The following is a 246162-nucleotide window of genomic DNA, read 5'->3' as shown; positions in this document are numbered from 1 at the left end:
AGGAACAAACAAAAGCTGATGAAAACAATCCCAGCACACTCTGTCTCTCTAACAAAGATCAATGGTTAGAAAGAGTGAAAAAACTCTATTCTGCACTACCATAAGGCAGATCCTACACTGATGACCAACCAACCATCTGTGTAGTCCCTGCTTCTCTGGCATACTCTATTGTAGTATGCAGGAGGCCTAGACCTGAACCTGAACACCTTGTTTTTCAGGCTGTAGCACATTGTAAAGCTCTGCAAGGAACACTGCTTCAGTAATTACAGGAATGTACACTGATACTGCAGCAAAGAATAGTCTTTGCAGACTAAATGAGTCTTTGTTCCCTGGTCTTTGGGTTGGATAGTTTCTAGCTATCTCACTGTGCTTACAAAAAGCAGTAGCACATCCCTGTTACCACTATGTGAACTGGGACATACTGCTTTGTGTTTCACCTTTCCATAACCAATAGTCATCAATACACACAGCAAACAAGAGGACCATGTCCAAAAGTAATAAAAGATACAAAAGACAAACATACCTGTCCACTCCTCTGGCAACATCATAGCTCTGTTCTGCTCTGTCCTGCGATGTCTCTCATCTCTCTTTGTTGTAGCTACCACATCTCCATTCTCTCAGTTCACAGATCCTTTTCTTATCTTTCTATGCTGCTCTGAAGCTTTCCTTACTTACGACTGGAGTGTCCTCATCAGAGCAGAAATACAGGAGGTCTCCAGGCTCAGACTACTTTGTAAATTAAACCACTACAGCCATCCCATGACAGAAGAGGATCCGCTGCAATGTTTTATGAGGCAGATGTCTTCAATATGGTCTGGGGTCCAATGCAGGGCAGGTTCAGTACCACAGGGTGAGCAGGATGCAGCTCTAGGGCCCATTCTATTGTGCAGAACAAGTGTTTCTGGTGGCATGCAAAACATCAACTCTATAGTACTGAGTTGTCTTCTCTTAATAAGTGATTGAAAGGCAATGAAATCAATCAAGAAAATACAGTTTTCAATACATATGGAGCCAACAGTGTGATATCTACACACCTGCAAAACTATACTGATTTGTGATAGTGCAAAATAATAGATGGTTGTATGGGCTGCCTATAACCTACATTAATTGTGGTTTAGAGTAACAGCCGCAATTTTGTACAGTGCAGGGAGGAAAATATGTCTTCTAATTCTTTAAAAATAACATCTACTAAAATTTTTTTTATGTTCAAAATCACTAGAATATATTGGTCAAAAGCTGCATAAAATTAATAACTAACATGCATACTATGATGTCTAGTAAAAGAACACCTGGACTTTCAGGTGTCTGCTTTACCAATATTTTCTTTTATATACAGGGAAGCCATTTAAGCCCTGGTTCATTTCTGATGCAGCTCCAGAAGTCACAGAGGGAAGCAACTAAGCACAGTGTCTTTTGTCCTCTCTTGAAGAGAGGCTTCAGATACCCTGTGCAAATGCAAGATCCTTTATCATTGAACAAGTCAACGTGGAAGAGATGAGACAGTTTTACTCATTGGGAAACAGATTGTCTTAGAAATGAATTCAGATACATCAACAAGATATACAGCAAATGAAAATTGCTGATTAATGGTTGCCATTCTCTTACTTCTCTAAATGACAGTAATGCATTTGAGATGCCACTTACGCCCATAATTTCAGAAAGAACATATACTTTGGATGTCACAGTATGTTTCCAGGAAAGACTAATTTCAAAGATTACAGACCTCAGTTACTCGGCTTCTTTTAGAACATCCTTATCTAGGGCTAGGTTGCATAGGGAAGATGGCAGAGACAGTCTGAAGGCATTCAACCAAGCAGCTGGGCCTTTTCCAGAACTGGGCTATGATTTCATGGAAAATACACTTAGGGATAAGGATCTTTATATCTAGTACAGAACAGAGGTTTCTTTACAGCTGTTGTTTGTGGCAAAAAAATCCCCACACATTATTGGTTTCCCACATCCTGCAGATTTAGTGAACAGTTTTCAAGCAGAAACTCTCTCCCCTGTGGTATATGCTGGCACTGTTGAATTATACCAAGGAATACCAATCTTTCAAGCGGTATCTTCTGAAGACAAAGATTTATTTTTCTCCCTTTCAGGGAGATAGTGGGGGTAGTGGTCTTTGTGCAGGGTGATATTCATCTCTCATTCCAACTTAGCTGGCTAAGCAAGATGATACCTCATTGCTGTCCACAGAGACCGATGCAAGAAATAATTACATGTAGGGGTTATGCATGTTGCAGAAAGCAAAGGTGACTTCCTTTTCTGGTCTGCCAACACTCAGACGTTTCTCACTAGCTGTTTACAGATATTCATTCTTCACATACAGAAATCAGCATGAGGCATTATAATAATATATCATGGCCAGTGCATGTACATCACTTGACAAAAAAAGGCAGCTGGGTCATATCAAACCAGAGATTTCCTGACATTCTTCAGGAAGGATTTTTTTTTCTCCTGAAGTTATTATCCTCGTCAGGAAGCAGATAAAACAAAGATTTGCTGTGCAGCCAGGGGCAAATCTTACAGGATTTGTGCAATGCACATAGTGTAATGACTGGGGGACGTCTTGGTAACCATGCTCTGGTCCTTTCTTAAAACAAAAATTTATGGTCTTTTGAAGTGCTGAAACCCTCTTGCAGGTAGACTAGATGCTTGGGAGATCTCCACTGTTTCCAAGGATTTGTAAGAAACTCTACTTGTGAGAGAAAGCTGTAGCAGACAGTCTGACTCACAACAAGAGTTGCTGGAAGACATCCATCTTGCAACAAGCTGCCTTGCATTAAACAATTTGACATCTGCCCCCTCAAAGGACACTTGCTACGGAAATCTCTAACTATACCTTAGGATCTGAAGATCTCATTTGGATACTACAATGCTAAGTGCTCTGTTGTGCTAATCTGAAGAACTGGAAACAAACAAACAGAAAACAAAGAGAAACAAAATAAAGGAGATGGCAATAAAGTCTCAGGGAAGTACGGTGTGGCAGCAGCTACAATGTGCCAACTACACATTTTAAATTGTTATTCATTTTTATCAATTTCACCTGCTCTCAGCCAAGCCATCATTCAAAACACCGAAGAAACTTGCAGAGTGACAATTTGGCAGGAAGAGACACCAATCTTTATTCTTAGATATTTTTCATGAGAAATTTTCAGTAGACATATGGAGACATGAGTTTTGTAAGTCTGTGGATAAGAAAAAAAATTCCTAGTTGATATCATAGACAAAATGTATTCCACGTTAAATTTCTGGAATTAGAAATGGTGGAGAAAACACACTTTCAGGAGGGAAGACAACCCCAATTTGAATGGGGGAAGCATGATGCAACTGGAAGCATAAGTACTGTAACTAGCGGCACTAATGGGATGCCTACAACTTCATTTGCCCTCCCAGTAGATTCACAGCTGTCCGTCTTGAAGAATGGCACAGAAATCCTAGATGAATATACCTGACACAGTATGACCTTTTCAGAAGGTCATATAAATAAGGCAAAACCACTTGAAAAACATGAGGTCAATCCTATATAGTAATGACTGGAAAGAGTGGGGAAAAATCCCTTGTCATTTTTCTTCCCCAGTCTCAGAAAAAACAAAGTTTATAGTAGAAGGAGGGAGTGATGACAGTCAAGCATTTTGACTTGGCAGTAGATGAACTTTTCAAAGATCCCTTACTGACTTTTGACATGGTAGTACTCAAGAATAGGGATTAGATCAATTACCCTGAAACACTTTTTTTAAGAAGATTTTATTACTTTTGAACATAACTACACTGAGTATAGTAACTTGTCTCCTCTTAGTCTAGAGGAAGGAGACTACACTTTACCTTTGCTATAACTATGGTGAAATGAGATTTTCTAAAATACTCTTACAGGGACACCAAATTAAACTAATGTTTTGGGGTTGTCTTCTGTTGCACATCCCAGAACACTGGTAGGCAAAAGGCCAAATACAATGCTGAAATTGCTTTTAGAGGTAACAGCACCTCTGCCACCTGTCCCAAACAAATTATAAAAATTCTGGTAATAAAAGATACATTTTTAACAATCCCCAAATTCTTAACAATTGCATCAAATTTGGCTTTTTAAGGCCAATTCATTTTTTTTTTGTCTGATAGGTCAGATAAAGAAGCCTCTCCTTTTTAAAGAATATAAGATTTCTCAAGCTCATTGTGTGCACTGTAGGCATGGACTTGTAGAGAAGATGCCCTGTTAAGTATACTCTTTTCCCTAGGGAACCACTATGATTCACTGAATACCACTGGCAAAAGCTTCACACCAGGGTCTCCACAGTGATCAGTGATTCTTCCTTTAAATTGGAAACATCAGTGAAAACTTTTTCAATGAGGTCCAGTAAAATCCTTTTTTGGTCAGATAACAGACAAAGCAGACTTCTCAGGGAAGACCTGGTGTCTTGTTTGTCACCTTTAGTTCAATGGAATTTGTCCTCTGTGTTAAAACTGCATGGAGAGGCTGTTTCAAAAACCCAGAATCCAGCAATTTTGGAGATCAGCTTGCATTTCCTAACTACTAATTTCTAAGGCAGCAGGAAAACTTAATCTCATTCTTTGGAAAAGGACAGTAGGATTCTAAAGTGGGAAGAAAGCAGTTACCAGGTACTGTAGTTCTTTAAAATGTACTGTGGTTGTGCATATTCACCCTGAAGGTGCTCTGCACTCAAGCACTTTGGAAAACAAAGATGGCGAGAAGTGAAATGTGTATGAATAAGATAACTTAAAAGCTTCAGGTAGTGATAAGTATTTTCTTTTCCATATTTAAGCAATTAACCAATTAACCATTTACAAACATCATATTACGGAAGACTTCCACACAGCAACCTACTTTCCCCAAAATCACAGCTGTCTAGAGATGGATCTTGGTGCCCTTAATGCTCTTGTAAGAGCTTTTGAAAGCCTCTGCAATATATAGTGCCCACCCAAGTGAAGATGTAGACAAGCTGCATGTGACAACTTGGCAGATGTCAGCAATGGAGACTTTTCTTACAGAACCCAACACTACAGAGTGAATTCTGGTGGAACATGCCTTGACTGTTCTAATAGGCTGTACTGCCACTGTCAAAATAAAACATGCATACAAAGTCAGACTACAAGACCATCTAGCCCACCTCTCGTCTCTGATGGTGGTCAACAGCACACGCCTGACAGACAAGCTAAAAATTGGAGAAGCCCATTGTGTTACTTCCCCAAAATAGTCACTTGAAAAGTCTTAGAAGCTTCCTGCTTGTTTTTTAGTTTTAATATTTAATATGCCTTAACAGATTACTTTTTCACGGATTTGTCTTTTCAAATCACATACACTTTTTTGTACCCACAACATCTTGTGACAAGGAGTTCTCTAGGTCAATTACAGCTCTACAAACATGAGGTTCTAGAAAGAAGAAAAAGAGGTCAAGTCCCAAATTCAAGTAAAGCTCAGAAGCTGCTTTTGGAAGAAACTCATGACAGATCCACAGGAATAATGTGTCCAGAAAGGAAATAGTATGAAGAGAATCAATCAGTCAATTACGTACTGCAACCAAAAAAATCCAGCTATTTAAACACCAGCAAATAACCCATCCAGATTCAAACAGTGAGCCCAGGATTATCATGAGCAGCAAATGTAGGACTGACTGAGGAAAAAAGTCCTTGGCAGTTTGATCAAGTAAACCTTAACAAAAATAAGTCAGGAGCCAGACTACTTTTGTGTCCATCAAATAATCCAAAATGACTGGAACTGTTGTATTAGTACAAGAACGCAAGCTGCGAATCCAGTGTGTTCTGTAAACTCATCAGTAAATCAAGGATCTCCTTCACAGGTAAAGATGAGGAATGGTCTAGCACTGCCAGCCATTCAACTCTGTGCACACAGAGACTGCCCATATTCCAGTATGAGGAAGAGGCACAGCACTGATTCCTACTAGTATCAAAGATCTTGATACCAAAATCTCCTGCCACAGTGTGGAACCAGTATCAGAGAGATATATGTCGACCTTCCTGGCACCATAATGAGGAGTATTTTCAACAAATCATGATTGTCCAAAAGCATATCTAGTCTTGAGAATGGAAATTTCAGTATGTTTCATTACCATCCAAGACTAAGTCTATCTAGTGTCACAACATGATGTCCCACTGATAGCACTCACATGGCTTGTGAGACTGTTTTAAAGGCCAAGATGAACCATGTAAAAGTGAACTTACTACTTCATGTACTGAGTACAAGTCAGCTGCTTCTGGAGAGGAGAGGACCCCTCCCTTAATTTTTATGTTGTGGTATGCTCATCACATAAACACAGGCCTAAACACTTATATGAACTTTGCATTACCTCAGCCTCCAGGACTCTGATGTGCACCTTACTCCTTTCAAGACTTACAAGCCTGATTCTCTGTCATTGGAACAGGCTCCTTAACTTAGAAGTGATGCAAACATCATGGAGCAGGAGAGCAGAAGAGGACCCCTTGGTTCTATTATCGAGTCTCACCACTGAAGTGGATGCTGAATGATTGTTGGGGCTTTCTATTGGTAATTTTACTTTCTCACAGTAAACAAAGGCACTTTTGATGAAACTCATTGATGAATACAGGGAAATAAATGTCAAAAAATCAGAGACAAATTAATTCTCACTTGAGGAGCATGGATATAATTGTACTCCCCTCATATGCAACTACTATAAATCCAAAATGGTTTGCTATTCTCCTTTCCTTCCTTGTACTAGAAAACACTTCCTGTAAAATGCCCTCTCTCTCCATCATGTGTGGGAAACAGTTCTATGCCTTCCACTGAATCGTTTAACTGAGGCACTCCGAGAGGTTTTTGAAAAGGGACAGATATGGAGGTAATAGAGCTGCAAAGAGAGAAAATACATATGTTATCCTTCAGTACACAGTATCCACCATGCACAAAGACAGACATGGACTTCAGGCTGAGGAGTACAGGGAGACAGGAAAAAGTATGAGGCTGGAATCACAGCATTTGTTCCCAACTCTCTATTGCACATACTCCCAAGGTAACAGCATTTGTGCTCAGAGCTGGGATCAGCAGATGCCCAAGGCAAAGGAATACTGTTATTTCCTTTGATGCTCTGGCTGCCCTAACATATCCTGAGGCTGAACAGGAGTTCAAGGTCTAGGTGTTTGGCTTGAGGTAAAGGACCAGTCTTGACATCCCTGGATTTTTTTTTCTTTCATTTGTTAGAAGCAGAGGAAAATTTTCCAGGAACAAAGGATGCAAGACTTCACTGCTCCTGAAGCTCACAAAATTCATCCCTTTGAAATGAGAGTCTTAGACTGCAACATGCATTTCTCTAATATTTCAAAAATTTTAGAGACAAGATGTCTGATATACTGCTGCTAAATCATCACAGTTACAGCTGTGGTGTTGGCTACATCTAACATGCAATGCAAAGAAGTTCAGAAAACATACTGGCTCTAACTGGGTACAAATCATTATCCCAAAATGAGTGAGTAGAAGACTGGCAAAGCTGACAAAACAATTAACCTATGCTCATAATAAGCCAGCACTAATTGGCAATTTGCCAGAGATATAATAATGCTGTTTCTGCCAATGATCCTCTGAAGACAATCACCCTTCCTGGGCTAACTGTGCATTTAAATCTCTATCCTCCAAAGTTTTCTATAGTTTTCAGTGGTGGCTGTGACAGCCTGAACGAAGAAAGTAGAGAACAAAAATGGAGATGAGAGTTCCACAAGGATACATATCTTATAGCTACTCAATCCTGCATGTGAAACCCAGTGGAATAAGGATAACTCAGATCCCCTGAGAGATGAAAGGAATGGAATCTGTTATTTACTGAAGCTAAATCCTATAGGGAAATGGCCCCTCTGACAGCTCTGAAACAGAGCTGGAGGCTATAGCCAACACCACATGTAGCAGAGTAGGCTATGAAAAGAGTAACCCAAGGTCTTGAAGACCACAACTGCTGAGAACGTACAGAAGTTTGAAGTAACAAATTCTGAAACTGAATTTTCACTAATCATGAGCTGACAACTTGATGCACCAGTAGAAACATCTGTCTTGGAGATCCGTGGGTGGAATTCAGTGATTACAGACAGAAGGGACATGATCTGAATGTAACTTCACAAGACTTTACAAATCTCTTGGTCACTGATGATATGTGATGGTGGCACAGGCAGCAGACAAATGCTGGGCAGATACTTGAAGAACACAGCTGAAAAACACAGAGGAAGTGAACAGGATCACGACCGCCTAGGAAATGAAAGATAAACCAAGGAAGCAAGAAAGGGAACAGCTACATCAGAGAACTGTATTTTGGACAAATAAAGTATTCAGTGTCTGTCACATGCGTGAATAGAACAGAAATAGAAAAAAGCATGTTCTGTCCTATGAATTCATGCCTGGAGCAAGCGATAGTGAAACTAATGGGGTATGAACATAATTATTTTATCTTCTCACAATTTATCTGGTCTTGAATGACAGAAAATATGGCACAATCCAAGAGTGAACATGAACACAATCATTTCAAGAGAAAACACTTCCCCCTCTGATACTGTTTCTTCTGTCAGCTCTGTTTGAGCTGATCGTTATCTACTTGCCAACAAATGAGAATGATCTCTTAACACTGACTATACAGGCTAGAAATGACAGGGGAGCTGTGGAATAAGAAAAAAGATCAAACAGGCTGTTAGAATCCAATCTGTGAGGGCTCTGATACAAACAGGAGATTTTGTACTCTTTGAGAATTACAATCATACCATTTGCTGTTTGACAAAGCAGAAGTTGCAAAATACTGAGTTTTCCTTTAACCTGGCACCAACAAAGAGCCAGAGCTGAAGCTGCTTCCTGTTCATTTTAAGGATGGGTGGATCTTCTCTCCAATACATTTTCCAGCTGCTAATGTTGTTTTCTAACACAAGCAAATTAATTTTCATAGCATTAAGCAAATTTTAACTGGAGTGCTTCACCAAGCCACTACTGCAACTGATAGGAGCCACCTGGGCCTTAGGGTTCAAGCTTGGGTCCGAAAACATCAGCCAACTTTAAAAGTTTATAAAGCCTAAACAAGCAGAAAACAAAATACAAAAATAAGCCGTACAGAACATAAGCATCCAATAGTGAAACATAAAGACAGATTTAAAATCCTGTCCAACATGACAGCAAGTATTTTGGGGGTGTGAATTAATAACTGAAATTATAACCAAAACAAACAAATGAAATTACTTTATTCAAACCAATAATTTCTATGGCTCTGTGCCAAAATTAAAGATGGCAACCAACACGGATGTCTCCAGTCATATGTTCTACTTTTCTCTGCTGATGGTTGCCATGTGATGACGGCAGAGAATCTTGGCTGTTACCAGACCGGGACAGACTGAAATGCTGAGCAAATGAGACTTTATGTTCAAACTTGAACCTTAGAAAGAATGATACAGATGGCTGGAGGACCTCTGTCTTATAGAAAGATCTCACAGTTAGTGATCAGGAAGAGGTGGGAGGAAGGGACCCCAAGACTCATCATCAGCAGAAAGTCTCAGAGGCAATCATTCACCTCAGCTTCCAGGTGTATGATCAGCTTCCACAGATGTTCAGGTACTCTCCTCAGTGGGTTGTCCTCTCACCAGGGCCTCCTCTTCACTCTTTCCTGGGTGTTATGGGAGGGTGGTGGTATGAAGTCACTGCTGCTTTTTCCTTTGCCCCACACTTGAAGCAACACCCTGGATTCCTCACCTGGTATTCAGCATTAGTCCTTCTCTGTGAGCAGAGGCTGGAAAAAACACAAAGCAAAGATTCTGAGTAATCACAGGGGACTGTTTTGTGGGAAAAACTGCTGCACTGCTCTGCAAATCTCAGCCATCTCCAGAAGTCTGGATCTCCCCATCACACAACCTCTCTCTACAGTAACAGATGAGATCACAGATCAGTATGACAAAACCTAACTTAATATGCTACAGTGTGAAAAAATACTCTTGGTATTCCTCTCAAGCCCCAGAATACCTTCTTCACTCTTCGCCTCCGACTCATCTCTTCACATGCTCCTCCAGTAGCTCTAAATCTTCCCATATCACTATGCTTTGTCTTTTTCTTTGTGTCTTTTACTCATTCGCTTGCATGGGAGTCTACTTCCCCACTACAAAAGATGCTGAGGTCGCTGGTGCAGGAGAGATAGGGGTGTGAAAAGGTTGATCTTTGAAAGAAACAAAATGGGGATAAGGAAAAAATTTTGTCTTCCCATTATTAGAGAGATAGATTTTAATTCTACATACTGCATTTTCCTACTTAGGCATGTTACAGATGAAAGTCAATGTCATCTTCACTTCTTTTACTTAAAAATCTTTAGACAGTCCTTTAAAAAGAAAAAATCCAAAACACTTAGAAACGTACCAAGTTTATTTTGGACAGTTTGTGTTTTACAGCTAATTTAGTAGGTAAAGCTTGCCCTGTGTATTTAGCACATCAGCTTGCTCCTAAATGTGAGTGACATTTGTTGAGAGCTGTTTATTAAAAATATTGCTATACTTAAAAAAAATATGCTCTCCTTGAAAGCCCAGCACAGAGCCAAACATCACACAGCACAGAGGATCTGGAAAGATGTTTAGAAAGCAGGATTGCCAGCTATGTCACTGCACAGAAAGTTTGGAACCTGAAGTAGGAACCAAACTGTCAACCATGTGTATTAAGATAGGATACCAGTCCAGAAACCTATTCCTTGGCAATATAAATAAATTGAAATAAAGGAAACAAAGGCACATGAGAGGCAGCCAACTTCAACCTCACCTTCCTGTTTTGAAGAGACTTTTGAGCCTTCCTTTTCCTACAGAAATGCATGGTACAGTTTGTCTTTTCTCACAAACTGAATTAAAACCAGTTTGTGTGAGTTCCTCTTGTATGGCTACCTTGAGGACTCAACACAGAGAGGGGCGTTCCTATATCTACAAGTAAATATGTAGGCTCCTACCATGAGTGCAGCTCATGGCCAATTCAATAATTTCATAAATATTAATGTATATAATTCTATGAAGTTTTATCGTTTCAGAGTTACTGGTGAGCATTCCACCTCCTTCTGACTGAGTAGGCTGAGGTTCTGGTTGAGTAGAGGGGACAGAAAAAAACCTCATTCTTGACAGCAGCCAACATTAAGGGTTGATTCTCCCTAGTGATAAGAGTCATTGCAGTGAATCACCACATACAACAGAACGAATCTCCTTTATTCTCTGCCTGACAGGAGGTGTTAAAGTTTCTGCCTGTATGTCTGTCCACATATTTACATACTATTATGTCATCCATGACTGCACCTCAAAAACTTCAAGACTTTTGTACTTAGAACAGTCACGTAAGGGGAAGAAAAGGATTACCTCCATTTTATGGATATGATTCTGAGTCACAAGGAAATCACAGGAGTTGTGTAAAGTCATTTACGGGATACCTGCACACTAAAATGCAGTGCCATATAGACTTTCCCCAGCACAGAAGTACACAGCCTTGGTCAGACACCAGTACCTAATCTACAGCTGCAGGAATAAGACACAGCAGAGCATCAGGCTAGATGACAGTACTGGGTCAGGGACCCATGCTAACATTTTTTATTTGTTTCATCATACCCACAGAAAGTCTATGGCAGAACTGAGAAGCGTGTCAAAGCCTCCTGAATCTAGTGTTGAAAACAGGAACTTCCTTTCTCCCTGAAAAGCTCTGAAAAACCTAGAAATTCAGATTTTTTTATCCCAAAGCAGAGGGAATTTCTAATTCTAGAGCGATGCCCAGCATTCTCTTGATAATATATACTGCAACTAAGAAAGGCAATAAATAGATGGGGTTTATTTATATCCATGGATGACTGACACTAGCAACCCAGGACAGCTGACAACAGAAGGCCAGCCTTCCCTCCCCCATCCTTTGGACACAATTTCAAGTTGGCTTGCTGGACTGGGCAGGCAAGGAAAAGCAGCAGTTCCAAGTCATGAAAATTTATTTGGGGTGAAGGGGGTGTGACACAAACAGTACACACAACTGTATTCGAGTGAAGTCTCCTTGCATGAAAAGAGCAGTGAGCAGCCTCATTAGAGAAATAGCAGTGGAAGCCAGCATGAGCCTTCCTGCTCACCATGTTACAGAGAAGACACTGGGTGGGCTCCTCACCCTGACTGCTGATGCCCTTCTGTACTTCACAGCCTTCATCCTGATTTCTCTTATTCAGCTCCCTACTCCCTGGTTTTGTTGCGGCTCTTTCTTCTCTGGCTCTTCCTCACATTTCATTTCATAACTTCAGACACTCCTTTTACCCTATTCACAACACATTTTGGCTTCTATTTTTAGTCTCAATAAAATAATGCCAGATTAAAACAAAATCCAATTTGGATGGGCAAAGTCATCCTCTCTATAGGTAGCTTAATGCCAGAGGGCCAGATGTGAGACACAAGTAGCCAACATATTATATAACCTCTCCCCAGTCTTTGCACACCTGATCTTGAATGACATTTCCAACACAGCAAGGAAATACAGGCAGTTTGCCATCACCTAACTACTGCGAACAAGCAATGCTCAGCCTCCAGCCAGGCAAAAATGCCAACTGCCTGAAGTCATTACTTATCCTGCTTCAGAGTTTTCTTTGAGTCTGTCAGAAGCGAAGGCTCCTAAAATTCAAGCTGCGTTCTAGTTCTCAAACAGGAAAGCCAATTTCTAGAGACTGTCCTTTCCTTTTCCTCCTGCTTTCCAGTGGTCCTGAGACTTGGAACGTCCTTTCAGTGGCATGAGACCAGTAGCAACAGGAAAAAGCTCCTTCCTTTCATAAAAAGAAAGGGAAAAGGTTGACTAAAGGTGTGAGAGGCAGGCTGCTCTCACAAGTTAAGGAATAAATGTAGTTTCTGATCATTAGAAGTGAACACTGACCCTCACCTCTAGCTAAGAGGCAATGGCTGAGTTGGACACTATCTTAACATCATTTGAGAAGGGCCTGGAATGCTGCTTTTGGCAGAGCCTTACACTCTGCTAGGATTTAATGAAATTTACACACAGTTCTGATAACTGGATGAACTCAAACACAGTCATGTTGATACTTTGTATCTATTTTAAAGGTATTGGTTAGACACATCAATATTTGCTCATTGCTAGTCATAAGGTGATGATGGTTCCCTGCTCCTTCAAAGAGTACCAAGAAATGGTGTAAGGAGAAGGTCTTTCTTTACCCTTTTCCTTTCCCTTCTGGTCCAGCTGGTACTACAGGCTTGTCTGTCATTATCTGACCTGGGACAGATGCAACAACTATAGCAGGGAGAGAAATTATCTTTTCCCCTTCCTGTTTGCCCTCTATGAAACTGTGGAAGTCAGCAAGGGAGAGAAGATCCAGAATGTTTTTGTGATGTGTGAAAGAACAATGGCTTTAGGAAAATAATTCTAAGAACAAAAGTGAAACCAAATATCCTCCATTGTAACTGATTCTTTGCCCTCCCAAAAAGGGAGGGACAATAGTAGGATTCACCTCAAGCTCCACTGCTTTCCAAAATATGAAAAAACAGACTGATTCCATTTCTAACTAACCCTTTCTCCACATGGAGATGGCACTAGAGAGAGATGCTGACAGAAGGTTATTACTGCTGTGACAAAGGCTATATGCAGGGTAGGAGGCTGCACTGGAAAAGTTTGATTCAAGGTGCTGGATATCACACTGCTGTGGCTGTCACAGCCAGACAGGTGGTTCTGGGAGGATTTATGTGGAAGAGCTTATCATTACTCCATTCCTGGACTAGGGTAAGTAATGAGGTAACATCAAAGGTTGCTCTTTTGTGTCATAAGGTATCTGAGGTGCATGAGTAGCCAAAGTAGTCTGAGGTAGAGGTTACTCGAGGTGCCCATTTGAAGGTCACCTTTCAAAGTCAAGACCACTTGTGCAGTCAGTCACAGCAATAAGAGAGAAACAGGAGGGTGGCAAATGAAGACTGGAATTAACAGGATTAGTGGGAGGGAGGAGGCGTACCAGCAATGTGCTGCACAGAAACCTGAGTGATTTCTTTTCCCAGCTGCTCCTGATGAAGGATTTGGACAGTGTGGTGAGACCAGCTGAAATCATAGCCAACGTTCCTCTTGGGAATGTGGTAACAACTTAAATATAAATACATTGGTGTTCAACAATCTACTGCCTTCGGAGGCTGCAGGGGAGCCTGGCAGAAGCTGAGGAAGCTTGGATAAGGCTGGGCAGCTGGGAATTCCACCCTACTGTAGCTAAATGGCTGGGAGTCTGACACAGGCCAGGCACAGTGGCAACAGTACATATCCCATCCCATCCCCACCCTTTACACTCCAAGAGAGTTGAGAGTCACTGGCTGATGAAAGAATCTCCAAATCCCAGGCATTTTCTTTGTTTAGATCTGGCAAACAATACAAAATGATTGTGTGCATCTTGTTTACACGCCTGTTGTGTTTACTTGTTTTTTTCTTTTGCTGATGCAGGACAATTTTGAAGCTTGTTCTTTTGGATGTATGCTAAAAGAATCTCTTCCTTCCTTAAGCTTATACAAAAGAGGCTGCATTTCAGGAATAATGTTAGTGCAAGCAGCGGGTAGACAACAGCCTGTCACAGCTTAGCACCTCCAACGTTAACTCCAATGGTAAGAACGTTAATTTCAGGTCTCCAATACCAAGACATACATAACCTTCTTATGAAGGACCACACAATAATCTTGGATATAAAAAACTTTAGAAATACACAGTCTACTTGTAGATTTCCTGTAAAATGAAAAAAATCTGGGGCATCCTAGATGCAGAGAAGAGTAAGTGCAAAAGTGCTCCTTACTATCACTAGGTTTGCAAGCAAGCTTCATTCATTGCTCTATATCGGACCACACTGCTTGCACATTCATCTTATTTGGATGGCGTTCACACACTGCCCTCCACCTTAACCTAAAGAAGGAAATCACTAGAAAACTAAGAACAGAAGCCTGCCTTCTACATGGATTAGATCCAAACCAGTTTATTAATCCCCATATTCTTCAACTAGTCTCTTGGCAGTTCAGGATCCAGTTTTAAGCCCTTCCAGGTGATACTACACTTTATTTCAAAGAGTTGCATACCTTCAGGACTTGGCATTCATGCAGATATGAGGGGCAGGTAAATGTCCAAAGTAAACAGACAACTGTGCATCATCCTGCAACTAAGCTCAGATACAGAACTGGGAATCACAGGGAATTAAATCAAATGTATACCACCTAGCTCAAGAAGTTTCCTTCCTAGTTTCAGATTGAGTTTTGACATTCACCTTCTGTATGAAGTATTCTCAAGAGAACTAGAATACAAACAAATTAGTTTTGGACTCATGCTTTAAACCAGGCTAGATAGAGATCTGAGACTTTGCATGAATTAGCAGTTTTCACTGCTGTTAAACTCACATAGCACACTACTAACTTTTGTCTCCTCTAATCAGTAACACTAAAGCTTTTTTCTTCTCCCAGCACATGTAGTGGAAAAGCCACATGGACACTAGTAATATAAACATTAGCACAATAAATCTGCATCACTGTAAATCAGTCTGAGTATGAAAAGGTGAAAGTCCTGTCAAGTCTGGAGCCAGGCATCAATCTTGCCCAGTTTTAATCATGATTCATATTTGTTTGCAATTATATAGGTTATTAGCACATTATATTTTTGGCATAGCAAAACAGAACCCCAGAGGCATTCTGTCTTCTGAAGCTTTTGAAATAAAAATTTCACAAACTCTCAAGAAGTTGGCAGCGAACAAAAAGAAAGAAGCACAAAGACAGAAAACAGATTTCACTCATAGTTGCTGTTACCTTTACAAATCAAACCAAACCAAATAAAATCAGCTGGGGTCATCACCTTGTGTATCCACTCCACAACTGCACTGAGGAGTTAACTATACTTTCAGATTGCTCCTGTCTCCAGGCTCTTGCAGACAAGAGTCCAGCTCAGGAACAGAGAAGCTGCTTGGGACTATGCTGTTATATTTTCATAAAGTGCCCTTCATCCTCTATCGTCCCTAAAACCTGTTTTGTGTTAGTGTTTTCAAAAAGGAAGAATAATAAATGTAATAAATTTCTAATTCCTTGATGTTTCTTGCCAGTTGTTCAAAAGCTAAATAACACCTTTTTTACCTAGAACTTCACTTTACTGAGAAAAAAAATTCATACACTATTCACCTAATGCCACTAGAGAGGAACAGAAGATAAAACAGCAAAATACTGCAAAATGTCTCCATATACCTTACATTGTTAATATATACAGTAAAAAAATGACCAGCCAGTAGGTTCCTTCCTTCATCATCTGAACTTGCCGTATCAAACAGTCTCATAAAGACAACCTGGAACTGAACAACCCACCATACTACTTAGCCTAGTGGTTACTCAGCAAGCTATATTCTGAAGAAGACTTGGAAAAGAGAATTGATTTCTTAGTTCACAATCGCCCTATTTCACTAATACTAATTGCATTGCTAAATTCCATGAAGTGGGAAACAGTGTAATACTGAGGACATTCAAGGTGAGACAGAATAAAAAAAGCAATGTGACAATGGCTGTATTTTCAGAATGACTGACAACCCACTAGTGGCTGGGTGTTCAATTTCAGTGAAAAATCAGGTCAGAAGTATTTTGAATGTTCCCTAGAGGTAGTAATTCTTAGTATTTCTTTAATAGAATAAATCCTGTTAAACTTTCAGGAACTTTGATAGGAAACTGTCTGTTCAGATACGACAAGTAACCTCCAAATGATAGCTTGCAGATTTAGCCTCTTGTCTGTAGATACTTGTGAGACTCTCTGCCTTCTCTCTCATTACGCCAGTGGCACACAGCTCGCTCACAACTTCTGCCTCTCCATGAAAAGAGGATGAGGCCACAGGGATGAGAGGCTGCCGTATTTTCATTGCAGTGGTTGCTTGTTCAGAATCCTGAACTGCTTTGCAGAAATGCTGACTTTTATTCTCCCTGTTATTTCATCTCAAGGGATCTGTCCTCAAGAGCTTGAGCCCACTGCACAACAGTTATCCACAACTGATACTCTCCTACAGTTGCAGTACTAATCACCAGTGAACTGTTTTCTGGACAATCTGGTTAAAAGCTTCCATACTGCCTGACTCTCCTCCTTTGAGCATCATCCTTACTTTTGGTTAGATCATCTGTGACAACCTTTATGCTTCCTCTCTGCAGAGCCCCATAGCTACCCTCAGATAGGCTGTTAGAGGAGAAGACCTATTCAAGCTTCTCAGACATTTTTTAACATTTTTGTGTGTGTTTATACAGAGGTTCTGCCTGGTTCCTCTTTTATTTCTGTAACTTTTCACAGCCTTCTATTTTTAAATGCTTGCAGTTTATTCTGTAATCTGCTTTATGACTTGTGTCTCGAACCCCTCTAGTTGGTATCTAGGATACTAAATACATGTGAAACAGTAACCCCAAATAAGCTGCTGATGAAGGAAATCAGGGCCCTAGTGTAAGCAATCAATGGAGAGTGAAGAAGAAAAACAGCTGTTCCTGCAGGAAGGACCAGAGTAGTTTCTGAGACACACAGACTGGGCACAGAAGCCTCTGACGCATACCAGTGGCTTGGTGCAAAGCTGAAGAAAATATCATTCCCCAGTTTCCAAGAACAAATATTTTGCTCTAGTTAGTTCAGTCACGCCAATATTTAGTGCTGTCCTTGGAGCTATATACCTCTTCTAGTGACAAGGAAGGTTTAAGTGACCCACCACCATGGTTCTGCTAGCCTACCCCTAGCCAAACTAGGGTTCTACCTAAGCCCTCACACTCTTAGCTAAATAGCAGGCTAAACCCTTTGTTTCAGCTTCAGAGAGGATAAGTTTAGTACAGTGCAGCTAACAGAGAGGATGACTACCCTGACCTTTGTAGTTGTTATCTAGCCGATATTCTTCCTGCAGCTCTGGCTCTTGCCTTCCATCATTAATATTAAGCAATCCTCATGCATGTTCTGCATAAATATTCACAGAAACAGGGAAGGATAGAAAAATGATACCTACAGTTATCACAGACATACGGAACAACAACAATACTCAGATGAGATGGAGAGAATCTCTTGCAGAGGTTAAAATTACAGGGTGGCAACTGTGAGTGTGCTCTTAAAACTGTGAAAAAGAAGGCAGAATTCAGCACACAAATACCTTCATGTAAGTCCACTCAGCAAACCAGTTTGGTCAATATATTGAGAACTCTGTTTTTACATTTACTTGTAAATTTATGTGTAAACTTGCTTTATAGACTGTACTAAAAACTCAACTTGAACTATACAGTAGACCAGAACTTTTGCCTCAACTATACAGATACTGCACTGTTCACATAATTTTATTTATTTTGATAATCCTGTTATATTCTATTCCTACACTGCCACGTTCCAATATGCTGTACGGTCTTTTTTATTGACTATGGCTATTCACCTTATAAAATTTCTGGTAGGATAATTGGAGTTTTTGGCAGGTGGTAAAGCGTGGGAGGCAGTTTGGAACTGTACAATAAGTGCATTAGCCGAATGTTTGTGCTAGAAGATCAGCAATGAAACCACTGACGTTAATATTGGAAATGCCATCTTTAAGTTTCAGAGCTAAATATCCAAGAGATGAATTGGGTAGTTCACTCCTACGCAAACTTTTCTTTCAGCCTGTGAAAACACAGCGATCACTGCATTACTGATTCTCAAGTCATGTTTTCAGGGTTTTCACAGCAAAGCAAAAGGTCAGAAACATATTTTTTTAAGCATTCTAGACCATAATTTGTCCACATATTCCATTTCAGCATCATCACAAATTACTGTGGGCTACAGGTAATATGGGTTCATCAAGCCTACACTCTACCTGCTAATAGGTCTGCATCAATGAAAAATGGTTTGAGTCCTCGTTTACTAAGACCTTAAGAGCAGATAAACCCGTTTGAATTAATTAGCCATTCTATAAGTCTCTGATTTTCCTTTGGGAACTTTCACCTCTACTGACTGACTTCAGTATGCAGCTGATTCACAAGTCTCAGCTATGTCTTTCTGAACTAAGGGGCTTTTCTGCAAGACCGAAGAAAAATGTAGAGAATGTCCTGGCCCTTTATTACAGGCCAAGCTTAAACAACAGAGCATCTTTGAGCCAAAGCCTAAAGCAAAGAGGAGCCATTTTAGCCAAGTTTTTTTTCCCAGCCACATTTTTAGGGATCTTCCTCTTCCAACTCTATGAAACTCAGCCTTTGCTCCCTTCTGTTTAGTCTTTTTAATCCCAGGAGGAATAAATTCCTTGCACCCAGACTGTTACCTAGGAACCACTGCATGCAGGGTAGGCAGCTGTGTTTCTTCTTCTTGCTGAGAAAGTTTTTCCTCTGCCAGTTCTTGAGAAAGATGAAAGCATCCCAGCATGCCCACCCCCCCTTTCCTGGTCTTCAGTACTGGCACTCACCTGTGGAATTTGTCCCTGGCTCACAGGATGCAGCACTACGAAGGCTGTTCTGGAATCTGTTCAGTTGCCTTTCAGTGGAGGTCACCCTAACAGGTAAAAGCATCAAATTAGACAGGAATAAGAATGGATATACCAAGGAAGAATAAAAGTCTCAAAAAATTGAGAATTCTCTTAGTTTACATAATCTCACTGGGATTGTAGCTACGAAGCTGTGCCTGAACACAGTATGAAAAAAGCAGTGACAGCAACTGACTCCAAAAAGGCAGAGCAAGACAGAGAAACATTCAACCCACCAGCAAGACTCTAATGTGCCTAAAACTTAATTGTCCCACGTGACTTGGAAGCTGATTCTGGAGGATAAAGAAGATAGTAAATGGGATCGGACCACCAAAGCACAACTCCACTAGTAATGCCGTGGTCACCTTACTCCAGTAATTTGAAGTAAAATGATTAAGCAACCTTAGAACAGAAATGCACATGCGGGCAAAAACATGCTACATTCAAAAGTTAAGTCTTTGCATCTTGTCTCAGCAGAGACAGCTCATTTAGGCAAGATTTCTCACGTGTCTTGGAAACTGAGACCCACAGGATGCATTTAATCTCCAGCAGTCCAGTGCCAGTCCACAAGCAGATACTTTATGCTAATCTTCCTGCATTTATCTTAGCATTTGAGTTACAGCAAAACTATATTCTGTGGAGTACAACTGCACTTCCTTTAACTGTTATAAAGACTCATTACCAAACTGAGACCATACCCTCCTACATAAAAAATAAGTCTACTCACAAGGCAAGGTCAAGCTATACAGCTGTAATGATCTATTCTGTCCTTTAAATCTATACAACTGATCCATCTATTCCTGGTTTGTTCTCTCCTCCCTTATCCCTCCTTGCCTTTCTTCCTTCCTGCCCAACTGTATTCTGATCACTCTAGACTTCTGCATGTACACTCCTGTCTCTCTGCCAGAGTTCTCCTCTTTCACTCATTCAGCTCTGCAGTATTACACAGTTATTGTGAGCTCTTCTCCAGAAGAGCACTGTAATCTCCAATCCCCATGTGATGCCCTGATGACTAACAGACCCAGGCACACGTGTGCAGTTTCTACAGTTTTGTCTGAAAACTTTTGCTTTTGGATTTCAAAGTCAGCAAGCAAGTTGCCAGTAATCCAGGTGCTCCTGGCAACTAAAAGGCCAGTGAGGGACTCCTGTATTTTATCTCAGTTAGATTTTAGTGAAATAAATTGGAGTCCATACAGGAAGGGAGAGGGATGCAGGTATGACATTTGCAAAACACAACCCCTTACTTCAGCCAGTCATAATTTGAAATGCTATTGTCCAATGAGGTGCCTGTTTCTAGTTTATTGTCTCTTGGAGAGAATTTTGGATCTGTACTTATGGTTTTGTTTGCTGCTGATACTGCACGGTCCTTTTGGGAACTGAGAATCCAGATGGAGCTTTATGCTTCTTACACAGAGATTCCATGCTCATAATTAGCTTGTCCACTTTGTTAATGCAGCACAACTGATAGCCAAATTCAGCTCACCCTTCTGTAGGTAGAATGCAAGACTAGTGGTTGAAAATGTCATCAAGAATGCCGGCAAGTACAACAACAAAAAAAAACAGGACAGGGAACAGTTACACTTCTACCTTAAAGTGTGGTTTATGTTTAAAGAATCTTTCTCTCTACAGACTTGCCCATCTTCTGCCTACCCACAGCGTAACTCGATTCTTGCAGTTTCAACTGTTACCTCCACACACCTCATTCTCAGATCTATTTCTGGGTCATTGATCTCCCACCATGCTAAGCTCACCCCTCAAGTTCTCTCTGCTGTCCTGATGGAAGCTCCAGTGCCAGAACATATTCACTACTTAAACCAAGTTAATCCCTTTCTACTCTCTTCCTCCTTGAGTTGGCTGAAACCCTACTGCCTTTCTCAGTGTCCTACTTCTAATGTCTGTGTTGTTTTTGCTTCTACTTCTCCAATGCAATCCATTGTTATGTTGTCCATTTCTTCTTTTTCAATACCAACATAAACACTGTCCCTGCTGTCCCCTCCAGTTAAACATCTGTCATTGCCCTTTTCTATCTCTTATACAGCTAAACTCTCCTTGCAACTGATACTGACTTCCTCCATTTAGGCATTAAACCAGCCCTAAGCTGCCCAGACTTGGACTGTAAATTTGGAGGATGCTCTTGTTCCACAGGTGACAAAGAAATACTTTCTTGACTAAATTTTGACACCTTTGTTTTTACAACCTATTCCTGGGATGCTATGAATGCATCTAATGGTCCAGGGGGAACAGGACTGACACAAACCAATTCACATCACAAAAAGTCCAGGTTTGACAAGAGGACAGCAACAGATGTGAAGACCCAGAGCCAGGGAGGCTTGTTCCTCTTTGTTGCTCTTGGACAGGGTATCTCCGCATGTGTATTTGTGTGTATGATCTGAGGCTAGCCAAGGGCTAAAAGCTACAGGCCTAGTGAGCCCAGCTGTGTCAGGGTGTTAAATCAAGGCACGTCTCTCAGATGCACTACTTTTGCTGCCAAAAACGTCTAAGGGTCAGGCAGCCTGATTAACCCAGATGCTCAGGAGCTAAAAAAAACAAGCGTGCTGCAGTACAGCAGTAGCAAAAAAATGAAAGGGGTTCCAGTAACAGTTACATGCTTGCTCTCCTGCTGCCTGTCCTCTTTTCAGTGGGCACTCAGTTTGTATGTGTGATGTACCCATCTCACTTAAGACACTTCACGTGTGCCTATTAATAAGCACACATGGGCAAGACAGGATACAAACCAGAACCACAGCGTTTTTTACAGGGCTCACTCTGTGGCCATCATTCTACTTGTGGCATATTTGCCAGGCTTGGCCAGCCTGCCCTAGAACAGACGGCTACTGCTCTAATTGCAGTCAGGACTTCATCCCACCATGGGATGGATTTCCTGAACCCTGAAGAAATGCATCCCCTTTACCCTATTTCTGTACTAGTTACAATAGAGCAGAACTTTGGCTTTTCTGCTGCTGGCACCATGCAAAGCAAATACACAGAAGAACAACAAGGTAGAAAGATTTTGTGCTGTGGTGTTGGAACGTGAAGGAAATGCTTGCTTCGAAAGGCTTCCTAAACATAGTTGTTGGAAATGACATTTACAGAGAATTTACATTTACAGGAAATTATGCCATGTTGATCAACATCCCCAATAGTTTGTGATGTTCCCGTCTACTGCTGGTAAACTCTGTGATCTTCTTGGGGTCTCCCTCTCCCTGATAACATCTTAAATTATATGCTCCCTTTCTCTACCTGGCATTTCCTCTCTTTATATACAGTGGTCTAACACTGACAGCTGAATTTTTCTGAGATTTTTTTTTGACTGATAGTTCTGTTCACAGGCTATTCAAGGCCTTGTTCTACTAATACTGTCATAGTTAGAGAGCAGGTTTCTGAAAAGTTACTGTAGGAATGATAGCGCAGAAATTTGTATTTATTGTGACTTAGTCATTTCTAAAAGCAGAAAAATTTTCTGTCTACCACCTGTACAAGTTCACTCTGGGTTCTGACAGTTGAGCTAATATATTTTTCTACTTTGCATGCTGTCATCTGTAACATGAAGATTCAATACACCAAATGCTGCTTCCAGGGACATCTGCTTCATTCCACAGCTTACAAATACTGTATCTGTGATCTCTGTCTCAAAATGTTGCTCTCAGCTATCAGCAGGTCTCTTTATGGTTCACAGACCAGCCAATAGTAGTGGCAACATGAGCAGTGGAAAGGACACAGTCTGACTCTTGGAAAGAAAGAACTGTTTGTGTTAGCTGTTCAAAAACTATCTTTCTACTTGTGATATGAGCACATTTAATCAAACCTATGAAGCCCCATGAGACCATTTTATGGGGCTACATTTCAGCATAGAGCTACATATTAAACCATTTCTCCCAGTTAGAAATTTTCCACACCTTAATATGGGCCCCACTTTTCCACTCTGTTAGCTTAAGCAAGGAGTCTGCTTTGGACACAATCCATTATAAAGTCAACCTACCACCTTTTACAAGTTGAGAGACTGAGAAAACAAGAGAAGCCAGGAATCAAAAAGACAAGACTGAATTGTCTGGTTGTTCCACTACTTTTTTCCTTTATGTTTTAACCAGGGAAATGTCCAAGTTACTAGATAGTTTCTGAATTAGTCAGTAATGTTCATCTTCAGCATCTCATTCTGTTTGTAGTTGAGTTTTCTACTTCTTTTCTTCCTCTTCTGGAAGACACGTGTGCTGGCTGGGAAAGAATTGATAATGAATGCAAGGAAGAGACAGGTCAAAGAGACAAAGTTGATTTTGGTTTGTCTTCACAGTCCAGTCTCTGGAGAAATTCTACAAACAACTTTAAAAAGATGATCTTTATTAAGATGTTAAACAAAAGCCAGGCAGTGCAAGAGCAGACAGAGAAATAAGGTCTGGCTTACTGAAATATATGGGGAAAAAAAGACACAAGAGCTTTAACAACAGAGTGGGATTAGTTTCAGTGAGTCTTGTGGAAATAATATATAGCACTGAGATCTTCTTTGAGGAAAGAGATCAGGAAAGCAGCCAACAAGTATTAGGGGGTGAGAGTGGGCAGCAAATCAAAAATGGCCTGACAGAGAAATGAAGCAGCCAAAAAGCCGAAATTAGACTAGATGTTATGGAGAGGGATATTTGCCATGTCATAACCTAAAGATATGGTAGTCCCACACTGCAAAAGTACAACAAAGGTGCCACAATGCAAGCATCCTGACAAACTGAAGAAAATACAGTAAATTCAAGAAATTAAGGACTTGTCAGGTGGAACTACTATCTGAGGTTAATAAAACCTCAACAAGTCTAAGCAACATTAGGAAACTCCAAGAAGTAGAAGGATATTCAAAAGATGGAAGATATTTGCAAGGGAAAGTGTTTAGGGTGGTTCAGGAAGGAGGAACAAGGTACAACAGGATGAAACAAAGGAAAAATTCAGATTGCACATCATAAGAAACTTTCTGATAATAAGGGTGTCTAGATTCTTAAATAATCTTCTGTAGCACATGGAGTTTCTGCCACTGGAGTTTTTTGAAAACAGACTACACACACTGTCCAAGAATACTTTGTACAGAATAGCCAGGGACTGTAAAGAACAGGCTGGAGCACACAAGACATCATCTTCTCTAACCTATATTCCTTTGACACAGAGGCTTCTCTCCATTCACTCTCCTCTGTCAATGCATCTCTCGTCTTTTCTGACAACAATGAATGGAATAAATTAGACTGAGGCATAGCAGTTTTTTTAAATGATCAGCTCTCAGTATGCTGGAAATATAGCCGGGCACTGCTGTTTTCTATGTAAGTGAAAAAATGTTACTGCAAGATCCCATGAATGGCAAGAATGGGTTTGGAGCCTCGTGCTGGAGACTGAAAGGCAACTTGGAAAGTATTTCCGGAGTGGCTCCTTGCAGCCTTCAATACTTGGATTTGTTTTCTGAAATTCTGAAGGAATCTTTTGCTTTTTTTCCCCCTTCTGTGCATTTTTGGTGCTGAACTTTTTCCGGTTTTCCCACACTCCTGCCTGTCACAGAGCAGAAACCACAAAAATGCAGCAAACTCAAGTCTGTCCAAGGAGCTGCAATTCCATCTCACAAGGATAAACATTTCCTCTGCCAAGAAGTGAGCACAGCACACCGGCATCTTCAAATACTGCTGCCCGGCAGAGAAGCCCACTGACATAGTCTGTCACCTGTACTAACATGAGCTACCCAACATAAAAGAAATCAGATAGCAAACCCACCAGCATATACCTGCCAGACCTGATGCTCTCATCTGCATTTGCTGAGTTGACAAAGTCTACTAACATTTTGTTTTCTTTTTAAATAGTTTTGGGGGATTAATTCAGTGTGCTATCTCCTAAGATAGCAAGAAAATAGGCAGGAAATACACAAGCTTCCCCAAAGCAGTTCTGTCCAAGCTCCTTAAATACTTGTAGTTCCAGATTTGATCCACACATGCTGACAGTGCCCTAGCATCTTCATAAGGCATCTTTCATCAGGAATCTTTTAGTAAAACTTCTCTCTTTAAACAGGAAGAGAATCCAGAATCAGGAAACCTCACAGGAACCTGCTCTGAAAGCTTTACAACTCTTCTGGCTGTAGAGTAAGTATAAGGGAGGAAGTTATGAATGCAATTTTTGCCCTTCAGTATTCAGGGGAGAAACGAGTCTGAGGATATATGAAGAAAAACCTGATGAAGGGTTTAGTCTAAAGCAGTTCTGTCATTTAAGAGGGGATAAACAGATAGCTGAGGAAGCTACCAAGACAGGTAAAGGATAAGAAGAAAACCCAGAAGTCTTTCCCACATTCTCCTATAATGCACAAAAGACGCACCAAGAAATGGAAAGGAAGGAAACTTACATTTCAGTAAGCAACATTTTATGGTGAATTTTTTTTTTTGTTTTTAAAGATAACAGACACCAAATCCATCTACCTTAGAGTGGCAAGCACTATATAACAAAAAGCTTAGTAAAAGTTAAAAGTAGAATTTCTACAGATAATGAGGAAAGCTATCATTACATTAGGCACAATATAAACACTTTAAATTAAATAAACACTTGTGCTTGAAGGCATAAGTCAATCATTGTATGTTAAATTTATGGGGAAACTTGGCTCAAGGACAGATTATTTGTTAAGGATATCGTATTTGGAGTTTCTTTTTTGACAGCCTCTTCTGACCCACCAGATTCTAGCCTCCATCAAAAATTAAACATGGAAGTGACTCAAGTCCCTAAACATAGATGTACAGTACCATACTTGGTACTCTCAATTTATTTGACACATCTGCATGGGACTGGCAGATACAGCACAAGACCTACAGAAGACTTGTGCTCATCTGGAACAGCAACTGGAGGTCAGGTGGAATAGCCCTGGGCATCCAAAAATGTCACTAGCAACCTATACTTGGGTAACTGAATCCCACCCTGGATCAGATACTTCTCTGATTCAATCTGGCAGTTCCCCTGTCCTTAGGTTTGTATAGTGTTGCAGTCTTAGCTGCCTTACCATTATGAAACATGAAACTGCAACACAGTGCACACCTATTTCAGTACACACAGCTCAGGGTATTCTGAGATTTATCTTGGACGGCACAACCAAGAAGATCCACATCAGTCACATGTAGACAGGTTCTTCTCTGATATTCCTTCTTGGGGGAACCAGTGCCAACTCCCTGTTGTGGATAGGAAGAGATGAAACTTACTTGGAAATCCTCTGGGCTGCCACCTTTCTGACCACTGCCTGCCTGTGATTTGCTGGAGGCTTTGGAACCAGCTGAGAAGACGTACTCTGGGATGGCATCACTTTGTGCAAACTGGTTGCCTTCAGGATACTAGAAGTAGCACCTGATGTCTTGCAGGCATCAGAGCCAGATGGCATAGATATATGGCTGGTGCTGGATTGTGAGGAGTTGGCAGAGAGAGCCTGGTAAAAAACAAAACAAAAAAACCCAACTATAGTAATTGATGATTACCTCTCTGAATACTGCTGAGAGATGATGGAGGTGGGTGACATTTTTGTGAGGGATAATATCTGCTTGGTGAAGACAACCCCAGGGCTCCAGGGACAGTCCCATGCATAAAAAGAAGAGTTAATGTTCAAGTCAGTGAAATAGTTTTTAGAGCTGAACTTTATACCCTTGGAAGCTGGGACTAGCTTCTAGGAAGGCAGACAAGATCATTACTGCCACAGAATGATACTATTCTGGATTTAAAAACAAAAAAGAGGTTCTATCCTCTATCTAACCTTGCAGTGGGCTCTCATCCACAAAGAAGTAAAGCTTTTATTGCTTTGACTGAGTTTCTGCATTTATCTTGTTAAATTATTCTTTGTGTGGGAGGTGGGATTGAGACACAGTCCTAGGGAAGAAAAAGGTTACGAGGAAGATGTTACAATGCCAGTTCTTCAGTCTAACCCTGTAAGTGCTTAGAATAACAGAACGGCTCTAGGGTACCTTCTCTGAAAAAGGGACTTTGGGTCAGCAGCTGACAAAAAGGAAATCCCCAGTAATACCAGGAAACAGAAAATGTTTCTATTCCTATAGCAGGTGGGAAAGTAAGTACGTAGGAGATCTATCATAGGAAACAAAAGAATCTGCATGCTATGAGACACTGGAGAACTGAGCAGTGGACTGGCAGAGCAGGGAGTGGGGAACAGTTCCCTATGGGAGCTCTGCAAACCGCTCAACTCTTTTCAGAAAGGAGCAACCTGCTGGGAGTTCTGCCTTGTCTTTCCTCGAAGTCAGTCAGATTCCCAGGGCAAAGAGGCAATACCATAACCGTTTAGTTTGGCAGCTAGAGGTCAGTGATAGGAGATGAGGGGAATAGCTGGGCATTCGCCAGTCACCTCAGCATGACCCTGGGAGCAGTGCCCTTCACTGCATTTGTCCTCAGTTTCTTCTCTGGTGAAAAACACACAAAGCCACAGCAAGTGGGCTCCAGAGAAAACCACAGTCTGAGGGCTGGCTGAGTCTCAGCACACAGACAGGAAAAGCCCCTCTCCCCCGCAATTCTCTGGCAAATGGCAAGGCAGTGGTGTGTGGGAAGGCATTTCTGACAGGCAGAGCTCTAGGGAGAAAAGGAAGTGCAGGAGCCAAAACAGGCCTGTTTCCTAACTAGAGCTCACTGACATGATGCCCTTGAGTTCCCAATCCTTCTTAACCTCTCCCTTCCCTGAGGCTCTACCTTTCAGACTGAATTTTTTGCAGCTTTCAGATTTTGAGTAAGTAGTTGGTACAAGTGCAGAAGTCTGGAAAATAGCCCACCTCCTCCCAGCAAAACAAACTAAAATGGAACTTGGTTTAGTCTCTTGCACCTTAGAGTCTGACACATTATGGGGTTGGGATGGAGACCCTCAAGTCACTGCACCCCCTTCTTATTCAGAGATGACATTTCATTGTGCTCTGTTTGATATTACACATATTTCCTGTAAGTTGTTCTTCTTGTTATTAGAATCACTAAGATCCTGGAGTCCACAAAGCATAGTCTTAACCCCTTCCCTGTGTTAACATGCATTGGCAAGGAGGTCCATCACTCTGAAGAAACAACAAGCATGGATGCTCTAACAAAGTCTGATCAGCAAAAGCTGGGCTGAGACCTGCCTAAAGAAAGATCATGGATGTTTTTCTTGGGGGTAACGGGCTTCCAAAAAGGCCTTTGTCTCCACGCTGTGCTGAGATTTTGGCTGCCTTCCAGACAAGGATGGGGAGACTGGAAGCTGACACGGACCAAGGCTTCTGGATTCAGCTACAAAGCATACTGCCCTGCTGTGAACTCCATGGGGACAGGACAGGAAACCAGGAGAAGCTACTGTGCAAATAAAGAGGGCAGCTGGGGAGAGCAGAGCCTGACCACACAAAGGAGGGGTTGGGAAGAGATTTCAGCACATCCAAAAAGTAGGAGACAGACCTCATCACTCAGGATTCTGAAGGCTCAGGGTCTAGGGAGAGCAGAAGCCTAGACAAACCCTGACAGAGGCAGTCCTGAAGCAGGTAGCACCCTACAACTACTGCTGCTGCAAGTAAAAAACTTTGAACCACACCTCTCAGGCTGGCAGATTTAACTTGATGTTGAGGACACATTTGCTTACCTGACAAATTCTTAGGGTTATAAATCTGAAAAATACTTAGAACACTGTGAGACCTCTTAGCTAAAAATCATATAAAGCACTAGTGAGTTAATTCTCTTGCATAATTCTCTGGGGAGGTAGGACAGCATTAACCCTGTCTTGCACATGAAGAATGTTAGCACTGACAGAGAAAATGATTTTCACTAAGCCACAGACTGAAGCAATATGAAAAGCTAGGTTGAGAGCTCAGAGAAGATCTGAACTCCCAATTCCATATTTGCCTCATTAGATTACACCTCTCCTTGCTTCCACATCTACACATGAACACCATACACAAAATGTTATCTGTACAAAAATAGTAGGTTTTAATTAGAAAAATCTCAACATGTACAGCTTGTCAGTAAGGACAATGCACATTTAAGAGTATTAGCCAGTAGCAGCTGAGCTCGGGCTGCTCATGATTAAAAGCAGGGAGGTAGTGTAGTACTTTGAAGAAAAGCAGATACATTAATGATCTTCAAAAACAGAAGGAATGTTCCTGGCACTTACCATCCCTGTATCTAACACCCATCCCTAGCACAGTAACGGAACAAATGTTGCAAGCGAAAACATGTTCATTCTGTGACCAGAGGAGGTAATGAAGCTCATTTCCTGTGAATCTGTCTTGGGGCTGAATCTTACAGTATCTAATATAAAGCATGCCCCAGATTATGCCTCCATTCATGGGTTTGGGGCATTCTTATGTTGATTTTCTGCTGTTTAATTAGGAGTGGCCTCACACTACAACCTTTGCCTTAATGGGAACAGTAGTTGAATCCCCTTTCCAGCTATGTAGCTCTTTATTTTCATGAAATTTATATGAAACATAGTTCTGAGATTTCTATCCCATAGTCACTCAGTTTAAATGGGATCAGTAAGTCTCAAAATGATGAGAGACTCAGCAGTGTATGAGAACTAACAGACAGATGCACATACACACACGTACTGCATAAAGATCTGTGCAGCTAGTTCCAAATCACTAGTGCTGGAAACTGAGATGTTTATAAGCAATAAACAATGACAAGGATTTAAGTTTAAAAAAAAGAAAGCAAACCCATCAAAATATAAACCACCACTTTTAGAAAAGCAACTGCATTGCAGATGACATTGCAAAAATACAGAGAATTAAAAGGCTTGGAAGATGTTTCGAGTCATATAAATTGTTTAGTGGAGATTCTTTTGAACGTATATTAATGCACTCAGTTAAATCAGTTTGGATACCCCAATCAGTTGAGTTGAAAATCCACAAAGTGGTAATAAAGAACAGGCTCAAAATGTACTATTAACTGCCATAGTGTTAAACTGCAGTAAGAGGAGCATCTTGGGGTCATCAACAAATTTAAAGAAGAGCAAATTCATTATATGCACAGACTGTCCTGAAACATATCTTCCTTGGTAAATTCTTCCAAATGAGACTAAAATATACTACAATAAATTGACTTGGTGCCATCTCCTTTGTTTCTCTTTTGGTACTGCAAGCTCTCTGGGGCAAGGATTGGTCCATATCGTTGTATTGGAAAGATATTTAATACATCTGGGTATTACCATAATTCTAGTAATAGTGACAGGGTCAGAAACATGGGGACAAAATTTCAGCTGGTATAAATCAGCACAGACTACTGCTTTCAGAACAGTTGTTCTGCTTTACTTAGACTGAGACTTTGACTCATCAGTATCACAAGACTCAAATAGGAAAAATAGCAGTTAGCACATTCAGTGGGAAAATAATCTGAGGGAGAAAGCTGCAAAACAAGAATGAACAAGAGACTGGAGGGGAAGAGAGACTGCAAATCTGACAGTAGTCCAATATCTAATAGTTTAGAAAACACTTTAATGATGTTTAAGGCTGCATTCAAAGAGACTGTCCTCAGGCAGGAATAATGTAGTTCTAGGAATACTAGAGATATTATTCTGGATACTCAACATTCCCAGTCAGATCTAAAGAAACTGTAGGGAATTCAGAAGATGGTCACATACATTAAAAGAAAAAAAATTTTGCTGAACTTCATAAAATGAAAAATATTTCACAGAACATACAATTTTTAAATGATTGAGAGAAGAATTATTTAAGATTAACATAGTCCAATGTTTTATAGCATAAAATCTACTTAAACTTCTGATTGAAAATGTGATCATAACTGACGACACAACTCATTAACGTGATTTATGTCATCTTTAACATGAGCTTTTTTGATATAAGCAGGACTGATGGGGACCATTCCACTATACAACTGTACTTTTCTTGTTTTAATTTACCTTTTTTCCCCATGTGAAATGTTTGGCATAAAATTCTAAACCCCGTAGATACTAGGCTAAGCAGACAGATCGTAGCCACACAGAGAAGAAGGAACCTCCCTAACAGCTAATGGCATCTTTCCAGTACAGGAAACAATTAGAGAATAAACAATGATGGTATATTAACTGCCTTGCCAGCTGCAGCAGTGATACCAACATCTAGGTCATAATGTGTCACATGAAGTCTCCTTTAAACATTAAAAAAATACTGCTATAAGCCCATTTTTCTTGTCTTTTGGTTTGATTTTGCAGTTCTTGTTCCTTGATTTTGTTGTTACCAGATTTAAGCTTTTTGTGTCCACTTTCAAACTCTGCCCCTTTCTGGTTTTTTCCTCTTTTCTCAGGCTCTGTATTGTCTCTGTTCCTGGGCCCTGTTACTGCATCAATTTGTTTGTCAGATTCTCATCCAGTCAGTTTGGTGTTTTTATTTTTGCCCAGGGAATGAAGTACCTACTCTGGCATCAAAGACCTACTTCCACCATACTATACTGCATGAACTAACTTCCACATACAATGAGTGAAAACTGGTTATTATTCCTCTTTCTCCACCTACATAGTATTTATTTGCTATTCTGCAAGTTGTTAAATGCCTGGAGGAAAAAATCATGATTCTTAAGTGTCTGGAAAGTGCTGAAGCACGAGTGGGTGCTGCCACAAAGGGGTATGCAATAAGCCTTATTAAGATACCTCCACTGCATGGCAGATGAGAGTATTCCTATTACACAAATACTTGACTAGGAATTTCCATGCTTTCCAACACATCCATCTCATCTCCAACATATCGAACTGCTTAACGTACAGGCAGAAGCATTTGCCTGTGTTAATCATGGTGCTTCTGTTACTTGTTCACATGCTATCCATGTACGTATGACTAGTCCATTTGTCACAGAGAGAAGGGAAGACTGGCATCTAGTCATGTTGTATGGTCATGCCATACTCAGGATGTGCCTTGAGATATATTAATAAATGCACTTCAGCTACTGACAAATGGCTAGCCTGCCTTCCAACTGTAACAAGAACTTGAACAATCAGATGAAACAGGCTTGAAGATATCCTGCATGCATTTCCCAAAGTAGAGAGATCATGACACTCTTTCAAGTGATAGGCTTTCATTTTTGGGGATATATTTCTTCTGTTGAGAGAAGGCTGAGAAACTTGAATGTAGCAGGCAAGACAACAAAGGATGGAGCAGATCTCAGTATGTGGGAAGGAACAGAAGGGAAAGAGCAGGCAATGGGAGATAGGTGGCTTAGGTGACAGTGACTAGGAAATGTGGTAAAGCCATGCAGGCTAGGATAAGTTACATCAACTGTGAGGAAAAAGAGAGGGCGAATGATGGCAGCAGGAAAAGGTGGGGTGGACGTCAAAGCAGTGTGAGTGGGAAGGAGATGTAGGGCAGGGAGTGTGTAAGCAGCAGAAAAGAGCAGGCAGTTCGTGGAAAGACAAGTCAAAGGACTGAAGTCTGAGAAGCTAACTAGCAGAAGGAAGAGGTCAGTGACAGGGAATTAGAGAGAGAGCAGAGGATAGACAGATGAAGATGAGGGTAGTGCAGTGACTGGGAGGGGCATCAGAGGATTGGTGCAACTGTGACTGGAAGGGGTGGTCTGGCTGGCTCCATACAATGTCTAGTGGGAGAGGAAGTGTCCAAGAGACAATCATTTTATTAAGATCTGGTTTTCACTGCAGAAAGTCTGAAAGCCCCCATGTTCAGCAAATACCTTTCTTCATTAATGGCAACTTCAGTGCAGCCTGAGCCCTGCGGCATGGCAATGGCCTCAATACTGCAACTCCAAACTGCTTGGCTTAGAAGGAGAAGGGAGGGAGAGAAAGGAGGGGGACTTTGTGGGGGTGAGAGGAGGTTTAACAAAGAATCACTTTAACAGAAACTCCTGAGTAATGGCTCTGCCCCAGGCCAAGAATAACATCAGCTCAATGTCAGCAATTAGAAGAGGGCTCAGCCAGGCCCCATGGCCAGCTCCAGCCTCCTCACAGTCACAAGCCAGCTTCCAGTCCTTTCCTGAGCTCACGAACAGCCAGAGCTGCCCACCCAGAGCCCCTTGGATGGAGATGAAAGGAAGACCTCCTGCTCAGAGGGAGAGCAAGAAGACTGTAGGTGAGGGAATTTGGGAATGGAAACTGCATGGCTAAGTGAGGGCCTTGAAAGAAGGAGTGCAAGGAGCAAAGGCAGAAGGGCTCCCAGAAAAGAATGAGGGCAGTTTGCCTATAACCTATTCTCAAGGACCCTAAGTGACTCCTCTGCTTCACAGGAGGGAAAGTGGGTGTTCAGAACTCCACATTAGCTCTGTTCACGGTTTTGTTCAAGTCCAGTCCTGCCAGACTGCCCAGCAAATAGCTCCTTCCTAATGGAGACCAATCTCTTCTAAGTGAAGGCTTGTTCACCCAAACACTTCCTTCTTAAGGGAAGCCTTTTGGACATCACCCAGAAGAAAGAACAAGCCTCTCCATGATAATAAAGAAAGGTAATGAGTATCAGTGAACTCATCGTAACCTTAGAAAATTCCCCAGGCAGGATGAAAATGCTATTCCAGACACAGTGGTCCACCCTTGGCATCTAGGTGTCATCCAGAACATCAATAATACAAACCCTTTTTCATATTTCCTCTAGCCCTTGGACATTTAGCCCATCTTTTCTCCTTGCAATTGTAACAAAGGAGTCATGTATCCATCAGACAGGTCCATGCAAAGCAGTGAAATATCTTAAATATGGCAACAATAAAACATGTTCGAGGCCTCAAAAAGATTTCAGGGTTGCTGAGAAAATTAGCACCTGGCATCAGGGTCAGTGGCCATGCCTCCTGCACACTGAAGGCTCTTAAAAGAAATTAATACATCTCTTCAAAAGAATGAAGATTCTCCTAAACAATTTTTGAGTCCTCTTAGCGTACTGCTCTTTCAATAACTGCATCATATGAGGAGACATCCAGGAGGAGAATTTAGCCAAGATGAAGCCTTGATGGGGTCTGTTTGCCACAGAGGACACAGTTGCTAACACAATTTCAAGACCCTGTGTTTAGAAACACTGAAATACAACAGTGACCCAGCTTGAAGCACTACCCAAGAAGAACTCAAGTCAAAGCAAGAACATATCATCAGTGATGAGATTAAGTGACAAAAAACTGTGGAGACTGTAGACAGTTCTAAGGCTGTCTGAGGTGCTATAAGGGTCTAAGGTGCTTTTCTGCACCCTGAACTAGTGCAGAAAAGAAAGCAGTGGCATGCCAGTAGCCAAATGGAAGAGGATGCCAATGCAGTGGAAGAAGCCATTGGGAACTACAGCATCAAAATGCTATCAAAATCACTACAGGTAGCATCAGTTTTGTTGCAACTCACTTGAAGAGATACTTCCTTCACAAAAGTTGTGCCATATGTACTGGCTCTGGGTTGGTTCTGCACATCTAAGACTCAGTCAGCACTGCTACATCCCAGGCAGGAATTTTCTTAGTTACCTGGTGCCGGACTTGGCTTTGCTCCAACAGCTGTCGTGACTGAAGTTTCTGCTGCTGAAGTTGCTGCACAGCAAAATGGAGCTGATAATTGGGATGTGTCAGAGGACTCTGTGTCACCTTGTTGCAGACACTGTTCTCCATCTCTCCTTCCCAGACAAAACGATGATTCTCTGGAGCCCTAAGAAAAGAAAAGCCATGATGTTTTCACCACTCTGCATATAAGGACTTCTGCTTACACGGCACTGCTGCTTCCTAAAAATCCCCTTAATACTTAGCCAGCTATGAATTTGTATTAAGTGGCTCAAGCAAGCACAACACCTGCTAGAGGTGCCATGTGCCAACTGCCATCTTGCTAAGGAGTTTCTTGAATTCCAGGATGGGACTATATTACTAGCTATAACACCATGCTTTAGGAGAACAAAAGAAAAGAGAAAAAAAACTCTAAACTGCAGCATGTCTGTGGCTGATTAGCATTGAAGAGAGGCAAAGTTGCAGAAGGAAGAGAGCTAAGGATTCCTATCACTAATGAGATAATTATTTATTTGGATTTGTAGAGACTTTGTTAATGCACTAACGCAAGGCTTACACCAAGTACACACGTGCTGCAGTGAGGGTGGAATAGAAGACAGACATGCAGTACAATATCCACAGAGAGGCTAAAGGACTGGTAGGGTGAAGTTGCAACTGGGGCACATATTGACTCCATCAGTAACAATCCAAAAGGCCTGAGGGGACTGAAGACAGGCTCATTTCTTTCATCATCAGAGTAATGCAAGCCTTTCCCAGAGGAGAAAAGGCTTCCTGCAAAGAGGCAGGAACTCTTACAACCCAGGCTTATACAGTGGGAGTTCAGCTGTGGCCTGCAACATGATAAGTACCAACAGGAGCTCCCTGGCTTGCTTTGAAGTTTGTAAGCCTCAGCTAGAAGGCAGCACCAACACACTTCTAACACAAAGCCGAGGGGCTTTGCAAAGAGCAGGTGTCAGACTGACAGGACCACAAGGTGTCCTGAGGAGGCTACAATGGCCCAGCAACTCACGCATCCTGTGCTCACAAGACAGGATGCCATATGACCCACTGAATCCTCACACTCTGGCTAACAAAACCTTCAGGCCTCAATGCCTGAGCTTTCCAAGTTTCTGCTGATCTCTGTCATGTTTCTCTCAGTCACTCCTTCCAAATATTTCCTTTGGATCCCCAGGGCAGACTTCCCTTGTATTTCCTATGCATGTCATAAGTAACTGGGACATAAAAGACGCTTGGTGTCTTTTACACTTCATACCACGGTTCAGAGTGTAGGTCATGGTTTTGGCAAAGGAGTTAACTGCAATCTCCTTGCTTCAGGATCCTATCAAAACTTACAACCTAGATTCTTTACACATGTCACAGCTTCCCTTAAATATGTTGCACCTTCCTGCACAAGCTCCATCATCACAGCAAACCCTTAAAATATTCAGAAGGATGTCTCAAACAAGACCAGAAGCACCTGCCAGCCCTATGTACTCTCCCTCAAAAATAACCTAATGCATCACTTTCAAAGCAAATTGAGGACAAGCACTCTAAACACTAAAGGATCACTCTCCATACTCAGCTCCTCAGCAACAGAGGAGTAAGACAATCCAGCGGAAAAGGAGTCCAGCTGTCAACATCTCCACCCTGCATCCTCTGGGCCTCCTCCTGCTTGGAGCACCACTACCACTTTTACTGTTATGGGCCACTGGCTGTAGGTAGCCTTCTCTAGACTTCTCTGTTCAAGGATCCCACCCATGCTTCCTCAGTCCTTTGCTTCCACTGTACCCCAGTGCAACACTGGATAAATGACTCTCACTCCCTGCTACCTTTTGCTACAAGATTCTCAGATTTTCGGTTCTTCTCCTTTTACCAGTGCTTGGAAAAGTGACAACTGTAATGTTGCTGGGTTTCAAGGCCTGCGTACAGTCAAGTTGTATAGCTCCAAATCTGGCTTTGTGGTTAACCTCAGGAGAGCTGCTTCCCTCTTCTGAACCTGCCTTCTCCCTTCTGCCCCATTACTGGGATCATGATCCTCTACTACTGTGGTTTTACCTGCAGTTGCTCAGCTCTGGATTCATGGATGCATGTGTGCTGCTGGCCTCCCAGCACCATCCCCAGGTGCCTCCTTTAAAGTTTAAATTAAAAGGAGGACATGACAAGGCACAAGGAATCTTTGAAACCATCCCCACCTGCCTCCTCTCCAATCCCACCAGTTCACCACATGGGTTATCAGCAGGTTGCTGTCACCTGACTCAACTGCCATCCCAAGAGTAATATCTGCTCCTTCCACTGCATAGATACAGACTCCATCATCCATTCTGATGTTAAAACTCATTGGACTTTTCCCTGTGTGAAGCAGCTGGAGTCTCTGTTACCCCTGCAGTAAAGTCAGGTCATGCCAACAGCTGAAAAGCACAAAGGACTGTGCTGGGTCTGGGATGCACCCTTTGAGAGATAGCTGGGGGTTACTGCAGACCAGCCCTTGAAACAAACATCAGCTGCACCAGATACAAAGTTGAAGAGCATTCAGAAGCTTCATCAAAGTCATGTTAGTGGTCAGTAACAGCCTGATTAATTCCTCATCAGTACTACTGAAAGATTATGATCTTCAGTACCTCTGTTTCAAACTAAACAACTGTATTTGTCTATCTGCCTAGAGTAATTTTTTTCACACCAGCAATTACTCAGTTGAGAAAATTTGGTAAGTTCATTCAAAATGCTCCTAAATAAAGTAAGCCAACATAGGATAAGAGGGTTACCTCTCATGGATTTCATAACTAGTTAAAACACATGAAACCAGAGCTAGAGTAAATGGACAGTTTCCACAATGGAAGGAGATTACCACTGAGGTCTCGCAAGAATTTGTGCTACAGTCTCTGCTGTTCAGAACATTTATAAGTGATCCGGGTGAAAAAGAGTGAAATGAAAAAAAGTTTGCTGCTGAGAAAAGTCACTGAGAAGTGTGAAAAAAACACCACATTACTGAATGATCGGACATTTAACTGGTAGATGACATTCAATTTAATAACTACAAAGTCATGTACCTAGGGAAACACAATCCTAGTTTTACACAATGATGGACTTTAAACTAGTTATTTCTATCCAGGAAGGAGACCTTATAACTATATCTATATAGTTTTTCTATGAAAATATCACTGAAATACTCTCAAAAAGCAAACTCAGTATTAGGAATTATTAGGAAAGGCATAGGGAACAAAACCAAGAACACTACTATCCTACCATATAAACCAAAATTGCATCCATCTCCTGCATAGTGAGGATAGTTCTAACCCCTGTCCCTCCTCCCTTCTCAAAAGCATACAGTAGAACTGGAAAAAGTACAAAGAAATGCTGTACAGATGATCAAAGGTATGGAACAGCTTATATATTGAGGAATGACTAAATAAATAAGGACTCTTCAGCCTGGAAAAAGGACAACCGAAAGGAAATATGAAAAATACCTATAAAATAATGAGCTTCAGGGAGAAGGAGAATAGGGAACAATTACTCACCTCTCATGATACAAGACATAAGAAAAACCAAATGAAGTCATCAGGTGGGCAGGTTAAAACAAACAAAAGGAGGTAGTTTTTCTCATAACACATAATTAAACTGTGGATGCCTTCTTACTAGGGGAAGCTAAGGATGCCAAAAATTTACAGGGGTTCAAAAATTATTAAACAAACTCATAGAAGGAAGAGCCACTAACACTATTTATATACAAAGATACTACCTCCTGGCCAGAAAATCACTGATTACTGAGTCCCAGAGAGTATTGGGGAAGTATCGCCGTTCCATAATATCACTTCTTCCCACAGAATCTTACATGGGCTACTGTCTGAGCAGGACACTGAACCAGATAGTCCATGAAAATGCAACCAGTATGGTTTATGCATCAGGCGTCTGAAACTAAGCCTATCTCAAGTCTCAGTCAGAAGTTAGAGAATTCAGTCAAGCACTCTTTAAGGTATCCATGAAAGTTACATGATTAATTCTAGAAACTAATGTCTGTTCCAACTTCTCTCATATCTACCTCCAGCTCAGAACCTGCAGTGCATAAAATTTATCCTTTGATCCAAAAGAATGCTTGGGGAGCTAAAGATTGAGTGATTTGTTCTAAAACATAAAAGTCAAGATGAAATGGAGGAGATAAAACTGATGCAAATGAAAACTCCACTAAAGTTGGACCTGCTGATAGCCAAACTGGCTTTGTGCCACAGAGATGATGTACAGTGACTACAGTCTGTAGTACTGTGGGAGCCACTAACTGAATGACAAAACTTTAGTATCGTTTCCTTGATCCTCATTTCTTTTGTTTTGAGATATCTGGCAAAGCATTAACTATTATGGAAATACAAATACTGAAGACTGATGGCCCAATTTTTAAAAATACACTGGGATTGCTGCTTTGTTCCAACCTTTGTCCACTTCAATGAACTCTCAAATGCTTTCATTTGGTTTCTAACCTGTTTTAATCCACTTTTTCTGTTTTAATGAATATATGATCTATAGCCCAAAATAAATTATTTAGGATATAATATTGCCCAGATAAGTTTGGTTTAAATTACCCAGGAAAACACTGTTGAAACTACACTATTAAATCTTTAGGAAGAATTAAATTAAAAAAAAACAAACTACAAAAACTTTGGCTAATGTTTTGCAGCATGGACAGTCTTGTACACAACTCCCTGCAGTTTCAATACCTTCTCTCCACACAATGCACAACAGCACTTACTTTTTTCTAGATGATAGATTGAAAACACTGTTGCTTGTGAGTAGATTTTACTCTCATGGCCTGCAGAACCCTTCTGGTTTGAATGTTTCTGTTAGCTTCCATGGGTTTTGCTTTTTTATAGATGAACATCAATATAAATTCATCATACATAACTTCAACCTTTTATAATATAAGCATTAACTATTTGATAACAGAAAGCCTGCATGCTTGCAAGTCTTCAGATCACTTTCATAGAGAGATGTTTCACCTGCAGTTTTGGAAAGTTCCCATATAACATGTTATCAAGTTGCTGGTATTACATCTAAGGCAAAGCTTGCCCTAGTACAGGAGAACAGAGCTTAGGGTCTGACACTCAATATGCTGCTGCGAGAGACATGCTCTAGCTAGCAGTCTGTTTGCCATGCTCGCAGGAATATATCATGGTGCAGCTCTTACTCTCAGTCCGCCTGTCAGATGATTTATCAAAGCATGACAGCACCTTTGCACCCTTCCTGAAGTTATCTCTTCTTGCTTAAGGAATTCTACAACAGGCTCAGCACAGTAATGAAGGGTGGAAAAAAAACCAAAACTGTAGAGGATCTCCCACCTTAATAGATACTATAGCGTTCAATGGTAGAGAGACTATATAAATACCCCAAACTGAAGGAAAAGCTTTTTCACAACTTACACCGTTTTATGCAAAGACAAAAATAACCAGGAAAAACCCCACACCCCCAATGGAAATGAGGATTGCAGAGACAGTACTCACAGACCTGCTTGTTTTCAATTCAGGATTATTGCTTGAACACTAATGACTGACTGAATATTCATTTGCTCACAGGTACAGACAACAGATATAGGCATAGATGCACACACACACAAATGGGAAATAGAAATTCCTGCCTGTGCCACCAGAAGAGATTGGGTTTCATTCTGTCAGCTAGGCTGGTTGTGAGCAATCTTCTCACAGCTTGCTCAGGATTATTTATGAGTTGCTTAGTTTAGAGACCTGGCCAGGATTCAGACCTTCACTATGTACAGGAAATCTCAGCCTTGGCATTATGGCCCATCCTTTGTAACGAAGATTCTGTCCTTCCAGCAGCTTTTAGGGCTACTCAGTATTTTTGGCAAGAAACCCACTGTGTTCCTTTCTTTCAACTGTAGTTTTCATAAAGCCTGGGCCAGAATTCCCTCTTCCTCTTCACTGACAGCATAAGACCTCTCTGCTGCAGCTTTTTGCATCACAAGGAGGTTTGCTTTTGACACCAATTTCAACAGATCTCAGCATAATCTTGCTATTATGATCACAACCCAGCCTAAAAGTGCTAGAACACCGCGCACTCATCTCCAAGTTTTCTGGTTCCAAATTCCCTTTCCACTCCAGTTCTCTTTTCCAATTCAATAGCTCTTTTCTGATGTAAGCAACCCTTATGCAATCAACTATCTACATCTGTGCTAGGAACTAATGCTAGTGTACTAAGATACTAAATACTAATAAAATACTAATACATTTGTTGACTACAGAAAAAAATAGTCTCAATGAAATTCAGCCTCTTTACAGAAGGGATGTGGTTATCAGCTCTTACAAGAAAGGAGAGAGCTGGCTTCAGTTTCTACTTCAAACAGATTTGAAGGGAATACCAAGGACTGAAGCTGTAGACAAGAGCAGAGCAAAGAACACCACTCAGTAAGAATCTCATAGTAACAAAGAAGTATCTACAGACTACAGCAAGTCTGTACTAAAAGAGTGACATGGGTAACTACTAGTGACAGCCCACACTTCTCCTAGAATCCACCATTCCTTAATAACTCATTCAAACATCTGACAAAGCACAGTCTACTACAACACAACTACTGCTGGGATGACTAGTACTGGACAATAAAAGACAACAGCAGAGGACAGGGCAAAGAAAAATCTTTACTAAAGTGAAACTACAAGGAAATAATCAGGGAAGAGGAGGGCAATGCAGGAGTAGAAGGGATTCAGAATATAATTTCTTAATGTATAATTTGAATATAAACTGGGTTTAAAGCTTCCAACGTTCCCCCCCAAAATTTAAGAATATTTAAGTATTGTAAATATTACACATAGGGTTTTCATTTATATTTCAACCTAAGCCTTCTTCCAATGGCACAGCTGGGCACTTGCTTGATACCAGCTCCTGTGCGGCAGGCAACAATACTAGTTCATGAAGGATACTGGTGTTCCCCATATATCACTTACTAAGCCGGCACTTCTGAGACATTTGAAAAGTGCCTACATCCCATTGAAAGGCAACGCAAACTAAGCTCAAATTACTTGTGAAAATGAAACTTCAGCATTCCTGAAGAATATTCCTCTATGTTTAACCCTGGTTAGTTTGTGAGAACTGATAGAATCACAGCAGGAGTCAGTATAGCTAGAGGTCTAGCAAACTGAGAAAAGAATTATCCTCCTTTTAAGCAAGGAAACAAGCTGACAATTAAAGTATTTTGCATCCTTTCCTGTAAAGGCTGAAGCTAAGGATCAGCAAGGGCCACTGCTGGCAATAAGGGAACGCAGTACATTTATAAATCAGTACTCCCACCTTGCCATGGAATGCAAGACAATCTTGGGCAGTAGTTTGTTTCCCACAGGGGATTCAGGTGGTATGACAAGTCCAGGAAGCTTTCAGTACAAAGCCTTGGTGGGCACCAGCTGCTAAAAAGTAGCTGGCATAGTAACCAATGATTCTGTCTAGTGTGGCAGCTCCCAGCATCCTGCTGACTTATGTGCAGGCACTCAGAAAAACACAGAACATTTTCTTTGGCACACTACATGCTTCTTCCATCCCTAACAATAGGCCCTAGATTGGGGCTGGCTATGGAGCAATGATAAACATAATGGGACAAAGCCCAGGACGCTGGGGGCCTGGCTGGGATGCAGGACTGTTGGGCCTCTCACAGCGCCGCTTGCCTCGAGGCCTGTCTTTGTCTTTTCTCCCTCTTTCCCTCCCCTCAGCTTCAAAAGCAATAAATTAAAAATTGAAAAACAGAGCAACAGGTCTTTGAGAATGGTTTGCTCCTGGCCTCTGCTGTTATCAGGAGTGTCTACGAAAGACTGACTTTGGTCCAGTTTAGTCAGCAAGAGTCTGCATTTTAGCACGGTCTGTAGCTCTGATTGCTGGAACATGCAAGTCCCTAAAACATGCAGCAGCAACAGCTGTGTTACAAAGGTAAAGAAAGGTATCTTTCCAAAAAAAAACCAGGGGCAAACTAAGCATTTTTAATATTCCTAAAAGAGCTCTGCCTGTGACTCTGGAGATCTTCTGAGGCACAGGGAGCTGTCCAGAACTTGCCACTGTGCAGGTACTTGGAGACAGGGAAGGGGCAGGAAGCAGCTGGCCTGTATAAAACGAGGATGCCATCACCTGGCCTGCAATCTGCTTTTGAGTTCTGCAAAAGCAGCCAAGGAAAAGCTTTTAAAGTTAATGAGCAGCCTGTCAAGGCTGCATTGGCACAATAAACATGTGGAGCTGCATTTGGGTTCAAATCCAGTTCAAAGCAACAAATACAATCTCGCATGGTGACGGTGTTGCAGAGACATAGGAGAGTTTGTCCCAGGCCATCAATCAAAACTTTCCCTTCTTAGTGATGAGGCACAGATGCAGGCATCTTTTAATAGTTTCAGCCTTAGTTCTTCAGCTCCCCACTTTCCCAGCCGCTCAAGCTACTTCTACCTACACAAGAGGCTCTTACCTTCAGTATCTTTGTGCCATGAGACAACAGAAGATGTGCAAGGTCCATGTGAAAAGCCTTGGTACTGAGTGGGTTTAGCCAAAGAACATGAAAAGTTCTATGGATTTAACTAGATCCATTCACAGGTTAACTGTAATAGCTACCAGAGGCACAATTTGAGCATCCCAGGACATTTTAATGTGCATAATTACTAGCAAATGTCAGGAGTCCCCCTCTGCTATTCTCACAATTCCCCCTTTCAACTGAGAGAGTTGATGTTGTTACAAGAATTTTATTCAAAAACAAAGATGTGAGCAAAAGCATCCAACTCATCTCTTGTGGTGCAAGATTAGCGCATGTTTCAGTGGCTGAAGGAGTCCATGTGCTGCACTCTCAGCTGCACAACTCCACAAGCAAGTACACATTCAGTGTCAAGAATTTTCCCTGAGATTCCCAATTAAACTTATATTTTCTCTGTTTTATTGCACAACCTTCCTCTTATTTCAGGTCTAAACCTTCACTACTAGAGCTATGCCTCCTTCAAGCTTAGCCAGTCTTGGCATGCTTAACTCCCTTCATCTTTTTCCTCAACTCAGTCCCTTCTGGCCTGTGATTGTATATTGCTGTTCTCTGAACTTTTTCCACTTTATCAGTATTTAGAGCTAGGCAAGCGCTCAAAACTGAGCACATTTTTCCAGATGTGCATGCACAATAACTATACAGGGAAAGCCCACTGCCTTCTTGCTCCTTCACTTTATTCTGCACGTACTATATTATTTCCTGCTCCCTGGTTCCTGAAAATTATTCCTGCTATTTCCCTGCCATTGAGAAACCTGTGTTTTGGAGAAAAAATATTTTCTTATAACAAAGACAGTGTAGTGCCTACTCAGTTCTACTGCAGATCAGGAATTAAGTGCATTTTAGTTCCTGGGTCTCTGTTTACAGGCAAGGTCATGAGCGTAGCAGGTTAGAAACGAGGTGCATCAAAACAGCCTTGTGACAGTCTAGCTGGGGAAGGGCAGGGTGAGATTATGGAGCACTGGAAAACCTCTGCAGGCAAGGCCTAATCTACCTCAACTATTCCTGGATTTAGCTGGCATTATCAACCTCTTACTTTCAGGAACACTAAACTTGCCAGTCTTAGCAAATGAAATGAAATATTTACCCTTCAGTGGAGCAAATTTTTGTTGGGCCATCAGTAGCATCCTTGGCTCCATGCCAGTTACAAAAGACTGTCAGTCTCTCTGATCTGGGGAATATTTGGCAGGTAAACAACACTGTGTTTTTTTTTTTTCCTCTTTACACATGGCAGCTTTGAAATTCACTAGTAGAAAGGCTAAACCAAGAAGAAAACTAACAGCCAGCTGGCTCCAAAGTTCAATGCCTTCATCCTGTTGTGGCTCATCAGGTCACTGGAGAAGCCATGAAGGCAACGGAGCATATCTCCTCCATGTGATCTAGATTAACAAAATCCCATACCCTTTCTACCCTCAATTAGTGCAAACACAGGGGTGAGCTTTATTGAGTGGAAGGTGGTTCTGGCTTCATGTTTCCTGCACATACTTCCACACCTGCAAACACAGTCAGAGCCTGCAAAAATATTTTAACAGCAAGACATACATACAGTAAGACTAACACAGAAACCTGGTATCATTTTGCTCTCATAAGGAAGTCTTGGAGAAGATTACCTGCTTAAATCTGACATGTAATTGCCTGAACTGTGTCATCACATGTGTCCCCCCCCAATTTTAAAGTATTAATTAATTAATGAAGTTCAGACAGAGCAGGTGGACTCTGAGTGAAGTTACCTCACTCTACTGTCTAGCTCCACTTTGATTAAGATATGTCATTCAGATTTAGACAATGTGTTAAGTGCCACCTTAAATTTGATCACTTGTCCTAGTCCGGGCAGTTTCTGGGGTGAATATACACACTCCACAGAATTTAAAGTACCAGAAACTTAGATGCATTTTCGCACCACTTAGAGATGGGAAAGGTATTCCTTGCTGCAGAGGCTCCACTGTAAAATCCTAGCATGAATCAAGTGGATCAACACAAAACGTGACTTGTACTGACATCCTCCTACTTTTCCTCTATCAGTGTAAGCAAGTCCATTGAAAAACAAACTGCAAAAGACTGATGGGCTCTATATATTCCTAGCCATATTTTTTTAATGCTTTATCCAAGCAGATTTTTGCATTTTATGGGTCGACAGCAGCAGTAGCATATGAGGATGAAATCAGTAAATGGGCACCGCTATCTGTCTAGAATATGCTTCCAACTGGGTTTGTAATTAAAGTCACTAACGTCTCCTGGAAACCCACATTCCCTACCCCTCTCCAGGGAGGCAAGGGTTAAGTCAGGACCAGTAAGTTAGCCCTGCACCCTGTAATGCCTCCTTTGAAAAGCCGCTCACACAGTTTACAGGGAAAGAGTGAGAGTGCAGCTGCTGTCCCAGCCAACATTTGGTTCCTATTACAGTGAATAAATCTCCCCCTCCCCCTTTTCTTTTCTTTTTTTTCCCCCCTTTTTATATTAAAAGTCCATCAAACACATTTTTTTCTCCTTAATATTTTCCATTAAGTTTCCTCCTGTGTAGGCTTTCCCAGAGTGTGGTGCTCTCTGCTATATGTGCTCAAGCAGTAGCTAGCTGCAAGATCCCACTGAGTAAGAGAATGGGGAATGAAGAAAGCAGCTCAGGCTCTTCGTTCAAGTCTCAAGAGGCAAGTGAAAAGTTACAGTTGGGCTAAACTGGTGAAATCTAGAGCACTTGAGAAGAACAAACAAACAAACAAAAAACAGGCTGTTGAGTTTTGTATGGTTAGGATTCATGAGATGGGAGAGAGTACTCAAAGCACTCTGCCCCTGCCCAGAGCTAAACGCCCCTGCCATCATCAGCCTCCCAAAAGACATAGCACAGGATAGCATTACACTACAGGGCCTTAAGGGTCCCCTCCACGGTTCTGCTGTCCAGGTCTTACACCATTTGAGGCCAAAATGACTTTTTTAGTTGTGCTGTATGACCATGGAGTAGAGATGTCATATGCTCCCAACTTCAGGTGTTTTGGTGTCTAAATATTAAGTATCAAGTACACTAAGAAACCTCTAAAGAACATGACAAGCCTCTAGATTCCACAAAATTTGCACTGAAGTTCATGAAAGCAATCAACTTTGCTTGACATCCAGGTTGTGCGGTAGATGAAGATCCTCTGATGAGTGTCTCTTACAGAAGACTTGATAAATCTGACACCTTAGATGGTCTGTCTATGGGGACAAAGCATGCTGAAGTATACAGTTCCCTGACATCATGCCTATAAATTTTAAGGCCTATAATTATAGCCAGATAACAGAACTTCACAAAAGAAGCAACATTTCTACATTTATAATCTATATACATAAAGGGAAGGCCAGAATCTGTTCTGCGCTTCCAGAACAAAGACGTACAAATTCACCTAATCAGGGAATGTGCAAAGTGTCACCTGAAAGCTAGCTGGGCTACAGTCATATTAGGAGAAATGCTCCAGATAAAAGAGGTAGAGTAGCAGCATGGCACCAGCAAAATGCATCTGCTGCTACTATTCAGTAACACAACTAAAGCTGTATAACATCTAGCTGCTGAAATATAGTAAAATAAGAAAAAAATACAAAACAAGGACTAAAGGTCACTTCCCTGGGTCCTTGCTGTGAGGCTGTGTGCTTGTGGTTAACAGCCTCCTGGTTTTGGATAATTCCCCAAGCACTGATGCAAGGGCAGAGTAAAGGTCCTCAGGAGACCTCTTCCCTTAAACAACTGAAATTTATCAACCTAGCTCCAATGTAATGAAGTTAAAGGAGTTTCTCATTTTTTATCTCTGAAGATAGACTTACAGAGTCCCCTAAGCCCAGTGGAACTTACAAGCTGGCCAAAGAGGCATCTCTAGAATTCTTATCTTTGCCATGTTATAAACTTGATTTCGTATGTAGTTTCTGCTCTCCTTGACCCTGAAGTGGATTTAGATAAGGCAACAAGGTATGACAAGAAATAGACTGGATTTGAGAATGATCTCTCACCCATTAAACAGAACATTTTTCCTCTTTGGGTTCCTTTTGCAGTTCTGTTTATGCTGGAGTTAAGGGAGAAAATCTTTTACCTCCACCTCCTATACAAAGATTAATTCACCTGCTGTGGCTCCCTAAACATTTAACAATGGGTTAGAGAAAGAATAGGAAGGGGTGACTGTGTCTGTGCTAGCACACACTTTCTAAAGTCTATAACAAAGTGATTACATAAAATATAACTGGAGGACGGTGGTGGAATATGCTCAGATCGACAAAGAGTTAGCATGAGTTATTACATATTGCAGAAGCTGACCCAGTAACTGTATATGTTGCAGAGACGAGACCATCCTATCGCACACATTGCAGGAAAAAAAGAAGAAGGGCTACCAATACAGACACCACAGATAGGTACTACACACAAACAGTGACATACAGACTTTCAGCCATTCTATGAGTAATCCCAGGGTTGTAGTGCTAGCTGTTTTACAATACCTGCAAGACTCATGATGGCCACACAATGCTGTATTTGTACTGTAAAAGGTAAGTTCTATTCTTCCCTCACTCCACTGGTCACCCAACTTCCTTAGATGTAATGGGAGATACTTTCTGGAAGCGCGTATTTCAACCAAGGCGGCACAAATTCCTAGCAATGCTCTTCTCAAGCTAAAACAGACAGAAGCTTTCCAGGTCTGTAGTGTTCCTTCTAAGAATCTTCCAGGAGATACCCTACTTGCAGAAAACTACTTTTCAGAAAATAATTCTTCCCTAAAAAAACCCACAAGGTATTTTTCAAACAAATTGGCTGTATTTCGTTGATAGCTAAAACGCAGCCTGAAAAATAACGTCAGAACAGAATGGCAGGTTCAATTTTGAATTACAAGTTCTCATTTTTAATACCGAAAGAGAAAATATTTTAGAAAAATCTATAGCCAGCACTGGAATAGAAAAAACAGTGCGCCTCCTTCCCAAAACTCCCTATGCATCTGTCTCCCTCCATTGCCTCCAGAAACTGGTAATGACATACCAGGACTGAATTATAAAGAACTGCAAGAAAAGGGTGTAAAGACTTCTATTTTTATAGAGCCTCACCTGGAAAAGCAAGCTCTTCAAGTACTGCAGAGCAAGAATCTCCCCATTTTTTGGCACTTTGTCCTCCAAGGATTAATACCACAGAAGCATGTTGCCTTGCCAGAAGATACTATTCCAGTTTACAACAATTTTGGCCTCTTTGCTGGTCTTTTGTTTTTAGCTATACAGAATACAGTCCCCATTCCACTCCTAACGTAGCTCCATAAATTCCCACCTCCTATTGGGTGAGATCTATCTACCTCTTCGCCTGACTCAGCCTGCAGCATTTCCAGTAATCCAATGTTTCAACAAGAAAAATCACAGAGGAGTTCACATTATTGTAAAGAAGTTCAATATTCAGTGGAATAAACTGAGTTACAGCATCTTGTTTCTGGTAGAGAAGAGTTAAGTGAGTAAAGGGGAAGGTCCCAGCTAACTTCCTCCAGCAGATACAGCAGTGAGTGGTGCCCATTCCTGCTTTAACAGAGGCTTTATATGAAGCCTTAGTTTAGCCACCGCATTTCTCTGTCTCTCTCTTTCCTTATTGGAAAGACAATCTGGTCCCTCTGGTCTCAGCAAGGAGTTATGCGGCATCATGGATGTAAATCTCTGCCTATTTTATGCAGCCATTACAGAACAAAAGATTAAAATTACTATGATTATTTTGAGAGGGGACATGAAACAGAGGAGAGGTGAGGAAGCAGTAATTAGAAAGACAAAGAAAATGGAAGTGAAATACATTATTTACTCTAATAGGCCCAAGCAAGCGCAAGGTGCTTCACTGACATGGGGCACAAGGCACTATAACTCAAAGAGTAAAATATAATAAAGCAACACTACTGTTAATGACCACACTCTTGGTTTAATTAATTTTCTTTTCCTTCCCTCTCTCCATCCTGGCACTGTAAAGAAGAATGCAATGCATGAAGGCTGGGGGCAAAAGTGCTGCAGAGGGCTGAGGCAGCATACCTGGCAGCTGCTAAAACAGAACTTCAAAGTCTCAGCTCCCTTTGAAAACCCATCAGGCAAAAACCACTCCTCCCCTTCAGCTTCTTTAGGAGCTGGTACACTTAACCACTTCAGCATGTTTGGCAGTTCTACAGCCACTTCCAAAGCAGGTGGTGGAGTGGAAAATTGTGGGAGAGCCCCAACTCAGTTGTCTCCCTCTTTCCCCAGCAGGCAGCGACACATGTGCTGACCAAGCAGGCCAGCTGACAGACCACAATTAAGCACAGAGAACAGGGAATTTGTGATTATACCTCTGAAACTACAGAAAAGGCCCAGGCTTACCTCAATAAACTGTGCTGACAATATCTTTCTCCAAGAAACTGCTAAAACTGATGACAGACAAAGTCTGTCATTAGAGGAAGATGAGTAAAAGGATGTTCAGATAATAATACTGTGCAGTACAAAGAGCTGGCACACTCTAAAAGGCAATTCCCAGACTTGTCTAGGATTTGTTGAAAGATCCCTCTCTGTCAGACCCTGTCTGCTAAAGATGCTCAAGTTGCACAAAACTTACTTGAATCACCTAGAGCTTTAAGACTTTTACATGAGATTTCTGCTTAAAACTGCAGGCTAGGAGGTAGAGACTGTAAGCACTGGTTTTATTTGCAGCACCTAGAAAAAAGTTTTTAGATTCTGTCCATTTGAACAGGCACCCATATTTGTGATGTCTTCTCCTTCAATGTGGACAGAAAAGTCTGTGAAGCAGTTGTGCCAGCTCTGCTGGTCATCCCAACTGCATACTATATCCATCTTTTCCCCTTGGGGTTTGAGAAGAATAGGAATCTAGGGATGGTGATGTTTCCTTATGGATGCAACTTTGCTTGATTCCTTAATGACTGATTTTGGCTAGGCCTTTCAATTGCTAGGTCTTCTGGACTGTATATGGGTGTTAAATATTTCTAATGACTCTGGAAACCAAAAGCCAAGAGCAGGTATCTGCAGAGGAAGTGCAATAGCTTTCACAGGAATTTGTGGTTAAAGATGAAAAAAAGTTATGTAATCCTATATTCCAGTCCAACCCAAACCCTTTTTCTAGAGCCAAAATGGAATTGTTTCCTACAGCGTAGAGAGAAAATTGTATAATTAGTCAGAAGCTCCCAGACTCAGGAACACAGATGGGAACCATGGAATCACTACCTCAGGAATTTCACCAAGAGATTGCATGTAATGCTAAGCATGAGCACATCAAAGATGCAGCTGCAGATGCTAAGCCCTTATAAGGGCAGACTAAAATATCCCAGCCACTTAGTGGAATAATGTCCTTTCAAGAGTTTCCTCCCAGCATAGATAAGGCACATCAAGAGAAGACAATAACAATAGCATCCAGTATCCAATCAAGAAATGTCCATTATATGCCACTGCTTTATACTTGATGCCTTTCGTGATGTTTCAGCAAATGTTCTGAGTAGAATTTTCTCACAAAGGCCACAACTGGTACATTTCACAAAAAAAATAAGACAAATAAGAGTCACAGACAAATAAGAGTCCAAACATGGCCTCCAGATGGCTTGAGCTGAACATAGTAATTTGCAACGAGGTTAACTTTCATGTTGGGTACTGTGTTTATGGCACTCTAGAGACTAGTTGGGAGTATGAGACAGTAAGCAAGCTCTTGCATAAAGGCAAATAACAGACACTATAAAAAAAACCTGAAAATAAATTACAAGAGTAGTTGTTACCTGGTTTTGCTACCTAACAATATGCACCATAAACACCAGAGTTTTTGATAAACAAGATGCAAACATCCATGCATTCTGCAGCAACAAGCAGAACAATTCACCATCTATGAAGTTAACATGATATCAGGAATTTAGTTTCAGAGCGAGACATGCAAACAGCAAAATATCCAGCACCACAGTTCTCTTCCCTTTCACAGAAATGCTTCTCAGTAACACAGGCCTAAGTCTACACTAAGATATTCAGGTTCTGCACTGCTTTAGAGGTCATAATTTAAAAAATTTATTCTGTTTAGAAAATACCAACAAAGAAAAGCACTGAACTACATGAATCGTATTCTGACTCCTATGCCTAAAAACAACCTAGAAATTTGTGCATACCTTTCAATCTCTTTATACAGATAGTAGAGGATACGTTCATATTTAAGTCATTTGGGGTAGCAGCAGCAAAGTGGAATTTCAGAAACAAATGAAAACATGACTCTGACCTTTGAAAAAACCAAAATCAGTTATGCAAACAATGTCCTGAACAGAACAACAAAATATTTAAATGACTAAAAATGGACTGGATCCAAGTTTCTTGAAATATACCAGAATAATCCTGTTATAAAAACTGGGCTTCCAAAACTATTTTAACAGTACCTATTAAGGTATTTTATTTAATAAATAATTTTTAAATTTATTATATGCATTTACTTATATAAATTAAAATATTCGTGAACTTTAATAGATAACAGAAAGTTATTGCTCCTGTGGATTTTTAATGCAATTAATTCCACATTAAAACACAGCTCCTTCTTGAGGGTTTTCAAATTTGAAGAAAGATTAGCAAGTTCTCAATATTCAAAACCAAACTCTATGAAAGACATCTCTTCCAAAAGATCTTAATAGGCAGCCTTTGTTGAAATTGTTCATAAGGGATAAGCTCTAAACTTTCTTGATTTTTTTTTTTTTTTTGGTACGGAATTTTGAAAACAGAAGGCATGGGGGATTGCTGTCAGTAGGAACAAAAATCTCACTCTCTTGGAGAATATTTTGAGTATATGCAGGTCTTTATTAGAAAGAGATGTGCTTATCGATGCACCTCATCTTAAGAACAGCAAAGTCTCTGAAGAATCGCTTTCGGGGCTCTCAGAGTTTTAAGAGCCTGTGCTTACATCTTCCAATGTTTTCCTTGTTAATTTCTTCACAACACATGAGATTGTGTTCTCTTTGCGATGTTGGAAAGCCTTTAACTGCTGTTCAAATTATCATCCACCAAAATATATTTACAGAGAAGCCAAAATCTTTAGCATCATGAGACTGTTGAAGAATCCTACACCCAAGGGTCTCCTAGTGGAGCTGAGATCAGAAATATATTGAACAGAACAGTCTTTCTAACAAGTTATTTCAAGTTTTTTCTAATATCACAGTTTGAGATCTTTTACGAAACAGCCAAGGGAAGTAGAAGTCACTGCACTGTAAACAGTATGTTGTCTTTAATGAGTACTCATTTGAAATTCAGAATTATTGTTTGCAAGTGACAGAAGCCATAAATCCTAGACACTTATTCGTGAGCACCATAAAAGATGAATATAGGTGTCAAACCTGAGCTTCTGACTAATATAAAGAATATTATTTCATTTATGCTGTTCTGTGGTTAAAATTTCAGAAAAGAAAAATCCCTGAAATTGCTGTATTAGTTGTAAAAATAGATGTGGATCTGAAAGTTCAAACAGTTTCTAGGAATGCCAAGCCTTCATGGGTATGACTGTTACCTCCTTGTGGATCTAAACTCAGTCATGGGCAGCAAGAAACAAAATTCTTAAAACTTACTCAATTTCAAGTCTCAGCATCTACAGCTTTTCAAAGTGTTAAGTGAAGAGAAGCTGACACCTCTTTACTCATCAGCATCTTTATCCCAATATCAAAAAAGAAACAGATGGTCCAGACTTGAGGTTTCTTCCTCCTCTTCACACAGTCTACCAAACTGAAAGTTTTCTGAGCTACATTTTGAAGAAAATTCAATTTTCAACACTGAAGACATTCACAGCCCAACTTGGCTACATTCTTCACAGAGATTACAATTTTTTTTTCAGCAACAAGCAAATAAAGAATTCTTTACGCATACAAAAGGTTAAGACCACATAAGCCACAGCCCTTTTGCTCCAAAGGGTGACTCTTGCCCAGCCTAAGCATCCCTGACAGAGCTGCCAAGTAGCATGTGCAGCACTGCCAGATAACAATCTTCTTACACTAACTTTTCAGTCAAGCTCCATGTGCCAGACAACAGAAGGATAGAAAGGGCAGTGGAAGACATTTACTGAGCCAGGTGCAATCTGAAATACAAGCAAAGAAGCCATGCAACATCATGGATACCAGCAGCTGGAACATAAACAGTGTCTTTGATAAGGCTCTCTCACTTTGAAATTCCTTTTACTAAAGGTTGTTGTCTCAGGGCCAGTTTTCAGTAGACTTGGATCAGCCAAGCTGCCTTGGCCTCTCCCCACGTGGTTTGCTGTGGACAGTAATTGGATGAGAAATGTTAATAAAAGTTCAGTGAGTGCAACAGGAGAGTGTCTGGAAACTGTGGTATCTTAAAGCACTACTTAGTTTTTTTGCCCTTCTTTAAAATTTTTTTTTTTTTTAGAGTATACCCATCTTTCAACTATTGTTACAGAATGAAACCCTTGAAATAACTGTTCATGATGAAGGACTCTGGATACATCAGTATTTCTATTCTGACATTGCAGAGCCTACCTTAGTGCACTTAATCTTTGTAATTGGCACTGGTTTTGGACAATCCAATAACCAGCTTTCCTGAGCCACCAAAATGCTTTCTTTCTCATTACCAACCAAGTCCTCTCACCTAGAGCATTTTGGTCAAACCACTCACTGGCTGATAGTATACAGTGTTGGATAAAGACTAAGAAAGTATTACTAACCATGAATGTTACTCATTATTGTAATTCACACTATGCTCTAAACAAAAAGCTTGCATTCCACAGTGGATTTCTGGCTGCCCCATCTTCTTCAGATTACACAATATATGTACACTTCAAAAAGCTATGAGCTAGTGAGCAGGATCACCAAGAAAAGCTGTCACCACATGCACAAGGAAGCTGAAATACTTCCTGACTTTTTGCACCTTCTTTTTCCCCCTCCCCCTTTTTCAAAAGAGGTTTTTGTTAAATGCTGAAGCCCTGCATGGCTCACAAACAGCTGCTGCTTGATACCTGCAGCCCTGAGAAGCCCTGGAGAATAACAGGCTGTCATGGAGCCAACAGCATGCAATCCACAAACTTGTGTCAGCTACAAAACTCCCCCAGTCTGAAAGGTGGGGAAAATCAGGTGACAAAGGAGGATCTTCATAGGAAAGGCTGACTAACACTTTCAGGGATAGGAAAGGGGTTTCTTCGTGCTTTTGGTAGGGAATTCCCATTTATATCACAAGATAAAACACCAAAAAGCACCACGCTCATCCTGAGCAAGCCAAGCTAAAGCATGACCTCGGGCTGGATGGAAAATGTGCATTAGTGGTAGAAACCTCACAATGGAAGGTAGCCCCAAAACAAAGGCTAGCAGGAAGGAAAATCCTTTGGCCTCTTTTGTTATCTCCTGCTCTGGCATTTGTACTTGGTCAGTGAAAGCCTGAGTTTGACTCCAGACCCTTTGGCTACTGACTTCAGAGAATAGTCAGCCACATGAGGGCTGCCTTCTGGAAAGGCTTTCCACACAGATCTCAGATCACACCCTGCTCCCAACATTTGACAGGCTTACTGTGATAGCAAGATAATCCTAATTCAATTTCTCTTTCTCAGCTGTACAACACCAACTGTTCAAGACCTTTGCTCTCAACGGTAACCAAACTTCATTTCTAACACTACCCTGTAGACATCTTCATTTTCTTGAAGTGAAAAGGTATAGTGCAGACCTGGAAATCTCCAAAATATTCACAATGAGTTCAACTTCAGGATAGCCCTGGAGAGCAAGGCAAATGAAGGAAAAGATGCTAACCTGTCTTGTCCTTAATAAGCCTGGTTTACAAGGGGATTTCCATTTTTACAAAGCAGCATTCTGTTATGTGTCTGGTAGGGAGGATACAGAACATGCAGCTCTGAGATTTCAAAGTGCCTCACTGTGACCCACAGGAATAGCACAGTTCAAAGATGGGCCCATTCAATCCCTCTGTTCTTAGGCCAGATGGACCTGCCCTAAGATCAATGCCAGAAAGAATGCTCTTCTGGGAAACCTCCCAATGCCCTTCGCAGCTGCACAGTTGTGAACTAATTCCAACAGCTATGGCATGGTATCACAGCTTTCATTTCTACCTCACTACCTGCAAGACCAATCAATGGACAAAACTTGAGGTCCTTGTGTGGGGAAAAGCTGGGGACGGATAAAAATATTGCTAAAAAAATTAGGAAAGGGGAGAAACCAGACATTCGTGGGATTCCCTGACAGCTCTGTGCAGAAGGAAGGGTTGGGCTGGAAAAAACAGGGCCCCAGGTTCCTGCCAAGCTGTCTGAGGCCCGTCCTTTCCAAATAGCTCAAAGAAACAGCCAAGGCTCCCTTGTAACCCTTTCAGAACTCCTCTAGAGAGAAAGGCTGCTGTGGCCAGAGCAACTCCCACAGAGCACCAGACTATGGGGGTCCCCTCATTCCTAGAAGGCTGTAAGCAGCAGAGTCTATCTCCCCCATGAGAGCTACTTAAGTAAGAGCTACAGGCACATTAACCCTCTGAATACCACTCTGGAAAGCAAGTATTTTAATGGTGGATTGCAAGGTTTAAATAAATGCAGAGGAAAGGGAGATCTGCTGGTCGCTCTGCAACATGAAATACCTAGAACCTACACAGGATATCTCAAAGAGATCTAAGATCACAGATGGCTGGGGGGAGGTTATGAGTCAAGTAGTGCAAGACACTAAAAGATTTCAACTTGTTCTATATTGAATTAGACGCTTATTAGAACAGAAACCAGCATGTGACTTCCATTACAACCAACAAAATCCACTGGTGGCAGCTGAAAGCAGGAAGAGGAGAGTTCACTGGCAAGGAAAGAAAAAAAAAATTGTATCAGCATGAACTGCCTATACCTGTTGCTTAGTTTTACATTTACTGCAATAATCAAAGAAAACCAACTGCATATTAATAAAAAAAATTCAGTGTTTAGCATGGTCAGAAGCCAGCAAGATATTAATATATGTAAGTTATGTGTTAGAAAATAAAGATACAATAGTGTTACTTACATAAAACCAATGTTTTACTCCTACTTGATGTACTGTTTTCATTTCTTGTCATCTCTATAAAGACAGCCAGACCATTATTAGAGGGCTGGGAAGATTTCCATTTAGAACTTGAAAAGAATGGGACTGTTTAGTTTACGAGAGACAAATAAGAAGGGAGATGATAGAAACATAGAGAATAAATAGTGTAGAAAATAAATCAAGCATTTCTGTTTGCCTTCATGTAATAAGGGTGCTGAGACTTTTGGCAAATTTGGGAAAATAAAAAAAAGGGAAACTTCCGCATAATATGTAATTCACCTGTGGAACTCACTGATACAGCTCAATGAGACTACAGTTTTTCCAGAAAGTAAAAATATATGATAAACAACAACATCCATACTAGACTATGTGGAACAAAGTATTGTGAGAACTACAAGCCAGCTGTTAACAGTTGGAGGGTGAAAGCAAGCTTCCTCCCCAGACAGGGAATTTCACTGCTGCCCATCAGAACTTTCTCTGAAAATGGTGGTAGTTGCTCTGAAGCACAGGATGGGAGAACTAGACAGATTAGCAGCCCAGTCCAGCATGGCAAATCCTATGTTTACATTAGGGTAAGGTCAGTTTGTGGAGGCAGCTGAAAAGAGAAAACCCAAAACCATTGCACAGTATTGGCTTGGGGAAAGGTATGAAACCCCTGTCACTCCCCTCCACCTACGAAGACGGGCTGTTTGCTGGGAATAATAGCAAAGATCCTCATATCTTCTTTGAAAGGAAGTCATGCAGTTGAAGAGAAACCTGCACCCTCAATTGAGAGCTATGTGCAAGAGCTTTAATTGCCCAAGGCCGACAGACACAGGTAATGCAGACGTTGTGCCCCCTTTGTTCAGCTAGAGCCAGTCCAAGGCAGGCTTCGGGCTGCAGCTCCAGCAAAGCCTCCCAGAAGTAGCTGAGTGGAGAGGCCACACTCACACAAGTCCGCTGGTGCCCCACTCTGCCCTGCTGCGAGGCCCCGAGGCCCCAGCTCTCGCCTCCAGCTCACAGCCCCAGCACTGGCTCCTACAGTCTCCCTGCACGTGGCCCAAACCCCCTTCGCCTCTGGAAAGGGTCCTGCGATTAATCTCACTTATTACCTCGGAAAAGTAACAGCGCGGCGGCTGCCAGCCAAGTCCGACTCAACAGCGTCTGGGGAGCCGAGGCTGCAGGGCCAGGCCTCAGACTGTCTGGGCAAGTCACGAGCTTTCCGCCTTTCCTCTCCCGGAGGCTCCAGACAGACAGAGCCAAGGCCTAGCTGTGGGAAGCAGGGATCCATCAGGACTGTGCCAACCCATGGTGCTGAGGCTCAGGGCAATTTCTGAGCAGGATGAGGAGTAATTGGACCTGCCACCACAAGTTTCTCTAGTGTGACCAAAATATATAGAGAAAAAAAAAAACAAGGCAAGCCATGTATTTCTGAAGTTTACGTCAGCCAGTTCACTTCCACAGTTAACAAGTTGTCACCAGTGACCCTGGGAGATGTATTAAAAAACCAGAAGAGATTGCCGAGGCAGGGGAAGGCTGTTACTGGCACAAACGTGCATGGGTAGAGGTAGAACATGCACAAGCTAGAGACAGGATGAGTTGAAAGAACGTACCGCTACCCAGGCAGTACTTCTATTTTTTTCCCTGCCCTCCTCAAACCTCCTCTGAACAGAAGGTAATAATAGACCAAACCCCAAACTTGGGGCTCTCAGAAACGCTGCTTCTCAAGGACTACAGGCAGAATCAATTTGACAGCGCTACCGAGGATACGCAGACAGGGGATCAGTCATGGAAAAAAATCACTGTACCCACTCTGAATTACTCCTCCACCTCAAATAAAGAAATTGAATTAATTTAGTCATTAAGGTAAAGAGGTAAAGAGAAAAGAGAGGAGGACAAGCAGTATGAGGAACAAGGAACAGATGTGGTTATGTTAGCACAGGGCCAGACTCAGTGCTGTTGGTCTGCTGCTGCTCTGGCACCTCTGCGCTGCTTACCTAGGGAGGTGTTAAGGTCAATGCAGTTTGCTCAAACTGAACTGAAGGCCTATTGTGTAGCCCTCAAGTGTCTGCTGCTTTCTCCCTTCAGTTCCTCCAGAGGCATCAGTGCAGCACACAAGTTAGCTTGCACCTAGATGCTGTGCAAACAAATAGGCTCCGACCACTTGACAAGTGCTGCATAGGACAGCAGTCAAGCAGCCTCTACCTTGCAAGAGACTGCAAGGAGCTTGAAACAAATGATTTGGAAGAGAATAAAGTCGCTATCAACCCTTAAGATGCAGAGCTACAAAGCAACACATGTAACAAAGAGAAATAGAGTTAGTCTTATAAAAACTTGGCATTAGCTACCAAGATCCATGGGAATTCTCTTCTCCTTACTTCTAGCTGCAAGCCCATAGGGCGTTAGCTCTTTCCCACAGCCCCTACTGCAATATCCATGCTGCTCCTGCCATGCTAAGCCCACCTTAGCCTAGCTCACAAGTTTTACAAAAAAGCAAGACTGTTCCATCAACTGCTCACTCTTCTATCACTGTGAGAATCACCTTGCACGTTAGCACATCTCTTGGCTATTCTAGTATCACTCTTCTCATAGCTCTTCAGGGCCTGTCTAGTCAAGGTCCAAGCCTAATTTCTTCTTTTACATTCAACACCTCCAAAATTTAATTTAAAAACTGAGGAAACAATGAAGCCACTTTTAGCTTCCCTTTCTATCAAACACAGCAAACTGCCCCTTTGACACAAAGGATCAACACCAGTGAATCACAATTAGCCTGTGATAGTTGTCTGGGGTCTTTCTGGCATACCTCAAAAGTTTCAGTGGAAATAGAGAAGCCACTTACACCAGCACAGAACAAACGCTCAAAAGAGATTGGAGATTCCTCCACATCCTCACAAGTCCACAGGATATATACTTAGTATGATCAGAGCAGAACATCTGAAATCTAGAACATGTAGTACACCTACTCTTAGCAGTAAATAAAACCTACATGAAGCAGTAGTAGGCACTAAGTGGCAAAGAAGGATATAAAGCATCTACTACCCAGCAGAGGCTAAGAAAGGCCAGTGATTAAAAAGAACCTCCTGGTTTGGGAGACTGCAAAAGCAGTGCAAGATTGTCAGAGGATGTGGCACAGGGGTCTTAGTTTGTGAGCTGGGGTGTGCAAGAGAGTGGAGTGTACAATCATTTTTCTGTGTACAGTTTTTGGGATAAAAATTAATATATATCTGCTATTATAACAGGCACAGGAAGCTAATGTTTTAAGTGGTACTGGATTTCCTGCACCCATATTGTTCAGCTGATTTGTACAGGAGCAGTAAATATATGCAATGTGACCCAGAAGCACCTACTGTGTGAATGCTCTAACTATGTTGTGAATGGGCATGAAGTCTGATTCCCTCAAAAAGCTGCAGGCTTACTGCACATTAGATATATCCAGAATTTCCAGACACGAGGCATACTGTTTGGGGTTCCCGAAAGCCTGAGATGCCAAATGTCTGGGCAGCATCTTCTACTTTCCCACCCCATTCAATACTTCCAGGCAAGAAAAAATAAAAACGAAAATACACAAAGCAGAGCCTGTTTGGGAACCTGGACATATCATAGGTATGTGCACACAGCCCGTGAAGCCCTGAGCAGCTCCTGCTGTTACTACCACTGAGAATGACACCAAAGCAAATTAAACTTAGAAAACCTTAGATCAGAAAATTGAAAAAGTCTGGTTTGACGCAATTTAACCCAGATAAGACAGCCTGCCAACAAAACGTCATTCCTCAATGAACCCGAGCACCTTGGCTGAAATTATGAGCTAAGAAGTATTTCGGGCATGTCAAGCAACGAGAAGAGGAAAATCCCTTGTTCCTGACTGCAGTAGCCTCCCAGGCTGTCTGGTATAATTTGGACTGCCATTCTAGTTCTCTGACTGATGACAAGGAATCTTGCTTGCCTGCCTGCCCTAACCAAATTAGATAAATCTGTCAGAAGATCCAAGGGAAAAATATGTTGAGTACTTTAGAAGTGCTAGGTTGGTCTTGCCTTTAGGTTTGAGAAAGATGTTATGAAAGAACAAGAAGCTAATGAAACAGAGGTCTGAGAAAACACTGACCATTTCACTGACGAATTTTTGCCAACTGACTGCCCATATGAGTTCTAAAAGATGAACCTGATCAAGAATGGCTGCTGTTGAATCCAAGATACCAACTGAAAACACAGAAAGCTGTACCAGTCAAAAGCAATCTTTCTCACCAGCTTTGGTCCAGCTCTTGGAGATTAAGTGACCTGCAGAGCCCAAGTTATTCTTTGAGGAGAAATCCACTGTCTTTTTCAAGAAAAAAGTGACACAGCAGCTGCAGACTCCAGTGCCAGAAGCTTCTAGGAACGTCTACCATCCCCAGCACTAGGGATTATGCAACTATGTGCCAACAGGTACTCAAAAGTTAGTTTAGGTTCTGAATCAACAAGCTTCATTCTCTTAAACACCAGATTTTTTACCTTTATTATGCAACTGAGAATGCTTTCAAGAGAATACTATTTCAACAGCAGTTCTAGTAGGGTCTTGGCTTCAACGACTGGAAATTAGTTTCATTGGATAATGAGGAATTGCTTTCATATTTGTTGTCCTTAGATTACATTACTAAAATTGTGATAAAAATTATATATGGGAATCTTAAATACTTCTACTACAAAACATGTAACTATGTTTAGTGCCTTTACAGCAGAATGTGAAAGGCTGACTATCCTGCCTGATGGACAGAGTGAGAAGCTGAGGCAGAACTGAAATGGGACACTGCGACAGGACTACGGTTAAAGGAGAGAACAGATTTGGCATAGCCTCAACGAGTTACAGAGGGCAAGAAAAGCAGGGCTGCAGCAAATGTGGCAGAGGCTGACAGCCATGTTACAGTAATCAGAAGTAAGCCCATGTACAACTTGGAACATTTCACCTCTTGTGTAGCCCAGCAGGCTTCTTTGTCTGGGGCACAGTGAAAGCCTAAACCATCATTTGAGTGGGAATAGCACCAAGGCTTATAAAAAGTGACCAGAAAAACACAATCTCAAAAGGCACAGCGGTGCAGATTTATAAAAAACCATTTTAACATATCTAGAGCTGTTCTCTGTCTCTATATTACAAATTCAAGATCTCCTTTGTCTTTTGGCAAGTAGACTACCGATTTGGCACCTCATCGCATACAGCCAGAAGAATTCACAAAATAAGAAAGAACTTCTTTTGAGAAACATTTAGATAAGTTGTACTGGGAGAGTGGAAATTAAAGAGGAGGATTTGTTAGTAAGAATAGCCTTAATCCTATAGATTGCAAGCACCAAATCAAAATTTTCCAACAAACCTTAGGAGCACTAAAATGGCTTAGGTTTACCATAGAACTATACAAAAACTGTAAGGACTGAGTTTCAGAGGCAGATGTTTGACCTGGAGCCAAGTGCAAGCCAGTTAAGAAATCCATTTATAAAACACTGCCATCCTTGCTGAATTCTACAACTAATAGATCAGAACCTCAATAGAACAAAACAGGCAGCTTTTCTTCAGTCATCCGGCACTGAGCACAGGCTGACACCCATTAGATGACCTTCTATGAACTGCTTGCTCCAATGTAACAGATCAAGTAGCAAAAAAGGTATTTACAATACAAGATAGCCATCTCCATATATCATGACCTTGATATTTCTTTTGGAATTCTCTCATTAAATAAAAGTTCAGAGCCCAAGTAATCCAGCACTGCCTCAAGAATCCCCTTTTTTCATTTCTAGATTTACGTAAAACTTAACTCCTGGTATTTTGGCCATTTTATACAGGCAGCCATGAAGATAAAGTATTTCAATGAAGAGCCTTAAGACATCTTTCTGTCTCTTGCTCTGAGGATAAAAACAGAACAACTGAAGTACTGGAAGACCAAACGGTTCATAAAAGGTTTGAAGATGGAATCTTATACCAGCTGTGACCAGACAATTCTGAAATACTAGGATTGCTGTACAAAATAAAACAAAATTTCTAAAGGTGTTGAACTATGCACACAATGCTGGGTGAGGCACAGCCCTGGAAGTCGTTCAGATTGGAGTTCTGGGCATTAAATGGTAGGTTCTCAGATCTACAGGTAAAATATCACTGAAATGGTTTCAGAGTAATGTGGTAATTATGGTGACTTCTGCAGAGTTCTGCAACAGAAGATTCTGATAACAAGTAATCCTTTTCCAGCTATGTCTGTGAGTCCATGCAGAGGTGCAAGAAGAGTTGAGAAAGGAACAGAAGCTCTAGGACAGCCTGCACGCTGCTGCTCTCTGAAGGTACATAGGAGGGGAAGACAGTTTACACCTGTTGGATAGGTTCTTTATTTGGATTAGGTAATAGCTCACCTGGCTGGGCTCCAAGAGCAGAATCACCACCACCTCTCTCAATAACTCTAAACCCCAGAGGCAAACATTGTGCTGGAACAGAAACAGGCCAGGAATTCATTTCTCACATTCCTCTTCTTTAGGCAGGATGAAAAGCAGTGACTGATGAAATATGAACAATTTTATTTGAGCTTTCCAAATCCCATTCCAATCCTCCTATTGAAGGACCCATCTGGGAACAGATGACCACTCAGGTCACATGCCTTCTGCACTGTGTGTCTGCCTCTCTCTCCTCTTTCCATTTTCCAGTGGCATTCAGGCACCAATGTCAAGAATCGGTATTTTAATGTATACAGTGCTTTGGAGTCCTAAATTCATGTGCTGGAGAAGTTCTGCCTCATTATTCTATTTGAAAAGACAAAAATGAAGGCTTAGGCAAAGGAATAAATAATATTTACTAAAGTGGCAAAGGAAAAACTCAAATATCCAGCAAGTGTGGGCCTGTATTCAGCCTAGTCTACTGCAGCACAGAATCCTTGGGGTAAATCTTGCTGCTCTTTCAACACCAGGAAGAATGGTTTTACTGCAGAATCACAGTCCTCTGTCTTGAGTTCCATGAGTATATCAGCCATAAATATAAATTCCAATGTCCAAAATTAATTAAGAGCATAAAGAAGCCATCTGAAAAACAAACTTTTATAAACACTGCAAGATGCTGCTTTATCTTTGAACAATCTAAACTTGATATTCAAGGAAAAAGCGTGAAGAGGAGGCTTTAGTGGAGATTTCTGCAGTATCAGGTATAAGCTTGCATTCTGCATGTATGTCTCAACATCAGCAAACCTAAACTTACAGATGCAGGGATGAGAAATGATCAAAGAGAAACAGACATTTGCCTTTCATTCTACATGTTCATTCATGCCCTTATTTCACCATGAACCTGCCAGCTCTGGGAACATAGCTCTATTTTCATAGGCCTAATATCTAGGATAGTCCCAAGAACCACCAGTAGTAAGCCCATAGATGTTATCTTCTGAGCAAGAAGCCAAACACCAATTATGAATGAGCTCCTGAGTGCACTGCATTCTTCTTCAAAAGGCTGGAGCAACAATTTTAACTTACCTGACTGCTGAAGAGACAGATCTTTTGTCAGCTATATGAGTGTCTGACTGAACAGCCCAAAATGACCGTCTTTTGCTGAGTGGTGACCGGTAGCTTTGTGGGGTGGCTGCATTCCCCTTGCTTATAGCTCCACTTGCCAAGTTCAGGTTTGTTAACTAAAGAGGCAAAAAAAAAAAAAGACATCAGAAACAATTAAAAGCCAAGAAAAGAACAAAAGGTGTCACTAACTGGGTAGAGTATGTACTAAGAGAACTAAGACTGCTGGAGAAGTGAAATCTTCAGATGCAGAAAAACTATGCTAGTTGCATAAAGCAGTGGAAGAGATGACACCAACAGTCACCATGCTTGAGATGAATTCAAGTACCAGCATAAAAACTACAACCCTTCCATTCACAGAAGAACAAAGGAGGAAAAGAACAAAAATGGGGCAAAAATCCCAAAGTAAGAAAGCAACATCATTCCTGCCATGTGAAAAATTAACTCTGCATGCACTAATCGAAAGCTAGAAGCTCATATGACACTGAGCAGAGACCAAAGTGTCTGCCCAGTCATCATGAGCTATGTAACTCAGCCAGCTATATGCATCTGTTCTCTATCTACCCCTCTCTATGCATATGTACAGGCACAACCCAACAACATGTGTACCTTGGATATAAAATCCAAAACCAAACTCTACCACACATGAAAGAAACTTCTCACGCAACCACTTCCAAACTGTTCACACAAGTAAATACACTAGTTAATGATAGCCTAAAAATCACGTTAGGTCTATGTTTGTTATATCAAGCTCTAAAGAAATTATCTATGCGGTTTTAAGCATATAAAATGTATTCCATTGTTTCTTTCTCTGAGCATTCTTCCTGCGTTGCTTCTTGAAAGATCAAACTCTGCAAGCAGGCACTATCTGTTGGTTTACTGAAGAGAGCCTGAATACCTAACATAACGGCATCTACTACAGCAGTGCAGTATTAGTTTACCCTTGAAAGAAAAATTTTATGAAGGTTACAAAGCACTACAAAGGTTGCAAAGCTAAGATTCCCAGTCAGGCATTGCCAGAATTTAGTTTATTACTGCCTTTAATTATATGATCACACGCTGCTTTTTAGGAGCACAGAACAGACCCGGTTCTGCACCAAGATTAAGGTCATATGGTAAGCAAGACTTACCTGTATTGCCCCCGCTTGCTTCTGTGGCAACTGGAAGGCATATAGCCACTGAGACATAGTACAGAGACAGAAAGAAGAGTCTAACAACTAGCCCTGCATCTACTCCAGATCTTAAAGGTGATGCTTATAAAGTCACTTAAGCGTGACAACTTAAGCATAGCTTGTGAATTCCCAGCTTTGAGATCTTAACAATGTTCTTGTAGCAGAATTTGTGTGCAATTAATCAAACAGGTACATACCAGCTTCATTGCAATACACTACACTCATACCTACAACAGACTTGTACAGGACTGCAGACTTTGACTGAACCCTGGAACACAAACCACCATTGCAACTGGCAACACAGCAGGTTGCCACTTCTTCTGTGGTTAAGTAGTACAAGGCATCTAAGCATTTTGTAAATTCAGAAATCTTAACTCCTACTTCGAGTTCTGGACAGGATTAAATTATAGTGGTTACACACTAGGCTTCTGCCCACTTCCCCAAAAGCAAACACTTTCGTCCTATCCCTTCTCAGATCTATCCTTTCCTGTTCTTGCTCCTTGTCTGTGTGTCATTATTGTCACCTAGTCTGTCCCAGCTGCAATGTTTCAGCTGTCATTCTCCTTATTTTGACCAGTTCAGTTTCATTCTTACAGACTTTCAACACTGGCCTCCCCACTACTTCTGGCCCCTGAGCCACAAAATTTCAGGCCTAGAACTTTCCAGGGGAGTAGTTATCTAACCTGCCTTCCCACACTTTCATTCTTAGCTCCTCTTCCAGTTGCTCACATGCCCCATATCCAAGTAGTTCTAGTTTTATTCCCCTCCCCAGCCTGCTCCTTTTGCCAGCCTCTTCGTTCACTCATCCCAGAACGCGGGCTCCTCATTGGACCACATTTACCACACTGCCATTCCTTCCACTTCTGTCCTTTCACCTGAATGGTTCTCAGTGTCCTCTCCCAAATTATGTCCAGGTCCAAATTTCCAACCTCCTTGTCCTAGCTGTTCTCCACACCTTGGCAGAATTCCTACTCATTCTGCATTCGAGTCAGACAGGTTCCCAACCCAACATGGACCAGGTCACTAAGAACACAGGAGAATGGGGCCTCAAGCCTCAGTACTCTAGAAGCACAAAATCAGAGAAATTCAGTTTAGCATCCTCAGTGTGGAGGGAACCTCCAGGAACCTGAGAAGCCTTAGCAGGTGCTGCTGAGTATATGTCACCTGAAGCTTTTCAGATAGTTACTGTGCAATCAAGCTTGGATAAAATTTTAAATTCCAAATTGATATTCCAAAGCATGGGAGATCCAGAGATTTAAAAGAAAAGTTCTGTAGACATTAAAATGCACAGAATTATTTTTTTTATCCAGACTTGGTTTTAGCCAGAACACTTCACCTTGCCTTAAAGTGCTCCGAAAACTGAACATTAAGCACAGAAGACATGAGTCCAAATGGATAAAGTTTCAGAACATTACAAGCAGTTTAAAACAAGATCTTACAGTGGGACATATGAGGCAAGCTTAGTAATGGGCAGTGCTACCCAACTTACATGGAAAACAGCATTAGGTGTCATTTTGATGCCTCTACCTCACTCTTAAATGTTGTTGTCTTCTGTAGAATTTAATTAAAATCTAAAGCATTGTCATTGCAATAACAGAAAGCTTCAAATTAGGTTTAGTTCTGATAGTGCCAGGCACTATACAAATACCTAACAATGACAGTTTCTGGTCACAAAGAGTTTATTGTTTGAAAAGAATCAAGAATGGCAAATGAGGCAAACACAGAGGCCAACATGGTAAATGAAATAGGATATATACACAATTCTTAGCTTGTCAGCAACAGTGATCACAACTTTGCTAACACGTCCAATGTGTTAAATGAAGATGACTTTATCCAATTTTCTCTCCTCATCATCTTAATTCCAATAACCATTTAGTCTGATGAATTACTGTCTCACCCCTGCTCTATTAATATGATATGCTTTCCTCTCTAATACTGTATCATTGTTTATTTGAAAGGTGTCTTTCTAAGCAAAGCAGGTGAGCAAACAGCTTAGCAGGGGTAGTAGGGACATTTCACACATTCCAGAAAGACAGGTGTTTAAACTACAGCAGGATTAAATACAGTCAAGGGATTCAGAACGAGGGAGAGAACACCAGCAAGAGTATAAGGTTTAGCTGCAGCCAGCCCACCCAGATGGGTGTTACTGCTTGTTACTGTGCCATGCACTAAGACATTTCAGCTGCTGTAATTAGCTGGCCAGGATGTTGCCTTGGTGGATTGCTGGGGCACCCCCAACACATCTGTGCTCAGCAGAGTGGCTTCATTTTCTAGTCGCTAGTCCTCCTGTGCACCTGATGAAACTGTATTCTTCCCTTTATAGAGGCAAATACTTGGACCAAAGCAGGTACCAAAATCTCCATGAAGAATAGCTTGCAGTTTCAGAAATTGTGGTAGTGGAAAACAAAACAAGCAATACCACCCCCCCACCCCTGAAAAAAAGCCCAAAACCCAAGAAAGGCAGGCTCCAAGAAGTGGGGCTCAACAGGGAAGGTGGTTATTTGTGTGGATCTGCAGGAATAAAGTTAGTTTTCACGCTGAGTTGTATCAAGATGGGTTCAAACTTTCCTGCTTGGTAAGATTTTTCTTTTTCACTATTAGTGAGGGACTTCAGAATATTTTTTCTGACACTGTATGACAGGAGACCTGTGTGTGCTGCACTGCGTGCTTCAAGCATTCCTATTTTCAAACATCTCTCCCTCACATCAATGTTCTCTGTGGAGTCTGTAAAAGGCAGGATAATACACAGCTAATATCTCTCATGATAGAATGATTCATAAAGTTTTGCTACAATTTTTAAATTGTTGTAGAACAGTAAAAAGGTCACAAGCTGAAAGAAACATGTGAAGAACACAATGGGATAGCAAATCCCCAAAAGCTCTTACGGAAGCGGGAGAGTCCACTTGATGTACTTCTGTTGATTATCTAATGTCAAGAAATAGGGAAGAACATGTGGGTTGTCACAGCCATATCGATAAATAGAGCCTTGTGTTAGAAAACCTAACAGCGCATATATGTGCTGTTATATTTAGTTCGATACAATGTTAATAAGCCAAAATTTCATAGTGCCAAAATCTTTTTTTTTTATTTTTTAAGCATTACAAGTTTATGACTACAGTACACTTGCTTTCTTGACAGCAGACACACCTAACCTTAAAAAAATTGGTCTCTATGGTCTTGTTTTATTCAGAGAAACTTACTTCTGAATAAATTTAAGATTGAAAGCAAGGCCACAACACAGAATGATACCCAAAAGTGTTGGATATAAGAGTTGAGGGGTTTGTTTCTGTTGATCTGCTTTATAGTTTAAATAGGAAATATGAAATCTCCAAATACAGATAGGAATAAAGAAAATTCCAGGATAGAATTTGTTTCTAATGAACAGCATCCTACAGACAAAGTCCCATTGTATAGTACATTTAAGAAATCACAAGCAAGAGTCAGAAGAGGAGCTTAATATCTTTCACATTTCTGACCTACATTATACTATTCTTTCAATAGTTTCCCATTATCATGTTCAAGAACCTTTTTCTATAATAACGTATTTTCATTTTGATCTTCTCTATTCAAATAAGATAAAGCAGCAAATGTTAACAATGTCCAAAAATTTTAAAAAAAAAAAATTTAAAAAAAAAAATCAGTGCTGCAGATCAGCCTCCACAGACTCAAGAAAAGCCTCCTAAAGCCTGAGTGTTTCTCTTTGCTAGTTTGCAGGAGTCAACCAGGGTGATCAGGGACACATCATCACTAGAAGTTGTTACTCTGTCCCCCTTGGCAGAGAGTGGAAAAGTGACTTAAATTTTCATTACCAACATCCTGAACAGCAGATCCTGAGTTTCACTAGTTTCACTGATAGAACACTGAGCAAGCAATGCAATACAAAAAATGCCTACTTCACATTCCCAAGTTGGCAGTCTTAGTATTTTTCTTCCAGAGGCCTGTCACAACCTGTGGCCTATAAAGTGCTGAGGACTGGAGGTGCAACAAAGTTTAAAGACCCTTTCTCTTACTTGGAGCCACACTTGCATCCTCTCCAGTTCACACATCTCACATTTCCATTTGGATCTTTCTGATTGGTGAGGAGGAAAATGGATCCAGAGTTTAAGCCATATTACAAAGATCAAGACTAAGAGATACGCCAAAAGAACACAGTCATCATAGGCCTACTTTACTGTCTCTTCCAAAAAACCCCTTCAAATATGATAAAAAGTTCAGAGTCTGAAAAAGGAGGAGACTTAATGCCATAAAGGTTTTGGCACAATGTACCCTATCAACCCTTCGAAGGTATATATGAACATCAGCAGTTCACTAAAAAAACCTTTTCCTTTAAAGAAAGATTGGACAGGAATCATGGTAAGACACACATAAGATCACTGCTCCTCTACCTTATGACCAGAATCTTTGGGTTTTGATGCCTCAGACAGGATGAGATAACACTATATCATAAGCTCAAAGACGGAAGCATTCCACTAGAAAACTGAAAATGTGCAAAATGTCTCATCATTTGTAATACCTTCTCCTTTGCCTTTTGATCTATTTTTTTCCCCTGTGTGCTGTTTGACTCCTTCAAGACCCTTCAATCAATCCCTAGTTTTCCATTTTATTACTTACCATTCATCAGCAGTGCCATCTTTATCCAACAGCTTGTAAAAAAATTCTTTTCTTCCATTACCTGGCTTCTGTAGTCACTGTATTTTCACCTGCCAAGCCTTCCTCAGACACATAACACACATACCCCTGAGGCTTTCGAGATCAGTGAAATATTTATATTCCCAGGAACAGAGAGGAAGAGCTAACAAATTGCCATTAAAAAAAAAAAATCATGCATTCTTTTAGTTATAATTTTGTTCTTTCAGCCTTCAGAGATGGCTATGACTAGATGCTACAAAATAAATATTCACTGTTATCTGTTCTCTCCCCAGTCTGCATGTTGCATTTTCTTGGCCTCACCACAGAGCTGCCATGTACATCTGTGATCTAGCATAGGCTAGCATGACTTGGTCTAATAGAGCACTCAAGTCTTCCAGTGCTGTTGGAGACAATTCACCTGCCTCGCCTGCCTTAATGCATTGAGATACTGGAATCCAATAGGCCATCCCAGAATGGGAAACATCACAGGATCTTAACCTGCCTCTTTCCTTAAGAGGCAAAGGAAACCCCAAACCACAAATCTCTAACACACACTTTCACTGAGTAGTGACACGAAATACACCTACTACAAATTCCTTAAGGAAACCACGTAATACAAACAGATTTTTCTAGGGCCACCTTTTTGTTACCCAGGCCAGCTTGCTGACCACACCCCATACTAAAATACCTACATTTTATGTACGATTTGAATTTGCAGGAGCAACCAGCCAGAAGGCGGCTAACAGGCTGGGAAGTGTGAAATCTGTGTGTGTACCAAGGCTGATCTGGCCAAAAGCCTGTGACATTCCTTTTCTGCTCGTGGAGCTTACCAGCTTACAGGATATACATATGCATACAGAGCACAACTGTTCCAGTCTCCAGAAAATGTTCCAGACAAAGACCTGCCAGAGACATTCCTGGGAAACCTGACAAACTTGCAAATTCCTTTGTAGTGTCTCCAGTGTATGCATCCATTTAACAATGAAAAAAAAAAAACCCAAACCCACAACTTAGTGCTGCCGCTGTGGATGGTTAACTCCCCTCTTCCTTCTCCTGAAAAAGTCAGGTTTTCATTTAGACACTCTCTGCCTGAAACCTCCTAGTGGGAGTGATTTTGATAAGGCACAGTACTACCAAATGTTTGATGATCAGAGTGTAATCTTACCCATAATGGGAGTTCTAGTTGCTCAACCTGGCCCATTCAGTAACTCTCTGCAGGTCTGCAGATGTTGCTGCATCATAACAAAAGTTTCTGCTCCTATTCCCTTTGGAGCCTCAGAGTAGAAGGGGTTCAATTCGAGCACTGCAGAAACTACATTGACATTTTCGCTTCCTACAACTTCTGCTGAGACCAGTTATATCACTGCTGATGCTACAAACCAGTAGTATTAAAAGTAATTCCAGCTCCTGTGTGAACAGCCTGGGGATGAGGAGATGGGGCCCTGAAGCAGTGCAGAGCTGTGTGAAAGAGGAAAGAAAAATATCCCTCAGACTTCATCTCCTGGCTTCTTGCTTCTCTTCCTAGTTACAATGAGATGCTTTTTTCCTTTACATCTTCATCAGCCAACCAAATGGTTACATAAGGAAAATAAATCTGATTAAGACTCAGATAAAGTGGGTTGAGTCAAAGCAAGGGACTAACGCTGAAAAATACCCTTTGGTGGGGAAAATATCCCCACCAAATTTCTGCAGATATTTGCTGCACCCTAAGTTTCATGGTCTTTTTGCAGTCACCATGTTGCACTGCTCAAGTCTAGAGCTGAAAGAACTGATGCCCACTGGGACCTGTACAGTGTGTTCTGGCACACTGGCAGTTTGCTTTGTGGCACTTTTCCTCTTCTGAGGACAAGGCAGGCCAGGGTACCACACCGTGTAACTGAGGAGTGGTGTGAGTTCAAATATTGTTGTAGCTGATGTTAAGCTTAAGCTTGCTATTTTGGGATTCCTGTGGCATATTATTCCCACAAGGTCACTCTCAGGCACTGTAAAGTGCCCATTCCAATTTTTCCTCACTCCCTTTCCCCTGTCCTAAGGTTTAGTAAACTCATCTGCTTCTTGCTAATTTCCACCTTCTGTCCAAATTAAAAATGTAGAATGAGGAAAGTGCCCATCCTCCTATTGATCTGTCAGCATGTTTGCAGGAATCCTGGCTGCTGGATCCTGGGCACTGACTGGCTACGGAGCAGAGATGGAGGCAGCTCAGTATAGCCCTTGCCTGGGTGGTCTGATGTTATCCCTATGATTAAACTCCCTGGCTGCCTAGAAGAATTGGAGCTATTCCTAATGATAGCTGGGTCCTGAAATCTCACACTCTCCCTCACAGAGAGGGGCAGAGCTCCCACCAGGCTTCCCCTCCTCCTCTTCCTCCTCCTCTTGAAGCTGGCCAACTCAACACATTCTTCAGTTCACTAGCATTAATAACTACAGCCTGGTAGATATCAACTGCAGCCCCCCACACCAGCCAGTGATAGGGACCCCACACAGATCCAGCACTGCAGAAGAAAACCTTCTTTTTACCTTACAGCATATTTCAGAGAGAAGTAGCCTGCTATTCACAAAGGAAAAAAACATACATATCCAGGATCCAGCCACCTGGCTCTGGATCTACACACATGCTGTGCATTTCAATGTCCTCCCCATTGAAAGTCCCACAATACGAGCACAAAGAAATATTTCATGCTAAACACACGTGAAATAAAGCCTTTAGGATTAATGCCTGGTAAGGAACACAGCAGAGGGAAAAGAAGTCTGGATCATTTTGGTCACAGCCTTCATCCACCTATCCATCAGGGAAGGCCAAAGGCTAACAGTAGGTACAGACAAAAAAACCCTCTCAGTTCAGCTGTAACACGGTAGCCAGTAAGGTCCCTATATCACAAATGAAGGCAAGAAAGGCAATTAAGTTCCTATACAATGAAAGGGACTTACTGAACTGCATCTTCAGGCTTCATTCCCCAGCTCACCACCAAGGTATCTGCCTTGATTCTCTAATAGTACTGTTACTATCTTAGGCTCATGCTAAGCGATGGGCAAACTGAACAAGAAAATTTCAGGACAATTGAAAAATTGAATCGAGTATCATTAACACAGTGACAACACTGCAGGTGAACCACTACACATACTGACAAAGACATCATCACTCTGTAAAAATAATTAGCAATCATTTGCATGCCGTAACTAGGGAAATTGCTAATTTCAAATACTGATTTCCTCACAAGTGTCAGTACTCTCATCATAAAGGAAATATTTAGCTTGACTACAGTAAAACAATGTAGCAAAGAAAAAGTCAAATATGGAAGCAGCAGCATAGCACATGTTCCTCAGTATTAAAGACAAAAAGTCAGTTCAGAGGAATGGCCCAGCAAATTTGTTATCCTGCCTGAAACACTTCAGAAGATGGAAAAAATTTTAGTTTCTGTGCATCTAACTGAACCATCTTATTGATAAGGAAAATTAACTTGTTATTTATGTATGTTAAAACCTAGGCATCTATCATTTGCAAAATGTTCATTATTCCATCTGAGGTAACCATGGTCTGTTAGGCTTTCTGCCTTATTGGTATCTTGTTGCAGGATGTTTCAAAAGGTAACTATATTCTGTGACAATAACTATTCACTTTTATTATCAGTTTTCACTCTGATGTCTTTCTACTAAACTGAATATCCCCTTCTTATTATGAGAAACATGAATCACAAAATCAACTTTATTTACCTTGTCATCTGCTGTTCTGTTTAATTCCTTCATACCTATCTCCTCCCTAAACAAACAAACAATATTTTCACTTCCTCATTAAAAATGCATTTTGCAGTTAATTGTTGAAGTCACTCCTCTGTGAATCCCAGTTGTTTTTCCTGAATTCACTTTAGGAATAGCAACTAAAACTGAAGACAGTATTTCAAGGGAGGGCATGTAATTGATGCTTACATAATTACATGCTATTTCCTATCGTGTTCCTTAAACATGCTAATCATTTTTGTTTGTTGGTTTTACCACTTGACTTTGAACAGGCATCTCCACTGAGCTTTCCAGAGCAAAACTCATTTTTTCTTCCCTAAATTATTAATTCAAAGCTTATTACTTTAAGTGATTAAAATTATTGCTTGCCATGTAATCAGTTATTTGTAAACACTGAACTACTTCTGTCATAATCTTGCCCAGTTAATGCAGTTGTTAAATTTCTCTTAGCTTTTCTCATAATAATCAACAAAAGAATACAAAGGTACTGACAAATTACCAGGAGGTAGGGTTTAGAGCACACACGTAACTTCACAGTAATTGAAAACCTGGACACTTGTAGCCCACATTATACTGAAGGTAAAAAGAAGTTACCTCATGTAGTAAACATGAGCTGCACAAGCATGTGTTCACATGGATGAACACTATAGAGTAGTTAATCTACTGTAAATTCACACCCCATATTACCTTGCAATAACTTGCTTTTATATTCATTCTTCAGTTAATAATATGCCAGTCATTATGAACCTCCTCCCTTCAAATCTTTAAATTTTACACTCCATCATGTGTATTCTGTATTCCGCGTATTCAGTTACCACTTGCTGTATAGCAAACTGGCTAGTTATTTTTTTGTTTGCTTTCTGTCTGGTTTTGATCTATAACAAAACTCTACCCTCCACCCTACAGATACCTGGCTTGCTTAACAGTCCTTGCTGAAAGCTTGTCAAAAACTTTTTTGAAAGTTTGAACAACAAGAACCAGTTCCACTAGATGCTATTTTTCTCGGTTCAAAGAATTCTAATAGATCAAGACATGGGTTGGGTGTTTGGGGGTCTTTTTTGGTCTGAATTATGTTTATCTGGGTGAATTAAAATTCCATTTTATTTCAGTTTTATATATACTTGCTAGTGGAGCAAGACTGACTGCTTTAATTTACAGGAAACTTTAGGGTCCTTATTACAGATAAGCACTTCTGTTGCCTTTCTGTCCTCCATAACAGCTGTACCACTGACCACACCTTTCGGTAGAAATTTTGTCACTTCACTGTTGTGTTTCTGAACTCCTAAACGTAAGCCATCCAGCCATACAAGTCACACAAAACATTTTTTTGCCTATCTTTTCTCCTAGGAGCTTAACTTCATTACCTGGAAGGAAAATACATCTCTTCTGTATCTACCACAGTGAAAAATAATGCAAAAGAAATTATTTAATATCTCTAATGCCCATATCCTTCAAAATTTGTTGCTACAGACTTAGACTATATCCCCACTGAATAAACAAATTAATCTATCAATAGCATTTTTAAGAAAATCTGATTTCCTATGGCATCCCTGTCTGTCTCCCTGGCCAATAACGACATCATTCACAAGTCTGCTACCTATGATATCTTCAAGATCTTTCCTCCCTATGTCCCCCTACCTTACAAGCAAGAAGCAGCACATGTTGCAGCTAGTTCCAAATTAGAAGCCTGTTCACTGCTAATTAATATATGCATTCTGACTGGCTAGGCAGCAGGCTGGACAGAACAGATATGTTGAACTCCACCTGCTTTTAGCCCTCAACCAAAACACTCTCATGGGCCTTGCACTTCCATGTACCTAACATTTTTCACAAAACAGGTAAGAATGTACTATCTTCAAGACTAATTTAGTTGAAACTCGGGGAATCTGAACAGGGGCTTTCTCTTTCTTACTTGTTTTCTTATGACCTTTTGAGCTCGGATACCTCCTTATTATCCTACTCAGCAATGAAATTATCACTTTAATGCTGGATCCTCAAAGGCACACATCATCTGGTTGTCCTGCATGTGTTATATGATGGTACCCAGGATGAGCAGCTCCATCAGCTTCCCGGGCACCGACGTCAAGCTGACAGGCCTGTAATTTCCTGGATCATCCTTCTGACCCTTCTTATAGATGGGCGTCACATTGGCCAATTTCCAATCTGTCGGGACCTCCCCGGTCAGCCAGGACTGCTGGTAAATGATGGAAAGCGGCTTGGCGAGCACCCCAGCCAGCTCCTTCAGCGCCCTCGGGTGTATCCCATCCGGTCCCATAGACTTGTATGTGTCTATGTGATGCAGTAGGTCACTGACTATCTTCTCCTGGATTGTGGGGGGCATCGTTCTCCCAGTCTCTGTCTTCTGGCTGAGGAGGCTGGATTCCCTCAGTACAGCTAGTCTTGTTATTAAAGACTGAGGCAAAGAAGGCATTAAGCACCTCAGCCTTTTCCTCGTCGCTTGTTACCATGTTTCCTCCTGTGTCTAGCAGGGGATGGAGGCTCTCCCTGATCTTCCTTTTGCTGCTCACATACTTATAGAAACATTTCTTGTTGTCCTTGATTGCTGATGCCAGATTAATTTCTAGCTGGGCTTTAGACCTCCTGATTTCTGCCCTGCATAGCCTCACAGCATCTTTGTAATCATTGTGAGTGGCTATCCCCTTCTTCCAAAAGCTGTAAACTCTCCTTTTCTCCCTGAGTTGCAGCCAAAGCTCCCTGTTTAGCCAGGGTGGTCTTCTCTGCTGCCAGCTTCTCTTACAGCACCTGGGGACCGTCTGCTCCTGTGCTATTAAGACTTCCTTCTTAAAAAGTGTCCAGCCTTCCTAGACCCCTACACCCTTCAGGACCATCTCCTAAGGGATCCTGTCAAGCAGTTGCCTAAACAGGTCAAAGTCAGCTTAGTCAGCAATTTCTAAACTGAGACTATTATGCTATGTGCCATAAATTCAGTACTGAAGAATCAGATTGCCTTAAAAGAAAAACTGTCCTCAACTAAACCACCCAAATTTTTATACTAAGGAAGCTTCAGATTTCATCTCTCTAAAGGGATTATTGCAGAAACATGGCCTGGAGAATCTCAGTAGAGAGCAGATATCTAGAACTGAATGGACGCAGGCTCAGGAAGGAAATTCAGTGTCAGATAGAGCTCCAGCTCTAAACTTTTCATTGATTTGTGAATCCCTTCCTATGTGGATCTTTTTCATGATGACAGAAGACTACTAAAACACAACCCAAACCATGTTTCTATATTTCACTACAGAAGCAAAGCCTATACAAACACTGTGTAGCCAAATACAAAATATATCAAGGTCACTCTGAAAATCTACATTGTCTGCTAAGAGCTGAGGTCTTCATTGTTGGCTTGTCACAAAGGCGGCAATTAGCACCTTCATTCTCCTTCTATACATTTCCCACCTCTTCAGTGGAAAAGTATCTTGGGAGAACACAGAAGCAAAAAGCAATGCAGACACATTTATCACTACCAACACATTTCCAGAGCTACTGCTGCACTTCACAGCCACTTTCAGACTTCAGTAGATCTATGCATGGCTGACTAACTCGTGGGTAAACAGGTTTCAGCCTCCACCATCTACGATTACCAGAGTATGCTCCCCTGTCACCCAACACAGCTACGCTCAGGAAGCTACACTGCCATTCCCATGTAGATCTTTGTGAATTCCTCTCTGGATTCCCCCTTTCATACTTCCTAATTTAACTAGCAGTAACTAGCCATGGTAGGAATTCAGAAGTTTAAAAATCATCTAATGGAGGCAAGAGAACAACCTGGGTTCTCTAGACAGACCTAAGAAACCACAACAGTTGGAGCCGAGTGGGAAATGAGTGGTTTTAGGGAGAAAGTCTACAAATTTATTTTTTAAAGTTCTTTTCGGAAAAGACTGAAATGAAATAGATGCATTTCAATTTTTTCCTAAATATTTGTGTAGATACTAAGTTTTATCCAAGGAGGCAGTTTCCATCACATATTTAGCTTCCAACAAATCAGGATTTCCTGAATGAAAACGTTTCACTACCAAATTTTTTGAACAGTTTACTGACAAAGTTCAGCTTAAAAAAACTGAATTCTGATTTCATTAAGAGAACCAGACTGACAGCTCTGAATATTATTAGATAAGCAAACAAGCTTCTCCTGATGGTCTCCATATCACTTCAGGCTTTGAAAGATCAAATTCTCTAAGTAAGGTCTGGCCTGATGCAAGATCAAGCCTCAGCATCACTGGTATATTCAGTGCTTACATTCTCTGCTGAGTCCATCAACAAGAAGGTGCTTTGTTTTTGTGACTTATCCTTTAAAGTTCAAGACCTATCTGCAAAGACCAGAGTGCCTGCGTTAGTTCTGGAATTGTCCAGACTGAATCAAAACCTTGAACTAGATGTAGAAGAGTCCAAAAATCTATTCAGCTTCCTAGAGTTACAAATGCACCCCACCTTTTGAAAAAGACATACTGCCAGTCATCTAACCAGATATTCAAAATCCAAACATATAACAATAAAATTGAAAGAAGCAAATAGCAGCAGCTATTGCAACTATTAAACATGCCTCAGAAAACATAGCAAAACATCACTGTTAAAAAAATACTTCCAAAATCAAAGTATCGGAGCAAAGATATTTAAACTGTTTGTCCCTAACAAGTAAAGTAGTAAAGAAGCAAGTCAAAGCGCCTATCATGGAGAACCTCCAGCTGCTAGCTTAATTAACTGAGAAGTGTCCAACTTGAACACCTCTGATGAACACAACTATAGCATATTATAAAGAAAAAAATGACTACGAGTGTAGCCATTTAGGACATAACAACTCAAAAAGAAATATGAAACTAAGTGGAATTCTACCAGAAGCCAATGTAAATTTCACATATACCATGTTTAGCAAAAGGATTATCATATCCTATGCTAGTAAATACTTCATTATGTCTTTACAATGTTACTGGAATACCAAATTTACATCAGAACCCATTCTGCAGACTTCTATTCCCAGCACTGTGATGACACAATGAGGAAGCAAATCACATGGAAGCAGAAATCTGAGAAGACTTGGTTTTACTGTTTAATAAGACTAAGCATGGATGTAGTTTTTTACAACATATTTTCCAATCCTCTGCCCAGTCTTGCTTTCTTCTATAAAAGGACCTTAGCAACATTCTTGTCATCTCACAGAAAATCAAAATTCTGGTCGCTGTAAACACTTCAAAACAACAATATGACAGAAATCGATTTTCATGAGATTTACTCCTTCCAGCATGTCTCATTCCAGCCCAGTGCTGACACAGAAGCCTGTGACACTCTTCTGTCATCACACAACTCTAGCTTTACTGCTCACATACCTGCTGTGTAAGGAGACTGATGTGGCTTGGTGGGGAATATTGATAGGCTGCTTGCTTTTCTGCCAGCTGCTGCAGTTCTGCTGCTACCATATTGGGGCTATAATGTTTGCCTGGGTAAGAAGTATCTTCTGCATCTTTGTGCATTCTGGCTGAGCCCACATGCTGCCCACTTGGACTATGATGGCACAAACCTACCAAACAAACATTTGGATATGCTTAGTGAGTAGTATGTCAGACTCTCTCAGCCTGCTGATCACAGAGATACGAAAGCAGGTATGATACTTTCTACAGATTCTAGGGAGAATACAGCCTTCTGTTCTGCATGGGTATTACCTATATAAGCTTTTGCCAATTCCAAACCTGGAGTCCCTTTATCATAAAGTATCCCATGGCACACAATTCCAGAGAATATTGGCTGTTACTTAAGTTAAATCTGTAATGTTTTTTCTTAAAAACAAATGGATCCCTTTAAATAAGCTACTCAGTTGGGAAGTCAGATATATTTTAATGCTAGAAAGATTGTCAATATATATAAGCAACCCTAGTGAACATGTGCTGACCCTGACATACAACCTAAAGCAAATGTATACCATCATTAAAAAAAAAAATAATATTATCAAGACCACAGCTTTGGCCTGTGTGTGGTTCCCAAAACTTTCCTAATAGATTACAATCTGTATCCATAAATTCCTAGTTTCTTCTACCCCCAGCATGGTAAATGAGACATCTCTAGATGTTGTTCTTAACATACTCTGGGATGTGGCAGTGCTGAAAGGTCCCAGTGAATGAGATACAGTAATTATTCACTCAGATCTTTCTTTTTTGGAGGTCTTGACACACCTTTAAGTATTCAACAATTATGAGGTTTCATTAAAGGATTTCTCTGCATGACAGAGAAACACAGAACTAAGAACAGCACATAGACTGAGACGGGACTTCTGCTAGCCAAAACTACATTAAAATCACTAAAGATAAACAAGATCAGTAATACAATCAAGTGAAAATATACAATACTTCATTTTCCAGTTCTTTACAAACAAGTTCAAAGGCTGAGTTCAAAGTTCAAGGCTGAGGGGAGACCTTATCACTCTCTACAACTACATGAAAGATTATAGCAAGGTGGGTGTCAGTCTCCCAGGTAACAAGTGATAGGACAACAGGAAATGGCATCAAGTTGCACCAGGGGAGGTTTAGATTGGATATTAGGAAAATGTCTTCACAAAAAGGGTTGTCAAACATTGGAACAGGCTGCCCAGGGAGGTGGTTGAGTCACCATCCCTGGAGGTATTTAAAAGATGTGTAGATGTAGTGCCTAGAGACATGGTTTAGTGGTGGACTTGGCAATGTTAGGTTAACAGTTGGACTCAATGATCTTAAGGGTCTTTTCCAACATAAATGATTCTATGATTCCCTGTTCATCCGCTCAATAAAAGGCCACCTTTAGCAAACAAGGGCTGCTTCCCGCACTCCACTTTTCTGTGAGAAATTTAGCACCGTTTAACAAGACTCATAATTCTGGAAAGGTAAGATTTCTACCTACTCCAGAACAGAGATTACACTATCTCTCTACCCAACTAGCAGGTTATTAAGCATCCCAAAACACTCACCTACTTTTGCAGAGGATGGTCGGGACAACCTTTGGCTGTAGATCTGAGCAGCTCTCTGAAAAGATGAGAATGGGCCAATGGTGTAGCTACCAGAACGACAACGATGAAGCCCTGCAAGGCTAGAAGCCTCACCGAGCACTGGGTTTGTGAAGACAGAAGAGCCATCAGGAGCTGTGTTCTGCGAGGAAGGTAGTGGGGATGGGGACTGAACCAGGCTGGGACCAACTGGAGGAGCCAGCAATGAATGGTGACCAGGCACCTGTGAATTTTCAGAGGCTGCAGGCTGAGATGGTATCCAGGAACTGGTACTTCTCTGGAATGTGGCACCAGAAACAGAGGAAGAAGCACTAGGAAGGCCGCACTGAGGTAATTTCACTTCGGCATTTAAGGAGAAGGTAGATCCTTCTGGAACTACACAAAGATAATGAGCACACTTCATGAGAAAAAGCTGCTTTTCAGGTCCTTCGGATAATATCAATACACCAAAGACGCCTCTACTCAAGACACCCTGAAGCCAGAATGACCTCATCTACCAGCAAAGACAAGAGGCTCTACATGATGAATAACCTCTTTCAAATCTTGCCATCTCTAGATCTTCCCCCACAGAAGAACAGCTAACTCTTTCATAGTGCTCAATCTACAGTATCTTCTCTTGGGTTTAAAAAGAAAAACCTGAAGAATCTTCCCCAAAATTGGGCATTTGAATTCCTCAGTATATGCATTCATTATTTTTTTCTTGATAACGATTTAAGCGAGTTCACTTACAGGTTGATTTAACTTCTTTGGGTTTATAGCCTTTTAATGCTCCTTCTGCAGGCAGATCTGCAACTGAACTTTTGGGCTGATCACCTTTTATTTTTTTCACCACCTCAGGATGTTCTATAACAAAATCAAGGAGTTAGGAAGTAGAACAATGCAAACTGTAATATCATTAAAACAGAACTGCAGAATTTAAACCTTGTTACAATGGACTTTCTTGCTAAGATTTACTGTAGAGCATGCAACTCTATTGATCACAATTGTGCTGTCATGTACAGTAGCATGGACTACTGGATATGTATGGCTGGCACTGCACTTCCTTCCACTGAATGCCTAATTAGGCTCAAATATCCAGACTCTGCCCTCCAATAGGTATGCTAACTGTAGGCAGCACAATTTAACAGGCCTTGATTTCTCTCATCCCTTACATTCATTTCAGGATTCTCTATTCATTACAAATCTCAGTGCCTTCAGTTTGCACATTCTCATTTCAGTCATCTAATTCCTTATAAATGCTACTGCAGATTCATCCCGTTTCACTTCAGGCAAAGAAGATAAGGAGTGCAGTTACTCTAGTCTTAGTCTTCACATATAGAGTCAGTTTAAAAAAAAAAAAGATACACAACCTCCAGAAACCTCAATAACGTTCTGGAGGGGTTGTTCTCTTTCCACACACTGAAGTTAAACTGGATTTGTCTGGACAACATCATCTCAGAACTGTCTGCAAAACTTACCTCCTTGAGGCTGTTTCTCTGACTGGTTACTGGTGTTGCTGGGTTTTGTGCTTGTGGAGTTTGTTCCTAGGAAGACGCTTGCTGACTTGTTTTTGTGCATGTAAAATGTCAGCACTTCCTCCAGGTCACTTTCACTACAATAAAAAGAGAAGAATGGACATAAGTGAGGATTCTAAGCTTTTCTGCATTCATGTAACAATCAAAGACAAGAAATGATAAGGAGACTGAAGAGGGAAGTGGGAAAAAAGGTGAGGCCAAACAAGCTAATGATTTTCTCAGTTCTGCAGGGTAAAAGCAGAAAGAAAGGAACATGCCTTGCTTAAACCTGAGATTCCCACTGAAATGACATTTTCCTATAAGGTAGAAAATCCAAGGCATTCAGGAGCTTTCCCAGGGTAAATAAAGAGCAAGTGGAAACTCCAGACACATTTCTGGGGAGATCAGCTTAACAACAGAGATTCAGTTCACAGCTAAATTTGTGAATCTTCCCCAGGTGCTCTCTAGAACAAGCAGCTACCTTGTTCATGAGAACTCAGCTCAGCCTCTGTTTCATAGTCATCATCAGTAGTTTCAGTTCAGCAGTGGGGGGAGAAGAGGGAAGAGGAGGGAAGAGCTTGTTAATTAGCCAAAACTGCAGGACAAACAGAACATTCAATATTTTTGTGAACCTCACAAAACTTGCATACATTTCTTGTTTTCTTTACAAGAAGAGAGTTAACTGTCCCAATGTCCCAAGTGTCTATTGGTCCCAAACCAGTATCAGTTACTTGGCCATTCATATTAGAGCTTGCACAAGCTGTAATTCTAATTGTTTTGATATCTAACATGCTTTCCTTTTGCTTTATAGTGTTGCTTCGGCATTAGAAAGTGGGTATAGGGCAGATCAAACACCAAAAGCAAGAAGTATAGTGCCAGTAACACTACAAGAAAACATAACACAGGAATATAAATTTATATAGCAGAAATTATAATCCTTCAATATGTCCTCCGCATATCACACTTGTACTGGTCTTAGCTAGCCTGAGCTTTGGTAAAAGCAATGTCTAAAGCTGGAATTTGGACCTCCAGGGCATGCTGTAAAGTTCACGTTTTCTCCCAAGTCAGCGAGAACAGAGGTGAAGAGGAAATGTAAGAATGAAAAGTTGTTGGTGGTGGAAAGTTATTTTACGCTTTTAAGTGAATTTACCAGCGTAAGTATATACTTTTACATTGCACTGAGAATGTTTAGAAGCAATGCTTGTAGCACATGTATAACTAAACACAATGCCATCCATGTGACACCAAAGTTAGAGAGTCAATGAGACAATCCCAATTATTAAGTGACAACACTTATTACCTATTTTCTCCTGTGTTGCATTCACTGTACTTCAGAACAAACACTCAAAGTGGAAATCTATCCCCTTTGCTTGGCCCCAAATGACTAGCTCACTGATTTAAGCTTCAAGCACAGTGCAAAGTAGTGTCAGATATCAGAGTTTTCAAACACACCTGATACTTCATGAGAAGCAGAAATATCATTGCTAGAAATTGTCTGATCATTGGCAAACTGGCTTTTGCTGTTCTTTATCATTCAGGCAGATGGTCCAGCAAAAATTTCCAGCCCCAGCCTAGACTGTGCATCAAGCCATGATGGCATGGTAGCCAATAACACGGTATGATGGTTTTGGCCAGGGTAGAGTTAATTTTCTTCATAGTAGCTCATACCAGGCTATGTTTTGGATTTGTGCTGGAAACAGTGTTGATGATACAGGGATGTTTTAGCTATTGCTGAGCAGTGCTTACACAGAGCCAAGGCCTTTTCTGCTTCTCACACCACCCCACCAGCGAGGAGGCTGGGGGTGCACAAGAAGCTGGGAGGGGACACAGCCAGGACAGCTGACCCCAACTGCCCAAAGGGATATCCCAGACCATGTGATGTCATGCTCAGCATATAAAGCTGGGGGAAGGAGAAGGAAGTGGGGGATGTTCTGAGTGATGGCGTTTTTCTTCGCAAGTAACCGTTACGCATGATGGAGCCCTGCTTTCCTGGAGATGGCTGAATGCCTGCCTGCCGATGGGAAGCGATGAACGAATTCCTTGTTTTGCTTTGCTTGTGGGCACGGCTTTTGCTTTACCTGTTAAACTGCCTTTATCTTAACCCACGAGTTTTCTCATTTTTACTCTTCCAATTCTCTTCCCCATCCCACTGGGGGGGGGAGTGAGCGAGCACTGGTGTGGTGCTTAGGTTACCAGCTGGGATTAAACCACAACACATGGAAACAGACAAGTATGCAGTTCTGCCCCAAACAGCTCTCTCCTAGCATTTCTGGCAAAAAGCAAAATGACCTGCCCTAGGAGGGAACAGTCATTTTAGTAGCCAGAGATGTCAGAGAACCAAGAGCATGCCATGGGCTCATGTAATCTGCATTTTTGTTGACAGGAGTAGATGCTATGGTATATGGTAGTCACACATATCATTCTTTTACAGAACTCTATCCGAAAAGCAGCGAGATTTTCCTTGGAGCCTGTAAATCTGTTGCAGTAATGACTCCATCAATCATATTAGCAAAATGTAAAATCCATTGTTTTCATGAGAATGTAGCATCAGAGACTGTGAAACCTCCTGAACTTAGTTAAGGAGCCTCAGCTATCACCCACTTCTAAATCAGTCACTAAGAGAGCTATCCAAACAGAGAAAAAAGAAAAACAGTTCCATAATTGATAATGAAAAAGAAGCAGTGACAGTCAAGCTTCCCAGAGAAGATAGAAGGGCATTAAGAAGGCAGGTGAACTCTACCTGTCCAGATGTTGACAGGGGTCCTTGCCTATATAGGCATGTCATATATGAGTCAAATAAAGGAGTCAAAAGGAATTGGGTTTTGTGCTCAAGAATAAGAGACTTTGAGGGCATAATTCCAGTTCACTGAATAATTTCAGACCTCTCCATAGTCAGATAGCTATAATACCATTGTTTTGCATACAATGCTACAGGCCTTAAAGAGTATTTACCTATTTTCAAAATACGTTTCCTACCAGACTCTTGTAAGTTTAAGACAGATAAAGTTCAGAGCATGCACAGTTAGCAGATGTTGCTTTTTCACTGTGAAAGTAACTGCTTGCACTGAACTGCCTTAGCAAGCCAAATAAGAGGCTAGGATGAAGACAGGGAGTCTAACTCCCTTCCTTCCTCATCTCAGAAAGAACCTGGAGAGTTCCTGAAGAGAGGCAGCAAGCATGAGATTTGTTTCTGAGACCAGAAACTTGAGAGCCAGAGCCACAACTACTGTTCAACCACAGCAGCTTAAGGCCATCTGAGAAGCAGCTCTAGTTTCATTCTTCTTACAAAGTACTGCCACATTTGCTCCAGCATCACAGAAAATGAGACCATTAACTCACCAGCATCAGTTTGAAATTTACACAGACCAGGGCAACCACTGCTGCCTTTGGGAATCTACTTAATAGTCAAAACATCTATTGTATGCCTTCACTATGCACCAGATGCTGATGCTACAAGTGTTTGGTTGCTGGAAGAGAGAAAAGAGAAAAGACAAGTTCTCTGTCCCCCAGCAAGAGCAGGAGCTACAGTCAATAAACGTATCTAGAGGCCTTTAGATCAATTAGATCATCTTTAGAACAATTCCATCACCTTCTGGGTTGGGAAATCCTTTATCAAAGGGAATAAAATCCATTCCTACCTTGCTGTAGTAATAAAGTTCTGAAAACCTTCAGGATTCACTCCCTCTTCATCCTCTTCCTGTTTCTTTTTTGATCTCTTCTGAACCATCTGCTCCGTTTCCTGTTAATAAGCAGTTATGAGTAAGTGTCTCTATGTAGTTACTTTATGTTCCATGGCATAACTACAGCTCAGAGTAGACAAAAAACAATTCCATGGGATCTAATAAAAAAGAACATCAACTCCAAAGTGCCAAATTATAAGTATTTCACTATGTGCAACACAGTGGATAAACAGAGAGAGCCCCAGAGACAGCATGCCAAGCGTACACTAAACTCCTCATTCCTCCACCTGACATAACTTATTAGAATTGATTTGCTGAGAAGACATCAAGTATTCACAAATATGTGCTGCTCCTTCAAATATACTCTTTGCTGGGACATAAGGAAGAATGGAGGGGAAAAAAAACAAACATTCATAACAGATATTAGGTCCCCTTTGTACTTCTGCTGTTTCTGTCACAACTGCAGAGTTCGTCAAAATAGCTTTTATTTGAGCATCTGTCCCAAACAGAGATATTTAGGAAGAAAGGAGAACAAAAATAGAAAATTATGTTAAAGAAACTCAACCAAGGAGGTCTGCTGAAGGCATCCACATTTCCTACTGTAAACTAGGAGTTCTCCTCTTGAGTTAATTTCTCTTGTCATGCAGCAAATTGCCGAGGGCTTATCTACATACCAAAAATACACTGCTCCAGCAAAAGCAAAGAAAGTAAAACAGTACAGTCTGTGGCAAATATGGATTTATGCACTGAAATATACTGGAATAAAAGATGGTAAGCCTTTTTTGTGTGAGAATGGGAACAAGCTCTCAGATATAAATGATGTTTCTATTTTACACCAGTAGAACTTGTTGACACAAGAGGTTGTATTGATAGAAACGATTTTGTTAATAAAAAAACCTCTACAGGCCTGTCTAAAATACCAATACCGGCATACAAGCTTTATCTGACCAGACTTGACCTCCACTTCAACTGCTTCCTACTGGTACTCTGAGCATTCCCAGGCAAAAGGGTCGCATATATCTTCTGAAAGATAATTCAAGAGTGGGAAGAAAAAGCCACTCTGGGGCAAGTCTCTACCATTCATTATTGAAGTAAAAGTCTGGACAATATGTGATCTGTTTTACTTAGTTTGCTGGAAGCATTATTTTTTCTTCTGTATCATTACAGAAGATACATAATGGCTAGTAGGAGTCCTCTACTAAATGTGAAGTTACAAGTCAATGAAAGAAATCTATATGTTGGAATCAGACATCAAAAAGCCTCATAGCCTAAGAGCCTCTCAATGGCTTGAACGTGTACATCCTAAAACCTTAAGTGATCTGTTCTCACTTTTTTTAACTGAGAAAATATGTTTATGCACTGCTTTACTACCAGTTACATGGCTTTATTTTGTGAATTTACTCAAGAGTTAGAAGAAAATCCTGATGTTTGAATACAATTTGAGTGGAAATTATATCCAAAGCAGCTGCGTTCTTCGCTCACCACAGAGCCACCCGAGTGTTTTGTGGTTACTCCTAACACAGGAATTCAGTGAGCATTAGACATACAAGGCACTCTCTGGAACAGATTTGGTTCAATACCAACCTTGCTTTGACAGATCAAGTTACCAGATGTCAGTTTTGAGAAGGTAATGTAAGTGAACATCCTCTGCTAACAAGTAGGAGCTTGGAGGCCTGTGTGCACAGCAGCCTCTGAAAGAAAAATTTAAACTACCCTTGTCTAACACTAAAGAAATGCTAGGGGGCAAAGGAAAGGGGAAGCTGTTCTTGCAAAACAAGGATTAGCGAGAAACCACTATGCTAGGAACAGCATATTCTACAACCAAACAGGTGAAAATTATTTAAATTGGGACCTACTTCTCCTTGTCACTGAGCATGCAGAGTCCCATACTACAGATAGGTAGCAGTCCCTCAGTATGTTAGTATACTAAACAAATGGTAAAATATGTATTTCATACTGTTCTGCATTAAAAAATTACCTCTAAAAAAGCATCATAAAAATAGGGAGAAATGGAAAGAACCATTACAAAGAACTAGAATTGAAGACAAGCCAAAGAAAAAGCAAACTGTCAGTTAAATTCCACTTCATTTCAACACTTCTTTTACTTCTATGCACATGATTACCAGACTGTGTAAATAATGTAGTAATACTGTTGTCTATCTTACAATTTGCATAGATAAACTACCATTACTGGATGCGCAACTGCAAACAAACCACGTAAATTACAGAACAGAGCCTTTAAACCAGCCTGCTGTCTTGACTATGACAGCAGCCAACAGAAGATACTTTATAAGAAGAGAAAAGAAACCAAAAGAGCTACCAAAAGAAGAATCAAGAAAAAAATTATTCACCTTGTTATAACAGATTATGAACTCGCCCAGCTGGTGAGCCAGGATCCGACGACGATCATTTAGTCCTAAACGACGGCTAGGGAGCAGCATCCTCAAGGACTGCTGAAGATTGCTGGCAGCTCGCTTCAGAAAGCGTACCACAAGCTCCTGCAAGCAAGAGAGATGGAGTTAATGATAGACCAGCTGCAAGATGTGGGGAGAAGAGAACAGGGGTACTACAGCAGCTAATGACCGGCAAAAATTAAACACGCCGTCCTGAGAAAATGAGCTGACAACTGGCAGGCAAAAGCATTCTGCAATGTACATTTTTAATATAACCCTACAAATCTGAGGTGGGGGGAGAAGAACAATGGTGTGCCTTGTCTGAGGTGGGTCAGAAATGGGGACACTTGAGGACTGTTTGTCTGAAAAGCTTGGCAGGTAAACAAAAAACACAAGCAGCAAAAAGCAGCAACAACACAGAAAAACCTGTAAAGTCCAACACCTTAGGAGAACATTTCCAAAAAACAACTTGGGGTGTGTTAAAGAAGGCTGTGATAACATGTACTGACATAAAACCCACTCAGTGCTATCACAGGGAAGGGAATCTTGGTCAGATATCTCCACCACAGTGATGTAGTCCCATCATCACTTTTCATGGATGTATACTACTGCCACAGCCTCTCCAGAGCAACACAGGACTACATCTACAGCCAAGTAACTCCAATTCCCCACCATGTCTGTCTGACCTCTGGTGGGGGAAACATATGGCAAGGCAGATCCTAAGGCGAGATGCATCCTGTGGGTGTTTTGAACCCTTTCTGTCTCCCCTCTGGATTTGCTTTTGGTTAGGAGCTCTGCTAATGCATAAATGAGCAGCCTCACAGCCAAACTATTGGATTTCACAGCTCGCCTCTCACTGCCATTACTCCAGGCTGGTTTGATCTGTTTTTTTAAACATTACTTTTCACAGTACAGCAGACAAAGTGACTCTCAAAAAGCCAGTTTTAATTTCCACTTGGAAAGAGCAGGGGTAACATTTTCCACTGAGTCGACTGATTATTCTTGACACACAATTTTATCTCTGAACTGCACTGACTGTTTCTCTGTAACATTCATTCAGCAAGAATAGATTTGGATTTGCAAAAAGCTCAAAAGCCTACTGTACAAAACTCTCTTAGGAAGGTTTGTGAAGGGATCTGGGCTTGCTGCACTCTTTAAAATGTATATACATCAAATATAGGGCCTTCAAATACTGCCTAAAAAATTCCTCATGTTTTTTTTAAAAAAAAAAAAACCACAACACTTATGCTAGAAAGTGACTTTCTCTCCTCAGTGGCTTTACTTTTTTTTTCCCCCCCTCTATCTAGAACGCAAAGAAGATTCCCAAGCACAGATGTCTACAAAGGGCAAAAACAGAGAAAAAGCTTAATTGGGTACCTGTTCTATTTGAGTAGATGTATGCTTTGTTTAACACAGCAGAAACCAGATACTGCCAAGTAATCTTAAAGAATCTTAGAAGAATTCAAAAGCACATAAGCTCAGAGATCAGTGAAGGAGAATCAGTGAAAGATCTGAGCATCTTGAATGTCAACCACACTCTAGTCATTAAGAGCTGTCTACTCTGTTGCTGCTCAGATGTCAGTCAGCAGTCCTACCTTTTCTGCACTGGCAGCTGTACAAAGATAGACAACTATAACCTCACTTGGACTTCAGTTATTCCAAGGACGGGAACTGACCTCAAAACTCTCAAGGTAGATTTCAGCTTGGCTTCTTAGTCTGGCCAGTACAAAGCTTCTTACCATTTGCTCATCCTCTTTGGCAGCCCAGGCAGGATTCTGGATCTGGTCACCAGCCTCCTTCATCAGTCGCAACTGAACGTGCTGTAGATAGGCAGAGAAAGCCATGCGAGCTTGCACTTTGCTGTGGACCAAAAGAATCAGTCAGCTCTCTTCAGAGTAGTAATGGGAAGAATTACAGCAGTCAGGCAGAACTTATGGACTAAAGTACAGTCAGCAGGGACCTCCTAGGTGCACAAATGCTGAAGCTCAAGGGAAGGAGGACCCCTTCACCCCACCAGTATTTTCAAGGAGACCTTCAGTTCACCAAGACGGGGTAAATATTGCAGGAGATACAAAAGACAGCAGACACTCTCTAAGTTCATCTCTAAAAATGGAACGCTCTCCTTGCCTTTTCACAGCCTTAGCTACTCTCCTCCAAAAGCCAATAACATGAACATTAGCAAAACTGTGTATTTTAAAACCAAATTCAAGGCTCTCTTGGGCCTCTGTCTTCACAAGCATTTTGAACACCACAACAACAGACCATAAAATAAATAAAGGGCTTGGTACTGGTGCCAGAGTTATAACAAAGGCCCTGCAATTCCCACTGGAAATGAAAGAATTAAATCTGTGAAAGTGAGCTCTTCCCCTGCTGGCCCAAGGACACAAGCCAAATTTCATTGAGCAAGGCACCACTGAAGAACGAAAGAACATCAGCAAAATCTGCTGTGCAGCTGGCTGAACATGTTGTGAAGCTGTGAGTATGAGCTGAGGAGAAGACTGGGGTAGGACTGGGAGGGACACATCACTTCTCATTCCCTCACAATGGTAGTCAGTTTAGCATATGCATCTGTGTTGAAAGAAATTGCTGAAAGTTTTGCCTAATTCTCTTCATTGTCATCTTGGCCTAAACCCTCTCCTCTGACATTCTGCTCTCCCAGTCTCCATTCTTCCTCATAGTTTTCCCCATAGTCACTACAAGCTGCCCCTTGAATTGCCAAGCATTATTTCTCCTTTGTTTTTCATAAGGATGTCGAAGCAGATGGACTTTAGTGTCAGTGACAGATTCCCCTTCTATCACAAGCAATGTCCTAATCTTTTCTATAAAATTATCAAGTTTCATCTTAAAATAAACTAGAGTTTTCAACCCATTACTTTCATGGAATATTATTCCAGAACTTATTGTTCTAATAATTAGGAACCTTCTTTTACTAGCCAGCCTAACTTCATTCATGAGCAGTTTATATTTGCTTTTTTTTTCTCCAACATTGTCCTGTATCTTAAATAATTTCATCCCTGATGGGTCTCCTACCTTGAATGTATTTATTAACAGCAATTAAATCCTTTCATAGTTTTCATTTTATTAGTGTGAACTACCCACATCTTTCAGGGTATTCTAATAAAGCACCCGCACTGGTGACATGACTAGCAGCTCATCTCCACCTGTTCCAGTCACGATTTACCTTTCATGAACATGGGTGTCAGCAACTGTATACACTATTCCACATGAAGTCTCAGAAGTATCTCAGGTGATAAACCCTAGACCACATTTGGTGTTTTCATGCATGCATGAGCTAGAGCTTCGCAAACCTTCTGTGATCAACAAGCATGCAAGATATTTTTCCTTATAATTAATTTCCAGTTGATGAACACCCAGCTGATAGAATTCCTGCTGTAAATTACTAGTTCTTAAAGGTACGCCCCTGCACTTTGTGCTACTGAATTTCATCCTAGTTATACTATTCCTATCCTCAAGGTCATCCAGTTCTTCTCATATTTATTCCACTAGTTTGCTTTCATGGCAATAACTCCCAAATCTTTTCCATCACCAAATTTCATTAACACGTTTCTACATTTTGTATCATTCTTGAATTGATTATTAAAATCAGCCTCAGACTAGTTCTTGAGGAACCTCAGCATTTTTTCTCTTCTTGTTCTCTGCTTCCTAGAAATATTCTCAGATACTTATATGGTCCTCATAACCCCATGTACATGAGTCCCTGAAATTTCATTAAAAACTCAGTCCAGAAATTTAGTCTTCCTGTCTTATATGTCTGTAAGTTTCATGAACACTTTGTTACAGTGTTACATAGAAATCATACAACATAGTAGCACTTATAGAGATCAACCCATCAATTTAGGTAAGAATTGAAGTTAAAATAAACCACATTAGAAGTATCCATGCATCTGCTTAATCTTTAACTTTTGATGCTTCTGGAAGACCAGGCCAGGCCCAAAGAGGGGCTAAGCAAATGGTGAGTTCAAAAGACTCTCAAACTAACATCCTCTGTGGATAGCTGGACCAGTACTGCAGTAACTAAAATGTGGTAAAAATACCTGGTTACAGTTCCTGTCTTCCAATGAACTCCAGAATGTACAGCAGGCCTTGTAACACCTCTGAGCTCTGTATGCTGCTAGTCACCACACCTATCTTCTCTTCCCACATGTGTGGAACATCTGGAAAACACTCTGAACCCTCACTAAGAACTAATACTCTATACATCAGGCCACCATATATCAGAAAATTCCCTCCCCCGAGAGCTCTCTAGGGCTGCCAGGTTTGTTTTAGGTGTAACTCAAACATCTTGTGGCCAGGAATTCAAGATTTGTGCTGGTAGGAAGTAAGGACCCCCCCCGTTACGAACATCAGCAAAGTAATACAGTTCTTTGCCTGCATCTGATACTTCTGTGATTACAAAATGGGAAACTGAAGAAGGCCCTTGTATAACACTGCCTCTGCCCCAGTGCGTGGAATATTGAAATCTGAGGATTTAAATGCAGGAACAAGTAACTTCCTTTTCTTTTTACTTCCCTAGGAATGGCACAGTTGGGGGAACATGTTTCATTTGACTGTCACCTCTTCATCAGTAACACCCAATGCGTGGAAGGCCAATGAGGCAATTTCTCTAGCCAACTAAAGGAGAGAGAGAAGTCCTACCACTTACAAAAACTTACTGGAACAGGCCTGATTTCTTTTGGATGAAAATTTCATTACTTCAGCTCCTCTGCCTGTTGACCCCACAAGCAAAGTCTTCATCAATGACAGATCAGATGGGGCCAAGCCCAGCACAATCCTGGAACATGAAGTCACCACAAGCCTTACACACTTCTGTGGGGAATCCCAACAGTACTGGGTGCTAAGCAAGATTCTGCCAGGAACACCAGACAGAGCTTACGTTCTTGGCAGGACTCAGTTCTATATATAGGTAGATGACAGCATTGCTATGGTCGTCCTCAAAACAGGTTTCAAAATCTTCCCTGTCACAACAGCAAATGTCCTTGCCACAAGAAGACAACAGAACAATCCCCAAATTCTCTCAGAAACTAAACTAAAAAAACAACTACAAGCAACAATTACTTTCTCTACCTTTGGACATTTTTCACAGAAAACATAATGCTGCTTATCTAGAAGATATAAAAATCCTCTTACACAAACATAAATGATCAGTCTTTCTTTTTGCCCTTCCTGTCCATCTGCAGACAGACAGTTTTACTACTCACATTTAAGGGGAGGATCATGCTTCTGAACATTTAGTAGGACCCTGGTTGTTGTTATTCTATAGAATCTCCTCCAGCACCTCTCATTTTTTTTCAAGCAATAGAGCCATGCATCAGAACATACTCTGCTCTACAGTGTCATACTCAACAGCAGGCAATGAGATGTTTCAGTAACTTGTCACTCTCAAAGATCTCCTATCCTGCTCTCAGGAGGTGATGAGTCTAAGCAGACATTATTATTAGAAGTAAAAATTCTATCACCAAAAATAAAAGCACAGAAATAAGAAAACTAATTTTACGGAGAGGCAGCACCAAGGCATTCCTATCCAACCTTTCTTGAATAGTTTAACATATGTTTATACCCACTTTGTTGGAAATGCAAAGAAGGAAAAAACAGATTTTAGAATTTAATAGCAGGCATCCCGCATTAAGACAGAGAGGCATTTTAGAAGCCCAATTTGACCAAAGAACAGCTTACATCACCAGATTAAGGAATAGCAAAGGAAGCTATGGCTTATGCTTTATACTGATCCAACAGGTCAGGCATTTAGGCAAACTACCTCCCTTCTGTGCCAACTAGTTGTTAAGGCAACCCACAGTTAGACAAAAATCCAGGTCTCTTTCTCTAGGGTCCTCTTATCTCCTCACACTCCTTCATAATGTGGCACTAAGTGTACATCCTCCATATTTTAACCAATATTAGTTGCTAGTCAAAACTCAAGGCAATATGCAGAAATCTCTCACCTCAAGTTTCCATGCTTTTGAAGAATCTGCAGCAAGTTAAACTGAGGTTCTGAGTCTGTTTTTCGAAGAAACAGCTCTCCTCCATCTCCAGTTTTCTTGTCAAGTTTTTTTGGCAACCTCTCCTTACAAGTAGTTTTCACCAAGTCAGAGAGCTTTGGCTTGTTTTTCACCTGGGTGTCCGAAAGACAGCCAACAGTTCCATCTAGCTCTTCATCTTCATCCACCTCTGCTTCTTCCTCACCTTCTGTGTCTGACTTGAGAGACAGCTTTGTTGGTTCTGATGTCCCTGTAGTAGAGGAGAAATCACTGATGCTGGTTAAGAAAAAAAGAAGTAGGGAAGCCTGTCCTGCTATTTATACACTTTGGTTTACTTTTAAACTCTTTTCTGCTAGAAGGACAGAACACCACCATATTAGAATAGCATTTTAAGTATGGCAGCCCTTTATTATTCCTTCTGTCTTTCTGCTTGTGTATCAAACAGTTGAGAAGCCCCTTTTCCCAATATCAGAGAAGACTGACCAAGATTCTTGTCTTAACTTTACAAACAAAAAAATATCGAAGAGACAAAGGCATTTTCCTGTATTTTATCCTGATTCTTACATATATACTGACATATATATGCACTCATACTTGACATATATACTCATTTTTTATATTTTTGTGTGTCAGAAAAGCCAAAGCTACGAAATCTAAACTTCAACATGTGCCAATAAAGATCACATACCTAGCACCAAATCACATACATAGCACCAAAAATTGTAACATACAATCTCTCCCACTGCAGTCAGTACTACATAGCTACTAGAAAGAGCTTAGATAATGGCTTCAGGAACAGACACTTGTGAGGATCATTCACCTCTGTACCCTTTTAAGTTTTTCCCACATCAGCTTGGATAAGAAGGCTTTCTCTCTTTCCAACAGCTTAGAGTTACTGCTGTGTAGGAGAGCCAGCCTGGAAGGTCACAGGTTTTCATCTTTCTCTGAAAAGCTGGAGGACTATAGAGGCACATAAACTGTTGAATTCTTGTACCCAAAATGTAACTGCAAGCTCATCTTCAAGAAAACACTGATTACCTTTAGTCATGTACATGGGGATGTGGAATGGTGGCAATGAAATTCTAGGCACTAAGAAGGCAGGAATCTCAGAAGAGGAATGAAGTGAAAACTATTAACACTTGAAAACTATTAACTTCAACCTGTGAACCCCTCTAGGGACTACAATGGCCACAACAACTCCATTCACCCACATTTCAAATGAAAAGGTCCTTGCTTGCTTGTTTTTCACTAGCTGCTCACCTAGGACTCTAGCCATGCATACCTGATGATCTTGTCCGTGCTGCTCTAGACTTGCCATGACATCGCCGGCGCTTCCGTAACTCCAGTGAAACAAGCTTTCTCTCATAAAAGAGAGCATGAGAGTCTACAGCTTCCAGCCTCATATCCAGTCTTCCATTAAGATCTGTTCTGGGAAGCATAATACAGAGACATCCTCAATCTTCCTTTATACTCCTCTCCTTGATGACACAAGAGACTTAGTAGATTAAATTTCTTCAAGAAACACTTTTCCTGACACAGGGAAGAAATACTTATGATCAGTCTAACTTGGCTCTATTTAAAGCCTACAAATGTTCGAAGGGAGTCTTGCAAGTACTTTACAGAATATCATCTCTCAAAGCCCCAAAACACATTTATCTAGTGTCATGCTTTCATGACTGAGCAGCACCTGTACATCATGCAGCAGCTCAAGGCACAATTAATATGGAAAATTGAATTGCAAGAGTACAAAACAGTGGAGAGGAGTGGGAAGGGAGCACACAGATTGGAGTCCGCTCTTCTGAACATTTTATGTAGACAGCTTGTTCTTCACTGTTTGGTCAGAGATAAGAAATTTAACATGGAAAATGACAACCTTTCTACAAGTTTTGACTAAACCAATGGAGAAGGAGCCCTGCCAGATTCCTTAAGGGAGACAAACATAACTTTCTGCCAGTGCACAAAGATCTTTATGATCTAAGTGGGAACATCCACAGAAATCTCCTGTTGCTCCATTTATTTTTTAGATCTAGCAAAGTGAATATATGGGTATATGAAGTCCAGAACCCTATGCATTATGGGATCTTTTGAGAGCGCTCAATGATGAGATTTATGAATATGGTAGGCATGCCAAAGTAGGAAGCCTAACAGGAGCAATTTTAAGGTCCAATCCAACAAAACTTAAGCTCTCCACATGCTGGGATATTCTTTGGTCACTGTATTTACTTTTCTAAAATTAGTTCGACAGATTTCAGGTAGAAAAGGTGTTGACCTCGCACTTGGAAGATGGAAGCTGTGGAAATCTAAATCTAGATTAAATCCTACTAAGTACAAATTATTTAATTAAGAAGCCATTTACCGGGATCTCCCAGTGATAAAGTCTCTTTTCATCTTGCCCCTACAAAGGGAAAAAAGGCAAAAATTACCTTCCTTTCTGGATCATCGACTGGATTAAAAAGCTTCTGAAGTCTTTTGTATGTACAATAAAAAGGCCAAATTTACAGAATCCCTTGTGAGTTCTATCTTAAAGGAGAAAAAAAAGGCTCCAAAAGAGGAAATCTGAGCAGCTGTTCTACAACTGATGCTTGCAGCTATATGGCTTAAATTGGAGAATGTGTCATTTGGAGCTACCCTCTAGACATATCCCTGAAAGTATACAGAAAAAAGAAATATTGTACAGTGCTGATGCAGGAAGAGCTTCTGTAAATATTGCTTCCTCAGTCAGCAACCTTATCCTTACTCTGCAGTTACTTTATTGTGGATCTCAAATCTGGATAAGAAAAACTGTTGAGAAAGAAGGGTGTTAAAACACAGTAAAAGATACTGCATACAGCTCTCAGCGGAAGTTCAGCTAGCAGCATGAACTGTCACTTCTACCCAAGCACAATCCAGACAAAGAGGCATCAGATCATGCTTCCACAGGTCAAGAAATAGGGTTACTAAATCTCTGGAGTAAATTTCAGTGCTTACTTTATATGAGGACAAGCTCTAAGGTGACTTTAAATTTGAAACATAAGGTAAATAAGGACCACCTATAATCCCTTCACAGAGAAACCTAGGTGCTTGAAGGTTTTTCATGTCTATAGTCATCTTTTTACTCCAATGACTCCCATGCCTTTTGTGTATTGTCTTTTTTGCACCTGGATTCATAAGCGCAACATGTGAAAACATGAGAAACCTTCATGGTCACTGGCACAGCAATGAAGAGATGTACAACTATTACCAGCCTTGCAAATCACAGACCAGTGTTTATAACATTGGATAAGTGAGAAATCAATCCTTTTCATGCTGTTTGTGCCCTTTGCCTCCCTCCCGAATAGAAAAGCTTTCTACCTGTCCTGAAACAGACGTGTAGCCAACATGTAGTTCATTGATGTCTTGTGCTCTAAAAAGGATCTAGAAAAACAAAATACAAGATGTATCAAGATGAGCTCAACACAGTGAAAGGCAACATAATACAGAAATAAATGATCTATAAAAAAGATCCCAGAAGTGGATTGAGCCAATATGCTGTACCATAACAGAAAAGAAGAAAGGAGGAGAGCTATCACTTCTCAGCTGAAGCTCCTGGTGAGGCAAGAGACACAGAGAAACATTACAGACTAGAAAAAAAAATTAGAAAAGCATAATATAGTATCATTCACGGGATATTGTGTTTACGGCCTAATGACAGAGTACACATTATGTGCAGGTCTAGGATGTAAAAGCAGAAAGCAGGAATGGATTATCTGAAGTGAAGACATTTTTATTCTGACAGAAAAACAACATCAGAAACAATACTTGATAGCCTTCCATGAGATACAGTTAGGCAAAGCAGTAGCATCCTCAATACTAAAATAAACTCTACCAGAACCCTCAATATGTGTCCTTCTGATTGCTAAGCTGGTTGATCTACATATACCTAACACAGAATATCCCTCAACACAGAGCATCAGTGCAACACTGAGCCATCCTATTGGATTCTTATTCTTACCCATAAAGGTCCCACGTTAATGGGGTAGGGAATATCCGGATGAAGCCTCCTCTCCGTTCATTCTCCTCTCTCACTCGACGAAGTACTTTTATCTTGGAATAAAAAAAAGAAAAAAAAATAACCAGGAAAATACATACAATGAAAAATGAACCTAGAAAAATCTCTAAGTTTCAGAGGACAAGACTATTACTGCAGTCCTGGGAGTGGGCTGGGTACACATGATATTTGTAAGCAATTTCATCTTCCATTTAAATTCTGAAGAAGTTTATCAGTGCTTGGAGCACATACGTATGCCTGGCACAACTGAAGGCAAGGGCAGTACCAGCAGTAAAACTCAGCAGTTCTATTTCAAAAATTATACTTCTTCTGTCATGTTTTTTATATACATGTACTTACTCTTTGCTGAGCAAATAACCCCACATATTGCATGAAAGCCAAGGTAAATAAAAGATATTTAATAGCCTACTTACCTCCTCCATAGAGAGACCTAGTACAGAGCTGCTTTGCCTTCCTGTTGCTTTTTCCCTGCCTGAGGTCACTGGGTTTTTAATTTCAGCATCACTGGCAGAGAGAGGACGAGTACGCTGCAGAGACAGTATGAATTCAGATTTTTCCCTTTTCCTCTCTCAACTTACTTTAAAAAAAGTTACATTCAAATTCCAGGATCCTGTTCCCAGCAGAATCTACGCTCCAGAGTACTACAGCCAGAATTCACAATTCCACACTCCAGCTGTTGAAGACTCTACACCCCAGCGGGCACTAAATGTAAGTATTCACACTCCTAGTTTTTAGCACAGCAGGACTCACAATTCAGGCATCAGTGCCAGTATTTACACCCTGGTCCCTTCCAGAAAAACATGAGACACACCCAAAAGCACCAAAGTCAGGATTTAATACAGAAAAATCTTCACCCAATTGGCACTAGAGCCAGTATTCACACTCACAGGCCCTAAATACACTTGGATTCACACCTCAATGGTACCAGAACCATGATTCTCTGTTCCATTTGTGTTGCTACACTAGAACAGAACTGTAATCTACTGATGAGATAAAGCTGCAGGGAAAAAGTGAAAAATTCAGTTCACCACCTGTTATTCTTTTGTTACTATACTGCTGGATCTCAACTTGCTACTTCTCACACCTGACAGATCTTGTATATGTACACAGATACATCATGCAAATTTGCATACATATGCAAATTTTAAAAATAAGACATAATTTGCAGACAGTCTCTCCAAGTTCATTCTTAACCTGATAGGCAATCCTGATCAATTCTAACAAAGGACAGGAATTCAAAGTGTCTTCAAATAAGCAGGATTATAAAATCTTGAAATCCCAGCCAGACTGAAATCTTTGAACATGTTCTCAAGTACATTTTAGCTGGTCTTAGGCCCAGTTCAGATAAACCACCCCTGTAAAAGCAGCATTAAGAGTCTAGCTGAGGTCTCATGCCCTTATACAAAATTCAAATTTAGCACTATACTGAGCAAAGAATGCACAGAGAGCCTCCTTAATCAAGAAAAAAAAGAGAAAAATATGACAGAAACATTGAGCTGGATAAACCCAGGGGAATATCCCATACTGCTCAGATACAAATAAACTCACGGCAAGATCAGGTTGTATCTTTATTCGTAAGGACTATTGGAATTGAATTCCATTCTTGGTTTCATTAGAAATCGCAAGCAGCTATTCAGAATCTGCAGATGAAGCAACTGCAAAATAGGCATTACACTAGAATGGGTTACGCTGCAGTGAATGGCACAGAAAGATCCAAAGAGAAAACAGACATAGCAGGTGCCAGCTGCAACATTTGTTAAGCCTAATGAAAACTGATTAAATAAAACAAGAGAAAATGAGACAATCTGGATGGAAAGGTAGAAGACACAAGCATTTGCAGAAGAAATAAAAATGTCAGTAGTCAAACAGGTTTGCTTGATGCTGTAGATGGTATTAAGTTGAAGGGCTTTTAGTCTTTCTTCCTAAGCTTTCCTCCATTTCAAAAGCACAGCTCAACAACTTTGCACAACAACTTCCTCTAAAATCTCCTGCTATGTAACCTCCTCTTAAAAAAACATTTCCTGACACTACCATAACTATCATCATGTGAGAATTGCTGCTCAAAGAGAGTATTACTGAAAATTTTTCATCCTATCAGATGACCTCCTTTACTAAGGAAATACTTCAGTGAAATCATCTCCATTGTCTCGTTACAATGGAGATTATTTCATTGATTACAAACAGAAAATGTATGCCTATGTATTGGCAGCTCTGGCTCCTACCTGAGAACAAACCACAATACTGTCTAAATGCTAGAGAAAAACTTTAACTTTACTGAGCTTCCTGCACAAACATTTTTTTCAGTGTTTCACTTCAGAATTCTCTCTGGCTGTAGCACAGAAATGTCTCTAACTTCACAAAGATCTTGTTTCCTCTTTGACCCAGCTTATCTTTAAAGCATAGATAAATCCAACCACTTCGTTTTATCTCCAAATTCTGCAAGCATCTCTGGTTCCCACATCATGATTCTAATTATACTAAGCACTGACAGCTGTTGGCACAAAGACCCTTCCTATTCTCTATGAAACCTCATTATTCAATAAGACTCTTTTCTCTTAGCCTCAGCTAAACTTACACAGAATGACATAAACTGCAGTGCATAGAATTTATACGTTCCCAAGATGATTCCATCTGTCCCTACCTTTCTTCCTGCTGGGAAACCCCCAAAAAAATGAGAATCATCACTATTATGTTCATGCAGGAAGCCCTGCAGCAAAATAATGCTTACCGTGTCCCCACACAGCCAGGTGCTTAGAACTGTAAACTAACATTGACTTGTCCATATGGCTTGCAAGGAGGGTGCCAAAAATGACGTGTAGAAAGGTGGATCAGTCTGACTTATGCTAAGGATAGTTCTACGTTTTTCCATTACCTTTAAGAAATCCTTATCTATATCTTCAGAATACCCTATTTTGACCCAGTTCACTCTCAAATTTTTGCAGTTTCCTTCAGATGACTATCTCACAGAAAATAATTACTTCTCTTACAGGGCCACCTGAATTTTGTCAATACAGATTCACCTGTGCTATCCTTTTCATTCAGACTTATTCCATCCCCTGTAGTACACAAGACAAAAATTCCTCCTCCTCCTCTCTATTGGTGGGACACTCCTATTCGCTGCTGCTTTCACCAGCTCTTTGTTTTTGCACTTTCCTTTTCAATGACCTACTAAATCCAGAACACTGTGCTGCCACTGTCTTCATTATTTGAGGACCAGAGTGACAACTTTATCTTTAAACAACTATATCCTATTTAAAATGCACTTCGGAAATACCTGTAGACTTAAAAAACTTGGAGGGATTTGACCCATCTGACCTTCATTCTCAGCATACCTCACCTACTGTTTTTTTTAAGCTGCTAGAACTGATGTAAATGTTATTCCAACCTTTGCTCTTGCCCACATGGAAACCATACACCAGTGCCTATCCATCTCCTCTTTCCTTGTTGACTTCCCCCCACACCAGACTACCAAGTTGTAAAATATATTTTGGGACCAATTGCACCAAAAGTATTGTACAAGGTAACATTTGAAATTGCATCCCTTATATCAGTGAAGGGAGCTGAGGGGTACTTACCAATCTGGTGTTTGCAGTTTGCAACTGTGCAGACACAGGACGCTGCAAAAGACAAACAAAGAGAATAAAAACCTTGTATTCTCCAAGACACTATCATCCCTGTCCAAGTTGCAGAGGAGTGGTGAGTACCCTAAAGCAAAAGGGTATTCTGAAGTCCAGATGTACAGCTAACAGCTTCTATCATCTCGGTTCAGATCTTCCTCATATCCTCCACAAACGTATCCTGTCCCCATTCCAAACGCAGCACTAATCCTAACCTCAGATGTGCTCAACTGTGCAGAATGTGTCTGGACATACACATAATTTTCAAAAGCACACAGAAAAGAGCTCTGCAGAATGGATGAATGAACTCAACACTCATGACCAAAATTCATATTTTTGTAAGATAAGAGTCACCCAGAGGAAAATATTCAATAGCTACATATTAAGGAGAAACAGGTGTTGTCAAATAGAATTGTCCATAGAACACAGGGGGTAAAAAACTAGTAAAAATCCTGAAATTCTAGATGAAAAATCCTGAAAAATCTCAACACAATATTCCAGTTCTTGTGGAGAGTGCTCTTTAACATTCCACAACAGGTGTAGAAACATCAGCATGATATCAAAAAGTACCCTGTATTACTCATCTGGCATCAGGCCTACAAGCAAAACCATTTTAATGACAGGGGTGGATTCAAAATAAAACTATTATCATAACTGCTTAGATTTTTCTTGCCTTCAGTGGTATTCAGGCTGCCTTCCTCCTCTCCAATGACCAAGAGGAGCAAATGGTGTCAGAAAGGATTCTCAAGAGACCTATCTATCACTTCTAGCTGTACTACTGCCAAGTTCTTCTCTAGAGTTGGTCTATACAAAACAGGTCAAGGTCCCTTTATTGATTATGATTAATTGAAAGAGCTCCAACCCAAATCAACAATAAGTTACAAAGGAAGCAGCTAAATTGTCGATTTCCCTAGAGGAAGAAACGCTCAGAGAGTCAAACCAAAGAAATTGAGCAAGGAACTTGCAGTCCAGTCTGGTGAAACTCAGAAAAAAGAGTAACTATCTCCTGATCAAGAATGCTGGTATCAGCATTTCTTTCCCAAGAAGCAGCTTTTACAATGATTAAAGATGGCCTACGTGAACTATCAAAACTTAAGACATCACGAAGGAGTTAAGAAAAAAGAGGTTCAAAGTACCCTTTGCAACTGAGACTGGGAACACAGTATCAAAGATCCAGCAATCTAAGATAAAATGCATTCAGCAAAGAGCAGGCCAAACCATTCCCCAACCATGGAGAGATCTGTACACCTATTTAGCCATGGGATTTCCATTTAGGTACTTAAGAAAAACATGCTATAAAACTTTATCACTGGATTAGAAGCCTGTTCATGGTAAACACAGGTAAGGGAGACACCTGTCCCAAAAGAAAAATTAATCCCATCTCATAACCACTTCTCTGTCATATGAATCTTTGCACGTTTCAACTGGCCAGGCCTTACACCTATTTGTGTTTTTTTAAGCAAAATAAATCTGTAAGTTTAAAGCCTCCTTAAAATTCAATGCTTCCCAACAGCTCAATGTTCTGAGACTGTCTTGTGTAATTTTTTTCAGATAAGAGAGATCAGATCATCAGGATCTGATCACATTACTCTAAGAGAGAACGTTACTTTTTCTAGAATGGTTCCTAATTTATCTGACATACCTTTTTGTCTGCCACAAAGAGCGACTTTATGGTCAGAGGGATCTGTATGAAACCATATCTATTAAATCAGACTTAAAAGCTTTGGACTTAGCCATGCATCCTATAAATACTCAAATCTCACCTTACCAGCTATTCACCTCTCTCCTAGTGACTCAAAACTCCAAGTTATACAAGAATCAAAATGTTGTAATTTCTGTGAGTTTTCCCTGTACCAAAATGGACAGTGTATTGGTACTCTGTCACCGAACAAAAATGACTTTTCACTTCCTAACTGAACTTGACCTACACAGCCATGCTACAGGTCTCTCACAGGAGCATATGCATCAGCTGCAGAGTGTCAGGATACACCACTTGTCTATTTGCCTGAGGAGAAATGCATTTGAAAGTCCAAATGACATAGGGGATCTCCCTGCCTTTAGTGAGTGCTCCACTTCCACAGATATTTATGGAATCCATCTCATAGCCAAAAAGGATAGAGAACAACTGCCCTTCAGCACTGCAGTGCTAAGAAAGCACTATCTCAGCAGAAAAGGTAACTGGAGAGTCACAGCAAGCCACATGACACCTCAGTCCAAGGATCCACAGGAAAGGAAGTGAGAGATTCCAGGAGTGAACGGGAAAGAAGCCTTAAATGTCAAATGCAAAAAGCTCTTTATGACTAGAAGGAGGTCTTGGAGACATTCACAAAGCTCTAGGGTTCTGCAAGCTCGTTGCTCACAGCAAAACAAAAGTGGCTGAAGAGCCCATAGCTCTGGTGCATTCCTTGAGTCTCTTCTGTAGTTATGCCAGAAATCCAGATAACCTCACTCACTTGTTGGCGCTCTCACCTTGTGAGACAAATTCAGTGAGAATGACTTTCATGCTATCCCCTCAGCTCTGGCTTGTTGAAGTCACTTACCTGCAGCTTCTGGTATGTATTTCTCCTGACAGATTCAGATGAATGATAAATGGTCCGGCTTGACCGCTGGCCTGGATCCTGGCACACGAAGCCTGTGGGCATCAGAAGCCACATGAGAACTTTGAGACTGAAATACAAGCCTATCATTCCTGCTAATGATCTCTGTCTATACATGACCTTCCTGTCCCTGCCCAAGGACCAAAAAGGATGCTTTTCTTTTTCATACCATACTTTGTTTAATCCCAAACTTTACATTGCATTACATTTTTTGAATAAAACTGGAACTTGCTTCAAAACCAAGTACTTAAATCAATAAGATAGGTTACTGAATAGCAGCATAGAGTTAGGCTCCATTTCTTAAATAGCTGAGCAGGATACCTGATGACAATTCTGACTGTTCTAGTATTAGGGGTAAGTTACATCAAGTAAGTGAACCAAGATGTACCAGGGATGCCTAAAAGGTGCTGCACACTAGACAGTCATGCAGCTTTCACAATCATGACTTCACTTCTAACATAGCCTAACCAGAACCCACACATTCAACCTAAAAAAATGTGTGAATAATGATTCTAAGGGCTAAACAGAAGTCACCAGCTAAAAAGAAAGAGTAGCGTCTTCAAATATCAAACTAGGGACTCTTAATACCACCTAAGCATCACAGACAGCCAGATTATTCTGAAGCTGAAGTGTCCACATATAACTTCCCAGTGCTAAATACAGTTGCTCTCCTTAAACAGAGTTCTCCTCTATCATACTCATCTAATAACATGCAGCTCATAAACCTACCTCTTACAGGTTTTAAATGAGGGAAAGACTGAAGGAGCTTTTTGTTACACTCACCTACAAGACTGAACATATCCGAGAGCATGCTAGCTTTGATCTTCAGGTCCAAAGGAGCATCACTATCCCCACATGCAACAGAAGACAAGAGAAATTATTTGTCTGGCATTTAATGAGGGGAATGCATCAATATCCAAGACGTCTTCCAATATAGTTTCTTTGTATTGGTCCTTAACACAGACATGATCAGCATGGGAGGAAAACTAGGTGATTTTCACACACATAGATAAAAACAGAACAGCAACAGGTTAATCCGTTTCTGTTTATCCTTTTTCACAGCTTCAGTCTTCTAATGCAGCAACCTATGGCCTTATTTTAGCTCTGCTTGGCTAGAAACATTTTCTTTGAATGTATCTATGCTACATTTCATGGAACAGATAGAGGTTGCTGTCACAGAATTCTTAAAAACCGTAATTACCTATGACTCTTCCACATAAAATCTTAAAATCAGATGGGTTAGTTTAACGGATGGGAACAAATGATTAGGGAAAGTGATAGATATGAAGATATCAGACAGTGGGGACAGATGGGAAGCATCCATAATTTTATCCAGTGGAAAAATCAATGAATACTGTTCAGATCAGACAAAGTTTGATTCCTTGGGAGCAGAGAAATCAGCCATGTTCTACAATACAGTGATAGATGCCAACAGTTTGGACAAAGAAAATGGCAATCATAACAAAGTGGAGCAAAGGATGCAGATGCGAGTTAGAGTTTTAAGTAGTAAAAGATGCAAATAATTCAGGGTCTATGTATATGAGCACAAACCACCAAACCAGGAAATTAAATGTTGTGGAAACATTTGAGTTGCACCTGGAAACAAAATGGGTACTGTGGGAGCTAGGGTTATGAACAGTGTGTGAAAAAACATCTATGCAGGATAAAGGGGGGGGGGGGGGGGGGGAAGTCAGATACGGCTATTCCAGGAACATTTAACTTAAAGCTTATTTATACCGTCATAACCAAAATATTATTTACAGTACTGAGTGTATTGTGCATCTGTGCTCCTGTAAAATTAAACGGTAGTCCAGAAAACACATATAGTTGGAGATCTACAAAAATAAATCCTCAAGTTTCATTAGAGTATGAGGATCAGCATAATGGCCAAGACAACACTCACTCTTTAGATTTTAGCTAAAGAGAGTACTAGACCAAAAATTTGAGCCCAAGCATACATCTACATACTCAAGTCAAGCATTATGCCTGAACTCTGCTTGGACTCCAAAATCTTAAAAGTTTCTACTCAGCCAAGAAGATTGAAACCCCACACAATAGTCTGGAGTGTTTCAAAATTCATCTATGATGGGAGATTATGAAGTGTTAACAATGATGACGGACTGTGGAGGAGAAATAATTAAAAAGAAAATGGAATCCCAACCGGGTTCTTTCAAAAACTATTGCTGCAATAAGTTTGTTTATGCAAAGGGAAAAGCAAAGGACTATCCTCTCTGTCAATTAGCAGTAGAACAAATACTCTGCAGGAATCATGAAATCATGCCCTCCTAGGACCACAAGTTTCAAGGACAACCATCTCTAGCAACAATCCCAGACTCATATTAAACTAAGAATCACTTACCAGGCCAGTGATGGGGATAGGTTCACTTCCAACAGCCAGGGCTTGAGAGTGTCATCAATAAGGACATCAAAACCATACAGCTCTGAAAACACAGTGGACACTGTAAATTTACCTTACTGCACCTTTAAACATTCAGGTAAGGTCCAACATTAGTCTCTATCAGGTCATTTCTATTTATATAATTTATGTTAAATCCAGTGAACTCTCTAGGGCTGAACAAATAATATCATTCCAGAAGTGGGAAATTTCACTTCCTCAGAATCAAGATTAAATATAAGTTTGTGGGGGAACGAGGGAAGCAGAAATTGAGTCTTAGGAAAGTATTATATAGAAAAATAAACTCTTTTGCTGACCACAAACTGCAGTTCATGCAGAACTCTACTACTTGCTTCTACTTAGAATTGACACAAGTGCAGCAGGTCCAATCTACTTCTTCCATTGGATCCTGGAAACAATAGAACTTTGTTCTCCTTTTCACTTTTCAATCCCTATATTCATTGTTACAGTCAGCTATATAAAATCTTGTTTCTTTCAAGCATCAGCTTCTTTTCAATTATTACTGTATGTTTTTCTGCAGTATCCCCATGGGAATACAAGAGTCTTCTCCTCAGCAGCTCCATCTACATGGACAACCTCCCATAACTCTTTATCTTATTGACAGCTTGCCACTTTGTAGCAAACCTCCATAGAAATACTTTTTCTTAGTTTCTAAAACATCCATAACATATTACATCTGCTAGATGTGTTCTGCTCTACACAGGTCAGATTGAAGCCAGCTTCCCGTTCCAATACTGATTTTACTATTTCACTCTATACACACGTTCTCTCTAGTTTGGAAAGAGTTCAAAGGATGCTACACAAAGACAACTGTAAATCAGAAGTTGGCATTAATGCAATTCCCTCCTCCAGCATTAAGAAATACAGATAATGATCATCAGGGCAATTTATGCACGTTTTTTCAAAGCACCGCAGAACAGGGTATTGGCAGAGAAGAAGGATTTCCATGGAATCAACCAGTTCCCTAGTGCCTGGAGTGAAAGCAGGAGAATTTCTTTGCCATGCTGCTTTCCTTGAATTCTGGCCTTGGCCTTTTGTCGCCTGCCTGACGTTGATGCTGGCTCCAGGGAGCTGGACTGCTTGACAAGATCTTCCTATGCAGACAGCTGTGCGAAAGCTCATGTAGGTTATAATGGCAAGTTAATAAGCTGTGGGGCGGACTTGGAAGGGGAGGAAATGGCAGCAGAGTGAGTATTGCCTGCTCACTTTCCTAGACTGTATAGCCAGACATTGAGTGGGAAGCAAAACAGCAGAGAGTTAAGGAGTTGGTTCACTCCAAAGAAATGAGGCTGAATCTACATTTGTCTCTCTTGCTCCCCAGATGGGAAAGGCTGTAGCAGAGGGAAAAGGAGGAGATGGGGATTATAAGCGTAAACATTAGCAAAGCATTTTGACCAGGAGAAACTTCTGGTGATTTTAATACATTATTTCAAAATACAAACTCAGGTTTGGTGAAGACCTGTGACTCTTCATGGCATAGCAAACTCCAGTGGACAGGCAACTCATGCCTGAGGCAGAGGAGCAATGAGTGGGTCTGTGGCAGCTGCTGGTCTGCAACCTCCCAACCCCAGTCAGGAAGCAGAGCATTTTGTTTTGACTAGCTGCTGCTTCTTTTGCTGCTGGCCATTCCTTTCCTCTGCCCCTCAAAGGACCTTTGCTAGTATTTTGGCTCCTCTGACTTTGTCCTCCTCTCCCACGCCTTTCTCCCTTCTAGACCTAGGGCTCTTTAAACGTCCCTCTATCCCACCCAGTTACTCACTCCACCCACTTTTAGAAAAACATATGGTAAATCTCTTGACCTGAGCTATCCCTGACCATGCTGCTGGTGCTTTACACTCCTTTCCCTTGTGTCTGCCTTGTTTATTAGGACACTAAGCTCTTCAGGGTATCCCTGTTGACCCAGTTCCATTGTTAAACACAGACATCTGATGCCATCTGCAATGCCTTAGGGTCCTCCTAGGAACACCACTGCTGCTCCATAATGCCCCAAGTGTCATGCATTCTAGGTCATATATACAAGCCCTTGACAGATGTCTCTGCTACCTCAGGGCATCAGGAGCTATGCAATACCCATGTTCTGGCAACAGAATCAAGCCTCACAAGTTCCCACATAAGGCTTAGCACAAAGGGGTTCTCAAGTCTGCCTGGGATACTAGGGCACAGACAGAAGATAAATTACCTGTGATTTCAACTATCCTAGAAATATCTCCTTGGCCCTCTTCCACATTTGGAAAATGCACTACCTAGATTAAACACAGAAGAAGTATCCGTTCTACTGTGAAACTCCTCCGTCATTTGTAAAAATAAATACACAGACAGCACTGGGATTTAGAGTCACATGAGCATAGCAAGATCGGTATATCCTCTGCAATTACCAACTTAAGCAAGACTAGTCTCTCTGCAGAGGGAAATGGCAAAGAAAACAGAATGACTGAAAGAGAAACACATGCCTCAGACTGTGGCAATGGTAGGTTTACGACAACCCACCTCGCACCACTATTAAGGGAAGAACAGAACTAAGATATCAGATTTCCACAGCGCCTTCCCTTGCTCCCCTCCTCTTGCTACTACAATCCACAAACATTTCACCCTTGCAGTTTGCTAAAGAGATTGGAGTTATATCAGGAGGTCCTGTCACCAAGACTCAGCAGAAACAGCCTGCCTCTCCCATCTAACCCCCACAGAGAAGTCACTGCTGACGGAGCTTCCCATCCTCCCAAGAGAAGGGCTAGCTTCAGACTGAAGTCTAACAGCAACAGTTCAGGCAGAGATTTTTTTTTTTGCCAATGTCATTATTTAAGACTAAGAGGAAGGCTAGAGACATGGTCTCAAGCTTTTTGGTTCTGGTAAACTATCATGTATTCCAAGTTTGGCTTATAATGCTGTCAAAGACTGCACTGGCACTCCCTTTTAGAAAATATCCCCAAAGAATTTGCTATTCTCTGTAAGTCTAGAAACTAAGTCACAAGTGATAGCCTGGTAGCACAAACAATGTTTTCATGATTTTGCATAGAATGAACTCAACTCCTAGAGGGTCGCTGTAATTCTGGTCTTTGTTTTCAGCTTGTTCACTGGGGAAAATGAAGATGCTTTACTGCAAAGTACATGTTCTGGAATTGAACGGAGGCAACCTGAGGTTATGAAGGGACACATATACACTGAAAAAAAGCTGCACAGTATGCAACTCTTCTGCTTTTGCAATAAAAAACAATCATCTCATTTTCATAGAATCACAGCATGGTTTGGGTTGGAAGGGACCTTAAAGATCATCTAGTTCCAACGTGGGCAGGGACACCTTCCACTAAACCAGGTTGCTCAAAGCCCCATCCAACCCAGCCTTGAACACTTTCAGGGAGGGGACGTCCACAGCTTCTCTGGGACACCTGTTCCAGTGCCTCCACACACTCACAGTGAAGAATTTCCTCCTGGTGTCTAATCTAAATCTACCCTCTTTCAGTTTAAAACCATTACCCCTTGTCCTGTCACTACACTCCCTGATAAGGGGTCCCTCCCCATCTTTCCTGTAGGTCCCCTTTAGGTACTGAAAGGCCGCTATAAGGTCTCCCCAGAGCCTCCTCTTCTCCAGGCTGAACAACCCCAACTCTCTCAGACTGTCCTCATAAGGGAGGTGCGCCAGCCCCCTGATCGTGGCCTCCTCTGGACCCCCTCGAGCAGGTCCATGTCCTCCTTATGTTGGGGGCCCCAGAGCTGGACACAGCACTGCAGGTGGGGTCTCACCTGGAAAGCGGAGTAGAGGGGGAGAATCACCTCCCTTGACCTGCTGGTCACACTTCTCTTGATGCAGTTCAGGACACGGTTGGCTTTCTGGGCTGCAAGCGCACATTGATGGGTCATAGTCAGTTTTCCATCCACTAACACAAGTCCTTCTCCGCACGGCTGCTCTCAATCCACTCGTTGCCTGTATTTGTGCTTGGGATTGCCTCAACCAGAAGCATATTTACAGACATTCCGAATGCAGGGAACTACACCTGTGCCACTGAAATTCAAGTCTTCCATTCTTCCTTCCTACTTTTTCTGTGTTTTATATAAAGGTATCCTGCAGACCATGCTTGTAGACAACATGTATCAAGGAGCTTCAGTTGGAAAAGGTAACTGTGCTACAAGCAGCTGCTTCAACTCTGGTAGAGCACATCTTAACAGCTATGGGGACATGAACAAATCTACACCTTGGGGACTATGACAGTCAGGTGCCGAATCATTCCTGTTACTCTACAGAAGGCCAGCATAACAGTTTAGGCTTTGATAAGCAAAAGGCCACACTGTGTCGTATCGAGTAGAATAGAAGCCTCTACTCTGGACATCAATGGCTTTGTGGAAAGTACTGATGCTGTAGTCTTGTGCGAGAATTTGCCTTCCATTCCAAGTAATACAGCTTAACTCCCTTTTTTAGAGAACTCTATTTTAACAGAGAAAGGCTTTATCTCTCAGTGTTATTACAGCAAAGAATCCAACAAGAGGGGACAGAATTATTCCACATGTTGGTGTTTTTGTCTACTTCATAAGATGCAGCCTGCACCTGCCAGAGTTTGTCATACTAGCTTGGCCAAATGTGTAATTACCTTACTTAGAAGCACTTTCTCCACAATAGGTAACCAGAGAAAGTCCACCACTTGTAAGATGACTTCTCAACACTTTTTCCTTCTACTGAAGTCTGAAGGACACTTAGTCACATTCCCTATAAGTCTTCAGAACTGGATTAGTTTCAGGGTGCCTACACAGAACACCTCGAGTTGCAAGGGACCCATAAGGATCATCGAGTCCAACTCTCTTCTCCTCACAGGACTACCTAAAACTAAATCACATGACTAAGAGCATCATCCAGATGCTCTTTGAACTCTGTCAGGGTTGGTGTCATGACCACTTACTTGAGGATCCTGTTCCAGTGACTGACCACCCTCTCATTAAAGAACCTTTTCCTAATGTCCTATCTGAACTTCCCTGACACAGCTTCATTCCATTTCCTCGTGTCCTATCACTGGTCACCAGAGAGAGATCAGCACCACCCTCTCCGCTGCCTCCCTTGAGGAAGTTATAGACTGCGATGAGGTCACCTCTCAGCCTTCTCTTCTCCAAGCTGAACAAGCCAAGTGACCTCAACCACTCCTTGTAAGTCTTGCCCTCAAGACCTTCCACCATCTCGGTTGCCCTCCTTCTACATAAACCACTACTTTCTTTGGTGAAGAGAAGATTACAGTTGGGTTTATCATCTATACCAAAATCAAACTCAGAACCATCCTTCTACTCTGAAGTCAGAAAAGCTAATACAGCCACCTTCAAGGCTAACATCAAAGAACAGGAGTTGTGGTGCAAACTGGGCTGCCTTTATAATCCTAATCTTACAGGGTAAATAAACTGTCACCCATGAAGAAGGAAGTTCAACTCAGTGTGTGAGATCATAGTAAACTAAGAGATTAACATCCCAATAACCACCTTTGGACATCACTTCCCTTATGTCACTGAGGAACAGAAGAGTAGATATACTGCTACCCGTTCTTCAACAAACTTGGGTGGCCAAATTAAGAAAATGTAGTAGCAGGTAGATCAAAATAAAAGCCAGCTGACTCCATAGATACATGGGTACGTGAGGTGAAGGAGAGAAAGAGCATATTTCCTGACTTCATTAGCCCAAGTTCTTCTGATTTAAAGCTCTTAAACGCCAATAACCTTAACCCCAAGCAAACTAGAAGACAAAAATAACCTGATGTTCCTCACTTCCATGTTCTCATCTATCTGCTTTACCTTAGGTCTTTACCTTAATGTCACTACAAAAACCAATGGCAGTAGACGATGGAAGGAAAAGCCAGGATTAACACAAATCCACCGATGATAAATTAACAATGCTCGTCATTTCTTTACGGCTGTTTTTGAAAGAGTTAATTCTTCCTAGGTCTGCCCCACCACCCTACGAAAAAACTGGTGCTATCAAGCTGAGAACAACTTCCTAAAGAAACCAGAAAGCAAGTTCTGCAGCAGCAGGGATTCTGACTCTTTCAGCTGAGCTCTGGATGCTAAATCATCAACAATCTGTTAGGTACCATTTAGAGCTATGAAGTGACAAATAAGGAAAATAGTGCAGGGATAGATCCTTACTCCTACAGGAGCTATCACTAGAAGACCTATCCCTTGAACTCATTTTACCCTTCAGGTTCAGCTCACAGTTTTGTTAAATTATGAAGATACAGTTATATTACAAAACCTACCTTGGCACACTGAATCATCAAAAGACCTGCCATGAAAGGTACAGGGCTCCTGAATCTGATGGTAGCCAAAGGACTCTAAGGACAACCTTTGTCAGATTCAAAATGGCATCTTTACATACTGGCTTTAAAGCAGTATCTGTGATTTAATGTCTAGCCAGAAGGTGGTAATTGTGCTGGAGTAATTCTCTAGAACAACACTACAAAGACTAGAGTAGAATACACATTAATTTAGACATATTTTTCTAGAAGCTTTCCAGACAAGGCCTACCTCTGTATCTGAATCTCAGATACAGGTTTCTGAAGTCTGAGATACTTTTCAAATGATCAGTCTTTCTCGGGACACACATGCAGCTTCATCGTTCACAGCTCAGAATGAAAAAAAAGGCTCTTTGGGAGCCTCTGCATGCTGCCTTGGAATCTTCATTCCCAGTTTTCTCCCTCACGTTAGCAGCTATGAACTCAGTCATTCTGAACACTTCCAGCTAGAAAAACTGTCTTTTGTACAACAGGGTTAAAAGTGGCACAACCAAAGAGCATCAGAAATAAGACACAAGGATGAAGAATGAGCCATACAGCATAAAAAGGGCAGTTCAAATCCTTGGGACAATGACCACCACTTAATTGTGGGGGAAGGTGGCAGAAAGTACTGAGTTCTGGAAATGCCTCAGGCTCCCTAGGGAAGCAGTATGGCTCCTACTTAAGCCCTCTTTCCTGGGAAGCTCTTAATTTATGTTTACGCTGAAATAAATGGAACAAAACAGTTTATTTGTGGGGGAGCATCTAAGAGGGTGGTTAGTGCAGCCCTGGGGAGGCAGCAGGAAGTGGGATAACCTCAGAGCCAGGCCCAGCAGAAAGTACATGAGGAACATTAGTTTCCACATACACAGCTCAGAGGAATCTAGAGACACAACTGAGGGAGGAAAAGGGAGAAGCAAAAAAAAGAGGCAGTTAAAGATTTTTGGTGTTCTTTTTTTTTTAATCCAGTTGTTGATATTTCTGGAGTAGCTGATAAACTGTCACTTCACTACAACTATTATCTAACTCAAATTCCCATGTATGCCAAGGTTCTCCAACTTTGAACAAAGGCATCAGTGAGTCAGGAGAAGCTAGGTGCAGAGAGGTAGCTAGTTCGGCAGGTAACTAAACAACATATCAGCCATGGCTCCCCCTTGATTCCTGACTGTCTCATCACCCCCACATATCCAAAAGATGACAGCATTTATGTTAAGAGTGTTGAAAGCTACAGAATTGTCAATATCCAAGTGCAATGCAAGGACCGCACAAATGGATTTACCTGTCACAGCTAGTTTAAATATAAGTCCCAATACCTAAACACAGGATAGCTTAAATCAAGCTTGGTCTTTGGTTTAAGCACTGACTGAGACTAATTCTAGACCCATTTCCCCTGCCCCAAGGCTCCATCTTCATGCATGTATCCACATGAGAAAAGGGCAGCTAAGAGCAGGAGGAGGCCTCTTTAGGGAAGGTTGGGAAGCAGCCACTGGAAAGCGGGAGAAGGCACACTGTGGTACCAGCCGCTGCTTTCTGGACCTCGTCCCAGCATCTGCTGCCAGTGAGTTCTCAAATCCCTTTGCCAGCACATAGTTCTGCATCCAGCTTCTGCCAGAAATAGGCTTTGACGCCACCATGTGGTACTCTCACACAAGCACAAGCCCAGAAGCATTCACCACCACCATCATTCTAGGCACTGCATTACACATCCCTCCCTAGTCCTCAGATGCATGTAGGACAATAATTCAGAACTACATTGGGCTAGATGGCTCAACAGAAAATATTAAATGCTCTAAATGTATGTTTAACTATTCACAACCATCCTTTGCAAGGGCACTAGTGGGTCAGTAGCTTCAACTTTCCAGCACTTCCCCCAGCTCCCTTTCAAGTCCCTTTTCATGATCCCATTTTCTACCATGAGAATCTGATGACCAACACTGGCACAGGGGCAACTGTGATTCAACATCCCCTGCCCTCACAGAGGCCTATACTGAAGTAAAAACAAACAAACAAACAAAAAAACCCAAAAAACCAAACCAGTATCCAGCTTCCTTGCAATAGAGAATGCACGTTTCTCCATAGCATCAGAAAGCTGGAAGTTTCAAACAGTACTCAAGATCCAATCAACAAAGATGCCCCCAGTGCCTTACCAAAGCAGCTGCCACGATGTGAAAGAAAAGTTTTACAAGCTGTGGCAATGGTCAGCTCAGCAGAAACTACAGTCTTGATAATCAGGTCCTCCACATTGGCCATCAGTGCTGCAAGGAAGGGAGGAGAAAAAAAAAAAAAGGAAAGAGTAGATCGTGAAGTAGCACACTATCTAGAAACACATGAGAATATGCATATGGACAGATGCCTCTGTGAATCAAAGCACCTGAGAGACTATGGATGACAAAGCAATGACGTTTGGAAATCCATGCAAGCCTAAGTATATAGATACATGCGTTAAGTATCCTAGTGCAAAAATACTCAGAAATGAGTATGATAAAAGTGAGTATATGTACAGTGCAAGTAAGCAGAAACATGTGGCAAGCACATCAGCACAAGTCAGCTGGAGTCTGATCACCGCCCACTCAGAGTATTAGGAAGGATTAAACAAGAGTGGGTTAGTGAGATAAGGCCCTAAACTACAGAGAATAAGCCATAGCCACTGAGGTACGAAAATTTTCCATGTGGACTTTTATGAGATAACTGTTCTGTGATATTGCACCTTCCTCTAAAGCAGCTGTTCCCATACCATGATTCACAAATCATTTCAAAATTATATGACTGGTGATAGCTCCCAGTCCTGCTGACCTATAGATAATCTGCAGTTTCAGTACAGAAGCTCTCTCCAGCTCCTCTATGAGCCTGTAAAGAGAGCTCAGGAACAGGAATCTGAGCTGACAGAGGGAGCAAAAGGCAAGAAAAGATGCACATCAGATGTAGACCTGGATTCTACACTGTGCTTGGGATGAGTCATGCAATAGAAAGAACACCACACTTAATTTCTCTTTTCAAGGACAAGCAAGTGTGAGAAGTGAGAGGAGGAAGGAATGAAGAAACGCTGCAGTCCTAGTCTGAAAAGTTAGTAGGGATGATAGGACAGTCTTCCCCAGCCCTCAAAGGGAGCACAAGCAAACACAGAAGACCTCCAGCAAACCCACACAGATGTTTGGTAATCCCTGTCCCAAAGAACATCTAGTACAAACCACTTGACTAGAGAGTTCGATTGAGGCCTACGATTACTATTTCTCATGTTAGAGGATGACATGCAGGGACCTGAATAATTACAGAGGAGCATGCAAGCAAATTCAGATGTGAATTTCTGTGCCAGAAGACGACTAAGTGGAAGCAACACAGCATGGGAATGTCTCAGTGCACATAAACACCCCAGAGCACAAAAATCTTGCCAGTCCAGACATGGCCAGCACTTTCCAGTCAGCATTCTGCCTCCCTATGACCAGAACCAGATGCATCAGAGAAAGGTGCAAGAAGCCTTTTAATGGCTAGTCAGAGAAACCTGCTTGCATTGCTCAGCAGTTTACTTAATAATTAAGAGTGCATGTTTTATATTTTAGGTTGGAGTGGGGTGTGGAAATGTATTAATATAAATACGTGTACAGAGCTTAGTGAAAATGTATGGTGCAAATGACTGAACAGCCATGCACGCATATGATGGGAAAAGTCTACTTTCATCTGAAAGCCAGATTCAAACCCCTTCCTCCAACATCTAAGTGTTCCCTGGCAACACTTGCAACATGGGCATAGCTGCTCTCAGTAGTGTTACTGATGCCTCAGTATCACAGGTAATTTATCCTTTAAAGGATATACCTGGATTCTGCTCTGCAGATACATTTACTCCCAGCAGACCTGGCAAAGGTGTGGAAGAGGGAGCTATTTTATATGAAACACAGACTGAAATGAAAACACCCAGCAAAAACCTGAGCCATGGAAAGATGACACCACATCCAAGAGTCATTCAAACTGGCACAGTTCTCCAGAGGTTGGTCACTCATCAGACTGAACAGGCCATGGGAGCAGTAGAGGGAGGGAAGCTTTTAGAAGGAATGGAATGACCTTAAGAAACGGGAAATGTAGGTACAATATTAAGAAACACACCCTGAGAAAGTCTCAGAATATTATTTGCAAAAGGAAAGGGGTACACCTCATCTCTGGGGATAGGACTCATCTCTTGGGACAGAGAATAAACGCACAGCTCTAGCGAGTAAGCTGTAAGGAACAATGCTTCCCTCCACCCTGCTCTGGTGCTAAATGGGACTCACTGGGGCTCTTCCCTGACTTCTTAGGATTTGCACTAGTGAGATGATTAAGATCCAACAAAGGAATAAAAGAACAAGATTTGTACTGACCTGCAGTGTCTCTCCCCTCTTGTTTTAAGTACCTCAGCATTGCACTCATGCTCCACTTGTTTCCATAATCCTCTACTTCAGGATCATCACAGCTAAAAATAAATGAAAGAAGCAAGTTGACACTGCCCTACCTCTATGGACTTCAACCAGCCTTAGACCAACTTAGGCAAATTGACCCAACCTCTAGAGATCAAGTTCCATTTTCTAGCCAAGTACCTGACATAATCTCCACTCTTCTTGTTGACACTGTAGTTGGTCAGATGCATGAACTGGTTTTTAATGTTCTTGGATGCCTGGTCATATCTCACTGTTGCAAACCTGTAAAGAGGGATAAAGATTCACAGTATTTCTTGAACAAGTGACATGCTTGCTAAATATGACCTACTACACAGACCACTCAACAACAACAGCCAGGGAGAGAATGCACTAGTGAGATGTCATCAAATGTCATTATTCTCAAGGGCCATATCCAGGTGCATTTAGTCTCTTTTTCAGTGTCTTAGAGCAGGGAGCTCCATTTGTTCTCCTGGGAGTTATCACAGCCTAATAGTGTACACATCACACTAGGCACATTTTGTTCTTGACTACTTAAATCTGTGGTCCCAGGGCATTCTGGCCAAACAGGCCACTTTACTGCAGACAGTCAGCATCACAGTGCCCTCAGTTTTACAATAGGACCTACCATGAATATGTAAGATCCACTGGTCCTGGGAAATGCACACATTCAGAGCAATCATACTACACACGCATACCACAGTCAGTATTTCCTGAAGTCTCATACAAGCACAGCTCAGTTATTATGTACTCCAAGGATGCCTTGAGAAAGGCTGAGGGTGGGAACAGATTTCTACCAACACTAACTACACAGCCTACAACTGCCAATCCTATTTCTCAAGAGGCATCCAGGAAACCAGGTACAATCTGCAGGCCAGACCAATTTGTTCAACAAGGCAGCATCTGCTCCAGGGTGCTGTCATTCTCAGGGACTATGTGGCCCTTCCATATCTCAAAGACATCACCTAGCCATGTACAAGGAAAGGGATTGTAGGGAAGATTGCAATCAGGAGCAAGACACTGCTACAAGCTTATCTAGTCTCCATATGAACTCTGTTACAGCCAACAATACCACAGTTAAATCAGCCTGTTTATTATGGAAATGGTGGTAACCTCCTGTACAGTAACCAGTACCCCATCACCACTCCCTTAACCATACACCACCATCACAGATGTTCTGCATTGAAATGAATCATAGAATAGATCCCACTGAAACAGAGCCCAGGATTTTGGTTTGTAAGGTGTTTGAGATTTTTTTTGTGTTGTGTTGTGGGGGAAGCAGAGGAAACAGGATCTGACAGGGGGAGAATAGTGCAAAAGGACAAAGGTAGATCAGCTCCCTGTGATCCAGCTACAAAGTTGTAACTTGATAAGATTTTTATTTTTTCCCCCCCTCCAGTGGCTACACAGGCTTAAACTATCCCTACTCTCTTTCCTCAGCTATCCACCTTCATTTTACCTGCACAATACCAGCACAAGAGTATCTGTCCTGCACAGCAAGCTGTCTAAACCCAGCCTTTTTTGCTAAGCTATTTATCAAATCAGATCAGTTCACTGCATGGGTACAGAAAAGCCCCTGAATAAGCACAGGAATACAGCACAAAATGCACTGAAGCAATTTAAACTAATCTTATCAAGAACACGCCTCTTTAAGAAGAGGTTGAATGAACGCTGAAACAATATAAGCTCCTCTGGGAGGGGAAGGAGCTTCCTGCAACCAACTGCTAGTACAGTTGCCCATGCTATCCCTCCATTCTATTTTGCACTCTGCAGCCAGAGAGGAACTGACCACATACCTGTGCCAGGAAAGAAAAGTGACAACATGAGAATGGGAACAGCAGCCAGGAAGAGTGCAGAACTGTTTCTCTTGACAGCCATGCCAATTTACAGTGTTTAAAATTACATCTTGTGCAAAAGTTGCTTTCTAAAGGTGTGGTTGCATGATCAGCCTTTGTGAGCCTAAGGATGCACTGCAGCTGAAAGCTCATCACCTGCTCGGTTGCACACTCCAGCCACTCTACTTGATCTGCTCCACAAATTACATAGCCACAGGCAAGTCAGATCACTTCACAAATCTGACTCAACAGCCACTTGAGCAAATATAGAAAGATACCAATTAACTTTCAGTCAGATGCAGGTACACCCTCTTTCAGACATTACAAAAGAGAGTGTTAGGATGCAGAGTCAGGACAGAAAGAGAGCAGTGCCTCCATTTTAGGAACAGGCCACAAACAAACTTAAAAATAAATCAAACATTAAGCAGAGGATAATACTAATTGTAGCGATATTTGCAAAATCCTACATACTGACAAGGGCATGCCATCAAGTTAAATATAATATAATAGAAAATTTCCAGTTGGAAGGGACCTACAATGATCATCTAGTCCAATTGCAATCATTTTCTTATTCTGCATGTAATCAATTCCTGTTTCAATATACAGTTTAGGCCTCAGACTTTGGAGAAAAAAAAAGAATATTGAGGGCAGAATACAGGGCATCTGGTTGGCAGAATGACCAGTATAAGCCACTGCTAACCATCACAGCTCATAACAGCAAGCATGTTCTAGTTCAAAAAAACAAAACAAAATCAACAAGAGAAAAAAACACCTTCTTCACTCTGACCATCCTCCTATAGCTTAAGATGCCAACGTCTTGAAAGAGATAAAGGTGAGTAAGAAAGGGTAAAAGGGAATCCTAAGAAGCTATCCTAAGCAGCCCTGATAAGAGGGAAAGAAAGTACCAAGGGGAGCAGGGTTAGTTGCAAGAAAAGGAGAGTAGATTTGGGTGAAGCCTCAAAGCAGGAAAAGGGAGGCAGTGCTCAAGAAAAATGGAAGAGGGAGAGAGGGAGGGGAATTTAGAGCATCTGGCTGTGCAATGAAGTTACTGTCCAGAAAAGGATTCATCCCCAATTTGTTTTATTAATAGTCATCTCTCTTCATCCTTCTCCTGTTATTTTCCATAGTTGAGAAGAAGCTGAACTATACAAGGACATCTAACAAGTTACACCAAAAAAATCCTTCCTTTAGAAAGAACTGCCAAAAAAAAAAAAAATCTCATTTCTCACTGAAAATGAAGCCACTGCTGCCCTCACTTGGTAGCCATTTTGAGAAATATCTCTCTCTCCACAAGAACTATACCAGCAAATCCATGAAGATGCTTATCAGATCAAATCTATCCTTCAATACACAGGTAGGAGCAGGAAAAAAAACAAACACCTCCATGATATAACTAACTCTAAGCAGCAAGGTTAAAAAAAGTGAAATATATTTTGCACCATATTTTTCTGAGCTTTAACTACATATGAAGTCAGAGCAGCTGGCAACAGAAAAGACTTTTGAAGTTTGGAACCTCTTTCCACATATTTCCACAGTTTAAAGTATTTTAATTTCTTTTCAGTTTAACTGTAAGTTTCCTGTATTTAGCTCTTCTGTTTTGAAAATAGTGACAACAGCCCCATCATATATTTTGTTCTTAATTATGATTTCATCATCTCCACCTTAACAATCATTTATTGGCAGCATACTGAAAGTATTTGTTGATATGCTTACAGCCAGATCCTGGAAGATACTGAACACAACCAACAAGCTATTTCACATGGTTCCTTCGATACTTTGAGAGTGATTAGGTTCACCATGTTTAGCAGCTTCTTATTTTTTTTTGTTATGCACATAATCAGAAATATGAAGATATGAAGCCCTGGCAGATGTAGACAATACTTCTAAGCAACAGTATTTCTTTACCTTGTAAATGCTTGCATTAGCTTCCTTCTACAGAGACCATTCTTAATTATTAAGTGGTCTGAGCTCCATGCCCACAGAATTTACATTTCCATGGGAAATGATTATTCAGAAGGGATTTCAATGTGTTTTAGATATCTCTTTACATAAACTTTCTCTTCTACTAGGATGCTGTCATCTTAAGGGATATCATGGGCCAGTTCAGCAATGCATCCAAAAAAATGCAAAACACTGACTCAAATCTACTATCAAAAAACCCCACGCTTTAAACAACAGAATCAAATGCCAGCTTAATACATTCTCCAAGAGCTGGTTTGACAGCCTTACCAGCCTTATGCTAAGTGCAAGTCTGCAAATGGAAAATTCAAGTTATTTCTAGAGCCTCTATCAATAGCCTCTGGATGTTCGAATGGTGACAGATCACAAGTACAATGCTGGCAATAGCTCACACCCCTTACACTGTGTTTCACACTTGCTTGGGATGGAAGAGCGTTACTACCACTGAAATACAAGTTACAATTACCTTCCGTACTCTATAGTTCTACAGTTTTTCATACTATACTTTCACTGTATCTTTCTTCCACTGTAGTAACAAGGCTACTCATCCAGCACACTTGTTCTCTCCTGGAAAGACAAGAGACTTGCAGGCTGCAGAACATGTCTTGCTTCGACAGAAATTTACTGGTTACTTTTAGAGACACTAAGGTCATAGGAACAGGCCTTACAGTAAGAGTAGAAAGTAGGAAAACTTCAATGCTTGTAAAATTTTCTATGTGAAATTAACCTGAGATTAGAATAAACTCTTGAGAAATCTTACAATCTTTCAGAGGATGATTTCTTTTTGAGGTCCCCGCTCTTTTCCAATTTCATTCCAGGCCCCCCTCTTTTCCAATTTCAGGCCACTTCTAAGAATAGAATATTTGTCATTTAAAAGATAAGGGCCAAGATCCTACAAGCGATTTAGAACTATATGGTAAGATGGCACGGAAAATAAAGGGCGAGCCTGATGTTTTCCCAGTAACACAATTTACCACAAGCACATGCTGCAACATTCTGCATGAGCTGTTTTCCTAAGCACTAAAGGCTTCATGCCCAGGTATCTCATATTGCTATAATCCAGCCAAAGAGTGATGAAGGCACAAATAACTGAGGCCAGGTCACCATCTGCCAGGATAGGACTGTTTCCTAGCCAAAGCATTACTCGTGGATGCTGCTATGTGGGAGCCTGCAATCAGCCAGGAATCCAAGAGTACTCTTAACTGGAGGCTGGACTGTCCACATGCGGAGGCACATCTTCAGCCAAAGGAGACTATTTCATCAAGTGAAACTCTTCAAAACGCTATCTTCTGCTCTCACTAACACCACCTCTTTCTTGCTCTGCTTCAAGCAACTCTTATTTTCCCCTGCTGTTGTCTATCTGATCCTGTCCAAGTTCTGGACTACTCCATAGGCTTTGCAATGCAGAGACCAAACACACTTAACACTGCTGTGTATTGCTGGTGGTTAAGTTTGTGTACTCTGAATGGTTCAACAACTGGATCCACAAGGCTTTGAATTCTTACAAAGCATTTCCCTGTAAGACTTGTCATTCTGTCAAAGATCCTCCCCTTCTAATGAATCTAGTCCTTTTAAAAATCTGAGGGAATGGGTAAGTTAAGAAAATTAAGGACACCTACTAACATGATATACAAGAGATTAGATTCCAAAAGCATCTAAATAGAAATACTGTGGAAAAGCTGCTAGTCCAAAACTACAGCTGGAAATAGGAAAGGTTAAACCTAGGTTGACTATGCACTGTTCAGTTTCCACACAAACTGCTGCCAACAATACAGCCTCCCAAGCAGAAGTAGCAGCAATCAGCCTGGCAGCCTCCCTCCCTTTCACTGCAGCTTCTCTTTCCTCAGCAGGACAGGAGATGTCCTTCATTTCTGAATTTGAAACTTCGAATAGAGAAGTGACACTCGTACATTCATTCTGACACACTTGCCCATATCTCAGCTGGTCACAGCCAAGTCACACAGGCACAGGCCAGCTCAGATGAAGGCAACAAGCAGTTCCCTTTACCAGCAGCTACACACTGCTACAGAGCTCACCTTCAACAACAGCACATTTGCTTTCCCTCTGGCTGCACTTTCTCTTGGATCGGAGAGGGGAAAAGAGCAATCAAAAGCAAGCAGTAGGGTGACAGCAGGTGGCCTGGGCAGCAGGAACAGAAAATGAAGGGAGAAATCCTTACTAATTCCTTCAGACTCCAGAAGTACTCTCAACCTCCAGACAAACAGTACATCACCTAGAGGCATCCCAGCTCTCTGCCTCCCTGTTATGCTTCAGACTTACCTTGTTAAAAATCACCTTTGGCATTCAGATACTGACAGATTACTGCCCTCTCTTCTCATCTGGTAAGAGTTCACTATATGCCTAACAAGCAAGCTTAAGCTCCACCTACTCCACAAGTGACATGCAGCACTTTTCGCTGTTGACCTACCAATCTACAAAACATGTCACAGAGCCCACACTTACCTCTAGAAATCCCCAAATCCACACCACACCAAACCTTTATTTGCCCTAACCCACACCTCTACACTGCCTTAACTCAAACAATCTACCCTTTCACTGTCACACATTCAGGCAGGACACTGCCCGAGGGGTTGTACACTGCTCTTTGCCTTATCCCCAGCATTACTTCAGGAAATGAATTGACCACAAGGTAAAGTTTGTCATATGCAAGTCATTTTGGAAATACGTAAACTAGATCATTAAATATTTACATAAGATGTTACATGGTTTTTGCATGAAACTTGGCAGCTCTGGAATGCTTATTTGAGACATCTAGCCAGGGCTTGGGAAAGGAGGAGGAGAAAAGACCCTGGAGTGGGAAGAAAGAAAGAATAGTTAATCCCTTTTCTCTCAAACAAGTGCTACAGAAAAAGCACACATTATGATAGTCTTTTCCATGACTGCACACAGAGTTCCTGCCTACATGTCCTGGAAATGACCAGTGCAGTGTTTCTATAAGCATGCTCCTCATTTTATGCTTGGAGTCACTTTCTCTCTTCCTGTCCCTCCCCATGCATTTTGGCTTCCCTGTTAGACTATTAGCTGCCACGTTTAGGGAACTAAGGCCACATAGAAACTTGTTTGCACCATTCAATTCTCTTTATGGTTCCCACGAACTGCTGTTAAAATCAGGACAAAAAGAAAAAAGGCACCCTAAGGGAATTGTTCAACAGACTAGAACTGGTAGAGGAGAACTACAGATATTTCCATTTTTAACACTATCAAGGTCTGGACTCCAAAATGCCACCTGGGACCCAGTTCCCCTGCAGTAGAGGACAGAAAACAGAAGTTGAGACCACAGTCCCCCCATCTGCAACATATTTTCCACAGCATCCACCTGATATGTCAGTTAGCAACTGAGTACGAAAAGAAGCCAAAGCTTGTCAGGGAATTACTAAACATAAAAAGGAGTTTTGGTGACATCTCTATGATGGCAGAGTTTCTCTAACTAAAGATGGATAAAATTATCCAAACAGTTCTACGTTAAAGAACAAGATCCAGAAGACGTTTTACCAGATGTCTACAGGGACAGGAAAGAAAGACTTGTTTTCCTTTTTTATGTTTCCATAACAAATTTGCAAGTTTTCAACTTATACGCTGCCATTAAGAGGATGCTATGGAGCATAAGGAAACACAATGAGGGTGACTGAGCACTGGCACAGGTTGCCCAGAGAAGTTGTAGTCTCCCTCCTTGGAGATATTCAAAAGCCATCTGGACATGGTCCTGGGCAACTGCATCTAGGTGGCCCTGTTTGAGCAGGGGGGTTGGACCAGATGACCTCCAGAGGTCCCTTCCAACCTCAGCCGCTCTTTAATTTGGTGAACCTTTTCTACTCTGTTTCTCACATTTTACAATTTCTCATTGTGTAGACTGTCACCAGAAGTTGCCCATCCTCTCCAATTCTTTAGTATGCTGACTCTATCTGTCAAGTGCAACAGCAGGGTCATGTAGTTATAGCCAGAGACCCACTATGCCTGGGTAGAGCACCCTCTGCTATCCAAAGACAGACTCAAAGGACTGTTGAGGCAGGGGGGAGTAATTTGAAGAACATGGAAGATGAGGAGGGGTCTACAGAAGAGATCAAAAATGAATTTGGTAGTTAGTATTTAGCTACCTTTCCGTCAGAATTGCCTAAAATATGCCATCAAGAAGACAGGTTGCTGGAGCTAGCAAGACACTTCTTTTTACCAAAGAACAGTGATATGCTATGTCAATATTATAACTACATCACTGCAAGATATACAAATATTGCTCAAGGAGCCATTTTTCCACTCCTTTTTTTCAACAACTCTTTCAACCAAAGGAGCAGTTTTGGTGAAGCTCAACAAGAGCAGGTTGTTCAAACTGAAACCTTTGCCCAAGGACCCTAACTAAGGGCCACATCCTATACCAGAGACAAGTGTCTAGCTACCTGCCATGGGACCCAGATTTAACAGAGGGCATTGCTAGGCCATGACTTAAATATATATAGTAAAAAACATAAAAAATATTTATATTACATATATATAAAAATATATATAGTAGGCTTCCTTGCAACCCTCAAACAGTAGCAGCCTGAGGCCTAACTACCCCATTTTACGAAGAAAATTCAATGTAAAAACTACATAGTCTAAAATCAAGTAACAGGTGTCTGTATATGGAGTAAATTTCTATTAAAAGACATACATAAATAGACAGACAGAGCTTTCCCCTCAGTAATTCAAACCCTGTTTATCTTAATTAAAAAAGCAGGGAAGCAGCAGAAAGTCTCCTGGCTTGATGCACTCTCCACTGGTCCAAAGTCCAGTGGGGACGTCTAGTGAAAAACACTGCTCCACATCTTCTGTGCAAGGCGATGTCTACTGAAGTGGTTGTAGTCTGATCCCAGGTGTCCATGCAGAAGTGAGTTACGCTTCCTAAGAAGCGGAGGCCTGCCAGGCAGGGGTTACTGCACAGGGGACAGGGGCTGCTGTGGCCAGCTTGGGCCTAAGCACAGCCTGTGAGGTAATGTGAATTCCTTGGCTCCAAGCGAGCACCTGAATTCTTTGGAAACCACAGGAATCCAGCACAGAAAAGGTAAATATCCCAGTGGAGCCAGCACTAATTAGGAAGCCAAGCTACTGAAGGAGGGGGCACCGCGAGACTGAGGGGGGTGAGCTCAGGCAGCAGGATGGCAGCTGCTGTGAATCCCAGCTGTCTACCCTGTCGTTACGGGAACTGTCGTGTCCCTCTGGAAAGTCTCCCCCAGCTGCTGCTCCCTGGGCCCTTTGCAAGAACATTTGGTTTTCAGCTCAGTTTTGCCTTTTTTTTTTTTTTGAAAAAAAAATCTATTTTTCAAATTCAGTGTAAATCTGATTAATAAATTCCTGCTGGGCTAGGGCCCTTCCATCCATTCAGGCTCAGAAATAAGGCTGCCTGGCTGCCTAAACCTGGTAGTTCAGGCAAAAGAGTAGGCTATAGAAAAGCCTCCCTAAAACAAGAAGCCATTTCACCATGAATTTCTCACACTATGCCTCAAGTCCCCATTATGCCTGCAGGCACCAAGCAAGACAGGTCCGCCAGGATCCCTTCCGCTCCACAAAAAGGTACACAGGAGAGAATGTAAGATGGGGGAGAGAGAGAGGCATCCCTAGTTAGCAAAATGAGGAAGGCTCACAAACAGCACAAGCTATTCCTGGCTGCATGTCCTCTTCAGCTGTACTTCAGACACAAGTCAGGCTTGTTATTCACTCCTTGCCTGGATGCCCCTCCAAAAACCAGCATGATCCACCAATTCAACAGTTGGCCATAAGAACAGCCTTGGGACTGCCACATAACTGGGCTTGGTGAGTCACCTTCAAAAGCATGTCAAAGTTTATAATTAAGACTGTAGTTTATTAACAATGCACCTCTTATTCATACTAGGATATAAAAAGTATGTCAATAAATATATTCCATCTCATATTTTGGAAGTCTCAGATAAATAAAACTACCTAGATTTTTAACATATGATCAGCTGACTGAGTTACATCCTCAGGCAAACCTGGACCAAGCTTGCCAAGACCATCTCATTCTCCAAACCTATACCTTTGATGCAAAGGTCCCAGCTACAGTTCTCCAGGCTATGAATCACAAACGGCCAATCTAGATGATAACTGTCCTCTCCAACACCAAGTTACTAAATAACTGCCAATTTAACAGATGCATGGCAGCACGCTTTGTCTATTTTTTTTTTAAATATGCACTAGAAAAGCGTTCAACACCACATTTTTCAATCCAACAGACAAGGATCTTAAGTCACCCAGTGCTGCTTTATGCCTTAAGCACAGCTTCAGTCTTGTTTCAAGCCTCAAGAAAGAGGAAAAAAAACCCCACCCCACTCCTTCCAAACAGATCACTGAATATCCCTGAACAAACCTATTAGCAGCATTCCTTCTAGAGGTGGACCAGACCCAAAATATGCAAGACGAGGTTTGGTAGAGTTTGAGGGAGGCAAGACCAGAAAAGTAGTATTGTAACAAAAGAGGAAAACATAGAGCACATTCACTAATACCATTCCTAGTAACTCTCCACAAGTCTGATACCTGACCCTGCTGACCTAAGTCTCTGTCCCTACTAAATACAGCTTATTCCACAGGGAGTGGGGTGGAAATAGCTACAAAAGGAACCTACTCAACATCAGCACTTCCACAAATGTGTATTATACCAAGTCTGTTCCTTTTAAATATCATTACATCTTATGATATCCTGAAAGCACTCTACTTGGAATATGCAAAGCATAACACTGGAGGGGAACATTACCTTTCAGACAGACTAAGAAAAAGGGAAAAAGAAAATTAAGAATTAAGAGAACAGCCCATAAGAGGTCACCTTGACTACACTTCAGAGACTACCTACCTTCAGAAAGCAAACTCAAAACATGGAAGTCACCATAGTGCACCGCAAGCACTAGCGCAGGTCCCAAAACCAGGTTCATTCATTATGCTTGTGTGTTTCCCTTTAGATTGGTTCAATACCACCTTTGATTACAGGCCTTGATCTTACCTCCTAGTTCTCTGCTACAAATTGCTTCCACTTTTAAGCAGTGTGGGTTTTTTTTTTTCCCTCAAGAAAAGAATAAAAAACAGCTTCTACTCCCAAAGGTTAAAGCATTCCCTCCTCCCCACACAGCTAAAGTTTTATCCCAGCTTTAAACCAAAGCATTACACTGTGTAAGGCAATAAAGGGTCTCTCCTAGTGCTTAACTCGTACTATTAAATGGAAGGAAAAAAAACCTAAATCAGAAGCCAGAATCCAGTAGCTCCAGGTTCCTTACCTCTCATCAACTGTATTTGCAAATCCAGGGTATGGGAAAAATCCCAATCGCTAAAACTAAGGACCACTAGTGCCATCTGGAGGTCATACAGAACAGCCCACCTAAAGTTTGTCAATCTCTGCCACGCTTGAGTGTTGTCCTCCAGAGAGCTTGCCAGCACTTTCTGCACAAACATACCAACTCTACAGCCACAGAAAAAGGGAAAAGTTTAAGAGTAGTTAAAGATATCAGTTGCAATAAATTTTTACCTATCAAATGAAAGCATTCAACTACAAGTCTTGCTACATACCTTTAGCCGTAGCTGAAATTGTTCAGTGGGCAGTTGAAGTTCAGTAACAGAACTAGTTACCCTCCAGAGTCAGAACTGTCCTTGGCCCAGAGATAACATTGCATTATTCCCTCTACACCAGTCCCACAGATGTATTGGTACAGCTGACCATATCACAGAGCAGCACTAAGATACCTAGTGCCACAGTGAGTCTCCATATACTAGCTACACCTCAGAGAGAGCTGTAAGATGGGATACAGTTTGAAGGAAAGGATAACTACCATTAGTAATACCGTGGTGTCCTGTACATATTTTTCACTTGTCATGTATGTGGACACCACATGCTCTAGATTATCAAATAGTTTAAACGTGTAAGACTTAAGGATTTCAGAACACTGAAAAGTGATTTTCAAGTATTACTACCACATGGGATCTTACCAAGATGGAGAGTCCAGAATTGTTGAGACTGATGCTTCTGGATGGATACCCAGAAAGAAAACTTAAGTTATTTGCTCAGGGTTGACTACAACACTGTTTCAAGCTCTGAATGTCAAAAGAACAAAGAAATTCAGACAGCCAGCATCCAGGTTATTACACTGGCTCACAAATTCAAAGAAATCAGATCACTCTTTCAAGAGACCTTTTACCTAGGATAACCCAGGTAATCTACAGTCTTGCTACCAGTAGGAGCTCCCAGACTATTATCTTCCAGGAAGGTATTTCCAGGCACATGAAGGATAAAACAATTATTGGGAACAGCAAGCACAAATTTTCTGAGAGCATATCACATCTGATGTCTCCTGATTGCCTTTTAGGATGACATAAATGGTTCTGGGGACAAAGAGAGAGCAGTGGATGGCATGGCTCAAGACCTGAGCACTCAGATGGCCCCTATAAAGGTAGAGGAATCGGCTAACAGAAGTCTCATGAACTTTAGCAAAAGCAAATGCAAAACTCTTGCACTTGGGAGGAATAACCCTGATCAACAGTACAGGCTGGGTGGGTAGAAAGCAGCTCTGCAGAACCGACAGGGAGTCCTGGTGGACAACAAGCTGAACGTGAATTAGCAGTTTGTCTTTGCAACAATGAAGGCTAACTACATGCTGGGCTGTATCAACATGAGTGTAGCCAGTAGGTTGAGGGAAGTGATTAGTGCCTCTTACTTGTGAGTGCTTAGCAAGCACTGGACGCACATCTGGAACACCATGTCCAGTTATGAGGCCCCCAGTACAAGTAGAAGTATTGACTAAGTGGTGCGAGTTTGGCAGAGAGCTATTAAATGGGCTGAAAAACATGATGTACAAGGAGAAGCCGAGGAGAAAAGGACTGTTTAGCCTGCAGGTAAGACGACTAATAATAGATCTAACTGCTGTGTTCAACTCCTTAATGCATAGCTATAAAGACAGACTTTTCCCAAAGGTGCACAGCAGAAGGACAAGAGGCAACAATCAAACTGCAACAAGGGAAATTCTGATTAGATATAAAAAACACATACATTCACAGTGAGAATAGTCAAACATTGGACAGGTGGTCAGGAAAGACAATGGAATCTTCATTCTTAGAAGATACTCAAAATCTTACGGTATATGGCCACAGAGCAGCTGCCCAAACTTTGAAGAAGGTCTTGTCTTGAGAAGGAGGTTGAACTAAAAACTTCCAGACTACCCTTCCTACCAAATAATTTGATGATTTTATCTTAAGGGATTCACTAGAACTGTCTGACCAGTGTATTTCAGTGAAAAGAATATACTTGTTTCCTTCTTCATTTCCTTCCCTAGACCTCTAATATGACCAGAATTGTTAAAAAAACAAATAGCATACACATCCCTACATACACTTCCCCCCAAGCAAAACATGTTACTCTGCTGTCATAGACAAAAATGCCATCTATCATGGAACTGGCATGCTTGCCCCCAGAGTAGAACACTTGTCTCTTACACAGACGGATTTTTCCAGAAATAAACGCCTTTGTTACAGTAAGATTAGCAGAACTACCTTTAAGACATTAATGATGGTTCAAATCCTATTTTGGAGGCCTGCTATGCACTGCCCATTTTCAGAACATCCTAGAAATCTACTTATATATTCCCAATCAATGATCTTGTTTCCCTCTTCACTTTCCAATAACATGCAATATTAGCAACTACAAATTTAATTGCTGATTCCCAAGAGAAAAGCCTTGCATGCCAGGCATGTTTAAGGCTCCTTTTCTAAAGTGAATATAGTTGTCAAATTTTATACTGACCAAGATGAGCTACCCCTTCCTGCCTCCCTTTAGGGAAACAATCTGTTCACATTATCTTTGCAGGCAGAGGCACATCACACCTGAAGGGAATCTGGTCATCAATTTAAAGGAGGATATTTCTTGTGGGATCATTATTAACACATCCTTTTGGATTCAGTATCTGCTTTGGATAAAGATAAATTGGATTGAGTATCTGCCTAAGTCAGAGCCATGCAGGCTTGAACCCTGGAGATGTTCTTTCTGGGTATGTCAGATGTGCTTATCTAACAGATTCAGCATTGCTTAAAACTGTTGCAGAAGACAGTCCTATGATGCTTTCTTCTCTAACACTACTACAGTTAAGTTTCTGGTCTGTTGGAAATTCAGAGTGGTAATTATTTCAAAATTATTCGTTACTATAGACAGGTATTTAGCTAAACTTTTGTGATGAAGAGCAACAGGTATTTTTTGGTAGATAAGATTCCCAGGAGGAACACTTAAGTATCTTTCATGACTTACATGGAAAAGAAAATTGACACCTTGCAGGGTAAAAACAGTGAACTAGTCTAAACCTACTTATTTGATACTGTAGAAAATACAAATACTGACCTAAAATTTAGAAGAGCAGTTGAAATTATTAAAACAAAGGCCAACACAGCCAACAACAGGTCTCCAACTGCTTTTGTCATTATGATTAAACAGAAATTGAGAAAGTTTAGATTCCTTTCATCTTGGAGAATGGAGAAGGGGCACAAAGAGTCCAAAGAGGTTTAAAGAACCTGGTCTTGAGAATGAACATACCAGTGATGGTGTGTGTGGCCATTCAACACTTAAGAGTTGAAAACTTGCTTTAGTTATTACATATGTAATAAAGTCCCCCAAGTAAAGATCCTGTATTCTATATAAAGAAAACTGATGGGACATAGGGAGTTCTTCAGAGTTTAAATATATGATACTTCATCACGCTAACTGGCACGTCCCTCATTTGCTATTGTGTCAGGAGTACAGAGGCAAGCCAAGACACTTCTGGACCACCAAGTGCAGGTACACTGAGAAAGAAGAAACCTCCCCTACCTGGCCAATCCCTCCTCGTAGAGATAGATGACAAGCGGATCGTAGGATGTAACCAGAACATAGAGGCGCACATCGAATTTGAAATCTGAAATACAGTTGTCAAGGGTCAGTAACTGCAAATATTTCTCAGGCATCATATCCAGTTGAGGAATTTCAACAGACCCTGAGAGCAATAAACCATTATCTGCTGCTGACATAGGTGCCTGAAGGTTTCCCAGTTTAAAAACTTCCGGATTTTAAGGAATTCTCTAGTTATATTTTTCCAGTACTAGAGGAAGATAGAACACTCAATTATTCAACTAAACTCCTGCAAAGGTTGCAGAGATCCTCGGGTGTGGGATTGGGGGAAAAGAGAAAAGCAATTCCTAAGCACACTCACCATCTATGAGCAGGGGGTTGCTGATGTAACGAGAAACCAGGATGTTGTCTTCCAGGACAATCTGGTTTGGCTACAGAAGAACAGAGAATGCAAGAGTGAGAAAAGAGGAGGCTTAAGGAATAAGAAGATGACTAGATCAAACCCACCATTTTTTTACGGCCTTCCCCTCCTAAAGCCACTCTGTACCAATAATTATGTCTGGGGAGGGAGGAAACAAAAACAAAATGAAAAAAACACTGTCAGTCACAACATACTTAGGGGAATTAAATGCTAACCAGAAGCCTGGCAATGATTACATTGCCAAAAAAACTGCCCACTGAACCTTCCAGTTAAGTGCTCTTTCGAGTAGAATACAGATTTAGCAGCCACATGGCAATGATGTAAAATAGGCAGGAAAAAACCACATTTAAGAAGTGACTGTCATTCCGTTTGCTTCTCAAGTGTTTAACCAAACACATGGAGGAGGGGTTTAAAAGACACTGGAAGGAGTATGTAACTACAGTTGGTGAGGAAGTCGCAAGTGAAGAAAATGACTCCTCAATTTGTGATCTTTATAGCTAGATCCTGGGCTGGTATCCAACCTCTTTGCCTACATGAGTAAATACCTTCTAGTGAGGTTCACAGCAGGGGCTACTGTACTAGGAAGACACTACCCTTGTAGCTCAGAACAGAAAGCTCTATCTATGACAAATATACATCACAAAGTCATGGGATCTGTTGAAAAAGCTTTTACTTTTTGCTGCATGCAAGCCTCTCTCTTATAACCAGTTTTAACTACTCATACAGTTTCTTGCAAAACATTTTCTTGCCTTCAGTTTGCAAAAGAGCCAAGAGAACCCCATTATCCTGCCTTTATTCAATTTTGCATGTATTCAGCATATCACCAGCATCATGAGCAGGAAGCCTAGGCATAGAGTGTACATATACAACGTGAGGGAACAAGCTCAACTTCCCTCAGCACATTAACAAAAGTGACAGCCTGTTTTATTATGGATCAGAGAAATTCAAAGGGTTTTTGTTTTGTTGGTGGTTTTTTTGTGATGAGATTCTAGAAGACACTCACTTAATGGCACCACACTGAAGGAAACTGAAGTCTTTGGGCCAAACTAGCTGAAGTGTTTCTGGAACAGATATACTCAAAGGGAGATTGGTCCCAGAAGGGTCTTTTCCCCGGTTCATGGCCAACTGCCATATAAGCCTGAGCTCGTTCCTCTCTTTCAAGCAAAGAAAAAGCTGAGTGCAGCTCTGGAAATACTTACCTCATACACTTGGCGAATTGCTCCCTTATTTTATGGGAAATGATCCAAGCAGAGAACAGATGAGGCAGCATGACCCTTTCAGTGCAGGGGAGGCTAAAGGGGTTTGAGTAAGTGAAAACAAAATGACTCACCAGTCAGTTTTGCTGCTGAGAATATTTATTGGAATCCCCTCATGTGCTTGGCACCTGCCCAGATGTATTTGTTACCTGTGACAACCTAACTCCCTGCAAAGCCCAAAAAGGGCAAAAGACACTATAACCAGCACAACTGAATTCACAGAACCATCCCCATTACACCTCAGTAAGGACACACTGGTATTTAGATAACACAGCTTGATATACATTGATACACATGCTGCTGTATCACATAAGGTTTCCTTTTAACTGTTCTTTTCCAGCAGGAAGAGGGAGACAAGGGGACTGTTTGAGGACTGTTTAGGTCACACAGGGAAACAATTAAGGAGAGTTCTGGGAACCTTCCCAAGGCCAGCCTACCGTCAGCCACAAGGAGAGCATGAAGCAGCACTGCTTCCCAATGTGTCTCAGGGAGTACGAACTTGCTCCTAATAAGCGAAGACTTGAAAGCAGGTTGCAAGGTAAGCACAGCATACAAAGAAACAGACTGCTTTTGGTTACGCAGCATAGGCCCAGGCAGGTTTTGCCAGCTGCTCAGGACTGTTGAACTGCTCAGCAATGTATGGCTGAAATCCGGAGCAGGGCCAGTGTCTGGTTAAGATGTTTCCATGACCCTTGCCTGGAAGCTGGCATAATTTTGCAGACAGTGTTACTAAAGAGCAGTCCTTTTGCTGAACACTTACATTGTTTATCAGGTAGACACCTCGACCCCTGGAAGAGGCCACAGGCTTCACTATCCATGGGCCTCTGTCCTTAGAATAGGTATCTGGTTAAAAGAAAACAGCACAAGTCTGAAACACGTCTTCCATTTTGCTTATTTACAGAGGACCAAGAATCAGGAATGATGTCTACAATAAAAGCTTTAGAAAACTCTGTGAGATCAAAGTCTACTTTTTCAATGTCCTATTTTACCCATTGGGACTCACTGCAACTATTATGGCCCCTCCCTGAAGCCCCTCCTGCTGCTCCAATAGATTCATTTCTCTGCCCTATGCCTCCCTTTGGCACTTCTCTCTTCAGTACTTCCAGATATTAGTCCATGATACTGTGAAGTTGATCATCAACAACACTGCACAAAAAAAAGCTCAGTTCTGGAGCCTTAAGTCCACATCAGCTTCCTGAGGACTTAGGCAGGCATGGAGTAAACAGCAGAGTAGAAATTATATAAAAAAATCATGTGGGCCTTTTCCACCATCTTTCCAGCTTCCTCTAATTTTGTTGCCTTAACCACTGGCATGATCAAGAGGTTGGAATATTAAAAGTAATTCCCTTCACCCCACACAGTTATTTTGCTTTAGGTCTGGGCATCATCAGCCATTCACTTACTGCAGAAGTCCTGGTACTCTGTTGGGAGGATAAAGGTCTGAGGTAAGATATGGAATGTCTTGAATCCATGGGCCAGCTGCATACGACTGACATTCTTGTACAGTCTGTCCTTTCGTGTCAGTTCATACGACCTGAAGTCCCAAAACAAGAGACTATTTTTTCCCCACATAAAAAACCCCACATTACAGCAACCCTTCATCCTAGTTACTAAAGCATCTGTAGATGTCAGATGTCTAAACCTGCAACTACTCTTCAGTTTTACTGTCCCTGTCCTACAGCTGTATTAATATCCATCCTCATTTGTAGCACCTCTTGCAATTCCCAAGACAGACTGAAGCACAGCCAACCGTTATAATAGTGTTTGTAAACTTTAGCAGGTAGCATATAACTAACTCTGTAACTAAGAACCCAAAGACCCAAATACTTTACTTATACCACCAAATAAAGAAAAAATAAAAAAACCCAGTATTTGGACTATAGACAAGTGCTTCAACTCACATACTATCTCCTCAAAACCCTGAAGACCATTTAGAATGAAGACAGCATGTGGTGCAGGCCCAGTGCGTTGGGACTTTACAGTATTATGTATACTCTATCTTTTTTAGAGCTATCTATGTTCAGATTTTTGCAAACCATCACAAAGATATTCAGCTGAACGTGATATCAAGGCCTTACCTAGGAAAATGATTGACTTTCTGAATATCTGTAAGGGAACGCAGCAAGTAGGGCTTCAAGTGTGATCCTGTCCACATGAGATTATAATCACTGCTATTAGGGTGCACCTAAAAAGCAACATAAAAACACCACACACATAAAAACATAGAACGAATGAAAAGCACCACTTTTCCTACAGACTCTGACCTTATGTCTATGAGACCAAAGCAATTCTAGTTTAAGACAATCTCCTCTACTATATCCTCTAATATTAGGGCAACTCTAGCCAGACTCCTAGCCTAAGCTACTGTACAGTGGTGCTGGGAAATAACCATGTCATATTTTTCTAAACAAACTTGGGGTTTTGTTCTTTTTATAGACTGTTTAAACTCAATTTGTAAAGAATTCCAGATTTCTTCAGGAAACTTGTGAGACCAATTCCTTAACTTGGTGTTATTCAGAAGAAAATCGACCCCACATCTCAAACTGTCATTAGCTGCATATAGGACATTCTTTAGAGCAAGACAGGTGCTAGAAGAGAAACATGAAACACTACATCAATGCTTCACTGAGCTTGCAAAGGCTGAGAGATTAAATCCTTCAAATCTTCCCAAGGGTGTGAGATGACACTTTAAAAGCAAGAAGAAGAAGAAGGGAAAAACAAAACAAAACAACTTATGATGCAACTTCAGCATCCTTTTTTCCCTAATTTTGCAGACTTAAGGCTAAAGGGTGTTCCTTTGAGAGAGCAAAATCACGACATATTTCCTGTCTGACTGGCAGAGCACGTAAAAAGAACCTCAAGTGGGTCCACATCAACTTCCTGGTTCTAACCCTGCAGAGTAAAACAAACAAACCAACCAACCACAAAACAAAACACACAAAAAATCAAAAACATAATAATCATCATCACCACCACCTCCCAGCCCAGCACATAACCAGATGTGAAACTCATTGCACTCACCTCATGGAATCCATGGGCAGCGAGAATGCTTCGAACCAGACGGCTGTCCGTTCGCACAATCTTATAGGACAAGTGGTAGCGCTCTGGTAAGAGGGCAAGAGACATGATATTAGAGTCTGCACCTAGAAGAATAAATCAGAGCTATCCATGCTACCAAAGGAGTGAGAAGAGCACCATAGGACTCAGCAGAGTACAGCTGCACTTAATCCACAGTGGAGCATCCACGCAGTGGCAGCACATAACAGACAAAGGGCGACAGGAAACGCCTGTCCATCTCTTGGGGCATTAACTCCAATGATGGCACTGAACTGATTTACATCAAGCCTTAGGTACAATATTGCTGTATCACTGAACCCTATCATATCAAAATAAAACACAGGACATCCTAAAAAAAAAAAATCTGGGCATTCGTTAAGTAGCTCTTTATATAGACTGCTTTATAACACTCCACACATGATCTCAGCTCTTTCTTCTCTATTCAAGATTGGTATTCCTAGCTAAAAGCAATCATGCCATATGCCCCTCATTGACACGGCTAGCTTTTATGATACTTTTTAGATCTTGAAAACCCAAAATAAAACACAGAATTTCTGTCCGTATCTCATTCACCTGTACTGATCTTCCAATAAATAACTGCAAAAAATAGTAGGAGATAAAGTAAATAGAACAAGGAAAGAAAAAGAGAAAACCACCATCCAAGTAGAAAGTCAAAAACAAAAGCACTAAGCAGCCTTAGAGGTACAAGATAAACAGAAAGCAAGTAGCAAGACTAGAGGCCAGTTGTCATACAAAAGGATGTGACAATCCGTAAAAGAGTTCAAAGAAAGTAGAGGCAGAAATTACAAAGCTAGAATACAGAATCACTTGGAAAAGGCACTTTACAAACTGGTTCAAACTGAGAATAGAAAGACGAAGATTAGATTAAACCTCAGGAACTATGTTCTACCAATAAAAATAAGTCTAAAGAAAAGAGTAAGAAGTATCCTAATCTGCAACTGGACAAAGCTCAAGGAAATTTAACAAGTTGCACTATTCAGCAGTAGACTTGTTAAGCCACAAAGAGCCTCTGCCTCCTGAGAAAAAGCAGAAGAGACACCACACTCCAGTTAGAATACAAGTTACAATTACCATCAGCTTCTGTCACCATTTGAGTATGTTTTTAACTCACATGAAAAGGATCAGGAGTTTCCACACACAAATCACCTTCTCTACCCCTTACCCCAATGAGCCAGAGGCATTTCTGCTTTGATAGGATATTAAAAATGAGGACACCAATTACCCAAGAAAGGAAGAAGCCAGAGAAGAAAGAAGTGTCAGCATCTTCACAAAAAGAAGCTGAGTAGATTTTAACTTTTCTCCAACTCAGCACATCCAGAAGGAGCTACCAGCTGTACACACCCGCAAGTGCTAACTCTCACAATCCAGAGTGACTGTTTATAACAACTTAGCCTCTTATTTAAAGGCTCTCCCTTATTTGACACTAGACAGGTTTGGTCTCATGACTCAAGTGCTGCCAGAGCAGCAATCATTTTGCTTATGGCCTCACTCACAGTTGTGAGGCTGTAGATGCAGAGATTTGTTCTTTCCACTGTGGGGCTGGCTGCTTTATTTCCCAGTGAAACCCTCTCAAAACTCACTGCAATGATTGATTTTAAGTTCTTAGCTAGAGAGTAGTGAATTTATATTCTGGTCATAAATTCTAGCATAGCCTCCAAGTTTGATTTGCAAGCAGACAGTTCCAACTCAAAATACGTCCAATGGAGGGACAAATATAGACACTTGTCACAACCCAATGACATTACAGACATTCACCAACTGACCGAGTGTTTCTGAACATCTCAGTACTCGGAGACAAGAGAGGATTGTAATTTCCTCCCCACCACGTCCTCTTGCCCATCAGAAAGAGAAGGGAACATCCAGGTAAGAGACTTCCACCTCGTGCATTCAGACCAAAAGCTGGCACATAGCTGCACCCACCTCCAATTAGTCGGAGATAACTGTCGTTGGTCAGAATGGCTTCAGCATGAAACACCAAGACCGGGATCCGCCTGCAGCCGCCACCCGTCCACTTGATACATGGATGATCCCTGAAATGGCAAGCCAGTATAAGCAATTGCTGAGCCTCATACACACAGCAGTTACAATGAGAACATGGCAGTTCTCCATACTTGCCCATGCTTGCCCACCTAGCCTGCGGGCAGGACACGGGCTGTGGGCCTGTGGGAAAATAACAGAAGATTGGCAAGGAGGATTGTCAACACACTCAAGTGTCTTGCAGCTGGGTTGTAGAAAAATACATACATCAGTCTGATTGTTGTCTACCCTTGTGCGTTTGACAGGTACAACACCGGTGTTCAGATAACACAGGCCTGTGATAGACTGAGAGGCACTCTAAACAAACATGCTTGAGATTCCTGCCCTGCTTTGGGCAAGATCAAAGCACAGCAGTAAACTACACCTGCACAAATCCCTAAAAAAATGGCACAAACAGCAGGTTCGGTGATCCTTTAGCAAGGACTGAGCTCCATGGTGCCTGCATCCCCACCTGCATGTTTCTGCCCAGGGGCTGCTTCAGGGATCCCCTGGTTGACAATGTAGCAAGAATAAATTTACTCTTTGCATTTCAGCCGTGGTTTTGTGGTTGTTCCTGTGCCCTGCCTGTGCTGACTCACACACACTAGGCAGCCTTGGTACACAGCTATAAAGGGAATCTTCCAGATCATCCTCTTTTTGGGTTGGTCTTGCCAGTGTAAGTCAGTATCATTTGTATTTATTTTACTGAGTGTAACTTGGGACAAACCCCATGAATTTTCGCAGCTACAGTTCTCTGGATTTATAGCCTGAAAACAGGATCTATAATTCAGGATAAACCATAATTGCTGGTATCCACACAACCAGACTTTAGAATGCAGGTTCTAGTCTCCAATTCAAGAGCTGCAAGTAAGTGCATGCCGCCTGGTTGTAATCCTGGACTCTGAAGTGCACAAAAAGGCACTCATGCAGAGTTTGAGACCAGAACAGGCTTGGCAGAACACAACAGATAAATATGTGCATTTGTTCTTTTTAATTTCTGCCAGATGAAGTAGAATGCAAGCCCAGAATTCAACAACGATGCCCCCAGCCAGCCACTCAAGATACAGGTTCTGAGATACGGTGATCAGTTCTGTCCAAAACAACAAGGCTACATTGGGAACTATCATCTCCTCAGAGGAATTAAGAACACACACAAAAAAAAAATTAAGATCTACTATATAAAATCCTAAGATCACAGAAAGAAAACCTCCCTAAGCAAATAAAACTCAGACTGCTTATGACTCGCTATGCAAGGAAATGGAACCATTAAAAAGTTAACAGAAAACAGGACTGAGGGGTTGGAGAGACACATCTCTATCTACACAGACAAGAAGAAATATAAAGACAGGCAGAGATGCACAGAAGCATTTGTCTATAGAATATGCAAGAACATTGTCTACCAAAGGTTTGGAGAAACTACAGAAGACAAAACACTTCCTACACTTAGAACACAGGAACAGAGATAATAGGGCAAGTTAACCAAGTTATTACCATTATCACCCAGACAAATTAACTTCACAGCACTCACATCTGCTTCCACCACCTCTAAAGAGAAAAATTTTTAAAAAATCAGCTACTGGGGTGTAATTAGCTGGAAGGGACCCAAGAAGCTTCCAGAATTTACGCTATAGGCTAGAGCCTTATGTAAGTGGGAAATGAGCTGAGGCAACAGAAGGGGAGTTTATGTTAAGCCTGTCCTGAGGATTTGCAGTAAGGCTCAATTCTCCAGGTTACAGTTATTCATTCCTAGCATGACCCTTGGTCACTTGATGCAGACACACTGTTACAATTACATTCCAGGTGAAGGCAGTTCTGGACCTTTCCACCCAGGAGTGTCTGACAAGTCTGAGCCAACTACTTGGTATGAAGGAACATTCCTCTAAATGCCTTAAGTCTCTGCAGTTTGCAACTAGGCACTCAGTCACAACATGCACCCAAAAGAAAACAAACAGAATATATTAAAGTAGGTCCAGCTGAAACGGAAAAGGGATTCCACTCTGGGAAAGAACAAGGGAGCGACTCCTTCACAAGCAAGGATAAAAAGTTACTAAACAAAGATGGAACAAACATACACTAGCAAGTAATAAGAACTCTAGTAGTTGAGTTCTCACAAGACAGCTTTTTAAAAAGGACATAAAACACTGCGTATCAGTCTATTGCACGGTAGATTTCCATTCTCAGCAGCAAAGTAAAAACTAAAAACACTAAACAAAAGAAAGGACATATATTTCCTTCATTTTCTTAAACATCATCAAGAAAGTTCCCAGTTTAGGAACATGACAGAAAGACATCAATGAAACTACAGACTTTAGAGTAGCCAAGGAAGAGCTGCACCTCCAACCCTGATGAATATAGTGGTCTTTCAGGCTAGAAATGTAGATAGGCTGCCCTCAGGCTTAAGGCCCAAACCATCTCCCACTTTAGAGGTAGGAGGAGTGTAAGAAATGCAACTGTCTTTTCAAATTAGTACAAATCCTGCAGAAAGCACAGGGAGATAAACAGTCAAGAGGTTTTTTTCCTACTTACTCCAGCCCATCTACAACATCTTCCTCCTCCTCCGAGGATGAGCCAGTTTCCTCCAGATCTCGAGCCATCCCAACTGGCATTTCCTCTGGGAGTTTTCATACAGTTCAGTCTCAGTAGCCTCCAAGACTCCTTCCTGCGGATTCAAGGGATCTTGCAAGAGCAGTTACCTGCAGTAAGGATTAAAAGCATGAATGACAGCTGAGCAGGACAGCAAGAGAAATGAGATAACTCTCACCTCCTACCAATACATACTTCTCACAGAAGTATCAACAAGCTCGTTACAGGCTGTAAATCACCTCCTAGCCAGAGGAGTGTGGGAAGAAGCACCACCTTCCAGCACATTATTCCCCACCTGCCCGCGAGAGTCATTCAGCCGCTGAAGCGCGGCCCTGCCCTGCCCTGCCTCCGGCCGCAGAACCGCAGCGTGCTGGCCAGGCCCGGCCCGGCGGGAAACGCCTGTTTCTCCCCGGCGCCAAGACTCCCCCGCCGCCCGGGGTCAGCTAGACCCCGTAACGCTTCCACCGGCCCAGGAACAGCCCTCCGGCCCGGCCTGGCGGCTGGAGGCCAGCCTACCCCGCGGCGGCCTGCGGCGACTCCAAAACAAGCAAGAGCGGCGGGGAACGCCCGAGGGGCCACGACTCCCGCCCCGGAGCCGCCGGCCAACCGCCCCCCACCCTGAAACAACAGCTCCCTCAGCCCTCTGCTCCCCATACCTGATCCCGCATCGCCCGGCCGACGGGGCGGGCGGACACAGCGGCCCAGCAGACCCGGCCCCTCCCGCCGCTTCCCCGTTACTACAACAACCGATGGGAGATGGTCCCACCCCGTCTCCATTGCGCAGGCGCGTCCCGCCCACCCCAGTGCGCAGGCGCCACAGTCCGGCCGCGCGCCCAGCCCTTTCCCCGCCGCTTCCACCGCCTCCCTCATGGTAGGCGCGGCCAAGGAGGGGCGGGACCCCCCCCCTCGGGTGGTGAGAGATTCGATTGGCGGTGGAGACCCTCACGTCAGTGTGGTGCGTGATGGAGTGGCGCGCCCGCGGCCAATCGGAGTGCTAGGTGGCGGCGGGCGCGGGAGGGGTCCCGGCGAGACCGTGCGGCAGGTAACGGGCGGCGCCGGGCGGTGATCGCGGCCCGGTCCGGTCCGGTCCTTGCGGGCAGGTTTCGCGCCGGCCGGGAGGATGAGCCGGTTCCTGAACGTGCTGCGCAGCTGGTTGGTGATGGTGTCGGTCATCGCCGCCGGGAACACCCTGCAGAGCTTCCGCGACCACGGCTTCCTCTCGGAGAAGCTGTACACCGCCAGCCCCAGCCTCGGTAAGGGCCGCGCCGGCCGCCCCGAGGCCTGGAGGTCGTGTTCCCGCCGTGAGCCTTGGGCCCTGCTCGGGGTCCCGCCTCAGCGGCCGCTCTCGGACGTGCGCCTGCCCGGTGGGGACAGGAGCGGGGGGGTGGCAGGCGGGGCTGTGCGGGGTCTCCATGTACTTCCCCCCCTTCTTTGTGCAGTGAACGGGCTCCAGGCTCGGACCTTTGGCGTCTGGACCCTGCTGTCATCAGTGATCCGCTGTCTCTGCGCCATCGACATCCGCAACAGGACGTATGTAAAGGAGTACTGGGGGGAATCAAAACCTGTTCCTGAACTTTCTACAGGGTCGAAAGCATTCCCCCGAAAAAGCTTAAATAGCAGTGCAGGATTCATGTGTTAACTGTTGCTCCATTCTGCCTCTGTGGGGAGAGCCTGTGCATCCGAGTTCAGTCTCTTAGCTCAGGCAGAAATTGGTAGATCTAAGAATTTCTTATGTCACAAGTTCCTGAGCTCCAGCTTGGAAAGCATTTTCTGATGGCATTGCAGCTCTGCTGACAGTAAGCAACAGCTAACGCTGTGGTCTGACTGATGCTCAGTATTCCCTTCCTGTGACAGTGCATCTAAAGACTGTGGCAGGTTGAGAAGCCCCTTGCAGTGGTCTTAATCTGCTGCCTTCTTCCATACACACTTACCTGGGGCTGAGGAGAAGGCCTGAGGTGCAGCCTGACACGGTGGTGGTAGGCAGGCCATTTCTTCCTGGGGTAACAAGTATTTCTGAGAGGGATTTCCAAGCAGGCTGACTGTGGGTCAGTGCTAGACAAAACCTGTGTTGGAGGTTACTAGAACTCACTTTTTTGCCACCGCCTTACCCAGCCCTGCAGCAGAAGTCACTGTTCACTTGGCAGCACGTCCTTGGATTGCCTAGGCTTGTCTGTGGTAGGGAGGTGCAGGGACTCAATTACCTGTTTTCAGGGGGTGACCAATTACCGTGAAGCCAGTCGTTTCTCAGCTGTTCCCTTTCCACAACTGTGGCCCCTAGAGGGTAGCAGAGCACAGGTGGAAAGATGTGTTGGGTGATGCAGCCTGGAGTCAGCCAAGTCCTGTTGCCCTAGTTCTCGGCTCATCCAGTTCTCTCTTCTTTTTGTGTGCGCATATGCTTCTCACTTCACCGGTACCCTACCCTTGCTCTCTCTACCTTCAGGCTAGATAATGCCTGTGACATTCAATGCACCACTGAACACTGCCGTGTTCTCTCAGCTGTTGCCCCGGGAGCTTTAGCACCTCGCTAGGCAAGGGACCAAGCCGTCCCCATCCCCCCCCACCCCGTGCTGCCACAGTAAGGACAGACAGGACAGCATGCAGATTTGCTTCTTTTCCATTCAGCCATGCTCATGCCCATACTATAGGTTATATGATAACCTGCTTCTTTCTGCTCTCCAACAGCCTCTATTACATCACACTCTTCACCTTCTTTTTGGCACTTGTTCACTTCCTCTCTGAGGTCTTCATTTACCACACTGCAGCCTTGACAATTGGAGTTATGGCACCCCTCATGGTAGCAAGTAAGTAGAGCTCTGCATCCTCCCCCTACAAGCTCTCCTTGTTGCTATGACCCCTCCAAGAAAAACTCTGCATGGGGCTATGAGCTAAGGGCAGGGAGGGCATGGTGGGAGGAAATGCCTTGTCTCCCATCCAGCATTTTCTACACAGTTCATCTTGTATCTTCCTCACAGGTTTCTCTATTATGGGGATGTTGATTGGGCTGCAGTACCTGGAGGTAGAAGCACTGTCACAAAACAAGAAGAAAAACTGAAGCTGAAGACCCTGTGTAGATCAGCGTTGTCTCCTGTCTTCACTGCCAAACTTCCACTAAAGCTCAGCTGAACTTCTCCAGGACACCAGTCCTACTGGTGGATCAGTGTTGGACTCTGTCAATCATTCTTCATTACTACGTGTTTTTTCTTGTCCAGGCAACATTTCAACTGACTGATGTCAAAGACCAAGTCCCAGAGGAGTTCGGGTCAAAGCTCGTGGGGGACAGTTGGTGACTGCCTCCCTGGAGGATAGCAGGCAATGTCTCAGGCATGCCCAGTGCACCAAGGACTTCTCTCCCAGTGCACCTGTGGGGAGGAGGTGTAGAGCTACCCAGGATCCACTGCACACTTCGAACCAGACAGAGAGAACGAACGTGTGCTGCCCCTGGCACTGCTGTGTAACTTGCATGTGTGTGTTCCTAAGGGGCCATTTCTAATAAATGACAGAAAACTGCAGGGTGCTCTGTCTGTCTTTCTGCTACACAGCAGCAGGTAGAGGATGTACAACCTCAAAGCAAACAGTAGTTTCTACTGTATGTTGCAGGATAAATCATCTCTCTTTACAGCAAACTCACCTTTCCCTGACTCCTTCCCACAAAGTTCCATGTCTGACTGCTCACACACACACAAAGAGTTGTTGCAGCTCTTGCTTCTGCAGCATACTGGTGACAGCAAACTGCATGCATCTGTGAGCAAGGTCTGAACTACCTTTGCAGTGAGCTATAACTACAGAAGACAGAAAACAGGAACAGGTTTCTCAGACCTAGGTGAAATAATGCCCAAAGCAGATGGACAGTACAGAGAAGGTAGGAAGGAACCAGTGGGATCTCCTAGCTAGGAACACAGTGCATGTGCAGAAGAAAGAGCGGAAAGACACAGAAGGGAAGAAAAGAGCACAACAGTAGCGCTGGACAGAAAGATGATTTTTCCATTCTGTAAAACTTTTCACATTATTAAAAGCCAGATGTAGACTGTTTCAACCATTTAATATGAATGTGTCAGGTTTCGTTGTACGTTTCAAATGTTTTTATTTCACATAAAAACTTCTACTGAAAAGCCATTTTAGACCCACATCCTCAATCCCAAATTATCAAAGATAGGACTTGAATTTTTTAATGTGTCAAAAGACATTATAATTACACCTAAAAAATGTTTTGTCAAAAATGGTATCTATTTTTATCCATTCCACATGGCTGTGGTTTTTGTCGCATCCCCCCCTCAAATGATATATGTATAACTGCATGATTTAAGGAGTATAAGGACACTTGATGTCTCCACCAGTGGAGGGATGCTAGAAAGGAAAGAGAAGGGATATAAGGACCTACATCTGTGTTTAGAAAATAAACAGCAGCATACAGAGGGGCAGTGTCTACGAGACACAGATGCTAGTAAGAGGGCTGCTTCTCCTGTTCTCTATTATAAAGTAGGAAGCTTCCACACTGGAGCAAATCTGGATTCCCATCATACTCAAACCCCTCTACTGTGGCTGTGAAGAGCAACACAGCCTTGGCTGGTTATCTCAATATAACACTTCACGAAAGTTTTTATGTAGAGTTGAAACATGCAAAAGGCACTTTATCATTAAGGAGGAAGACACAGTCCTCGGCCCAGGGAGCTTGTTTGACTCACTCCTGTTGCTAGTGTAGTGATAAGCTGGGCTTAGGCTGTAGCTTCAACATAAGCTACAGAACTAGTCCTTGCCTCCAGGCAGAAGGAGGCAGATTGGTATCTCTCAATTACTCCTCATATATAGGAACATCAGGGCAACCTCAGTGAATTCTGAGCAGAGGTTTATCCACAGACTAAGACTGCTTCATCTGGGACAGCCACATAATAAAAAACAGAGCCAGCAGTGGCAGATGCACTGCTCTGCACTTGCTGGTGATGTGCTGAGGCCTCTACCATCACCTGTGCAACACAGAGCATTACAGGCACCAAGGCAGAGCAATCCCTCTTCCTGAGAGCCAGTGTAAGCTTTTCCAGGGCTGCTCACTGAGTAAGCGTGATCCAGCGTGTCTGCATTTCATGTCACAAGTGCAGGGTGCCACCCTCATGTGCTCAGGGCTAGCCTGGAACTACGGTTTTTCTCCATATGTGTGCTTTTTCTTTTCCAAGCATACATGGTGGGATGGGAGGGAAGCAGTGGGTTTTCTTAAAATTTTCTTCCCAAGCAAAGTCTCCAAAACAGCAAGATGCAGAGATTTAACTGAAGAGAGAACACCCTTGTTTTGCTCTTTCACACTCTCGACAAGCAGTTCACTAGGCTCCTGTCCTGAGGCTGCCCCTGCTGCCATGGTGCTCATGTAACAGGAGGACAATGTAGGTAGCAAAGGTGGGAATGAGGGGGGCTGTATCTCCCAGCTCTGCCACACCTCCATTTCACAGCTTTGATTCCTGAAGGACTATGGGATCAGTGCAGGCTTCTGGCATCACTTTCTGCAAGTCAGAGAAAAAACAATACAGTTAGGACACTGGGTGGCCAGAGCCAGGCTTCAGAGAGACCAGCTGGCCAGAGGCTGGTTAATTTGCAGCTCCCTGCTAGTGTGCAGAAATCCCCAAGAACTGTCATCCTCAGAGAGTGCACCTGCTTCCCTCCTCCTTCTCCAGATCCTTCTACTGCCCAGACAAGGGGCACTGGGGCAGCAGGGCAGAGCAAGGGTCCCACTTCTCTTAAGCTACTTGCTGTAGACAACAGTTAATTCACAGAAACTGTACAGGCCCAGGTATCAGCCCCAGAGCCAGCTCACTGAAGACATCTCACTGTGACACAAGATCAGCCTTGAAGCGGTGAAGCTGCAGGGCCAGTTCCCTGGGCAAGGGAAGGAACTGGGCACTCCTCCTTCATGCCACGGGACAGCACAGTGTCTGTGCAAGCACCAGAGAACCTGCACCCTGTGCACCTTCAGGAGGCTCAGCACAGCAACTAGCTTCTCTCTGTCCTTACTCTGGCATGTCTGAGGGCCTCTTCAACTCCCAGACAGATTGCTGGTTCTGCCCATCCTCAAGTCTTTCCATCCCCACCCCCCATTCAGAGCTGGCATGCTCCATCCCACTTCTTCCCTGGCCCCAGCTCTGACTTACAGGTGGGTTAATTCCAGAGTGGTACAGATACTCATATCTTAATGAGCCGTAAGAAATAAGAGGCAAACATACACAAGGGTTTTTTTCTCCATAAATCCCATAGAAGAATGAGCCTGATTACTTGAACCCTCCTACAATTTCTTCCCTTAAGATGGAGGGAGCTGTGGAGTCATTTACCAGAGGAAAAGCAAGGACAACAGAGACTGTTGCCCAATTACTGGGCTGCACCAAACAAACTTTTGCAATTCCAGTTCAGCCTTCTTGGGTGGAGCTTGATGAGCTTCTCTCCTGAGTCTTTCTAGGGTGTGTTATGATTAGACCCAAGACGACTTCTTCCCCCAGGGGATTTCAGACACCTCTCCAAGTTCTGACACTGCTTACAGTGAGACACCCTGGTTGTCACCAATTCAGAAGGGAGCATGCAGACTTGTAAGGGTAAATGTGGAGTGTCCCACAGCCTGGGTTCCGAGTTAACTCACTCTGGGGCAAGACTGACATCTGAGGCAGGAGTCGAAGTGCATGGGAAAGAGACTCACATCCCCAGTGCAGTTCAAGAGAAGTCCAGGCAGCATGGAAGCAAGAGATATGAAACAGTTTCATTTTGAGTAGCCTCTTATATAAACTGCAGGTGAAAAGGTTTTCTACAGGTCAGCAGCAATATCCCAAAGTGGAGGAGATCAGGAAAGCTTCAAAGACATGCCTGGAAGCAAAAGCCAGAAAGTGCAAAGAGGGAATTCCTACGAGCAGGAGGGGTAGGGGGATGCATGAAGTCGTGCCAGAGGTAAGAGTAAGGGGAAAGCTGCATTTAGGCTTGGGAAACCCCACCAGAATGCATTATGGAAGCACTCCGGCAACTCTCAACAGGCTCCCCAGGCACCTCTGGGATCTGAACACCACTCACTTGCTGAAGAGCTACAGGAGTTTAGGAGATCAGCCAGCTTCCAGAGCACCCAGCCTTGGGAAGGAGAGGCTGCTCTCGCAGCTGGGAGTCACAGTACTGGAAATGGGCATGCAGACAGCTTTGGGATAGGGGAAGGCTGCTTGACACACATTAAGAACAGAAAAGGAGCAGGGAAGTTTGGGAAGCAGGGTGTGGGGTACATACCATTTGTGCCTACTATGCAAAATTACAGCAGTTTTTTTTTATTGGCAGTATTTCACTAGAGTAAGCGTGCTACAGCTTGCAAGGGACTCCAGTAAGCTACTGAGGGTGGATGTCTGCCCTAATGCCCTAAGCCAGCCCCTAAATCACACTGGCCTTGGGAGGAAAAAGCAACATGTTTCTGGGTATTCCACTGAGATCCATCCACTAAGTTGCATCCAGGCACACATACAACCAGTGCAAAAAGGTACTTGTCCTGACTTATCCAGGACATGGTTTGAGGACACAGCAAAACTTCATTTCTGTTTTAAACAAATCCCTTGCTGTGGCTGTACAGCACGTCACTGGTCATCCAAAATCATCCACTCATCAGTGCTTATCCCTGCTGGTAGCATAACACTCCAGACGAAAGTTTTTCATTTTATTACAATTCAAAAACCAGGACAAAGTCTGAAACAACTTCACTCCCTACACTCTGCTATCAAGAATAGGTTCACACACCCCACCCTGCCCCCCCCCCCCCCCAAAAAAAAATTCAATTTATCTACCACTATGTAAGTAAGCACAAAGTAGTCTCAGGTGCCCTGAACACACATTAATTGAATTTGCAAGTTTTGAAGAGACCTAGCAAAGACCAGTTTGAACAAAAACACAGTCCTGCCATTTTGGAATCCTGCACTCTATATGGTAGCTGCTTTCATAAAATCCACACAAGCTTAAAAGTATTTCCAAAGAAACATTGCCTAAGACTCTTCTTGAACAATTCACTCCTAAGTCAAAACAAACCATGAAAAATCAGCAAATATGCTTATTTCACAATGCAAAGAAACAGTGCAGGAAGGTTTTCATGGATGCTAGAAACCAGGAGGAGATGAGCACAGGCTGTACACAGCATATACGTGAGTATAACGCGTATGCTGAATCAACTGACACTACTATGAAACCTTAAGGCACCATGTTAGAATGGCTTCAGATGCACAAAGGCAGCCCAGAAGAGACTCGTTATTATCATGTCAAATGGGCATTTGATCCAAGTGTCCTGAGATACAGAAAACTAACCCTGCTGGTGCTCTGGAAACTGAGGCAGACAGAAGTGGGAGGATTGTTGGAACTTTATTAAGAAAGGACAAGGTGTTCACAATGCCATTAGGCTAATTTAGTTCCCACTACAAGTTCTACTAATTGCAACATCTGTTTAATTACAACCATAAGCAGATGAGGGCACCAATAGAGGACAAACTGCTTGTGAACACAAAGACAGGTCCTGCAGGGAGAAGGGAAAACATCCTGCAGTGCGAACACAGTGACCAAAAGCTCTGACAGGTGACTGCTGAGAGGCTGTGATTCCTGGGCAGAGTCAAGGCTGATAAATGCTGACTCTTGTCACTGAAGCTATGGCTTTATGTATTGCTTTTCTCCCTGCAAAATCAACAGCTCAGCCATGTTCTAGGCTTTCCATTTCATTACCAGAAGCCACTACTAGGTGAAAATTGAAGATCTTTCCCTGTGAGAATCAGCATGTGGGTTTCTCCCTTGTGTGTTCCTTAATACACTGGGAAAATTAGGCTGTTCCACAGTCCTATTCTGCACCAAAGCCACTCAACAGCTGAACATCCAGCTAAAGGTTTTGAGTTTTCCATCAGATCATTTCTATTTCTTCACCAGGAAGAATCATGCCTTGTTAGGCTAATACTCTGGATGATGGGCCCCAGATTAAACAATAAACCTACCTCCACTGGGTCAAGACAGTGGGAAGTGTGAGGCCTTCACAACTCCACAGCTCTATATCCTCTGGAAGCTCACATCTGACTGTCAGTCTTCTCCTTGCAACAGCCATAGAATCATAGAATCATTTAGGTTGGAAAAGACCTTTAAGATCATCGAGTCCAACTGTTAACCTAACATTGCCAAGTCCACTACTAAACCATGTCTCTAGGCACTACATCTACACATCTTTTAAATACCTCCAGGGATGGTGACTCAACCACCTCCCTGGGCAGCCTGTTCCAATGTTTGACAACCCTTTCAGTGAAGGAATTTTTCCCAATATCCAATCTAAACCTCCCTGGTACAACTTGAGGCCATTTCCTCTCATCCTATCGCTTGTTACTTTGGAAAAGACACCAACACCCACCTCTCTACAACCTCCTTTCAGGTAGTTGTAGACTGCAGTAAGGTCTCTCTTGAGTCTCCTTTTCTCCAGGCTAAACCACCCCAGTTCCCTCAGCTGCATCTCATCAGACTTGTGCTCTAGACCCTTCACTGGCTTCACTGCTCTTCTTTGGACATGTTCCAGCACCTCGATGTCTTTCTTGTAGTGCAGGGTCCAAAACTGAACACAGTATTCGAGGTGCAGCCTCACCAGTGTCAAGTACAGTGGGACAATCACTTCCCCAGTCCTGCTGGCCACACTATTTCTGATACAAGTCAGCATGCTGCTGGCCTTCTTGGCCACCTGGGCACACTGCGAGCTCATATTCAGTCCGCTATCAATCAACACCCCCAGGTCCTCTTGCGTCAGACAGCTTTCCAGCCACTCTTCCCCAGGCCTGTAGCGTTGCATGGGGTTGTTGTGACCCAAGTGCAGGACTCTGCATTGAGCCTTGTTGAACCTCATACAATTGGTCTTGGCCCATCGATCCAGCCTGTCCAGATCCCTCTGTAGAGCCTTTCTACCCTCAAGCAGATCCACATTCCTGCCCAACTTGGTGTTGTCTGCGAACTTACTGAGGGTGCACTCGATCCCCTCGTCCAGATTATTGATAAAGACATCAAACAGAACTGGCCCCAGTACTGAGCCCTGGGGAACACTACTTGTGACTGGCCACCAGCCGGACTTAACTCCATTCACCACCACTCTTTGGACCCAGCCATCCAGTCTTCTACCCAGCAAAGACTACACCCATCCAAGCCACAAGCAGTCAATTTCTCCAGGAGAATGCTGTGGGAAACAGTGTCAAAGGCTTTACTAAAGTCTAGGTAGACAATATGCACAGCCTTTCCCTCATCCACTAAGTGGGTCACTTTGTCATAGAAGGAGATGAGGGCAGTCAAGCAGGACCTGCCTTTCATAAACCCATGCTGACTGGGCCTGATCACCTGGTTGTGCCATGTGATGGCACTCAGGATGATCTGCTCTATAACCTTCCCCAGCACCAAGGTCAAGCTGAGAGGCCTGTAGTTCCTCAGATCCTCCTTCTGGCCCTTCTTGTAGACATGAGTCACATTTGCTAACTTCAAGTCAACTGGGACCTCCCTGGTTAGCCACAACTGCTGATAAATGATTGAAAGTGTCTTGGTGAGCACTCCCTCAGTACCCTTGGGTGGATCCCATCTGGCTCCATAGACTTGTGTCTGTCTGAGTGGTGTAGCAGGTCACTAACCATTTCCCCTTGGATTATGGGGGCTTCGTTCTGCTTCCCATCCCTGTCTTCCAGCTCAAGGGGCTGGGTACCCAGAGAACAACTGGTCTTACTATTAAAGACTAAGGCAAAGAAGGTATTAAATACCTCAGCCTTTTCTTCATCCTTTGTCACTATGCTTCCCCTTAACTCCAATAAAGGATGGAGATTCTCCTTAGCCCTCCTTTTGTTGTTAATGTATTTATAGAAACATTTTTTATTGTATTCTATGGCAGTAGCCAGATTAAGTTCTATTTGGGCTTTGGCCCTTTTACTTTTCTCCCTGTATAACCTCATGACATCCTTGCAGTCCTCCTGAATTGACTGCCCCTTCTTCCAAAGATCATAAACTCTCCCTTTCCCCCCCACTGAGTTCCAGCCAAAGCTTTCTCTTCAGCCAGGCTGGTCTTCTTCCCCACCAGCTCATCTTTCAGCACACAGGGATGTCCTGCTCCTGCGCCTTTAAGATTTCCTTCTTGAAGAACATCCAGCCTTCCTGGACTCCTTTGCCCTTCAGGACTGCCTTCCAGGGGACTCTGTCAACCAGGTTCCTAAACAGGCCAAAGCCTGCCCTCCAGAAGTCCAAGGTAGCAGTTCTGCTGACACCAGTCCTTACTTTTCCAAGAATCGACAACTCAACATTTCATCAGTGCTATGCCCAGGATGGTCTCTAACCACCACATCACCCACAAGTCCTTCTCTGTTCACAAACAACAGGTCCAGTGGGACGCCCTCCCTAGTTGGCCCACTCACCAGCTGTGTCAGGAAGTTACCTTCCACACACTCCAGAAACCTCCTAGACTGTTTCCTCTCTGCCATATTGTATTGCCAGCAGACATCTGGTAAATTGAAGTCCCCCACAAGAACAAGGGCTAGATTGTGAGACTTCTCCCACCTGCCTACAGAACATTTCATCTGCCTCTTCATCCTGGTTGGGTGGTCTGTAACAGACTCCCACCATGACATCTGCCTTGTTGGCCTTCCCCCTGATTCTTACCCATAAACACTCAACCCTATCATCACCATCATTAAGCTCTAAACAGTCAAAACACTCCCTAACATACAGGGTTACTCCACCACCTCTCCTTCCTTACCTATTCTTTCTGAAGAGCTTATAGCCATCCATTGCATCACTCCAATTGTTTGAGTCATCCCATTATGCCAGTTTTCCTGCTGCTCAATGGCTTCCAGCTCCCCCTGTCTGTTGCCCATGATGGGTGCATTGGTTGTAGATGCACTTCAGTTGGGCTATTGATCCTGCCAACTTTTTGGGCAGACAGGCCCCAAGTCCTATGTGACCAATCTCAGGTGTTTCTGTGGTTTCTAACACATCAATAACCCTTCCATCTTTGCTGCTGCACCGATATTCATTCCCTGCCTCCACTGAGACAGCAGACCAAAGGACCTCACTAGCACACCATCCCTCAAACATCAGTGTGCTGCCCCGAGGCTTATCTCTAGTGAGCCTGCTTTTATCCCTTTCCCCTCTTCAAATCTAGTTTAAAGCTCTTTCAATAAGCCCTGCTAACTCCTGTGCAAAAGTCCTTTTTTTTCCTTTGAGACACATGTACCCCATCTGTTTCCAGCAGGCCTGGTATCATGTAAACCGACCCATGATCAAAAAACCCAAAATTCTGCTGGTGACACTAGGCTCGGAGACACGTATTGATTTGCTGGCTCTTCCTGTTTCTTCCCTCATCATTCCCTGCAACTGGAAGGATAAAGAACATCACTTGTGCTCCTAATCCCTTAACCAGTCGTCCCAAGGCCCTGAAGTCTCTCTTGATTGTCCTCAGACTTCTTGTTGCAACTTCATCACTGCCTACCTGAAAAATCAATAATGGATAATAATCTGAGGGCCGTACCAGGGTAGGAAGCTTTCTCTTTGCATCTTTAACCTGGACCCCAGGGAGGCTGCAGACTTCCCTAAGAAGTGGGTGAGGTCTGTATATTGGGCCTTCTGTTCCCTTCAGAAGTCTCCTATGACAGTGACCTGTCTTTTTTTTTTATTTATGGAAGCAGTTTTGATGCAAGGCGTATACAGCAACATGACTGAGCCTTGCAGTGTCTGTTTTGCAACTGGGATGTCAGAAGTAACACCAGCAATTGTACCAAGCTAGGTCTGCTAACAAAGGTGATGACAAACTTCAGCCATCAAAAAAGTACCGGTACACCCCAAGCAGACTTGCCCAGTTCATGCAGCTACAGCTTCTCAACTACTTGGTCCCAAATCAACACTACACATGTACCCTGCTAAAACTGCCAATGACTGCAACGTGGAGACAGCTTTAGAAGCACTCGGTCTGGAGTCAATCTTTCCCTGCCCATGAGACTCTTCCTCTTGCTTGCATCAAAGCGTGGCAGCTTCACACTCTCTGTAGCACACTCTAGTCTTAGCAGGATAAAGGCTGTTTTACCCAACAGACTCACTCTGCTTTTCCCTGTTAGTCCTGTTGGCTGTGACACTAAGCAATATACACACTAGATGAACACCTTGAAAAGCAAAGGGTAACATGGCTAACTTGGCAGAACAGCCAGTCAGTGCAAAGCAGAAGACAGTGAGTAATAAAGCGTTACACCCTGAGCAACAGCTGAGAAAATGCCAAGTGCCATTGAGATTCACAGATCAGCAAGCACAGAGCTTTACGATTTGCAGGCATTCTTATACCAAGAGGCACCAACCCAATGACTCTTATTGCTAGATGTTTTTAAACTTCCTTCTTGAAGTTGGCCATGTGCCCTGGCTGTGATCAAAGCCAACTCTTCTACAAGGCTCCTGGTATTACTTCCAGCCAAGAATATGGACTGTAAAAGTAATGCCAGAGAAGAGTCTCCAAATGCCTGCACCTCCTCTCCCCAATAACTTACTGACAATTCAGTTCTCCATCCACTCCAACACAAGGCTTTGCCTTGCTGCACCTAGTTGAATCCCTATGCTCCTATCTGACATGAGTCTGGTGGAATCTCCACTTTGTTCTTGAAAGCTGTCTTGTCCTTCCTGTCAGGTGGGTACCCAAGAAGGCCAGAAGGATTCTTGGTACTCTGTAGCCATTACTGTCACCCAGAAGTGCCATTGGCTTGGTGCCTGTGCCACCCTTGAGTGTTCAGAGAAGCAGATTAGTGCGATTCTCCTACCTTTGTGTATGAGCTAGTGAGCAGGAGAGGGAATCGATGGGGTTAGGGTTACAAGCTACAGTCCCATAATCCGTGATCTGATTGCTGCCTTGGAGTCTCTGTAACAATAGCCACAAGTCACCATCCCAGCAAAGACAGGAGGCAAGTAGGGAGGGAAATGAAAAGAGGGGAAAATAGAAGAGGAACTGGCAAAAGGAAGAAACCAGTAAAATCACCCAAGCATGTGTCAGGCAGCTGTGCCATGTAGAAAAGCTCCAGTACCTGACTCGGTCAGAGCTCTCCACAAAGGCAGCACACAATGTCCAAGCCCAGCTGGCTGCTCCCCCGACTGAGGCATCCGTGTTAGCACAGAACACCAGGTTCAGCCCACCTTCAGTTGGTCAAGCACCTGGGGTTGTTTCTTAAGCTTGAGAAATACTGAGGTGAGCTCAGCCATGTGGAGGCCACATTTGGGAGTAGGGTGTCCATCATGACTTCCTCCCAGCATGACTCCCTCAGGGGGAAGGAGCTGCCAGTGAAGTTTTTGGCTGACTGAGACCTGTTGCCTCACACACATCCCTCTGGTTCTTATTGCAGTCAGTTCTGGAGACTTTTAGGATTATAGAAATGACATCTGTGCCACCTTTTCTCTGGTCTCAACACCCTCTCCACTCCAGCAGCAAGCTCTTACAATTGTATTTATACTAAAAATGGCTTAAGCAGAAGTGTACAATTCATCTGGTGAGAGAAGTGTCTGACAAAGGGAAAGGACCTTACTACTACTAGGCATCATGTTCACTGCCAAAGGACCTTGATACTTCCTAGGCCTTCCACATATATGTTATGAATTAACTCACAGTGCCACCAGCACCTCTCATTACAACCCTGCTGCCCCAGGGCTTGTGGAGGATGGTTTGGCCTCTGCCAAACTGTTCATCTGTTCATCCTCTGCCTTTGACTTCAGCACCGTTATCAAGGGATACAAGCAGTTTGGTGTATATCAAAACAGACTGGTCTTTACCCCAGCTCAGCTTAGCTAAGTGTGTTCCAGTTAGCCCCATTCACGCCAGGATTCTGAGAAAGCAGTTGTCTTCTAGCTTGGTCCCGTACACCATGATGCTCACCACTGCTAAAATCAGCCGAAGTTGTAAGCCTCAGAGCAGGAAAACAAGCATGAATTCTTTTTAAGTTATGACAATGGCAGGTAGGGACTCCTTTACCCAAACCAGATAAATTGTACAGCCTTTTCCCCCCCTCATCTAGTCTAGAAGTATATGTGCAAGAACTACTCAAGGCAGCATCAATTCCTTTTACTTATCCTACCCTCTGCATTTGTTCTCAGATAGTTCAGTAAAAATAAATAAAAAATAAAAATAAAATAAAAATTAAAAAGCATGTATTTTGTAATTGAAAATCCACCTTCCTGAGCAGCCGGTCGGAGCAGAGCTGCTTCTTGGACCTTCTGGTCTCTCTCCAGATCAGACTGGTTAGATTATCTGGAGGAAGGCAGCACTGTCTTCTGAAAAGAACTCACTTGAGCCAGCAGAGAACTGAGCTTATGCACTTTGCTAGTCATGGTCGCTGATGGCTTCATGAACGTTGAGTGGACATCTCTCCTAACATCCTAGAAGAGGAGCCCAGAGCAATACGGAAAAGAGCCTCAAACAACCACCAGTCCCATTCCTTTCCCTGCAGGGAGAGCTTCTAAGAGTATCCACTGCAAATAGTTCACCAGAGACCCTCTCCCACATGCAAACAGCTACATTTATTGCACAGCATGCCACAGGGACATCGTGCCCTGAGCTCTGGTGCACACATATGAACTAGCAGCCTTGTCTGCAGCACTATGAAAAGTGTGGGGAGCCAGGCTGCTCAAGCCCTCATTTGGGTTTTGCCACCTAGTTTGCTCCAGTCCCATACACTGAATCCCACTTGGCAGCTGAGGGCAAGGAATAAGAGGAATAACCCACCTCCCTAGGGGCTAGGGGCCTCGAATAATAATACCCAGCTCTAAACAAGGGCAAAGCACTAGAGGGATCAGTGCATTGTTACGGGAGAGAAGCGAGCACGGCACTGCCCTACATCTGTCCCTAGACAACACGAAGATGCGTGAAGCCCCGCAGACTCCCAGAGCCCACGGATTTGCCTGATATTAACAGCAAGCAAACAGAGGCCCCAGCAGCAGACAGAGCTGGGATTACAGCCACCTGTCTGAAAATGTCAACAAGGAGCTTCCCCACAGACTGGGCAAGAAGTGGTGGGATAAGAGAAGAGAATCACAGCTGCAATCCTAACTCAGAAAGGGTCAGTCCAATTCCTAGAAAGGAGAGGGGTTGTGGGTTGTCCTGAGCTAATAGCAGGGGCACAGCAGGGATTGAAGGAGGGATTTACTCACTGTCTGTTCATTATCCAAATTGGCCTGCTGTCTTCGGAGATCAGCCTTAATGAATGCTGGGACAGAGGGAGGAAGAGAGATGTGAAGGCAGTTAAGTCACCATGCAGAACCCAAATCAATTTCCGCAGGACTCAAAGGGGCAGCAGAGGCCCCAGAGGAGACAGGAATGCGTTACGGTGAGCAACGGAAACCACTGGATAACACAGAGAGCACTTCTGAAACAGTCAGGATAGAGACTCCTTATTGCAGCATGTAGAAGGTGCATCTTTGAGACCCCAGCCAGCAACCAGGGCAAGAAGTCTTGGATCTTCTTTGTAACACAGACCAGATGCTTAAAGAAGCACAGCAGCATTGCTATGATTCTACTGTGTGGGTCCTGCCCTCTCCTGCAGGCACCACTACACACAAAAGTCCTTCACTTCATATCCCAAGCCCAAGGGGAAGAGTCACAGTGGAGGAACACTGAAAAATTTAATTACCTGTCATAATGGTCCCCAGGAACAGAAAGGAACAAAGAAGAAGGTTTCCTGGCTTGGTCCCAAAGTGATCGATGATTTGCCCTTGGCCGATGGTGAAGGCAATACCAAAAATCTACAAACAAAAGCAATGTAAAACTGTACAATTATTATAAAGCAGCCTAAATAGCTTCCCAGCTTTACCAAAGTATCAGAGCATACAGGCCAGCCAAGCTGTTAGTTTGGTTATAAACACGTCCAGAGACACCTCCTTGCAGCTGATGGAAAGACAGGTGAACCTTAATGCTGGAACGCCTTCTCTCACTGGAGAAGAGCCAGATCCTAGGCTGTTAGGAGCAATGTTGGAAAATGCAAAGATGACTGGCATCCTGATGCATTTTCCTAAGCAGAAATAGAATGGGTGCTACTAGAGAAATGTCATCATTCAAAAATCCAGGTCCTGGGGTGCTTATATCTGCAGTATATTACAATAATCATGGACAAGAAATAGGAATCAAGGCTGGGAACTACAATTTAATCGCTCTGCCTATAAAGAGACAAGCAAAGGGAAAACAGCACACCTACCTGTGCTGACACATTAAGGAGCCCTGATGATGTTCCTTCTGATTCTGGGTATGTCAACTCTGCAGCAAACTCAAAGCCCAGGGGAAGGTATCCTGTCATGAAAAACCTGTAAAGAAACACACAGAAAGGAAAACTTAGCAACTACCAGAAGGACTGAAGAGGCACGGTGTAAGTCCATATCCCTTTTGGGATGCTTCTCTGACTGCACAGGACGTTTCCCCTATTATTGTCACAATCCAGGCAGCTGACTCCCTCACCAGGGCACAGGTCTTCCTCCTACCCAGAAATACCTTTGCCCACAGCCTCAAGGCAAGCCAGCAGGGAGCTGCCAGTTGCTACAAGAATGAGGCATTAAAAGCAGCATCTCCCACAAGTAACTGTAAGGGGCATCATCCCCAGCACAATCAAACAGCCACCCAGGCCTGCATGCTTTTCATTCCTGCCCACTGGTCATCTATGGGGCTGTGGTACCACTCGCTTTTCAAATGCTTTCACTTGATTACCTGGAACATTTAAGGCAGCTACAGCTGAGCAGGGCCATGCTAATGTCCCTGATTCTAATGAAACACATACAAGAGAGCAGATGGGAAGACCAGATCATTTTGCCCTTAAACGACGCAGGAGCCACACACAGGCCACGGCTCTCCCCAATCCCTCCTGCGCCATGAGTTCTGTCTCCCTGCTCATCCCCTAGCAGCTCACGTGTAGAGGAAAGCAGCCTGCACATGAACTTACCCAAGCATGCCTGCAGTCAGAAAGACCACCCAGAGGTGTCCTAGGCTCAGAGTGAAGGTGTAGGTTATCATTCCCACCAGAGACATGATATAGACGACTAGTGTTGTCTGTCTGCAAGGAAAAGCAGAGTCAGGGTTTTATTTAATGCAGTCCTCCTATTATTTTCATCCACAGATCTTGGTATAGTTTGCAGCACATGGTTAAAAAGTTGCACAGCTCTTTGATACCCTTACCCCAGACAGAGGAACTGGACTGACAGAGAGCACAGGAGAGTCTGCACATGCAGCAGGGCAGCAGGAGAAGCAAGAACAAGACCTAGGAGTTTTCACACTCCTACCTCATGACCAGGGGCTTTGCTCCCTGTGGAGTCAGAACATCACATCTATAAGGAGGCACCTATGAGGCAGCCAAGAAGCTCAGATACTGCCATGGGTTGACAGATCGTGTACTGTACACACCTCTTGAGGAGGAGAACAAGAGCCAAACAAAGAGATCATTAATCTTTCTTGGGCACCCCCTGTACTATAACCAGTTGGACACACTTACTTATAAGCAAGAGCAAGAGGATTGAGCACTCCCAAGCAGGAAAGCAAAGGGAAGAGGTGACAACGCTGCTACAGTGTTATGGGCCTGTATTTTTCAGTGCTATCCAAAACACCTTTCATTGCTGCTCCTTTCTGTGTTTAAACTGCCTACTGTACTTGGAGGTGACTTTCAAGCCAGGTTGTCCTCACAGCCTCACCCTCAAGCTATGGGAGCGTTTAGCAGGGCTAATGCCAGTTCCACAGCCAACAGCGGCTGAGCCACAACGTCTCATATCTGGGCAGAGGGGACAAAGAGACCCCATGCCCAGGAAGCAGGCCAGGCAGATCCTGGGAACAGCCAGACCTGCAGCAGCCCAGGCCAATTTTACCAGAACTGAAATGTTAGCAATTGTCATCCCTGACTAGACACCAAGGAAACCCTTCCCACATCCAAAAAACAAGGCTCTTTCTAAAACAGGAGGTAGCAAGTAGCCCTTCACAGCACGTAGTTTTGGGAAGAAAGGAAGGAAGGAAAGGTAAATCCTTTACCTGACTGAAATTCCACCAGGATCATGAAAGCAGAGCAGTTACCAGAGTGACAAAACCTTTTGGCCATTGTCTTTTAGGAAGAAGTTAAATGTATAACCACAAGCTACTTGTGTACTTTCTACCACATTTTAGTCTTAAACCATTAAAGAATGAGTTTGGTAGCAGTTCCTAAAATTCTACTAGAGAAATTAAACCTCAAACTATTTTCACTTTTTTTTTTTTTCCTTTTTAATGCAAATGACCACCATCAAAAATCCAACCCCAAATGAGTGGCCACTATTATATTATCTAATAAAATGTTTCCAGTACACTGAATTACTACAGATCAAACCAGAATGTTCCAGCTACAGTTCTGTCTTCCCTCACTGCTGCAATGACTGAAGTCAGTGGGGGTCATGCTTATATGTCAATTCAGGCTTGAGAAGCTCATTTCAGACTTCAACTATTGATCAATGCTTACAAAGGTTCACCAGACACATTTAATGTATTGAAAGGCTAAACAACGTTTTGCCATGACAAGCAATTTTGTTTCGTATCAAAGGGGTAGGCAAATCCCTTAGCCTCCAGTGCAGTAGCATTTCTAGAATATGTTCTTTCCAATGCTTTCATGGAGGAAAAAAAGCCATCTGCGAAGGCAGCACAAAGGGGCTGCTTGCTTCTGCTACAACCCATTTTAGAGGGATGCTACATGGTCAGCACACAGCCTGGAGGCTGCAGAAGGAGAAGAGCTGAAAGACTGACAGAGAGCAGCTCCAGAAAGTGAAAGAGAATCAGATAAAAGCCTTTTTCTGCTCAGTACAGGTTCCTCAGATATCTCCCATGAGTTCTTATGCCTCCCATCCCTTGACAAGCAGCCATGGAGGAAAAGTGTTGACTAGGAAAGGGGCTCATGGCTAGAATTACAGTTCCCTTGGCTGCATGGACCAAGTTTGAACTGGTGCTCCTTCCATAAACAGGATTCTCCAAGCTACACAGCAGGTAGTGGTAAAATACAGTGCAAGCCTCCAAGAAGTGGCTGTGGCCCTAAGAAGCTTAGTCTCTGCCAGCAGAGACACTTGGCACATGTTTTTTGGTTTTTTTTTTTTTTTTTCTCCCCACAGCCAGTTTTGGTCTCAGGGCAGAGCTCTTAGGATGGTCCCACAAAACCTCACTCAGTTTCCTAGGCTTATGGTTCAAGTATTTTAAGTAGTTCGTATCTGATTCACTCTGTCATGACAGTTGCCAACAGCTGCGCTTGGCCCTCATCTCCAGGCAAAGGTGATGAATGACTTAGCGGCCAGATGTGGTCAGGACTTTGTTTCACATTGATGCTATGTCATTAGTCAAGATGCAAGAAAGAAGTTCCCAGAACATGCAGCCCCCCACTGAGAACCAGAGCAGACAGGCTCATAGAAGCAGTCAGCTCTTGAAGGTGTTTTCCATTGGAACTGCAGAACTAAGTGGGGGACAAAATGGAGAAAACTGTTTGATCTTGCCATGGGTACCTTATCTGCCACACATTAGCTGGCTCTAGGAGACATGAGCCTTCCTCACTGACCTCCCTGAATCAACAGGCTCCAGCAGGACAAAGTGAATTGACAGAACCTTGTGAAAGAATAAGGCCTCAGGCTTAAGTGCTGTGGAAATCACACACCAGGAAGCACCCGGAAGCCATGCGCTGAGCAGCTGCCTGCTCACCACAGTCCCTAACTGGGACTTGAACAGCAGCCCTGAATGCAACTCTTGCTGCAGGAAACAGCTGCAGCACACAAGCAGACTTCTGCTAAACCAGACTTTAGCAAGACGCTGCTCCCCTCAGCATACCACTGACAACAAAAAAAGGGAGATTTAGGGCCCAGCAGTCCAAGCAAGACCAAACATTTTGAAAAGGGTTTGAGACACAGGTAGGCACTGGTGCCTAGGGAAACAAAGAAACCCCTGGAGAAAGACATCAAGGCAGCGCATTTCTCAGGAAGTGGCCTTCGTCACCGTGTTCACTAGAGGACAAGAAGAATGCTCTGTGGACCATGGGGCACAGGGCATGGAAGAATGCCCAGTTTTGCATGGAAGAATGCCCAGTTTTGCTTGATAGGCCTCTTATAGCCATAAATATCTTATGGGAGAGATAAAAACACAAAGGAGGAGAAGCAGATTCACAGAGGATATTTGCACAGCGTTCTGGTGGTTTTAGCAACCTGTCCCCATGGTGTCCCTACAGGGACTGATAATTACAGTTGTCTGGAACAGGTACTGTCAGTCTCCTTAACAGGCTGACTAGTGCAGTGAGTGCAGGCTGGAAGTCACGCATCCTGCTACATCACCTTAGGACAACTGAGGTTAACCTACCTCTGTGCTCTGGGGTCTGGGAAGGAAGCCAAGCACACTGATGTGGAAGGAGTGGTACGAAGGCACTGGCTGCCAAGCCTCTACAGCAGAGCCAGAGGGAGATCTGTGAAGGAGCTGACACACTTGTCACTTAAGAGAACCTAAGCTGCCCTGACATTCATCTGCCCTCCCAGCCACATTCCCTACTCTTCTGAAGAGACAGATTAAAGAGCTCACACAAGGGACTGTGAGAAAAGAGAGACCTTTAGGAAAAAAGCCAGCCAGGGCCAGCAACAGCAGGGAACAGGACTGAAATGGAGAGCACAACTTCTGCTGTTCAGCCAACTCCAGAGGGAAGAAGCCCCAGAGTAAGGAACAGGCATGACCCAGCCCTTGCCCAGCAGTGTCTCCCAAGGTCGCTTGGACAAGGAAAGCCAAAAGGGACAGGATCAGACTCACAGGGGATCGGAGCTGTGAAAACACTAGAGTCAAGCAACATCTGAAGCAACAAACAAACAAGGCAGGGGGGAGGCCACAGGCACGTGCCACAGCTTTAGCTGCTCACTGGGATGTTGTGTGCAGCACCAGAGCGCTCTGCTGTACAGACTGGGATGACAGGTGGCCTCCACAGGCTTTGCCATGAGGACAGCACATTTCAGGCTGCGCAAGACCCTGAACAAAGGCCTATACTCCCAGAAGGATCTCACTGCTGAAGACACTGAGGTGTCAGATGCCAGAGAAGGGAAGAATTGGAGAGGGATGGTTCAGTTTTCACCACCCCCTCATACTTCAGCACTTTTATGCCACTTTCTTCCTGTGTACAGGTCACAAAAAAGGACAGCCTTGGTAAATTATTTATGTAAGACATACGGCAGGACAGGGTGAAGGCATATCCACTACATAAGAAATAACCTGGAAAAGGCCTACAACAAGATGACCCAAATTACAGGCCAGGCTAGGCTGAGAGAGCATTCACCTTTCAATGGAAGCGACCCAAGCACCCCATTCTCCAATATCAAAGTCCTTCCTCCCTCCCCCAAAATTTTAACACACTTTGAGCCTGTACAGACCTAAGTTTAAAACATCACTTGGGGTTCTCTGCCTAGTCAATGGAGAGAGATGGATATATCTGACATTTTGCCTTACAGAGATGCAGCGATGACAGCGGAGAATGTTGTCTGGACCCAAGGCCATGTGAACACTGTCCTTAAAAGCAAAGCAGGGCCAAAGAGAAGTGCTGATTAACCCAGTCCCTAAACCCCTGATTCTGAGTCAGACTCCCCTATAAATTCCAATACACCCAGCAGTCTCCAGGTGTCACAACCCCATCACTTCTCTGAGCCAGGAACCTGAAGGATGTACATAGAGCCCTGTTTAACTTGATGTCAAAATGTGTTCTTTCAAAGAGGTGGGCTGTTCTCAACAAGCCATCCCACCAGAGGCAGCCCCAGTTCTAGGACCCCTCGCTCATCACAACATAACTTGCATATTTGTATAGGCCAAAACTGCGCCTGCTAATTCCAAAAATAAGAACAGCGCAGGGGCTGCTGCAAGGACTTGCCTACCAAATAAAAGCAAGAATGCAAGGCCATTTGGTGCCTGAGCATGACAGATGGGGAAAGCCTGACTTAGCACAGCCTCACCCTTTCAAGGAACTGCTGATGGGACAGTAAAGATCAAACACGCATGTAGAGCTCTACAATTCCTTCTGTTATTAACCTCCCCCTGCTCCCCTCAATCACAGCTGGATCCCATTCATTTGCTTCCCACTCTCTCCAAGCTGACTAAAAAAAGGACTTGACATCTTTCCTTCCTGATTTTCATGTGCTTACCATTTCATTCCTGACACTATCTGAGCAGCAGAGGAAAGGGGGAGGGTACCTACCTAGAACATCTGGCATCTTGACAGTTTTTTTAAATAGACTTTTAAATGGGGATAAATAAAGACTCTGTAGCACTCAAAAATTTTGCTAGTTCCACAGAAATCCACTTTGTGGGCTGCAATGGAGAACAAATTCTTAGCAGTGTTTTTCCTCACCTACGGCTAAATCTATCCCCACATAGTCTCTGGGGTCTGTAGGATAAATTCCATGGGTGGCATAACCCTGTTTTTCTGCACTCTCAGCCAGCTCTACCCACCTACACAAGGTGGGCAAGCAGGGGCCATGGAGCTAATCCAGGATACATTTTTTTACCCCTCTCCCATTCTGCCAAATCTCAAGTCTCAGCTCTGCCCAGTGAGCCACAAAGCTCTTTAGCCTTCGTGCTGCAACTTAGCTCCACCTAGGGAGAATCAAGAGGACCATCCCCCATAGCAGTGCCAGTTGAGGCTACCTTACCACTAGCCCTGAGCTGGAAAGAGACACACGTTACATTGTGCAGTTAGCTAGTGCAGTTCATAACAGCTGTCTTTCTATTTCCCAGGACAGCCAATCAAGAACTACACAATGGCACACAATGATCTAGAAAAGCAACAAGCAACCTGCCAGTCTCTGTATTAGTCATGTGCTCCTCTTTCCCAGCACCCTCAGGAGTCCTCAGCTACCATTCTTTCTTGTTAGAGAAGCCCACTTCCTCTCCACTTTTAATCCCTGCACTTGACAGCTAGCGCCAGAGGCCAATTCAGAAGTTGCAAGTCCACAGCTAGCCAGATTCATCTAAGCTGCCCACAGTAAGAACGTGCTTTTCTGGCCCAAGATACCAGGTAGGATAGTGGCAGTGGGACTCCCCCAGGTGAAAGCTGCTGCAAGGAAAAGAGCTCTGAAGTTGCCTTCAGCTCGTCACCGGCACATCACCAGTAAAGCCCAACCTGCTCAGACAACAGGTTATAGCACAGTTCACAGAATCACAGAATCACCTAGGTTGGAAAAGACTTTGAAGATCATCCAGTCCAACCATTAACCTAGCACTGACCATTCTCAACTACACCATATCCCTAAGCGCTATGTCAATCTGACTCTTAAACACCTCCAGGGATGGGGACTCCACCACTTCCCTGGGCAGCCCATTCCAACGCCTAACAACCCGTTCTGTAAAGAAATACTTCCTAATATCCAGTCTAAGCCTTCCCTGGTGCAACCTCTTGTCCTATCGCTTGTTACTTGATTAAAGAGACTCATCCCCAGCTCTCTGCAACCTCCTTTCAGGTAGTTGTAGAGGGCAATGAGGTCTCCCCTCAGCCTCCTCTTCTCTAGACTAAACCCCAGTTCCCTCATAAGACCTGTGCTCCAGACCCTTCACCAGCTTCGTTGCCCTTCTTTGGACATGCTCGAGTAATTCAATGTCCTTTTTGTAGTGAGGGGCCCAAAACTGAACACAGTAATCAAGGTGCAGCCTCACCAGTGCCGAGTACAGGGGTAGGATCACTTCCCTGTCCCTGCTGGCCACGCTATTTCTGATGCAAGCCAGTTCTCAAAGCCAGGAGGGAAACCGAAAAGCTGATTACACTGACTCCAACATAAGACAGGAGAGGCACTCACCATCCCCTGGGACACACCACAGAGGTCTGTCAGTGACACCTGAGTTCCTGAGGACTGGGAGCTGCAGGACACCCAAAGACTCTTAGCTGTCCCTTTGCAGATGACAGGGTATGCTGGCCAGATCTGCCTTCCCAACCCACCAGGCAGCAAACCCAGAATCATCGACCCACAACCCCAATACGCTTTATGCCTACCCTAAACACAGCAACACACCCTCACACAGTGCCTCTGGGCACTGTATTCAATGTGCCTTTCATTAAGCCAAGCAAAGATTCACAGAAGCTGGTTTGTAAGGGCTGAGAAACGGTCTGGCACACTCCGGATTCTGTTTGTGCCAAGAACCCTCATCCCTGACAAAGCAGCTGCTGGGCCATCTCATCCTCTCCCTGTGCCTCCCTAGGGACCACTAGAACCAGACCATGTATGGGCCCAGTGCAGACTAATGCACAGCTCCAAACTTCCCTTTAGACTAACTGGATTTTGAAGAACCACATTTTTTTCCTACAAACCCTCCCAATGATTCAGTCCCTGGACTGCTGAATTGCAACTGCACAGGGTTGCTCCTTGCACAGTATGGGGGAAGAGGAGAGGCAAACAAGGGACTTACTTGTAGGCTTTGGTTCTGTCCAACCAGATGCCGGAGATCAGTGCCCCAACCATCCCCGACAGTATAATGGTGAGTCCAATCCTGCCAGCATTCACCTCCTCCCCCTGTGGTGAGATACACACACACTCACACAAATGCAGGAGCCAAGTCGTAACCAACAAGAAGCAAAGTGCAGAGGACTCAGAGAGGAAGAGACACCAAAGTTAGAGTCCCATACATGTCTTCTGCTAGGAACACACTAACGAGAACTAGCCTTTGCAAGAACACTTCTGGGCCCACTATGAGCCAACGCAGCACCCTATTCTGGTCCATGAAGAAAAGTGGTTTGGCTCTTCTCTCTGATCCAGCCCAGAGAAAAAGGTGAGCACTGGCCAGCATGAACAGACACTCTCAGAGGAGTCAGCATAAACCCTATGAAGCTTGCTGTCTGGTGTTAGTATTTGGGACAGATAGACTGGGAAATATTGGGACCCACTATAAGGCAGCACAGAAAGGAGCTCTCTGGCACACAGACCCAGCAGTACAATCTACAGTAGCTCAGCTACTGAAGCACCCCACCCTTCTGCCACCTGAGCACAAGTGTGGGCAGCCTCCCGGTACAGATGTTCCAGTAGAAATCCCTGTCAGGAACAGGGTGGAGGCAACTGCTGGAAGAATTTCTCAGAAGAAAAAGATGTCATTAAGGGTATAAAGGAGCTGTCTTTGCTAGAGTTTGCCAGATTTTGCATGGGGTGCTGTAAAGAACTAAATGAACCAATGCACTTCTGGCTGGCTCTGGCACAAGTTGGCTGGCTGGCAGAAGTGCTGTGGTGTGGCATTTCCCTTCTCACAGACTCTCCTTTGGCAGCCAGTGCTAGACAACAACAAGCATCAGAGGGCCAAGAGGGTTGGATGCACTTACTGGGTAGTGACGGATCACCATGCGGTTCAGCAGAGTGGACAGGGCGTAGAAGCAACCTGTATTCAGACCTGAGAAGGGGATAAAAATGCAGCACATTCAGAGCCTGCTACTCTCCTGCTGGGTAGTGAAAGGTAGAAACTCAGAGAGATATCTTTGGGAGCAGAGATCCACAACAAGGCTGCCGAGTCTCAGGAGAGCCAGCTGGACTGGCCAGACATAGGTTACTGAAAGAAATGCAGACAAGGACAGCCAGATCTCAGCATGCAGGAAGAAGCACCCTGAAGTTTCAGGACAGTTCTTACCTTAGCATCTAGAGAAAGGGCTGCACACATTTCTGGTACTGAAAGGTCTTACAACCCCTTCATAGGGTCTCAACCCTCCCTCACAGCCAGATCCATCTCTATCACTGGAGTTTTTTCCTCCCCTCAGCCAAGGTAAAAATACTAGAAAAGCACCTGCCTTAGCATCACACCTCTAAAAAGGACCTGGGATTCAATTAACACCAGTGCCATTGAGCTGTATGATTTCCTCCCAGAGAAGAGCCTGATAGCACCCTCCCTGCTGAGAGCCAGTAAAAAACATCCTCTCTAAGCCAAGAAACACCAGAAGGCAAGTAGGAGCAGAGACGATGGTAAAGCACAGACAGCACTTCCCCCAGGCACCTGGTGTGTGTGTCTGCATGGGAAAAGTCTTGCATTTTAAAAGATATCACTGAAGCCTGAAAAAAAAGAAAAAAACACAACTGTGAAAGTAATTGTCTTTCTGAAAGGGAAGTTAGATTAACTGTTACAGGCATCAGCCACCTGGCAAAGGTTTCTCAGTATCACCCAAGGTGAGAATGGAAACCGTTGGGGTGATACTGGTCAAGTCCGATTCAGACACTCTGCTTCAGCTTACATGCAACTCTGGTTGAGTTAAATGCCTTCCCAAAGGTCACAAAAAACAAGAGCTTTGCTTACAGTAGACAAGAACATCCACAGGGGTGCTGGACCAGCAGTACTGCAACGGCTACACTTTCACCTTGGGCGATACTGAGAAACCTTCCCCAGGTGGATGAGGTCTGTAACAGTCAGCTCAACTTTCTTCTCAGAAAGTCATTTACATTTGCAGTTAGTTTCTCTTCAAGGCTTCAGTGATCCTGATGGGGGGAGGGATGGGGACACAGATTTCACCACTGCAGCTCACACATCTATAGGCTCCAAAAAGAGACAAGGGTTTAAAAACTGGCACAGATGCCTGAAATCCTGACAGAACAGACACATGTCAAGTTCCCACTTCCTCTTTTGGTCTCAGCCAGAAGCAGAAACATCACAATACATGATACAGAAGTGCAGTCTAGCAGGCAAAGGGAACAAAGCCCTGAGCTCCCCTAACCCTGAAGTCCTCCAGCTCACCTGACCCTGAAGTACTCAGTAATCCTGCACCTAGCCAACTCTTCCGCTGCAACACGGGATACCTGTTGCCCTACACAGCTCTTGAAGCACACTGAGGAGCCACAAGATTGGCAGCTGGAGGGGACATCACACTTCCTTCACACACCATCTCTGACAACATTAAGCAGAGCTCACTCCACAGCTTTGTGGCACAGAGAACAGATGAAAAATCTTATGCAAGTGACCCCAAATAAACCAATGTCTGTGACAATGCTCCCTACTCCAAAAGCATGTGTTACAAGAGAGGCTAGTAAGCTGAGTGGCACACTCTTTAGGCACGAGAAATCCACCCAATCCTTTCCAAGAGTTCCTCAGAAAGGCTGGAAACTCCAGCAGGACCAACACCCAGAGAGGGGGAGGAACAACTGGAGATCCCACAGCAAGGAAGCACCCTCCTGCCTGGGAAGTTGTCTCTTTGCAACATTTGGCTATGGCAAAACAGCCCCCAAAAGCCTAATTCAGCTTCATCCTATCTCCACCTCTGGAGCACCCTGCTCACTAGGAGACATCACAAACTGCAGTGCCAGGAAGTGGGAATGTGGCAGATCAGCACTATCCCTCCACCCACTATGGCTTCACTTCAAAGCTGGGCATAAGCATAGACCAGTCATTTGTGTACCTCTACTTCTAGCCCAGCCAAAAGAACAGCAGCCTTGTGGGAACAGCTGGACACTGCTCTGGTAGCCGATGCTGTCAGTATTCCAGCTTCACAGCAGCTCTGTGATGCATGCGATTTCCGAGAGAGAGAAGGGCCCCTGCTCCCAGGCTGGGCAGAAAGCAATGTTGAGTTGGCAGCAACACTTGGCACCAGAGTCAGGCAAAATATTCTAAGAATCAAGACAATGTGCCGAATTTGCATTTGTGAGGGCTGGCAAAAGTTGTAGGCATTTCATATGTCACAGTTGCTCAGTGAAGTTTCTCCATGAATTACAGCTGTTTGAATGCCAATAAAACAGGCAAGGGTTGTTTCCAGTGGGGAAGTGCCCATTTGTCCATGCAGATGAGGAAAACCAGAACTAGTAGCTGGGAGCAGGACATCTGAAGGTCCAGCCCCACCTGATTCATTAGCTAGTTACCATGGTTTGCTTATAATGTGCTGCAGAAGAACATTTATGAGACCTCATAGTGTCTCCTCTATTGTGCAGAGGTCAGAAAGGGGAAGTTTATTCCCTTTGGCTCCAAAAGGAGCACTTACTAAGCCTCGGACTAGAACCCAAGTCTTCTATAGCTAAGCAGCTTATTGCCTACATGCCAGACTATTGGTCTCCCTCTTCTTCACCCTTGTCATCGTCCAGAACAATGGTTCTTTATGCAGATCTCACTGCCCCATCACCTTTCCAAATGCTGATTCTTTGGGGCTGTCTCATCATTACCACTCTACCAGCCTTTCCCAGGCTTTCCCACCCTTTTCCTGCCTGCTGCCTCCCAGTAGCAACATGCTCTCCAGTGCAGAGCCCAACCCAATAAACTCAGAGTTTCTTAATGCCTACTCCATGTTATACCTCAGCTTTATGGAAGCAACATCAGCAGCCTTTGGGAAAAGCCTGTCTGAGAGTTTTCCTGAAAAACAGTTCACTAGCACTAATAGAGCCGCAGTGCCACCAATGTTTCCAGCACTGCAGGTCTAACCACAGAAAGGGAGTTGGCTGCTGCTGGCAATGTCAAGACCTCTGAGGTCTGCAGACCTGTTCCGACCTGACATCATGTAAGGGCACCCATTCTTTCTACAGCCAGGGGAGACGAACAAGCAGCAGATTTCCCCCTCTCTCCCCTGACACACACTATGCTAATATAAAAGCTACAAGAGGCTGCAGGTAGCTTTGTGTTAGCTACAGAGGATGACTCAGTTGCACTGATGTGGCTGCAGATGTCTTAAATCTTGGCCAACATAACTTCTGACTTGAGTAGGAAAAACTGTCCCCATTTTAAAGCCAGACTAGTTAAAAAAAAAAAGTTTCACTGCATAGTTCCCTCTCTGAGTAACAGTCACCATCTCAAGTCAAGCTGGAGACTGACATGAGGCTGACACAGTGAGGAACAGAATACACACACAGACCAGCAGGAAGAGAAACTTAATTATGAGCCACTGAACAGTCTTTCCATGTTATTTGTAACTGCCAGAAGGGAATTATCCCCGGCAGGTCAGATTCTAAACATGCTTTTAGTACTGAGAGCCCTCCTCTCTCCTCTAAGACTTTACAGCCATTAGAACAAATGCCTTCCCCTTTCTTTTCCCTGAAGGGTAAGTGCAAACTGAGCAGATGACAAAATCCAACCTTTAGACACAGTCTGCCTCACAGTTTTTTTTATCTCCACTTTCTGAGAGGTCATCGTGTACTACAAAAAAAAAAAAAGACACCCACACAGCAGCTGCAATGCAAACCAGCAGAGCTTAAGGGTGATCTGAGAGGGGCACTTCTAAAAGACACTGAGAAGGAAGAAGAGATTTCAGCAACTCCAAAGACCATTAGCACCCTCAGCAGGTACAACCATCTCACTGTCTCCAACCTGGCTACTCATCCACCAGGTCCTTTAGGCACCACTGCTGGCAGAATGACAAAACTTTCAGCACTATTTAACCTTCCCCATCACTGCCCTGAGGAGCTTCCACAGCAAGCTGATAGGAAGTGAGGTCAGAACTCCCTGCAGACTAGCTGGCTACAGTACATCCTATTGTGCAGCCAGGCACAGACCGCAATGGTCTTTGTGCTAAAGAGAAAAATACTTTTCCATATGACAATTCAGCATCAGGGAACAGATTCAACACATCACACTGCCCTCTGAGAAACAGACCAAGACTGCTGAAGAAAAGCAAGCAGCAAACCCCATGTGCAAGGACAGATGGCAAAAGATGATGTTCTCCAATCCTTCCTTCTATTTGCTTCATAGGGACTGCCAAGGAGGCCGATGCAGTCTGCACATCTGCATGCTCCACGTGACCTCCACTGGGATGCCTGGCAGCCAGACCCTTGCCTTGGGAAATGACTTGCACTCAAGGCTGTGACTTGCACTCAGGCACAGCTCTATATATTTCTTAGGTAAGCACTTAGATTAGTTCATTGCAAGTGACTAACTGACTAGAAAAAAAGACAACAGGATAAGGAAATTCCCTGAACAGAAAACAGTTAAAGACTGGGAGAACAGTAGTGGGGCATATGCTCCTCTGTGCTTGCCTTGCTTTTGTTCTTCGCTAGGCATTTGCTTATAACCACTAGTGAAGATTATTGGGCTAGAAAGACTCTTGGTCTGTGGCAGCACAGCTATCCCTATGCTTCCCTAAAATAACTCAGGCCAGTTACTTCCCCAGCAGAGCACAGAGATGGAGGGAGAAGCTAAGCATGTCTAGCAGTGATAATTGCACAGAAGAAAGGCCAGACCTTACCATAAGTGACCATAAGCAGCAAAAAGTTGGCATTGCGGAGCAGACGGAGGATTGATTGCATGTAGGAATACTCCTCTGTTGGTCTTGACTGGATCAAGGCCTGAGCTCGGCTTGGAGGATGTGGGGGCTTCTCCTTGAAGACTGAAACCAGACACAAAGTACACCTGTTTGTAAAGGTGCAATCAGGGAGCCTGAGCACACACTGTGGTTAGAGCCATTTGAGGGACGGCAGAAGGACTAGTAAAACCAGGTGTACCAAATACACCATCATTCTTAAGCTTTGATTTCCATGCATGAACTTACCCAGGAACAGGAGAGAACAGGGTCTCTCCAACAATAACTCCTGCCACTGGGGAAACACCTTGCCTTCAATTAACTTTTTGTGTAGGCAGTGTCTGGCAGCAACAAAAGAGTTCTCAGGATTCATAATGCCTTTTTCTCCAGGAGAATGGCCAGCCAGCTGCAGTATTGTGTGGAGATACAAATGCAAAAGTGGAATGGGAAAAGCCAGCTGGCAAAAGTGGCCTGGTGCTGTGCAGTGCCCAGTGCCTGGGGAGCAATGACTTATGCCAGGTTTTATTTCAGGCCTGGCACTTCTTAGGCTGGCCAAGCCATCTGCTGTCCCTAACTAGCATCAAAGTAGCATCCAGAAATCCTGGTGGTGAGCAATACTGCTGTACCAGGTGCTAGACAGCCATTTCAGTACCTTGTCTATTCCCTGCCCCAGATTCTTTAAAGTCTACATCTGATTCAGCCACCACACAACATGAACAAGCTGGCAAGAGAAGCCTATAAAACAAAATTACTTGGAGTTCAGCAGACAAGCTCTGCTCTTCAGTGAGCATGCCAATCTTTCATACTAAAGATCTGTCTTCCACTTCATGTGTTAAGTAGGGCAAATGCATCTCTGGTGTCCTGCTACTGCCCTTAATGCTTCCTTCTCTCCACTCATAACTGGTTACCTTCTTTGCCCCTGGGAACAGCTTGTTCCTGTGATGCCATATAACCTGCCTCTTTCTCCCTACCCTTAAGAGGTAGTCAGGTCCAAGACATAACCCAAGGTCCAGCACCCTGTTTGCAGGCAAGATGACTGTGAACCTTGGAAGATTTCTGTTGGCTTTCAAAAGACTTACTCATGCCAGGGTTTTATTACGCAGACAATCAAAGGATGAAATGAACAATTTGGCAGGCTCACTCACAACCTCTTGTACTCGCTTCTACATGTGCTGTTCATCAAGGGCTTGAAGCAGCAAGATATGGTATTGCATGACCCTGTCAGCTGCATGCTAGGACACATCCCCAGATGACCTCCCCGGCCCATTTCCTAGCACACAGGCCCCTCACACACACACAGGCTGATCTTCTCAGTCCCACCTGGTTTCACATGCATGCTCCCGCCTCCTTACCTATGACAACCAGGATGAATAGGGCTGTTGCCACACCTGCAGTCATGAAGAACATGATGCTGATGTGGTATGCCAACTTCTCCACATCATCCACATTGGGAACCAGAACTGGCGGGACCAGAAAGCCCACAGCGATGCCAAGCTGAGCAGGAGAGAAAGAGGACACACAGAGGTGTGACATGGAACCACAACACTGCCATCACCACATAGCTCAGCCCCCTGATACCCAGTAAAGGCTCAGCTGAACCTAATCCAACTTCACAACCAAGGTAAAAATCTTTACCACCCAACAATTAAGAGATAAATGTCAGCTACCCGTTGCAATTAGGCCATAAGAGAGGTCCCCCCACTGCACTCATAACTGTCAGGATATTCAAGGCAAGGTTTTACAACACAGTTGAGCAGAATGAATACCTGCCTCCATCAAAGTGGAGGTCTTGCTTCCCCTGTTCTCCCCCATGCATGTATGTTCCTGGCCACACACACATGCCACTCCTTATCTTGCACCTGCTCTGGTGCTGGCCTGATCACCTGATAAGCCAATTTTGTTCATTAAAAATGGCAGAAAACAAGACCGTCAAAACTCACTACAATTCTTTGCCAGGTTAACGAGTTGAACCAAATTATTTTCCAGCCAGACAAGCGCAAGGGCAGAGACAGATCCTGCCAACTCCTAATGAGTGAGATATTAATCTGGCTCAGCCACTTTATGACACTGTTTGCCAAATGAGCCCCCTCCCAAGACAAGGCTCACTCTATAACCACTAGGAGAACCCAGAAAAACATCAAGGTTGAGAGCAAAGGAAGTGCCAACAGCACGTATCCTAAACATTGAGGTGTGATGGGACTTGGCAACTCCCCCTGGACAAAATGCTTGGCTCTGAAGGGCTGCAAGAAGAAACCCCTATAGCTCTGGTTTCTACTGTGCCAAGAGCCCCAAACATCCAGCTGAGGACCTCCTGTAGTGGTAGCACACGCTTTAGTGAGAACATTACAGCTTTTAACTCCACAACTATTTCTCCAGGACAGCAACAAGGAGCTGTAGCAGCGCAGGCTTTGCCACACCGGTAAGTGGGACTGACAGTGGCCCAGACCTTCAGCACCACCCTCAAATGGGAGAGAGAAGTAGCTGCTTTGGTGCTTAGGAGTGCACTCTTCATAAAGTGGGAGCTAAAGTGCACTCAGCGCATTCGTGAGTACTCTAAACACAAGAGGAACCTACAAAAGCCACTTTTTTCCTTTGCGTTTCACTGTTTGTGGCTGCATTTCAATCAGTTTGGTTCCCAAGCACTGTGTATTTACCTGTTCCCCTGGCCCTTCCCTGCACTTGCAGCCCTCTCAGACATCAGAAAAAGAGCCATGCTCAAGCTCAGCTCTTGCTTGCTCTCAAGGCTCTGCTCCTGTTTGGTACAAAAGCAATTTTTTGTTTAGCAACACCCTCATTTTTGCTGTTTCCTGATTTAAGTCTATGTTTGCCGTTGTGAACAGTGACAAGACACACACAAGAGCCTCCAATAAACGGAAGGACTGAGAAAGCACCCAAGAAAGGGAGATGCCAGGTGGCCATATAGTCATTCTCATCCTTGCTCAAACAGAGATTTCCAATCTCTTTTGCAGGCTGTACCATTTGCCCGGAGCCAGGAAAGCGCTAACAATACCAGAACAGTGCTAACTGAACCAATACAGACTAGCATAAAAAAATCCCACCCACAGTGGTTATTCACGCTACACCAATATAGCCTCTATAGAGCCACTGCACTCATCACAGTAAGAGAGGAGGTAGGAGTATGCAAAACATGGAAATGAGAATATAGTCAAATTAAGCCCATTGCATGTACTGTTTCCTTATAGGAAACATTAGATCGATAGGAACCAACCAGCACCACCATGACCCACTGTCCCAGGATAATGGATAGGAGAGGATACTGTTTATGCCTCACTGACGACTGAACAGCAAGACAGTACCACTAGCCAACTTCTGCCTGACAGAAGGATTCTGCAATGCTTGATATCTTCACAGCCCCTGAAAAGGGTCTGTTACTCTACAGGTATGGAAAGCAAGGACTAAGAAAGGTGAGCACTAGGCTGCCCATAAACCACATCCAAGCATGTCAGCATACAGAGCAGAATGACCCAGGAGCCCTGTAACCCAGGCACGAGCTCAGACACGTTGCCTGGACTGCCTTCTAGCAAAAACTCTTTGTGCTTTCTGCATACTTTCTCTGTCATATCTCCATGTTTCTGGGATGCTGATGGACTCATTTTGGAAGACCCACTCACTAGCCAGGATCAGGATCACAGAACAAATACACTTCAGGTGCCATATCTGGTAGTTGGGATAAAAATCAGCTTGTGCCATCCATCCCCAGAAAACTCTCCACAAACTCCGTCCTCATCCATCCAGCTGGTGGATTTTTAAGACAGGAAGAATGCTTATGTATCAGAGTTATCTGCTAGACTCAGACACCCTATTTAGCTTACAAAAAAGGAACTTTCAACCATATCTGGCCAAACTTCCGTGTCAAACAGTGCCCTCCACTGGGACCTGGAATAGCCTGGCTCAGGATCAGCAACAGGCATCTGTGCCAAGTTCATTCTTGGTGCTGGGACATCACAGGGAGCCAGTGGGAAGAGTCACCAAGAGATTACAGATGTGCCCCACTGGTTCAGGGCACTGTCAGGAATGAGAACTTCTGGGGGTTGTTTAGAAGGACTGAAGACAGACAGAAGTTGTGCTGTCCCAGATAGCAAGCAAGATAAGGACTGAAAGAGCTTAGGAGGAAACTTAAGAGACCACTAGGAAGGTTAAACCTTCCTAACGCCCACATGGCACATGCAGTCTCTGACACAGGACTAAACTTGCCAGAGCTCAACTTTGTTCAGACACAGCCTACCCCTAGCTTCTATGTCACAGTGTCAGGTCTGCTCTCCTCCTCTGCACTGCCTGCTGAACCCTGAGATTCACTGACTACCAGCAAGCACAACTATCAGCTGGCTTATAGGCTTCACGCTCTGATCTTCATTAAACTGCATGCCTCCCCCTTCTCCGCACAAGGGAAACAAGCCTGCAACTGCACAGAAAAGGCAACTGCACCAAACACAGATGCTCACTGAGATTGGTCCTACAGGGCAGAAGCCTGCTTATCTCTGCAGCACGTTTATTTTGTCCTGCTTGTGGCCAAAGTGCAGGCTGGTGGCTCTGGCGTGCCTGCTGGGCCCAGGACACAACCACACTGGGCTTTACTCCTGTCTCCTTAGCTCTCCCAAGCTTCATGAAAAGACTCTCAGCATTGCTTCTTTCCATTCGAGGGAAGAGTCCTACCAGCTCTTACATATCAGGTCTCATGTGTGCCCCTCCATCCTTTACCAGATAAGGTCTATAAACATCTTGCTGGAAATTGCTCCTTTGTCTTATCACTGTTTTATTCTTTGAAGAACTGGGCTGGAATCCTGTACTAGGTGCTTCTTGGCTTCCTGCTCTCTGCAATCACATGCTAGTCCCATGAGCTCCAAACCGCAGCAAAACAACAACAGGAAAGGAGGAGGGATCCATGCTTCATTCTGACCTCTGACATAAGTTTCTCCAGGACCACTGTAAAGATTCACGCTTTTCAGCTCTCCCTTCAGCTTCTCCTTCCTGAAAAAGGATCTATATGATCTATCTAGCACAGAGGGTATTGAGAATCTGTTTTGCAAATTGTTCAGAAATCCTTTACTGGCAAGTCCTATAGTCATCACTTACCCAATGGGACACAGACTTACTCAGCTTTCTTGGACACTGCTCTTGTCTTTTCAGAAGACCTGAACAACTTTTCTGACTATAAATGGATGTTTTGTCCTCGCTCTTCCCATCCCAAAAAAGGAACCACTTCTATCCATTAGGAGTTTGTTAAACCTTTGAGAAGGACTAGGTGGTAGAAGGAAAAAAAAAAAATCCCAGCAATCATAGCAAAAGGAGCTACATTTTATATTTCAAAGCAACTGATGTTATTAATCCTATGAAGATTAGGTCCCTTGACCTGACTAAAACTGAAGATTTCCTGGAGGATGCTCACAGACCCTGGATTATTCATACCAATTTTAGCAACGAAGACAAGCTCTCAACAACACAATGAGTATTATACAGCACATACTTTACCTTTCACAAGGAGATTTTTAGCCTGGTTCTCAGCAGGCCGGTGCCCACATCACCATCAGCCCAACTGGTTAACCAGAAAATTTAAAGGTGCCTTAGCAAGGGAAAAATAACTTTTCTCCCTTCTCCACACCTCTCATATCAGGGCTGGGAAAATAATGCAATGTAAAAACAAGGTTGGTTCTGCAACCGTCTGTGCTACCCTCAAACCATCAGTCACTAGGGTTCATAGTGCAGTCCCTCTCACCAGCATACAAATTAGCATCTCCAACCTTTTTGTACATGAAGAAAGGTCACCAAGACCTATATAGGTAGGGTCTAGTTCCCAAAATTCGGCACATCACTCAGCATTCCCACATCCAAAACACACAACACTGTCCTGATCTTTGAGAATCTCTCCTCAGGAACCAGGCTGCTGGCACTTTATTTTAAGACAGCTTTAGGGTAATTTTTAAACAGAATACCAGGGAAGTCAACAACTACAGCAGAATGCACTGTTCAGATGACTTATTCTTTAAAGGCTGATAAAGGATAGAAGGAATGTACTTCCTATCTGAGTTTTGTCAAGCACCAGTCCCAGCAACATCATATTCAAGATTTGAGCATGTACAAGGCCAAGAGCAAGTGGCTAAAAAGATGGTGTAAATGTACCTGAAGTCTTGAAATGGAAAATGGGATGCCTAATTTAAGTTTAGCTGTTTATATACGAAGAGTCTGCTGAAGGAAGATAATCAGTGTGGCATCAGCATAAAAAAATGTAAATAAACGATCGATTGAGGAGTGAGTCTCCACCTTAAAGAAAACTAAGAGTCAGCAACAGAAATACAGAAGCCCTATAAAATTCCATAAGTAAGCACAAATATTGACAGAAGAGACCACCAAACCCAGAAGGTCAATTAAAGTGTTAAAAGATAGAAAGAGAGAGATGCTGCAAAGGCAGGAAAAAATTTAACAGTGAGAAATTTCGACAATGCCCTTGCAGGCTAAGTAAGCGTCATGACAGGGATGATGCAGAGACTGCATTTTTGGATTCCATAAATACTCTTTTCTGAGGAGAACCTATAAGAGGCAGCACAATTTGTGATTTAGACCTAGAGCACAGCACAGTGTGACCACGATCAATATTACAGAATAGTTCTGCATTGCACTCAAATTCAGCTTCCTTGCAGCAGTGACCAAAAAAAAAACCAAAAACCAACACATCCTCCAAAGCACTATGGCGATATTTAACTCACAAGAGGGAGCTGCCTAAAAGGAAATTAAAAAGAAAAGGCAAAGAAATTAAATGCTTGCGGCATTAAGACTGTGTAAAGACGCTCAGTGTAAGCCTAGGGAATATTAGCAAGATTTTAGAACAAAATAAAGGAACGACAGTTAAAAAAAAGAAAACGCCAAACAAACAAAAACCACCAACCACCATCCAACTCAAAAGCTGGACATTATTCCTTCAAGCAAAGAAAAAAAGACAACAAGCTGGACCAAGCTAAAGTAAAATCATAATTAGACCAAAAAAGGCTGCGGAACAACTTTAAAAGTAAGTCAAAACTCTTCAAACACAGCAAAATCAGGAAGCCTGCCAGAAAGTCTGTAGGGCCAAAAGATGATCACTGTGGAAGAATATTTGAGAAAGAGGGAGAACTAAATGAAGTCTTGCACCAGCATTCACAACATATTTATGGGAGGTTTCCACATCAATAGAACCTCTTCATGTGGCAAAAATCTGAAGCGTTATCAGTGGAAGATCTTAATCAATTTATTTCAACTAATTTCTTCTAAAGGTGTCAGGACCAGATGGTATTCATCCAGGAGTTTAAAAGAACAAGTCAACAGAAAACCCAACTACTCGCACACAAACACACCAAACTGCTAACTCTGCTCTGTTACCAAATACTCAAATCGGGAATGCAGGAAGGGAAAAGTGATGTGAATTTTTAAGAGGCTGGCACAGGCAGAAGTCCCAGGAAACCCCAGGGCCAGCAGCCCGCTGGTTCGGCCAAATGGGCAGAAACTGTAGCAATCAAAAGACTGAAGTTTATGCATTAATAAACACCGATGCAACAGGCTTCTCAGACACTATGATTTCAACACAATCTCAGCAAGTTCCCAAGACTTCAGAGAGTTAGGAGGATACAACTCCTTTTTTACTGTCTTTCACTTAGTACTTATCACTGACTGGCCTCCGGGCTGCTTGACAAATTTGGCCTGACCTAGTCCAGATGCTCCTCTGTTCTGATGCATTGTACCTTTCCAAAGGAAAGGCTTTCGGAAGGGGAAAAAATAAAAATTAAAAAAATCAAGGGCTTCAGCTGCTCTCAGCAAAGAGAGCTCATTGCATTTGTCAACACATCATTGGAGCTACTCTACCTTTCCACTCACACAAAAGTGACTTTTAACAGAGCCCAGACTCATTTTGATTTGGGAATCAATCTTTCACACACACCACCACCACCCCAGATCAGCCTGGAGCACAGAAATAGGAGGATCTAACTACCCCTGCAGACTTCTCTTTGAGGGACATTTATGAAACTCTATCAAATTCAATGTTTTAAAGCATGAATAAAAGCAACACTTCACCTGTGCCAAAAACTTCCTTCCTGGCTGCCCTGTACCAAGCCACCCAAGCGGTGCCACTACCAGAAACCTTCTGAGGGTCACACCAATTTTCTCCAGGGCCACTCTTCCATTTCTAACAGGGCATCCTCCACTGCCTCTGAAAGCAGGGGAGCAGGAAAGATTCGTGGAACTGCTGAGGAGATGCAGTACCAATCTTGAACCATTTACTTAACATGCACAGCACTACCTCTAATCTTCAACACCCACATCAACCAAGGAACATGGAGATGAGGAATCCTTTAGAAAACCAGAGGGACTAACTACCATGCTTTGGAAGAAAATTGCTGATATTTCAATGGTTTTAACAAGTCAGTCCTGCTGTACACACTGATTTATCTGTTTTCTGACAGGTATGTTTAAGCCTGTAGGGCCTCACATTTTCAAGATGTTCTTCTCCAGACACAGTAGTAGAAATGGTTTTGGGTTTCTGGGTTTTGTTATGGTTTTTTTTAAATTAGACTTGATTCTAATGCAAGTGGCTTCAGATACCAAGAATCCTATGAGATTCCCCAAATGAACAATGAGAACTGACACGACAATATTATCACCAGGGAAGTCAAGGTTCTTGGTGAAAAGTCAACAGAGTAAGCCTGCACACTGCAACTGTTGTTCTTCTAGAAACCTCTATCTCAGATAACCACCACCACAACAGGCTGTCTTCAAAAAAAATCTTACAGAGAAAACACACAAGCTAAGTACAGCAACATCTGTGCTGTTCAGTTACAGATGAGACTAAATAAGGATGTCACATAGCCCACACTAGCTACCCTGTAGTGCAAACCAATGCAAAGATGCAGAACATAACTGGTAGTGGCAAAAGGACACATCTGGCAGGTGGGAGGAGGGGTAAACTGCACAGCTTGCTGGATCTGAACAATGTGCCTCCTGTTGCAGTAGGAAAGCCCTTACGAAGGGAAATAGAAGGGCTCTCCTTCTCACTAGGTTGCTTTTACACATATGAGAGGGGGGAACTTTGAACCAAGCTCAATACATACAGGACCCATGCCAGATGCCTCTTTGACAGTTCTGCCAACATAATTAAATGCATTAGACCTGGATCTTCATTGACCCAGGAAACCCATTTGAGGAGGTACCTATTCCAAAGCCCTGGGCAACACACCCTCTTTCTCTACTCTTGTCTGTGTGTCAAAGTTCTGCCCTGTGGTGCTCCCTCCTTTTCTAACTACAGGTACCTCCCACGCTATAACCATGACATTTCACAGGAGCAGCTAAACTTTCTGACCCTACAATTCACATATCGCAATCTGCAGAGAACAGACAGACACCCCCTTCTCATACCCTGTGACTCCTACTGCACATCAGCTTCCCAATCCTCTGCTACCGGCACAGGTCCTAGCCACCTTTCTGTACAAAAGGCTCCAGTAGAATTGAAAATACTCAACTGAAGAGCTGTGTAAAGCAGAAGTTGCCAGTTTCTACTCAGTATACTTTTGTATGGATTGCTGTCCAGAATATGCTTCTTCCATATCACTGACAGCAAAACTGATAGAGCCTGTTCAAACCCAGGTAATCAGGAAGTCAACGTACATAAATGTTTGCAAACCACAGCTTAGTCACCTTTCTTGCAGTGTTTTAAGAAGCAGAAAGGACCCAAGTTGTGAAAGGAGAAACTGTAATCCAGGCCTTGTGACGAGATAAGGCTTAGACTCTTTTACTCTCCCACTGACGTGGGACACAATGTATTTTTTCAAACTGTACTTGCACAACCAAAGCCCTTCTGGAAGAAATCAAACACCCTTTCTCATCACACTTCTGCTTCTGTGGCATAAACTCATACTGCTTAATATGATGCAATGCTGTATGATGAAGGCTACTTCTCTATGCAAGTCATTCAGGGCCTCTCACCCTTAAATGCACCTTCCCCCAGTTTACCAGGAAAGGAACTCAACACAGCAAAACCACAGCAATAGATAAGAGAGAGTAAAGCAGAAGAGGGGTTTTAGCTCTGACAGCTTTTACAGTAACACAACTACCTCAGCTTCTGCTGGAATCCTCAGCCCCGATATAATACTTTGGCCAAGGACCTACTACAGTCACCTAAATAGCTAGCCCCAGGGGATCCTGCAGGGCAAGTGCTGAGGGTGCCATAGGGCAGCCCCTCCCAGCAAAAACACTGCAGTCATTCATTTAACTCCCATGCAACTTCCACAGATCATAACACTGAAGTCAACCGCTTCTCTGAGGGAGAAGGGGGAGTGCCTTTGGTGTATGGCTGGGAAGGGAGCACCAGATGAAATGTGTAGAAAAGTTCGTTTCAAGCTCCAGTGTCCATTTATAGAAACTTATGCATTCCTGGGAAAGCCACGTTGCTATTTGGTCAGCACACCCTCCCACACTAAGCCACATCCAGGATCTCGGAGAGCTGGGCACATAGCACTCCTTGTGATCCAAGTGCTCTGATCCACCCTGCCCTTCTTTAAACGGGGAGAAAGGAGCCAGGGCTGGAGAATGCCAACCATTAACTACTGCCACTACCAGCCCCTCTTGGTTCCTTGCTAAAAGCTTCTCTATTCTAATACCTAAAACCCTGGAGATACGGGGCCAAGCTACAGAGGGGTGTGAGGGAGACCACCACCTGCCCCTATTTCTAACAGGGATCAAATCTCATCTGCAGAGAGAGGGACCCTCCAGCAGGGACATAACAGCCAAAGAGATTTAGAATTCCACCCAAAGACAGAAATCCCACAGGACATGCTCCATTTCCACAAAACTTCTTAGACTTTCAGATGCCACCTTCCCTGAAGGGCGAAAGGTACAAAACAGAGTTAGTAGTGAGGCACCAAACAGCAGCACATACAGCCCTGCAGCCTCACCAACACAAAAGCAATGGCCATTCAGGTGTTGCAGACAGGATTGTTCAGCAACACCCACACCACTCCCTACCCCATGAAGACTCTTTCCCCCAATTCAGAACAAGAGGAAAGGATCCACCAGGAGGGAGAGCATTTCCCTGAATTTCATTCACAACTTATCATCCAGTTTGTCCACTTCAAAAGCCATCACCTAATCACTGCTAGACTGGCACTCCCAGCAGTCTAAAGATAGCACCTAAAAGCTCTGCCTCAGGCCGTTTCTGTTATGAGGCCTTAAATCTCTGAAGTCATGTGCCAGCTGCATCAGAACAAGGACAGACCCCACCTGAAGATCAGTAAAGTGCTGCATCGTTCTTCCCCAGAGGCAGAGATTAATACGAAGCTGAAGTTTTCTTTCCTCCCAAACCACATCAACACCTTTTATCAAGCCCTGCTAAAAAATGAAGAGGCAAAATTACAGCAGAAAGATCATCTAACATGCCCACATCTTTACTCCCAAGCCCGTCAGCTGCTTGTCAGAATGGCAAGAGCCAGGAACAAGGTCTATTTCAATCAAAAAAGTAACAATACAGGTAGCAAAGCAATACAAAGTCACAAACACAAATGTTCTTTCTCTGCATGCTGCCCATGTCCCTTGCCCATCAGGTGTCAACAGGGAGATACAGCAGTAAGAGATATGCCCAAAACCAACACGCCTGAAGAAGCATGGCCCAAGCCCAGCAGTCCGGCACATGCCATGGCAGCTGAAGCAGAGAGCTGGTACCTGGCCACCAGGCTCCAGCTTATAAATCTCAAAAAGCCACAAGAATTTAACTCGTTACCTAAACATCCCCACCACTGTGTTAGTTCTGTCATGCCACAGCATAGCGTTTCCTCATCCCCAAAAGACATCAGAGCAAGTATTATGTTAAAGGCAGGGGCAAAGCCTGCTGCTCCAGGAAGCACATACGCCTGCAAATAACACTATCTCAGGAAAGCGTTTCTTCCCGCTGTGGTCCTGTCACCAGAGAGAATGAGAGATCAGCCTCCCTCCAAAGTAGAAATCAGAAGCCCATTTGCTGCAACCTGTCAGGTCTGAACCATGTCCCCAAACAGTGAACCGGCTGATGAATCAATACACCAAAATGGAAGCAGCACACCCTTACACAAACCACTCTCTCCCATCCACCTCTTGTGCATGGGACTTCACATAGATATCCAGCACCGAGCTCCTCCACAGGTGACACCGGTGATGACACAGCAAGCACGCTACTACTGATAGCTGTATTTCAAAAGTACATCAGACAAATTCTGCCCAATATTCAAACACATCTGAAGGGCGTTGATGAACTCTCCAAAACACTTCTGCTTCCTTACCCCAGAACTTCAGCCTGAGGTAGAGTCCCCACATATATTTTTGTTAGTCTTTTAAGCAATGAGATGCTAGTAATATTTTAATAACATTAATATTTTAATGCCAAAGTATCCAACATGCAAGTAAACCCCATTCTTCACCTCCCCATACATGCACTTGCAAGGACGACGAAAAAGAATGGAAAAAGCTAAGCATCTCCCTGTTAAAAAGGGGAAAAGTAAAATGTCATGAAAACCAGCAGTGGATAAACAAGAGAATGTGATCACCTCCTCCACTGGTGTCCATACTCTTCTAGAAGCTCTCCAGCATTGATTCAAGAGTGCTCAATTATTTGCACTTCAGGTACCACAGCCAACACATGACCAGAGACAAGTGAGGAGAATCTGATACTCTACTAGGGTTTATTTTAAAATATATTTAATACTCAGTCTGATTCAGTGATTTACTGTTCAGGGCTAACTTTGAACCTGAAGGTTACCATCACTCAGCAAAGCAGCAGCAGCATCCTGAGCAGACATCACCCCAGCAGACCTAGATGAAGCAGCAAGCAGGGCTCTCCTCAGGACAGCGCTGCTTAAGTGCTGCCTGAGGCCGAGCGGGTAGGAGCAGAAAGAGGGCAGGTGTATCAGACAAAGAAGCAGTGACACTGCCCGGCTCCTCCATGTAGTTGGTTGCAATTCTTGATGGAGAGGGACATCAGTGCTTGGCATTCAGTGATAATAATCATGCTAACAAATCATGACAGAGTTTTCCACCTTGAGGATCTGTAACTAAGTGACGTGGCAAGGAAAGGAAAACCATACAGTTGTAGAGAAATGAGCATAGGGAATAATTTGCCATGCTGGCATACTGCAATTACAAACCCGCTGTATTATACCCTTTGCTAACACTCCCTAAAACACCGTCTGTAACTGCAGAGTCAGGAAAAAAGGACACCTCTATTTCTTCCCCCCCGCCCAACACCACCAGTAAAAATAGCTGCTTTTCATTCACTGTGATTATGCACCTCAGGGCCCGTGACTAAGGGAATTAATAGGTCCTTCCTATGGAGTACGCTCTGCCTTTAGTCATTGCCATTTCCGACTTCTGTGAGAGGAAAGTCTGAGCTTACAAAGCACAGAGTACTGAACTGAGGTCTCATTGCCATGTCAGTTCAACCCCTGGAGCAGTGTGGAGCACCAAAGTGTAGCAAAGTTTGCTTTACACAACGTTATACCAACCCCCTCCTTTTAGGACAATGAAGATACCACACATGCATATAGCACAGGCTGAAAACCTCATTGTTTGGATTTCTTATGCACACTATTGAGTAACTCCAACTGAATAATTAAAAAAAAGTCTGACAGCAAAATGCTCTGTTACTTATTTACTCCTGAATCAGCAGAGTGCTCATGCCAAGTTAAATGCCTTCTGCTCTAAGGATTCATTTAAAACACATAAAAAACAGCTCGCTAGCCTAGCTGATAAGAGAAAAGAGGAAAGCTTAGATTCACTGAGAGAAAGATAAGTATGTTTTCTCTTTCCAAAAGATGTAAACCAGAGTATCCTTAATTGCTTAGTGCTGTTCCACAAACTTCAGTTCCTCAAATACCATCTCCCAGCATTCACCTCTTTGTGCCTCAGCAGTATCTAAATAAACACAGAAACCCAGGAACGTGGGGAAGGAAGACCTCAAACCCACTGCACACAAAATTACCTACAAGGAAGAACCGTACATTATAAACTACCTGAACTGCAAACCATTCAAATCTGAATAGCAGCCACCCACAAGCTAAATCAAAGACGGTCCAGGGTGGTGCAACGTAGGGGAGTACGTTGGGTCTCAAAGCAAGGGACACAGGTCCAAGCCTAGCAGCTAATGCCAGGTTCTGCTTCCCTCTTCACATCAGCATTGCAGAGCCAGACTTGCTTCGCTTAGGCCACATTGCATCAGTATTGGCCTATCTGCTTCGTGCAACAGGGATGAGCATGCGTTCCAGTACAAGGGTCAAGAAGCTATTTCCTTCCTTTCAAAGCTGTGGAAAAATTTATGTCCTCTGAGCAGTAGCTGGCTACAAGAGAAGACCGTCACAGTTTGAGCAAGTGCCTGTCACTGGCCTCCCTGAACCACCTTGACACAAGAGTGCTCAGGGAGTTTACCTGGTCCTAGCCTGATGGAAGGTTTGTTTCTTTCCAAAGCAACTGCTTGTAGAAACTCTGTACCTACTTTCAAGAGGTATGAAAGTGCTAAAGTCCTTTTCCTCCAGAGCTCAGTGACAAGTACTCTTCTCAGTAGACAGCTAATCTCCTTTGTCCCATCTGGTTGTCAGAAGGAGAAAGATATCGCAGTGTTAAGTCCAGATGCAACTGCAGATCTGAGTCTGCAGGACACTCTGTCTAATGTGTGTTTCATGGGATCGCACATTCCCCTCCAGCCCATCCATGGTTCTACTGAATCACATTCCTGGAGCAGAGATTTGCAGACACGGGAGTAGGAAGGCACTGGAGAAGACCCTGAGTCCAAATGCCTCTCAAAGCCAGAATCATACCCAACCCCCATGCTGCCCCCAACTTTGTAGACTTATGTCCCACTTGCCTCTGCCACCCCATCAGCCCACAGCCTAAGCCCAGCTGTGTCCCTCCAGGTACCAGCTGCATTTCCCAGGGGGAATTTCATCTAAGGGCCTCTGATCCTTGCTGCAGCCCTCCAAGCCCCCTGCACCTCTTCCTCCTCCCCAGTTTGCCCCCTTAGCGCTCCCAGTCTCCGGCCAGGCAGGTGACCGCCCACCCCATGGGCCAGCTGGGGGGCAGCCACCCATTACCTGGTTCCCAAAGACAGCGATGGAGCAGGCGGTGGAAACCTCTCGGGAGCCGAACCAGACAGAGGCGATACGTGAGGGCATGCCCAGGATGAAGACCTGGGCCAGGGAGCAGATGACCTGCCCCAGGACGGTGATGGGGAAGAGGTGCGGCTTCAGGCTGCCCAGCTTCACCCAGGCACCCAGGGCATTGAGGGCCGAGCCGGCCAGGGCGATGAGGCGCAGGCCCCGCTTGTCCAGCAGCCAGGCGACGGGGAAGAGCAGGGGTATGTAGGTGAGCATGTAGCTCATGGAGAGCCAGTCGATGGCGAAGGCGCTCACGCCGTAGAAGCGCACGAAGACGTTGTTGATGCTGCCGTACTGGATCCACTGGAAGGCGTTGCACAGGGAGTAGCTGCTGAAGAGCAGCACCACGGCCCAGCGGCGCCGGGACAGCCGCACCTCGGCGGTGGCGGCGGCAGCGGCGGCACAGGCCTCCGCCTCCCCCGCTGCCGCTAGTCCCGGCGCCCCGGCAGGCTCCTGCTGCACCATGCCGGCAGCGCAGGCCACCCGGCGCGGCGTGGCCCGGCCCGGCCCGGCCCGGCTCGGCTCCCCGCCGGCACCCACCTGGCCGGGAAGCCCCGCCCGGCTGCCCCCGCCGACCTCACTGGCTGCCGCCGGGCGGGGAGGGCCGGGCCGGGCCGGGCCGGGGGCGGTGGCGGCGCCTCCCCGCCCTCCGCCCCGCCGCCGGGGCGGGAAGAGCGTCCCGCTGCCGGCCGCCGGCCCCGCCGTGGTACCCGCGGAGCGGTGCCCGTGGAGCCCTGCAGAAGCGCCGCCCGCGTCACCGCGGAGGGGCCGCGACCCCCGCCCCAGGGCCGCCGCTACCCCGCCATTTCCAGGCCCCGGCGAGCGGCCGCCCCGGCGTGAGGAAGGCCCGGGGCGGGAGAGACCTCAGTCGCCGGTGCATAAACCGGAGCGATGCACAGGACCCGGCGTGACCCAGACCTGCGTCCTGGGGGCAGGCTGTGTGCCTGTGGGCAGCGCCTGACCCGGCCAGAGATGCCAGGCTGGACGCCTGGAGGGTGAACCGGTTTGGGGTTCCCTTTGGGTTGGCTTCCGATAGGTTTTTTTCATGACGTGGCACAAAGTGAAAACATCCAGTGAAGTCAAAATTAAAACATCTCAATGTGACTGAAGTAAAAGAGCCAAAAGTGATGTTTGTTTTCATCCTCATGGGGAACTTGCAGTTAATGAGTCAGCTCTTGTTTTCCCATTACTTTAGCAACACACCACTCTGACAGTCAGATTCCTGCCTGGAGATCACTTAAGATCTACAGTTCATTTAATTAACAGCGTGTTACACGAATTGTACAAACGTTACTCAGCGCAAGCTTTAAAACATGGATGTGGTTGCAAACTAGTGTGGTTCAGCTCTCTTCCAGCATTGATCACACAGCTCGAAGTTCACTTGGAAAAATGGGAGCGATGACCTGTCTTTAGGATGTTGTATTCCTGAAACAAAGACTTGGGTCAGAGAATGAAAAAGTGAAGTTTCTCTCTGGCTTGTATTTACTTTGTGGAATGCTGTCAGAGGTTACTGACACTGTCCTCTGAGTTATCCACCTGACTACAGCCAGGACCAAAGGCAGACACTCACCTTTGGGTGCCATTATGTTGTTATTTCCCATGCAAGCATTAAAAAAAAAAAAAAAAGTTTTGGACAAGTTATTCCAAAGAGAGCAAATGTCACCTTAAGTGGTTCTTGCTGCGTATCCTCACAGAGCTCGCTTCTTGTCACTTGCTTGGGTTTCCTGCTCCCAGCAGTGTGGCCAGCACAGCTGGAGACAACCAAAGCCAGTGCAGCCTTCCCTATGTGCTCTGCTGAAAGCACCCCACCGCAGAGCTGCAAACCTTCCTCCTCGCCGCCTCCTCAGCCCACAGCTTTGCCAGTGATCCTCCAGCCTCACCTGGGATGCTCATTACGATGGTACAACGTAACCATAATGTAGCTCTTTTACATAATAAACAAGAAAGGCAAATTCAAAAGCAAGAGCCAGAAAAGAGGTTTTCAGTCCCATTTATTATTAGGTTAGGCACCCAAAGTTACTCCGACCTCTGTACTAAGGCAACAGAAAGAACAGAAGAATTTGTTCTAATAAATTTGTAATTTAAATGTATCAGGAATGCAATGAGTGCTAGCGGTGCAGAGAGTGCAGAGGTGAAATGGAGCAGGAAAAGGACTGTCACGGTCCAACAGCTGCTTAGTCTGAAAACTCTGAGGATCTAACAGTAAAATAGTACAGAAAATTAACTTCTAGGTTCATCAGATTTGAAAAGGTCTTTACAAAATTCTCCACAATATTATAAAGAAATCAAAGTTACCCAGAAGTAACCACTATCATTGATTAAAAAGTAGTCGAACTGCAGAGATCACGAAAAGAAATAAGCAGGCAATTTTTAGCATGGCCAACTGGGTTTGCTCAGAGGAGCATCATTTATTAATAATCCTGAAAGCAGAGCAAGGAGTAAAATTTCCAGATGGTAAGACATTATTTAAGTTACTCAAGACTAACATAAATATGCTATCTACTATATTTAGGTCTGTATGACTTTAGAACTGTAGCTTTAGCTATCTGCAACTGAAAGTGTTACTACAGTCCGTGGCATCTTTAATTTGTAAACTCAGATAGATGCAGGATAATGGAGTTAGGTACTGTATGGCAGTCTGCTGTAGTCAAAGGTCTCTGGGCAGCAGAGAGGAACGTATCAGTGACTAACAGGGATTGAACATGGTTTTTCAGGCTTAGGTCACAGGAGAAGAAAAAGTGGAAAGAACATCAATAAAAAAACAAGGAGTTGAGGAGGCACTGTCATACATTAGGAAAACACTGAGAAAAGTTAATTTTCTTCACGTGACTAAAAAAAGAGCACACACATAGAAAAATCTTTAGATATATGGGAGAGGAATAAGAAACACACATTGGGTCCTTTGCCTCCTGCCATCCCTACTCCAAACTGAAGTGAGAAACAGTCTGTCATCTTGAGTTGTGTTTGAGTCCCACCTTCAGCTCCTAAATTTCTCTCAGAAATCCTCAGTTTTACCCATCACCAACAAAAAGCCCATTGCAAGCCAGAGCCTGCCAAGCAAGGAGCCGTTGCTCACACTAAAGTGATGTCTTTGTGCAATCAGAAAAGTCAAACGGCAAATCAAGAATGACTAAAACACAGAGCCTGCTGAAAATAACAGCTGAAAGCAGACGGATGAAAGTAGCACCCAGCCTCTGGCAACTGCAGCCTGTCAAGTGAACATGAGCCAGGCAGGGAAGAAACTCTGGCTCTCCCAAAGATGATTTAGTCAAGTATTTTTCATACCTACAGGCCCACACTTCCCAGAACTCCTCTCCTCTGATTTCAGGCTGTTTTGTTTTGTTTCTGGCTCTGTGAACTGTTCAATCACCCCTTTATATCATTTGCCAATTTCTGGACCAAAATAAAACCCCTGTGCTTTGCATTTCTTCCTCTCTCCATTGCCGCATCTGTTTCTACTCAGATGAGCCTCTTTCCCTTCTTGAAGCAACACAGCAGCTGCTTTTGGATTTCCCTCATCAGAGCATCTTTATATAAAAATTTCTTAGCCATGAAAAATTATTTATATTTCAGGACAACCCCTTGAAGTGGATTTTAAAGCTAGAAGGAAATCTCCTTTACATGGAGATTGACACAAGTGCTGAAAAGGTTACAGGATCCTTTAGCCAAAAGTATCTGTGAAAGTTGGGAGGCACTAAACCAGAGGCAGAAGCCGGGCCCAAATTAAATATATCGGTACAGGCCATCAGATAGAGCCTAACATCTCTGGCTTCCCCACTGATCTCCAGAAATCCCACTTCTGACATTCTTGAAATACACTCTGCCTTTATGACCAATAAGTACATGCAATTCCTTTATGTTCTGTAAGGACTGAAGTACATGCCTTGCAACAAGCTTGGTTTTCTCAAAGCCCACCCAATAAACATAAACACCAGGGATGATGCCGGCAATGATAATCCAGCTTTCTGATTTCTAGTGGGTGGCAACAGGCCTCAATGACAAGCAAGGACATAATGAATGGGTGGTGGGAATTGGCTTGGAAGGTGTGCAGAAAGCACATTAGAAAATTTTTGTGAAGAGAATAATTCCTTGATGCCTTTTCTCTCTCACACTGGATCAGAGATCTGAGGAGTAAGTGGACGAAAGGTAAAGGTTGCCAGGAAAAGCGAGTGCTCAGGGGTCTACTGGATCTTCCTGAAGAGACTTGAGGATGCTTAGACTTCTTTTAAATGGGAAGTATTTAAACTCACAGGATTACAGGATGTCCCTTGCTCTCAAACTCACAGCATTGTGATTTGTGCCTTTAAATCTCACACTTAGGTGGCCTAGCTAGTGCAGCTCGTAGGTGGCTCTATCACATTTTGACTGATAGGACTGAGGTCTAGAGGAGATGTCAGAAGATGTCCCAGTCTATCCCACACAACCTTTCACAACAGACATTGCAGGGAAGATTACAAGGTCTTTATTGGTGGCGGGACAATGTTTTATACTGGGTTCAACACCCCAACTGCTTTACTGGAGGTCTTCCGAAGTCAGATAGCTGCATCATTAGACCAAATGGCAAGACAATAGCTGGCAGAACCACTCAGTCCTGGGTCACACCTGGACGAAGTGCGCAGCGCGCAGCTGGAGACACACCGCGCAGAGCGCGCTGGCACCGGCTGCCGCGTTGGACAAGGGCAGCGTTGTTCCCTTGTAGAGCTGGGAAGGCTGCGAGCCCTCTGCTGGCGCCTACAGCTTTCTACATCCCAGGAGCCACCAGAAATCAGGACTCAGTGTGCACCTTATAAATGCAGTGAATTAGATTATTACTGTAGGTTAGACACACAACTATTTTGATACCCTGAACACTTACGAACCTCTCCTGTTACATTTCCTGTGTAATGATTTCCTGTAAAGATCTGGGGACACGTACAGTGACGGGCAATTACATTCATAACAGTGTAGCACACAGCCTTTGCAGCATTCAAAATTTTGCAAAAATTACCTTCCTCTACACAAAACATGATGGCTTAGTTGCACAACCTAAAATCTCATCTAGAGAAGACTGCAGACCTCAGAACCACCAAAGCTGTGCAGGGGATAACTTTGAGCACCAAGCCTATCCTCATCAAAGTTTAAGGCCTTTCAAAATCATAACTCAAGGAAGGGAAATAATGTTTTGCTCTCCTTCAGCACATCTCATGTGTAGTTCTGGGAGAACTTCACTGGGGATGCATCACCTACATTTATTTTACAAGGAGGGGGGTGTGTCACAAAGAGTTAAGGTGATTTGCCTGTGGCCCTGCCAGGGGCAGGACTGTTGCTCTTGACTGCCAGTCTTGACACCTTCCAACTTTGGCTGCGAGGGCTTGCCCAACTGCAGCTTGAACTAGCACCTCTTTACAGATCTCCCAGTTCAAAGTCTGGCTTTAACACAGCAATGGCTTTAATTTAACCCTGTCCAGTTCAGGTGTGAAGGTTGTATAATGATTCATATATGTCTGAACTTCAAATAGTACATGGGGGGATAGCTGAAGTGGTAATATTCACAGCTGCCTTCTTGCAGCAAGAAAAAGGTGTAAAAAGGCATGTGCAGCATGGAAGAGCACTTGCACCCATGGTACCTCAGATGTGCCAGTTGTTGGTTAGTGCACACCCCTCAAGATACAGAGCAGTTACGCTACCTCTGCGTGGCCTTCTGCAAACAGATATCAACTTGCTCTTGCCCCATGCTCTGATCTGGCCGGATGAGAACCAGCTCTAATCCAAAAGCTGCGTAACTGTGGTTAGCCTGCTGTGCTGCTCAAGCATCTAAGCCCAGCTCTCAACCTTTGCTTGTGAAAAGCTGTGGAGATATAGACAGTTGTGAGGACAGCCATGCATAGGCTCTGCTTGCTCTGTCATTGGAGCAAACCCACCTCACTCATCTGCTGTGCACCAGACACACACACGGGGCATGAAGATATCTTTGTTCAGTTCAAAATAAAAGAAGCGAAAAAAGAGCCAGCTAGACTCAAAACTTAGCCACAGTCTAGATTTACATCCCCAGTCCAGATCAGGGTCACAGATTAACCCCGAATACCAAAAGCTCAAAGTATATAAGCCCTTCTTACTCAGCATCCTCCAGCCTCCAACTCAGTGAGTCATACCAGTTCATGCCAATGACACAAAAAAGGTTTTCATCTCCTAATGCTTGCAGCTGGCATTAATTAATAATTAAAGAGTGCTAGAAATGGGCACAGCTCGCTGCTGAACTCAGGCACATTTCTGTTCTTCCACTCGCACTGCAGCAAAAAAGACAAACACAGGACAAGTCCTGGGGACCAGGGCACCATACCATCGCTGTTGTGAGGGGAGAAAAGATTATTGCATTTTAGGAAAGAGTACAGAACTGGTGCAGGATTTAGGAGGAATGTGTGCTCTCTCTGTGTGGATGTCTGTGAAGCAGTAGGAGTCTCAGCAGCTGGCATCTGCAACCTCAGCTGCAAGAAAAAATGGTCTTATGTAGTAAGCTTAATGCACTGGTTGTAACCCTGCCCTGTCAAGAAATGAATATACATTCCCTACTGTTCAGTTGGGTAGACTTTTGATTAACGTAAAAAACTTCATGTATACACGTGTTGCTGCCTTACTGCTCATATCCCATCCAGATCATTAATCAATAAGGTGGCAACAACATGGCAGAAGAAGAACCCAGACAAAGTGAACACAGTGCTGTTTGCTAGGAGAAAGTCTCGTCATTTCATGCCATGCTTTGTTTTTTCTCTTCTCACTAGCTTTTGATTCATAAAAATACTTTGTTCTTAGCAGTGATTCCCAATCTTCTTTGATCTCTGCGTGCTGAAATATTAGCATCCAGACAGCATTCTTGTATGACAAGTGCTGCTTTGGACACTATGATCATTGTAAGAGGCAGAGAGAGGGTCTCTTTTGTGGGCTGCTGCTTTGGTTCAGTATGCAGGAGATAATCCTCTTGCTGATGCAGGCTGGCAGCACTGACAGAAGTGGCTGCTGAAATGGGATTTGCAAAACAAACGCATAAATACTTTGGAGCCACAGCAAAGTGGCCAACAGAGCTGCTTAGTCTGTCCTTTGCCAAACTGAAGACGTGCCTCTACTCTTCTGAGTCCGTGAATACTGTGCTTGGGTATTCCCCCTTCTTCTACCCCTCAAGAGAGAAAATTCACATGTGAATCAGTTTAGGGGGAGGGCATCATAGTGATGACAGCTGGGATCATAACAGCCCATACAGTACGATGAATGCAACTTCCCCTGGACTGGCTGGCTCTGTGTGTCCCCACCTTGGCACCTGGCACACTGGGAGCCTGCAGCTGAGCTGAGGAGGATGAAACAGGAAGGGAATACCAGGCATAAAAGATTGCCCGGGGCTTCCCATCTGGGGAGATAAGTTAAGCTTAAGTCAGCACCAAATGTCATATCTTTATTTATCTTACCATAGAAGCAGCCCTGAATTGCTGATACTGAGTGCTTGTAAAGTGCTGAGCCTGTGCTTTTAAGGGGGATGGAAAGGGAGAAAATTACTGCACCCTCCATGTTTTGCGACTTGCTGTCCTTCTGCACAGAGTTGCCAGGATGCCTTGATCCAGAGGACGTACTGAGATTCAGTAAAAGCCATAAAGGAAAATGTAACTTTCATGTCCCCAGGTTCCCATCTCCACCCCTCTGATTGTATCAACTGACATTTGCCACATACCTCTGTTTTGTCTGCAGAGAAGACACCAGCCAGCAAGTAAACGAGGAGGGCAACAGTCACTAAGGCTTGAAAAGCACCCACAGCGACTGCCTGCCAGTGCCACGTTCCACCTGCCCTCACTGCTCTCCCAGCCCCAAACCACTGGGCTTTTGGCTGGCTTTGCCCATTATGCTTCCACAGCAGAGCCCCTGGGACAAGGCTGCTGGGCAGAAATCCAACCCAAGTGCTTATACAAAGCTTTCCTGGGTATCAAAACACTGAAATCCACCATTCTCATCTCAAGTCTCGGTGATTATAGTTCATCAGGGCTGCAGCCAGGTCTATGTTAAGCAAGTAGCTGTTACCCCTCCACCGGTGATGCTTCCCAGTGCTCAGTCCCCACATCCAGCGCAGCACTGCCTGCACGCAGCTCTACAATCACCACGGGAGCTGGGGAAGGTGGGGGACAGCAAGCCAAGCTTCCCACACCCTTGTGCAGCAATGGAAATGCACTGGGACCACAAAGCAGAACCGGCCCCTGTCCCAAGCTACAAGATCCTTGGCTAAGGGAGACCAAAGCCCCGTATTTCCACTTGGACCTGGACATCCCCCTTCAGGCATCCATACCCAAACCCTGCCGTCACACACGTTAACCTTGAGCCTCCCAGTTCTTCCTCTAGTCTCTGGCCAGCTCTGCTGTAGGGGAGCACAAAGAGGAGGCCACTGAGCAGTTCGGTTGCAGGCTGGGAGAGCTCAGCCTTTGCCCAGCAGAGGCCAGCACAAACGCAGGATTTCGGCAGGCTGTGCTTGCAGGGAAGAGTTGTCTCCTGTGAGCCCTCATCTCTCTACTGCTTTGAGAGAGCTTGTCAGTGAGAGGCTATGCAGTGCAACAGAAACGCGCTGACATCCTACTTGGGTAGGGACAAGCTGCCACGGCCCAGCCATCACACAATTTCTTCACTTGCTTGCCCAGAAGCACCCTCTTCCCTTGGAGCACCAAGCAGCAGTGTGCTCCTGGAGTATGAGCATGGATGGATAATACTCACACAACACTTTAGAAATGCCAGATGCTGTGGAAATGAAGTTCAAAAGGAATTGCATTGCGGGTAGGAGCAGACAATCGAAAGCAATCAGGGATGATTGCCATGGCCACCACCCTGCCCTTTGCTCCTCATTTGAGCTCATTAACAGTTCATTTGCTGATAACAGTGAGGGCACTTGGCTACTTAGAAATCAAAACTAGTTGTGTGAGGAGTCTTGAGTAGAGGCCAGGAGCCTGGGAAAGAGAAGCAAGAGACTACACCGGTACAAAAATGAAGATATCTGCTCACATAGCCCGAACAAGCAGCTTGTGCAGCTCTGCAAATAGCCTCAGGAAAAGATCTTTTTCTCAGAGTCTGGTTGAAAGGGCTGATGACCCTGAAGGGGTATGTTGTCCCTTGTTGCTTGGGTGATAAGGACAGTCTCCCAGGGAAACAAATTCTTCACAACAACGAGAGACTACATCCGATACAGAAGAAACGGAGAGGTCAAAAACCGCTTGAACCATGCAGATCATCTTCTGTGATCAGGTTTTTGAGGGCAAGACTGGGGCAAAGGCGAGTCGGATTGGAAGATGTCCCTTAGCACTCAGTGTTTGGCCAAAACGGCTGAGCGCAACGCTGCTTGGGGACCTTCCAGCTCACAGCCAGCCATGCAGAGGAAGAGCACCTTAACTGATGATGCCAAGAATATTGTTTAGGTTCTGGAGAGGATGTTGTTGCAAACCCGTCTCCCAGTCTCACCACTTACCACTTATTTTCGTTCTGAGTCGCAGTAATAAGTCTGAGACGTTACCAGTGAGTAGTCTAGCAATTCTGTGGGCATTATGCAGAACCCCACCCAGCCTGCAGGATTTCAGACTTCGACAGTTCTGCAACGAAAATATTGGCTTCGTGTCTCTGTGGGCATAGGTAATACATATACATCAGGGTAGGGCCTTCTCCATCTGCAGCTAAACCCAAACTTAGCATTTTCTAGCCATGACAAACCCAAAGATCACAGCAAGAATGGAGATTTCTTGTTATTGTAGGCAGTACTGTGTCTTAAGTCAGTGCAAGCTTTGCTGGGGCTCTGTTGCATCCTCCAGTGAGGAGCATGAGCCTGTGGTACCCTGCACAGCAAACCCCAAGTAAGATAGCAGTAATTTTTTTCTCTGATTAACCCAGGAAACATGGGAGCATCAGAGCCCTAACAGCAATGAAAAATCTGGGAGCAAACTCACCAGAAGCTGAAGGAGCAGAAGCGGAGCCTGTAAAAACAAACTCCTCTGGAGCTGCAGCCTGTTGTCTCTCCCAGGCCTAAAAGGCCAAATCCCAGAGAAAAGCAATTTGTGAAGGGCCTTTGTGGCCTGAGTGGCTCAAAGCATGGCCTGTGTGGGGAATCAGCAGCTCTGGTTGTTGTACTAATGGATGAAGTCTACTGGTGTGAAATCTAGCAGGGGTGGGGGTGTGAGGCTGGGTGTTAAGACACACCGAAATTGTTCTTGCTACTTTTATGTGAATGTCGTTGGAATCTTTTTGCTGTCTGTAGATGTATTCTGCCTGTCCTGTATGCAGAAACCCAGCTGCCTGGCTGGAATAACCACCACCATCCTCCCCTACACGTGAGCATCCCCCTCAGGGCAGGGGGCAGAGCTGCACAGACAGGGCCTGTGCAGTTGCCCATTGCCTCAGCACTGCTTCTGTAGGGTGGTGACACCCAGGCCAGCGTGCTGACATCAAGCATCCCTGGCCACAGTGCTTCCCATGCTGGCACAATAGTTGGAGGCAGGAGGTTCACAAGCCTCTTAACAGGCCATGGCAGGAGAAATAACAGTGCTACCTGTGCCTGTCCTGAGGACAGCTTGCTGAGGCATGGCGGTGTTTGGTTATCATCCTGCTAGTGTGAACCAGGGAGAGAAGATGGGCACAGCACAGCACATTACAGGCTTTTCCCAACCAATCTTGAGGGCTATGACAGTGGGCCAAAACCCATCTGGAAATACGCCACTTGTCTGTGCCTGAAACAAGGATGTCTACAAATTGGGTCCATTTAGCTCAGTTGAAAGCCTGTGTCAGCAGCACTGCTTGTGGTACCCTGTGCTGAAAAAATTGCAGCTGATGCTCCTTGGAGATGGCAGCAGTCCTGAGCCAGCATTAGCAACAGGACCTGCACTGACAGGTGGGCTTCAGTCTTGTGTATAGAGTGGGGCTGATAGTTGGATTGTTGGTGGGGTATTAGGTGCAGAGACCATCTGTATGGACTGGCATATGTTTCCACTAGATCAGACCCAGCAGAAATAATCTACTCTTCACTGACCTTTCAGGCTTCATCTGCTTCAATGCATGAGGTAGTGCAGCGGCCTTTTGTGGAGCTGTGACTGGTGGGAAGAGGAAACAACGTGGGCTGCAGCTACGTGCCTTATAGCAGGGTGCCTTGGAGCAAGGGTCCTGCTAGGTTCTGCTTCCCCCGTGCACTCCAGCACAGCATCACCACCCTCCTCCACACTGCAATGTTCCTTCCCAGCTGTGTTGGTGGTCAAGCTCCACCAGCCCACCAAGACCCACACATGAGGTGATATGATATGGTAGTGCACTTCCACACGTGCGAGGGGAACTCGTGGAGTTCTAGCCAGCAGCAACAGGGAGCTGAGGGGGTCAGCAGGGAAGAGACCTGTGATGCTATGTGGCATGTCAGACTCATTAGCTGGGTCCAGCAAGGAGGGACCCATCTCCCCCAGGGACCCCATCACCCCACAAACCATGTGTTCTCAGCCTGTCCAGCCCATGCACATGGGTCCCCCCTTCTAAATGTGGGTGTCCAGATGCTGGTCCTGGATTAGACATGAGCACACACAGGGCTGTTCCCTGGAGTACAAGCTCTCCCCTCCTTCTGCCTGCATCCTCACCGTGTCATGCCGGGCCTTAGGAGTGGCTCAGGTCCTATTTTGGAAACAAAGAGTTAAGCATTTTCAACCTTTATTTTACAAAAATAAACCAGTTTTGCCCTGGTAATCTGTGGCCCCCAACCTTCCCCTCCGCCCCTGCTTCCGTTCCTCTCCCTGGAGCTCCAGCCATTGCACGCCGCAGCCAGCCACTCGCACGGAGGCTGCCGGTGCCGCACGCTCCTGCAAGTGTCCCCAAGCAAGCACTGGGGAAGGGGGATGGTGCCTTTTTGTGAATGCTTCCTCTTCCCAGGATCCAAGCTGGAAACTGCCCAAAGGGTCCTCCTGGTGGCTCTGCCATTTCTGTACAGGGAGCAAGTCTTAGGCAAGTCACTAGAAGAAGGGGTGACCGTCCATCTGTCCCTCTTCCCTTGGATGGAAAAGCGAGCCCCACAAAGTTGCTTCTTGCCATCAGTGGAGCCGGCAGGCTGCCGTCCTGCAGGCTGGCTCAGTGCTGGAAGCGTGGGGAGCTGATGTGGGGCTGATGGAAGGAGTGTGTGGCGTAAAGCACTTCTGGAGGTGGTGGAGGGGATGTCAGGATGGAGCAGAGTGGTTCGTGGGAGCTCAGCATCGAGGCAAAGTGCTTCATTTCCTCTGTCAGCTGCTTGATCTCCCGGCGCAGGGCAGCATTCTGCCTCTCCAAGTCTTCACTCTCCTGAGGAGACAAAACCACAGGGGCTTCCTCAGAGTGGGAGCCGCGGGGATGAGCTGGGGACACGAGGGTCGCGGTCCTGCGCCTCTCTGCCCCGTAGAGTTTCCAAAATGACATGTTTCCGGTAAATTTGGCACAGAGCCGCGCCTGGGCAAACCCCCCTCCCCCAGCTGGCCGGGCCGAGTGCGGGTGCGATGCTGGCGGCCCCAGCCGCACTCCCCAGCCCCGGCTTACGAGAAGTGACTGTGGCATGCTCCCGCCCAGGCTTTCTCACTCCCTCTCACGCACACACACGACGCCCGGCCGCTTCCCGGGCCTCCTGGCCGGGGGGGAGGGTGCACTGAATAACCGCCGTCTTTAACCAGAAAACCACCTGCCACAGGAAACCTGTCATTGCCCTGGAAAGAAAAGACTCACTGCTTCCTGCTAGCAGCCGGGGAAACCAGCGGCACGGTGGGGAGGAGGGGGAGATGCTTGAGTCAGAAGAAAAGAGAAACCAAGGCCTCAGAAGAACTGAATTAATACTGTTATTAATGAGAATAACAACAAAGGAGTTAATAATGATTCTCAGCCTTGTCTCAACAATCCCGAGAGCACTGAAGCCTATGCTACTTTTACTGCTGCCGAAGTGCAGCCAGCTCCAGGCTGGAGCACCCCAGGTACCAACTGACCATGAAGCCAGCAGCCTGGGCAGGACCAGAGGAGGGAGGGAGGATGCAGTGGCAGGCTCTTCAAACTCAGCCAAGACAGCTAAACTGGGACCCAGTGTTCTGAGGCCCTGGAAGGCTGCACCACCACCTTGGCAAAGCAAACCCGTCACCCCTCCTCTCGCCCCTCTGCTGCCACACTGACTTCTGACAGTGCCCACTCTCTGTGCACAGGTTGAAACACACCCCTTAGCAGTTACAGTGGCTGTCACAGGAGGAGCTTGCACAGCAAACAAGCATCTCTCAGATGTGACTAAATGGTTTGGAAATCAAGACCGACAAACTGGTAGGCTGATGGGAATCACCCAGGGGCTGGGAGCTCCAGCCTCCCTGTGACTCATTCCCCTCAAAACACAAGCTGTAAAGCCCTGGGGCAGATGGAGCTGCTGGCTCCTTTCATACCACCATAGCTCAAGCTGAGCCATGCTCTTCTGGGCAGAACCACATCAGAGAAGCCAAGTCCCTGATGCAGAGCCAACCAAAGGCAAAGAGCACTCAGGGAATGAACCCAGGAGCAGCAGGGGGTCACTGTCCACCAGGAATTGGAAAAACATTAGCAAAAATTCACCATCCATCCTCTACTTGCCTCCCTGCATTTCTCCAGCTGCCTGCTAGGATCCTCTCTATCTGAACCAAACTGGGCTTAGCCCTCCTGTTCCTGTTCCCTTGAGAAGGCAAGGAGCGTGTGCTATCAATGCTAGCTGAGCAGTAGTAATCTCGTAAGCAACTGGTTTGCCATCTGCTCCAAGAAGAGCGGCCCAATTCTTCTTGGTGCACAGCTAGGCAGGATTTTCCTGGGGGAAGATCAGAGCCTGTATCTACCTTGGAGAGAGCACCGACCCCAAGGAAAGAGTGTCTCTTCACCCCTCTCAGGCACAGCCGCCCAAAGCCGTCACTGCTGACAGATGTAATTCAATCAGCCTACAGCCATGTCAGTTCTAGAAGGATCATCAGCTACTGAGAAAAGAGTGAAATCTCTGTCTTAAACTCAGCTCCAACCATGAACTGAGGGCACTATGTAAGGAGGAAGGTTCAAGACCAGCTTTTCAAGAATTCTTCCCAAAAATGGGGATCTGGAGCATTATGAAGACCATTTAGTCAAAGGATGGTTTTTTGAACAGCAGGCCAACCACTTTTCAAAGGGCAGCCAAACCCAGTGCAGGGATAAAGATGGTCTCTGCCCACTGCAGGCTGTGTGTCCTGCATCCCGCGCACCAGTGGCTCAAAGCACATGGAACTACACTTACGAACGTGCAAAATGCAAAGGAGGCCAGCCCCTGTGCTCCAACATTGACCCCACACTTCTGCCCAAACATACACAGCCAGAAGTGATCACCCATCCTGAAAAGCAAATGCCTAGTTCTTCACACTAGGAAGAGCCTCAGGGATGCCCATGGTGCCACAGGAGGAGAGTGGGACAGCAGGGTGAAACCAAAGGAGGGAAAATCCATGCTAAACAACAGGAAAAGCCTCCAGGTACTGTACAGTGTTCAGATGTAGACAGGGATACAAGCGCTACCATGGAGACGTTTTAAAATACTAGAAAATGAATATTTATTTATCTACACTGTGTAGTGTCTCAGGGAACAGACCAGAGGAGATGGCCCATTCAGCTCCACGTTCCACCATCTTCCAAACTAATGAATACAAAGCACTACCATCTCAGAAAAGCATCCTTGTATGCTGTTGCACCACTGGGTAGGTGGTGGCAGGAAGCACAAACCCAGGGAGAGTCATCGCGGGTGAGCCTGTGCCTTCAAATAGGTTCTGACTGAGCTGGTCAGAGGATGTTAGGAAAGGAAATCAGTAATGTCAGACTGAGAGATAAAGACGGATTCGAGACTAGCTACAAAACTAAATGCTTCAGTGGCAGTCATCCTGGGCAATGTACTCTCGCTGTGAGTGCTGACTCCTACATCCTGCCCCAGCCTCACTTTTCCTGTCCTGACACAGCTGAGCATCTCCACTCCAGGTCCCCACAGGAAAAGCATGCTGTCTCCTACATGAGCCCTCAGCACCAGGGATGGGGAAGGGTGGGAGTTCTCACCAAGTGCAGTGTGTCTGCTTTCTGGGTCTGCCTCAGGCGGCTCTTCTGTGCAGCGATGCGATTCTTCTCCCTCCTTTGGACTTTCCTCATGTCATCAGAAGAGTCCTGGGGAAACAAGACATGGAAATGACTGGAGCATCCCCTCCTTCACCCTGCACCTGCAGGGCTGTAGGTGAGAAGGGGACACAGCAGGTAACATCATTGAAGCACAGGACATAAGTTACACACCCTCAGCGTCAGAATAAAGCCATACCCCAGGGATGTGTGATGCTTTTGGCACCCCTGTTGCCAGGAGGGGCAAGTCTGATACCTTTGAGCATCCCAACACAGCTGGGAAATGACCACTCGCCCTTCACCAAGACACAGGCCTAGGATATGGCTGAGGGACCAGAGTAAGGAACTCTCTCCGTAACAGACAACCTTTCCCTTCCTCGTCTCTCTGTGGGGATACAGCATGGCAGACATTCCAGCTCCTTGGCTGAAATATCTTTCCAGAGATTCAGCCTGTGTTTTCCTCCTTTCATCCCTGTAGGTCCCACACCCTTTCCATCACCCTTCTCCCTCAGGCTTTATTTGTTGCAGAACCTTACAGTGCAATGGGCCCCTGCTTTGTTTAACTAGACAGACTCAGAGCTTTTGGTTTTTCCCCAGATCTCATTTGCTCCAGCTCACTGATCTCTGTGCTTGCTCCTTTCTGGAGTCCCTTGGTAGCAACGCCTGCAATGCTGACTGCAACACTTCCAAGCCACTTGGGCAGGGGAGAGCACAGGTCTCCAGGCTCCAAGCCACGAGCTTCACACAGCAGCCATTCTCTGCTGAGATCTGGTCCTGCTGCTGCCTTCTGACAGTTGAAACCGTCACACAGACTCTTTCATCTTCTATTTTCATATTGCACTGCCTCTTTTGTGGACTCTCTGACATTCACACCACTGCTTCTCCACAGGACTACAAAACTCAGCCACAAAAGTTATCTTCCCAGCCCATCAGTCTGTCCACATCCTCTCCCCCCTCCACCCCGCCCAAGATCTTTTCTCTTCTTTGAACTTAACCATTTTATCCTTGCCTTCAATACTCTACAAATGTCTCAGATAGGGAAGCTCCCACATCCTGCACAAAGCCCAGTCCCTACCCACCCTGTGCTTTGTCACCTTCTCTACCAGGATGCCTCTCCATCCCTGGTTGCAAGCCCTAAATCCCCAAGATTTCTGAGAAAGTCTTAGGTACTTGCCATTGTTGCCAATCCTAGAGAAATGACAAACGACAGGTATGATAAAGCTTAGCCAGAAAAGGTGGTGGGAATACCTCAGACTTGTGTCAGTATCTGCCAGCAAAAGACCTACCATTAAGTCCATCCAAAAAAACAAAAGCTCTCTGTCAAGCATTACTGAGATGAAAAACCTCTGAGGCTGAACAGAAAAGAAAGCAGACCCAAGGTGGCAGGGCTTTTCTGGGTCCCAAGTGCTGCCGCAGCAGTGGGAAGCAGGCGGGCTGTCCCTGAGCCATCCCGGTCCATGGCAAGGAGGTGCATGCTCAGGCTCCTCACCAGAGCACCGACTCTCATGCCGAAGCTTCCTGCCCACTGCCTGCCCGGTGTGTACCACAGGGCCCACCATGTGCAGGGGTCCTGGCCCCCAAGTTGCCCCTGGCCTCCTCTCTCCACCCATACCCAGGTTGGTGGCTGGGGCTCTCGGCTCAGCCCCACATCCCTCTCCCCACAGCCGTTCCTAGAAAGCCCTGCCATACTGCGCTGTGAAAATGCCAGCGGTGGGTGCCACTCTTCCTCCTGCCCACTCATGGCCCACCTCAAAGGACTCTCCAGATGGGGAGAACTGGGGAAGGGTCCTCGCTTTACCTGCTTGCTGGGAGGGGGAGACTGGCTGAAGCTGCTGGAGTCGCTGCTGTCGGAGCTGTGGGGCATGGCTCCTGTCTCTGGCTCCCAGGGCCTCTTCAGCTTCCTTCGTGCTCTTGGTGTGTCTGTCTTCTGTGTCACTTCCCTTCCCTCTCCCCTGCCCTCCTCTGTCCCCCCTGAGATGGCCCTTGGCTTCCTGGCTCTCGTCCGACCCGGAGGCAAGCTGTCCTGCCCCGTGCTCTGCCACTTTCTCTGCCTCTCCTCTCGGAGGCTCTGCACCTTCCCTTTAGGTCTCAGCCTCCTGTGGTTTCTCAGAACCTCGGGGATGTAAGCTGAAAGTCACGTGGCCGGAAACTTTAAGGCGAAGAAGAAAAGTTACAGAAGAAGAAAAAAGAGAAAAAAAAAAAAAAAGAAGAAAAAAAAAAGCACATCTGGGAAAAATGAGCTTCAAAATAGCCTGAAAAACCCCCGAAAAACACCTTCAGGCAGTTGAAAAACAGTGAGATGGGTTTTCTCTGAGACAAACAGCAGAGATGGAAAGGTAGAAAAGCCCCAGCTCTGGCTGCAAAACCTGGACCCTCAAAGGAGGGCAGTGCGGAGGAGGTGCTGCCGGGAGCCCCAGAAATTCCAGGGGCACCACGTGCAATGCCAACCTTGCGCAGGCAGGAGGTTGGTCCAGCCCCAGGCAGCCTCCGCCACCCCAGCCCAGCTGGGGAAATTCCCAGGCAGCCACCCACCTTCCCACAACCCACCCACCCCCTCCCGCCGCCCCCGACACCACTGACGCGGGTCCTGGGGAGGGGACGGGTACCCTCTGCAGGTGCCGTGTAAACGCTGTTTGTGCAGTTGGCTCACATGTGTATGATACAGCACCAGTCCCAGCTCAGAAGAAAGGCTTGGGATCATAGAACATTTGAACTGGTTTTGGTAGGACTAGTATTTTCTATAAGGCAAAGCTCTTTAACGCTTTAAAACATTCATTGGTGTCTCACCACTGGCCCATAAGGGGAATATCAACCCTGGCACACAAATTAAAGTGCTGTAAACATAATGGTCTGTGGACCCAGAAGCTAAACCTGACACCTAATTCTCACTCTATGCCATGGTATGAGCGTGGCTACACTCCAGATGATGTAAGACTGTCGTGTGGGGATCCCGACTCCCTGCCTGCTCCCCTCTAGCCCCTCTCACCACAGATGGCAGTAGAAGATGTGGCACAGGACTATGGGGAGACAGGAGCATTATGGTACATTGGAGGTTGTTTCCTTGCTATTCTCCCTCTGCCAATGCCCAACTTGGGCATGGCCCACGCAGATGGCAGCAACGAGAAGCTGCTTTGCATCCCCTTCCTTCTCCCCTGGTCTGTGCTCTGTGGCACTACTTCCATCCTTAGTACAAGCCTCAGTAGGCTGAAGATATGCAAGCAGCCCCTGGGACAGCAGTGCTTCAGGAGTGCTCTCAGGGTACCCCATGCTAGTGGCTCTGGAGGTGACAGTGCAGGAGCAGGGAGTGCCAAAGTGGGAGCCATTTGCTTTCTGATCTGCTCATGTCACCAGAGCCAGCAGGATGAACTGAGGCCATGTGCCAACAGGCTCTTCATCCACAGACAGGAGCACATGTCTTTGGAGCAGCTAAGTTCTTGTATGTGCCATGAGGAGCAGATACAGAAACAGCCATGAACCCATCCACAGTAACCGACTCCTGTGGAAAGAAGCAATTCCCAGTTCCTACTTACTGGTTTTTGTTGCATATTGGTGTTTTGGTTGAGTTTCTCCTGCCTCAAGCAGGAGCAGCGAGCAAGTCTCAGCAGCAGGGCATCAGCAAGGGCACTTGAGATGCAGTTGGCAAAAGTATTGGCAGCTTTGGGTTTGCATCTTTATTGCAGCACAGAAAGCACACACACAGAGGAGCATGCACCTGGAGCACCGTGCAGACTTGTGTGGGCATTGCTGACATTTCTTCCCAGCCCTGTCACTCATGGAGCCAACACAGGGGCAAACATGGCCAAAAGCAAGAACCACATGGGGCTGGCTACAGGCTAGGTGGCTCGGGGAAATTGCCCGGCCTAGCTCCAGTAGCAAAACTGCTCAGTTTTGGCCCATTTCCCTCTTCAGAAATATCCTGCGGCATTGGTGCGCTACCCTTGGTCCTATTATCTGAACACTTCACAGCCTTGAGTGTATTTTTTCTGTCAGCGTGCTGTAGGAAATGCTAGCATCCTCTACACTTTCGAATGTGTCTGCAGGGGTTCGCTTGCTCGGCATGAGACACCCTGAGGACCCCCGTCTCGTGGCAGTGCAGCAGCCCTGTAGCAGGCAGAGCAACTCTGGCGCAGCCGGCTCCAGGAATGGAGCAGCCGAGGACAGCGGTGAGACGAGGGGCTCGCGGGGAGTTAAGTTCAGGCCTCCCAAGGCACCAGCTAGCAGCACAACCATTGAAGCATCCATTTGCTCACTGCATCACTACACTTCCTCTGAACTCTGCAACCCCGTGCGGCACTTCCTTTCCAGGAAGCACACTTCTGGATTCCTGCTCTCCCGAGGAAAACCACACTCCTCTGCCGGCGAGCGGGCCTCAGAGATTGCCTGGCCCACTCTGCTCTACAGGCTGCTATTGCTCAGGGCAGGACAGAGGGAGCTCCTTCCTCAGGGAAAAATATCCTTGTTCCTTTATTGGGCACATAAGCTGAATTCCCTCCTTTTGTATCTAGCAAGGTGAGCAGCTGAAGGGAGATGATCGGGAAGGCGGCGGATGCATTGGCAGGAGGCGGTGCAGGGAAGCTGGGTGTCCCGGCAGGAGCTGGATGGTCAGTACAAAACTGGCCAGAACGTGGCTATGGGAAAGGCTATTCTTTGATCCAAGGATGAAAGTTTTGAGTTGCACCCTGTTTTGCCCAGCACTGGGCTTTTATTAACAGCTGATGAAGAAATCTCAGGAGAGCATGACATTTTAGGACAAGGTTTGGACACTTGGTCTTGCTGAGTGGGAGTAAGAGAGCATCCCTCTTCCCTCCTAGCCCAAACACACTCCTCGCCATTAAGCTGGCTATGATGCTAATGAATTCCTGTCACTTATGAGCAATGAATAAGTGTGCTGTAAATGAGCCAGTGTCTCCTGGTGGGAAGGTGGGCAGAGTCTTCACAGAGCTCCCCTGGGCTGGGCAGGACCCATGTTGCCTCCTCATAGGCAGTGCCCTGTGCTGTTTCTCCAGAGAGAGCTGCTATCTCCCAAGCCAGAGCAGCAGAAACCATCAGTGTGGTTCCACCAGCGTCTGCACATGGCTCTCTGGGTGCTGCCCTGACCAGGCAAAACACAGGGAGCTGATATCCTGCTGTTCCTCCCCAGGCTCTCCCTTTCCCCTGCTGTCACGGGAGCCTCAGAACCCAGCCTCCTAGTCTCTGTGCTTGATTTAGGTGACTAAATTTACACCATGAATAACATCCCCTGACTTTCTCTCTGGGATCATTTAGGTTTCTTGATCTTAATCACAGTAGCTGTGAAATTGCTGTCAGTGGCACTGGATGAACTCACAAGTTACTGCTATACCGACAGCTTGATGAAGCAGCCATATTTCCAGAGGTTTTTAGGGGAAGGATGGGGCCATTCAGTTCTGTGTTTGTCCCTTCTGAATAACAGCAGTGCTGAAGGGAGTCCTGTTCTCTCTGGAACAGACTGTCTGCATGGGCCGGGCTTAGCGTGATCTTGACTGCCAGAGAAATGGTTTGAAATCAGCAAGATGCAGTTCAGCAAGAACAAATGCAAATGTAAAGCAAAGCGAGATGTAGGCAGAAGAACTGGGGAATAACCGACTGGGCAGCAGAATGGCAGGGAAAAATCTGGGGGTTGCAGAGCATCGTAAACTGAAGTTCACCAGCAGTGCAGAGGTGTCGCAAAGGGGCTGGCTGTTGGCCTGGGGTGCTGGGTGCAAGACAGGAGATTGACTTCCCTGCGTTGCCTGTGCAGGGTCAGGACCGTTCAGAGTCCCAGGTCCAGAAGAAAACAATACAAAGGATAAATACACAGAAATCTTGTGCTAAGAGAAAGGAGTGAAGAAGTTGGGACCATTTAGCCTAGAAAAGAGAAGTCTTGGGGGTGGGAAGTGGGTGGGGAGGAAGGAGCAGTCTTTGGTATGTTGTAATGGAAAGGGTGGTCAGCTGTTTTCTGTGCCGCCAGTGCAGGGTAAGAAGCCCTGGGCTCCAACTGCAGCAGGAAAGGTTCGAAGCAAGATGAGGTTAGGAAGACCTTGGGATGGACAGTTCAGGAAAGTTATTCAAGCCCCTTCCGATGAAGTGGCTGGGAACAAACCTCTGTTGGAAAGGATCCAGGTTGAATCCTGCCTCTAAGATGGGTTAGTTATGTTTCCAGGGTTTAAATAAAGAAATTTTTTTTTAAAAAAAAGCTACTAAGATGGGCTCCTCAGAGCCTAGAGAGCACACAGGGCATTTCTCAGCCTTAACTGCAGGCAGTCCCTTTGCCTCCAAAGCCCAGAAATGTTCTTACATCCCACCTGTCCCAACGGCTTCCTCAGCACAGGTGGTTGGTAGAGTTTCCTTGTAAACCTGCTGCTCCAGCCGTCTCACCTGCTGCAGGCTTACAGCAGCAACGTTCGAAACTGCATCTCACCCCATCCATCTCACCCGTCTTGTTTGCATGACCATTCAGTGCATAGTGCTATTTAAAAATCCAATCTAGAGCAGCTACCAACTTCAGCCTCCTGTAAACCACCGAGGTTGTTTCTACTTCGCATGCAGCATTTTATGCAAATAATTTCTTACAATATTTGGACAATTGCAACAATTTGTTTCTCATTCCTCATGAGTTTGAAGACATTTGTGTGGAATTTGGTGCTAAGAGATGTTAAGTGAATGGTAGTGTTGAACAAAATCCTTGCTCTCTACCAGACAAGTTTTTGCCATGTCCCACTCTGTCAGCACGTGTTGGTCCTGTCTGCGATGTGAGCAACTTCCCTGGCAGACAGGATGGCTTGTCTCCATCACCAGGGCTATTTCACCTCAGCTGAGCTGGGTGACTGTGAGAGCGAGGTTGTGGCAGGAGAGCTCGAGCATAGCCCCACCAAATTCATCCCACCTAGCAGAGAGTAAACACCCATCACACCAACACTTTCAGTCCTTCTTGGACACAACCTACCAATGTACAGGAAACAGGTACTATACACCCTGAATGTTTGATAAATGACAAGGACTGTAAAAGTCAAGCACACAGAAGTATGGAAATCCCAGAATTAGCTCCCTTAAGCACGCTGCCTTTACACCCTTGTGCCACATAACATGATAGGCTCTATAACTGCATGATCCACAAAAGTTGCCCCCCCGGGACAGCTGCATTACCTTCATCACTGTCCTGTGGTCAGAGCCTGCTTTGATATCCTGCTTTTCCATTTCTTCACAGACTCTTTGTTGTGCTCATCGCTTCAACACTGAGTGCTCCAGGGCTATTAATGAGGCTGTTTTGCCAGCCACCTTTTCAGGTGCAGGGGTGGAGTTATCCCATTTAACAATTGTAAAACAAGAGACAAAGAGAGATTTAGATCATGAGTACTCATTCATTTTGTACATACAGTTTGAATCAACTAGAATCTAATTTTTTTCAGTGGTTTTGGCTCTATATAGCACTTTATTTAACCAAACCTCAGCTCCTGATGTCCGACTGCAGCTGCAAACTTTTAGCACTTCTGTAAATCAGCTCCGGCAAATGAGGAAGATGTGTCTGCTCCTGTGAAAGCTCTTGCTTATGCGGCTCACCGACTCACAGAGTAACTTCGAGGCAGGGGCAGACACAGACCCAGCTCTCCAGGGAGGCACCAAGTGTCTGCTCAGGACACCTTCCTTTCTTTCTGCAGTCCCTTGCTTCACTGACTGGATTGGAGTTTCTCAGCCCTGCTAAGAAAGGAGGCAGCCTGGCTAACCAGCTCATCAGTCCCTCCAGCTGAGGTCCAGCCTGCGTGCTGGAGGGGTGGCAATCCAGGGCAAGATGCAGGAGGTGAACATATGCACAAAACAGCTGAAGATAGGTTGCCCAGGCAAACCCGTTTCTGGCAATTCCTAGGTCTTCAGTACTTGGCTTTGCCACTTGAATATTTTTTTTGAATGTCATTAAAATAATGGCTTTATGTCTATGTTTTAAAATAAGGAAACTATGGAAAGGAAACACCAGATGTGCTAGCTTTCCAGATATGGACAGAGCTCCAGGTAGCTGGGGTCCGTGTGACCCCTTTGCAGGGGAAGAGCAAGCCTGGCCAGCGCCTCTCAGCTGAAGGGTTGTCAGAAGGTTGTCAGGGTCTGACCTCTAACAGATACAGAAGTTTGAGTCTCAAGACACAGATACTTAGAGTTCACCCCAGCTATTGAAGGGATGAACCACAGTCTCCTCCTGTCCTTTACTGGTTGGGTAATTAGTTGAGCAACGTCTAATCTGTTCCTGGCAAGGATTTAGCAGCTCATGAGCAAGTACTCGGATGTGCACTTACATGACTCTCCGGGTCAGCAGATCCCAAATCCTAGTAGAGTACATCCATTTAAGGCCAAACCTTCTCTCACTGTTGTCTTCACAGTCCCTGTCTAGTTTCTGGGATCTGGTCAGAAATGAACTGGTCCACCCAGCCACATTGGATACATACATGCTTGGGGCACTGAAAAGGCTCGGCCGCCAGACACCCCCCCCAGTCAACCAGGGCTTCTTTGCTTCCGCTGCCTGGGCTGAGCCCACCGGTTGAACTATCCAAGCGCATGGACTGGGCGTGTGGAGGGTGCAGATGTTGTCTGACAGTTTGACTCATCTCGGTGGCAGTCTCGTTTGGTGATGATGGGGAAGGCCCAAAGAGGAAGAGCAGTGACCCGTTTAACCAGAAGGGCTGATCCACCGGTATACTTACCGGTGCTGGTAAGGGGCCATAGCCCCAGCTTCCTTTGTGTTGCCCAGCGTGCACATTTCCAGGTTCTACAAGAGTAGGAGACACATGTGGCTGTATAGCCCTTTCACTGTGGCAGCAGGATCCAACCTTGGGCCTCTGCTAGTGCTGTAGCGAATCCAACCACAGCAACCAAGCAGCAAAAATTGTGCTCCCAGGGGATGACCACAGCCTGATGGGGCATTTGATGTTCACTGGGCACTGGTTGCAGCCATGCCCGCCCCATGGTATGGGGGTGGGGGTGAACACATTACTTGTCTCTTAAATTAATACATGACTCTTGAGTGTATTATGTGGCTGCTCCATGACTCCATTCAGAGGAAAATGTTCTTCAACACAACCCACCACCATAAGACATGTTCAAGCCTCCCAGGGATTGAGTACAGCTTATTTAGGGCATGTTCTTGCAGCTAGACTCCAAGACACCCATCTCAGCAGGAGATGACTGTGAACAGCACTCATGCTAGTACTGTAATCCCACCCCAATGGGATCTGCTTCACTTTTGGCTTGGGGGGTGGTGTATACACTGGTTATCCCTCCCCCCCACCCCATTTGGTGGGAACAAGTACTTCCCAAACCCTTCGGTTCACACAGCGTGGTTGGAGGAGGTGTTCAGCACAAGTAGCTGTGCCGATGGGCGCACATGCAGTGAGCTTGCACCCGGGGCCTGCGTGGTGCTCGTACAAGCAGTGCTGGAGTGCAGCACATCGGAGGCGGCACGGGGGAGGACAGGCAGCATGGAGCAGATCAGCTGTGAAAGAAAGGGCAGGGGAGCTGTGCAGAAAGTACACTTGGTGCCTGTGCAAGCAGTGCTGATCAGCAGTACTGCACTGGCAGAGTTATCAAAACACACACAAATGTGTATAAGCCACATCTTCCGGGGCGCTGCATTGGCCCAGGCTGGCACATCCACCAGCTGACATGCACGGCTCTCACCAGCTGGCAGCTCTCCGGGACAGAGCCCGTCCCAGAGCGGGCTGCCAGGGGAGTCAGTGGCAGAGGTGAGCCCCTGCCACGTGCCTGGTCTGTCCCCCAGAGCCCCTGGCCAGCTCAGGGTTCCTCAACACCTTTTAGAGAGAAACACGAGGAAGGAGGCTTATGGTCCACTGCCTGGACACGAGGGAGGACCTGCTTAGTGCTGACTATTTCAGGGGGTTTGTGAACCCCCGCAAGTTTCCCAGGGGGCTCAGAGCAGCGGATGAAGGGAAGGAGAGGGGACAGTTTCAGATGACCACCAATCCTGCGCTTTGCGCCCTCTCATTTCGGTGCCCCAGCATGACAGAGGTGCTCTTTAGCCAGCCTCCCAGGGCATGGCTGTTTTTCCTGTGGCTTTGGCAGTGGCTGCCAGCGCCAGTGCCCAGACACAGCTGACCTGCAGGCTCTTGGTGGCACCTCATCCCCAACACTGCTTTGGAGGTAGAACAAGGGAGAAGTGCTGCACCCTAAGAGCTGTGCCAGCAGTGCTGCTGCAAGACACTGGTTTGAAAAGCCAGTCCTCCTTCCGTCACTAACAACTGCCAACACTGGCTTCAAAGAGGGGACGTAAAAAAGACAGAAACTCCTTCCCACCTTTCTTTATCTGAACCCCAAAGTAGGTGTGTGAGAATCGTGCCATCTTCTGTCTTTTTAAGCCATTTTTGACTTGAGTTTTGGGTATCCTTGTTTTTCGTATCAATAACGGATCCCTTGTGAGCCATCTGAAACTGTTGGCCAACAGGGCATCTTGTCCACCTGCACAAACCAGTTTGCCGGCTCTGAGAAGTGTGTCAATTTACCAGTTTGAAATGAGTTGTCTTTCCATTTCTTTGAACATCTTGTGAGGGGGTGAGCAGAGGAACAGACTTATCTCTAAGCCAGACATTGCTCTGCACATCTCTATCGCACAGCATTTCACCAGTTTCCGCTCTAATCTTGTGGGACTTTTAGTCTCTGCATAGGGAAATTTTCCTGCAGCCGTAATTTAGGTCAGTACCCATCTTTGGATGTCTCCTGTTTTCACAGTGGGGCAAGCAGAAGCAACACCCCAGGAAATCTGCCCCATAGCCATCTCTATGATGGCATTACGGTTATAAAGGATGGCTGTACTCTTCTTCATCCCATTCCTCATGCAGCCATCCTCCTTTTCCCACTGCTGCACAGTCAGCAGGACCCTGGGTAGCTCTAGCCTGAATCTGGAGCACAGCCTTGAACCCATTGGCACTCTCACCTAAACCACCTAGGTGCCAGCTGGTCATTAGGAGTGCTCCAGAGTGTGGCTAGGAGAAATGCTGAGGTGCTGCTGGTGCATGAACCCAGCCACCGAGCAGCCCCGGCCCTTGCAGCCATAGCGGATGGTTGCTATCAGGTGAAGAAATGCGCCCCAAAGCCCTGCCTGAACAAGGCTCCATGTCACACACAGGGCAGCCCTGCAGGGTATGCTGGCAGCTTGCATTGCTCCTAAAACTTGTGCACATGAGCCAGTGACCTGCAGGTGTCCTATGGGCAGCAGAGCAGGTGCCTGCAGCCACATTTAAGTCAAGTCTGCACCTCTCCCTCACAGACACAGCAAACACCTTGAGCCTGCACCCAGGGGAGTTTGTTTGAACCAGTGAGTTTGGTTTTGCCAACCTGTTGGGCTGGCAGCATGGGATGCCATCGTCCTGCCTGGTCACACCGCAGTGCCAGCAGGCACCAGCATCTTGACTAGCTTAGCCACTCATCCATCATCTGATGGCTGGAGCTGGTGAATGAATCAGGTCACTTTGCTTACAAGGAAGGTCTGCACAGAAGAAAAGGGATGCCTCACTCGGCAAACATCTACGTAATGCAGCAGTGACTCTGCCTGGCACCCACGGAGTTTGCCTCTGTCGCAGAAGCCGGTAGCCCACGTACTGAGAAGCACTTGCCGATACCCACACATTAGCTCTAGTGCAAACCCCCTCTTGTTAACTGTCTGGTCACCAGGTGTTCAGCATCACCTTGCAATGAGCTGTCAGTAGCCATTTCATCCTCAGCCAGAAACTACGTGTTAGCCTGCCTAAAGGCTCCCTGGATTTGGGATCCCATGAGCCTGTGGCAAAGCCTTGCTGCCCACTTCCTCCTGACAACCCCTGGCCATTTCAGCACAGGCAGATGTCCAGCAAATCCAACCAGCCGGGATGATGCTGCTGGAATTGGGGCCATGGCAAAGCAGAGGCAGGAACTGCAGTGTCAGGAGTCAGGACTTCCCCTGACTACGCCACAGATGACAACTCAGCAAGTTCATTCTGCAGAAACTAGATAACATCAGCATAAGGTGGTGGTTACTGGCAAAGAATCCTGTTCCTGAAGCTTCATCTGAGACGTGACAGGCTGCAGTGAAACCTTGCTGTCACACAGACCCAAACTCTGCTTTTGCTGAGACCCACACGGGCTTCTGGAAGTAGCTTCTTGCTGGTATTTCCTACGAGTTCCAGCTCACAGTGCTGGGAGCCAGCGCTGGAAAAGCTCATCAGCTTGCTAACATGGGGCCTTTTTGTCTGGCAGAGTCCCTTGAGCTGTCGGTCCTACCCATGGTGACCCATCTCCTGCCTCGACTGACAAGAGCTTTTCCTCCTCCCCAGGGGCTAACCATTCCCCAAACCCCATGGCACCTTGCTCATACTCTGTGCATGGACAACTGGACACAAGGCTGGAGAGAGAAAAGCCATTCCTTTACCAATGGGGAACTGAGAGCCTGTCTGCACAGCAACATTCAGAATGGCTAAGCTATATCAAACTTGGAAGCGACTGAAGTGCAATAAACCCCTTGGCAGATGCTCTTATTCAAAATTAAAGTGGTCTTGGTACAACTGGGCTCACCCCCTCACCCCTGGGCAGGCTTTGCTCACAGAGCTTATTGCCGTGGGCAGTCAGTATTACCTGCTGCCTGCTCTGCCAAATGCATGCCCCAGCCTGGAGGACACTTGAGTCCATCACACCACTTAAAAAAGCCAAACCAAAGTAAACCCACTTTAACTCAGCAGCAGGGCATCTGGTGGAGGGTTTTACACCACCACGCTAGCCCACTGCTTTAGCAAATTTGGATTAAATTCTTGCACGCCCTGACAGACAAACCCAAAGGCTCAGTGATGTTAAGCTCTCTCATCCCATAACCACACACTGCACCGGCAGCCAAGCTCCAACCCAAACTCAGACCCAGGTGATGCCTGTGCTGCAGAGCCCAGTTTTGGCCTGTGCAAGCTGCTCTGTGCCTCCCTGCCAGTCCCAGCTCCAGCCCCAGCTCCTCCTCTGCCCTCTCCCCATGTGTGCTGCGAGGAGCTGAAATGTGCCTGCGCTGGGCAGGAGACCCAGCTGCGTGCAGGCAGAGCCACCGAGGCTGCCACGGGTGCCGAGGCCTGGGGAAGCATCGTAGGCACCGGTTGTGCGGGTAATTAAAACCCGGTCACAGTGGGGGAGCCAGCCCTTCCCAGCAGCTGCTCCCGGGCCTCTGCTCCAGGGGGTTCAGCTGCAGAGAAAAGACAAACCCCAGCCGTGCTGTCACGGGTGCCAGCCCTTCCCACGGCTCTGCTCAGCGAGAGCCAGGGAGACCTCCTGGCTGCAGAGAAGGGTTTTTTCCTCAGATGGAAAGGGTTGGTGGCAGAGCCACTGTCAGTGAGCTCCCAGACAGCGGGGCTGGCTACACCTCTGACAGGACCCACCCTGCCTGCCCCCATGTCCCAGCTGGGAGATGTCCTCTGCCACCCCACCAACCACACGGTGTGGGGAGGCTCATACCCTTAACTAGGGACAAGTGACCCACCCAGCTTTGCCCTCTGGGGCAGTCTTTTAGCCCAGCAGGAGCATGGTGCCTCCATGGGGCCAGGGGATGCCCATGGTCCCATTCCTACAGCTGGTGCCTGCCTCCCACTAGCTTGCCCCCACACTCCAATCACTGGCAACCAACTATCACAAAAAAGCTGCACAAAGGCGCAGGGAATCAGGTGATATTTCCAGGTTCAGGGAAGCAGTGTTTGGTTTTTCTCATTTCTCTGTGATCATCCTGGCAGCTCAGGAGTTTTCCCCAGCTCCAGTCCTGCCACCCAGCCGTGGGCCACGCAGGTGCCAGCACCGCTCAGTGCACTGTGGCACCCATGGTAATCAAAGCAGTTTCCGTGTCTCTTGGTAAATATCAAGGCTGGGGATTTCTGGGGCTTGTTTTCCAGCAAGTTGAGTAGAAGAACCAATAAGGACAAAGATAAATTAATACCTGCTGCCCTTGGCTCAAAATGAAACAAGAGAGGCAGGTCACTGGCAAAGGTTAGTTAATACCACTTACCGCAGTGTCACGGAGTTGCCCTCAGCCCCTGCCGAGAAGGGCGAGGAGGCAGTTTTTCAAACACAAAGTGAGAACAATACTATGAGAAACTGCAAAGTAATGGCCTCCAAGTACCCTTTGCCAGTGACAGGCGGCTTGGATGGCCTTGTCCCCAGGGCAGCACACAGGGCCAGCGGGTGGGGAGAGGGTGAAGAAGAAAGGAAAGGAGCGGAGCCACAGCCTTGGGGAGCACAAAGGGCTGCCTGACTGCTCTGGGATGAGCTGGTTTCAAGACAGAGAAGGAGCTAGCAAGACCAAGGATCCTTGTGGGGAAACCGGGTTCCTGCTGCACACCAACCTACTGTAGCTGAACCCTCTGCCCATCACTCCTGCACCACCTCAGGCCTGATGCTTTGGGGCAAAGTGGCACCTACTTTTCCCTGAGGGAGAAGAGGTGAGAGTGGCTTTGCAGAGGGAACTGGGGGTATTAGGTGAAGAACATCAGGGAACTGGGACAGGCATCTAAGAAATGGCAATGTGCTGGGGCTCATCTGCCTGGTCTTCAGGAAAGATGTGGCATCATGACCTGGGGAAGGCTCCTGCCTGAATTGGGGAGTGCAGGCAGGAGCACAAGGGTTATGACCTGAATGTGGATCTCACAAAACAGAAGACAGGCATGTGCTGGAGGGCACTGCTGGCACCCTGAGAGTTACTGCTGGTGGTCCTGGTTGTTGAGCTGGGAAGCACCAGCAACACCAGGCAGGCTCATGTGTCTGAGAAGAACCATCTGACACTGTGGGACGGCACCACAAACCATAGAATCACAGAAAGGTTTGGGTTGGACAGGACCTTTAAAGATCATCTAGTCCACCCCCCCTGCCACCAGCAGAGTCATCTTCCACTAGACCATGTTGCTCAAAGCCCCGTCCAACCTGACTTTGAACACCTCCAGGGAGGGGACATCCACAACTTCTCTGGGCAACCTGTTCCAGTGCCTCACCACCCTCATCATAAAAAGTTTCTTCCTTATATCCAGTCTAAAAGTACCCTCTTTCAGTTTAAAACTGTTGCCCGTTGTCCTGTCACTACAGGTACTGGTAAAAGTTCCCTCTCCATCTTTCTTATAAGCCCCTTCTAAACACTGCAAGGCTGCAACAAGGTCTCCTCGGAGCCTTCTCTCCTCCAGGCTGAGCCACTCCAGCTCCCCTGCCCTTTCTTCACAGGCGGGGTGCTCCAGCCCTCCGCCCGTCCGGGCGGGCCTCCTCCAGCCCCGCTCTGCGAGGGCCGTGCCTTGTGCCGGTGCCCCCGGCGCTGGCGGCAGCGCTCCAGGCGGACACTCCCACCGCACCCCTCCAGACAAAGCCGGCGCTCCGGGCAGGCACCCGGACTCCCGGGTTGGCACAGGCTGGCGGTGGCGGAGCCGGAGAAGGGCCGAGGGGGGGGGAACAGCGGCTCAGCCCCGAGGGGCGTCCCCGGGCCCGGCTGCCGCAGCCCAGCCGGCGCCGGCCCCGCTCCGCGCCGGCCCCGCTCCCCGCCGGCCCCGCAGTGCCTCCTGCCGGCGGCCCCGGCCCCGCCGCCTCCCCCCGTCGCCGCCTCCGCCTGCCCCTGAGCCCAGAGCGAGGAGCGGGGCCCGCGGGAACACGGCCCGTGGGGTGGTTTGAGGGGATGGCCGCAAGCGGGAAATGGCGGGGCCGCGGTGGCTCAGAGAGGGACCGGCACGGGGAGCAGCGGGCAGAGGGAGGTCGGCCGCAGGCGGCTGGCGGGTCCCCGCACCCCTCAGCTCCCCGGTACGCGAGCACCGCAGCAGCCTGGCCGCGGGCTCATGAGAACTTATTTCCAAGCATCTCGCGGGCAGGTTTATGTGAGCACAGTGAACTTCAGGCCGGACTAGCCAGCGAGTAGGACAAGGGGTCTGCGTGCCAGCGGCTGCCACAGGGCTGTGGTCCTCCAGGGCTCCTGTGCCCCGTGCCAGCAACTGTGGAGACCATCTCAAAACAGCTATGGGAGGCATCCAGAGGGGCAAGGGGGTGTGGGGGGGCTGGCTGTGTGGGTGAGGGGGGGGTGTGTGCATGTGTGCCCACCCATCAGGTCTAGGGGTTCAGCCTAAGGACTGGCTGGACCGGGGGGAGACAGGGCTGGCAGCAGTCTCACATCTCTCACATCCATCGCCAGCACCACTGGCCCCAAGCCCTGTCCCAGAAGTACATGATACCATCAGCTCTGCTCTCATAGTGGCCCACAGAGCACCCAGCACAGGCTATGTGGGTGTGGGATGGCCAGGAGGTGGCTGCCTGACCTTTGAGAAGCATCCCTTGTGTTTTCCAAGCAAATCTGCATTACCAGCCCTTGCATGAAGGGGACACAAGTGGGAGGACATTGCCACAAGTACAACCATTGCTCTTTGGGTTTGGAAGCACCGTTCTGGCATGCAGCAACATGGGCTGTGCCGGGCATGTGCCCACTGCTCCTGTCCTTGCCCAGGAGATGCCGTTGTAATGCACCAGCCTGAGAGGTGTCCAGCAGGACCGCCTGTCCCATGGCACTATTTGTACCTCTGCTAAGGGGTGGTTGGAGAGGACACATGCTACCAGGGTCAGGAACATCAAATAGCCCATCTCCTGCAGGGACCAGGAAGGGTTTCAGCCCAGGACTGCACAGAGATGGAGCCTTTTCCATTCAACACTCACAGGCTGCAACTTACAGGGTAGAGGCCCACAACCTCTACTTTAGCTTTGTTGGGTCATGGCCTAACCAAGTCCTCTGAAAAGTGACAAAGTCCTTGGTACTGACTGGAATGCAGCAAAAAGCTGTTTGGAGGATATACAGGAGCCTGGGCAAAAACCTGTCTGGCCCCTGCCAGGGCTCAGATAGCTCCTGCCTGAGCATTGGCTGGAGTAGCTGAGCATTAAACTGATGCAGATCCATCACTCTTTTGCTGCTGCCTTTGCTAGCTGCTTCTAGCATGTTTGGTTTCAAAGGGCACCTTATATTTCTCTTTTCAAGCCAGCTGTTTTCATAACAGGAAGTTTTACTGCAGTGTGGCCATTTGCCAGAATGGGGCCATCGCCTGCACCCACAGCACTGCCAGTGCTGCTGGAAGATGTGTGGCAAGTGGGTGAGTCCCCACCACGGAGATGAGCACAGACTCTCCAGGTGAGCAAAGAGCATGAGATGCCTGTGGCTGGACTAACTGATGTCCCACAGGGAGCTCCCACTGACCACCAAAGAGGAAACTGATACTTGCAGAAGCTTGGAAATTCATTACCATGTACACTCTGCAGAGGGAAATACAGCCCTGAAGAGAGAAGCAGGCCCAGCACGTGCTCTGCGTCCTTTCAGCAGAGCTTAATGAGAGGCACTCTGCTCATCAAAGCATGAAGATTGGCTCCTGACAGCAACTGAGAAATGGGTCAGGTCTAAGCCACCCCTGCAGGGTCTGGGCAGAAGGAAGCACAGAGGGACAGCTGCCCAGCTTCAAGGGCTGCATGGCAGGCAGTGGCAGCCAGGACAGACACTGCTTTTTTCCACCAGCTTTGTTTCAGGTCCCGTCCTTGCACATCCCTCCAGAGCACCTCAGCCAACAAGTCCTCCCTGGGCAAAAACTTTGCCTGTAAAAGATCCAACATGCTTCACACTAAATAAGGCAGCTGGCAGCATTCTGGGAGGTCCCAAAGACAGAAGTTATGGAAAGGACGGGGAAATCCAGAAAGAAAGTATGAAACAGGGAAAGGACTAATGTCAGATATCCCTGGAGGTTAAGGGTTGGCAAAGGAGGCTACAGAGAAAGAAATACGCACTAGAGAAGCGGCTGTGCTAGGAAAGACCTCCTCCCATGCTCTTGTCTTGTTTAGTTCAAGCTCATCTTCTCCCCAACACTGCTTTGGTGTTCCTGACTGGAGTGTGTATCTGTATCAGGTGCTGAAAGCTTCTTTCACTTGCAGTTTGCATCAAAATAGCCTCATTCTCACTGGTAATGGGTAGGACACCAACTGGGAGAAGACTGGGTGTACCACTGCTCCTCCGAGACAGCCCTCAGTGGTGTTGATGTGTGAGATGGGGCCTGCCCCAGTCCGGACCAAGGCACCTTCCCACTACCGTCATATCTAAGAGTCAGGAACACAGCAATAATGTCAGGACTTGGTTATTCATATGGGGATGCTAACTCTTTCAGTCCTAGCATCTGAAGCACACCTGGCTGATTATCTTCTCAGCCTCCCCACCCCAGTGCTCAGCACTGGCCGAAGCCCAGGGCAAGCTTTAGGAGCTTTCCCAGCACATCAGTTAGGGGCAAGGCTAGGACCTGGCCAAGACCAGAGGAACTGTTGTCCACCTCCTTCCATGTAGGGATCACCACCACAAGAACACTGTGACAGCTTCCCTCCTCTCCTTCTTGTCTCTGCAATGAGTTCAAGCTGCTGTATTCAGGCCTGAAACAAGACGGACCAGGTAAGGATGAGATGATCTCCCTGTCTCACATCTCTGCCTTTCCAGCCCACAAGCCATGCCCAGTCTGCCCTCTTCGGTGCAGCACTGAGCTACTTCTTGCTTGACAATGGTCAGAGCTGCTTCTGAGGTTCCCAGCTTCCCCAGGGTGAATTCACCTGGCCCATGGCTGCTAACAAAGAACCACCAAAACCAGCTCTTGGATCAGCTCCACCATCCCACTCAGCCAGGAACAGCATGGTCAGACCTGGCACATGCTGCCATGGTGCCAAGCTCTGGCCAGAGCCCACTGTGGTCTGACTCAGACACAGCACAGGAGGATGGTGTATGTAAAGGTAACATTTACTGAGAGATACAGAACTGAGTATTATGAAGGACATACATGGATGGAAAGGGTAGCGACACCACTGCCAAGGGCGGCTTGGACCCCTTTCCCAGCACACTGGGGAAGGAGCCAGACACTACCAGACAAGTAACACAATGGAGATAACTGTGGCATATGTGTTTGTAACAAACAGACCATCATAACATACATTTCTATGGGATCACATCTAGTGATTATATAAATCCATATAGAGATCGCTGTATAAAAACTTTGTAAAAAATACTTTAAAAAAGTGTAAAAATGTGCATTCAAAAGCACGGCCGACACGGACAGCTGGGCTGTAAACATTATACTGAGAGTGTGCTTGTGGGGGGCGCCTGCGCCACCGAGCCCCGACAGGTCTGCCCACCAGACGGGGCTGCATCAAGTGTTTGCGGTTCTTGGGTTCGGGTTTCCCTCCAGAGCGTGTGCCAGGAGCGGCAGCAGCCTCTGGGCAGGGCGTCGGCAGGCACCATGCAGCCACCGCTCCTCCGCCTGCGGGCCCTGCTCCCCACAAGGCGCATGCTCCTCGCGGGCGTCCCTGGGGCCATGAGCAGGCTGAAGGGCAGGGATGAGGTATCACAGGGAGGTTGCCCTCACCGGCGCCACTAGCCCTGCTCCCGGGTTCAGCCTCAGAGTACATGGTTGACAGGTTCCTGATCTTCTCTGTCCCCATATTTGTTTGGTCCATCGTTCCCAAGGAAGCCCACTGGGTCCTGGCTGCACCAGGCCTGGGTGCACAGTTCTTCATACAGTACATACATTAGAGACCCTGGAAGACCCTGCACCACTGCCTTCTCCTCCTGGCCCAGTGCCACCTTCACTTCTTCTCTAGCTGCTCCAGCAGCGGGTTGGCTTCACTCTCGGGTGTCTTGATGCTGTCTGTCCGCACGATGCAGGTGGGACGGTGCCGGTTCAGCATCAGGATCAGCTGCTGCCTCTCCTGTTTCAGCTCTTCTATCTGGGCCTTCAGCTCAGCGTTCATGAGCTCTAGACGCTCAGACTCCTAGCAGGACAGAAACACAACCGTATGTGACTTTACTCCAAGAGGACAAGATACAAGGAGAAACAATTTGGCCAACAAGCCATCTCTGCTCAGTGCTGCCCCTCAGCCCCTGCAGCACAGGAGCAGCCTGAAGGTCTGCCAAGGCACCAGGTCCCTCCAAGCAGTTTATCCCCAGCCCCACTGCCGCTGCCTTACGTTACTTAGTGCCACTGCAAGGAAATACACAGCCACCTCCTAGGACAGGTCTCTGCTGCACCACAGCAAAAATCCTGCCTGGCTGCTTTCCATGGTCTAGAAAGGTGTTCGGAAACAAACCCATGTTTAAGTTTTCACCCCCCATCCACAGGGATCTGCCGTTGTGAAATGCCTCCTTGTCCCCCACTGGGTCATTTGCCCATGTCCCACCACCCCTTGCAGAAAAGCAGCAAGGTGCTGTAAGAGCTTTTCTGCCTTGGGGTCATGGCTGAGAGGGCATCTGGCCTCTGAACAGGGAAACCTCCAGGAATTTGGGCAAGTGTCCAGCACGCTGTCAGTCCCTGTCCTGTGCCACAATCCCACAGCCGCTCCTACTCCAGCGCTGAGGCAGGGACACTATCAGCCCTCTCTCCCGCAAGCCCAGAGCCCACCTCCAGCCCTCTCCATCCCTGATACCACAGGCATAGGGATGCCCGTGAGCTCTGCCTGGGCATACACATGGCCACCACCTTCACAGCCTTGTGGAAAGGGCGGAAGGGGGCCTGTATTTTCCCAGGTAAGGGCACAGGAGCAAGGGGAGGCAGAGAGGCAGTTCAGGAGGGAGCAATGCCCACATTTGGGGCACCTTTCTAGGTAGGTGCCCCTGCCAAGGTCCCCACTGTGCCCTGGAACAGGTCAGGGCACTCACCCGCTGCAGGAACTCCGTCCTCTCCTTCTTCTTGTTACGACATCGTGCTGCTGCTACTTTGTTTTTCTCCCGGCGCCTTTTCCTCCTCTCCTCTTCCTCGTCCAGCTGCAACAAGACAGAGAAGCCCAGGTCAGAGCTGGCAGGTGTGGGGCAGGGTAGGAGGTGGGGGTGAGCACCCAGCAACCCCACCAGTGGCCAGGCAAGGAGGAGGGGTGGCAGCCACCCATGCCAGTGGCCACCAGCAAAGTGGTCTAATCTGCACCAGGAACCAGGCATGCTGCTGCCACGGCCTCTGACTCCACTCTGTGGGGACAAGGGGAGGGAGCCCAGTGCAGTACCCACAGCTGGTGACCCGGCTGGCAGGGGACAGACAGCTCTTTTCAGGGCTGCTCCCTCCCTGAGAGAGGGCAGAAACAAGGGGAATAGAGCCCCATCCTGCACAGATAGATGTCTGTGTGACAAACTGACAACTGTGTGACAACTCTGTGAGCACAGTCATACAAAGCATCACACACAGAGCCAAGGGCAAGAGGCAGAGAAACCTGAAAGATCCCCCAGCTGGGCCTGGCTGTGCCCCCCATTCCAGTACATGGGACTGTCTGCTGCAGCTCCAGCACTGGCCGAGTCACAGGGCCACCATGGTAAGGTGGGGACAGGCCCCACATCCCCTGTAAAGAAGCAGAACATGGCAGTGCCTGCGCTGTTCACCATGACTCAGTTGCTCTGTGCTGTCTGACTCAAACCACACAGGCCAGGCCAATAAGCCCTATGGGTTGGAAACCCATAATCAAAGTATTTAAGGATATTTACTACAAAGCCTATGTAAGTGGCCTATGGCATGCTTACATCTGAGAACCCAAACCAACTCCTTCAAAGGAAAAAAAAAAAAAAAAAAAATCTAAGTGCTGGAAAGCCCTGTGAAGTCAGAACCCAGGTTCACTTTGTAGCATGGCTGGGAGGAAAAGATCCCAGTGTCTTCATCCATCTTTGGCCCGGGACTCCAAAATTTGAGATGTCAGACTGAACTGCTTCATTTCTATCAGCTGATACCTGACAGCACACATCTTTTCAAACGCAGTGGCAGCAACTTTTGCTTTATGAGCACTTCCACAGCCTATTTGCACCTTCTCTAAGGGCAGCTCCAGTCTTCCTTTCCTTGCAACATCCTTTCCTTCACACTTCCCCAAGTCAGTGGGGTTGAGGGACACATCTCCCAGACAAGCCTCTTGCAGCACACACCATCTGAACAGTCTTGTTGCTCTAGCACTTGGGCTTAGTCACCTCAAAAGGAAAGTCAGAGATTCCCAGTGCCAAGACCACAGAGTGGTGGTGGGTGTGGGGGGCCACCAGATGACCCCACAGGTCCCTGCAGGAAATGAAAGCTGCAGGTGCCATCGTCCACAGCAAACTGTGCACACTGCTGACATTCACTAAGTCCAAAGCCCACTAACCAAAACATCTTAAAAACATCTCAACGTGATGTGCAAGGACGGGATGAAACACTGACTCTGTCAGAGTTAGGGTGAAGGGTACCTTAAGCAAGCTGTATGTCCAATATGCAGCATGCCTTAGAAGACAATGTACAAGTTCTGTAGCACTAATAGCTTTTGCGTCTCCTCTACCTTACTTCCCAAGCTTTATACTAAAGTTGCTATTTTACCTGGGGCTAAAATATTAAGCAAAGTCAGCACAAGCTATGCACAGACTTCTGTAATGCCAGGCTGCCACCATTCCTTTGCCAAGACAGTGCCATGGGGCATCATGCACCATGCTTGGGAGAACCAGGATGGGAACTGCACTAATGCCCCCAAGTCCAGTTAGAAGTGGCCAGCTCTCACTACTCTGCTCTAACTCCACACTCTACTGCCTTTTCCTCCTGGCAGGACCAGGATATCCCCACAGCAAAGGCACAAGCAGCTCTTACAAAACTTCCACTCAGAGTTTAAGAGGAGGTGGACATCAGGGTAGCCACCATTCCCCTCCACACATTTACCAACTACTCTTCTACCCCTTAACTTCTTGGCCTTTTAGTTTAAGGATTATTAGGAGGGTGCAGAGAGGGGACACATGCTCACAGCTCAAGAAACACACCTCAAACTTTCCTGCAAGGTACATCTCAGGTTGTAGCAGGAACTGGAAGAGCAAGCAGTGACCGCACAAGCCTCACAGTGTCCCTGGGAACTGCCTGACACATTTCCATGCCCTGTTGCTCCATTCAGTGAGAATAGAAGTGACCTGTCCCTGTGCCCTTCAGCTCCACCCTCCACCCCACAGAGGGCCCAGGAAAGGCCCATGTCCTTTAGATGGGGTACAGATGCTCAAGGAGGGTGGCTCAGCACAGATAGTGGCAGCTTGAACTCTTGGTTCTGCTTTTTGACCACAGCTCCTGTAACTTCAAGAAAGCAGGTTTCCCCCTCTCTGCTTCTGCTTGATTTCGGTTCAAAAATGTGACATGGCCCTGGTTCTGGGGTTAGGACTCTACTCAGAGGCACAAGGGACAGTGATGGTGTACCACCCCACAGCATGTTTCAGTAGCCAATCTCCAGGGGAACCCTGTGGGTCTGGGGTTGCCTCCTGAATTGCTTCAGCCAGCAGCATCAGGGACAGAAGTGATCATCAGCCTGAGAAGCAGGGCTGTGTCCCAGGGGGAGCACTCCAGGTGGGTTTTGATGGTGGAGCAGCCCAGCAGCACCTGTCTCCCTCTGCCCCAAGAGGAGGGCAGCCTGCCCAGTGGGGCTGTCCACCACCCTGCAGGGAAGCCAGTGCCCAGCACCCACTGAGTGGGTTTTGTGTACGCTCCCAGGGACAAACACCCCGCTGCCCAGAGATGCTGGTCCCCCCAGCACGTCAGAGAAAGCTGCCTGTGCCCCAGCTCAGGGGGAGCAGCCTGCCCTCCCAAGTGCTGCACAGAGCATGGCATGCCGGTACCCAGCATCCCTGGGCTACGGCTCCCTGTGAGAGGAAGGCAGCTGCAGACTGCATTGCAAAATTATGCGTGGGCAGCTTCTTGGCTACTCATGGGATAAGCAGCTACTGCTTCAGCTCCCCCAGGCTTTCACTGCAAAGCCTGTACCAGGGGCAGCTCCATTTGCTGTCCTCGACTCCTCAGCTTCACAGGCCACACAGGGGAGGAACCGGCTGCAGGGAAGGCAGCTGTGTGGGGGCTGCCAGTGGATTTCCCCTTATCTTTCCTCCACATGGTGTCTCAACAACTGGCTCAGAGGACACTCAGCACTTCCACTACCTGCTATGGGGCAGGGCTGCCCTGTCCCTGCTACACAGAGGCCAGTGAGACATGCCCATGTCCACCAAGCAAAAGCAGCTGTTGCAGGGCCAGCTCAGAGCTGCCCAAAACACGCCAGGAAAGGTGCTGTGCCTGGGAAGACAGCACAGCTAGACTCCCTCTTTCTTCCCCAATCCATGAAGCAAGGCAGGCATTGCACCTGCATCATTTGCTGCATGATACCCAGGCCAAGAGCTGGGACAGCATTCAGCTTCAGCTTCCAACCCATGACTGCTTTGCCCATAGAGGCCATTAGCATTCCCCAGGCCCTTCTGATGGCTTCCCGCAGCATCCTGGCCTCAGCTCCTGCTATTGTGGAGCTGCCCAGTCCATCCCCAGGTGATCTCCATGGGATGCTGCACGAGCTGACTGGACACCCCCTCGGTCACAGAGCTCCTGTGTAAGGTGATCAGATTGAGCCCATTGTACCAGTCCTCCCCACAGGAGTCCACTGCAAGGGGCTGGGGGAAAGGAACAGGCACCCTCCTGGCAGGTGGACCTGGGTGCTGCTGCACTTTTGCTGTAAGAGTTGGGCCAAGTCAAGTGTCAGCACCATTTGGAGAGAGGGCTGCTCCCTGGAACTGATGTTTTACTCCCTTCATCTCACAGCTCATCACAGGCAGCTCTTCACATTATCTAGCACCTCCTCGCTAACGTCTCCAGAGAATGCACATCACCCCATCCTCACACAGCATCATCTGAGGTATCCTCACACAGGAGCAAATGCACTCTTCAGAGGGGTTGTTTATCAGACCTTATGACAGCAGCCACCACCTTCACCAACACAGGGCCTCCAAATTGATGGGTTCCCAGCTCCCACAGGCAGTGGGAGGTGCAAACACTCACCACCAGTGCAGCAAGGGTCAAGGAGGCAAAGACTGGACAACCAACACGAGACAGACACACAAGGAAAACACTGTGCAAGTGTCTCCCAAGTCCCTGCGGCCTGGTTCTGACACGTCAGTCTGCGGTACTGAGCAGAAGCCACCCACCTTCCTTATCCCAGGAGCCCTGAGGTGAACCAGGGCCCCCTTGAGCAGCGGGGCAGGGGCAGCCCCAGCCAGCAGAACCTGCGGCACAAACTGAGTCACTGCTGCCGCTCAGCACCGCTCACTCACACACCTTGTCCCCACAGGAAAGGCAACACCAGCAGCACCAAGGGCTCACTGGCACTGGAGATGGGATGAAAGCAAGCCCTCTGATGGGCTGGTTTGGCTTCTCCTTTCGGTGCGTGCCCCAACACAGGGACATGTTGGCTGTGCCAGACCTGGCTGGGTTTGAGTTTAGCTGTCCCCCAATGGCTGCATGGGACTGGTCAGGCCTGGGACACTGAGGCCACCATTGCTGCAGGGACAGAAATTCAGGCAGAGCAAAGAGGTAGCTGGTGGAGCAGCTGTCAACACGTGTGCACATCACCAAACAAGCAGCATGACATGCTTATAAAACATGCTTCTGGCCACCCTGGCAGGAAACCCAAGCACAGGCACGAGAGAAACCCAGGCAGGTGCAGGCAATAGCCCTGCAGGGCCATCTGCAGACAGCAGCCCCCAAGACTCACCTCACTTTTCACGGGCTGGGGTCTCTTCCCAAGCTTCACCTCTAGGAAGTGGAGCGGCGAGATCATGGCCCCGATGTTGCGGATGTCAGCGTACTTCAGCTCCTCGGCGGTCAGGGCTGTGCCAGGCAGTCCTGTCAAGGGGCCAAGCCCAGGCAGTGCGCCGGCCGTCAGGGACGGGTCGGGGATCTGCCCTGGCATCATAGCAGGGGAAACAGCTTCGTAGGCTGGAGGGAGAGTGAGACATGGCCCGTTACAATCCAGCTACAGGGCCTCACAACACAAGCCAAATTTATTCTACAGACCATCACCTAACAGGGTGCAAACCAGGGAAAGCAGCTGCTCTTCCCCAGGGGTGGCAAAGGCAAGGACTAAGCAGAATCTGGGTGATAGAAAGCAAAATATATGAATCCTGCTAGGAAGGATATGCTGCCGGTACGTAGATCAGGACAGAAAGAGACCTGAGAAGCAAAGCATCAGAAGAACAGGAGCTGGCTGCAACGACGGTGATGTGGTCCCATGGACTACTGGTTTTGGCACACCTGTCACTGGAGTGCAGAAAATCAAGGTTTGCTCTTAACTGAGTTTTGATTAATGTGTAGGTTATTAGGACAAGAAAATGGCACAGAGGGCTATAATATGCCTTAGGCTGCATTTCTTCTGGGCAGGCTCAGCCCACTGGTCAGGGCTGGGACATGGCACATGAGGACCAGGGATAAAACCAGGAGAGAAAAACCTGCCAATGAACAAACATCTCCCAGCACAGACATAAGGAAGCAAAGGCTGGAGCGGAGGGGAAACAGAGCAAGGTGCAAAAGGCTTCTTCTATCAGCACAAGCAAGAATAGGATTGGGACAAACTTTGGCAAGCCACTTATAGGCAGAAGAAAGGAAGTTACCAGGATACATGAAGAACAAATAGCTAAGAGATAAAGAAATAAAGTTATACCTAAAATGGGAAGCCCGTAGAGCTGGAGCTGTTATATCAGCCAAAAAGCAAAGGGAGCAAGTGGTCATTGGCTACAGCACAAGTACATCCCTGCTTGTGTAACTGGACTGGGACACTCACAAGTGACCCAGTTACAACATGCAAAGTCAACTTCTGTCCACACAGTAATCATTTTCTCCCCACCTCAACTCAACCACATGTCCCAGTGCTTGTGCACTGCTCTCCTTGCTGTGCCCAGCAGACCGGTCCCAGCATACCCCGGGAGCTTCCAGGCATCCACCCCACCCTGTCCCTGTGCCAAGAGGCACTCATGCAGCGGGTGGAGGGACAAGCGATATCAAGAGGAACGGGCTAATGGAGCAGACCCAAAGTATCCGTGAGCAGCTTCCTGCAACCACTAGAGCCAGTCAGAAGACATGATTCAACGAGCAGTTGGGCAAACTCATGGAAGAGGGGTCCACAAAGGACCATCAGTCACATCACTCTGCACAAACTCCTGGAAGCTGACAGCACCAACTGCCAGAGTGAGAAGGTGCATTAAGCAAGGGATAACATGCACTTGCCCTGCTCTTTCCAAAGCATCCACTCTCAGCTGCTGAGCAGGCAATGCAGGCTTTTGGTCCAGGCAGTACAGCTGTGCTAAGTGGAGGCACACACACATTATCAAGTCAGCTGCCACAGTTGCTCAGCACTTACCATCCTGGGGTGACAAATCTATGTCAGTACCAGGCTGAAAACGTGAGTAAAGCTGCATGTGAGATAGGACTGTGGGATCATGGAGTTGCAGAACAGTTGAGGTGGGAAGGGACCTCTGGAGATCGCCTGGTCCAACCCCCCTCCTCAAGCAAGGTCAGTGGGAGCAGGTTGAACAGGGTTAATGATGACAAGCCAAGAAGTTAAGGATTTCTTGACACTGGCACTTTTCTTTACCCAGGAGATTATTTGGTATATTTTTTAATGTGAAGGAACAGGAGATATGCAGCAGAAGGGAAGGAAAGCCAATCATACAGGTTAGAGAGGCTAATGCAAGTTCCACAGCTCCCAGCACAGGTGCTGTGCAAGCTGTACTGGTGTGACAGGCAAGGGGATTTGCATCAGAACACACCTACAAGCTGCAATACTGTGTGAGCTGTCATACACTCTAATCTGCCACTGAAGACGTCCAGGTGTCAGCACGAGATGTCCCCTGGCAGACATTGCTTGGCAGACAGCAGCGGTGACCAACAGGACTTGAGAAAGAGCATGGAAAGCAAATCCAGCAAGACCCTGACCATAAAGAGGTGGCAAGTAGGAATCAAGCCCTCTGCTCCAGTCATCCTTCAGGAGGAAAGACCAGAAAGGGGAGAGCAGGCCAGTGCTCAGCAGTGCTGGTATGCAGGGGGGAGGAAGCTGGGCCTGGGGGAGGTGATCTGCACAAGGGCATTAAAGCCTGAAAAGGAGAAGATGGGAATGATAGGAGAGATAAATAGCTTCTGAAGCAAAGTGATACTACCATGATGAAATGGACTCCTGCCCATTTGGTGACAGAAGAGAAAGAAAATACTCGGTAATGATACTTAACATCAGAAAAGACTATACGTCAACTTTGAGATTGCAAGGACCTAAACCGATCCAAAGAATTCATTCTTCCATAGATCTCTAAACCAGACAGCTGTAATTCCACATCTGCAGTGGTTGCCTTGTATGGTGGCAGGAGACGCCCGCTCACAGCAGGGCTCTGAAGCTGCACACTACCTCCCTCCCCTTCCTTTCAGGCCTACACACAGCTAAGATGCTTCACTCCTCCAGAGACTGGGCACCATCCTACCCTAGGCTGTGCTCCAGACAGAAAAATGCAAAAAAGTTATTTGGGGACAGAGCCTAAATCCCTATCATCTTCCTCAGAGACTGTCCCTCTCCAGCAGGAAAGCAGTGGGTCAGTGAGGTGGCATGGCAAAGGGGAGGTGACTCCAGAGACTCTTCCGAGGACATACTGCCACAGGACTCAGCTGTGTGGAGTTAAATTCAACCTACCATTTTGGGATAGCTGCACACACTGCCGAGCTAGCCATTTCCCAGCTGCTGCCACTAAGACAACATGCTGTGGCACTAGGGAAGAAGCCTGCCAACAGCAGCACACCCTGGGCCAGCTGCTGCACACCCCCTCACCAGCAATCCCATACATGTCCATCCCCAGCTTGAACAGTTTGGTCTTCAGTAAAAAAAAAAATAAATCAGTAGCTAAAGTATATGAACACCCTCTTGAAGTCTCCCTCCTGCAAATACATGTGAGCTGCTACGGCACACACTGATTTGGGGCCCTGACCTACTCTTTCACAGGCTTCAGTCTGGGAAATGACTTGAGCCCAGCACTGGATGCCTAAATCCATTCTGGACTTGGGGGACCTGGTTTTAATTTGTGGTCCTCCATCACAACATGCAGCTGACACCACCCAGGTGCTGGACTGCACAGTCCAGGTCCTCAGCTAGATTGAATTCAGGTCACTGCAATTTATGAAATAAGGAGGGAGGAGAAATCTGTTCTCCAGACTGTGGGACTACCTGACCACTGAGCATCCCACTGCACTCCTGAGCCTGGGGCAGCTCCCTGAGGACAACTGGCTAAAGATTTGAGAAAACACTGTGCTTTCTCTGGCCTACTTTTTTTCTCTGCCACCTTGATCTGGTAGCTTAATATACCTTGAAATAGCCTCTGTACCGGTGGGACACCAGGCACAGGTTGGAGTGAAGGAGCTGGCCCACTATCTAACATGCTCTAAAACCATCCTGGATCCAGAGACTGCACTGCCAAAGCCCACATCACACTTGCATCAGTGTAAACTAAATCTAAAGCTGTTCAAAACAAAGTACCAGGAGCCACCTGGAAGAACATGAACCTGCACGTTAAGATGAGCTGAGAACTAGGTGGGAAGGGGGAAAGTGACTTCTACAAGCAAAATCTTGCTCAGGGGTCAGGAAGCTCAGGAGCACATTGAGAACTGCCAAGAGTCAAGCTGAGTTAGACCTTGGAGAGGAACATAAAACCATTCCCAGCAGGGCTATGACCATGAAAATAAGGTAACGAGGAGAGATGCCATCCCTCTCCACAGATCAGGGGTGCAGTCACAGATGACACCGCCCAGCCCTCAGTGTCCCTCAGCCACAGGCACTGTCACTCCCTGCTAATCAGAGGGACTCTCATCCCACTCTTTTTGCCTCTTCCTCCTGTAAGAGGTTTTCCTTTCATCCCAAGTCCCAGCTACTTTAACCTTCTTTTCTGGTTAACGCTAGAGGTAAGAAGCTGTATTTCAATCATGTCAAAAAAGCCAAGGCATATAACTGTCTTTAATACTTTGGTCTTCTTCCCAAGGCTGTTACCCTGGAAGACATTGACATGCCTACCTATAGCTCCAGCATATTTCTACCACGTTTGCATGGCAGGGCAGAAATAACTTTGAAGCTCAAGATCCGAGTTAGACCTTTAAGTTGCAGTTTTTCGATAGCCACATCTTGCTGGATGGGTGAATATGGCTGGTGCCTTGCCAATTCCCAATTCCTTTCTGGATATTCTTTTGCAGTGTTTGTTATTTCTAAGGTACAGGAACCAACTCACCTCTGTATTCCTTCACTTTCTAGCACAGTGCTTTAGCTGGGCTTCTTATTAGATTCTTTTTCTTTTCATAACTGATATATTAACACAGTCTTTTTTCCTCGGTGCCAGGCAGTCTTTCAATGTCTCCTTACACAAGCTGAGAAACGCTGTGAGTTCAGTAAAACCTAGCTTTCTGGTGTCCTACGGCTGAACCACACAATTCCTGCATTGTATCAGCTATGCTTTTTCACATAATGAAGCCAACAGTAAAGCAAAGCAGTGAAGGGAAAGAGAATGTGCAGTCTTACATCTGACACTGGGATCTGCATGACGCCAGCTGCTCAAGTTTACATTCACCGTAGCTGTGCCTTCTGCACTGATGCTATTCATCATTTCATGCCACGACATCAAGATGCTCCAGACTGAATTAGAAGACAGAGAAGGCTTTCTTAAAACTTCAGTTCAGCGATGAGCAGCTTGTATCATTCAATGTTCTCTTCAGCAACTATCCTTGCAGCAAAAATCTTGTCAACACATGATTTCACGGGTCAAAACTCAGTTTGTATTTCCTTAGTTTTGCCTCTAGACTCCCCTTGTTCTGGTTAAAATGCTGTAACACAAGACTTGACCTCTTGCCGAAATGTCTGTAAACCGTCCTAATTATTGCAGTCACTTTTGCATCCTTGCTTTGGCACCATTTTTGTTGTGGTCTTGGTCAAGCTCAGGTCAAGCTCAGTTATTTTATCAGCAGCCTCATCACCAAAAAGCTAACAGTACAGCTTCTTTTGTTCACCTTGGTTTTGCTGCATCTTTCCCATCAGTGATGAGTGTTTCTGTACTTTGTCCCCCAATCACACCCCTATGGTCAACAGTCTGTGACACTGATTGATTTAATATTTCTTAAAAGCAGCACCCATTACTCATAGTTTTTCTCCTATTGCCAGGGTCTGTTATTTTCTGGAGCCCACAACCTAGTGGCAAGAAGCTTTACCAAGTTGTTACTGTTCCATGCAGTTGCTCAGCTTCCTTGGTGACACTGTTCCTGCACACCCTCCTATTCCTTCTCCTGCAGTTCTAATCTTCATTTGCTTGGGGTTGGTTTTTTTCTTCCCATACTGATTTTGCTGCTGTTTTTTCTTGGGACTCTGTTTGTTTGTTTTTTTGAAGGAGCTGATGTTTGCACAGCAGTTACGGCATAAATCTAACATGCGTAGGCATAATCCACGTAACCCAATGTCCCCAGGGGCTTGTACTCTGGTTGCTAGCCTGTATTCACACCCCTCCTGCCACCTCTTCAGTGCTATTCTTACCCACAGACTAAAACTGGCACAGGAATGACTACCTGTGTTGAAATCATACATTCATTTCCCTGTGTAGAAATTGCCTTAGTTTGTATCCACTGTCCCCCAGGACCATCCTATGCATCCTCACTTATCCAGAGGTGTTGTCTGCTTCTTTATAAACCCAATGCAGTTGCTGCTGCATCAACAGCATCATCATGCAGAGAGGACCACGACATCCCAAAGCAGTCTGACAGTCACGCTTCTATCTAAATTGCCATTACTGTCTTATCTCTGCTGTCAGCTTCCTTGGCAAGAGTGAGGGCTGTTTACAACCTTATTTTCAATTTTGCTGTCTATAAATCATGGTTTCTTCCAACATAAGCTATTTTACATGCTCTGACATCTGCAATGGTTGATCCAAGTACCCTTTCAATGCTCAGAGAGCCAGTCTAGCACCTAATATTGCCAGCCAGCAGATTCTGATACTCTGTAAATACCAGCATGTTTCTCTCTTGCCCGCGTTAAGTGTTGCACTAAGGCAAAGTCTGTCCTACCAGCCCTTCTCCACGCTGCCTGCAGAACCAAGGCTATACTTGCCTGTTGTTCTCTCACTCCAGGCTCGACTTGGATGCCTGCTGTTATCGTCAGCTGCCATGCATCAGAGCACTGCCAAGGTCTGCAAGACACCATACAAGTGATCTTTGATCTCTTCATCAGTGTGTTAGCACTTAACATACTATCACCATGTGTATACACTGCCTTGGAGCACCTAAGTCACAGCAATTGGCCTTTCATCTGCTCCTGGCTAATAGGCAGTAATTCCTCTGTGGAGATCTGAAGTAGCGCTACCATCCATCAGAAGCAGCTTCTGGCTCCTTAGACTTTACTATGGCTTTATTGTAATTTTTTACTTTTTTTAGCTCCTAGCTATTAAGTTCACTCTGCCTGTATGTCATACATTGCATCTTTCTAGTTCTTTCTGTTGGCAGAAGGATGATTTATATGAAAGCCCTTTCCTGACATGCCCAACTTCTCATGCCCCAAGAATGTAACTTCCTAAACAAAGACAGGGTAGTTGGCTATCCCTCCTTCTCTGAACCACAGAGCCACTTGCATTTTTCCATCTGGACTCTTCTGGCTGGGGAGACTGCAGGGTGCTGAGGGTCACTGGAGCCTACAAACCTTCTTCCACCTCAAGGTTCAGCCCCCAGTGAGTGCCAAGTTAAGCATGATGAAGTTGAAGGCAGAAGGCCACTACCCCATATTCCCAGTGCCACAAGTACAGAGCCATGCAATTACAGTTTTCTTCTGTTGTCTAACATGTGATACTTTCCCATTCCCACAAAACTGCTGTCTGTTCTAGATGCATCTGATGCATCTAGTTTCAAGCAGTACCTTACAGCAGGTCACCCCATCTCCTGTTTAGCTTCTTCTGGTCTGCATTGTTAAAAGTAGTAACTTGCAGTGCCAGTGCCAAAGGCCACACTTATCAGTACCAAAGTTATTTGCCAACCATCAGAACACAGCAGGAGCCAAGCCCTTTGGTTTTAACCAGTCTTTTCAGATACCCATGCAGTAGTGCTGGCAAACATGAACTCTAACAACAGTCACTGTGCATTCATTCATTCATCTGCTGAACCTGTTGATACCAAGAACCCACCACCTGTATTGTACTGAAGAGCTGCAGTGACACCCACTGGGACAAAGTTGTGCATGCCCTCTCTTTACCAAGGACTTAACATTAATTAGAGTTTTATTGCATCAGGCAGATCCCCCTTCATTTAAAGGCCAGTTTAAGGCACGATCACAGAATGGCTCACCAAGTGGATGGAGGTGCAGCATGCTGCCTCAGTATGCTAGACACCATAGTACCTTGCTACTTCCACACTCCATTTCCATCCCAAGAGGGAGAGCGCTCCTGCAACCAGGCCCTGGGGTCGCAGGGCCAAAGAAGCATCTGTGCCCTTCTCACAGACACACCCAGCTGCTGCTCCTGCTGTTCCCTTCTCCCACGCAACCCCATGCGGTGGGAGAAGAGCTGCTGGGTTTGTGAACATCCGTACATGTAATGTCCCATCCCAAACTCCCAAGCTCCAGTGAGTGGACTGCAGGCCTACAATGCTAAGGAGAAGGAGGAGCTGTGAAGGACAGTTCCTCAGAAGATGGAAATCTAAACCCATTTCGTGAGTGGGAACAGTCTGGCTCTGTCCTGCACTTCTAGTTTCACACAGATGGCAGAAGGAACATCCGAGTCACTCACAGACAGAAGGCGATGAAAAGCTTTCTAAAAACAAGAATGCAGAGAGCCTTGCTGCCCCCCTCCTCTTCTCCATCAGGGAGGCACACAGCTCCCTACACTGTAACCTCAAGGCAGCTCAGAGCAGACAGCCTCAGAAGTGCAGCTCCCCACCCAACCGAGTCTCACCATCAGGCCCCCACACCTGCCTGTCTGATGCTTTGACTCCTTACCCCCATTATGAGAAGGGGGGGATACTGGTCCTCAAGTCCTCAGGTTTAGAAATAACGCCCCCTTCTCCATTAGCAAAGCAGTCAGCTCACAGTCCTTTTTCCCTGAGCATTTTTCTCCACATCTTCACAGGGTAGTAAAAAGCTCTAGTTTAGCATTACACTGCCCCCACCACTGCAATGCAGCGATTAACTTGCAAGCAACCCATGACAGCAGGGTTTTATACAGCACCTAGCATAGCAAGGCTCCTCTATTGCAACAATTAATTGCAATAACTGCAAAAAAAATGCAATTAATTATCACAATATTATTAGTAGAGATCACAATTAATTACTTGTGGCAGATATTTAATAATGCTGCACCACCCACTGGAAGGCAGTACAGAGCAGGAAGGTAAAAAACTATCCTAGTTCTGCCTGAAGCAGCTCAAAGAGATTTGAGGAGGAAGGAATATCCTGGTCTGAGCTAGGCTGCAGCTCAGACACTGAGGTTAACGACTGACTTGTTGAAATCCCCCAGGACCATCCATGACCACATGTGGTCAGGGCTGGAATCTTCTTCAAGAAGACAACCCTACTCCAGCACAGAGCTCTGCCCTCAGGGGCCAAGGATGGCCTCAGAGATGAGAGGCCCCCCTACAAACTCCTCAAAATTATGCCCTGAATGCCAGGGTCATCCACAAAGACCTCTAATCCATATAAAGACCAGCTCTGGCTAGTTTGCAACATCCCTGCTCAGCTGAGAGGCCCATATGGACCTTCAGCTCCCCGGCTGCATGCTAAAATAGCCTGCAATGTTTGTACTGATATTCTGGACAGTCCAAGCAACTGAGAAATCCACGTAAGCAGCCAAAGACAGATGGCATCAGGCTTGCCATGCCCTCTCCTTGCTGCACTGGCTCTGCAGGACACATGCAGGCTGGCAAGGGGTCCATGCCACACACCATGGCTCTGCCCCCCTTGGCTTTGGGGCCAGGTCCACCAGGAACAGCCTACTGCAGTGAGAAGACCTTCTCAACAGCTTCACACTCAAGACACTGCGTTCTGCCAAGTACCCGGCCCAGGCAATGCAGCTGAAGCAGCAAACACTAGCACAGGGAAGAAGACCGCAGAGCAGATGCTCAGTGCTGCCTGCGCTTGAGCAGCCTAGTTGGACACACTGCTCAGATGGAGAGGGCAGCTGGAGGCAAGAGGTGTGAGGGAGTACCCATTCTTCCTTGGCAAGGCCTGCAGCACAGAGACCTCTGCATCCTGTAAGGAGGGAAACGCTCAATGCTCAGCTGTGAGGAGGAGGGAGAAGCATCCATAGATATCTCAGTGATGAGACAGAGACAGCAACCTGCATGTTAACTCTCAGCAGGTCTCGCTAACCCCCCAGACCCCAGGAACCTGGGACAACCAATCACTACTTGACACGGACAGTTTGGACGGCAGCTCCAGCACCCACCCACTCATCCCCAGAGGAGCAGGTTTTTGCTTTTTTAGAATCACTAGGAGTCATACTAAGAATCTGAACTCCAATGACTGGCATTCCCAGATGTCCCCATGCAAGCACTCACCAGCAAATTCCCAGTGCAGACTCTGGCAACAGCCTCCAGATACAGTTTTTCATGCAAGTTTTCTCGAAACTAGCTAAAAAATCTTGGTCTGAGCTGCAGAAGCATTTGTTTCTGCTGAGCTCTCGGAGTCCAAACACACACACACAGTTTGGCAGTGGTTGTGTTCCAGGGCTGGTAATACAAGCCATGGAACAGGCTGCCAAGACAAGCAAGAGAACGAGCCAGGCCCCGTTTCATTGGCCACCATACGCTGCATATGGCCCTGGAACCAGCCAGCACAGTGTTCTCACCCTCCTTGAAGGCATAGGAGACCCTGTGTTTTCAAATACACCTCCACAGGGCCTTCATTAAAGGAAAATGGAAACATAATGTGGCTCTTGCTCTCTTGGTATTTCTCCCTTTCCCCCAATTTGCTCTCAAACCTATTTCCCTCCCATGGAAAAAGAAAAGTGCCTCCTGGAGCAGACCGTGCAAAAGAATGCAACTTCCATTCAACTCCACGCCTGACTGCTAAAGCGGACTTGGGACCGAGCGGTGGGGGACCTCCAGGGCCCCCTTCACCCCCCGGGCCGCGCGGGCTGGGGGCACGTCTCAGCGCAGCGCCGGCTCTCCCATGGCGGCGGGGGGGGGGGGGGGGGGGGGGGGGGCGTACACCTCACCTGCGCGCCCGGCCGGCAGGTGAAGCGGAGGCCGGGAGGGCACCCGAAAGCGGGGGAGGCCGCTCCCCACCGCCCCTGCTGCCGGTCAGGCCGGGGGCAGCACCCCGCTGCCAGGCAGCGGCCCCGCTCTGAGCCGCCTGCGCGGCTCTGCCCGTCCCCCACACCCCCCCCCCGGGAGGGTCTCCCCACACCTCCGCGGTGCGCCCGGCCGCTGGCGGTCGGACCCCTCCCCGCCCGGAGGGCAGCACCCTGCCCGCCGCCGCGGGGTGCCAGGATGCTCCTCCGGGCGCCCCCCGCCGCCCCCCCGCCCGCCGCAATCCCGGCCCGCCCGGCGCTCCCCCCGCCCGCGCCCGCACCCACCGTGCAGGGGGACCGGGCTGCCGGGGTGCCCCGGCCGCAGGGGCCGGGCGCGGGCTGCAGGCTCAGCCCCGCCGCCTCCGCCGCCCGGCTTCGCGGCGCTGCCCCGACCCCCGGGCTCCGCCGGGTGCCGATGTCGGTGCCGGCCGCCGCCGGGGCGCCTCGGCCCGCCGCCCCCCGCCGCCCCGGTGCGCGCCTCCCGCAGGCTGTGGCGGGCGGCGGGGTGGGTTGCATCAGCCCCGGTTATATAGCGGCCCCTGGGCTGCGGGGAGGGGTCGGGAATGCGGAACCGGCCGGGCTGCCAGCGCCACACGTCAGGGAGGGCGGGGGAGCGGGGCCGCGGGGCGGGGAGCGCCGCGCAGGGGTGGGACCAGCCGGGGCATTGGCACCCCGGCACCCCACAGCCCACAGTCCGGCATCCCGCACCCGGCACCCCGCACCCCTCGCCCGTCAGCCCTTAGCACCCTTGTGCCCTCGCAGCCGGCAGCCCCGGCCCCCCCCCCGGCCCCTCCGCACCACGGCGCCGGGCACCTCGCACCCCCCGACCGTGCGCGCTCCCCCCTGCCCTCCTGTCTCCGCTTTGCCCCCCCCCGCTCCGCGTCCCCCTGCGCCCGCCCGGACCCGGTCTCGGGCAGCCCCGGGGAGCCGGCCCGCAGGGGAAGGCTCTGTGCGGAGCCGCCGCTCCTCAGTCCTGCGCCTGGGAACAGGGAGGCAAAGGACCAGAGAGAGTGGCCAGGGCTCCCCAGCGCCAACCCCACCTCACCCAGGGCAGCAAAGACACAGGGGCCCGGGGGGCTGCAGGGCAACTCCGCTGCCCCGTGGGAAGTGAGCTCCTTCTCATCCCGCCCCAGCCCAGCCCGGCCTGCTCACACCCCACATGACGCTGTCTCCCCCGTACACGGGTCAAGGGCCGTCAGCCCCAGCTCCACCAGCCCTATGACTGGGGTGGAGAGGAGCCAGGAGGAAGCAGAGGGGTTCAAGGTTCCCCTGCCCAGCTGCTTTGGTCTTCTCTTGCCATCATTGGGGCATTGCCTGAGGCACAGGCACAGTCATGGTGCCCCATGTTCTAGCACCATGACGTCAGGTGGAGATGAGGGAGCAGGTGGTGCACTGGGGCCTTCCTGATAACTTATTTGCATGGATTTGAATTGCCTCCTTCCTCTCTCCCTCTGACATTGGCCTCTTCCCACCTGCATCTGCCAGACTGTTCTGGGAAGCAAAGCTCTGCACAGCCGCAGGGCCTTGCTGGACCTGCCACAGGTACTGGATGCTCCAGGGCTGTTGCTCCTAAAGCACTTCAGGACAGAAATGCTCCTTTTTCTTTGGAAAGAAAAAATACTAGGGTGGTTAGCAAAACTGCCAGGCTGAGTGGCACTACCCAGCTCCTTCTGCCTGAGCCTATGCCCAAAGTAAATGGGGAAAGAGATGAGATGTGTCTCCCAAACAGGATGAACCACAGCTAGGACTCACAACCATAAAATTCCTCTGAGACTTCTTGCATGTCCTCGGGCCCTGTGGGCAGGTCATTATAGACAAGAGGAGTCTGTCATAAAACTGAGCAACACTGCCATCCCTTTGTCCTATCCTCCCCTCTTACCCAGCTGCACAGAGAGGCACCATCCACCCTACCTTGTTTTCCTTCTCCTGGCTTGCCAGTCACTGTTTCTTTTCAGCATATTCATCCTCCACAAGGTCTCACCGCCAGCACTTCCAGCCTTGTCCTCTTCACCTGTGTCTCAGTAAGAGAAAGAGAATTCAGTCGGGGAGCTAAGCAGGAACAGGGTTCTAGAACGCTGCATTCAATATAGGATATACTTTGCCCAAATTGTCCTACAAACCTATAGGTAACAGCCTGGCTCAGCAGGACACCGCACACGTATCCTCATTCCTACTCTTCTCATGCTGTTGTTCTTTTACCTTTTCGTTTTCAGAGAGGCAGAATACTTTCTATACATCTTTGTATACAACCCCAATATTTCTTTAATCTTGGCACCTCACCTTGGGGGGAAGGGAGAAGTGGAAGCTGAGATGTATTTTTCCCATATGCATTCCTTCATCCTCCTAGATCAGATAGGACAGACTCCTCTAGTGCCTTAAGCTGGGGGGATCCCAATGTGGTTGACAAACAATCTCTCTCTAGCAATTCACACAAATTGCCTTCAGGGCATGGCAGCTCCCTTGCAACTGCTGCATCCTGAGGGAAGGGAGAGGGAAAACCAGGGAGATTTCAGAGGAGGCTGATGACCTGGCTGAGCAAGGTCCAGTCCAGCATGAGGTTCCTCCTGCAGCCCTTCCCTGCCCTGGGGAAGGCAGGAAAATGCCGTTTCTCCTTCTCTGCTGGGGGCTGGAAGAAAGAGCTCTCCCTGCTCTCTCTTCCACTGTTTTTCCCTTTTTCATTTCCCTTTCTCTAGTGGGCACAGCTGGGAGATCTTCATTACAACACAGACATCTACAGCCCCAGACTTGAGTACTGACCTCTTCATGGGTGCTCTTCCACCCCAGCCAGCCCCCACCGGATGGGAACAGGGACCCCACACCTAGCAGTCTGTATACGGCCAGCACTCGCAGCATGTTTGCAGTGCACTGATTTCAGGGCTGTGTACTCAAGACTACTGAAGAAGGTCTGGGAAGCGAGGAGGAGAGGGTATAGCCAAATCCAGCTCTTCAGCCTACCATGTCTTTCCTTCCCTGCTTCCCCTCTGCAGGTCCTGGGGGCAGCTGAGCCTCCATTATTATGATAATCCATGATAGTCCTAACTGTGATTTAACTGTTGAAGAGCTAGTTCCAGGGAAGCATCCTTGTTCAGGACAGTGCTTACGCACATGTTTAAAGGGACAAACTTGCATCATTCTTTCTTGAGTTGGGAACTCCTGTCTCACAGGGGAATTTTCCTCGTTCTTGCAGTCGCTTGTGCTTGAACTGTTCTTTTCCCAAGCTGGGTTTTGCCTCATGTAAACACCAAACTTGTTTACTTTTCAGATAGTTTCATTCGGGCTAGAAAAGGCATAAGAATTCATTGAGAATTTGTGGCTTCAGTGGGTAAAAGTGAACAGAAAAGTCACCAACAACTTGCCGAAGGAATTGGCTGAAGGCTGCTTGCCGAAGGATGCGGTATGGTCGGGTAAACACGGCTGGTCCTACCAGGGCCAGTCAGTCTTGCCACTGCTGTGGAAACATGTGCTGACAAAGACAAATTAACCAAATGTGAATGGCAGCATCTGCAATGGAGACAGGAGTGGCTGAGAAAAAAGCAAAAGTTCCACTGCACAGAATATGAAAAGCTCTTGGTACCTCGTCACTTGGAAGACGGCTTTCTCCTCAGACGAAAGGGATGATTTGCATATTTTTGTCCAAAATAAAGTGTGTGGAAGGTGAAGGCTCATGGATGTGGAAACACAGCCTCCGCAACACAACATGGGGCCAGAAAGTTATCATCAGGAACAGAGTGAACTCTAGAGCAAAACAGAGCTGCACCACCCCAGGAGTTTGATTGCAAAGGAGTTGCTCTCAGTCCTTGGGAAAAGTCTTTGCTTTTTGCCTGCTAGCATGCATTTCTCTGCCTTCCCCACGTGGATGAATTGTGTGGCTCATCACCTGTATTCAGGCCTAGGCCAGGATGACACGTGATAGCACTGCAGCCATCCTTGTTCTTCTCACCCCTCTCTTCTGGATTGTCTGATGGCCATCTCACAGCAGGAGTGGATGCTGCCTGGGGCAGGCCCATGTCCTCTGAAGGTGGGCAGGGGAGGCAGAGTCAGTACTGGTCCACCTTGCCAGGATTTTCGGCATGACTCTTGATGTTGCAGCCCTGTCCGTGGCACAGAGATAGAGCCAGAGTGTTGACAAGGCTCCTGAGGGTCCCTGACATTTAATGTGCCATGTCCTCCAAGCCCACTGAAAGCATGTTTAAGACCTCAGCAATGATAGTCCTTTGCTTGCCCTCCGCACCCTCTTGATGCCACCACCATCAGTGGACTTGAGCTCACAGTAACCTCCCTGGGACATTCTTGGCCAAGGAAGCCAATGATACCCTAGACATAAATATCTCTGTTGCACGTCCAAGCACAGTTTTATGTGCTTGATATTAATTAATATTCTATGTCTAATCAGAATGTTAGCCACTCCAGCTCATCTCCCTTCTGTAATCTCTTCAGGGCTGACTAGCACAACAACGTGCACGTGGGACATGGCTGGCAGACATAAAGGCACATTGACCTCCTACATGGAAAATTTCCTCCTGCATTGCCTCTCTACACAGGGTGACAGGGTTGATGATTCCACTCCCACCCACTGAGGCTCAGAGAGCTGTGCTGTGGCTCTGCTTGGCTGGGATTCCTCAGACCGGCTCCTTGCTCCCACACTTGCCATCTAACATTTGCTACATGAAACAGTGCTTTTCATCTGTTACTCATCCACCTAAATCACCCAAATCCTCATGAATCTGCTTCCCTTTTTCCTGATCTGTGCCTTTAGTATTAGGATTATCTGCAATCCTGATGGTCAATACTGAAAACCATCCACTGAAGGATGCAACCTAGGACTTACATGTTCAAATTCCTGTAAATCAGAGTACAGTACCTATCTGCAGCAAGAAAGAGCTTCAGCCTGCAGGGGAGGGTGGTGGTGATGCAAGTCAAGACGTAGCTGCCCTTCGGCTACCTCTGGCTGCACGTCACACCATCCCCACCAGCCACGACTCAGTTCTGATTTAGCTGTTCCCTTCACGCAACCATACCTCATTTCTAGTCTGATTTTTCTTTAAAAAAATTTACTTCCAGTTGTTTTGCAGAATTGGGCTGGGGAGCAACGAGACAAATCACAGAAGCAGTAGGAGCGAGAAGATGGTAAATTGCCCCTGAGTCACTGGAGAAAAGCAGCTGTGTCTGGGCTGGTGGTGGTGCTGAGGCCAGAGCAGTCACCACCACAGCGGTCAGACAGCACCCTAATGGACACAGGCTGATGGGCTGATTTATCCCCAGGCTGCTTGTTTATAAAAACAAGACTGATTAGATACTGGGGCTGGCAAACGCTGTGCAAGAGCTTGTCTCTGACAGTGCTGGATCCTTAAGTTAAATAATCTTTATGTTGGACAGTTGTGGAATAACCTCTCCAGAGAGGAATTTCCTTCTTATCTCGTCAGTTAGGCATTGGCTTAGACTTTGAAATAGACAGTCTTTGCTAAAAAAAGTTATAGTCCTATCTAATTCATATCTCTTCCCCATTTATCTTCTCTATAAACTGACATGTTGCATTCCTTGCAATCCCTGCTCATGTGGAAGGGGCTTCGTCTTTTTAGTAACTTTCTTATCTGTCTGTATCTCCCCTGTTTTCCCCAGCAAGGGTGATGAGAAGCACACAGAGTATTGGAGCTAAAGGTCTACCCCGGACTCACTCAGTGGCATTACAATATTCTCTGGATTAGTTTCCATCCTACTACAAAGCCACCCCTGCATGGCTCCCACAGAAGAACTGCTCTGAGCCTTCAGGGCCCTTGGTTTCTACTTCTTTGCAGTTTCAGCAGTGCCAGCACAAATCACCTCATGGCCGCTTAGCCTCACTGAGAAGTTCCCGTGAAAGACACTGCTCACGGCTTTTTGAAAATCCATGTCCTTCTTATTTCCTACAGCAGGAAACACTCCATAACTTCTAGCAGCTCCAGGAGCAGGATTTTCCTTTACAGAGGAAAGCAAGCTGCAGATTTCTCGCTGTAACATAGCGGATGAGATGGGTGTGTGGAGGGGACCTGTATATCCTTAATGAGCATCCCAGCAATTTACCTGGCATCAAAATAAGGCCCGTGTCCACAATTCCTTGGCTCTCCCTGCCCTCCCCTATTTCTGCATGCAACTGGTGGTCGCTAGTGCTCTGTTCCTGAGGTGCTGTGCCCAGTCCTGGGGACTGTTGTTTTCTAAGACACCAACCTTTGCTTTCAGAAGTTCTCACTGCCTGATGGTGTCTGTAGCAGCTGAGCTGCACTATTAGGGGGGGTGTTATCTTTTTTTCTCTTTGATATAGGAATTACTTAGCTTCTCTGCAGTGCCCTAAGCTTCCTTAGCTGCTCTCCTTTCTTCCATGTTCCCAGAAAACCTGTCAGCCCTCTCCCAGGCTTCCTACTTCCAACAGACTGAAAGAAGGTCCTATAATTTTTTCCGGGTCTTTCTGCTTCACATTCTCTCCCTACCCACCAAATTCCCATCTAACATTTTCCCTGATGCAGCCTGTGCTCATACTGGCTGCTCTAGGCTTGGATGTCCATTTTCTGAAGGATATCTTTGCCTTGAATAACCTCTCATGCCTTGTGTCCTAGGCAGATTCAGGCGGGGGTCCTTGCCTTCCTTTGGATAGTGCTGTCTGCTGCAGTAGTGTTATTAATAAAAGAACCAATGAAAAAGCTCTCCTTGATGTTTATCCAAAATTCTTTCTCTCCACAATGCCCTCTATCCTCCTTCCCCATTTCATTCCTCCACCGTCCCTTCCTTACCCCACTCCACTGCACACTTTGCTTTCTCACTTTCCTGACTTTCTTCATCCCTCCCCTTGTACTCCCTCCTTTCACTGCCTCTCTTCTTCCCTCCCTCTCCTTGGCTCAGTATTCAAAATCCCTGCCCATAGCGACGAAAGGAAAAACAACAACACAACACTCCAGCCTGAGGAGGCCAGAGCACGGGATTCCTTCCGAGAAAACTCAGAAACCAGGGAAAAGAAGGAAAGCAAACAGTGAGACCAGGAAGAAGTCTGAAGGGAGCAAGGATATTTCAAGGGGAGGGATGAGCTGGTATCTCAGGGAAACTTGGTGGGGTCTGAGACAAACACAGAGACACGATCACAGGTCCAACCCAAACACAGCAGAGCAAGTTCTGCTTTCTTGGGGAAGGAGCTGGGTCAGAAAGCCCAGCTCCCACAGAAAGAGCCCCAGTGCAAAGGACAGAGATAACTGTACAGATGGACAGGAAAGAGAAAGCAGTGACTTGCTCTACAGAGTGGATGCGTCAATGCCCTGGGCCACAAACAGGAGAAGTCCCTGCAGCAGAGGGAGAAGGGCTGATTTCCCCAGGGATGGTGGGGAATTCTCCATGCCAAAGGGAGACTGTTAGCCTGGGGCTGAAGGGTTAATACCCCACAGGAGGGCCCTGGGGAATCCACTGTAAATAGGTGTGGTTTTCTCTGCAAATCCAAGAGGCATTTTCTCTCTGTACCAGTCTGGACAGGTGAGAAATCGGAAGAAGTTGGAGCCTGTGCTTCCCACTAACACAAAGCAGGGCTGTTAGTACAGGTCTTGCTGTTTGTTTGCACACTCCAGCCT

General features: G+C 45.0%; 5 protein-coding genes across 18 annotated transcripts; 1 reads left to right on the top strand and 4 right to left on the bottom strand.

Annotated features, from left to right (window-relative positions):
- Positions 1 to 5236: 5236 nt before the first annotated feature.
- TTLL5 (tubulin tyrosine ligase like 5) lies at positions 5237 to 141835 on the bottom strand. 10 transcript variants are annotated; one of them, XM_074824772.1, is made up of 35 exons: positions 141755 to 141835; positions 141042 to 141208; positions 138420 to 138529; positions 136443 to 136525; positions 135500 to 135606; positions 134825 to 134955; positions 134182 to 134264; positions 132106 to 132175; positions 131727 to 131811; positions 117255 to 117356; positions 117039 to 117130; positions 114837 to 114944; positions 106397 to 106478; positions 104821 to 104882; positions 103981 to 104072; positions 101399 to 101440; positions 98237 to 98350; positions 97767 to 97858; positions 97127 to 97189; positions 96153 to 96191; positions 95079 to 95224; positions 93761 to 94046; positions 89540 to 89660; positions 87759 to 87905; positions 85366 to 85466; positions 81692 to 81825; positions 80964 to 81077; positions 80458 to 80609; positions 80199 to 80253; positions 78592 to 78782; positions 63681 to 63835; positions 34776 to 34953; positions 26612 to 26832; positions 19362 to 19447; positions 5237 to 9737 (listed from the first exon to the last, which is right to left on the bottom strand). In XM_074824772.1, the coding sequence occupies exons 2-35, from the start codon at positions 141119 to 141121 to the stop codon at positions 9697 to 9699; spliced, it is 3765 nt and encodes a 1254-aa protein (XP_074680873.1). In that variant the 5' UTR covers positions 141122 to 141208; positions 141755 to 141835; the 3' UTR covers positions 5237 to 9696. The 10 variants fall into 10 exon arrangements, 9 of the variants coding, with proteins under 9 accessions (XP_074680873.1, XP_074680868.1, XP_074680869.1 ...); XM_074824767.1 differs by having other exon boundaries at positions 80199 to 80609; XM_074824768.1 differs by lacking the exon at positions 96153 to 96191 and having other exon boundaries at positions 80199 to 80609.
- Positions 141836 to 141933: 98 nt separating this feature from the next.
- On the top strand, positions 141934 to 144607 carry ERG28 (ergosterol biosynthesis 28 homolog). Of its 2 annotated transcripts, XM_074824765.1 has the most exons (4): positions 141942 to 142351; positions 142538 to 142628; positions 143781 to 143899; positions 144071 to 144607. In XM_074824765.1, exons 1-4 carry the CDS (start codon positions 142219 to 142221, stop codon positions 144148 to 144150), a joined length of 423 nt encoding a protein of 140 aa, XP_074680866.1. In that variant the 5' UTR covers positions 141942 to 142218; the 3' UTR covers positions 144151 to 144607. The 2 variants fall into 2 exon arrangements, with proteins under 2 accessions (XP_074680867.1, XP_074680866.1); XM_074824766.1 differs by lacking the exon at positions 143781 to 143899 and having other exon boundaries at positions 141934 to 142351.
- Positions 144608 to 145118: 511 nt separating this feature from the next.
- On the bottom strand, positions 145119 to 187952 carry FLVCR2 (FLVCR choline and putative heme transporter 2). Of its 2 annotated transcripts, XM_074824764.1 has the most exons (11): positions 187342 to 187952; positions 173605 to 173746; positions 172199 to 172339; positions 167384 to 167451; positions 166483 to 166586; positions 159020 to 159130; positions 158285 to 158390; positions 157724 to 157835; positions 157245 to 157300; positions 154871 to 154968; positions 145119 to 146587 (listed from the first exon to the last, which is right to left on the bottom strand). In XM_074824764.1, exons 1-11 carry the CDS (start codon positions 187867 to 187869, stop codon positions 146581 to 146583), a joined length of 1473 nt encoding a protein of 490 aa, XP_074680865.1. In that variant the 5' UTR covers positions 187870 to 187952; the 3' UTR covers positions 145119 to 146580. The 2 variants fall into 2 exon arrangements, with proteins under 2 accessions (XP_074680865.1, XP_074680864.1); XM_074824763.1 differs by lacking the exon at positions 154871 to 154968 and having other exon boundaries at positions 187342 to 187929.
- Positions 187953 to 199122: 11170 nt separating this feature from the next.
- Positions 199123 to 204883, bottom strand: BATF (basic leucine zipper ATF-like transcription factor). Its single transcript, XM_074821566.1, has 3 exons — positions 204302 to 204883; positions 202450 to 202554; positions 199123 to 199698 (listed from the first exon to the last, which is right to left on the bottom strand). The coding sequence occupies exons 1-3, from the start codon at positions 204365 to 204367 to the stop codon at positions 199492 to 199494; spliced, it is 378 nt and encodes a 125-aa protein (XP_074677667.1). The 5' UTR covers positions 204368 to 204883; the 3' UTR covers positions 199123 to 199491.
- Positions 204884 to 221247: 16364 nt separating this feature from the next.
- On the bottom strand, positions 221248 to 240580 carry JDP2 (Jun dimerization protein 2). 3 transcript variants are annotated; one of them, XM_074821563.1, is made up of 4 exons: positions 240488 to 240580; positions 228019 to 228242; positions 223178 to 223282; positions 221248 to 222294 (listed from the first exon to the last, which is right to left on the bottom strand). In XM_074821563.1, the coding sequence occupies exons 2-4, from the start codon at positions 228217 to 228219 to the stop codon at positions 222109 to 222111; spliced, it is 492 nt and encodes a 163-aa protein (XP_074677664.1). In that variant the 5' UTR covers positions 228220 to 228242; positions 240488 to 240580; the 3' UTR covers positions 221248 to 222108. The 3 variants fall into 3 exon arrangements, with proteins under 3 accessions (XP_074677664.1, XP_074677665.1, XP_074677663.1); XM_074821564.1 differs by lacking the exon at positions 240488 to 240580 and adding an exon at positions 238862 to 239006; XM_074821562.1 differs by lacking the exon at positions 240488 to 240580 and adding an exon at positions 237843 to 238097.
- Between the last annotated feature and the right edge of the window lie 5582 nt (positions 240581 to 246162).

Source organism: Strix aluco, chromosome 4 (assembly GCF_031877795.1).
Source record: "Strix aluco isolate bStrAlu1 chromosome 4, bStrAlu1.hap1, whole genome shotgun sequence".
Lineage (NCBI taxonomy): Eukaryota > Metazoa > Chordata > Aves > Strigiformes > Strigidae > Strix > Strix aluco.
Note: the sequence above shows the minus strand (reverse complement) of the source record. Positions and strands in the feature narration are given on the sequence as shown.

What these genes read in the sequence shown, in the direction of transcription:
- JDP2 (XM_074821563.1), bottom strand. Translation starts at nt 228,219, where the DNA reads ATGATGCCAGGGCAGATCCCCGACCCGTCCCTGACGGCCGGCGCACTG. An exon ending in CCCAGCCCGTGAAAAGTGAG is followed by an intron (nt 223,283 to 228,018) that starts GTGAGTCTTGGG and finishes GTCTTGTTGCAG; the next exon opens with CTGGACGAGGAAGAGGAGAG. An exon ending in GGACGGAGTTCCTGCAGCGG is followed by an intron (nt 222,295 to 223,177) that starts GTGAGTGCCCTG and finishes CTGTCCTGCTAG; the next exon opens with GAGTCTGAGCGTCTAGAGCT.
- TTLL5 (XM_074824767.1), bottom strand. Translation starts at nt 141,121, where the DNA reads ATGCCAGTTGGGATGGCTCGAGATCTGGAGGAAACTGGCTCATCCTCG. An exon ending in AAAGTCAATCATTTTCCTAG is followed by an intron (nt 134,956 to 135,499) that starts GTAAGGCCTTGA and finishes TTGGGACTTCAG; the next exon opens with GTCGTATGAACTGACACGAA. An exon ending in CAAAGAAGTTAAATCAACCT is followed by an intron (nt 80,610 to 80,963) that starts GTAAGTGAACTC and finishes ATCTTTGTGTAG; the next exon opens with TTCCAGAAGGATCTACCTTC.
- BATF (XM_074821566.1), bottom strand. Translation starts at nt 204,367, where the DNA reads ATGCCCCACAGCTCCGACAGCAGCGACTCCAGCAGCTTCAGCCAGTCT. An exon ending in CTCCCCCTCCCAGCAAGCAG is followed by an intron (nt 202,555 to 204,301) that starts GTAAAGCGAGGA and finishes TTGTTTCCCCAG; the next exon opens with GACTCTTCTGATGACATGAG. An exon ending in AAGCAGACACACTGCACTTG is followed by an intron (nt 199,699 to 202,449) that starts GTGAGAACTCCC and finishes TTGTCTCCTCAG; the next exon opens with GAGAGTGAAGACTTGGAGAG.
- ERG28 (XM_074824765.1), top strand. Translation starts at nt 142,219, where the DNA reads ATGAGCCGGTTCCTGAACGTGCTGCGCAGCTGGTTGGTGATGGTGTCG. An exon ending in ATCGACATCCGCAACAGGAC is followed by an intron (nt 142,629 to 143,780) that starts GTATGTAAAGGA and finishes GCTCTCCAACAG; the next exon opens with CCTCTATTACATCACACTCT. An exon ending in GGCACCCCTCATGGTAGCAA is followed by an intron (nt 143,900 to 144,070) that starts GTAAGTAGAGCT and finishes TCTTCCTCACAG; the next exon opens with GTTTCTCTATTATGGGGATG.
- FLVCR2 (XM_074824764.1), bottom strand. Translation starts at nt 187,869, where the DNA reads ATGGTGCAGCAGGAGCCTGCCGGGGCGCCGGGACTAGCGGCAGCGGGG. An exon ending in GCTGCTTATGGTCACTTATG is followed by an intron (nt 167,452 to 172,198) that starts GTAAGGTCTGGC and finishes TCCCCTTCTCAG; the next exon opens with GTCTGAATACAGGTTGCTTC. An exon ending in TGGTGATCCGTCACTACCCA is followed by an intron (nt 166,587 to 167,383) that starts GTAAGTGCATCC and finishes ATCTCACCACAG; the next exon opens with GGGGAGGAGGTGAATGCTGG.